The sequence below is a fragment of the Dama dama genome, chromosome 32, assembly GCF_033118175.1.
Source record: "Dama dama isolate Ldn47 chromosome 32, ASM3311817v1, whole genome shotgun sequence".
NCBI classification, from domain to species: Eukaryota; Metazoa; Chordata; class Mammalia; order Artiodactyla; family Cervidae; genus Dama; species Dama dama.
This window is the reverse complement of record NC_083712.1, coordinates 25364580-25608372: the sequence shown is the minus strand read 5'-3', so window position 1 is coordinate 25608372 and position 243793 is coordinate 25364580. Positions and strand designations below refer to the sequence as shown.

Genomic DNA, 243793 nt, shown 5'->3' with positions numbered 1-243793 from the left:
TGGATTACCATGCAGAGTCAGCACCCACCATGGCAAAGTTATCAGTTTTAGAAAACCAACACCATGAGCAAACCTGTTCCAAGGAAACCTGATGCTGGAAACTTCCAGTGAATTCTGTGGTGTCGGCAGTTACGTGACATCCCACAATCTGGACCAAGAAAACTTAGAGAACAGCATGCCTTTCAGGAGATTGCAATGACTGATCTTAAACTAAACATGGGAGCCTGAAAGACTATGGTTCTATTTCTGCTGTTTGGGTTTTTATATGTCCTTCATATCCTTTCTTATTTGCCCTTTGGTTAATGTAGTTTCTTTGGTAACAGCTGCTGTACTACACACAGAGGAACAGCTACCTCGAGATCTTAAATTCTACTGGATTTTGCAAACTTGATGTACAATTTCCCGATTAGCATTGATAGCAATGCTTCCAAGTGACAATTAGTAGAAAATGATGAGGTCAGTTCTCCTGACAGTGAGGTCCTGTGTGCACTGGGGCAATGTGGGGCACTGAAAAAGTGGATGTCCCTGTCTTTGATGTGACTCAGGCTGCATCCAGTCACTCTTCCTTTCCTTTCTGTCTAGAAATTCCCAACAGAAAAGTTACAACCCAAATAAATAAAGCTGTTGCTTGATGACTGAAGGTATTTCCATTACTTGAGAAGAAGGGAAGATATTCTAGCCCTTCCTTATTAGCATCTTAGGAGGCATTGGTGAAGCGACACCTGAGAAGATACAAGCAAGAACACACCCGAAGGACAATCAATTCCCAGTGACTGTTTGTTCCCAGGCCCATGCACAGAGCCTCTCTGAAGACCCTGAGGAGCCCAAGGCAGAGAATGCCAAGCAGTGGTGAGGCGTGAAGGCTTCGGCCGATGTCTAGGGAGCCCACTGGGCCAGTTCCTTAGGGAGGGAAGCCTAAAGACAGGAGAGGGGAAAGCCTGGCTTCACCTAGGATTTGATCTGCAAAGAAAGTTGTCTCTGGGTGGCATCCTTTGCCACTATCACTTTGCAGGGTGAGCAAGCCATGTTCTGAATCCACAGTACAATTCCACCTGGGAAGTAGCAGGAGCAGACCCACAAAGCGGCCTGTGAGCAATCAGACTGAGGCAGTCACTCTGTCAGAGCCCACATGGTGTGGACAGGGAGGCCTGGCCAACACTGCAGCCAGTTCTTCAGACAGTGGCCACGGTGTCTCACCAAAGGACAGAACTCAGGTCACACCCAATGAAGGGCCTCGGGTCTGTCTGTTTCACACCTTTCCAGCCAAATTCATAAACAGCAAAGCTAGAAAAAGCTAACAAGAGTGTGTTCATGTCCCACCACTGCTGGACCTTTTTTTATCTTTTGATAAACTATTGCACAAAATTCCCTCCTACATTTTCTTTCTGTTGCTTCGGGAAATTTGAACAAAATACTTTTCAGGTAACATACACAAGTATTTATTATAAAACATTTAAATTTTTACATTTTAAAGCACTCTCTGGCCCAGAAAGTATTCTGTCCTGAGGACTTGTTGCATCTTAGAATGGAAGGCTGTGTTTTGGCGGGTTTTATTTATGGACATAGGAAAAAACGAGTCACTGAAACTGGTCAAATAGACTGCCTCCACATTTTACCAAAAAAAAAAAAAGAAAAAAAATTGCTCTGGGCTTGCATCCAGTGTGGAAAAGTTTTAAAAACGTCTCTGAATAGACTCTTTCAGGAAGTTGTGGGTGATGGTGAAGGATGGTATAAAGAGAAGACTGTGGCACCCTAACTTTGGCTTTGATGAATATTTTCTTATTCAAAAACTAGAGTGACCAACAGACTTCGGGGACCAGTCTTTCATTAGATCATGAAACGACGAGAGACAGCTGACATTCATGCCCCCTTGGCCGGCCTCGGCTTATTGACTGAAGCAATGAATGCGGAGTGCTCTCCAGCTGTCTAAGCATCCTCCTTTAGGGCATCTGATCCTTAAGTGGTCCCTGAAGAATTGGGAGAGCATACCTGATAGCCATCAGCATGCTGTAACCATCATTGAGGGGTTTCCTTCTTGCACTGTTCATAAAACCGTGCTAGACGATAGACCTGGTTTTCACATAAACTGTTATCACTTTCCTTTTCTCCAGGCGAAGTTTATCGCATTTAGGTCCATCCTGGAAGACTATCCTTGAACTAAGACTAAGATGTCAGACAGTTCAACTTCTCTGAACGAGAAGAGTGTAGAGACACTCCAAGGATCTTTAAATTCACCCTAAAGGGTGAATCAGATTTGTTTAAGCAACTTGTTCAAAAGTAAGTGGCCCTGGATGACAGCTTGATATTTAAAAACAGCCTTGAAAATAAGACACATGGTCCTTCGAAACTCCTAGTTCCTCTGAGTCACGCATCCTGCTACCTGGTGACTCACATACAAACAGTATGCAGATGTTCTCTGAACCCACCTTTCAAAGATCCTTATTGAGAAAAAGCTCTTCATCATATTCACCAAATTCCTTACATATTCTGAAAGTTTGTGGAATAATTCTTTTTCTGGTCCTACAGGTCTCTGAGGCAACATGGGACTCCATGTAGGATTCTCTTTTAATTTGACATTATTTTGCATAATCATTGCCTAGATAGAAGTCTATCAGCTTTTGACTTTTCAGCCAAAAGCTAATAGACTTTCTTCTGTTTTTTCTTTTAAGTATATTATTTCCTGCCTCTTCAACATGAGTGAATACATGAGGATACAATACTCTTTCAAACCACAGCTATTAGAATCAGATAAAAGTTGCAAGAGAATGATCATTTTCCACCAGTGAGCTACTTAGTATTGTTTCAGAGTTAACTTTCTTGTAACTAGGAAAATGTAAGTTATTTTTCATCTTTTTTAAAAAACTCGTGATTAAAAAAAAATAATAATAAAGAAAAATAAAAACTCGTGATTAAAAAGATGGTATTATCTCTTGAGGGCCTTCTTTGAAGAGTGTGAGATTCCTAAGGATCTCAGTTAGTTAGCTGGTCACCAGAAAAGGAAAGAGAAGCCTTCGTAACTAGCTGACTTTTCTGAAGTTTCATTTTACACTGCAAGAGCTGCAAGTTTCAGTGTCCCTCAGCTGAAGAGACAGAGTGGGTGTAATTAAAGGAGGAGAGCAAGAGAGATGAAACGGCTGGCATGTGTTAGCCACCTTTAAGAGCTCCCAAACTACCTGGTATTCCAAAGAATCATGACGTACATGATCATCCCTAAGGGTTTAATCATTCCTTCTGGGAGAGAAGCCACAGCAGAAACCAGAGAGTGCGCTAGTATCCCACAAAGGAGTATCTGTTCAGCACCCTGAAGAGAAAAAAAAAAAAAATCACACTACCCCTAAATCTAAACTGTGTAAGGTCGTCTTCCAATGAACTAGAAAACTAGTTCTTTTAACATATATTCCTGGCCTCATTCCAGTTACTATATGACCTTGCAGAAACCTCTTTTGAAGTTTTCTGTGTCTATAAAACCTGGATAATAGTACTATCTGTCCCAGATGGTTGGATTATATGAATTAATTAGTTCAAGCTGGAATGATCTTTGATAATGTTAAAGTGCTGAATATTGTTGTTAGAGGTGCAGGTGGGGACAATGTTATGAAGCACATCTATAATTAGAAAGGCCTAGAAACTGCAAACGGTGCCAGCACCCAAGGAGGGAAGCTAAAAAGACAATACCCGGTGTCATTTTCTCCCTGAGACCAAGTTGGCATGACCAAATGCCTAATTTGCTCTTTTATCCTCTTGAAAAGGTGGCAGCTTGTCATGAACTTGCCCACCACAGAGTGTAGTTTTTACTGAGTGCACAGGCTTTAGAAAGCAGTGTTCTAAAGGAAGCGCTGATATTCATTAGAACACGAGGTACAGTCTTGGGATTACAATACTTGTTAATTCATCTGAATCCAGGGAGTAACAAAGTCCTTCCCCAGAAAGACCTGTCTTCTGCAAAATGCAGTAAACTTCTTCATCTGAATCTGAAAAAAGGAACAGATCTAAACCTTGTTTGAGAGAAGATAAGCTTTCTTTCTTTTCCAAACAAACAAAACCACATAAAATATAGCCAAGTGTTATGTGGAACCCAAATACAGAGACTAGATTAAAAAAAAACAAAAAACCCCCCCAGCTGTCTTGAATGAAAAATGAAAGACGAAAACTTCCTGTTCCCTGAAGTGACCCCTGAAGTGACCCCGAGGCACACTGTCAAAATCAAAGACCCTCCCCCACCCCAGCCCTCTGTAGAGACCACTGGATCAGATAATCTGTAAACCAGGTTTCATTCTCTCACTTTTTAGTATTTTAAATTCTATTAATATTAAGAACCTGGACTGCGGAGCCTTTAAAGAAGCTACAACTTACTCAGAGGCATAACTCATTTTATCTACACCCTGTCTGGAGAACCTCTATCTACTCACACCTTCAACTCTAGGTGAAGGTCACACAAGACTCTAGTTCACCATTACCACATTCCTTTTTTTTTTTTTTAATTTTAATTTTGATTGTTTTGCCAATTATCTTTTAAAAAATATATTATCTATTTTTTTATTTTTGGCCATGCAGTGGAGCATGCAGGATCTTAGTTCCCTGATCAGGGATCAGGTCTGTGTCCTCTGCATTGGGAGTGCAGAGTATTAACCACTAGACAGCCAGGGAAATTTCCACATTCCTTTTTTATCTTCCTCTTCTTCACTAGCATCACCACTGTTACCATAGTAAATATTTATGGAGCACTTGGTATGTGCCCAGCATAGATTAACATCATTTAATCCTCACAACACTACTATAGGGTAGCTATACTGTTATTAATACTTGAGACGAGAACACTCAGCACAGAGATGTAATTTGTCATAGAAAAAAAGCAAAGATAAAATTTAAACTCCAGACAGTCACATTGCAATCTTTTGGGACACAGCTTAACATTAAAACCATCTTGATTATCACTTGGAGTAGACTAACTGCCTGTGTGTTGACTTGTCTTTCTTCCCGATTAATTTCATGCTGGCTGAACCATAGATTATGGGCTGTATGGAGGGATCTTAATTTTATGATTTACATCCTTGTTGAAACTATAGATCTTGGGCAAACTTGTAAAGTTGGTACTTTCAGGAACACCTCCCTACCATTTTTCTTAAAAGTACCATTCGTCTTCTGGTGGAAAACTCATCTACAATGATGTCAGGTATTCAGTATTCTTGCATTTTATTTATACTTTGCTTTATTTAAAAAACAAAACAAAACAACTCTTGGCCATAATGCAATCACTTGATGTAAATTAAAAGATATTTTCAAGTTTAGGATGGAGAGGGAGATAGGAGGGAGGTTCAAAAGGGAGAGGATATATGTATACCTATGGCTGATTCATGTTAAGGTTTGACAGAAAACAACAAAATTCTGTAAAGCAATTATCCTTCAATAAAAAAATTAATAAAATTTTTAAAAAGTGGTAAAGTCTAGCAAATAACTCTCTAATGGTAAATTTTTTGAGGAATTGGTTTTAGACTGGGGTATTTCTTGGGTTTTGACTTCAGGTAGTATAGCAGTAGTGAAGTTGTTTAGTCATGACCAACTCTTTGCGACCCCATGGACTATAGCCTACCAGGCTCCTCTGTTCATGGGATTTTCCAGGCAAGAATACTGGAGTGGGTTGCCATTTCCTTCTCCAGGGGATCTTCCCAACCCAGGGATCGAACCCAGGTCTCCCGCACTGTAGGGAGGCACTTTTACCGCCTGACTTCAGGTAAACTAGTCCAATTTCCCTCTCTCACATCTAAACTCAAATGACCTATCTTTTCTAACTGCTTTTATTTCCACCCTCTGGCTATTCTCCCAGACTAGTCCATCGAAATGGGCTTAAGGACACTTAAGTTTAAATAACATTATCACTAAACCCAAAGGTTTTTCATTAGAACTCTTTCTCTTCCATCTTTTTATGGCATTAAAATTGTTTTTCATTCCCTCTGCATTGAAAAATTATTACACTGAGATTTATGTAACATGATACTTGTTTAGCTCCCCTCCCACTTGTCTATAAAATCATTTTTCTCTTCTTTAAAAGCTTTTCTTCTTTTGATCTCCTAATTGCATGTGGTCTTCATGCTATTACTTGAGCAAATAATATCCATATTTAAAACTGCCACTGGTGCCTCATTATTTATACTTTCTCAAAGTATGATCTATGGAACACTGTTCCCTCAAGACTGCATTAAAAAAAAAAAAAAGCTCAGTAATCTATTGAATAGACTCACAAAAAGAACAGACTTGTGGTTGCCAAAGGGAAGGGTGGGGTGGGGGAAGGATGTGGGAGTTTAGGATTAGAAGATGCAAACTCATATATAGAATGGATAAACAACAAGGTCCTACTATATGGTACAGGAAACTATATTCAATACTCTTTGATAAACCATCATGGAAAAGAATATGAAAAAGAATGTATCTATATGCATAACTTTTAATCACTTTGCTGCAAGGAAGAAATTAACTCAACATTGTAAATCAACTATAATAAAATAAGTTTTAAAAAGTTCAGGAACCATTGCAGATACTTCTCTTGCCTGTACATTCTAGCAACTCTAAAATTAAACAATCTCCCTTATGATCTTACTTCCAGATAGAATAATTACATGACACAGTTCTGGCCAATAAGGCATAAATTGAAGTCTATTTATGCTTTATTAAGCCAAATAAGAAGATAAATAAATCCTCCCTTCTTCCTGCTTTCAACAGGGACTCAAAGCAGAAACTGTAGTAGAAAACCTGAGGTTCTGAAGGAAGGGCAAAGTGAGTGGCAGAGATATCAGCTTCCACACTGCAGAGCACTGAACCAAGGCCAGCAACCTCCTACCTCCTGAGTTCTTGTTACAAAAGAGGGACACGTCCCCGTTTGTCTGGACTTCCATAATCAAGCGATTAACATCTTGTAGCTGAACACACTCCTGCTGCTGCTGCTGCTAAGTCGCTTCAGTCGTGTCTGACTCTGTGCAACCCCATAGATGGCAGCCCACCGGGCTCCGCCGTCCCTGGGATTCTCCAGGCAAGAACACTGGAGTGGGTTGCCATTTCCTTCTCCAATGCATGAAAGTGAAAAGTGAAAGTGAAGTTGCTCAGTCATGTCCGACCCTTAGCAACCACATTGACTGCAGCCTACCAGGCTCCTCCCTCCATGGGATTTCCCAGACAAGAGTACTGGAGTGGGTTGCCATTGCCTTCTCCAGAACACACTCCTAACTAGATCTAAAAATGCAAAAGTGGTTTCCCCTGCTTATGTGCAGGGAATACGTTCAAAGACCCTTGTAGGTGCCTAAAACTGTGGATAATACTGAACTCTATGTATGTTTTTTCCTATACGTACATATCAATGATTAAGTTTAATTTATAAATGAGGAATAGTAGGAAATTAATAACAACATTCGTTGGATCATAGAGATCATAGAGAAAGCAAAGGAATTCCAGAAAAACATCTACTTCTGCTAAGTTGACTATGCTAAAACCTATGTATGGATCACAACAAACTGTGGAAAATTCTTAAAGAGATGGGAATACCAGACCACCTTACCTGTCTCCTGAGAAACTTGTATGCAGGTCAAGAAGCAATAGTTAAAACCGGACATGGAAAAACGGATTGGTTCCAAATTGGGAAAGGGGTACTTCAAAGCTATATATTGTCACCCTGCTTATTTAACTTCTGTGCAGAGTACATCATGCACAATGCCAGGCTGGATGAATCACAGGCTGGAATCAAGATTGCCGGGAGAAATATCAACAACCTCAGATATACAGATGATACCACTCTAATGGCAGAAAGCAAAGAGGAACTAAAGAGCCTCTTGATGAGGGTCAAAGAGGTGAGTGAAAAAGCTGGCTTAAAACTCAACATTCAAAAATTAAGATCATGGCAACCAGTCCCATCGCTTCATGGCAAATAGAAGGGAAAAAAGTGGAAACAGTGACAGATTTTATGTTCTTGGGCTCCAAAATCACTGCAGATGGTGACTGCAACTATGAAATTAAGACATTTGCTCCTTGGCAGGAAAGCTACGACAAATCTAGACAAAGTATTAAAAAGCAGAGATATCACTTTGCTGACAAAGATCAGCATAGATCACAGCTATGGTTTTTCCAGTAGTCATATATAGATGTGAGAGTTGGACCATAGAGAAGGCTGAGCACCACAGAATTGACGCCTTCAAGTTGTGGTGCTGGAGAAGACTCTTGAAGAGTCCTTTGGACTGCAAGGAGATCAAACCAGTCAATTCTAAAGGAAATCAACCCTAAATATTCACTGGAAGGATTGTCACTGAAGCTGAAGCTCCAATAGTTCGGCCACTTGATGCAGAGTCGACTCATTGGAAAAGACCCTGATGTTGGGAAAGATTGAGGGTGGGAGGAGAAAGGGATGACAGAGGTTGAGATGGTTGTATAGTATCACTGATTTAATGAACATGAGTTTGAGCAAACTCTGGGAGATAGTGAAAGACAGGGAAGCCTGGTGTCCTGCAATCCATGGTGTCGCAAAGTGTCATATATGAGTGACTAAACATCAGCAAACAATAAAATAATAATACACTAATAAATGTTATGTGAGCATGGTTTCTTTTTTCTCCCTCTCCCCGCAAATATTTGACTGTATAAATTTAGTGCCTTTTTCATTTTAACTAAGCACCTACCACACTCTGTGGCTGTGACTTTTGCAGTTTGAGGTGCAATAGCAAAACTAGCATAAATTTCTTTTTCCTTGTTCACAATTTCACAGACAGGAGACGGGGTCTTACCGTAGACTTTAGCAGCTCTAGCATAGGACTTCTTTTCTTTTCTCATTGAGAATTTTCACCTTTCAGTTAAAGGAAGCACTTTCCAACTCTTCTTTGGCAAATCCGAATTGCAAGCATCACTACCCTTGCACTTAGGGTGTCATTATGAAGTAAAGGAAGGGTCACTTGAACAAAAGCATCGCGATACCCAGTTGATCTGATACTGAGGTGGCTACTAAGTAACAGGTAAGAGACTCCAGACAAAGGGAAGATTTACGTCCTGCAAGGGACAGAGTAGATCGGCGCGAGATTTCATCACGTTACTCAGAAGTTGTATAATTTATCAATAACACATAGCTTACTTCTGAAATTTTCTGTTTTAAATTTTCATACCATGATTGACTGTGGGTAACTGAAACCCTGGAAAGGGAAACCACAGGTAAGAGGAGGACGACTGTATGTTCCTATTGGAACTTCAGCATGCACCTAAGAGGGTTACAGGACTTGAGAAATACTCAAGAGAAGAAATCTGTTGAATTTTGTTTACTATCATCTCCTAAATACATCTGATGGAGCCCTTTTCTTCTTATATTAACTATTACTATCCCACAGAACTATCGTTCCCTGTTTTGTTGTTTAGCCGCTAAGTCGTGTCCGACTCTCTTGCGGCCCCATGGACTATAGCCCTCTTGGCTCTTCTGTCCACGGGATTTCCAAGGCAAGAATACTGGAGTGGGTTGCCATTTCCTACTTCAGGGGATCTTTCCAACTCAGGAATTGAACCCAAATCTCCTGCTTTGGCAGGCAGATTTTTTGCCCCTGAGCCACCAGGGAAGCCCATGGTTCTGTACATCCTTATGGTTCAAAGTGTGATCCCTAGACCAGATTCCTCAATATTCATCACCTGGAAACTTGTTAAATTCACATCTTAGGCCCCACCCCAGAATCACTTTAACAAGATGCCCCTGGCTGGTATGACATTAAAGTTTGAGAAGCACTGCTTTGGGGAACACCGTTTAGAGGAGAAAGTACGACTAACTTTAACATCTTTACGTGACTCATTATTTCAAGACATCTATTGTTATTGTCCCCAAATGCCTATTTCACTAATAATCACACCTATTTCTTTCTGACTGCTTTGTGCAAGGCACTATTCTAAGTACTTATGTAATCCTCAATCCAATCCAAAGAGGCAGGCACTGTTATAATCTTCATTTTATAGATGAGATTATTGAGGCTCAGAGAAATTAAGTAGCCTATTCAAGGTCACACAGGTACTAGGCGGCAGAATCCTTGGTTTAAGGAATTAGGATCACCAAATATACTCTCCATGTTTCCATGCACTTTCTTGCTTTGTATACTTTACACAAGGATTTCTTTCTTCCTACAATGATCTCCCACACACACACCTAGTGAAAAGATCTCAGGGACTTCCCTGGTGGTCCAGTGGTTAAGAATCTGCCTTTTAATGCAGGAGACTCGGATTTGATCCCTAGTTGAGGAACGAAGACTCCGCATGCCCAGGGGCGACAAGGCCCATGCACTGCAACTACTGAGCCTGTGCTCTAGAGCCCACACCACAGTGAGGATCCCTCATGCCACAGCGAAGACCCAACACAGTGAAAGAAATGAGTACATTTAAAAAAAACAAAAAAGCTCTCAGTTTAAAAAGTTCATTCCTCCAGGAAACTTCTCTGGCCCCTCTCCTCCAAACCAGGTCAGGTTCCCTACTATACATCTCCCAGGAACACGTTTTTCCTTCTTACTTATCAGCTTTTGGAATTATTTACATTTCTGTGATTGTATGGTTAGTGTATAGCAGTAGAAGTGTTAGTCGCTCAGTCATGTCCAACTCTTTGTGACCCCATGAACTATAGCCCGCCAAACTCCTCTGCCCATGGGATTCTCCAGGCAAGAATACTGGAGTGGATCGCCATTCCCTTCTCCAGAGGATCTTCCTGACCTAGGGATCGAACTCAGGTCTCCTGCACTGCAGGCAGCTTCTTTACCATCTGAGGTACAGGAAGATCTATGGTTAGTGTATATCTTTAGCTAAAAAACTGAGCTTCCTGTGGACTTGAAGTGTGTCCTCTGTGTCTGACACAGGCCGGCAGAAGCTGTAGCCTGGATGCAAAATATTTGATTTTATATCAGAAGACTTGGATTTGAGTTCTTGTTCCCCTACTTATTAGTTTTCTAAGTGTTAAGCAGTCAAACCATCTTAGATCCATAAATTATCAGCTCTGTTAAGTGGGGATAATAACTCCTGGGCTTCCCTGGTGGCTCAGTGGTCTGCCTGCCAATGCAAGAGATATGGGCTTGAGCCCTGGGTTGGGAAGATCCCCTGTAGAAGGGAATGGCAACCCACTCCAGTATTCTTGCCTGGGTAACCCTATGGACAGAGGAGCCTGGTGGGCTACAGCCCATAGGGTCACAAAAGAGTTGGATATGACTTAGCAACTAAACAACAAAAACAATAATGCCTTACAAGATTGATAAAATAATTAAAGTGAAGATTCTGAAAGAAGTGTATAGTCTACTTAAACATCTGAAAAATATTTGTTTGCTCCATAGTGTTTGCTCCATAGTGATTAAGATCCTGGGTTGTATTTAAAGTTCTAATGTGCAGTCAGACACCTGAGTTCATTTGCTAACTCATAATATTTACCATCCAGGCAGCTGATTTGGCCATCCATCATTTGCTAAATTTTTTTTCATGTATTTTTTAAACTGAATTCATATGTAATTTATTATATATCTATGCTGTGTTGTCTCCCAAGTCATGTATATACTGTATGATTTTATATTTTGCTCATTATCTCTTATCAGAGCCCTTTGCACATAGCAATTCAACAGATATTAATATAATCTACATTTATTTGGTGAGTATCACATATTTGCTGTATGGAAAGTACCTTAAGTAAGAAAAGGAAGAATGAAAAGTAGTGCACATAATAATTGCCATCATCATACATGTGAATGTTCAGATCTGCTACATTTTTCAAATCACTTAAACCAAGATAAACTGCAGAAATGAAACCCCAGCAGGGACAATTAAACAATATTTGGAATGAAATCATTTGGCCTAATTTTCATAACCACAGATTTCAAGGAATACCACCATCCATGCCAGGTGTGCCAGACAATCCCATTGTCTGTTTTAGCGGTGTAGGGACCCTTGTGGTATAAACCATTCAGGTTTGCAGAGTGACACCTAGTGGGAGGAAAAATAAACACAAAGCAATCAGACTAGAAAAATATCCTTTGAAACCCTTATTTTGTGAGCAAATGGCCGAAAACATTTTAACTATGAATTCGGCCATTTTTTTCTTTTTCTTTTTTTGGCTATCCCTTGTGGCTTATGGGGTTTTAATTCCCCAACCAGGGACTGAACCCACGCCCTTGGGAGTGATTGCACAGAGTCCTAACCACTGGACCACCAGGGAGTTCCCTGTGCCATTTTCGGATAAGAGAATATTTAGCAGTTTCCAAAAGCCAAGAGATTTATACAACGTGAGTTTTCTAAACTGGTGGATTTTAGTACCATAACAACTCTCAGGACAAAACCCAGGCCACTTATATTCATTTATTTATATTTGGCTGCACCTGATCTTAGTTGCAACATGCAGAATCTTCAATTTTCATTGCAGCAATGCAAACTCTTAGTTGCAGCATGTGGGATCTAGTTCCCTGACCAGAGACCGAACCCAGGGCCCCCTGCATTGGGAGCACGAAGTTTTAGCCTCTGGACCACCAGGGAAGTCCCACTTATATTGTTAAAAAAAAGTAGCTCTGTTCTTAATAGACTTAAAATGAGAAAGAAAGGAGGGAAATGAGAGAGGGGGAGAGAGAGGGAGGGAGGCAGGAAGGAAGGAAGAAAGAAAAACAAGCAAACAAAAGCATGACCTGGTAAGCCTGAGCCTTAGCAGGAGTGGTATGGGTGTGGTGTGCTGCTCCATTTGCCAGCTTCCCTGTATAATTTACACTTAAAATGTTCATCCATCTGCTGCCAAGACTTTGCTTTCATAATTCCAATTCCCTTCCTCCCTCTCGAGTTACCAGTATATCAATTATTTTAACCTCAAAGGGGTAAAGAAACAAAACCAAAACCATGATTTAAAGTTTTCCAGTCATCAACTAATGATCATCTGCCTTAATTGCTGAGTTTATTATTTTTACCTATATTGTACCAACCGAGATACACTGGTTAGGTTATCATGAATTTTAAAATGTCCCCCTTCCTCTTTGGGATCTGTAAATTTTGCTCCTAATATGGCTAAACAAAGAGTAGGTGATAATTTTCTGGGTACTGTTATTAAATTAGTTACTATATATTTCTTTATTGCTACAACCAATGAGAAGATTTCAGACACTGGGACATAGAGCAACATTCAAAAGAATACTTCTGAAAATCTATGGAAAGTGCCTGAATTACTGAATCAAAGCAAGCATATAATTTACCCATCATTGTTGAGTGGTTGACCTGCCTCACTTACCAGCCCTCCTAATTCTTTCCTGCTAACTGTCCCCACAGTCCTCCTAATTTAAATTGATGTAACTAATCAAACCATGTATGCTAAATCTGCAAGTGTTAAGAGCCTTTTATGCTTTTAAAACTGCATGGAAATAACAGCAAAAGAGAAAATATTCTAGATTGAGCCTCCCCAATACATATTTTGACATATTTTATCTTCCTTCCTAGAGATATCCACTACATATATTTATATTTTTCTATTTAGTGTGTGATTTGAATCCTGTTAAAAGCTGACTCTGGTCAACATAGCAAACCTTAGCAATTCTAAGACCACTTTCCCCAGCATCTTTCAGGTTCCAGAACAGCCTGAACTTGAGACTAGGTTGGGAGATGGTTGGGGCTCCCTTGGTGAAGAAGTAGCCTTGTGCATACACATGAGATGCTACACTGGTAAAGAAGAGAAGACATCGACACTCAGTGATTGGTTTGCTATGATGAGAAGGAATGCCTAATAGGTGGGTAAAACTTAGAAATGCCAAGATTTTATGTAAATTGGAAGAACTATGGGACAGTAAAAAAATAAGGACAAAACAAGAATAAAGAGGAAGAGGATGATGGAGTTAAACCACAGCAGAAGCAGGCATGGAGGAAGTAGCACTGAACTGCTGGAAAAATTGACTTTCTCTTCAGCTTTTCTGACTTTATACCTGCACAATCGCCTCTGACTCCAAGGATAATGGAGTTTCCTTGGGTGGCTCCAGCAGCTGAATTGCCTTTCTTTGTCTTCCCTGAACTCCTATCTTTAAAGTCAAGTCAATCATTTATTATTCCACGTCGAACTGTGTGCCACTTACCATTTAATTGGGTAGGTACTTGGTTTTGATCTCCTGCTAATATTAACCATAGTGGTTGTTATTTCCATGTATTGAATTCTGCTATATTAAGGGGTGCTTGAGACTTTGTGAATTATAGACAAGTTTTATATAATGTTGATAATTCCTACATAATGCTAACTTAGAGAGAAAGGGGACGAAAAAGGAGAATAAAGAGAAGGTGATAAATATGGTTTTAAAGAGAACAAAAAAAACCACAAGGGAAAAAGATCATCACCACCTTCGATTTGTTAAGTAGGAAAGATAACTTTGGTTTTCTTTCCCCTCTCACTGCTGTGTATGTTCCACTTCCTTTACAAATGACCAAAATTTAAAGGGACTCAGACTTTGAAAAAAGCAAAATCCAGATAAAATAGTGTTTATACAACTACTTAGATTCAACTTGATATTCCACACTATATACAGCTAACTGTACCTCCATAGAATGTATGACTCTAAAATCAGCACATTGTAATAACTAAAGATGTTCATAAGGAGGATTCTCATGATTTTATGGAAAATAGACCTATGTCTGGTATACCTCCACTTAATAAAACAGAGGATTCTTTATGTCTTAAAAAGTATTTACGTAATGAAAAAAAAATTAAAATTTGGATTGTGGAATTTAAATGATTAGTCCTCAGTTACATGGAAAACTCAGCACTCCAGACATACTCACAAAGGATTCTGTAATGGAATGTTTAAGTGTCCAGCTATTTTGAGGTGACCCCTGTCTTCTAAAGACAAAAGGAGATGTTCACAGGCCATGTACTAAAGGCATGTGACACAGGCCATGTCACAGCCCATGGACAGCCTAACAGTTGAGCACAACTGCTGTGCAGACACAGTAGGCTTGCTGCTGCTGATGCTAAGTCATTGAGTATCAGGTTATTTTTAAGGAAGACTGAATTTTTCCATTCCCGCCTTAACTTTGTGATGACAAAAAAGGGTACTGTTTGGAAATCATCTTGGGTGAAGAATAGTGAAAGGAATGAGGAATACCTAGCCTAAAGAAGAGAAAATGTCGAGGAGCACAGTAAATATTTTCTTACCCAGCACCCAAACAGTTATGTTGAAAAAGAATACAGTTACTCTGTAACTACTGAGGGAAAAAACTGACACAGTAATAAGAAGAAAGATTTCAGGTTAATAAGAGAAAATGAAGAGAAGTTGATATAGTGGACTTCCCTGGTGGTCCAATGGTTAAAACTCTGTGCTTCCAATGCTGGGGGCCAGGGTTCAATCCCTGGTCAGGGAACTAAGATCCTACAGGCCCCACAGTGCAGCACCCCCAATATTTTTTTAATACACAAAAAAAGATTAAAAAAAGAAAAACTGATTTAGTACAATCAAAAATGGGATGAATTTGCCAACAAAGTAACATTGGAGTATTCAACCAGAAGGCGGAATTAGGTTTCAGGAATCTTAGAGGAAATTTATGCATTGAGAGGAACTTGGGTTGAATGATTTTTAAAAAGTCACAGTAAATGTAAAATAGTATTACACAGAAAATTTTACAATAACATGATAGGAGAAGGTGAAGAGCTACCTGGTTATTAGAATGTCGAAAATGCTCTATATTTGATAACTCACTCATAACTCCGTTTGCAAACCATCTTTATAAAAGCAGTAATTTGATTTTTCTCTATTTTTCTCTCTTTCAAGCTTGACTAAGGTACACAGTGAGCAAATCCTTAAAGCTACTTTATTATTGAAAGATTCTAATAAGGATGATTACTTAATAATACCAGTATAACAAAGCAGACCAACACTCCTGCATACGTTATAATTAATGCCCACCAGTCAGATATCATCAATGCCATTGCAACCGTGTTTATGAAACATCAAACCTGTTAAACCACCAGCCAGACTGATCCTCTTTCGCACAGTTCCCTTCGTAGTTGTCGTTATCTCTGTCCCATGTGCTGAATTTCATTCTTTGGTGACTGGCCCACCATTGCACTTCAGGATGAAAATTTCCAGTAAGGGAGTCTCCAGCGGTTCCAGAATATTCCCCAATATGCAAATCATAGGAATTCTAAAGAAAAAGGCGATTTCCATGATCAGTTGTTACTGTCGTGTATGTATGTTTGTGTGTTCAGTCACTCAGTAGTGTCCGACTCCTTGTGACCCCATGGACTGTAGCCCGCCCAGGGTTTCTCTATTACTACTTCAAAAACAGGCTTATTTAATAAACAAAAGATCAGGTTCTATTGCAGATTTTTGTTTCCCCTGACTTTGGGTTTTACACTGTATGTTTAACACATTAATTTGTGGTGATATTTATTTGAAAATGTTAGTACCTTTTCATCTCCAACTTTGAAATTTTTATATTGAGCATAACGGCTATTTTTCTCAAAATCTGCAAGGTTGATTTTTAACGTGTAGTCTCCTAAGAACGGGAAAAAAAAGAAATTGTAGGTTTTTTTTTTTTTTTTTAATGTATGAGATGACATTTACTTACTGGGGCTTAAAAACAGTTTGTGGCTCTATTTTACTTAGACCATTTCCTTCTACCATGAGTCAGTTTTTGAAGAATAAACAGTGACTCCATTGTATTTACAACATGTATGTTTTATTCTGTGTTTTACTTGGAAAAAGTTAGGAATGTAATATTAAAGGTAGAACATTTCTACTAGATCTATCATAGATAAGAGCCAGTATAATTCACTTGGCAAAGAACAACAGTAAGCAAGTCATTTTTCAGTACATAGATTAAAAAATGCTCAAGGCTGATGTACTGGGATGACCCTGAGGGGTGGGGTGGGGAGGGAGGTGGGAGGGGGGTTCAGGATGGGGAACACATGTACACCCGTGGCTGATTCATGTCAATGTACGGCCAAAAACCACTACAATATTGTAAAGTAATTAGCCTCCAATTAAAATTAATTAATTAAAAAAAAAGAAATCTAACAGTGAATAGACAGAAGTTTTAAGAAGTTTAAAAGTTGACTTTTTTTTCTTACTTTTGGTAAGGATGTTGATCTTCAACATTAAATAAGGACTGAAATAGTTGATACCATCAAGTAATCAGCTTTTCTTCATTTGTCCCATCATTTGCAAATAACAAAGACTACTCTTTCAGAAACAGAACTATTGTCAGGAACAAAAAGTTATAAATCAAACTGACAATCAGATAATATATTTGTATTCAATCCTTCTACTTTGATCAATAAAATTTCACAATGACCAGTAAGATCAGGTTTGAATTTAGAGTCTTAGCCTCCTCCCAGTTCTAAGCTGGAACATAGCAGCAGGTCATGCAGATCTGGCCCACGGTCGGCCTGCTCTCTTGCCCCACCCCAATCTCCATCACACAGAGCAAAGGGCCTCGCCCTTTGGACATTCCAGACTGCACACCAAGCTCTGTTGACATCCAAAATAAAAGCTGTTTCTTCACTTCCCCTCAGCCTTAGGGGTGTACACACCAGATGTACAATTTTCGTATAGGGGGACAGATGAAGAAGAGGCATGAATAGGTCCTGGAGGCAAAGTCAAGGCTTCTTCAGTAGAGAATGCTGGACTCTATTGCCAGAGTGAGTCTAGGAGACTCTTATGGACATTCCAGACTGCACACCAAGCTCTGTTGACATCCAAAATAAAAGCTGTTTCTTCACTTCCCCTCAGCCTTAGGGGTGTACACACCAGATGTACAATTTTCGTATAGGGGGACAGATGAAGAAGAGGCATGAATAGGTCCTGGAGGCAAAGTCAAGGCTTCTTCAGTAGAGAATGCTGGACTCTATTGCCAGAGTGAGTCTAGGAGACTCTCTGACCCCACAGATTCCTTGACTCATGGAGCTCTCTAAAGTGGGATTTCAAGGAAGAGGCCACTTTAATCTGATCAATAGGTAGTAAATGTTATATGAGTTAAGACTGTGAAGTGGACAAGAGCAGAAATATAGGCTAAATCAATGCTCCTAAAAAGTACTTTGCATTATAGAAGAGGTTTAGACTTTTAGGTAACCATCTAAATATCTCTTTAGTCAATTAGTAAATAAATATTCAATTTTGGATCATTTCTAAATTAGCTTTATTACAAACAAGTCCAGCCAAAATTTATATAATGGGGATAAAGCTATTTTAAAGAGGCAACTCCTTAGCTTTCAGTTTAGTTCAGTTGCTCAGTTGTGTCCAACTCTTTGCGATCCCATGGACTGCAGCATGCCAGGCCTCCCTGTCCATCACCAACTCCCGGAGCTTGCTCAAACTCACACCCATTGAGTTGGTGATGCCATCCAACCATCTCATCCTCTGTTGTCCCCTTCTCCTCCTGCCCTCAATCTTTCCCAGCATCAGGGTCTTTTCAAAGGAGTCAGCTCTTCCCATCAGGTGGCCAAAGTATGGGAGCTTCAGCTTCAACATCAGTCCTTCCAATGAATATTCAGGACTGATCTCCTTTAGGATTGATTGGTTGGATCTCCTTGCTCTCCAAGGGACTCTCAAGAGTCTTCTCCAACACCACAGTTCAAAAGCATCAATTCTTCTGCGCTCAGCTTTATTTGTAGTCTAACTCTCACAACCATACATGACTACTGGAAAAAACCATAGCCTTAACAAGATGGACCTTTGTTGGCAAAGTAATGTCTCTGTTTTTTAATATGCTGTCTAGGTTGGTCATAACTTTCCTTCCAAGAAGTAAGTGTCTTTTAATTTCATGGCTGCAATCACCATCTACAGGGATTTTGGAGCCCCCCCCAAAATAAAGTCTGACACTGTTTCCACTGTTTCCCCATCTATTTGCCATGAAGTGATGGGACCAGATGCCATGATCTTAATTTTCTGAATGTTGAGTTTTAAGCCAACTTTTTCACTCTCCTCTTTCATTTTCATCAAGAGGCTCTTTAGTTCCTTTTCACTTTCTGCCATAAGGGTGGTGTCATTTGCATATCTGAGGTTACTGATATTTCTCCCAGCAATCTTGATTCCAGCTTGTGCTTCATCCAGCCCAGAATTTTGTATGATGTACTCTGCATATAAGTTAAATAAGCAGGGTGACAATATACAGCCTTGATGGACTCCTTTTCCTATTTGGAACAAGTCTGTTGTTCAATGTCCAATTCTAATTGTTGCTTCCTGACCTGCATACAGGTTTCTCAAGAGGCAGGTCAGGTGGCCTGGTATTCCCATCACTTGAAGAATTTTCCACAATTTATTGTGATCCACACAAAGGCTTTGGCATAGTCAATAAAGCAGAAATAGATGTTTTTCTGAAACTCTCTTGCTTTTTCGATGATCCAGCGGATGTTGGCAATTTGATCTCTGGTTCCTCTGCCTTTTCTAAAACCAGCTTGAACATCTGGAATTTCACAGTTCACGTATTGTTGAAGCCTGGCTTGGAAAATTTTGAGCATTACTTTACTAGCGGGTGAGATGAGTGCAAATGTGCAGTAGTTTGAGCATTCTTCGGCATTGCCTTTCTTTGGGACTGGAATGAAAACTGACCTTTTCCAGTCCTGTGGCCACTACTGAGTGGCCAAATTTGCTGGCATACTGAGTGCAGCACTTTCACCGCATCATCTTTTAGGATTTGAAATAGCTCAAGTGGAATTCCATCACCTCCACTGGCTTTGTTCGCAATGATGCTTCCTAAGGCCCACTCGACTTCACATTCCAGTATGTCTGGCTCTAGGTGAGTGATCACACCATGATTTTCTGGGTCATGAAGATCTTTTTTGTACAGTTCTGTGTATTCTTGCCACCTCTTCTTAACATCTTCTGCTTCTGTTAGGTCCATACCATTTCTGTCCTTTATTGAGCCCATCTTTGCGTGAAATGTTCCCTTGGTATCTCTAATTTTCTTGAAGAGATCTCTAGTCTTTCCCATTCTATTGTTTTCCTCTATTTCTTTGCACCGATCACTGAGGAAAGCTTTCTTATCTCTCCTTGCTATTCTTTGGAACTCTGCATTGAAATGCGTATATCTTTCCTTTTCTCCTTTGCTTTTTGCTTCTCTTCTTTTCACAGCTATTTGTAAGGCCTCCTCAGACAGCCATTTTACACTTTTGCATTTCTTTTTCTTGGGGATGGTTTTGATCCCTGTCTCCTTATAATGTCACGAACCTCCGTCCATAGTTCATCAGGCACTCTGACGAACTAGCTTTCGGTATTGACCATCTGATGATGTCCATGTGTAGAGCAGTCTGTTGTGTTGTTGGAAGAGTGTGTTTGCTGTGACCAGTGCGTTCTCTTGGCAAAACTCTATTAGCTTTTGCCCTGCTTCATTCTGTACTCCAAGGCCAAATTTGCCTGTTATTCCAGGTGTTTCTTGACTTCCTTAGCTTTAAATGCTCTCATAATTAAGAAATGCAGGGGGACTTCTCTGGCAGTCTAGTGGTTAAGACTCTGTGATTTCACTGAACAGGGCATGAGTTCTATCCCTGGTCTGGGCACTAAGGTCCCCTATGCTGCATGCACAGCCACATTATTTAGGGAAAAAGAAAAAAAAGGAAAGAAAAGAAATGTAGCAAGAAAGTCACTCTTTTTCCTTGGGGTGATGTTCCATGCAGTTGTGACACCTGGAACTGATAAATACATTTTTGCTACCATGAGAGTAGCCAGTCTGAATCACCAATGAAAATGTGAAGCAGATATGTTGTCAAAGTGCATCTGGATAAACAAATATCTAATAGTAATTTGAAAAAAAATTTTATTTTTATAATATTTAATTAATAATATTTGTTGTTGTTTAGTTGCTCAGTCATGTCTTACTCTTTGCCACCCCATGGACTGCAGCACACCAGGCTTCCCTGTCCTTCACTATTATTAATTAATAAGTTTTAATTCAGTATGTTTAGAAGGATCCAAGGGTTACTTCTTCGGGTTTTCATAGTTTCAATGAAAAACCAGATGCATATTAACACGTGAAAAAACAGAAATTGGTATGATGAATATTATATATCTATCATAAAACACAAGTAGGGTAAGAATTACTTTGAAATTTAAAAAACACTGATCATAAGAAGACTGTACACAGAAAGCTTTAGACTTCTAGGATTATCCATCCTCTCTAAGCTACTATTCTGTGGTGTTTCTAAGATCTCTATAATACAATGATACTATTATGAATGTAGACACACAAACCACTTTCCTTAACTTGTTTAGAATGAATAAACTTTGCTCTTACGTTTAGTGCATTGCCAGTGTGATTTAGCATGTTTTCTTGGGCAATACAATTGCTTTTTATGAAACCTTAAGAATCAGATTTGAGTGGAATTGACTACAATCTCAGGTAGAAAGTGAGGTAAGGAAGATAAAGGATTGGAACAAAAGAACATGGAAAAGAGAAGCTTAGAAAATATATTATTAAACTAGTGATACTTTAAACAAATGTCAAACTCTAAAAGACATCCATGAAAAAGCAGGTAGAGGGAATGATACAGATATCTGCAATTTACATGGAAATGTCAAAAAAGTGGATCAATGGATGGATAGATGGAAAATTACAGGATTAAAATGTTAATGTAAAATCTAGGTGGTAGGTTGAAATGTCTTCCAGTTTTGTTGTATCTTGGAAGCTTTTCAAATTAAGATTTGGAGGGCGATGGGAACAAGAACATTTATATTCTGTGGTATGTGATTCCAAAACCAGCCATGATTCCTCAATTCTTCAGCTTTCCCTTTGCAATGGGACTCTGTTAAGTCCTTCCATTAAGCCTGTTTCCTTTCTCCTTACATCTGAGCCGCTCCTGTGACTTGCTTTCACCAACAGAAGGCAGTGTAAGTGACTGTGTGCCATTGCTGAGTCTAGGTCTCAAGGAAGTTCTGTGCTTTCATTCTCTTTCTTGGAACTCTGCTTCTGCTTCAAGAACAAGTCCAGGCTAGCCAGCTGGAAGATGACGGGCCATGTGGAGTGAGCTGAACAGCCAGCCTCCCACTGATGAGGAAGTTGATCACCAGCTCATGAGTAAGCCCAGCAAGATCAGGAGAGCCCAGCCCTAATGAGCAAAACCACACAGCTGCCCTGCATATTTGTGAGAAATAATAAAGAGTTGTTTTAAATCACCAAATTCGTAAGTGGCTTGTTATACAGTATTACTGTGCCAATAGATAAGTGATACAAAATATATGTTTTGAGTCATACAAGTCATTTAAAAGAATGATTATGACAGTAGATTTCCTTCCCAGAAACAGAAAAAATATATGTGAGAAATATTTCTCCCACAACCTAGGTCTAAGCAGCCACCTTTTACAAAGGAGATTATTTCCCAAAAGGGATTATTGGCCATCTGCAAATCATAGTAGTTATTGAATTAGTTCTATTGTTTAGAATTTAGTGAAAAACAGTTGTGTTCCCTTTGTTGTATTTCCAGTGAATTTGGTATCAGGTAAACCTTACCTTGTCTGGTCAGTAAGTGAAGGTTTCTGTTACCCAACCAATATTCACCATTTTTTTGGACAAAATTTCCAAAACCATTTTCATAGTCACTCCAGTCTCTAAAAAATGAAAGTGAAAGCTGATTTTAGCAAAATCCAAATGGACCTTTGCAGTACCCAAGGTGCACACTTCTACCCCTACCCACAATATCTTCTTGATTAGCTAATGCACTTTATTTATTTAGAAAGAATGAAGTTCTAAAAAACACTTTGGGATATAATAAAGAGGCTTAACTTTTGTAAACCTCATATTTCCTACTCCAAATAAATCCTTATGTCATAATTAGCACACCTGTTAAAGTTTTCACTGCCATCAGATCGTCTCTGAATTACAGTCCATCCTCCTCCGTCAGACATGTCACAATAAACAGAGAATTCTGCTGGGCTCTGGAGAGGTTTGATTTTGTAAAATCCACTCTGCTTGTACCCGTCATTGAAAATCTCTGAACAATCTGTTTGGAAAACAAAGTAATGTAATATTTGTCATGTGTCTTTTTTTTTTTTTAAAGGGAGCCTCTGAATGAGATTACTCGATACTAATGGAGACAGATAATCACATGATGCAGATAATCAGCTGTTTAACACTGCACCTTGTACATCTTTCAGTGGCTACTAGGATGTTCTTTTTTTCCTAGATGATATAATTATCATCTGACTTCTTGATATGATCATGGAAAAAATAAAATGGTGAAATAGGTATATGGTTTCTCATTTCTGATTTTTTGGAAGAGTCTGAAATTATGTTTTAGTTAATTACAGTATATTTAAGTGAAAGTTATATCTTTATCAGACAGGACAGAGGAACCTTTTTCTCTCATGGCACTAAAATGAAAGTAGAAATATATAACACCAAACAAATAATTTAAAATGGATTATCTTGATTTACAGCATTATAAATTATTCTGAACATCTGGAAATGAACTCAAAATAGTAATCTTGTTAGATTCTTATAACCTCCCAGTCTCACCAGAGTTTTTACTCACCCACTGAAATTTCTAAGAGTCCATGCATTCTTAGATGTTTTGATAAAAACTGCAAGTTTCTATTATTTCGTCCCTGTAGTCTTCTCTGTGCTGGTATTTCTTTGACCACTGAAGCTACCAATTTGTCACCAAAAAGTAATATCTGTTTCTTAAATCACGTGAGGGTGGGATAAATAAATAACCATTGGTCTCATCTAGGCTGATCTGTGCTGAATTAGAGAACATGGTTGATATGTGTGTCCTAGGTCACTTCAGTCATGTCCAACTCTGTGGAATCCTATGGACTGTTGCCCACCAGGCTCCCCTGTCCATGGGATTCTTCAGGCAAGAATATTGGAGTGGGTTGCCATGCCCTCTTCCAGGGGATCTTCCTAACCCAGGGATCGAACTGGAATGTGCATTGCAGATGGATTGTTTACCACAACCCTCCTGCATTGCAGGTGGATTCTTTACCACTGAGCCACTGCGGAAGCCCATTCATCAGATATGAACTCAATATTGTTTAGATGCCCAGGCAGCTATGTTTTAGGGTAGTTGAATTAATGGCCACTGTAAGGAGATAGTTTCAAGGATACCCAATAACAGACTTTTGAATAAAAATACTATAACATCACTAACTTTCAAATTTTACCCTTATCATTTTGTTCATTTCCTCCCTTTTTAAAAAAATTTTCTACAGTTCTGTAACTATAAATGGTGACGGATGTTAACTGGACTTAGTGTAGTGATCATTTCACAATATATACAAACATCATATCATTATATTATATACCAGAAACTAATATAATGTTTTATGTTCAATTGTACCTAATAAAAAATTTCTTGCCCTAATTGACAATTCCATTCTTTTAGCATATTAAGTTCTTTGTTCGTTTTCATTGTTCTGATGCCAAATAGTCTATAATTTTGTTACAAATAAAATATATCCCACATTAAATAGATTGAACAGGCAATAGGAATCAGAGGAGAAATAAAAATAAAGAACCTTAGTCACTTTCTAAAACCATCATCAGGTTGAGACCCATCATATACCACTGCTTTGGTGAATGTCCATTTTTCTAACGAGTTAGGCCTTAATCATGTATCTATCTTTGAGATTCAGAAGCCCATGTGTTCTTTCCACATCCTGGATTATTTTTTTAAATCCTGTTTTGCAGTTAAACAAGAAGAAAAACAATGTGAAAATGATTATCTAAAATTAGTTCAAGGTTGTTCAAAAGCTTCCATCTTGTGGTCAAGTACATTGCACAGCATTTTTCATTAAAGTAAGCAAATTTTTTTTTCCATTTACTTTTTTTTAAATTGGAGGATAATTGCTTTATAATGTTGTGTTGGTTTCTGCTGTACAACAATGCAAGTCAACCATAAGTACATATATATCCCCTCGCTCCCGAGCGTCCCTTCCACCCCGCCCCACACCCCCAGGCTGTCACAGAGCACCCTGTGCCATACAGTAGCCTCCCACTGGCTATTTTACACATGGCAGTAGGCAATGGTACCCCACTCCAGTACTCTTGCCTGGAAAATCCCATGGACGGAGCAGCCTGGTAGGATGCAGTCCATGGGGTTGCTAAGAGTCGGACAGGACTGAGCAACTTCACTTTCACTTTTGACTTTCATGCATTGGAGAAGGAAATGGCAAACCACTCCAGTGTTCTTGATTGAAGAATCCCCAGGATGGGGGAGCCTGGTGGGCTGCCGTCTATGGGGTTGCACAGAGTCGGACACGACTGAAGTGACTTAGCAGCAGCAGCAGTGTATGTATCAATGCTTCTCTCTCAATTAGTCCCACCCTCTCTTTCCCCTGCTGTGTCCACAAGTCTGTCCGCCATGTCTGCATCTCTATTCCTGCCCTGCAAATAGGCTAATCAGTATCACTATTCTAGATTCCATATATATGTGTTAATATGCAATATTTATTTTTCTCTTTCTTACTTCAGTCTGTGTAAGCTCATTAGGAAAAGAGCTCTTTGCTTACATTTAACCACCTACCAAAGAGCTGAATAGTAAAGACTCACAGGTTCAGACTATTTCCCAAGCAAATATAGAAATAATTAGCTATAACATTTGCCTCTGGAAAACTCTGTGAATATGGAGTTTTCAGCCAACATTTTTTATTTGTTCTTATTTTATGCCAACTCCAAGTTTAAGTTTTTAAAAATGTTTTGATCTTCCCAGAGGAAAATGCCAAACACAACTTAAAATTCAGAGGACAGATTTCCACTGAAAAAACAAAAACAAAACCCAAACAAAGAAAAGTACCACCAGCTCAATTTCTTAAAGCAAATAGGTTAAGGAGCCTACCTTGGGAAAATGTGACTTTTACTCTGATAGAAAATTCAAGGAATGGAGAGTTTAAAATATTAAATAGATATTTAATAATGCTTTGTCAAAATGCTTTGACTCACTCAACCACCCCAGAGAATAGGGAGAAGAGGGGTAGGGTTAGAGAGCTTGGTGTTCATGGGAGTTTAAAAAAGAATTTTTGGATACTTACATAATGTTAGAGTGAGGCCAAGGCTTCCTGCTCTCTGTTTGACAAACACTGTTAAACGGGTGAGGTGAATACTCTCTGCTCAGGCAGAAAGCAAACTGTGCTGGGAGGATAAATGTTGAAGCTTCACAAAGGGACATGCCAGCCCGCCAAATGAACTTTTCCCTCTTGTCCCAGAATGGTGACTGAGAACCAAAGGCAAAGTACCCCCACATTCTAAACTCCAAGGAAGGTCAGCCTAAGCTCAGCCACATGCCACAGAGCATGCTGGGAAATGCCAGGAACGCCATCCTCAGCCCCAGGCAACATGAGATGACACTTAGAGGAGAGAGAGGAAGTTGCAATATTGCTGTGGGGAGGATTGGTGGGCTCTTTCCTCTGAAAGTAAAGGAGAGAAGATATAATAATGTAGGTAGAGAGCTGACATTCACTGAGCTAAAGGAGAAATGCTTTTGTAAGCATTTCATTAGATCTATTAACTTATTTGATCTTTACACCAAAGAAACAGGTATCCTTATCACTCCCATTTTATAGATGAGGAATAAGAGGCACAAAGAGGTCAAGTAATTTGCTCAAAGGCCACTTCTAGCAACATGGGCAACTGGACTTTGAACCCAGGCTTTGGTCTCTACTTCAAACACCACACATAGTGCCTTTTGAGATAGTATCTCATAAATACTAGGGGCTCCTACACAAGGGGACATGGTTAAACTAGTGGTCGTGTTGGTTGAACAGATGATGCTAAAAGGCAGTTGTGATTGTCAACAATTAGTGTGAATTTGGTAATCTTTTAATAAAGGCACATAATCCAATCACACCCAAAAGCTTAAAAAATACATTTAACTATATGTTTTATAAAAATCATGTGATTTGTGCATTGTTTTTAAAAGCTGCCAGGTTGTATGTAATTAGGTGTTTTTTACTATGAGATGAATTCGGATTCAGAAAATAATTGATTTAGTAATAATACAGTAACTTACAAATAAGAAAAAAGAAATTTATTTCTATGGATCACATACATAAATATTTAACCGTTTTTTAAATTTAAGGAGACCAAAAATATACCCTTTGGTGTGAGCAAATTTTTATATATTTTATACATTATATATTATGCTAAATATATTAAGTATTATCTTAGAATTTATGTGTTATTATGTATTTTGTTTATTGAGTGGATTTTTTTTTTTTTGCTCTTGATAGATTCTCCAGTAGTTTTCCTGTATGTTGAAAAATAAAGTAAAATTGAACTGGATTTATATTTCATAGTTTATTCCTCCTTCTCTTCCTTCATGCTTACAACATCTGTGAAGAATATTAAATACCGATCTACTGACTTCTGGAAATTTTTTAGCTGTTATACCCCAAATAGTCGCATAGGATGTCTATTATCTATCTTAGGGGCTTCCCTCATAGCTCAGTTGGTAAAGAATCTGCCTGCAATGTGGGAGACCTGGGTTCGATCCCTGGGTTGGGAAGATCCCCTGGGGAAGGAAAAGGCTACCTACTCCAGTATTCTGGCCTGGAGAATTCCATGAAGAGGTGGACACGACTGAGCAACTTTCACTTTTTATTCTCTATATTATCATTAAACGTGTCATAATTTTATTTTTATTAAAAAAATCTTTATTATTATTATTTTTAATAAACTTTGGCTTAAAATTTTTTTTTTGGCCAGGCTGCACAGCATGTGGGATTTTATTTCCCCGACCAGGGATGGGACCCATGCCCCTTGCATTGGAAGGGTGGAGTCTTAACCACTGGACCACCAGGGAAGTCCCAATGTTAAGTTATTGAAACATTTAAGAAAATTAGATTAGGTAAATGAACTATACCCCAATAAAAAATTAATTAAGGAAGAAGAAATAAAAATAAATTCTGACCTGCATATTGCCTCTTGCCTCCAAGGTCAATGACACTATTCTCCTCTCCTTTATCAAGGAGTTGGACTTCCTGCTCATGCAAAAGCTGTGAGAGCTTGACTTGTTGCTGCTTGACCCGGGTCTCCAGCAGGTACACTTGGGCTCTGAGCCGCGACTGCTCCTGGAGGCAGTTCTCCAGAGCCTGCAAAGTAATGTGCATCTCGTCTTACAGAAAATAACCCCTGGAATGAGATGCTAAATGTATGCTTCAATTTTGTCCCCAGTTCTCATTTCAGAATAGTTTTCTAACCAGGAAGTGTTTAGAGGTTCTAAAACCATGTATTTGAAGAAAAAGAAATCATGGCTTACCAGAATAAGGAAGTTTTGAATTAAAAAATGCTATAATCTGAATGACCATGCTAAGAGCTTTAAGAGTCGCTGCTTCATTTGATCCTCATAACAATTCCATGTGGTGGGAATGAGCGCATCTTTGAGTAAACTTCCTCAAAAATTCTCAGCAGGCAAGGAGTCCAGATTCACATCCAGTTCAAGGTCCCTGCTCTCAATCTCAGTGTCTTCTCCTGAGTGCTTTCTTAACAGGAAAGTGCTTTATGCATGACTAGTGTTGCACTTTCTAAAATAAATGAGGCTTTTGAATGATCTTTTGGTATTAACATATTTAAAAATATATTTGAATGCTTATAATCTGATGACACATGGCCATCTTTATAAAGGATGCTACTTCAGTTTCTCCTGAGGATCTTACCCATTGACCTGTTGCTGGAAAGACTGAAGTCACTTTAACTTTATGTATGGTGTTTTTCCCTCAATGACTTCAAAAAAGGGATGGAGAAGCCTGAGTTTTTCAGTTGAACCCGCTACTTTCTCTAACAAAGGCAAATAACGCAAGAATGCTGCACATGAACGAGTTTATCAGTTCCTTTCTAAAGTGGCATCTGAGCAGATTACTCCAGAAATAAAGTGAATGTGGTGAGTTGGGAAGGGGAGTTGCAGAGGTGGGTTTCCTGGGAAGAGCTACTGAGACCAAGAAGCTATAATATAATAAAGGCTCTTAAGTATTCAACACTGGGAGAGTTACTTGGGGACCATGAGAAAAAAGGATGAAACACAAATTTTTGCCACTTTCTCATTTTTACTTTGACATCTGTATGCAGCTCATGTCAGGATCTCCTGTGATAAATGCAAATGTTTGCTGAGAAATTACGATTTTTAACATGTAAGTGCTTTACACTACTTTTATATTATTTCCTTTTATAGGCATTTAATTAGAGTCAGATATATTTCTCAATTTATATTCACATAACTTCCTGTTCCTATCTTTATCTGCTACCTTATTTATATATATTCCTTCCATAATCCTCCAGGGGATCTTCCCAACCCACGGATCAAACCCAGATCTCCTGCTTTGCAGGCAGATTCTTTATCAGCTGAGCTACCAGGGAAGCACCTTATATACATTTCTTCCACAAATAGGAGGACCTACTGTGTTCTGGGCACTCTGTTAGGCAGTTTGAACAGTAGATATCCTATTTGGGAAAAAGAAAGAGGTACGTTTTTTCACCATGAAGGACTATAATGTAAAAACAGAAATTCAACCTCAAAACAGAAAGTCTTAGAGCAAGTGAGTGAGAATGACGAGAGGCCCCCTCTCTCCCATCTCCAGGCCCAAACCACCGACTCTCTCCTGGCTGTGTCTCTAGGACTGTTTCTCTCTCTTAAAATTTTTCATTTCTTTCTTTATTTCTGGCTGTGCTAGGTCTTTGTCGGTTGGTGAGTGCAGGCTTTCTTTAGTCGTGGCAAGCAGGGGCTACTCTCTAGCTGTGGTGTGAAGGCTTCTCACTGCGGCTTCTCTTGTTGCAGAGCACCGGCCCTAGACCATGCAGCTTTCAGCTGCGGCGATTCCGGGGCTCTAGAGCACAGGCTCAGTAACTGGCACATGGGCTTAGTTGCTCCCCAGCATGTGGTATCTTCCCGGATCAGGGATAGAAATCATGTCTCCTGTTTTGGCAGGCAGATTCCCAGCCACTGGACCACCAAAGAAGTTTATCTCTAGGACTATTTCGTATTTTTGTAACTTTCGCCTCACCTCTCTTTGATTCATTCTCTCTGAACCAATTATTTACTTAGCCCCCTGAGTCACACCTATCTAAAAAATTAACAACAAAGTCATTTTATGGCATCTGGAATTCTGCCTTGCTTTCTAACAGTTGGAGATTGGTTGTGATACTGTTAAATACAGTAAACTATACAATTTAAAGTGACTAAAGGATTACAGGGCAAGAATGTTCAATTTTTATATGACTATATATACAGTGTTAGTAAACTTGCTTAAAACTTAGTGGGGGAGCTTCCCTGAGTACAGTGGCTGGGATCTCACCTTCCAGTGCAGGGATTGCAGGTTTGATCCCTGGTCAGGAAGCTAAGATCCTACATGCCTGGTGGCCAAAAAAGCCAAAACATAAAAGAGAAGTAATATTGTAACAAATTCAATAAAGACTTTAAAAATGGCCCACATCAAAGAAGAAAAAGTTAGGGGTTTTCTTTCTCCTACAGCTTTGAGTAAATGAGTGTTTTCTTATTTTTATTCATGGAGGGAGGCATAAGTTCATTGCAATTACTTTCAAATAATCTGTTTAGTTTACATGGACAGTGTCCAATATTACAAAGCTCAAGGTAAATCTGAAAGAACTTTTAAGTTCTTATTATCATGTAACCACCCAAATGACCTCAGTAAATCAAAAAGACAGTGTGAATAGTGATTTTTTACTCTAAAAAATTTTTAAAGCACTTAATAAGTGCCTATTATGTGTCAGGTGCTTCCACAAATCTTTTTCATTTTTCCTCCTTAGTTTTTTCAGTGACAAGTTACTATAGACATTTTTGCAAAAGAAAATTCAGATCAAAGCAGGAATTAAAAATATAATAGTTTTTGTAATAAACTTACCCAGCTTCCCCTGCCCATTACCAGAGCAGTGGTGACAAGGATGAAACTAAACATCTTCACCATTTTTCCTATTGGAAGAACTGCAAGAACAAAAAGAATTTAACTTGTTGTGAATTTTTTATGAGACCAGTGCTGGCTGGCTTGACTCAACGTGATTCAGGAGGTCAGACAGAGCTCCAGGTCGAGTCTAATCTGAGAGTTGCCAAGGAAATTCTCTTGGATTTTCCCAGGCTTCTCCCCACAGAAGGATGCTCACTGTTACCTTGTATAGAATTGAAGCAGTTTGCAAATATAGAGGCAGGACTATGGTTCTCTGGAGTGTGGAAAAGGCACAGATTCTTTAAGCACAAATACCTGGTTCCATATTTTAGCTGGTCAGTTCCTAGTGGTGTGATCTCACACAGCTTACTATGAAATGCTCCTGATCTGTAAAATGGACATCATAACTCTTACTTTGTAGGACTGTGGCCATTTTGATATTAATTTTTCCATATACCTTGGCATATGATAAGTGCTAAATGATTAGTTACTCATTTTGTACATGGAAGCCTGTTTTTATTTTGAGAAAAAGGAAGAAAAAAGTTACAACAAATAGGAGGTAATATGAATTTCTTTTCATAATATTTTAATGTGTAGGCAGCTACTGAGATAAAATAAAACCTGAAGTTCTCTTTAAAGTTCTAGAGGAAAATTAATTTTACCACTTCTTGAGATATTCTTAAAATCAATCATGAAATCATGAGCCTTGATGAAAAATTTTGCTCATCCTCAATATAACTTCTCTATGCCACCAGTTGTGAATTCTCATAAATTTTAGAAGCCCAGGAGCCTAGGAGGACAGAAATATCTGCATAATATTCAAAGAAATTTTATACCTATGGTTGCTGCTAAAAAAATAACTGAAATCAACTGAATTATTTATTTGTCAGCCTATTTTTATTCTTACAAAAACCTATGACCACAGGTCCTTTCCATGTATCTCTTTCTGAGTTTCTATGTAATTAAAAAAGTGGGTCCTAAACTTTGTTGCCCATTGGGATCAACTGAGGAGCTTTAAAAACATTTCCATGTCCAGGAATTGAGTCAAATGTCTAAAGGTGGCAGTCAGACCTTAGAATTTCTAAAAGATTGCCAGCTTTTTCCATGGTCAGCAAAGTTTGGGAAGCAATGATTTAAGGATTTAATAGACACATTTTTTTCAGTCTATTTTAACAAAATAGGTAGTTCTCAATCCTTGTGGGGCCATACAAATCAACAACAGAAAACAGCTGCAATATGAGAGGGGCATTACTTAAATTCAGGGGCAAATAGCATGCATAAGCATCTTGGGAAGCATTACTATATATAACATAAATTTTTGGAAAATGTGAAATTTTCACATTACAGAGAGTAACAAAGAGTCTCCTAGATAAACCATAAAATTTTACTTAACACAATTTTACTTCTGGCTGATGTATATTTTTATTACATACCTAGAATTGTGTTATGCATTTTATTTTATTTATATTTGACCCAAGGACTTTTTTTTCTTCTAATTTTATTCATTTATTTTTTAACACCAAAAACATTTTGCATTGGGATAAAACCAGTTAACAATGTTGTGATGGTTTCAGGTGAACAGTGAGGGGACTCAGCCACAGATATACATGTATCCATTCTCCCATAAACTCCCCTCCCATCCAGGCTGGCACATAACATTGAGCAGAGTTCCATGTGCTATATAGTAGGTTTTTGTTGGTTATCCATTTTCAATATTGGGCTGTGCATTTTCTAAGCATCTTATTTCATCCTCAAATAATTCTCTAAGGCAAGTACTATTATCCTCATCCTACAAATGGATAGATCAGAGATGTCAAGTCACTGAATAACTAATGTTCCTTCACGAAGCACAGGACCTAGGAACGGATAAGTCATAGTCGTGTTTAGAAGTGAGGGTGATCTTCACTGGAGAAGGTCAAGGAGCAGGGCCTCTATACCTCTGTGCATCTTGCATCCCTTTGTGTAACAGGCATATACATATATAGAAAGGAAGACAATGCAGAATACAGGTTCAGGGTCATGGGCCCTTCAGGTAGGAAGCCTTCAGCTCCTGTGAAGGAACATTAGGTCAGCCTGGGAGGAGAGGAGACAGCTGCACTAAACAGAAGCAGTCCTAGGGAATGGTGGGGCCAGCAAACGCTAACTGATCATCAGCTAGCTGCTCGGCACTGGGTCACATGCTGTGGGAAGATAAACTATAGCTGCCTCATCAAGGCAATATTTGGGGGAAGAAATTAAAATAAATATTAAAATGGAAAGAAAGACAACAGAAATTTAGTATACATGAAACCATATGTAGTTAAACATAAAAACTAGATTTTTCCAGATGAACTCTCAAGACAAAATTAATTACTTCCTCTACTGTGATCTCATACTATGTTTACAGACCAATAAAGCATTCATTCGCTTAGGGAACAGTGTGCGCTTGCGTGCTATGGTCCAGGCACTGTGCCAGGTGGTGGAATTATCATCTGGTTGGCTTTTCACATGTCTCTCTCCAACTGCTTCCCTTTGTCCATGATATTTTGTTTAGGATAGGGTTTTTGAAGGCAAAGGCCACATCTTGGTAACTGTTGTATCCTAGCATCTAACTGAAATTGTGGTGACTCCAATATAAGTTTAGAGTTTCCCAAGAGGGAAAATCTTTCTCAGAGGGGAAAAATATGATTTCCTTGGCATAAAACTGGTCTGTTCGCAGTGACATGCTTCCTCCCCTGTGCTTATCCTTGTCAGGGGGAAAACAACGAGCTAAGTATATTTTTGAAAATATGTGTTAAGGAGGAGTTAGGGACTTTGGGTTGGATTGAACACATAAGTTTTTTTTCTTTCTCACAAAACCCCAGTAGGAAAGGAGTAAAGAAAAATGGAAAAGACAGGGATTGACAAAGTGGAGGAGAAAGAGAGAGGAGAAAACACTTTGCATGCAACGTCAACAACAGGACAAAAAGCACATGGCAGAATTCACAAAGCTGCTAAAAAAGAATTATTTTAAGAAGAGATATTTGGATTTATAAAATCCCCAAAGGAAAAAAAAATGGAAAACTTAATACCTAAAATATTAAAAACTTGGCTCTTAATGGGCAGCTCAGCTGGTAAAGAATTCACCTGCAATGTGGGAGGCCTGGGTTTGATCCCTGGATTGGGAAGATTCCCTGGAAAAGGGAAAGGCTACCCATTCCTGTATTTTGGCCTGGAGAATTTGATGGACTGTATAGTCAATGCGGTCACAAAGAGTCAGACACAACTGAGCGACTTGCACTTCACCAATGGGGCTAAAGCCATTATCATGATAAATTATTAGTTTGACTCTTATTTTCAGTTGGTAATAAACATATTTCTTGAGTAAAATTACAACAATTATACTGCTATTTTTTAAAAATCTCATTTGTACTCTCATGGTCATTTACTATTTAATTTTAAAACTTACCATGAAGTTTAAGTAGCAAAAAGTAAAACCAAACCAAACCAAAAAAAACCCTCCATATAATGGAGGTTTCTTAACGTGTAATAGTCTTCTACACATAATCATACAAAAAAAAAAAAAAAAAGCAAGAATAATTGTTTTATTATAAGCAAGCAAAAGAAAATAAAGACAAAAAATAGAAAATGTTCTTTTAGAACACATAAAAGAGATTTTCGAAGTAAAAAGTATTATCCCATGAGGCTAGAACACATGGTCAAAATATAATTACAGGAAGTGAGATCATCCGGTCAAATGTCATCAACATTTGAGGAAACAAGGCTCAGAGAGGGGAAATAATTTGCCTAAAGAAATAAAACAGACTTTTACTAAGGAGATTCACATTAACTTGGAAGCTTAGTATAAAAATGTACTACCATTTGTGAATGTGAGTCACACTGTTTTTCTGACTGAAAAGAGATAATATAGTGAATGGATTATTGATTGGGGTTTCTCCTTTTTCTTTCCAGTAGGAAAAGTAATCTCATTTTTCTTACATAATGGCAACCAGATCTTCATTACTTTAATTCACTTCCAGCAGTTATCAGATACAATATTCAGGAGTCAGGAACTAAGTTATGAAAACTTTGGCATCCTCACTTTGTTTTAATATTATCTGTTGAAATTATTATATTTTTGTTTGGTTCATCAAATTCCCTTATATATTTGTGGGATCAAGTATTTTATTTCAGAAGTGAATAAATCAGGTTAAAAAGAGAGCTTTAAAAATTGTTATTTTTTTCCAAAAAATTGAAGTATAGTTAGAAAGCAGCCTAAATGTCCATGGACAGATGAATGAATGAAGGAGATGCAGTGTGTGTGTATATATAATGGAATATTACTCAGCCATAAAATGAATGAAATAATGCCATTTGCAGCAACACAGATAAACCTGGAGATTATCACATTAAGTTGAAGTGAAGTCAGAGAGAAACATATGATATTCCTTATTTGTGGAATCTAAAAAAAAAATGACACAAATGAATTTATTTACCAAACAGAAACAGACTCACAGACATAGAACACTTATGGTTACCAAAGGGGAAAGGGGCAGGGACATTAGGAGCTAGGGATTAACATATACACACTACAATATATAAAAAATAGCTCAACAAGTACCTAATATATAGCACAAGGAACTATGTTGTTGCCGTTTAGTCACCAAGTTGTGTCTGACTCTGCGACCTCATGGACTGTAGCCCTCCAGGCTCCTCTGTCCATGGAATTTCCCAGGCAAGAATATTGGGAGTGGGTTGCCATTTCCTTTTCCAGGATATCTTTCAGACTCAGAGATTGAATCCATGCCTCAAGTGTCTCCTGCATTGGCAGGTGAATTCTTTATCACTGAACCACTTTTTGGAAGTCACAGGAAACCATACCACTTTGCTATACACTTGAAGGTACCATTAACTATACTTTAATAAAAAGATTATGATCTTAAATCTATATCTGAATCTGGCTCTTGTGCAAGTGAAAGTGTGTGTTAAAAGTGCTCGGGAGATACTGGGAAATTATTTAACATATATACAGATTGCAATGTATTAGATTTTGTAGAAAATAAAGGGCCGGTGAAAAGCTTTGGCAGATTTCTCTTGGTCTCCTGAAATTTCCAACTCATTGCCATTAAAATAATCAAATCTGATCTTTCCCAGAGAAAGGAGGCAGCCCCTAGCCTGGCAGATCTTTAAACAATAAGGCATTTCAAAATGCTATATATATTTCAACAGTCATTACATTACTTTGATCATCTTTAGAATAATTCCTGAGACTATCTTAAGACCTCTAAAATTCCCTAGTGCATCCATGAGTAACCCCACCCATCTTCTACAATATTGATGAAATATTTAGGTATAAGAAACTTGCTTTGAAATTCACATCTCCATCATTCATTATAATAACCATTATTGTTTTGCAAATCTGGCTTGTGGTGAAGCTATCAGATTATTCACTCCTCATTATACAATTAGTAGTATTTATTTTACAATGCTTTTGCTTTGGGCTGTCTCAAAAGTTTTAATTATTGTAAAATTGAAATAGTTTCAAATGGCGGTCCTTTGATGCACTGTATTATTTGATATAAATTGTTCAAAGTGTTAAGTCTAATTTCTTCCCAATAAAAATTTTTAAGTTAATTAATTATAGTAAATTAAAATTAAAGGCAAAATATTAACTTTAGGGCTATAAAGTTTTATAGCTCACATGTAAGTTTTAAAAACACAATCACCAAACAAAAATACATTACTAGCATGTAAAATCTCAAAAATGGTATGTTTTAAGTGAGCTATTATGAAAGGATACTAGATAGAAGAAGTTAAAAAGAATAAAGTTATTGAAGGAAGCATATCTAATCAGTCGGCATTCTCAGATGGCAGTGCTCACACATATTAATGTGTCTCATATTAATGTAAAACAGTTAAACAATTACCCATTAACATAGACTTAAGAGACTCCCTTTGGGTTATTTTCCTCTAGTTTTTCCCCCTCTTTTTTCTGGTAATGGAATATAACAGTATTTTTGTTATTTATCTCAAGAATGTATACTCAATGAAAGCCTTAAAAAGTCAAGTAAGTTTGACTTCCAAAAGACAGAAATAAAGAACAACATATCTGGAGTTTTTACTTCTGAGGTAAAAATTATAACATGGTCCATTTCGTTTTCTATTTTGTATATTAAAGTTGCAAATCTTTTTATTTACATCAAATTCTCATCTAGTTCATTCAAAATGTGTCAGGAATGGAAAAGAGATGTAATTCTAAATTTCTCTTCCAAGCCGCAGAAGTGGACATCTATTTAATCAACATCTTTCTCAACAGCCAACAGTTGTTTCTTGAGTTGTGTTTTAATATCGTACCTATGAAACAAACTAGCATTATTACAATTATGTCAAAGTGCAGAGAAGTTAAATACCTTGCCTAAAGTCAGAAATGAGTCAGAGACACGCTTAGGCGAGGTCCAGCCGTTCTGCCTTCCAGGCTCCTCTATCTGCATTTAGAGTTTGTAATTGCTTCTCCGCTATTTGATTAGAAAAACGGACAATGTTGATTCTGGCTTTAGTCCAGAAATAAATAGATGAGGAAATCAGTTTAACTGGAAGGAAAACTAAAAAAGGATATTCAAGGACAAATTCTAATACTCTGATATTTTTCTTTTTTCCCCTACTATTTGTATGAATTTTTATGAAAGATCCAATAATATATCTTTATAAAAATATATCTCTGATTTTTTATTACTATTGTGCTCATTCAGAAAATTTTTGTACTTTGACTAATTTCAGTAATGCTCACCTTAAGATTAAGTAAAACCAAAGTGCAGTGGAAGCTTTGCTTTATTGTACTAATGATAATAAAATTTTACCTATAAAGATATGGATTGTCATTTCAATTACTATATGGAGAGAAGCCAGATTTGTCTTAGTTATAGAAAAAAGTGGCAATATTTGCCAAGATGAAACAGTTTATTTGATCTTTAAAATACACAAAAATATTCCCTGAGGGGCAAAATTGTGAAATTTATCTGTAAGCATCAGTTATCCTCTGAACAAGCTGTTCCTTTTGTTTTAAATTGTAGAGGAGTTTTGAATGTGTAAGATGTTAGCTTCACTGATCATATTGCATAATAGTTTCAGACTGGAAACCCAGGTTCATTTCTATTTTCATTCTGTTGTAACTCACACAGTCCTTTGACGTTTGTTCTTTGATCACTATTTATTAACTCAGATTCCAGTAAAAAGTTGTTTCCTTGCTGTTCTTTGTTGTTTTCTGAACTCAAGTATTACTGGTGTTCAGCCTTCCCGTTAAGCATTTTCACATTATTCCCTGAGAAGTTTTCCAGTTTATTAAGGAAAAGGTAATCCTGCTGATTTATTGGAAAGAAAAAGTCAATTAGATTGGAATGATTTACACCCACAGGAGAAGTGGAGATTATACATTCTTAATAACAAATTCAAGCTGCTGCAGTTAAATTTAAAAAACAAAGGTATGGGATTATTTGGCTGATTTGATAATTACCTCTGGTAAAATGCAACATTTTGAAGTAAAAACGTATTTTTTTTTATCCTTGTATCCCTTTTGCCTCTTCCCTGTTCAAGCATTTAATGAGCCCTGTGCTTACTTCCTCAGAGGAGGGACAATCATTGCGGTAACAACAGCTATCATGTGTGGCACAATTATGTACCAGACATGGTAAAAAATGAACTCATTCAGACCCAACAACCCTGTTATCAGGAATTGCTATCTTCATTTCACAGATGAGGAAAGTGAGGCACAGAGGTTTAAAGAACTAGCCCAAGGTCACACATTAACAAGAGGCAGAGCTAGGATTCAAAGGAAAACTGGCTCAGAATCTGTGCCCTTTACCATTAAAGATGGTCAGTGCTGTCTGTCAAGGATCTCTCCAGCCCTATGCCTCAAGAGAAACTTGGAAAAAGCAAATCAGACACAGGGACAGAAAAAAAGTAAAAGTGAAAGTCACTCAGTTGTGTCCGACTCTTACAACCCTATGGACTCTAGTCCTCCAGGCTCCTCTGCCCATGGAATTCTCCAGGTGAGAATACTAGAGAGGGTTGCCATTCCCATCTCCAATGGATCTTTCTGACTCAGGGATTGAATCTGGGTCTCCTGCACTGCAGGCAGATTATTTACCTTCTGAGCCACCAGGGAAGTCCCCAAGGGCGGAATTTAGGGCGAATGTCTTGTGAAGGCATGCCAGAACCTGAACTTGCTGGGAGGAATACTACGCTGTAGTTCATGGGTGCATTGTCATAGCATAGTGGAGGAACTGTCATCAGGAAAGGTCAGATTTGTGACCTTGCACAACTCTACCAAAGCGATGAAGTGAGAATGAGACCTGAGCTCACTGGCTGACAGAAGTGTGAGAAAACAATGATAAAGAGTAGCCAGTGGGATCCAGTTTTTGAGGAGATGGGCCAGGAACAGAGTGGTTGGGATGCGTACTCTACGGCACAGCTGCATCCTCCCCCGCTTCTTTCTTTCTTTGTTAAACATTGAAGCATAGTTGCTGTACAGTACTATATAATACAGGTGTACATACAGTGATTTGCCATTTTTAAAGGTTATACTCCAATGATTGTTATTATAAAATATTGGCTATACACAGTCACATAAGTAGAGAACAAATTTATAGTCACCAAGGGGGAAGGGAGGAGTGGATAGAATTGGGAGAATGGGATTGATAACATACATACTACTGACACTACGTATAGATAACTAATGAGAACCTACTGTACAGCACAGGGAACTCTCCTCAACGCTGTGGTGACCTAGACTGGAAGGAAATTCCCAAAAGAGGAGATTTATGTTTAGGCAAAGCTCATTTACTTTGCTGTACAGCAGAAACTAGCACAGCACGGTAAAGCAACGAGACTCCAATAAAAAAATAAACTATTGGCTATATTCCCCCACGTTGTACAATAAGTCCTTTTAGTTTATTTTACATGTAATAGTTTATACCTCCTACGCCCCAACCCCTCTTTTCCCCTGCCCCGCTTCTCTCTCCTCACTGGTAACCACTTAATTTATTTGCTGTTATCTGCGGGTCTGCTTCTTTCTCGTTATATTCACTAGTTTGTGTATTTTTTAGATTCCCCATATCATACAGTATTTGTCTTTCTCTGTCTTTTTTCACTTAGCATACAGCGCACAGCTTCTTAAAGGGACTTTACTGAGCAGAATAGTGAGATCATTAGGCTTACACCTTCAATCAGCTTGTCTAGAAGTTGCATTTTACACATTTACCCTGAGCGATTATTTTCTGGAAAATGGACTCACGGATAACAGTTTCTCAAAGGATAAATAAAACAGAAAAGTAACCATATTAATTTAGAAAAGAGAATTGCTTGCTAAGATAACCTGTTTAGGAATTTACAGAGAAGATTTCCTCATGGTGGACAGATACTTAGTTCAGTCAGTTTAGTCGCTCAGTCGTGTCCGACTCTTTGCGACCCCATGAAACGCAGCACACCAGGCCTCTCTGTCCATCACCAACTCCAAGAGTTCACTCAAACCCACGTCCATTGAGTCGGTGATGCCATCCAACCATCTCATCTTCTGTCGTCCTCTTTGCCTCCTGCCTCAATCCTTCCCAGCATCAGGGTCTTTTCAAATGAGTCAGTTCTTCGCATCAGGTGGCCAAAGTATTGGAGTTTCAGCTTCAGCATCTGATAGATATTACCCAAAAGCAAATCAAGCAAAAGGAATTTTGACGAACAAAGAACTTGAATAAAGTGCATTGGACTTAGAGGCTTTTTTCTTTCCTCAAAGTAAACTAATTAGATATATTTTTCTTCTCTGACCAGAGAATATTTCCACTGCATGACAGGTATAGTTGCACCAAGATCAATCAGGTCACTCTGGCTCCCAGACAAGATTAGATGAGCACTGATAAATTCCTTCCTTCTCCTTTTGGATTTCCCTGGTGGCTCAGATGGTAAAGCATCTGCCTGCAACACGGGAGACCTGGGTTCGATCCCTGGGTCAGGTCAGGAAGACTCTCTGGAGAAGGAAATGGCAACCCACTCCATTACTCTTGCCTGGAAAATCCCATGGATGGAGGAGCATGGTAGGCTACAGCCCACGGGGTCACAAAGAGTCAGACACAACTGAACAACTTCACTTTCACTTTTCTCCTTTTGGAAGACCATAGTCAGAGAACTCTCTCAATTAATACATCACTTATAGCACAACTGTCACCCAAACCCTCTGGACTCTGTATTGTGTCTGTCCCTTATTTGATACCTGACCCAGTCCCAGGAGGAAAGTTAAGTTCCAGGTCTCCCCATCTCCAGTGGCTCCGGCCTGCAGCAGTGAACATGTCTGTTCTCATTCCCATCATGAACTAGACTCAGACAACTGTCATATATCCTTTAGTGTATTCTACCAGCATACATTCCTGATGGTCACACTTTCTAACCTTGATCGCCAGTGAAGGGGGAGACACCTTGTATGGGACTCATAAAATCCTGTGCTCTGAATATAGTGAGTGCACAACTGCACTCATCTCACACTCTAGGAAAGTAATGCTCAAAATTCTCCAAGCCAGGCTTCAACAATACGTGAACCATGAACTTCCAGATGTTCAAGCTGGTTTTAGAAAAGGCAGAGGAGCCAGAGATCAAATTGCCAATATTCACTGGATCATCGAAAAAGCAAGAGAGTTCCAGAAAAACATCTATTTCTGCTTTATTGACTATGTCAAAGCCTTTGACTGTGTGGATCACAACAAAATGCGGAAAATTCTTAAAGAGATAGGAATACCAGACCACCTGACCTGCCTCTTGAGAAATCTGTAATGCAGGTCAGGAAGCAACAGTTAGAACTGGACAAGGAACAACAGACTGGTTCCAAATAGGAAAAGGAATAAGTCAAGGCTGTATATTGTCACCCTGCTTATTTAACTTATATGCAGATTACATCATGAGAAATGTTGGGCTGGAAGAAGCACAAGTTGGAATCAAGATTGCTGGGAGAAATATCAGTAACCTCAGATATGCAGATGACACCACCCTTGTGGCAGAAACTGAAGAAGAACTAAAGAGGCTCTTGATGAAAGTGAAAGAGGAGAGTGAGAAAGTTGGCTGAAAACTCAACATTCAGAAAATTAAAATAACGGAATATGATCCCATCACTTCAAGGCAAATAGATGGGGAAACAGTGGCTGACTTTCTTTTTTGGGGCTCCAAAATCACTGCAGATGGTGACTGCTGTCATGAAATTAAAAGATGCTTGCTCCTTGGAAGAAAAGTTATGACCAACCTAGACAGCATATTAAAAAGCAGAGACATTACTTTGCCAACAAAGGTCTGTCAGTCAAAGCTATGTTTTTTCCAGTATCATGTATGTATGTGATAGTTGGAGTATAAAGAAAGCTGAGTACTGAAGAATTGATGCTTTTGAACTGTGGTGTTGGAGAAGACTCTTGAGAGTCCCTTGGACTGCAAGGAGATTCAACCAGTCTATCCTAAAGGAAATCAGTCCTGAATATTCATTGGAAGGACTGATGGTGAAGCTGAAACTCCAATACTTTGGCCACTTGATGTGAAGAACTGACTCATTTGAAAAGACCCTGATAGTGGGAAAGACTGGAGGGAGGAGAGGGGGATGACAGAGGATGAGATGGTTGGATGGCATCACCGACTCAATGGACATGAGTTTGAGTTAAAGTCCAGGAGTTGGTGATGGACAGGGAGGTCTGGCATGCTGCAGTCCATGAGGTCACAAAGAGTTGGACACAACTGAGCAACTGAACTGAACTGAATACAGTGAGCACATTTTCAACTTAAAAATATAACTTTTATAAAAATACTTAGAATGGAACATATTTTAAATATCAAGGAAAAGGTTATCAAGGCTAATCTTCATTTCAGGCAACTAACAGGGTCCCTCAGGTGGTGATAACAAAACTTCTAAATATATGAACTTCCTAAAATGTTGGTTTAGGTATCATCTCATATGGAGTCCTGACAGGATATAAAACATTCTCATGTAGTCTGAGAAATTACTATGTAAAAGTATTTTTAAAATTAGTAAAACTAAACTAAAATCTTACTAGTGAATCACCCTACCTATTCCTATTGTCTATGTAACTAGTTTAAATTAATAGATACTAAAAAATGGGTCCTGAATTAATTAATCCATGTCATGTCAATATGAATGGTATGGTCAAGGGAATAAAGTCATTTTCCTGAAGACTGAGAGAATTGCATTGATTTCAAAGCTCTGTCATGGCTCATTATATGCTCTTGAGCTAGTCACTGCTCCTCTCTGAACCTTAGTCTTCTCATCTATGAAAATAGCTATTGGATCTAATGACCCTTATAACCCATTCCCACTTTTAAATTGTTTTTTGCTTATTTATTATTGTCTCCAAGAAATCTTCCTAGAACATGCTATAAAGAAATAAAGATAGCACTAAGTCAAGTCTAACTCTTGGGACCCTATGAACTGTAGCCTGCCAGGGTCCTCTGTCCATCAGACTGTCAAGGCAAGAATACTGGAGTGGGTTGCCATTTTGTTATCCAGGGGATCTTCCCAACCCAGGAATCGAATCCAGGTCTCCAGCATTGCAGGCAGATTCTTTACCAACTGAGCTACACAGGAAAACCGGAACATTCTATGAAAGAGGACTGAAGTTTTATAGCAAGGTTAAGAAAGTTCATGGGTAACGAGACAACACTAGTAAGTATGTGCAATGGATGAGTCAACTAGGTTGGAACTGAGACTTTGGGTACATAGTCCCATGGAATTAGGAATCCCCTTCATAGCTCCTCTGGGATTCAAAGCAGAAAATCACAAAACTGCTGAATTATCCAGTTGGGAAGTCCATATTATCTTTAAAAAGTCTAGTTGTTTTGCTCTGTTCCTGGCCAACTCCTGGAGTTATAGTGCCATGGTGGTCTTGAAATGCTGATGTTACCACCAGATTTCAAAATGTAAGTAATGGTGGTAGGAAAAAGTCACTTTCTCCTTCCCTAACCTAATCTAGACTCGCACACAAGCCTCTTCCCCGAAACCCCAACAAAAGCATTTAATAGGCTGTGATTTTTGCAAAACTTCTGAAACTCTGGGGATAATGGAAGGAAATCACAATGCAGAGAAGGAAAATGTTAAGCAGAAATCTTAGCTATGACTATTCTCTTCTCCATAGAGAATAGAGGGCCCCCTGGGCCACCTCTCCCCGTATCCATGGACCCACACTACTGACACGTTGAAGGAATTACATAACCCCCCATGCGGAGAATGTCCTCGATCATATCCTACCCTTAATTCCTCTCTTGGTTTATTAAGAGGGGAAGAAACTTCCATCTCCCCAGCCAATAAAGTACTAACCACTAAGGATTCTTTACCTACTATTACAACAAATTTACAGATGATGCAGAAAAATTTTGCTTTTTTTCCACAAAGTTTCCATTTCAGAATATAGTCTGCACTGTATTTTTGTATAATAAAAGCTTATTAAAGTATCACTTATCAAGAAAAACTTTCTCCAAAGATAAGTACAGCTCTGTTTCTAGCCAAACAAAAAATTGCTACCAAAATCTTGTTAAATATGGTGGATTGATTACATATTTTAATATGTGCTTTCTCCTCAAATCTCTTTAAAATGACAGCAATGAAATAAAAAGGTATAAACCTACAACATCAAAGAGGGCTTCCCTGGTGGCTCAGTGGTAAAGAATCCGCCTGCCAATGTAAGAGACACATTCCCTGGGTCAGGAAGATTCTTTGTAGAAGGAAATGACAACTCACTCCAGTATCCTTGCCTGGGAAAGCCCATGGACAGAGAAACCCGGTGGGCTACAGTCCACAGGGTCGCAGATTTGGACATGAACCAGTGACTAAACAACAACAACGTCAAAGCAAACAGGAATGACATGTGAAGGAATAAGAGATTATAACAACTTATCGGAAGAGATTTTAGAGGAAACACAAAATTTGAGAGTGACTGTCAAGGCTAAAAATAAGCGGATTGGTGAAATAATATATAAAGTGTAGTTGGACCTGATTGCCTCTTCCCCACCCCATGTAACTCCTAACCTCTTTATTCATATACTACCTACCACTTGCCCATTTTTTACTCCTAAAAGAATTTGATTCGGAACTTATTTTCATTTGGGAGTAGCAAGAACATTGAAAGGTAGGAGCTACAAACAGAGAAGTTAAAGTATGTATAGAAAAAATACAACCAGGCACCTCTATTAGCACAAAGCAGAAAGAGCTTAAATAAATTAAATAGTCAAAATCAAACTTCACTGAGTGGATTAGAATATATAATCAAGGAATCCTCCCAAAAGGCAGAACAAAAATACAAGGGAAGTCAAATAGAAAAGAAAATTAGAGGTATAGTTTAGGAAGTCAATCAGGTACCTAATATAACTTTCAAAGAGGTGACAGGACCCAATGGAGAGTGAATTATCAAAGAAACAATACAAAAATAATTCCCAGGACTGAAGGAGAGGAACCCATCAGGCTCCTCTGTCCATTGGATTTCCCAGGCAAGAATAGAGGAGTAGGTTGCCATTTCCTCCTCCAGGTGATCTTCCCAACCCAGAGATCCAACTGGTGTCTCCTGCATGACAGGTGCATCGTTTACCACTGAGCCACCAGGGAAGGCTTAGTGAAGGAGATGAAGATGAGTCTATTTACTTGCCAGCACAAAGCTTTCCTGGTGGCTCAGTGGTAAGAACCTGCCTGCCAGTGCAGGAGATGTGGGTTTGATCCCTCTCTGGTAAGATCCCCTGGAGAAGGAAGTGGCAAACCACTCCAGTATTCTTTTTTTTTTTTTAAAAGCACTGGCTACACTGGGTCCACTGGGTCTTTGCTGTTTTGCATGGGTTTCCTCTGGTTGCAGCTAGCAGCGGCCTGTCTTTGTTGTGGTGCTTGGGCTTCTCATTGCAGTGGTTTCTCGTGTGAAGCACAGGCTCTAGGCTCTAGAGCTTCAGTAGTTGAGGCACACAGGATTAGTTCCTCTGAAGCATGTGGAACCTTCCTGGACTAGGGATCAAACCCATGTCCCCTGCATTGGAGGTGGATTCTTATCCACTCTGCCACCAGGGAAGTCCTCACTTTAGTATTCTTGCCTGGGAAATCCCATGGACAGAGGAGCCTGGGGGGCTATAGTCCATGGGGTCACAAAGAGTCAGACAGGACTTAGAGACTAAACAATAAGAACAAAAAATTTAAAAAACAAGACAAAAAACACCCACCTCTTGGGAAAATCATGATAAAATTTTGAATAGCAGTGTTTGTGAAAAATTGCAAAATGCTTTCAGAAGAAGTCAAAGTACATGAAAAAGTATGGAGACTCAGAATGACATCTTGCTTCTCCACAGAAAGACTGCCTTAAAAATTCTGAGGGAATTTATATTGTCCAAATTGGGCCTCTCCACTGCCAAGTTAGCAGTCACGTGTGATGTGTGAATAAAGCCATTTCAGATGTGCAACAAATAAAAAAACAAACAATAACAAATAAATAAACTGCCTTAACGTAGCCTTTCTGAGAAAGTCTGACAAATATGATCCAGAAAGAAGGGCGAATGAAGATTGATAAAGAGAAAGACAAGGAAAAGGAACCAAGAAAAAGGGTTGGGGCGGGAGGAGGGGGTGGGGGTGGGTTGGTGTCAATTTATCTAGACTAAGGTCTTCCTTGTAGCTCAAATGGTAAAGAATCTGCCTGCAATGCCAGAGACCCAGGTTCGATACCTGGGTTGGGAAGATCCTCTGGAGAAAGGAATGGCAATCCACTCCAGTACTCTTGCCTGGAGAATCCTATGGACAGAGAATCCTGGCGGGCTACAGTCCCTGGGATCCCAAAGAGTTGGACTCAATTAACACTACTATCTAGACTAAACTCCATTTCCCAGAAATCCCTATCCTTCGCCACAGTTGAGATTCCTGTTCAGAGGCTTGCATGGCAGGATTTGTAGCTGTCTCCTACTGTTGCCTGTCTGTTGGCTCATCTCATAGGCATAAGATCTTTGCCAGAGCTGCAGCTGCTCTGGCTTCCCCTGGATCTTCCTTCAGCACGTGACAGAGTGTTCAGTTTCTCCAGGACACCCACAACACCAAGGTCAGAGGCAACTAGAGCTGACACAGCTTTCAGTCTGTCCTCATGGGTTCCCGCTCCTGCTTCCGGGAGAGCCATCTACCCTTCTCACTTTACCCTGCATCCTTCAAACTCATCCACCATCTTATGTCAAGAAAAGGGCCTTTGTGAGATCCACAGTAGCCTACGTTCACCCCTTATATATCCTAGAGGCTCTGCTGCTCTGAGTGAACTCTGTTATGTACAGGATCTGAAACAGAAAGACCAAATGCCAGAGAAGGAATTTTCCAAATGCACTGTTGTTTGCTGGAGGACTCCCGGCCAGAGCCCTCAGTTCTGCTCAAATCTGGACTGCTGGCCCTCTTGGTCTGCTACATGAAGCATGTAAAAAGTTATCTTAACAGACATTTGACAGATGTCCCCAAATATATAGCTTCAAGTCCCACAAAACCTTATCCTCTCCTGCTTCCCTGTTAAGATACAAAATGAAATGCTTATTCACTACTCTTCTTTCCAGAGGTTGCTCACCTATCTGAAATTTTTTTCCTCTGGTATCAAACCAATTCAAAATTTGTTGCTTAACAGGGCAAAGTGCAAAAGATGTTTTCTTAATTCAACTTATTTTCCCAGCAAAGAATAAAAAAAGCTCTGGCCAAGGAATGTTTTTCTTTCGATGTGTATGCAAGGACTTCAAAATTGCATACATTTTATGCTTCTGAACAATAACATCTTTCCTTAAAGAGGAAGCTTCCCATAAGATCATGTCATTAAAAAAAAAAACTGTAACCAAATAAATATTAAATTCTAACATATTTAAAAACATATTTTTTACATTAAATACATGAAGAAGAAATTCAGCCATATTGTGTAAAAAATATGTGCAGAAAAAAGAAAACAAGAGCTCATATTAAGTAAAACCACATTTTGGGTGGAGAGGGAGGTGAGAGGGGGGATCGGGATGGGGAATACGTGTAAATCTATGGCTGATTCATATCAATGTATGACAAAAAAAAGTAATAATAATAATAATAATAAAATAAATAAAAAAAAGAAAAAAAATACAATTTTTTTAAATACATTAATTTTATTTTACTTACAGAATTCATTAGTAACCTTATATGTATAGGATGATTATTGATATGCAGGCATAATTTTAAGTGTTTGTTGTTACTTTTTTTTTTTGGGTTTTGTCATACATTGATATGAATCAGCCATGGATTTACACGTATTCCCCATCCCGATCCCCTCTCCCACCTCCCTCTCCACCCAATTCCTCTGGGTCTTCCCAGTGCACCAGGCCCGAGCACTTGTCTCATGCATCCCACCTGGGCTGGTGATCTGTTTCACCATAGATAGTATACATGCTGTTCTTTTGAAATATCCCACCCTCACATTCTCCCACAGAGTTCAAAAGTCTGTTCTGTATTTCTGTGTCTCTTTTTCTGTTTTGCATATAGGGTTATCGTTACCATCTTTCTAAATTCCATATATATGTGTTAGTATGCTGTAATGTTCTTTATCTTTCTGGCTTACTTCACTCTGTATAAGGGGCTCCAGCTTCATCCATCTCATTAGGACTGGTTCAAATGAATTCTTTTTAACGGCTGAGTAATATTCCATGGTGTATATGTACCACAGCTTCCTTATCCATTCATCTGCTGATGGGCGACACGTGCACCCCAATGTTCATCGCAGCACTGTTTATAATAGCCAGCACATGGAAGCAACCTAGATGCCCATCAGCAGATGAATGGATAAGGAAGCTGTGGTACATATACACCATGGAATATTACTCCTGCTGGTTTTAAAGGAACTAAGTCTGTCCATTCAGATTATATTCTCCAGGAAGCTAACTGTTTTGTTCTTCGGATATTCATGAGGGAGTGGCTTGTGATCCACCCCTGTGGAAGGGAGCAGGTTTGGATAAATGGAGAACCTTCATTCAAGGTTATGCAGAGTTTTGAATTAATATGGCCCATCAGGTTATACTCTTTTGGGCCAAAACAGCTGGACTTTACTCCCTGCTTGATGGGACATGACATGTGGGCTGCCCAGGGAGGCGAGAGACCTTGGCCAGAGGTGGCTCTTTATACTGAGGGAACCCTTTAAGGGGCTGATGGCACACCTAGCAACAGGGCAACAAATTCTCCCTTGAAGTGGTCATCTGGAGGTGATGCATCACCATTTCGATTACACCTGTGGATATGGTTGCAGGAATTATTCATTCACTTGGTAGAAGAGAGCAGAGTCTACTAATAGATACCCAACACACAGAAGAACTATACAAAAAAGTTCTTTATGATCCAGATAACCATGATGGTGTGGTCACTCACCTAGAGCCAGGCATCTTGGAGTGTGAAGTCCAGTGGGCCATAGGAAGCATTACTGCAAACAAAGCTAGTGGAGGTGATGGAATTCTAGTTATTTCAAATCCTAAAGATGATGATGTTAAAATGCTGTACTCACTAGGCCAGCAAATACAGGAAACTCAGCAGTGGCCACAGGACTGGAGAAGGTCAGTTTTTATTTCAATCCCAAAGAGAGGCAATGCCAAATAATGTTCAAATTACCATACAATTGCACTCATTTCACATGCCAGAAATATTATACTCAAAATTTTTCAAGCGAGGCTTTAGCAGTACATGAACTGAGAACTTCCAGATATACAAGCTGGATTTAGAAAAGGCGGAGGAACCAGAGATTAAACTGCCAACATAGGCTGGATCATAGAAAAAACAAGGGAATTCCAAAAAAACATCTACTTCCACTTTCATGCACTGGAGAAGGAAATGGCAACCTACTCCAGTGTTCTTGCCTGGAGAATCCCAGGGACAGGGGAACCTGGTGGGCTGCTGTCTATGGGGTCGCACAGTCAGACACGACTGAAGTGACTTAGCAGCAGCAGTAGCAGCTGCTTCATTAAATATGCTAAAGTCTTTGACTGTGTGGATCACAACAAAATGTGGAACATTCTTAAAGAGATGAGACTACCAGACCACCTTACCTGCCTCCTGAGAAACCTGTATGCAGGACAAGAAGCAACAGTTAGAACTGGACATGGAACAACAGACTGGTTCAAAATTAGGAAAGGAGTAACATCAAGGCTGTATTTTGTTACCCTGCTTATTTAACTTATATGCAGAGTACATTATGCAAAATTCCGGGCTGGAGGAAGCACAAGCTGGAATCAAGACTCCCAGGAGAAATATCAATAATCTCAGATATGCAGATGACACCACCCTTATAGCAGAAAGTGAAGAAGAACTAAAGAGCCTCTTGATGAAAGTGAGAAAGATGAGAGTGAAAAAGTTGGCTTAAAGCTCAATATTCAGATAACTTAGATCATGGCATCTGGTCCCATCACTTCACAGCAAATAGATGGGGAAACACTGGAAACAGCGACAACTTTATTTTTTGGGGCTCCAAAATCACTGCAGATGATGACTGCAGCCAAGAAACTAAAAGACACTTGCTCCTTGGAAGAAAAGCTATGACCAACCTAGACAGCATATTAAAAAGCAGAGACATTACTTTGCCAACAAAGGTCCACCTAGTCAAAGCTACGGTTTTTCCAGTAGTCATGCATGGATGTGAGAGTTGGACTATAAAGAAAGCTGAGTGCCGAAGAATTGATGCTTTTGAACTGTGGTGTTGGAGAAAGCTCTTGAGAGTCCCTTGGACTTCAAGGAGATCAAACCAGTCAATTCTAAAGGAAATCAGTCCTGAATATTCATTAGAAGTACTGATGCTGAAGCTGAAACCCCAATACTTTGACTACCTGATGGGAAGAACTGACTCACTGGAAAAGACCCTGATGCTGGGAAAGACTGAAGGCAGGAGGAGAAGGGGACGACAGAGGATGAAATGGTTGGATTACATCACCGTCTCAATGGATATGAGTTTGAGCAAGCTCCGGGAGTTGGTGATGGACAGAAAAGTTTGATGTACTGCAGTCCATGGGTCTCAAAGAGTCGGACATGACTTAGTGACTGAACAACAACAATATTCCATTGTATGTACATACCACATCTTATTTATCTATCCATCTGTTGATGGATATTTGGGTCCTTTCTACCTCTTGGCTACTGTAAATAATGCTACTATGAACATTGGTATACAATATGGCAGCTGCTTTTTAATCTCTCCATGACTGATAAAGCATAAAAGAGAACAAGAGGCCAAAATATGAACTATGAACTTCAACTGGTGAGATTCAGTGTCAGATTTTGAGTTTTAGATCATTCAAACTATATGAGAATTAAAGGTAGGTTTGCAAAACAGGTAAGTGTCTTAAAAAGGACTGTTCAGCTTTCAAAAGGATAAAAAGTCCAGGAAAGATCTGAACAAACTTATGTTTCCTCTCCCCCAGCCAAACTGGATATGTGCCATTTCCCAAATACAAGTTGTACTTTCTGTTTCTGTACCTTTGCCCATGCTGTTCATTAAGCCTGCAGAAAACTTTTCTCAAAGGACCTCTGATAGTCAACTCTGACCTGTAGGTCAGAACAGAGCAAAATGCTAATAATTATTTTCCTATTCTGAGGCAATTTCATTTAGCATCTTTTCATTACACTGCTAATGCCTATTTCAATTTATCCCCCTCCCCCCTTTTTTTGTCTGTCCTTTAAATACTACATTATACATATTACAGCCAAGGAATGTTGTACATTCTAGATCATAAGGTGCTTATGTGCTGTGATCAGATGCTTAGTCATGTTTGACTCTTTGCGACCTCATGGACCGTAGCCCACCAGGCTCTTCTGTCCATGGAATTTTCCAGGCATAAATACTGGAGTGGATTGCCATTTCCTCCTCCAGGGAATCTTCCTGACCCAGGGATCAAACCCAAGTCTTTTAAGTCTCCTGCGCTGGCATGTGGATTGTTTATCACTAGCACCACCATATGGTTATTCACTTATCAGTGACCAGTACTGCATCATCCACAGTCAACAGGCAGCCCCAGACAACAGCCCTGTCTGGTTAACTGAACATGTTATCTGGTTATCTGCAGTCCTTTTGCCTCCCAGCTCTATTCCTCCTCTCTAATAGCATCTCTGTTTCTGTCTGGGGCTTCTCCATAACTTTTTGGGGCATTAATTCTGTGCTTCCACTGCAGGAGCCAGAGGACAGTGGGCTGAGGGCGCTAAATGCTTTCTCCAGAATTTGCCTGTTTAAGGAGACACAAGGTGGTTGTGTATCCCAGGAAAGCAGAGGAGGTAAATGCTGGCCAGATGGTCCAGGCTATGACACAGGTGTTCTGGCCTCTGCTTCCCACTTCTTGGCTTTCCAGAGCTCCCTTAATTCCTGTTCATCCTGAATTCTGATGGTCCCAGATGCCTTTTGATTATACGAGCCCCACAGTTTCCAATAAATTTCAATAAAATTGCTTAAAGTAGCCAGTCATAAATAGGAACTGATACATTACTATTTTCTTGCTCCTACTCATCTCTTGGATTTCTGTTCTGCTCTGGCCTGTGTGTATATATATATATATATATGTATATGTATATGTATACGTATATATATGTATGTATGTACATATATGTATATATATATATATGTATATATATATATATACATGCATGCATTATATATATCAGATTGATTACAATCTTTGCAGGAAAAGATGGAGAAGCTCTATGCAGTCAGCAAAAACAAGACCGGGAGCTGCCTGTGGCTCAGATCATGAACTCCTTATTGCCAAATTCAGACTTAAATTGAAGAAAGTAGGGAAAACCACTAGACCATTCAGATATGGCCTAAATCAAATCCCTTATGATTATACAGTGGAAGTGACAGACAGATTTAAGGGATTCGATCTGATAAACAGAGCGCCTGATGAACTATGGACGGAGATTTGTGACATTGTACAGGAGTCAGTGACCAAGATCATGAAGAAAAAGAAATGCAAAAGGCAAAATGGCTGTCTGAGGAGGCCTTACAAATAGCTAAGAAGAGATGCTAAAGGCAAAGGAGAAAAGAAAACATATACCCACTTGAATGCAGAGTTCCAAAGAATAGCAAGGAGAGATAAGAAAGCCTTTCTCAGTGATCAGTGCAAAGAAGTAGAGAAAAACAATAGAACGGGAAAGACTAGAGATCTCTTCAAGAAAATTGGCAATACCAAGGGAATATTTCATGCAGAGATGGGCACAATAAAGGACATAAATGGTATGGACCTACAGAAGCAGAAGATATTAAGAAGAGGTGGCAAGAACACACAGAAGAACTATACAAAAAAGATCTTCATGACCTAGATAACCACGATGGTGTGATCACTCACCTAGAGCCAGACATCCTGGAATGCAAAGTCAAGTGGGCCTTAGGAAGCATCACTATGAACAAAGCTAGTAAAGGTGATGGAATTCCAGCTGAGCTATTTCAAATCCTAAAAGATGATGCTGTGTAAGTGTTGCACTCACTATGGCAGCAAATTTGGAAAACTCAGCAGAGGCCACAGGACTGGAAAAGTTCAGCTTTCTTTCCAATCCCAAAGAAAGTCAATGCCAAAGAACATTTGAACTACTGCGCAATTTCACTCATCTCACATGCTAGCAAACTAATGCTCAAAATTCTCCAAACCAGGCTTCAACAGTACATGAACTGTGAACTTCCAGATGTTCAAGGTGAATTTAGAAAAGGCAGAGGAACCTGAGATCAGATTGCCAACATCCATTGGATCATTGAAAAAGCAAAAGAGTTCCAGAAAAACATCTACTTCTGCTTTATATTGACTATGCCAAAGCCTTTGACTGTGTGACAACAAACTGTGGAAAATTCTTAAAGAGACAGGAATATCAGACCACTTTACCTGCCTCCTGAGAAGTCTGTATGCAGGTCAAGAAGCAACACTTAGAACTGGATATGGAACAATGGACTGGTTCCAAATTGGGAAAGGAGTACATCCAAGCTGTATATTGTCACCCTGCTTATTTAACTTATATGTAGAGTACATCATGAGAAATGTTGGGCTGGATGAAGCACAAGCTGGAATCAAGATTGCAGAAAGAAATATCAATAACCTTAAATACGCGGATGACATCACCCTTATGGCAGAAAGCGAAGAACAACTAAAGAGCCTCTTGATGAAAGCGAAAGAGGAGAGTGAAAAAGTTGGCGTAAAGCTCAACATTCAGAAAACTAAGATCATGGCATCTGGTCCCATCACTTCATGGCAAATAGATGGGGAAACAGAGGAAACAGTGAAAAGACTATTTTTTTGGCTTCAAAATCACTGCAGATGGTGACTGCAGGTATGAAATTAAAAGATGCTTACTCCTTGGAAGGGAAATTATGACCAACCTAGATAGCATATTATAAAGCAGAAACATTACTTTGCCAACAAAGGTTGTCTAATTAAGGCTATGGTTTTTCCAGTGGTCATGTATGGATGTGAGAGTTGGACTATAAAGAAAGCTAAGCGCCAAAGAATTGATGCTTTTGAACTGTGGCATTGGAGAAGACTCTTACGGGTCCCTTACTCTTCCTCTGCTAGTCCACCGAAAGTCAGTGTTTACCAACTCCCAAATTTCTAACTCCAGCTTTCATTTCTATCTGTTACTCTAGAGGTGTTTGACCAACAGTCAGCTCATAGCCTGGTTCTCTTCTGTTCCCCTAGAAGAAAAGGCTTGCCTTTGGGAGAACACAGTGAGTTGGTGAAACTCCTACTTATTCACTTATTCAGTTCAAAAATCTTGGCATTATCAGACATCACCCCTCTCCCTCATCTGTCATTTCCTTAGTAAGTCTTACTGAATCTACCTCCTAAATCTGAATTCTCAGCATCAGCCCCTTGGTTACAACCTCATCGCCACTGCAATCTCAAATTATATTCTCAACACCTTAGTTTAGCATAATCTGTTGGTAGCTGTTCCTTTCTCCAGGGGATCTTCCCAACTCAAGAATCAAACCGGGGTCTCCTGCATTGCAGGTGGATTCTTCACCAGCTGAGCTACCAGAGAAGCCCATAATCTGTTGGTCCCTCCTCTTTGATCAATCTACTTCTAGTTTCCTTCCCATGGTGAATATTTCCTATGCAGTTAAAAAAAAAACAACTTATCTGTATAAAAACAAATGTGAACACATCACTCCTCTGTTAATAAGACTCAAATGGCCCTCCATAATAAAAAAGATAAAATCCAGTTTCTTTTATGTGGAGATCTTGTCTTGGTGTCAGTACCCAGTGGTAGTCAAGTAGTCCCTACAGTTAAAGCCATCTGTGACTTAGCCAAACTGGTATAGTATGAATGCTTTGAAACCTCTGCTAAAATGTGCTGTAGGAATGGATCGTGAAAACTTGAGGCCCAAGTCAGTATTGGCACAGAGCCTTCTTTGCAAGCTTAATAACAGTAAACATTTATATCTGTGAGTTGGGTGACATTTTCTGTGTATTAATTCATTTAATCCTTATAACAGCTCCTTGAGATATGTATTTATTATTTTTACTCCCATTCTGCCAGTGAGGTAACTGAGACATAAAAAAAGGGCAAATAACTTGCTGAAGGTGGTCATATATACTAGAGTTTGACTTGAAATATTCTGGCCCCAGAAGCATGTTCTCATCCACTTGCTGAGGTGCTGTGCTAGCTCTGCACAAAGGCAGTGGGGTCACCCAGTCTTAGGACATCATTACAGCCTGTCCAGGGATCTATGCTAATCAGAGGCAAAGTGTGGGAGCCTGAGTCAATGGCAGCTGAGGGCAACCTAAACCTGGAGCATAACATTTTAAGGAGACTCCTTGTCTCCACATTTTCCCAGTGCCCCCAACCTTCCCCTCGCCAACACTCCATGAAAAGCTTCTGAGAGCCCAGAAGTGGAATCACTGCTGCAGGGGATAATGATGGCCACAGATCATACAGGGATGTTTTTAAAGACGACAAGATGAGAGCAGTAGAACAAAGACTAAAACGTGGGACCCATCCTGAAAATCAGGCACAGTCTGCCCTTCTCTCTCCACTGTGGGTTTGACTAGACTGACTCCTAAGAACCGAGTTAAGCATCCCCCACTCCATTCTTGAGTATCAAGGGAGGAGATGTCAAGGAAGTGGTTCAGTTCTGTTCAGTCGCTCAGTCGTGTTGCGACCCCATGGACTACAGCACACCAGGCCTCCTTGTCCATCACCAACTCCCAGAGCCTACTCAAACTCACGTCCACTGAGTCAGTGATGCCATCCAACCACCTTATCCTCTATTGTCCCCTTCTCCTCCTGCCCTCAATCTTTCCCAACATCAGGGTCTTTTCCAGTGAGTCAGTTCTTCGCATCAGGTGGCCAAAGTATTGGAGTTTCAGCTTCAATATCAGTCCTTCTTATGAATATTCAGGGTTGATTTCCTTTAGGATGGACTGGTTGGATCTCCTTGCAGTCCAAGGGACTCTCCAAAGTCTTCTCCAACACCACAGTTCAAAAGCATCAGTTCTTTGGTGCTCAGCTTTCTTTATAGTCCAACTCTCACATCCACACATGACCACTGGAAAAACCATAGCCTTGACTAGACGGAAGTGGAGGGACATGTTTCCTCTTACAGTCTCTGCTCATCAGGGTAATTAAGTCTTATGCAGTTAATTTCAGCATTCAAAGAAGGCACAACTTTCTTAGAACTCCATGCTGAGGAAATGGGTCACATTAATTTTCGTAGCAGAAGAAGAACATTGTTTATTTTAATGGTAGGTCTAGCTGGGACAGGCTAGAAGCAAGACCAAGGGAAAAACACTGTTCTGATAACAAGGAATTACTGAAGAATTTGTAGTTTCCATGGGGAATCCAAGAGGAAGAGGGTGAAAAGTGAGGAGTGAGATAAGAATGGGGAGTAGAATGTGAAGAATTCATCAAGATGACAAAGTTCATGAGCAGCAGCCAGTAAGAAATTCCAGCTATGGCCAAAGATCTTTATAGAAAGGGGTGTTGATATCCATTTTTAAGATGTTTGCTGAAGCACGAAGTCTTCTTTCTCTTTACCCCCTTGTACTGTTAGCTTTTCTTCAGTGAAAAGCTACCAGACAGAGGTGCCTTGTGTCCATGGTATTTTGAGAAAATAAAGAGGAAGAGACAGTGTTTGCCTTGGGAATGATGTAGGATGAAGAAAAGGAATAGCCAAAAGAGGCTAGACTTGAGAATTCAGCAGAAGCAAAAAATAATAGAAAAACATAAGCTCCAAGGATTCCAGAAGATGTTAGCAAATGAGACTAGGTTTCCTGCTGTCTGTGATGGCGATGGGGTTACCCCAGCAGCCTCGGGGGCTTGAGATCATTCAGATAGCTGACATCTGAACTGTGTAAGTAAAGTGGGTATATTTCTTATGCCACAAACTTACATGAGAAAGATAACTGTAATTCTTATTTTTCCAAATGGATTTCAAGACTATATTCTATGGACTTGAAGAAACCCAGTTTCACTCGAATTGATTTCTGGGGCTTATGGTAGGTGAGGTCTGCACTGGGCAATGAGAACCATCTATTCCTGTTGCAGATCCTGCCCCCTCTGACTTCTCCTCAGTCATCAGTCCACACAGACTGCTGCAGCTAATCTTCCCCTCCTTCCTTTTCAGAGATGCAAGGGACAGCATCAAACTCTTTTGACTTCCCATCAGTTCTTCCTCTTGCCACAAATTCTAAGGGGTAGAAACTGCTCTGATCCTAATTTTTTTTTTTTTTTTTTTTCTGAAAATGTTCTCTTTTGTCTCTGACTGTGACCACCCTTCATGGAGACAATGCATACCTATAACTATCCCGAATGGGGGAAAAGAAAATAGATAAGAAAACGAAACAAACTAACACCTACAAATACTGTTCTGTTGTGTTTGCTTGATAGTCTCCCTTTCTTCATTAGTTCAAAAGATTCCTCACAAAATGACCACCCTGCAAAGTAGTGAAACTGTACTTTTTTTCTATTGCTAACTTCTCCTTTGATCTATCATTAATTATCTAAAAACTTTAAAAGTTCAGTACTCTATATCAGGGGTCAGCAAACTATGGCACCTGGGTTAAATCAGGCCCACTGCCTATTTTAATATTTTTAAGTGGTTGGAAAAAATTAGGTGATGATTAATATTTCGTGACTTGTGAAGATTATATAAAATTTAAATTTCAGTTTTTTTATATTTTATATAAAAAACAGTATATTTCCAATATATTGTTATGTAGGAACACAGCCATGCTCATTTATTACATATTTGTCTGACTGCTTTCACTGCACAATTATTAAGTAGTGGGATTGTATGGTCCACAGTACCAAAAATATTTAATATCTAGCCTTTCACAGAAAAAGCTTGTCAACCCCTGCCCTACATCATTCTATTGCCCCTACTGTCAGGGATTTATTTTTTTCTTTCTCTATACTGGAGTGTCCATCATTCAGTATCTCCCACTTTTTAACTCGGGAAATTTGGTACTCTTCTGCTAAAGAAAAAACATTCTGACTTCTCTTACCTGATTAATCTGAGTTCACACGTTTTGCCAATTCTCCCTGACCATAGAGTCTTTCTTATGGAAGGAGGAATGCGGTATGGGAAGTATTTTTATGGTAAAAGAGCAGAAATCACAGCAAATACAGATAGAGTCTCCCCAAATAATGGAGTGAATTGAAAATGACTCAATGTAACCCCAATCATGTTGGATACATTATCCCACCCTTAGTTTCATGCATATACCAAATCTAGTTGTCACCTACAATCTCCTTATTTATTGGGGAAAAAAGCACCCAGAGTTCATCTTTTACTGAGTTACTCTAGATTACTCCTTTATACCCATGGCAATTGTTGAGTTCTTATTTCATATAATTTTAGTTTTAATGACAGGTTTTGAAAAGTAAAAGCTGAAGATTACTTTTCAAAACTTTCTAATATTTTTCATATGAGTTAGGGCACAAAATCTCTATTAGCCTGTATTTCTTTCCATAAGGGCTTTCCTGGGTAGCTCAAATGATAAAGAATTTGCCAGCAATGTGGGAGACCTGGGTTTGATCCCTGGGTTGGGAAGATTCCCTGGAGAAAGGAATGGCACCCCACTCCACTATTCTTGCCTGGTGAATTCCATGGACAGAGGAGGCTGGTGGGCTACAGTCCAAGGGGTCTCAAAGGGTCAGACACGACTGAGTGACCAACACTTTCACTTTTCACTTTTTTACAATTTTCCATAATTACCACTTAATTACATGATTTAATTATTAACAACCTACATCTAGTTATATTTACTATTTTTCTGTTGTAGGGTTGGTGGGAAGCTCATAAAAAATATAGATTATTTTCTTTCCAGTTTTTATTACTACTCAGAATCTTTTTCTTTTTTTTTTCATTTTTTGGTCAAGAGCATGGAGGATGCATAGAAGCATCCTGTGTGACCTTGGGCAAATGACTTAACTTCTCTGGGCTTTAGTTTCCCCCTCTTACCCCCGCCCCTTTTTTGGCCATGCTACTTGGCATGTGGGATCTTAGTTTCTGGACTAGGCGTTGAACCCACATCCGTGCAGTGGAAGTGCAGACTCCTAACCACTGGACCACCAGAACCCTTTTTTAAACCCCTCTAACTTGATTTTTCCTGGGAAGCAAGCATTGTACACAGGAGTGCATGACTACAGCTCTGATCAGGTTTACAGTGAATAGAGAGGGAGGTGTAAAAACATACAGACTCTCAAGAATATATACAAGCAACATAGATGAAGAAGGGTATAGTAATTATAACTGTACAGTTGGAAAGCCATGTAAAGGCTGATCACCTGTAAATATGTACGGGATTGTTGGAATCACAAGGATTGCATATATTGAATGAGTGAATTTTGAAAGAAAAAGACCATAAATTGGTTAGGAAGGAAAAGAACAGTTTGGACTGATGTAAATGTTATTATATGTTGGAAGGGGTGATTAGGTATTTTGGCATCTAGTAATAAAAAGTCTGAGTTAAACAGTAATGAGAGATGTCATGGTAATTAGATATGGGGGAAATGGAGGATGGTAAGAAGAGCCTTGAAACATTACTTATGCATGTGGATTTGGTATAATTAGGTGATATAATTATATAGTAATTAATTGATTTAATTATTTATATTAACTATAGATAATTAATGTAATTATTTCATTCAGGCTTTTTGGGCAAAAGAGGTACATAAAAATTATAATTAACACAGTGGTTTCTCATTGCAAACACTAGACAGTGTTTCTCAACTGGGAGTGATTTTGCCCTCAACCCCCTCCACCCCGCCCTGACTCTGGAGGATATTTAGCTATGTCAGGAGACATTTTTGGCTGTCACAGCTGGGGAGACAAGGTGCTATATGCATCTCATGGGAAGAAGCCAGGGACCCTCCCATGCACAGGACAGCCCCCCACAGCAAAGAACATCCAGCCGTGAATGTCGATCACATCAAGATTGAGAAACTCTGGGCTTACTTAAGGCAGAGCAGTAAAATGCTCAGATTTAACCAAAAGGTGAAAAAACTAGGCCAGAGGTCTCCAACTAGTGTCCTGTGTGACATGATCAATCTCTTTTTTTCATCAAAAAGCTATCTTACTCACAAAGCTAAGATAAATAGCAAAGACAAAATCAGTTATATTCAATTGAAGAACTATTCAAAAATTAATTTTACATTCTGCTCTTAATAGATCTTGTGTTTCTAACCATCAACATGGATGAATCTCAGAAATGTTAACAATGAGTCAAAAAGCAAGTTGAGCAAGAAAATAATCAGCATGATATCATGCATATGAAGGTTGAAAACAAACAAAACTAAAAAATATACTATTTAGGGATATATAAAATAGTTACACAAGGAAAATGAAGAAATTATAACACCAATATCATTCAAGATAGTATTTATGTCTGCAAAGAAGAGGAACAAGCTTGGTGGAAGGCAAAGGAATCCTTAAATACACAGATTATATTCTACATTTTATGTTAGTAATTGGGTTCTTCAGTGTTTCTTTTCTTATTGTACTTAATAATTTCCTTGGGTGTATCAAAAATCACATAAAAACAATCTTAAATTCAGTTATAATAGTAGTATACTTTGGCCACCTGATGCAAAAAGCTGACTCATTTGAAAAGACTCTGATGCTGGGAAAGATTGAGGGCAGGAGAAGGGGATGACAGAGGATGAGATGGTTGGATGGCATTACCGACTCAATGGACATGAGTTTGGGTAAACTCCGGGAGTTGGTGATGGACAGGGAGGCCTGGCGTGTTGCGGTTCATGGGGTTGCAAAGAGTCGGACACAATTGAGCGACTGAACATTAAACAGTGGTCACTGAAGGGTTTTCCTTTAAGTTCTATTGCCACCTGCAGGATAAAACTAAGTACTGCGAAAATTGTCTTCAATGAACATCAAAATTCATGGATGCGAGAGTTGGACTGTGAGGAAAGCTGAGCGCTGAAAAATTGATGCTTTTGAACTATGGTGTTAGAGAAGACTCTCGAGAGTCCGTTGGACTGCAAGGAGATCCAACCAGTCCACCCTAAAGGAGATTAATCCTGGGTGTTCACTGGAAGGACTGATGCTGAAGCTGAAACTCCAATACTCATGCGAAGAGCTGACTCATTGGAAAAGACCCTGATGCTGGGAGGGATTGGGGGCAGGAGGAGAAGGGGACGACAGAGGATGAGATGGCTGGATAGCATCACTGACTCGATGGGTATGAGTTTGAGTAAACTCCGGGAGTTGGTGATGGACAGGGAGGCCTGGAGTGCTGCGATTCATGGGGTCGGTCGCAAAGAGTCGGACATGACTGAGCGACTGAACTGAACTGAACATCAAAATTAATGAACATCCAAACAAATGAACTTCACAAGGCATTTGGATACAAAGAAGCATAAAGGTAGGGTTTCTTCTCGAGCCACACTTAAAATCTATCTGTGGATAAAGAACTTACAGAACACATTAAAGAGATAAACAATACAGCACAAAACATTATATTTTAAGTGCCCCCCTGGTCAGTGTCACACTAAATCTCAATAATACACTTTGATATTTTACACAGCATGACAACTGATTTAGTTAACCATCAGATTCCAAACCCTTGACTTGATTCATTCTGCGACCACCTTAGGCCAGGCTTTAATTACTTCATGCCAGTTACCACCTGTTCTTTGTCTCTCCCGTCCTCTCGCTGCTGCTGCTGCTGCTGCTGAGTCGCGTCAGTCGTGTCCGACTCTGTGCGACCCCACAGATGGCAGCCCACCAGGCTCCGCCATCCCTGGGATTCTCCAGGCAAGAACACTGGAGTGGGTTGCCATTTCCTTCTCCATCTAAACATTGCCACTAGATTAAAGTCTTAAAATGACTACTTCATTATATCATTGCCTCTTCCAAACTCTTATCTGGTTCCACACTATCTATCGAACAAAGCCCAAACCTTTCAGATCAACATTTAAGATTTTTTTTTTTTACAGTTTGGCCCCAACCTGTTCATCCATTTTGCCACCTTCTCCTGTTTCCCCATTCCCCACCACATGGATTCTCTATTTGACCCTGTCTGTCTTCTGCATTATCTATTACTTATTTTGGACATACTATCTTATAGCTCTTTTCCCTTGAACATCATTCTTCCATTTAGGCCTTCTCACCCATCTTTAATATATGTTCAGTTTTTCTTAAATGTGGAAAACTGAGATGCAGTTTCAACCTGTATCTCTTAGAAGCCACTCATTCCTTACTTACATTTCCACCAGGGTGCTGCCCCTAATTTCACCCTACATAGATATCATAGAACTATCACCATCTTTGAGGCAATGTGACATACTTAATTCAAAGTTCTGACGGCAGTCAGTGATAAAGCATCTGTTTTCCAAGGTGGGAGATGCAAGAGACGTTGAGTTCAATCCCTGGCTACGGAAGATCCCCTGGATGAGGAAATGGCAACCCACTCCAGTATTCTTACTTGGAAAATCCCATGGAGAGAGGAGCCTGGCGGGCTACCACCAGCCCAGAGGGTTGCAGAGTCAGACACGACTGAATGGCTGAGCACACACACATTCAATAGAACATACTCTTTCTCTGCATTCCTTAAGCACTTACTGTATCATTTATTTGCCGTATTCATACACTAACACTACCGATGCTAAACTGGTTTATTTGCATTGTTGTTTTCTAAATCAGATGTGAAATTTTTAGAAACTGGGGATAATTTCATCATTTTGGGGTTCTTTCCTCTGTCCACCGCCTATACTTATTTTGAGGCCCCCATTTTAATATAAACATTTCTCAGGCTCCTCCCACCACCAGACATAAGAGCATTAGCATTTTTTAGGGTTCATAAATCTAAAAAAAAATAAAATAATGACCACAATGATTTCAGTAGTGCTTTTGAATCCATTTGAATTGTTTCAATGCCAGTAGCTTCTATCACCATTTTGTTTTATGTATATGTGTTATAGGCATAAAACAAAATGGTGATAATGATGGTTTATTTCTTTTTCCCATGCATTTTCTTAAGTAAAAAATTCTTTCAAGGGGTCAGCAGACCTCAGTTTAAACCTGTGCTCTCCCACTTGGTGCCGTCAGAACTTTGACGATTTATTTAACCTCTCATTAGTAAAATGGAACTGATGCAGAACCAGTTATCTTCATGACAGTTGTGAGAATTAAAATTACAACAGATGAAATGCTGGAACCAGTGTCCAGTACAGAATTAACATTACCTTAAGGGGGGAAAATAAAAAAAGCCTTCCAAGGTAGGCAACGTTACTAACTCTTGTCCCTCATTTCATGGATGGGGCAACTGAAGCTCAGAAAGGTTAACTTGCCCAAGGTCTTAGTGGACTAGAGTAAATACCTAATCCATTATCCCATCGGTGGTGTGAGTTCCCATAGCACTTTGTTTTCTTATAAAAAAGAATTTATTTACATCATACCTTATTTCTGCATCATTCAATAAAATACCTCTCAAAGGGCCGGGACTAAGTTTTTGTTACCTAAATAGTAAAAGAAGTACTTAAAAATGTATGACGAAGTGTCAAGGATCACTGCACTGAAACTGAACCTAGATTCAGTTGCAAATTACAGTAGCAGGAAGGGCTTTATTTATCTAAATTATGTATTGACATGCAGTTCTACTAAGCGGTTTTGCGAACAATTTTTATTGGTGACAGAACAATTTGCTCTTGGAACTCAGATGCGTATTCTTCATTCCTCCTACGTTTATTTTGTTTAAAACAAAACTATCCCGCAACTGCAAACTGTCGAAAAATAAAATGCTCTCGCACGCAAGAAAAGTTGAGCAGTGTTTAAAGCTTTCAGTTAGCCACATCAAAGACCTTAATTATCACTTTACCGCATTTGGGGGGTTTAGGAGAGAACCTGTCAATATATTACTAACCTTAACAGGGTCGCTGATGAGAGAAGAGAATATATACACAGGGAAATTCAGAAACTATAGTTTCAGATAACACTTCTTGAGGTTCAATTTTGATGAAAATCATCTGGCTCTTCTAAGTCCAGCAAGGCATGAATTCAAGCTGGCATTAATTACTGACTGATGATGCTGCCACTGACCAACTGGACGATTTCGGCTAATAAACTTGCGTGGGTTTATCTCCTCAGGTGTAAAATTAGGCCCAGACTGTAAAGGCCCTTTTGGTTCCATCCCTTCAGGACCCACACACGGGTGGAGAGGGACCCCAGTTTCTGGTCTCTCTCCTTCTTCCGGCACTTCCAGGGGCTGGCACTCCCCTGGCAAGGAAAGCCGGAACGCGCCTCCGCTCGTTTTCCATCTGCCAAGGCGGGTCTCCAACCACTTCCTCAGAGGCCTCGCCTCCTCGTGGAGGAGCCGGAAGCGCAGAGCATACTGGGATTCGTAGTCACATCCCTCGGGGCGAAGAAGCGGGCGCGTGTAACCCGAGAGCGACCTGGCATTCTGGGATATGTAGTTTCTGGTGGTTCGTTTGTGGACTCGACACCGGGCTCCGGAGAGAGAGGTGACACCACCGACTCCAGCGGGTCACATGACTCCGGTCTAGCGCGCGGATCGCACTGCGGCTCCCGCCAGGGCGAGTTTCGCCCCCGCGCGGCCGTTGCCGAGGAGACGGCGCATGTCTCGCGGCGCGTTGCCCCCTCTGCAGTCCCCCCGCCCCTCTTCTCCCACCACAATGAGATCCTAAGATGGCGGTGGTTGCGGCGGTTGACGCTGAGGAGCTGAGGTAGAGGAGGCGGCCATTGGGCCCTTAAGCAGCCAGGGAACTTGGGGCTTCTCCCTGCTGCGGTCTCTAAGGGCGGCCCGTTGCCGGTGGCGGGTCGTGGTGGGGCTGACCGCTACTCCGCCCTTGGCAGGAGCGGCTGCTTCGTTTACAGGTAATGCCTGCGCGTTCCCAGCCCTTGGCAACCGAGGGCAGCGCGGCGCCGGGGCGGGAGAGCAACGGCGCTGGGACACTTGATCCTGGAGAGCCTGGCCTCGGGCCCACGCCTCTGGTGGGGCTCCTGGGACGCCTTGCTGCTTGCTTCCCGCCCCTCTGGGCGGGCCGATTGCCCCTTCCCCCGGGCCGAGCGATGCTGATCTCGGGGTGAGCATCTAGGGACGCGTCGGCGACTGCAGGACCCCCTGCTTGCCTCCCCGCCCCTCTTGCTGGCCCCGGGGAGGAGACCGCCGTGGGGACTCGGGCGCTCCAGGAATGTTCCTCGCGAGTGGAGGAAGGGGAGTGGGGGCTGCGGTTTGTTTGGGGGGGGGGGGGAAGTCTCGTTTTCCATAGCAAGGGGCCTTAGTGGGCCATAATCTGCGCCTCTTCTACCCTACTCCCCAAATTCCGTTCCGTGGGGCTCTCGAGCTCCAGAATTTGGAGTGGAGAAGAGCGGGTGAGGAGCGATGCTACTTTGGGGTTGGGCCGTGAGCAGCAGGACTTACGCCGTCCCGGGCGTTTTTAGAGCTGAAGGGCCGGGGGAGGCGTTCCTGACTTTGGGATTCCTACTGGTGAGGCGAATGCTAATTTTACCGCTCTTCCCTCCGCCCTCCCGCGGCGCCCCTTCGCCATCCCTTACTGCAGGTCCAGTTTGGATGGGCCCCGGGTGGGGGAAATACTAAATGCCAAATGGATTCGAGGAACGTTGCTTGCTCTGCAGAAACGAGTGTTTGGGGATTAGGTCGTAGGCCCCGCTGGGGAGGCGGGGCCTCCAAACTTTTAAGCCCCGCGGCTCATTCCTCTAGAGCTCATCCTATCTGAAAAATAATTTTCTTTTTTTTTTTTTTTTGGACCCATTTGAGGTCTGTGGCGGCGGCTCTACGGGTGACGGATCGTGTTTTGACGCTGGAAGAAGCGGGGTTTCTGGGCGTCCCTTCCACCCCCGCCCCGTAACTGCCTTCCAGACTCCGCCTTGTGCTATTCTCTGGTTACTGGAGTGGGTGGTGGTGTAAAGCTGAGGGAGCACCTGCTCCTTCTTTCCCTAACACCTTCCCAGTTAGAGCCGCTGGAAACCATTAGAATTCTGTTTTTGAACTGAAATGTAAAACTTGCGTTTCTGTAGTGAGAGGGTTATTTTTTAATGAAGTAGCTAGCTTTTAAATAAAGATGTTCTCATCAACGGGGATGCAAAGTTCTGGAATAGTTTTGCGTGACAGGAAGTTAATGACTTGGTCAATCTGAAGAGTAATCTTTGGCGTGGATTTTAACATTGATGGAGAAATCTATATGATGATTGCATTATAGTGTTTTTACATTATAATTTCATTGTATTCCCAAGTGGATATTAAGGTATCGCAGTGCTGTTTGGTAGACTCTTAACAGGTTTGGAGGATTTAAACCTGTTTATCGCCTTGTTTTCTTAAACGTTGAAAGTACGTTGAATTTAAAATAATGATTAATTGAATTTTTCCTTTTCCGTTGATTTTCTGAGCACAGTTTAGGTTATAAATACTACTTGGTATTCTGAACATCACAGTGAAATGGGCTAAAATGATTTTTTTTTTTTTAATCATAAGCACACAACAGGTTTGAACTGTGAAGCAGGAAGGGATCCGTTTCTGAGCTACGAAAGCTAGATTTTAAACAGGTAATTTGACATCATTGTATATGTTATTGGCTTTTGTATTATATTTGAAGATGACTTGATGCTGAATACTGTTATAAAATACTAGTGCCTGTAGTAAACGAATGGTCTAGGTTTGCTGCCCTGTTTGCCCTGCTTTTTGGAGTGCCACTTTGGTCTGTCTTCATACTTCTGTTTGAAAAGAGCCATGTCATTCGTAATTATTAGATGCTATGATAGTTTATGTAATACTTCTTAAAATGTCTTTGTCTTCACAGAGTTTCTTCATCTGCTCATTTGAGTTCAAATGTTTCCTGTAGCAACTATTTGGATAGCCTCTTGTTCCAAATTGATTTACTCTTAAGTCGTCTGGTACAACTTTTCTAATAATTGGCTGTTTTTATTTTTTATTCCCAAACTCCTCTACTTTTTGAGCTTATTATGTATACTGTTGATTGAAGTTTGTTAGTTTCAGTTGTCTAAACTTACTTTAAACTTTAGTTTCTATACATAGGGCATTTCTATACACAAATGCTGGTTACATAAAGATACCCTCTGACCAGCAGGAAGAAGTCAATGTAAGTTCACTGAGGGAAAGTTAAGAAATTGTTTGTTAAGGACAGTTTAGAAATTAATCCTCACCCTGAGGATTAGAAGAAATTTTTGTTAGAACCATTTTAGCAATAATTACTCTCTTTTTTAAAGATTTCAGAAAATTTAATTCTCCTGTTAAAATTTTAAACACAGCTTAATTCTCAAAATATGATGACTATATCCTTGCTTTCTAGGAAAGCAGACAAATCTTCAACACACTTATGCAGTAGGTTGTCATAAGAATATAGATTGGCCATTGATTTATATCTTAATTGTACTTCTTGGTATCTTTTTCTGTTAGTTGAAAGACTATAACAGAATAAGACAAGAAGAATAGAACTCAGAGGAAATGTCAGATATACGTCTGTATTTTAGAGTCTTTAGCACTGGAGTATTTGGTAAAATAAAAAGTTACAAAATCAGTCACAAATAATTCTCCTTTTAACACTTTAGCGAAGATGGATAAAATAGAATAAGAATACAAAGCAGTTGAGTTAAACTCGCTTTAAAAGACCTTGGTTTTCTCAATAGGAGATTTGGCCATTTGTTGGAAAAGAGGTAAATGTATGTGAGATTTGGAAAAAATAGAAAGTGTTCAGCATCACACTAGGGAATTTATTAAGAAGCCAGAAAAGGGTAACACGGTAACATAGCAGTACACTCATCTTACAAATTTAACTGAGTGTGTACAGTGTGTGAGTTCATGGCTACAAAGTACTAGAGATACAACAGTGAGCAAAACAGATAAAGTGCCTTACCTCAAGGAGTAAACCTACATTTTAAAGTGTCAGTGTGTAGTATACCTTAATAGTGGACACAGTCAATGCCATTTTATAAGTATTTGACAGTTTTGAGAGAACAAACAGAAAGAATGAGTAATGAGGTTTATGCAGAATTGAGTTGATAAAATAGGCAAATTGATGAGGAGGCCACGGATGCTAGCAAGGCATTTTTGGAAGTAGCGTTCTTGGGTTAAGTAAGAAAGTGAGGGGTGAATGGATTCTTGGAAAGAGAAATGATCAAGGGACAGGAGGTATTCAGCAGGGCCAAGGGGTAAGTTCAGCAGGAATGTGCAGGTGAGGCAAAACAGGATGCAAGGACTTAGGTTCAGAAAGAGGTATTTCAGAACTTTAGGATGTTGAACAAATTATCTGTCCAGAGTAGAAATAGTATTGGGATAGAGCAGACGAAATGGATGTTGTAACTGAGGTCAGAGTCTTAGAAAAATCGTCACAAATGTTCAGGTCATGGAAGCAGAGAGTGACGTGGAGAGTGAAAACCACAAGCCAGTTAAAAGTGTAAGATGTCTTGGGGTGAACAGTAGGAAATGGTACTCAAGATAGAGAGAGTGGTGCTTTTGTTGGTTAACGTGTTTAAAAGAGGAAGGTCAAGCATTGTTAAATAAGAATAGTCTGTAAATGATATTCTTTCCCCATGAATCTGAGAGACTAGGAAGAGTAACGTCTTTTAGAAAGGATTTCTAAGGAAATAGTGCTTTCAGAGTGGTTTGGGATTTTATTGAAGCCAAAGAAGTAGGAGGAATGTTTCAGAATAGATAGAGGATGTATAGGGAGTGAGTTTGTAATGGTCCAGTGGAAAGGAATCACAGGAAGAGCTGTTACCAGTAGAGAGTATGGGATGGAATGGCATTGAAGTTTGGGATTGGTTATAGGAGGATGTATAGATTTGCCTAGGGAGCTATATGTAATCAATGACAAGGAAGTGACAGATTTCAAATATAAACTGTAGAGAGGGAGAAGTTTTAACAAGCCGAATTTAATTGACTTCAGGGTTCTCATTTGCTTTTTTAGAGGGCGAGGCTATATTAAATTTTCTTGGTGTGGAAACATTCTACACAGAGTAACTGTACCTTAAGATAGACCCAGTGTAGTATTTGGTACATAGTGAGATCTAATCAAATTTGTATTGATTCAAATTGAGTGTTGTATTGCAATCTGTTCATCCTTTTCCCCCAATACCTAAAGAGCTTTTGTTTTTTTAAAAAGAGAGTAATTATGTGCTTGCTTCGGCAGCACATATACTAAAAAGAGAGTAATTATATAGAGATACCTTAAGTTCTAAAAGAATTACTGAAATTTTTAGTAAGTGTCAAGCTCAAAGAACTATGGACAAAGATCTATATGGTTTTTAGGTACAGAGAAGAAATTGAGAAATTCATCAAATGAAACTAAACAACACATGATGCCAGAAACTTATGCGTTTTCTTCTCAGTTTCCATTAAAAGTGCCTAGGATGGTTGTGTACTATGTTAAGGCTTTCAAAAGAGTATACTGGATATTTCCTTTATATAATTAGTAAAAGAAAAAGGCCAGCTAATTCGACCTTTAGAAAACTTGTGCAGATAATATGAGATACCAGCCCTGGTTATTTTGTGACTCTAAGCAAATATTAAAAAAAAAAAGTATATATATATATATGTATATATACATTCTACAGTGTTTTATTTGGATATACTTAGTTGCGTCCGGTTCTTTTCTACCCCATGGATTGTAGCCTGCCAGGCTCTTCCATCCATGGGATTCTCTAGGCAAGGATGTTGGAGTGGGTTGCCATGCCCTCCTCCAGGGAATCTTCCTGACCCAGGGATCAAATCTGCATCTCTTGTATTAGCAGGTGAATTCTTTACCCCCCTGAGCCACCAGGGAAATCCTTTATTTTGATGAGAATTTCTAAAACCTTGGTTTACAAATGTCAGTTGAGGTGTAAGATACTTCCAAAGACACTTAGGAGTCATTTAATACCATTTGAGAAATAATATCTGAATTTTAAAGATTTTAGGAAAAATAAGTTTTTCTTTTCTTGATTAATTTGTATTTTTATTTCAAAGGTAACTTTAATCAGTCATGGGTATTTTCATGGTAATTAATACTGTGATATTCTACTTAGATATCTGTAATACTTATAGTAAGATTCCTACAACAGGATTTTCTTCAGAAAGATCAGTCACTGAAAGTAGCTTATAAATTGCCATGGTATTTTGCATTTCATATCCTTGTAAGATGAGGAAACCAAATAAGACTGTCAAAAATAGCAAAATGAAACTTATAAATAATAGTTTCAACTTACTTTAGTAGGTCATAGGGTAGATGAAAGTGCTTGTTTGAAGTAAAAGAATTTTATCTCCATTCTGCTTCGCACACGATCATCCATCACTTGTGCTAATTATTTTCCAGTGGCTTCAGCTTTTCCATCTCATTGTTTTTCTATTAAACCTGCCTGGCAAAATCCCAACCTTGGACGGATTCAGTGGAATCCACTGCTTTATATCAAGGCTGATGAGCACTTCTGGGGAAAAAAATGGAAACTGCAGATTAGTGTTGTATTAGTGCTAACAGTGAATGTTCTCTGCTCTCATCTGAGCCCTTAGTGCTGCTCGTCACACTTCCCCCGTCACACTTCCCCTGCCGCTCAGACGTCTTACCCTCACATATTTACCGAGCAATCCGTTTTACTTCACGGCAATTAACAGACTCTTTCAACTTCCCACCACCAAATCTGCTAACTAGCCTGTATCCAATTCTATCCTTTCTTTCTTTCATTTCAGTGAAAGAGGTGTTCTTTTGCCTATCTAATGCTAATCATGTTTCTTAAACCCTAGATCCCAGTCGTTCCCAGTTTTTCAGAGACCACACACAGTTGCATCTTTGTCTCCCTCTATGAGTGCTATCCTGGCAAATTTTAAATGTACTCAAGATACCTCCCTCTCCCCACCCCCCCCCCCGCCGGTTATATATATATTTATCAGTTTTATTAGTATTTTTTTAAATTTTATTTTTAATTGCAAGGATAATTACAATATTGTGTTGGTTTCTGCCATACGTCAGTATGAATCAGCCATTGGTATACATATGTCTCCTCCCACCCCTCTAGGTTGTCACAGACAACCTTTACATCTTTGGGTTCCCTGCGTCATACAGAACGCATTTGAGTCAGTTCTACTGAGGTGTACAAACCTAGAGTCTATTACACAGAGTGAAGTAAGTCAGAAAGAGAAAGACATATCATATCTTAATGCGAATATATGGAATCTAGAAAGATAATACTGATGATCCTATTTGCAGGGCCCCAAAGGAAACAGACTTTTGGATACAGTGGGGGAAGGGAGAGGGTGGGATGATTTGAGAGAGTAGCATTGAAACATGTACATTACCATATGTAAGATACCTCCATTTTAAGGAATATTTCTACTTCACCTTCTCTGCCTGCTTTCCTTCATAGAATGGTGTTTTGAAAAAAATCACCTAATGACTTCCTTTAATTTTTTTCTCTTCCCCATCAATAAATGCATTTCGGTTATGGAATTGATTTTTACCAAGGTTGTCAGTAACCGCCTTGTTGCTAAATCCAGATGGACACTTCTCACTAGTTTGTTTATATGATAAAGTAATACTTGGCATTCTTATCATACCCGCCTTCTTTACACACTTCTCCCCCTTGTTGACACTTTGTTCTGGTTTTGGTTTCCCTCTTGTCTTTCTGTACCTTCTAAGTGTTCTTTTCCTTTTTTAAATATCTATGTCCTTCCAGGTTTAGTCTTCTCTTACTCTTTATCTTCTCCATGAGCCTTCTGTTCCACTTTACATTCTTTTATGAATTGATGATTTGCACATCTCTGTAGCCTAGATTTCACTTTTGAGAGATGGCTGTTTGCCCACTGGACAGATTTAATTGGGTATGCGATAGATATCTCAAATGTCTCTAAAACTGAGTTCATCTTTTTCTCTCATTAACGGAAATGTGTTTCTTTTCAAATTACTTTGAATGTATCATCATATACCCTGTTTTCAAGCTAGAAACCCAGGGGTCATCCTTTAACTCCTTTCTCCCTGCCTCATCTCCCACTTCATTATAGTCGCTAAGCCATATTGATTCTGCCATAAAAATCTTCCTCGCGTTCGTCCTCTTCTCTTACACACTTGGTGTTTTGATTATTAAAAGTCTTTCTATACAAATAATAGTTTATAATAATAATCATAACATAATCAAAAACTATATAAATTATATTAATGTGTTTACAGAATAAAATTGAGGGTAGATATCAGTAGTTTTCAAGGTGACTTTGAAGAGGTTAAAGAGGTTAACATAAGAAAGAAATGACTTACCTTTGTTTTCTACCTGTTATAGGGTGAGATAGCTACTCCCATAGAGAAATCAGCTGAATACACTGAGAATGGATCCACAGTCAATAACTTCAGTAGCTTCATGCTGATAATTTTACTTCTGTAGGAGTATGCCTTCTCAACCATTTGGTATCATTATTACTGAGTTATAAATACTCAATATCATCTTCTGTCAATCACAAATACACAAAGTTGTGTATAAACTTCGTAGACTTTATTTAGTAAATGGTCTTTAAAAATGATTTTTAAGAAATAGTTGATATATTTTCCCCAGACTAATTTTAATGTATGTTTTAAATTGTTTTAGAAACTTGTGTTCAAAGTCATTAGCTTATCACTAGCTCCTTAGGAAAAGCTCATTTTAGGAGGAATTCATCATAATGAAAAATTGAGTACAAAACATCTCTTTGAATATATTTTTAATTTATCTTAAAGTAAACTTACTTTATTATTACTCTACTGATAGAAAATGCAACATACTGTATTTTACCAAAAAATTGGTAAGAGTTTTACTTAAGTATTTTAGTAATTTCTCTTCTAATCGCCACTTTAAGATAAATTACTTTTGTAATGTTAGGTATTGTTTTCATCTCTATTGCTTATGTATTTTTTTGTGCTCCTATTCTTTAATATTACAAATTACATCAGTGCATCTTAGAAAAAGGTAGTTGTAAAATGTTTCATTTAAATGAGTCAGTTCACTGGACATACCTCTTTATGAGTATCAGTTATTTTGCAAAGTTCTTAAATAGATTTCTAGTGTAAAAAATGTTGTAAAATATTGCTGAAAATATATAAGGTAAAGAGCAAAAATCACATTCCTACCCCGTAACCAACAGCTGCTTTCATGCAAGCATTTTTTAATATAGTAAAGATATTAATTATATACTTCATATTTCTTTCAGATTTTTTTCCCAGCTTGTCATTTACTATTTATTCTCAGTATACATAGGATTCACTTGTGCATGAGTAAAATTGGTTGAACATATTCCTTTTTATTTCCACATTCCAAATTAGGAAAATCTCTATTTTTAAAGCTCATTCTTTTTTCTTGTCTTTTGACTCTTTAATCTTATTCATCTATTTTTAATCTACTGGATAGTATCTTGGTTTATGGTGTAAGGCAGTCTTTTTCATCTGAGGGGGAATTAAGCTCTAATGCTCTAAGGCATCTGTTGTTTACTATGAATTAATTCTTCTGTGTGTCTGGAATGGTACTGGGTATGTGCCATCCTTGGGAGAATTGAGAAAATAGTCACTGAAATAATTTTTCTGTGTTTTGTGTTTAATATGATGAATCCTAGTTTAGGAAGTCTGTTAAAGCTTTAAATAAACTTTTTTCATCATTGTTAACAAATTGTCCCATCAATTGAATAATCTTTTACCACTCAGTTATTGCAAAGGTTAAATGATAAACACATAAAATGTTTAGCATTAGCACTTGGCATATAGTAAACAAAATTGATGTTAGCTATAGTTAATTTTTGTCATTAAATATTTTGAATTGGGTGTATTTGAGAATTTTCTTTTTGAGTGGTGCTGATTGAACCATATAGATACTTAATGTGGTTGAATATCTTGGGTTTAGTTTTTTATTCTCTTGACCACTACAGCAACTCTTGCTTTTATTTTTCAGGTAATTTTTTTCTAACTTGTTTGTTCTTCCAGATGGTTTTTAGAATTGTTCTGTCAAATTCCAAGAATCCCAGTGGGTATTTAATTAAGTCGAAAATTCAGAAAAAATGTTTAGTCTTCTCATCAAGGGAGATAGTATGTTTTTCCACTTACTCACATTTTCTCTCGCGTTTTTTTTATAGAGTTTAATAGTGCTTCTTGTATGTGTTAAACTGAATCACTTTGCTGTATAGCAGAAATAAGCACAACATTGTAAATCAACTGTACTTCAATTTAAAAAATAATGTGTCTTTACATAGGGCAAAATTATATTATTCCTAGATAATTTTACTTTTTATCGCTATTATAAGTGATGTCATTTCCATCCAGTTAACTTTTTCCTACCTCTTTACCTTTTTGGATTGTGTCAAATAAATTGAGTAACCTCAAAGGATGCAAGCCCGCAGAAAGAGTGGATATTCCAAGGTTTTTTCCTTCCTCTCCCTATCACCTCAGCTACTTAATGCATGCTAAACAAACTATGCCTGTGGCAGCTAAATCATTTTGTGTGTGGTTGATGGTGCCTCTTTTATTTCATAAAATCAGCTTTTCTGATACTTGTTTCTATTGCTAAGCTTCATGGAATGATTTCAATATTACAGTTTATTTTTATGTGTTAAAAAGTTAGTCTTGACTTGTTTTGCAGAAGATTAATTGTAAAAGCCAGTATGGCCACAGGAGGAGGTCCTTTTGAAGAAGGTGTGAATGATCAGGATTTACCAAACTGGAGCAATGAGAGTGTTGATGACCGACTCAACAATATGGTAAGATATCTTATTATTGATGGTGTGTTGTTGGCTACTGATGTTAAAATGCCACTTTCCTCTGACTTAGCCAAGTCATCCTCATTGAAACTATGTAGACACAGTATTTCTTGCTGGCCAATATATTAAATGACCCTGGGCTATTTGGTATATTAGTTGAAGACATTTTTGTTTGCACGTAACATATCAACTTGAGTTAGCTTAAACTGAAAAGGAGATTTGTTATAAGAATATAAAGATGTTTTATGGAAAATAAGATAAAGGAATATAGCTGGGTTTTAGGAAGGGACTAGAAAAAGCAATCAGTTGTCAAGAATTATTTTTTCACTTTGCTAATTCTTTGCTTCTGAGTGTCTCTACTTAACCCAACTTTATTTTCACAGACCAGTTTTCTCTCTCGTCTGGTCCATGTGATATACTGTGGCTGCCCCTTTCTTCTAAAGTTTTCAGTTACGCTGCTGTTGTAGACTGACTAGTTATCTGTTAGTTACAATTTGAAATTTTAAAGTATGATTATCCTAACTTGTATTAGGTATGCATCTCTTTTCCAGTCAGCTGTGGCCAAGATTGGGTGGGGTAAGTAGAACAGGATTGGAGAAGGATATGGCAACCCACTCCAGTGTTCTTGCCTGGAGAATCCCATGGAGAGAGGAGCCTGGTGGGCTGCCGTCTGTGGGGTCGCACAGAGTCAGACATGACTGAAGTGACTTAGCAGCAGCAGCAGCAGTAGAACAGGAGGTTGGTAGGAACACCCACATGTGAATTGGGCTGGAAGGACAGTGTGTAGAGAAGGAAGTTTTGTTACAAAAGAGAAAAATATCCCAAAAGGTGTTAGTAAAGTAAAACTAAAACATTCTTCCAATATGGATAAGGTGGGAATTTACAGAACTTTTGAATGTGTCATGTGAATATAGCTAAGTAAATAAACATATTTTCTGGTAAAACGTTCAGTTTAGTCGCTTAGTTGTGTCAGACTTTTTGCGACCCAATGGACTGCAGCACGCCAGGCCTGCCTGTCCATCACCAACTCCCGGAGTTTACTCAAACTCATGTCCACTGAGTCGGTGATACCATCCAACCATCTCATCCTCTGTCGTCCCCTTCTCTTCCTGCCTTCAGTCTTTCCCAGCATCAGAGTCTTTTCAAATGAGTCAGCTCTTCCCATCAGGTGGCCAAAGTATTGGAGCTTCAGCTTTAGCACCAGTCCTTCCAATGAATATTCAGGACTGATTTCCTTTAGGATGGACTGGTTGGATCTCCTTGCAGTCCAAGGGACTCTCAAGAGTCTTCCCCAACACCTCAGTTCAAAAGCATCAATTCTTTGGTGCTCGGCTTTCTTTATAGTCCAACTCTCACATCCATACATGACTACTGGAAAAACCATAGCCTTGACTAGACGGACGTTTGTTGGCAAAGTAATGTCTCTGTTTTTTAATATGCTGTCTAGGTTGGTCATAACTTTTTCTTCCAAGGAGTTAGGCGTCTTTGAATTTCATGGTTGGCAGTCACCATCTACAGTGATTTTGGAGCCCCCAGAAATAAAGTTTGTTACTGTTTGCACTGTTTCCCCAGTCTTCCCCACTGTTTGCACTATTTGCCATGAAGTGATGGGACCAGATGCCATGATCTTAGTTTTCTGAATGTTGAGCTTTAACCCAACTTTTTTACTCTCGTCTTTCACTTTAATCAAGAGGCTCTTTAGTTCTTCTTTGCTTTCTGCCATATTTTTTTAATCATTTCATATCAGACTTTATCATATAGTACATTATTGTTCCCTATAGAAAATAATAATAGTTATCATCTATTGCTTACTACATGCTAGGCACTGTGCTGGATGTTTTATATATGTTATTTTAAATTGTGTTTTAAAGGTGACACTATTTTAGAGATTAGGAAACAGATTTATGAAAGTTAAATAAATTGCCTAGAATCACACAGTGGAGCATTTCTTCAGGTAACAGTAATTGCTTTAGAACACAAGTTGTTTCCTGATCTGTCTACCTATACGTGTTGATTTTAAAGGAGACCAGTGAAGGTATCTATAATTTTATTTCACCAATCAATTTATAAATAGTAAGGAACCATTTTTAAAAATGCTTCTGAAAATATTTAGACTGATGCTAGGGTTAGAGGTTGGGTATTTGTTAATGATTCATTATAGGGAAGTAGTTATTTTCTGAATAATTAAAATAATTTCAGCACAGTTTAATAAAATTTAGACTACATGTAGTAGAGGGAAAATGGGCTAATGCAGGTAAGTAATTGTCTCTAAGACTATGTATTTATGTGAAAAATGTTTTGTCATTTCTAACTTTAAGACCAAAAATTTTAAAGCATACCAAAATATTTTCCTGATTTGATAGAGGCCAGATTAACATTTGCCTTTACTTTTTTAAAGGATTGGGGCAGCCAGCAGAAGAAGGCAAATAGGTCATCAGAAAAGAATAAGAGAAAATTTGGTGTAGAAAGTGATAAAAGGGTAACTAATGATATTTCTCCGGAGTCATCGCCAGGAGTTGGAAGACGAAGAACAAAGACTTCACTGACGTTTCCACATAGTAGATACGTGACTCAGATGTCTGTTCCCGAGCAGGCAGAACTAGAAAAACTCAAACAGCGGATAAACTTCAGTGATTTAGATCAGGTTTGTAAATTATTTTACAAATCAAGTTATGACTATGGAAAGTACTTGCCATAGATAAATCATTTGTCTTAATGAAATTGAACTGTTTATTTCTTTTTCTTAGTTTCTGTGCATATGGAAAGAATGTTAATCAGTGGTGATGGTACTGTGTTCTTTGGAAGGCAACAAAGTCCTTATTTCTAAACTTGCTGAGGACAGGTTTTTCAGAACTTTATTATTACAGTGTTTGGCTGGCTTAAATGATTTTATTTTGAAACTAAAATTTGCATGCTACTAACTGGGTAAGATAGCTGTTAAGCAAAAGAGAAGATCCAGTTTAGAATATTTTATCATTGGCTAAGTGTGGAATGTGCTATTATCTCAAGTTTAGAATAAAACCGTTGTTTGTATTTATAATCACCGAAGTCAAGTTTAGAACTAAAAGCAAGTAGAAGTGAAAATGAACTCTTCACATTTTATTGTCTGATCTTTATGTGATAAAATTTCTCTAAATATGCATAAAGGTAGATTCCAGTCTGGTATGATGACGGTGATGATCATGTATCATTTAGTCACCTTTGTATCAATTATTGAACAGTTACTGTATGCCGGGCACTAAATTAAATGATTTATCAGATAGTGCTTCATGTTGACACATCTTTATGTTAATGTTTGTATTAATCAACATTGATTCATTAGGTCCAAAGCCTATGTTATATTCTGTGATCAAGTATGACTAGCAGTCTGAGTTATAAATATGGTTCATAATCCTACAACTTTATTTAGAATAGTCTTGCTCATAGCCATCATTTCAGTTGTCTCTGACAGAGTGAGGAATAGGATGTGATAATTGAATTTGGTATTTTTCTGAAAGAATTTTGTAGGTCTGAAGCTGCTCTGAGTCTTATGACAGATCTTTTATATATACCTCCTGAATCATTATCTGATGGTGAAGCTGACTTAGAACATTGGATTTTTTTTTAATTTTGAAAGATTAATGTTTGTGGGATTTGGTTTTTCTTTCATGTATAGAGAAGCATTGGAAGTGATTCTCAAGGTAGAGCAACAGCTGCTAACAACAAACGTCAGCTTAGTGAGAACCGAAAGCCCTTCAACTTTTTGCCTATGCAGATTAATACTAACAAGAGCAAAGATCCCACTGTAAGTCCTCAAAAGAGAGAAATGATTGGATCAGCACAGTGTAAAGAGTTGTTTGCTTCTGCTTTAAGTAATGACCTTTTGCAAAACTGTCAAGTCTCTGAAGAAGATGGAAGAGGAGAGCCTGCAATGGAGAGCAGCCAGGTGATAATATTTCTTTTATTATTTCATAAATCTCAGTAGAAGTGTGAAGATTTTAAAAAATATTTATACACTTAGGAATTTCAGTTAGGTAGAATTAAGGTACTTCCCAGGTTTCCCATGTGGCACTAGTGGTGACGAATCCACCTGCCAGTGCAGGAGTCATGAAGGACAAGGGTTTGATGCCTGGGTCGGAAAGATCGCCTGGAAGAGGGCATGGCAACCCATCCAGTGTTCTTGCCTGTAGAATACCTTAGACAAGAGGGGCCTGGCGGGCTATAGGCCGTAGGGTTGCGAAGAGTTGGACACGACTGAAGCGACCTTGCACGCAAAGTACTTCCTTAACTTTGGCTCATTAATCCCGTCAGGTTTATTCAAAACTGTGTAAATGTCTTTTTACAAAAATGATTGTAGAAGTGGCATAGTCAGGTGAATTAAGACTTTCTGTTCACCTGTGAAATGCTGTATTGTTAATTTTTAGTAAAGAGAAGTTGGAGTAATGTGATTAATAGATTGTTGTAGAAATTTCTTTAAATGATTATATAATTCATTTGAAAAGATAACTCTGTTTTAAAAGTATTTTAATTTTTAAAATTTATAAAGAAACACTAGAAGAATTTATATAAATAATAGTTTAATATGCAGTTTTATAAAGTGAAGTTTTCAAGTAATGTAAATTAAAACTAATTTTGAAATTAATAGAAATAGGAGTTGTTAGTATTGCCTATTAAGTTTTGATTAAATTGTAAATTTGGTTCAGATCTTTTGCATGTATGAATTCATACAATAAACCTAGCAGTATCTTTGGTTATTTGAAATTAAAATCTATAAAGTTGTTGCTGTTCAATAAATTATGCTCATTTTAACATCCTGTTTATTTTCATGTCCCCCCATCCCCCCCAATATCTCCCCTGCAGATTGTAAGCAGGCTTGTTCAGATTCGTGATTATATTACTAAAGCTAGTTCCATGAGGGAAGACCTTGTAGAGAAAAATGAAAGATCTGCTAATGTTGAGCGCCTCACTCATCTAATAGATCACCTTAAAGAACAAGAAAAGTCATATATGAAATTTCTCCAGAAAATTCTTGTAAGTTTTGAACCTTTTACATAATGTACTGAGTGATTTTTGTAGTACATCAGTGTGTACCTATGGTAATGACATTGTGATTGCCACCCCAGAGGAGTTAATATATTAAAAAAAAATCGTGCCATCCCTTGTAACATTTTATTGCCCTTTTTAATAGTTGTATGATTTATACCACTAAAATATTTCAGGCTAGAGAAAATGAGGAGGAGGATGTTCGGACTATAGATTCAGCTGTGGGATCTGGTTCTGTAGCTGAGAGCACATCGCTAAACATAGATGTGCGGTCTGAGGCTTCAGATGCCACGGTAAGCAGCTTTTTAGTAATTAAAGTGCTGGAAATGAAGATACAAACTTTCCCCTTATTTTTCACAATAATACTTTTGTAGGCATTCCTTAATGAAAAATTTGTCTCAGGGAAGAAACCCTCAAATTGTTAATGCTGTATATATTCTTTTTGAACGTGGAAATTTTAAAGTTTTCTTTATTAACATAAAAGTAGTTTTAATGGTTGATTAATAATTTCTGGTCTTCAGCTTGCGAAAACCTGGGTTTCCTCATTTGTATCGTTAAGCACAGCTTTGCTCATTTTAAGAGGCATTGGAAGAGTTAAAATTCATTTTAGATGTACTAGTCATGAGGACAGTATAATTGCTTGGCATGTCATCTTTTGGCAAAGCCTCCCAAGTTTCTCTGCCACTGAGGACCCATTTGAAGGCTGTTAGGATTTACATTTGTCAGGCTAGTGTAGAACTGAAGCCAAACCAGGCGGCGGATAAACTGAGTTGAAAATGGGATAGGTTAGCATTTACTTTGGGATTTATTTAGTGAGGAAAGTATATAAATTTTAACTTTGCAAAATGAGATGTATCAAAATACTGTCTTTTGGGAAAATAATCAGAAATTTTCAGAACTTTGAGGCAAGATTTGTAAAATGCACTTCATAAAAGGTAGTATGAAACTAGTATACTTGTAAACATTTTAATTTTAGCAACTGCACCTATAACAATGCATTAGTAAACTTGAAACCCTGTAGTCAGAAATGCCTTTCTTGTGAAAGGATAGACCATGTGTATCGTTTGTTTCTGAGGTATGTTCCCAATTTCTAGCCAGCATTAGGAATTTGAGGGTTTGTTTCCTTTCAGCATTGCCCTGCATAGTTTCTTATCTGCCTCCTTTCTCATCCTTGCCCTTCCTGATTCGAAGAGGAAACTTGTATTTTTTTTTTCTCTCCATTATTTTCACCAGGAGGTGCTCAGAGGGCTTGATCCAAACGGTTGTTGAAGAATGCAGTCTACTGTGGGAAAATTGTTTTTCTGTTTACAGTGGTGTGTGGGAATAATTTCTTTCTCACATTTCATTCTAGCAGAAATGGAAGGGTGGGGGCATGTGCATCAAGGAATTGTGTTTGAGAAGGTGGGAAGTGATGTAATTGATGACAATAGTTTATCTGCATGTGCTAGTGTTCACCAGGATGAGACTTTCTTTCATAGCATGAAGTCAGGACATTTTGAAAATCAGTAACATACAGTAAATGTTAAAATATACTTCAGTGATTGTTGTATAGCTTGGAAATTGCCTAAGAAATGATACTTATTTAGAATAAGCCAATAGTCTAGTCTATGGGAATTTAAAAGTCTAAAGTTTTATTGCCACTTGGGGAGAAGGTGGATTAATTTTCTAAATCATGGACTGGTAAATTTTTATATTTATTTACAAGGCTGGCTTGTATGTTAAACAGGATTTTGTATTAAGAAACTAATATGCTACACTATTTAATAAAGGAGGCATCTTTTAGTCTGAGAATTCGGCCGTGCATTGAGGACAAACTAGGGAATTCAGCTTCACAAGAACAGGTTTCAGACATTGACGTTACTACAAGTCCAAAAGGGGAAGGTGACAGACCTCCTCAGAATGACAGGGAGCTGAGGCCTAATAGGAAATGTAGCCGAAAACGTGGATTTCCCTCAAAGGTATACTTTATAATATTAACTTGGGAACCCTCTAAATGAGCACCTCTTTTGTTCATATTTCCTCTTCCTTATTTGCTCTTCTGTTGTTGCCATAACTTTTAAATTTGTATGTTATTAACATGGTTAGTTGTATAGTAATTTGCATTAGTAAAATGCATTGGTGAAAATCCCTTACTGTTTTTCTTCTTTTCTGCTTTCTTAGTCTCCTCTCCGTGGACTATGTGTGGTAGCTGTTTTTAATTTGCATTAACAAAGGACTTAAAACTTAATCCATTTTCCTTTTTGTTTTTGCTATTGAGAAAAAGCTCAAAATATAACACATTCTTAAACGCTGATCATTAGTTGCCTTTTGTTTCTAATATTTGTGTCTATGGATTAAAATGATATTTTAAAATCCTTTCTTATTTCCTTAGTCATTGATTAAAGAGAGAAAAAATGGACCACGCTGTTACCTTTCCTGTTTTTTTTTTTTTTTTAAGAATGAAATATTTTATAGTGTTTTTGGTTTATATTTTTCTTCCCGTTGGAAATCCCTTCCCTTTTTTTTTTTTAGGAAAATATTTTATTAGTCAGCACCTGTTTCCTAATGTTTTTGCTCCTTTTTTCTCCAGTGTTTGCTCTAAATGTTCTTTCTTTAGAAATTTTCCATGATTTGCATCAAGACATTCAGGAAGGGTTTGAAGACAACTATTTGTGTAGCTCCACTTAAAACAGTTTGAATAAAAAATAGCATTTGTAAAAGTGCTCCTATCCATTTGACAGAGTACAGTACTGTTTTAATAATTGAGTATAGATAAGACCAATTTCATATGTTTTCTTACTAGCTTACTACCTAGGATTAGTCTTTCTCTGTTATGTACATATTTTATATTTCTTGTGGCTGTTTAAAAGTGACTAAAAAAAATTAAAATGACTGAACTTAACCTCTAGTTATTTTGGTGTCCCACCCCACCTCCCCCAAGGTTTTGAAGATATGGTTTCAAACCAGCTGAGCTTCCCTGTTAGCTCAGAGGTAGAGAATGTGCCTGCCAGTGCAGGCAACAGAGGTTTGATCCCTGGATCGGGAAGATCCTCTGGAGAAGGAAATGGCAATCCACTCTGGTATTCTTGCTTGGAGAATCCCATAGACAGAGGAGCCTGGTGGACTACAGTCCAAGGAGTCGCAAAAGAGTTGGACTCGACTTAGCCACTAAACAGCAACAACATAGTGATCTTACTATAAAATGTTCAACAGAAGAGTAAAGTAGCTGCTTATTTTTAAAACTAGTAGCATTGGAGGAGAAAAGGTGAATGGGGGAAAATAGATATCATTTAGAACTTAATGTTCCTTTCTTCTGAAGTCTTTGAATAGCAACAAGCAGAACTTGAGTTGACAATTACTATAGCATAGTATCTGCTAGCTTTTTTCCTTAAGGCATTATGTTTGCTTTTAAAAGCTATTGTTCTGTTTTTAAGTTTCTTTGAATAATGACCTTATAAATGAATATGATTTTCTCTTGAACTTCTTTTTTGGAGTTTATTTTAATTTGCTTCTTTTTAATCTTTTGATTCTTAGGGCCATCGTATGGTAGTTCTGTCAGTACTCTGTTCATAAAGTGATTTCAGTTTCTTTAAAAAAAAAATCCTAATTCCCACTGACTGTCTTTATCCTTTCTCTGCTATTCAGAACCTGTTGTCCACCCCCCCACCTTCCTTCATTCCCTCTTTAACATCTTTCAAAATGTAGTATTCTGTTACAAGATTAGGGGAAAAACGTTGGTGTCTTAACGGAGGTTCCAAGCTTAAAGCAACCTTGTGAATTGCAGCTTAATAGGAAATAATTGATATTCTTGAGTTGCCTACAAGGGCAGAGTCTATTTCTTGAAATATTTTATAGACATATCATTGCATAATTTTTTAAAAAAGCCTTCCCAGAATGCTTTCATTGTTTTCCCACACTCATCTTCTCCCCACACTTAATCTCACTTCTTAGAGAATTCATAAGCTTTTCAAAATGCCATCTACCCACTTTTTGCTATCATTATTATTTTTTTTATCATTTCTGATTATTTCATGTGGGCTAGATTTGTCTCCCAAGCCAGATTATGTTTCTTCAGAGATAGTTCTCAGTACTTAAGACATAAGCTAAGGATGTAATTTGGGTAAGAAACCTTAATATTAAATTGTTTAGTAAATTCTTTAAAGTTAATCTAATTTTAAGAGATGAGGAAATTATGAATTAGATGGAGATAGTGGATTCTTGATTTTTTTTTCCTAGATGAATTTTTGTCTTAATATGTGTAATGTTTCTTTTCTTAGTTATTTACCATTGATGCTTTGTTGGACTATTTGATTAATGTCAATCTGCAGATATTTCTCTGAGTCTTTCCAATTGAAATCCGTACCTAATTGCATCTGGTTTATATTTTACCAGTGACTTTGATGAAATTGCTTCCCTTGTGGCTCAGCTGGTAAAGAATCTGCCTGCAATGCGGGAGACCTGGGTTTGAGATCTGGGTTTGATCCCTGGGTTGGGAAGATCCCCTGGAGAAGGCAAAGGCTACTCACTCCAGTATTCTGGCCTGGAGAATTCCATGGACTGTATAGACCATGGGGTTGCAAAGAGTCGGACATGACTGAGCGACTTTCCCTTTGACTTTTCGATGAAATTAATTTGGATCAAATCTGAGATGACTTGCTATCTCAGATTCATAGTTTTCTCTCACCTTTCAAATTATTTTACAAGATGTAAACAATCTTGAATTGAGCAACTAAGATGACTTTTTATAGGAATGAATGTAATGTTAACAGAGTAACTCCACTTGTGTTGGATGGGAGAGAACTGAGTAAATTGTTGATTTGAAACTGGGTTCAGTTTACTGGGAATTCTCCAGGAAATAGTAGCTTAACCAAGATGTATTATTTCTCTTCCATGTTCATGATAGATAGAGCACTGACCTGGCTTCTCTGATACATTCATCAAAAATTCTGACTGCAGTCTTCTACTTATTATTTGATCTTCATTTCTCTGAGTTCTTAATTCTGAGCCATGTGCTTTTATTGCTTGCTAAGTTACATGGTTACTCATTCTGACTCAGATTACCGATGAGTTCTCCTTGGGGAGGTAAAGAGAAGAATTTTTTGCAAAGTATTGATAAGGAATGTCACCCAGAAGGAAACTTCTCTAGAGCCATTTGTGTTCTCCTTCATTTCTCCTGGAATTAAATGTACATAGGGAAAACAGATCAGTGCATTTTTATTTTCCAAAGAGATCATTGAGCTTCTTTATTCTTCTTGGTAACTTCAGTCAGGGCCAAGGGAGGTCATTCATTTAAAGTCTATAAATAACCCCAACAAAAATTTGATAGCAATACAAATTTAAAATTGACTGTTTCTAAGCTGATAGAATTACTTTATGTAAATATTAGGTAAAATCATTACACTTTTAAGATATAAAAATTTTAAAAGGCAAATCAATGATGAAAAATACCATTATGGTATAATTTCGTGCATAATTTGACTTAAAATTTTATTGTTTCCAAGTTGCACTTAAATTTGTCTCTGATTAATTGACCATAATATTTCTGGTTGAGTTACATTTGAATGGGTTGAAGATTAATAGTTAAAATTTTATAGTTCTTTATAATTGACACTTATTCAGTCTGTTCCTCTTTTAGGCAAAATGCTATCTTTTAGGGGGAATTTCAAAGTAATTTGTGTTCTCAGACTCATCTAAAGGAGCATCTTTTAAAAGAAAAAAACATTTTTCTTTATTGTATGTTTATATGAAGTGATAGAAGTAAATTAAAGCCTTTCACATCAGACAATCAAATAAAAATGCATTTTAAAAATCAAATAAAAATTTGACAAATTTTCTCTGTTGGTTTTTTTGGGTTTAAACATCCATTCTAGGAATGGGGCAGAACATTTTTTTGGTCTGGGCTTTTTCAGGGCTACTTTTGGGGCATTAACCTGGTATAATGTGCTTCTCCTTTTCTATAAGACTTGGATCTCATTCTTTTGTGTGTGTGTGTGTGTGCACATGCGCGCACATGTGCATGTGTCTGTGTTTCTGTGTGTAGCTCCTTTTGCCTTCTTGACCGTTTTTCTTTTTGTAAGCCTCTTCCTTTATTTTCCTTTTGTTAATTCTTCATGCTAAGTCTATGCATATGGTCTTTTACCTTGAAATTACTTAATTACCTAATTCTTAACATGACAGGCTGTCTCTGTGTCATCATTTTCTTTTTTTCCCTTTCAAGTCTGTATCTAGGGTTGTATATGTAGTACAAGTTTATTATCTATGTTTGTATTTTACCATTGATAGTTGACTCATGAGCATAGATTTTAATAGATATAAGTGTTGTTGGTCTTATTTTTCAGGCCAGAGATCCTCAGCAGGAGCCTATGGAAGAGATAGAAAATTTGAAGAAACAACATGATTTATTAAAAAGGATGTTACAGCAGCAGGAGCAGCTGAGAGCTCTGCAGGGACGACAAGCTGCTCTCCTGGCCCTGCAGCATAAAGCCGAGCAAGCTATAGCTGTGATGGATGATTCTGGTATGCTGCTGTCTTAGGATGTTGTTTTTATAAGTAAGGCCCAGTAAGCAATGATAGGATTGCAAGGTAGATGCTGGTTGTTATATAATCAGATCTAGGATTGTTGCCTAGTTTAGAAACCTACATGTAAGGCTTACTCTGTCCTGTGCTTTTCTCCCGTTATGCAGAAAAGGTTGCAGAGACAGCTCCTGGCCATCATACTGCGCCAGGCAGACAGCCGGCTCGTTTGCCTCTGCATCAGAGAGCACCCATAAGAGGTAATGGGACGGGCTGTCATTCTGTTTTTGCACCTCAGATTGATAGGGTTCTTGTTGCTTTTATTTTTGTGTTTTGTACTTAATTCAGCTAGGATTGCTATACTTTGCTTGCCTGCCAAGGAAGGGTTAAAACTTTAGGTGAGGCAGTGGATAAATGTAAGCTTCTTTAGCTTCACTGTTGTATCTGTAAGGTACCCACTTGTATGCACTAGTTCCTTTGAACTAAATTTGTATCCTATCCAGTCTCCCTGAGACTCAGAAAGGTTCTTTCCTTTCTTCCTTCTTCCCTCAGAGTCCTGTATCACTTAGATGGAAATAGTATTGAGTTCTTTGGTCTTGAATCTAACCTTATAGTTCTTCTCGTTACCTTCAAACCTAAGTGTTTAATTTCTCAGTAAGTCAAAAACAAATCGTTACTTTTTAGAACTCAGGAAAACTAGGTCTAATTTGTAGTAGTGTGTTGTCCCAGTCTAATAATAATTTATCTCCTGTGGGCTCTCCATTTTAGGTTCTTACTGTAGTTATGCTGTTGTTATTCAGTATATCATGCTGTCTACACCGAGCCCATTGGCTCAACCTTCTGATCACTGTTGTTCATAATTTAATTTTCCATTTTCATAGGAAATTTTTATGACTTGGAAGTTAACTTACTCTTTCATAGTAATTATATATAGTATAGAATATACCATATATATATAGTTGTGTATATATGGTATAGTATACAATTATAATTATGCAAATCTTCATCCCTATTTTTCCCTTGTAGTAAGCAGGTAATTTTTTTTTTCTTTTTTTTACTGTACTGTTATGAGTCTGGGACCAAGAGGAGAATGGACAGGAATTTAAATTTGAATTTATTTTTTGTACTAGTTCAAAAAGAATTTTAGGTTAATGATTGAAGACAGTTTTACTCTTGCACTTACGAGATTTTGCAGGAGAATACTGATGGAAAAACAAACTTACAATAATTAATCCTCTGGTCTAGAAGAGAGGCAACATGATTTTCATGGGAAAGAGTTTCTTTCCCTTTCATCAGTTAACTAACTTGTATGTTATCCTAGACTCTAATTTATTTTTTTCAAATAGTTTGGACTAGATACATGCGATATTATCCTGCCCTGAAATTCTAATTTCTCATTGAAAAAGCTAATAGTTTCCTTCAAAACAGAAATAGTTTATAGTATCTTTTAGAGCTGGAAAGATAACCATAGTTGAGTGAGTAGTAGAGCAGTAACTGTTCTCAAAATTGTCATCAGAATACTGCCTTGGGAATACTGCCTAACGAAGATAAAAACTGTGGTCTTTCAGTATAGCTTGTATGACAAGCAAGTGCTTCAATAAATTACCTGTTCCATTGTAGAAGTCAGCAAACTGGCCCGAAATAAAGTTTCATGGAACACAGCCATGTTCATCTGTTTATATATTATATATAGTTGCTTTTGCCCTGCAAAGGCAGAATTGGGTAGTTGAGACAAGTAATGTATTTGCACAGAGCCTAACATATTTACTATCTGAATCTTTAGGAAAAGTTTGCCAACCCTTGTATAGAGCATTGATTTTGTTGGGTGAGGTAGGGATTGAGGCTGGTGAGAATCAGCTGGGCTTTTTCAGACTCACCACTTTCCTTGCCACTTTTCCAGCCTAATTTGGTAGACCTGCTTGCACCCCGACTCTGTTGAGTCCCTATTATTTTTCCCCTTTAAAAAAAATTATTTTTAATTGAAGGATAAATGCTTTACAGCATTGGTTTGATTTCTGCCATACATCAACATGAATTAGCTATAGGTGTACATATGTCCCCTCCCTCGAGAACCTCCTTTCCACCTCCCTCCCTTTCCCACCCCTCTAGGTTGTTACAGAGCCCCAGTTGGAGTTCCCTGAGGCATACCAACAAATTTCCGTTGGCTGTCTGTGTGACATATGGTGGTGTATGTGCTTCCATGGTACTCCCTCCATTTACCTCATCCTCTCCTTCCTTCCCCTCCCCTCCCGCCCTTGTGCATAAGTCTTCTCTATGTCTGTCTCCATTGCTGCCCTGCAAATAGATTCATCAGTACCATCTTTCTAGATTCCATATATATGTGTTAATATATGATATTTGTTTTTCTCTTTCTGACTTACTTCACTCTGTATAATAGGCTATAGGTTCATCCACCTCATTAGAACTGTGTTGAGTCCTTTTTCTTAATTGAGATGTAGCAGTTTCCCTTCTTGACTGTTGGGACAGAAAGAGTTGAGCCACAATACTAGAGTTTTGTGAGTTTTCCTTTATTTCAGGTTAGATGGAAACATAAAATGATTAGTTGGCAGATAAGAGTTAATTAGTTTCAACTTACATTAAGTGACATTTTTAAACCCCCACCCCTACTCCTTAATTTGGGCTTCACAGGTTGCTTAGATGGTGAGAGGTCTGCCTGCAATGCAGGAGACGTGGGTTTGATCCCTGGGTCAGGAAGATCCCCCTGGAGAAGGAAATGGCAGCCCACTCTAGTATTCTTGCCTGGGAAATCCCATGAACAGAGGAGCCTGGCATGGTAGAATCCATGGAGTCACAAAGAGTCAGACACGACTGAGTGACTAAGCACACCCGCTTCCAATTTATTTTTAGCTTCTCAGAAGTAAAAGTGTTGTTTTCATTTATTTGCTTTAATGAATAGTTGTTAATTTTCTTTCTAATTGTAACAGAAACTACAGGTAGCCTATCTGGAGTCAGTATCACCTCTGAACTAAACGAAGAATTGAATGATTTAATTCAGCATTTTCATAATCAGCTTCGTGATTCTCAGGTATCTGATTGCCGTGATTCTGTATGCTGTGATTCTTATGGAGGCACTTCATTATTTTGGTGTACTGGATTTAAAATCACATTAATGAAAGCAGTGCTTCTCAAACTTTACCAAGCATAGATGTCATGCAGCATGATTGTTAGAAATTGTAGATTTCTGGTCAGTGGGAACCTCCACTTTCAAGATTGTTTTGATTCGCACATTTGAGATGGGCATCCTGCTGTACTATTCCACTGCTGGACATCTTGGGACTATACTTTGGGAAATACTAAATTAGAGGAAATACCTCCTTTAAATGTAGTGATGAGTGAAACTTCCCCTTTGTATGCTTCTAGATCACACATTCTTATTTTACCTTAAAGATTGTATAGTCACAACTGTTTTTGTGAATCTGTGTTTTTGCAGTGTTTTACTAACAAGGAAGTTCTAAAGTTTAATTTCAGAGTTAATAAGTTATAATTTGATGACCTTTGTAAATAATGATATAAATGAAAATTTTCAGTCTGTGGGCCTTGAATATTAAAGGGTGAATTAATCTCTCTCCACTGGAACTGAGTATGGTTGACAGTGCATTATCTCCTGTCTGCTGACCAACTTAAAATGACCCAGCTACTTTGGAGAGTTATTTAGCAGTATCTAGTACATTTTCTCTGGTGACCCTGCAGTGGCCCACCTTGGAGAAACTCTGATATTCAAAAGGAGATACATACAAGAATGTTCATGGCAGCATTGTATTAATAGCAAAGCAGAAACAATCTAAATGTCCATGAACAGGAAAATGGGTTAATAAATTATGATATACACAGAATGAAATCCTATAACCAGTTACAGTAAATGAACTAAAGCTAATGAATGAAAATGAAAGTTTAAGAAGGATACCACTTAGCTTATCTTTTAAAATGTGTAATGAGTGTTTATTTTTTATGGATACATACATAGGTATTACAAAATAAAAACATGTATGAGAATGGTAGATGTCCAATTCCAGATTGTGGTTATCTCTTGAGAGAGTAATTAGTTGAGGTTTTGTACATATAAAGCTTTAGCTTTAATATTATATCCATAATATTTCTCTTAAAGAATTGATGTGAATGTGGCAAAGTATTGAGCTAGCCAAAAAGTTTGTTGGGGTTTTTCCTGTAACATCTTAATATTAAATATTGAAACTGGACTAAAGTCAGTGGTGGTTATTCATTATATAATTCCCTAATCCTTTGTGGATTTACATTTCATAAATATTTTATTAATTTTTTTTAATAGGAAAGAAGTGTTAGGAAAAACTGATAGGTAAAGAAGTTCATGATGGTGATTCTAAAAAGATGGCAAGAGAGAGAATGAGATTTCTGAAGGTTTATTCTGTATAAAATGTGGCATTTCTAGCACTTAATTTAGATCCAGGTAATAACATCCAGAAATCGCCACTGTGTAGTTATTTGTCTATAAAACTGTATATATCACAGTATCTATAGTGGCACATCAGGAAACTCTATGTAATTGGGGAAAAGGAAAGACATATGCTTACCCAGGAGCACAACCTGCACAGATGTTTATCTCTTTTTATAAAGAATATTTACGCATCTTTAAAATGAGAATGCAGCCTTGAATTGCCTTTATTTTTCTTCTTCTTCTTTTTTTTTAATAAGCCTCCAGCTGTTCCAGACAATAGAAGACAAGCAGAAAGTCTTTCATTAACCAGGGAGATTTCTCAGAGCAGAAATCCATCAGTTTCAGAGCATTTACCTGATGAGAAAGTCCAACTTTTTAGCAAGATGAGAGTGTTACAAGAAAAGAAACAAAAAATGGACAAACTGCTTGGAGAACTTCATACACTTCGAGATCAGCATTTGAACAATTCATCATGTAAGTAAATCTGGCTTAGCAGTGAGTAGAGGACACATAAGTATATATGTCAACGTGTAGTAATTACTTTGTAAATATTTGATGAATGAATGAATGCATAGTTACTCAAGAAAATTATAATTTTTGTGGTGAAATAGGACTTGTATGTGAAACATTTTTGAGTGATAAAGCAATGTAATGTAGAGTCAAATAGATGGTAGATATGTTCTATAAAATTCAGAATAAAAGATGAATTTGGGCTTGAAAAATTGGTAGCATTTTAGAAAGGGAAAAATATCAAAGTGCTTAGATACTTGGACATAGTAATGCTGCACTTCTTAGCATATCCAAAATTTTTCCTTAAAGAAAAACTAAGCCAGATTACTACATTTATTTTAAAATTATGAAACAGATTTAGGAAGTATTTATATGAAAAAAACTGAGATATGAAAAACTTACTTAGTGCAGAAAGTTCCAAACACCACAGTTTTTGAAATATAGAAATAGTCATCTCAGGTGGGAATAGAAAAGGCATACAGTCAGCCTAGTTATACTTACTGTATAACTATATTATATAGCTTATACAGCTATAAGCTATATTATATAGCTTAATATACTAGGTTAAATAATTATACAACCATCTCTTAGTATCCATGGGGGATTGGTGCCAGTACTCCCACCCACACCCTCTACAGATAACAAAATGTGGGGGTGCTTAAGTCCCTTATTTAAAATGGCATAGAATTTACGTATAACCTAAGCACCTCCTCCATTACACTTGAAATCATCTCTGGGTTACTTAACAATACGTAATACAATGTCAGTGCTGTGTAAACAGTCAACCAGCATGCTGCAGATTCATGTTTGTTTTTTTTTTTCTGAATATTTCCTGTCAGCTTTTTGTTAAATCTGCAGATCTCTTGGATAGGGAGGGCTGATTGTACTAGTTATTTATATTGATTTATAACTAGTTAGTTATATAAGAAAATCAATGGTCATCTCAGTTATACTGTAGAAACTGTCTTTTCCGACCTCAGATGTTTTACTTGCCTTTGTCTAATTGAGATCTAGTGTCTTGTCCTCATTTAACCTCATCCTTCTCCAAATGTGGTCACTGCCCCTTCCTCAGTTGATAGTAGGAGCTGTATATTGGAAATTGGAATTGGCAGGGTCAACCCCACTGGTCATTATTCTCTAGCATTTCAGCTGCTGTCTTAATAAAGAAAAAACAAGGGATAGAAAACCATCTCTGGATCCCTGTCCCTTGTTCTTCAACCTAATTCTCTGCCACCCTCAAAGAAGTGTACTGTTTCCGCCCTGAAATACACTCTTCTCTTTCCCCCAACTTCAGCTACTCCTCCCCCTCCTCCAGAGTGTAATCCAATCCCAATGCTTATTCTTCCTAAACTGATGATCATAACCAAGCAAAACGTCTTTAAGTTTTTAGAAGTTGTACTCAGAGTCTTGTGGTCAGTTTTATATATATAAAGAAAGGAGCACTCTGTCTACTGAGACTAAAAAATGATATTTTTCTCTGGGAAAAAGCGTGAAAGCAGCAGCAAAAGGTAGAATAGTCAAGGAATAGAAAGAAAAGACTATTGGAAACCAGCTGTAGCAGGTGATAACGTGAGCAACAAATGATGGTTGTCATTGTGAGAAAGATAAATGATAATAGCTTAGAGTGGTAGGAGAGAGAGAAGCACGAAGATTCTTAGTCTTCATTCATTGTGCTTGAAAGCATAAGATATCTTTGATCTGTGTGGACAGAAGAGTGAGTAAAATGTAGTTCAAGAGCTGAAGAGGATTAGCCATCAATCAATTAGAAAATCTTATTACATTTCATGGTGTAATGTACCACAGTCACTTTAACAATTTTGGTTTATGTTTTGGAACAAGAAGAGTTCCATCTTGGAGACAAGATAGAATCCCTCTGGAGTGGAACATTCTCAGGGACCTGATCAGCCAGGGCTGCCCCCTAAACTTGTAGCTGGTGGGCTGCTGCGTTAACTTAACCTAGAACCAGATTGATCTGAGAAGCACTCGTGTTACTTTTTCAAGGTAGAATATCATAGTCCTTGTGGATTTCCATCTTGTCTTCCTGCTCTTCTTTCCTTTCTGTTTTAACTCTGGTTGGTTGAGGGACTTGTTAATAAACAAGTAGCCTGGATGTTATATGCTTAAGTTTCACATTTTAAAGCTGCAGAATTTAAGATGTTAATGACTTTTAGTTTTCATTTTTCTTTATCCAAGCAAAGTGTGAATGTGTTGTTTGATGCTATATTTATGTATGTTACCTGGCTTTTTTTTTTTTTTTTTGGGTAGTTGTGCCTTCTTCAGCCTCTCCACAAAGGAGTGTGGATCAGAGAAGTACAACCACAGCTCCCTCTGCTCCTGTAGTCTTAACACCAGTGGTCAATGGAGAATCCAATAACCTCACGCCATCTGTTCCTTATCCTGCTGCTGCTTTAGTTTCTCAGAATCAGAATGAAAATGAAGGCCACCTAAATCCAACTGAAAAACTCCAGTAAATAATTTCTACGCACATTGTTTACATAGATTATAGTTGAATCATAGGGTCAAATTTGGGGTTTTTTGTTGAAAATTCTGGAAAAACTGAATTTAATATGATAAACATTCTTAAGTGATACAGTGGAAGAATAAGTGTGTGTGTATTATACATGTGTTTTTGAGTTATCCTAGAGAAATGTAATTTCTGTGAGCTAATGTATTCCTGGGGTCTTCTCAGGTGGCACAGTGGTAGAGAATCAACCTGCCAGTGCAGGAGAGGCAAGAGATGCGGGTTTGATCCCTGGGTTGGGAAGACCTCCTGAAAGAGGGCATGGCAACCTGCTCCAGCACTCTTGCCTGGAAAACTCATGGACAGAGGAGCCTGGTGGGCTACAGTCCATAGTGTCACAAAGAGTCAGACACGACTGAGTGAGCGAGCCCAGCAGTACATACTGTATTCCTGTTTTACAAGGAAAGGGGCTGTAGTTAAAAGAGCTGTGTATTTTAGCCCAGACTATAGAGTCAGATAACCTTGAAGTTGTATTTCACAAGGCTGTGTGACTGTGGACAAATAGCACCCTCACTTAAGCCTTTTTCTCTTTGTCTGGCATAATATATTTGATCATAAAGGCGTTTTAAGTATTAAAAACTATTGGCATTATTCCTGGAATTCAGTAAGAACTCAACAACCTAATTATTATTAAATGTGACATACTTTATAGATCTGTATATATTGTAGACAAATTGAGCATCTTCCATAAATGCTCAGTAATCCCTGTATATCGGATTTGCCTGATTTAAATGAAATATTTAGTACTTCACATTATTGATACTTATTAAGAAACCTAGGAATATCTTTGACATTAAGATTTAAGCTGTTAATGTTTGTACCTGTTTAAAGTGAGCAGTTTAAGGAGAATTTCTTAATTTTTGTCTGTACATTTTTGTCCAGATATAAGGTGATGAGATTTTGAATAACCTATACTTGAAATTAAATTCATTGTAGTCTCATACCCTGGGTATTTGACTGAGTTTAACATTTGTATGTGTTGGCTGCTACTGTATGGAAATAGTTTATACTTTATTTTACTAAAATGGGTGTTAATTTGTATTTATTTGTTGTTTATCAGGAAGTTAAATGAAGTTCGAAAGAGGTTGAATGAACTAAGAGAATTAGTTCATTATTATGAGCAAACATCAGATATGATGACAGATGCTGTGAATGAAAACACAAAAGAAGAAGATACTGAAGAGTCAGAATATGATTCCGAGCATGAAAACTCTGAACCTGTTACTAACATTCGGTAAGAACTTTTTTTAAGTTTGTTTTGCTAACATATTCATTCTAACAGTACTTTTAATATGGAACAGAAAACCCTCAGTAGAGTCCTTACTGTTTGCATTTTACTTAAGCTTTTCTCCTGTAAGTCTGCTGTTTGGTCAGGGTAATCTTAACTTGTCCTGTAAAGAAAAGCAAGTAGGGATGTATTGAGTATAGAAGGTTAGTAAATTTGCTGTTTGTTACATCAAATATAAGTTAATTATAAGAAGTATATAACTTCTCATTTTCCTGTGTCTTTATTTTTTGGTGTAATTTTAATTTTCTTTGTTGTAATTTTAATTTTTTTAAGATATTTTTCTTCTTAAATTTCTGGATAGCTGAAGCTAGTGAAATGCAGGAGCCATTTATTTAAAAGATGAAATTAAATGGGGAAATAGCCAATGACGTTCATAGTTTGGAATTATTTTATTAGTAGTTCTAAAACTTTGATTTTTTAATATTACATGTATTTTTTTCCCTTAAGTAACTTGAGGTTGTTGTCCTTCCTTTCAGAAATCCACAAGTAGCTGCCACCTGGAATGAAGTAAATAGTAATTCTAATGCACAGTGTGTTTCTAACAATCGAGATGGGCGAGCTGTTAATTCTAACTGTGAAATTAACAACAGGTCTGCTGCCAACATAAGGGCTCTAAACATGCCTCCTCCTTCAGGTATGATCGACTCTATTCATAGACACTTGTACCATATTCTTGGGAAGTGGATTTTCTTTCTTTAGAGCTCTTAATTAAGTTCATTAAGTTACTGATTTCAGTGATACATACTTTCAGCAGATTGTCGATACAATAGAGAAGGAGAACAAGAGATGCCTGTCGCACAAGGTCAAGATGAAGAGGAGGAGGAGGAGGAGGAGGAAGCAGAAGATGAGGCCCTCAGTGGAGCTTCCCTGTCTAGTCACAGCAGCAGCCTGATCATTGAGACTCCTGAAGATGCTGAATTTGAACATAAGATCCAGAAGCTTATGGCTGCAAAACTGAAACTTAGACACTTACAGAACCTTGTTGCCATGGTGCAGGTAAATACTGCTTTTTTTTTTTTTAATCTGTCAAAAAAAGTACAGTCTTGTAAGGTAAAATGTGTGTATATGTTTGATAATTATGTGGATATAAGTATACTAGTATATGTTTATTGAATTCTAACTATATAGTGGTTTATATGCTTAGCACTTTACATGCCATATTACCAGAGATCAGCAAACTTTTCCTAAGGGTGAATTAGTAAATATTTTAGGTTTTGTGGGCCAAACAGTTTCTGTCACAATACCCAGCACAAAAGCAGCAAGAGACAGTAAACAAATGAGCATGGCTGTGTACCAGTATAACTTTATTACAAAAACAAGTTCCTGCCAGAGATTCTAGTTCTGTATCATGTAGAACTCAGTAACATCTCAATTAGGTGGGTATACATACAGATTAAAAATGTTAATTGACCACAGTTGTACTGTTGTCAGAGCCAGAGTTGAGACTTCTGGCTGAGATCTTAACTCACTTGATGTAGAAAAACCATATGTTGTCTGAATTTTATTCAGTAAGGCCAAATAAGTAAAAGTTGGACCTTTTAGTTGTAAATTTTAAAAAAGCCATTTGTATATATGAACATAAAATTACATAATTACTAATAGACTTCTAGACAGTGTATTTATTGACTGTTGTGGTCCAAAGTTATGACTAGCTATAAACCTTTTTAAAAATGACTGAACTTTTTAAAATCAATCCTTTTCATCTGTTACATATATAGTTCTGTTGTTTTCTCAGCAACGTAATCACTGTATAGAAATATCCTTAAGAGTGTTTCTAAAGTATTCAAATTTATATGATTTTTGAAATCCAGAAATCTTCTGGTAAAATTAGTGATTTGTTTTCATTTAGGTTTGCTTAGCTTATGTTACGTCAAAAAAATGAAGTGTATATAACCACACTAATAAATGTATAGAAAAATTTTTTTTGATGAATAAGAAAATTCAAGTGTTATTTACAGCCTCTCTTGAAATGCTTATTTTGAATTACTCAGGTGAAAGATGACTGTGTACTTTATTTTAAAATAAAGAAAACATTACTCGTAAACTCCCTCTGAACTTTCATAATCCCATTCTCCTTCACAGAGATTTCTGTACATTTAAATCAGTTTGCAGTTGTAGCAAAAATTACGTAAAAGTTTTGTTTTTTATTTCTTTGTGTTTATATAGATTGTATTATTTTACAACTTGCTTTTTTTCCTACTACACATGTCAGAGATTTCTTCATATCAGTGTGTTGCTTTTCAGTCGCTAAGTCATGTCCAAATCTTTGCAACCCCATGAGCTGTAGCATGCCAGGTTTCTCCGACTACATATCAGTGTATATATACCTCTCTATATGATTACATAGATAAATAATGAAATATAAATAATACCTTATATGTTTATATATACATATACATTGTTGTTGTTCGGTTCTAAGTTGTGTCTGACTTTGCAATCCGATGGACTGCAGCGCACCAGACTCCCGTATCCTTTACTATCTCCTGAAGTTTGTTCAAGTTCCTGTCCATTGAGTTGGTGATTCTGTCTAACCGTCTCATCCTCTGCAGCTGCCTTCTTTTTTAACCTTCAGTCTTTCCCAACATAAGGATCATTTCCAGTGAGCCAGGTCTTTGCATCAGGTGACCAAAGTACTAGAGTTTCAGCTTCAACATCAGTCCTTCCAGTGAATATTCAAGGTTGATTTCCTTTAGGATTGACTGATTGGATCTTCTTGCAGGCCAAAGGACTGTCAAGAGTCTTCTCCAGCACCGCAATTTGAAGTCATCAATTCTTCAGTGCTCAGCCTTCTTTATGGTCCAACTCTTACATACGTACACGACTTATGGAAAAACAATAGCTTTGACTATATGGACCTTTGTTGGCAAAGTGATGTCTCTGCTTTTTAATATGCTAAGTTTGTCATAACTTTCCTTCCAAGGAGCAAGCATCTTTTAATTTTGTGGCTGCAGTCACCATCTGCAGTGATTTTGGAGCCCAAGAAGACAAAATCTGTCACTGTTTCCACTTTTTCGCCTTCCATTCACCATGAAGTGATGAGACCAGATGGCATGATCTTAGTTTTTCTAATGTTGAGTTTCAAGCCTGGTTTTTCACTCTGCTCTTTCATTCTCATCAAGAGGCTCGTCAGTGTATCTTCACTTTCTGCCATTAGAGTGGTATCATCTGCATATCTGAGCTTGTTATTTCTCCCAGCAGTCCTGATTCCAGCTTGGGAATAATAGATGAGAAATGATGAATAACTTGGTGGCTTATAAATGAGTCAGCTTAACTTCAGGTTTATGTTGAATGGAGCTCTTTTGACATGTATGGGAAAAAAAGAAAACTGCAACCCCAAAGGATTAAGGGGCCTTGTCCCGAGAGCTTTTTAAAAAATGATCCAAAACTCTCCAAGTTTTTATGTGTTTAAGATTGATAAGTTTTATTTATTTTATTATGGATAGTTTTCTTTTGCTTGTGCCTTTATTTGTATACTTTTTCCCAAGGGACTCAGGAGTAGTTCTAAACAGTTATATAGTTATCATGATTGTATAAAACTATCATTATTCCTTATTCCTGATTAGATTAAGTGAGACAACTTATATGCTCTGTAAAACCTTATAATGTCTTTTAAGTCTCCACATGTCCATCTGATGTATCTTAGTCTGTAAAACAATGTGTTAGTGCTCTCCAAGAGTAGAGTCTCTGTTTCCTGTCCTATGGAAGTTCTATAATCAAACCCTACTGGCCTTCAAAGTCAGATTCCCTGAGGATTCCCAGTCCCTTTGCCAGATCCCCAGGCTGGGGATACTGATGGGCGGCCTAGAACCTTCATAATAGTGCGAGAACTTCTTTGGTATTATTGTTCTCCAATTTGTGGGTCGCCTACCTGCTGGGTACAGGATTTGATTTTATTATGATTGCAACCCTCCTACTATCTCATTGCGGCTTCTCCTTTGTCCTTATATGTGGAGTATCATTTTTTGGTGGGTTCCAATGGCCACCTGTTGATGGTGGTTCAACAGCTAGTTGCGATTTTGGTGCTCTCTCAGGAGAAGATGAGCACTCGTCCTTCTGCACTGCCATCTTGAACCAGTCTCTTGTAATACAACAGTAATTACATCAGTATTTCTGTAGTCCGTTACTTCTGGTGTTGGAGTTTATATCAAGTGTTCAGACACCCTCATGTAACAATCTGAAACTTAAGGGTATTTTTTTTCTCATACTTTGGTTTTTCCACTTCTTATTGTGTGAAAATGCCTCATGGTCCATCTTTGGTATCTTTGGGTTGCAACTCAGTTTCTTTTTAAGCTTACCATTTTAGTAATACATTAGCTTAGCTTTTAGATCTATGATAAGACCAGAGTAACACCATGTCTGGAAGCTTAAAATGGATTAGATAGGTTTGCAATCTAGTCAGCTTCAGCTCTTTAAGATTTTACTAGAATTCTATATCCAGCAGTTAATGTTTCAGTTGATATCTGCAGAGAAAGCGTGTATAAAGTGTACAGCATTAAATATTTTTAAGAAAATGTGACAGATGACCTCCAGTCTTAACAGTTTAATAAGTACATTGATTTTAACAGAAGATATGGATCCACTGTTAGGAAGATAAGTAATTTGTTGTTGTTTTTGTCTTTCCAGTGACACATTTGAGTTGGTACATTCTCATTAGCTTTTCTATTGGGAGCCATTGGTACTTGTTTCACAAACTAAATACCAAAGTGAGGAAATGGAAAACTAACTGAGCAAGTGATACTAGACATAAATTATTAAATTGTTGATATAAAAGTTACATCTGAAGAAAAATCTCATATCAAGAGGTCCCAGCTTCAGTGATACAGTTTTTATCTTTTTTCATATAAGCTGTTTTTTGATAGTTCATAATCTGGTCAAGGAAGGAAAAGTCAAACTAGTGTTTGCCATTACTGGGTAATTGGCAGCTCAAATTATTAATGTACTGTTTTAGTACTTTATTTCCTGTCATTGGTAGAAGATGAACTTCATTATTCTCTAAAAATCATATGCTGTCCCTACTGCTTTCAATTTTATGTGAATTTTACAACCAAGTCATGTTTACTAGGGTATGAATTGGATAATGTCTTTACATATCAAGATCATTTTAATATAATAATGCTATTTTAGGATGATGATGCAGCCGATCAAGGAGTTACCTCTGTGGAGGATTTCTTCCCAGCAGAAGACACCAAACAAAATGCAAATAACACTAGAGGAAATACCAATAAAACACAGAAAGATGCTGGAGTAAATGAAAAGGCAAGGTATGTTAAGCTTCTGACTTTCATGTCATAAAATTTTAGAAAGTCTCCATAGGTACTCTGCTACATCGTGTTTAATGCTGTTATCAGATTTACTGGAGTCCACAAATATAATGTCAATTTAATTATAGAGAGAAATTTTATGAGGCTAAACTACAGCAGCAACAGAGAGAACTCAAACAATTGCAGGAAGAAAGAAAGAAACTGATTGAGATTCAAGAGAAAATTCAAGAATTGCAAAAGGCATGTCCTAACCTACAGGTAATTAGGAAATTTCTTTGTTTGTCTGAAGAAAGATGTTTAAAACCTTAATGTCAATTGAAAGTACTCCTTGTCTTTTCTAGTTCTGATATGATAGATTTATAAGTCTTTTATGATTAAAGAAATGGATGGACAAATGAAATGGGTTAGGGATGTACCTTTATGCTGTGAAAGATAGCACATAGGAATTAACTCTGATTATCTACATTCTTTCACTTGTTGGGCTGCCTGGCTATTGATTCAGAACATGTGTGTTCATAACTATTTATTATATTAAGATATTTTGGTTTGAACTTTGCAGTTAAGGGAGAAGCATTTCCATTTCTTCCTGGTCTAAAATTACATTGTAGAGCTGTTAAGCTACCATGAGTTTTTTTTTTTTAAATAAAATATTTTTTTTGTAGTTTGAATATTATATGTATATATGCTTATTAAATAGTATCCCATGCATGGATGTTTGAGATTGAGCAGAGAACATACAATCTTTGTCCATGTCACATAATCAGGAGTAGGGTTAACATGGGAGGGAACTATCTGTTCTTTTTGAGGTTTTTCCTATACTTTATTGTTATGAATAGCTTTATTTATGAGTCAGGTTTTGTTTTCAAAGAAAAGGAAATGTATCAAGTGATATTTCTAATATAACTGTTTCCTAGATGTTTATCTTTCATTCTTTGTCTAATTCTTTTTTCTTGTTCCCAATCTAAAAACCAGAGGAATATATGCCAGAGTTGGGTTCAGTATGTGACATTTTCCACAGTAATGTTTTATCCCTCATGTCCTGTTGTTCTGGAGGGTTGTAATACTGATCATCTTTACCCTGCATTTTCATCTTGTTTTCTTAGGTTTTCATTGAATCATGATGGCAATTGAGGTGTGGCAATAACAAACTAAATATGGTACCAAAGCCCTAGAGAAGTGGTGAAATAATTACTTTTATGAAATTAACAATTACTTTAATTCTTCATAATAGCTTTTATTAATTCTTTTTTAGCTGTCAGCTGCTAGTGTGGGTAATTGTCCCACAAAAACACATATGCCAGCTGTTACTTCATCCCCAACCGTTAATGAAAATGAAGCCAGTACAAGCAAATCTGGTTTTGAGCCTCATGATTCTTCAGTGGTAGATAATGAGGTATTGTATACTGCACCTTGTTCCTGGGTCTTAAGTCATGTCTTAAGAAAACTGAGTATCTGTGAAACATGTTTTTAAATGTAGCCTATAATGTGCCTTTAAGTTGTGGGAAGAAATAATTTTTTCCAAAAAGTAATTATGTTGAGATACTTCTAAGTATCTTTAGTCTTGCCCTGTATTAACACATATTTGGCAGAATTGTATGTAAGGAATAGTTACAGTAAGTAGTATTCATTTCAATTAGAAAAACTTTTCCTTTGGCATTTTATTTATATGTGATTTATGGAAAGCATAACAATTTTCTGTCAATAGTTGATGAAGTTAATATGTGCATGTTCAGTCGCTCAGTCATGTCTGACTCTTGCAGCCCCAAGGACTGTGGCCCAGGCTCCTCTGTCCATGGGCTTTCCCAGACATGAATACTGGAGTGTGTTGCCATTTCCTCCTCCAGGGGATCTTTCTGACCCAGAGATGGAACCCTTTTCTTTCATATCTCCTGACTGTATTCATTAAGAATTAATGGTTGCCTAATTTTTTCTAATTTTATTACTAAAATAGCATTTTGGCCTTCATGGGTGTCTCAGTGTAAAAAGGATAGAGTGAGGATAGAAATTTTTGTTGGTATTAGCAATAGTATTAACCTGTTTTTCTTTAAGGCTGAAACAAATCCCGTATTTACAGTAACTTGACTGTAAGTTTTGAAATAACAGGTATGGTCAGATATGCGAAGACATGAAATGTTAAGGGAGGAGCTACGACAGAGAAGAAAGCAGCTGGAAGCTCTGATGGCTGAACATCAGAGGAGGCAAGGTCTGGCCGAAACTGCATCTCCAGTGGCTGTTTCATTGAGAAGTGATGCATCTGAGAACCTTTGTACACCTCAGCAAAGCAGAACAGAAAAGTAAGAGAGGTGTTTAAATCAGTTTAAAAAATACCACCTATTTAACACTTGTAAGATAGGCAGCCTCATTTGCCCTCTGCATCATAGTACAAGTCTGCTATTGCAGTGAGGCTTGGGTGTTAAGCATCACCTTTGTGACTCAATCCAGCTACTTTCTGTTGTAACTTCTCATAGCATCACCTTTCTCTCTTTTTAAATTTTTTTAAAAAATTACTAAGACACTTGACCAAACTGATAGGGAGTTTCTTGAGGGTTTTGATCTAGAAAACTGTCACTCAAAGTTAAAAAGTTGAGGGAGGTTTACTTTAGGAATGAGTCCCAGGGGATATGATTACGAGTAATTTATTTGAAGAATTGTTTTGTGGAGGTCAGAGTAAACATTTTATATTACAGCAGTTGGAGAGTAACAGCCATTGCATAGTTAATTATGCCTAAATGAAGTTTTATATATACACCCATGTATGCATATACATGTAGATATATATATATAATTTTTTTTGGCAGAGGGTACAGAGTTTGTTTCCTAGTAGGAGGTGAAGTAGCTCATCTCCAGAATGATCTGTATTTTGTCTCTTAATCTCCAGAACAATGGCAACTTGGGGAGGTTCTACCCAGTGTGCCCTGGATGAAGAAGGAGATGAAGATGGTTACCTTTCTGAAGGAATTGTTCGGACAGATGAAGAGGAGGAAGAGGAGGAGCAAGATGCCAGTTCCAATGATAACTTTCATATGTATCCTCCACACAGTGCAAATCGTAATTCTTACAATGTAAAGGAAACTAAAAATAGGTTAGTTTCAGTGTTTTAATTTTTTGCTTGATTTTTAAAAAGTCTCCCGTCTTTCTGACACCAAGCAGTTCTTCAGTTATCTGAACCAAGTGCATGTTCCACAATATAATTCAATTCTAACACTAACTACCTGGAGTTGGCCAGACTCCACAGGTTGGAAGGCTCAGTCCCAAGAAGAGTGCCCTCACTTCAGATGCCACTTTAAAGTCTTGAGTCTTCAGAGCACCCACACTTCTGTCTGACTTGGCTACAGATTTGGGGGTTTCCATAGCTCCTTTTGCTTTGCTGACAAAGGTCCGTATAGTCAAAGCTATGGTTTTTCCAGTAGTCATGTATGGATGTGAGAGTTGGACCGTAAAGAAGGCTGAGCGCCAAAGAACTGACGCTTTTGAACTGTGGTGCTGGGAAGACTCTTGAGAGTCCCTTTCACAGGAAGGAGATCAAACCAGTCAGTCCTAAAGGAAATCAAACCCTGAATATTCATTGGAAGGGTTGATGCTGAAGCTCCAATACTTTGGCCATCTGATGCTAGGACCTGATTCCTTGGAAAAGACCCTGATGCTGGAAAAGATTGAAGGTGGGAGAAGAAGCGGGTGACAGAGGATGAGATGGTTGGATGGCTTCACTGACTCAATGGACATGAGTTTGAGCAAACTCAGGGAGATAGTGAAGGACAGAGAAGTCTGGTGTGTGCAGTTAGGACATGACGTAGTGACTGAACAACAACAGCAACAGCCTCTTTCATGTTCCATAATTTGCTAAAACAGCTCGTAGAGCTCTGGAAAATACTTACATTTACTGACTTATGAAAAATAATAATCAGAGAAAGAAACGTGTAAAGCATGGGTGGGTTGGGAAGGAGCAAAGAGCTTTTATGCCCTATCTGGGTACGTCAGCCTCCTAGGACTTCACTGTGTTCAACCCAGAAGCTGTCCTCACCATGCTGTTTAGGAATTTTTATGGTGATTTCTTTACATAGGCAGAATTGATTGAGTCATTGGCGATTAAGCTGTCTCCCTCCCTAAAAGTTTGGGGAATGAGGCTGAAAGTTCCAGCCCAACATCTGGTTAGTTTTTCTGGTGACCAGTCCTCATCATGAAGCTAACTAGGGTTTGCCAAAAGGAGCGCATTATAAATAACAGAAGGCAGTCATCACTCAGGAGATGGTCAGGAGTTAGGAGCTGTGTGCTGGGAACGTGGGACAAAGACCACGTAGGGTATTTACTTTATCACAAGAGTACTGTTGTCAAGGTAGATTCCAGCTCGATAGGAGGAGGGTTGATTATCTTTGATCTTCACTCTTGTTTTGGGGAATTAAGCAAAAATAAAAATCATAAATAGTAAAAAGATGTGTCAACAAAGATATCTACTGCATTGTTATTTATAACCAAAAAACATCTCATGTATAAAAAGATGGTTAAGTAGTTGCACTTGATGGGGTGTTATGTGGCTAAGCTTTAAAGACATGAAGAGTGGAAAAATGCTTGTGATACAGTATCCATAATAACTTTTCATTTTGAAGAATACAGAATTATATGGACTTTTCTCTGTAAAACATAAGTGAAAAAAGACTGAAAAGGAATGCAAAGTGATACTGTACAAGACTAGAAATCCAGAATTTTTCTCACTCTATTTTACATACATTTTAAGTCCAGTGAACTTAAAAATGGACATATGGAACAAGCAGGATATCAAGGTTTTTTGCCAGATTTAAAATTACATAATTTTAGATTATGTAATTTAAATTTAATTTAAATAAATACATAAATAAAATAAATTAAATTTGGATTACATAATTAAAATTACATAATTACATAAAATGACCTGATGCTTTAAATCTTGTGTTAGGTGGAAGAACAATCGCCCTTTTTCAGCAGATGGAAATTATCGTCCTTTAGCCAAGACAAGACAACAGAATATCAGCATGCAGCGTCAGGAAAACCTTCGGTGGGTGTCTGAACTCTCTTACGTAGAAGAGAAAGAACAATGGCAAGAACAAATTAATCAGCTAAAGAAACAACTTGATTTCAGTGTCAATATTTGTCAGACTTTAATGCAAGACCAGCAGGTAAAGTTTACTCTGCAAGTAAATTTTTTTAATCTTATTTTTGAAGCAGTACATTTTTCTCAAGTCATTGGTAACTGTTATGGAAAATTTTTTCTTTCCACAGACTCTGTCTTGTCTGCTACAAACTCTTCTCACGAGTCCTTACAGTGTTATGCCCAGCAGTGTTGCATCCCCTCAAGTGCACCTTATAATGCACCAGTTGAACCAGTGCTATACCCAGCTAACGTGGCAACAGAATAATGTGCAGAGGTAATTTGTTCCTTAGAAGTAGTGAGGATGTATACTCAGTGCTAAAACTCAGTTGTAGCACTGGTTTTACAGTGTAAAAGCAAGGGTTTTATGGTTACCTTCTGAGAGAGAAAGGCTGAACCAAATTGCATTTTTGAATATTCTCTGATTCCTGAGAATTTTATAAGCAGTGATTTTGCCTAATGTTTCCTTTTAATTCTGTGGACCTGACTTAAAAAAAAAATAACTATGGTTTTCAACTTTACACTTACCTTAGGTGAAAGTATTTGTTGTCATTATGCCTATCTGATAGAAGTGCTAAGTGTAGTTCTTACTCCAAAGGCTGTTATTAACTGTGCAGCACAAGCAAATATTTGTTGTAGTAAACATCAGAGCAGCCATTTTGTTCCACATACTGGAAGTTTGTTTTGTTTTTAATTAACTGTTATTTAACATTGTAAACTCTTTATTTTATTTGTTTTTTTGTTTTGGCTGGGTTGGGTCTTCATTGCTGTGTGGGTTTTTTCTCTAGTTGCAGTGAACGTGGGCTACTCTGTAGCTGGCACAGGCTTCTTATTGCAGTGGCTTCTCCTGTTGCGGAGCATGGGCTCTAGGGCACCCAGGCTTCAGGAGCTGCAGTTCTCAGGCTCTCGAGCACAGGCTCAGTAGTTGTGGCACATGGGCTTAGTAACTCCGTGGCATGTGGGATCTTCGCAGACTAGGGATTGAACTCATGTCTCCTGCATTGGTAGACGGATTCTTTACCACTGAGCCACCAGAGAACCCTGTGTTCCACATACTGTTGAATCATTATATATATATATATATATATATATATATATATATATATATATATATATATATATATATACACACACACATATACATATATGTTTATATATATACACACACACACTTTCTGGATGTACTTGATATAGATGGTAATATAACTAATCTTTAAATTACTGACTCCTTCAATTTTTATAGGTTGAAACAAATGCTCAGTGAACTCATGCGCCAACAAAATCAGCATCCAGAAAAACCTGCAAGCAAGGAAGGAGGCAGTGGTGCATCACACCCTCCTTCTCCCGGTTTATTTTGTCCTTTCAACTTTCCAGCTCAGCCTGTAAATCTGTTTAACCTACCAGGGTTTACTAATTTTTCATCATTTGCACCAAGTAAGTGGCCAAAAACTTAAAGAAAAATAAGTAAATGCAGAGTCCTTGAGACTAACATTTGTCTAATACATGGATTTTTATCAGTCACTTTTGGAATGGTAGGAAATGTTTGCAAAGAAAAATATAAATTCTTTTCTACTTTAATTCTTTATAGTGAATGTTTAAATTGAATATGGTTGCTAATGAAACCAAATAAGTTATGAAATGTTTGCTTAGTCTTACACCTTTGAATTATTCCATAACTGTTTATCAAGGAGAAAGAAATTAACCTGTTTACTGACCGCTGTACATCAGGCACTCTGTAAGATATTAGGAGAGGAGAGGTGCATAAGACAGCACCCTTCTAGAGGGTTTCATGTCTTTGTAGGGAGATACACCTCTAGACTAAGGGTGACTATTTGGTTCAGGCTCATATTTACTTTTATTTAGTTCAGACTTTTATTCAGACTTTCTCCACCTATCATGTGCCATACAGTATATAAATGGCTGGGATTCAAAGATGAGTAAAGCTGATGCTTTAAGGATTTTAAGAGTCTAGTGGAGAAGCTAAAAGTGTCAATAAATGCTTGGTGCTTTGTCATGGGTGCTGTAGGAGTGGTGCAGGTGAGATTGAATAGCCTGCTTTTTGCGGGGACAGGATTGTCGGCAAATCTGTTTTTTCCTACAGAAAGGGATAGTAAAGCTAAAGAACCAATAGAACTTTTTTCCAGGGAGATTAGAAGGGAAAGGGCTTTCTGGTCAATGGAACCACTTAAGAGTTGCAAAGCAGGGGAACAAGTGTATCATGTTGAGAATTTAGAGGTCATAAAGTGTGGCTAGTGTTTCAGGCCATGGCAGGGGCAGAGTAGTCCATGTGCTGGAACTCAGCAGAGGCCCTTGTGCTGGGCAAAGAAGCTTGGTCTTTCCGTTGCTTACTAGAGGGGCCACTGGTGGACTTTGGGCAGAGGAATGCATGAAATTTGTATTTTAGAATGATGACACTAGTCATTGTGTTGATTGAGATTGGAGGGACAGAGCTGAGAGTATAGATGGTGAACAAAAGCCTATTGGAGTAATAGTGGGAAGGGGACGATAGCTTGACCTAAGGCATTGACGGTAGTGGTAAAGAAAAAGGAGTAATTGTAAAGATGTTCTGGAGAGAGAGTGATCAGTTAGGTGAGTCGTGAAGAGAGAGGAGTTGAAGGTGTTTGCCAGAGAATATACAAAGAGAAAAAGGGTTGGGAGGGTTTTGTGAATATAAATATCCATATATCACAGTGTATTTTCTTAATGGGATTGTAAAAGTAATGGTGTTAAACAGTTTAACAAGGTTTTTAGTTCTTGAGTGTGGGTTAATACTGGCAGTAAACTTTTTTTGACTAGGCTGTTTAAGTAACAAATAATACAGGCAATTACACATACTGTTCCTTTTTGTCATAATATGCCTTCTACCTATGGCAGCTCTGTTCAGAGACTGTTCATTCTTCATCAGCTAGTTCAGTTTCCTGAAACCTTGTTCCCCTTCTCCCCCAAGTTAGTGGCCCTTTTGCAAATACCTCTGACGCAGCACTGTATATTAAAGTATGTGGTTATATTTTACTTCCCAGTTAGAGTGGAAAGAACCTGAGCTTTGGAGTCATGCAGACCTGAGATCTAACCTTCGCTTTCATTTACTAGGCATTTGATCTCTAAGCCTTTTTTCTCACTAGTACAACAAATATAGTACCTATTTCACAGCATTGTTTTGAGCATTGAAAGAAGTAACACGTAACACGCCTACGGTAGAGTCTAATGCACCTGCAGTAGAGTCATGTTTACTTTGATAAATATCATGTATTATTTTTTCTAACTTTTAACTCTTAAGGAGGTGGGGATCGATATTTATCTTTTGACTCACCAGTGCTGAAAACATAGTAGGACTGAGCTGTAAAACAGTGATTAAATAAATGAGTGATGTTGTTTAGTTGCTAAATCGTGTCCAGCTCTTTTGCAACCCCATGGATTGTAGCCCACCAGGCTCCTCTGTCCATGGGATTTCCCAGGCAAGAACGCTGGAGTTGGCTGCCATGTCCTTCTCTAGGGGATCTTCCTGACCCAGGGATCAAACCTTTATCTCCTGCATTGGCAGGTGGATTCTTTACCACTGAACCACGCTGTTACTTTATTTTAATTAGTTTTTTGTTTTGGTGGATTGGAATGGCACATTTAATTAAAACTATCTTTCAATTTTGTTTTAAGGCCAGAGGTGCTTCTGTATCTTACCCGTTGTTTTTATTTACTAGGTATGAATTTCAGCCCTTTATTTCCTTCTAATTTTGGAGACTTTTCTCAAAATATTTCTACACCCGCTGAACAGCAGCAACCGTTAGCCCAGAATCCTTCAGGGAAAACAGAATACATGGCTTTTCCAAAACCTTTTGAAAGTAGTTCTTCTATTGGAGCAGAAAAACAAAGGTACTTTATTGTAAACATAATCCATTATTTGCTTAAGCGTCACTTGGTGATTATATGTATTACATGTCATTTGAAAATGTAATTAGGGAAGATGTTTGTGATTGGCTTGAGAGTGTTGAGAATGAAGCTCTGACTTCTTACCAGAGGTCTCTCAGGCATACACCTGCTGCTAATGCTGGTTCAGGAACAGTTCAGAGTTTTGATCAGAGTGTCCTATAAGATTCAGTTTGAAAGTGTAAGACTGATGGGGAGCACATGTAAATCCATGGCTGATTCATGTCAATGTATGGCAGAAACCACTACAATATTGTAAAGTAATTAGCCTCCAACTAATAAAAATAATTGGGGAAAAGGAAAAAAAAAGAAAGTGTAAGACCTAACCTATAGAGTGTCTTTGGCCTTGATTTCGTATCTTTCTTTAAGATTATAAACAGTTCACTGTTCATTGGTTTAGGACTGGAAACTAACATTAACTACTGGGGGATGGTTTTTATAAAGTGATGACTTGTTTGATTCATAGCGCCTGATTAGAGTATGTGCCCAGAGCACATCCAAATGTAGTGTTGAGTACTATTAGATTGTAAAAACAAATTTTGCCAAAAAAGTTTTAGTGATACATGTTATCAGTCATAGTCAGGATTTTCTTTGTTTCTCACACATTTACTATTTTTCAATATGATATTCTTCCCAGTTATAATTTTGACTCAGTGTGAAAGACTTATTGGCCCAGCTTAATCATTCTCTAAGCATTTTTATGGCTCAGTAAATAATATTTTTAGTGATTGTTTTAATCCAGAAAATGATTTTGATAGCCAGCTTGTGAAAATATTTAACTTTTTTATTGTTATTTCCTTCAGAAAAACTTTAAAAGGATGAAAAATTAGAGATTCATTGAGCCTAATACTTGTTCTGTCAGAAGTATCTATATGATTTTGTCTTTCCTGTTCCTTTATAAATATGTGTCACATTACTTTCCTTTTAGTTATGTGTTGGGGCATGTCTCAAGCGCTTAGCATTTTGATAGTTTTTAAATCATAAACTTTTTTTTTTAACATAATTAACAACAAATTCTTAGAATTCAACTTCATGTTTGTCTTGAGGAATCCTGTGATAAACAGCCCTGAACTTGTTGATGCCTTTTCTTAGCTGTACTAACCACTTTTTCTTATTAAGTCTCATTTTATTCTGTGAAAGTATCCTATTGTCAGAGCCTGAGACAGTGTTCAGTGCTCAGTTGCCATTCAAAAATGGTTCAAGCAATGGACATTTATTCAAAGCTTTAGCCTTCCTGTTGAAAGGTCCCTACTTCAGTATTAACTATATTTTATTTGTAATTGGTGGTTAAAAAATAAAGGATGGATCTGAATGTTACTGTTTTAAATATTTGACTACTTCAGAAACATTGTGGTCTTGAGCTGGGATCAGAAAACTTTTCCTATAAAGGCCTGGCTAGTAAATATTGCAGACCATAGAGACAACCATAAATGGTTGTCTATGCCATTTTTGCACAGAAGCATTCATAAACATAAACAGTTATGTAAACATATGAATTGCTGTGTTCCAATAACATTTGATCTATGATCAGTGAAATTTGAATTTTATATGGTTTTCATGTGTCACAAGCTATTTTTCTCTTTTTTTCCCCCAACCTTTTAAGAATATAAAGATCATTCTTAGCTCTCAGGCCATACAAAAACAGCAAGCTGAATTTGGCATGTAAACTGTAGGTCTGCTAATCTTTATCTTGAGTTACTCCCTGTAGATCAGTGTCTCCTAAATTATATTCTTAGGAACAGTTGTCCATGTCAGGTTCTGTAATAAAAAGTTTTGTACATGCTGTTCACTGCCCTTCTAAGACATTTATAAAAGGACATTGGCATATTAAAAGTTCTGAGAAGTGCCTGTTTAACTTTGTTTTGCCCATTTTTTCCCCACACTGAGATAACCAGTGAATTCCTATTAACATATTAAAGGATGTTTAGTAGATAAAATTTGGAAAGTGACACTAGATTAATAGAGCTAAACAAGGTTTAATGTGCAGAGAAATAAATTACTAGTTACATGGCCAATTGCCTTCAGCAAATTTTGGTTATATTTGGGCTGCTGTAGGTGACACAGATCTATGTATGTTTCCAGCTATGGTTCTTTTTCAGTTGTTTCTGTGTTTTGTTTTTTCCTTTTATGTCCCATCCTCCCTTGATTTTTCTTTCCCACCTTGAATGTTCAATCTTTAGTTTGGAACTTTCACTAGTGAAAATGGTTTAGTGAGAAAGGTCCAAAATTAAGTTTTAAAGTAATTTAGTAAATTAGTCTGTGTAATTTTTTCATATTTACTGTGTATTTGGTGGGAATGTTTTTATAGCCTGTTGACAATTTTTATTTATCTGACTCTATTAGTAGACTATAAATTAAGTATATCTGGAGTTTTCCATAGACATAGAAATGTATTATTGTAATATATAAAAACTTATTTTCATTGGTAAGGAATCAAAAACAGCCTGAAGAGGAGGTGGAGAACAGTAGGACACCATGGTTTTATGACCAAGAAGGTGAAGGAGAAAAGCCATTTCTCAAGACTGGATTTGCAGTGTCTGTAGAGAAAACAACAAATAGTAATTGCAAAAATCAACTAGATACCAGTAGGAGAAGACGCCAGTTTGATGAAGTGTCCTTAGAAAGCTTTAACAGTATGCTTGACCCAGTAGATCCAACAACAGTAACTAAAGCATTCAAGTCAAGAAAAGCATCTGCACAGGCCAGCCTGGCATCTAAAGATAAAACTCCCAAATCAAAGAGTAAGAAGAGGCATTCTACTCAACCAAAAAGCAGAGTGAAAAATATTGGTAAGTACTGAAATTTGTTGACTGTTGATAAGCATAACCATTGGTAACCTTACTCTCACTGTTGTAAATAATTGCAGTGTAGCTAGATGTGTAGGTGCTATTTAGACCCACTTGAACAAAGTCATTTTTTAGTTACCTTTGAACATTTTAAACAAAATGTATCAAGTAGGATTTAATGTTGTAGATATTTTAAAACATGGCATTTATTCTTTTTAGTGCCTTCTTAAAACTTCTTATGTTTCCTATGTATGGTGGTTCCTGTGAGCTTAGAAGTTTTTAATATTCTATAGTTTAATTTTACATGTAACACTTTATTCATGATTTCTGGCTAGATCTGTGGTGGATTCATTTAAAGAAATGTGGCCCTCTAACTACATTGCAGTCTTTGAATATCATGTAGATGAAATCACTTTTGGAATAAGTTTGCCCTTAATCCTTCAGGAACTGAACCTTAGCTATTACGATAAAGCATTAACTCATATTTTATTGAAGCTTATCATTGAATATCACATTGAAGTTCTCTTTATAGTGTTCACTGCATGCCACTATTTATGATTTTTGAAGAATTTACTGACGTCCAGTGCTGGGTTAAAAATACATTTATTAGCCAAAATCTGAAATATTATAGCTAAATGATGCTCCTTCCAGTTTGCAAGGGACACTTTTTGACTGTGGCCCTGAAAGGTTGTTCTCTGTTCAAGGATATAGTATTTGGTGCTTGAGAACAAAATATTCTAGGCTTATAATCAGAAAAGTTTGAAAACTGACTGTACCCACGGACTCCCTCTCTTGGAAGCTACGATACATATAAGCGTAGTAGGAGATCCAACCAGTCCATCCTGAAGGAAATTAGTCCTGAATATGCATTGGAAGGACTGATGCTGAAGCTGAAATTCCAGTACTTTGGCCACCTGATGTGAAGAGCTGACACATTTGAAAAGACCCTGATGCTGGGAAAGATTGAGGGCAGGAGGAGAAAGGGACGACAGAGGATGAGATGGTTGGATGACATCACCGACTCAGTGGACATCGGTTTCGGTGAACTCTGGGAGTTGGTGATAGACAGGGAGGCCTGGCGTGCTGTGGTTCATGGGATCACAAAGAGTCAGACACGACTATGCGACTGAGCTGAACTGAACTGAAGGGTCCCAGGGCACTCTGCAGTTAAAAATCCACTTGTGAACTTTGGCAGCATTTATCAAGCATTTTTGGGTAATGGAGCCCTTGAAAAATCTGATGAAAACTATGAACATGAAAAAGAATACATGTACATTTTTTTTCCCATTCCAATACTTCATGTATCCTAAAGTCCTGGACTCTTACCTCTACTCTCATATAGAGAGTATGATTTGATGGTTAAACAAATGGATTTGAACAGGGGCAGAATTTTTCTCAGCATACACATTATCATCCTTGAAATAATTTTTCAGTTGTGTAGGTTTGAGAGGAGCTGGTCACTTAGCAGATTAGTTAGTGATCTGAAACCATTCAAATGAATGAAAATACATTTGTGCCTTCTCCATGGTCACTCTTGGTGCCACTAGAGAACATTTGAGTAGATAGTGATCACTTAGCGAGAGACTGTCTGGGTAACTGAACATCATATTAAAGTCTAATACCTGCCCTAGCAAAGTGCTTTTTTGTCTTGTGAATAAAAGGAAGGAAACTTAACATTTGTTATTGCAGCATTCTCTCTTTCAGCTAATTAATTTGTGTGTACTAGGACAGTGCTCCTTAAACGTTAACATTTCATACAGATCTCCTTGGGGATTTTGTTTAGTGTCAAGAGTCTGATTGAGTCAGTCCCAGGAGGGACCTGACAGTCTTCATTTCTAACAAGCTCCCCAGGGTTGTTGACAGTATTGACGTTGTAGTGTATGGACTACAGTTTCAGTAACAGGGTCTTAGAGACTCTGAACCAACATTTGGCCATGGCTACCTTAACCTAGAAATCCTGGTGTATTTGTATTTTTGAAATTTGTTTATTTTGAAGAATTATGTTTCCAGATATACAAGTCAACTTTTTTTTTTTTTCACCTTTAGGCAAAGATGGACATTCTAATCTATTTTCTGTCACATTTAAGTATAAAAATATTTGCCCAAAACACAAACATTTGTCAAAGAGGCATTTAAGACCATCTGTCAGTGAGAGTTCCCCTTTAAGACTTGCACGCAAAGATAAAAGACCTAGTAGGAGAACCAAATTAATATATGCAGAGTCAAAATAATATGTAGCAAAATCAAATGACCTAAATCCTTGCTGTTTAGAATGTGAACCTTGGACAGGCATAATTTGTATCATCTTGGGGTTTATTAGAATCGGAGACTCTTGGGCCCCACCTTACACCAACATGGCTTTTTAGTACACGTGTTAGCAAGATTCCAGGTGTTTTAATATGCACATGTGCATATTAAGAGACTGAGGTGCTGAGCCAGACTGCTCGTTTATGCTTCTGTTCTCTGTGGGGTAGGAGCAGCCATGACTTCTTAGAAAAGAGCATGTTTACTTCGTCTTAAAGGAAGTAGGGATGGAGGTCGATAGAGGGAAGACTGAAAAGCATTCCAAATTGTAGTACAATAAGAAAAGTAGTATAGAGTCAGGATGAAGCAAGAAGAGAGAACTGTGGAAAGAAATAGGATATGGCAAATAGACCAGTACAGTGGGAGTTAAGTTGCTGTTTTGCGAGATAAAGCATAGACATATATACTGTCTCGTATGAACTGTTAATCTGTTTTTTTGCACATGTTGACAGTCTTTCAGAGTTAGTATGCTCAATCTTCGTTTAACTTTGTTTCCCATGATGGTAGTGTACCAATGGTGATAATCTTTAGAAGGTCTTTATATATGAAGATATCTATTATTGCATGCAAAGTAAGATTTTACAAATTGTGTGCTAATCATTTTTCAAACTTCAGTTCAAATTCAGATTTTATGAGTTTAGCATAATTTCTTGGCATTACTGGATGGGTACTTGAGTTATCAGACATATAACTTGGTTATCAGACCCATAATTTGGCTCTACGCTACCAGGCCTGTTTCCTCTTTTGATGTTACTAGAGGAGTAGAAGCACATGGTTGAGATGGTCCTTGTTCTTTTGGGAAATTAGTTGGGACTGTTTGTGTAATGACTTTGGGGTTCTACCCAGCCCTGAATCTTTCCATTTCTTCCTTCCCCCGCTCTTTGTGCTCGCTAATGAAGACTGAGGTTAAATAAATGTCCAGCATCAGGCAAGACAAGTCCTGACGGATATGGCCCTCTTTAGATCCAGAGAGTTTATTACTCACAAAGTCAGAGAAAGGGAGGGTAGCCAAAAGTGCCTGCTCCCTGAGTCCCTTATTCCACCACAAGGGTGACCCCAAGTCGACGGTCGCATCATGAGTGGTGGGACAGCCTGTGGCTTGGGGGCCAGTGCTGGGCTGTAGCCAAGCTGCAGCACAGAATGGACATGTGCCCTCAGTAGGGTGAGGCAGACTTGGTCTCATATTTTATCAGAGCCCAGGAGGACGTGAGAAATTCTTTCATGAAACCTTTCAGGGGAGAGAGAGAGGGAGGCTCCTGTGTTCCATGTTACAGGGGGACGGTAAGGCCTTCTCCCAAGATTTAGATTCATTGATGATTCAGTCCTTCTCTGTGTGGCTACATGGAAGGTCTCCAGGAGGCCATGGCTGAGCTCTTTCCCTATAATGGTGATTCAGCTGGCTGTGTCAGCCACTTTTGCTGAGGAAAACAGAATGGAGGTAAGGGAAGGAATGATGAAGTGAGACAGGAAATATGAATAAGGAACATCATAGTTACTGCTATTGTTATATCAGCTGGCCTGGCGAGTGTTACTCTGAAGTATTACTAACTTTAATTAAATCTCTGGCTTTCCTGTAGAATTACTATTAAAGTGCTCCAAAGAGAAACTAATCAACAGTAGTACCCTAATTTTGGAAATCTAGCCCTTGATATTTTATATCTGAGACTCACGTAAAACCATGGTTTCCTCTCCCCCCCCCCCCCCGCCCCCTCCTTTTTTGGTAGCATCTTAAAAATTATAGCATGTTTCTCTGAACAATTTCAGCTCTTTTGGAGGATGACTGAATTTTTTTTTTAACTGCTCCCTGAAGAGAATTTTGTGTATGCTGCATAATACATATTTTAATTTTGATTAGAATTCATTCAGCACTTTTCACATGATTCAGTAACAGCAGTCAGAAACTTAATTTCATTTATATAAATATTCTTATTAGAACGCATGCTTGGTCAGTCATGTCTGACTCTTTGTGACCCTATGGACCATAGCCCATGAGGCTCCTCTTGCCTATGGGATTCTCCAGGCAAGAATACTAGAATGGGTTGCCATGCCCTCCTCCAGGTGATGTTCCTGACCCAGGGATCAAACCCATGTCTCCTGCATTGGTAGGTGGATTCTTTACCACTGTGCCACCAGGGAAGCTTTTCTTACTAGAATGACATACTTCCTTTTCTTTGATCTATGTTTACTGTTAATTAAATGAGCAATAGTACTACCATTCATATCATTTTACCTGTTACTTTTGGCAAACATACCTTTTACTGCTGTTTTGTGTAATAGTCTACAGTAACCAAGAGAGCTCTTTTTCTAATAAGCTTCATGCAAAATGAATTAGGGTGGCTTGAGAATCTGGGAGACCAACAAATAAATCAGGAACCTGTGTATGAGATGATAATGTCCTAACTTGAATGATGGCTTTAGAGAAAGAAAGGGAAGTTGAATCCAGATAGGATATCACAGAAAAGAAATTGACAGTATCTTGGGAACGTATTTATTACTAACAGTAGCTATTGTGATTTGGAGATAGAAGCAGCAAGGCTTTAGGATCTGCTGGCTCTTGCAGAGTGTGGAGCAAAAGTCAGAGCTCTGTGGTTCTCAGAGAAAACTTGGTTGGAGGAAATCCATGCAACCCCTTCTGTGAGAAGGGCACCTCGTTCCCTTCCAAGAGTAGCAGTCTTTTGCCACTTTCAGGGTACTCATGGGAAAGGGCGTCACTGGAAAAGGAGGTGGCATCCTGCCTATCCTGAACATGGTAGAGCATACACCTTTGCAGCTGATGAGACTGAGGAATCGAGAGGCTTCCTTTTATTGTCTTGATGGGAGGCTGACAACTTACTAGCCAGAACATTGCTTCACTGTAGTCATGAGACTTCCATTAAAGCTCCCCAGCAGTTGGGTCCAGCCTTAAGGGTAGACGAGAGTCGTGACTAACCCAGTGAATGTAACAGTGCACATAGAAGCGACCAGCAGTCAGAGAGAAGACATAGAAGCTGACCACTAGAACAGGTAAAGTCTAATAAAAACAGAATCATTGAAGGAAATACTCACTTGATTGAAATAAGAATACTTAAGCAGATAGAATTATTTTTAAAAAGCAGGTTGAGTTATAAATTCTTTAGAACTAGAAAAAATGATTTTCACATTTAATGTCTAGATTATTTGAAAAAGAGAATGAATGCTATTAAGTTCCAAATTACTGGCCTAGAAAATTAAAGGGAAGAACTGTGTCATTGCACAGAGCAGAAAGTGCTGTGCCATGTTTAGTTGCTCAGTCGTGTCTGACTCTTTGCGATCTCATGGACTATAGCCTGTCAGGCTCCTCTGTCCATGGGGTTTATCTAGGCAAGAATACTGGAGTGGGTTGCATGATTTCCTTCCCAACCCAGGGATCGAACCCACGTCTCCTGCCTTGCAGGTGGATTCTTTACTGTTGGGGCCACCAGAGAAGCCAGAAAGTACTAAGAAATAAAAGAAAGAGGGAAATGATTATAGGCATAAAGACAAATCTTGGGAGCGGATAACACAAGGAGTTCTAGAGAAGGAAAAAAATAGGTGGGAAGGCAATTATTAAATAATAAAAGAGTATCTTTAATGAAGGAAGACTCAAGACTGCAGATCAAAATAGTTGACCGTTGTCTAGCCAGGAGACACAGAGAGAATGTACACACCCTCAAGAGTTCTCTTCTCTGACAAAGTGCTCATCTTCACCTGTCAAGATGAAAAGAAAATGTTGGCGTGTCCTGTCTTTATAGAAACAATGTATGAATGAGATAGAGACCTGTATATAGTGGAAGGTGAAAAGGAGAGGTAACAGTTCAGTAAAGAAAGCAGTAGTTTAATCTCAATTATTAATGTAAATTCAGAAGTAAAGTATGAGCAAATTTAATCTGCCCCTCAAAAGAATATTAGAATGTTGAAATGTAATCATGATTTATTATCAGGAAATCTGTCAGCATAGTTTATTGTATCAAATACATTACAGGACAAATCATGTAGTCATAGACGTAGATTAGATAGAATTTTATGTCATTCCTAATGAAAATGCACCTAAAAAGGGAGGCAGTTATTTAACTATAATAAAAGCAGTTAGCTGATGCCAGTTACAAGCACTGTTGTACTGAAAATACTCCAGAGATAGAAATTAACTGGGATTCCCTCTCTGCCACCATCATTATTAAGCATTGTTTGTAAAGTATCTTGGCTAGATTAAATGATTGGAATAAATGTTTGAAAAGGTGGGAAGCATGTTTTTATTTTTTTCTTAGCTAGCCCAAGAGACACTGGAAAATAGCTACCTAAGTTAACTAAGTAATTATGAAATAAGGTTATGAAATAAGTGTGTAAATATTTTTCTTTATCATAGTATTAATAATAACCAGTAGAAATGGAAGTGGTGGAGAGTATTTTCCTCATAGTAGTATCCAGAGCTACTGGGACAAAAAATCCTAAGGAATAAATTTAGCAAGAAATGTACTAGATCTATAGAAAAACTAAAGAACATGAAATAAGATTTCATATAAGCAAATATAAAAACATAATTGTGTTCTTAAGTTAGAATGTATAAAATTAGTTAATGTCAGTTCTCTGCAAATTAATAAGTACCTCAAGTGAGATTCCATTTTGAATCTCAATGGATTGTTTTGTAAACGGGGCAAAAGATTTCAAAGCTTATATGGAAGGAGAGATGTCCAAAATTAGCTAAGAAAAGAAGTTAGATAGGACTTGCCTTACCAGATGTTTAAACATACTGTAAAACTTCTGTGGCACTGGAATAAATAAGTTAAACAGATGGAATGTCCAGAAATAAAACCCAACAAATAAGGAGACTTAATGTATCAACCAAGCTTGCATTTTAATTCAGTGGAAAAAGTGTAGGTATAACCAGCTATTCATGTGGAACAAAATTAAGTTGAATTTCTATGTTGTTCTAGATACCAAAAGCAAATGTAAAAAAGATTAACAACAAAACTTGGAAATTTTAATAGAAATTTTGATAGAATATATATATAACGTATGGTTGGGGTAGCACTTCCCTCATAGCTCAGTCGGTAAAGAATCTGCCTGCAATGAGAGAGACCCGGGTTTAATTCTTGGGTTGGGAAGATCCTCTGCAGAAGGAAATGGCAACCCATTCCAGTATTCTCGCCTGGAGAACTCCATGGACAGAGGAGCCTGGCAAGCTGCAATCCATGGGATTGCAAGCTGCCACCATGGGACCACCATCATGGTTGCGAAAGAATTTTTAGGCCAAGTCCTGTTACTTACAAAAGATATATAAAAGCAGACATTTGATTATTTAATACTCCTTATTCTTCTATTATGGACATATATAGACTAGATATGATTCTTATATTTACTAATATTGTAAAATTGTTAACTTGGAGTCTAGTAGAGAATTTGGGTTATGTGAGGTCTACCATGTAGTTTGAGTTGGGGATATATTCACTGAGGTGAATATCAAAGGACAGTGAAGTGTTAGAATTTATTACTGTTACCCCATGCCTCCAAAGACTATTACAAAGGTATTTCTAAGACATATTCTTTACAGTTTTGATTTCTTTTTTTTTTTTTTTTTGATTTCTTCTTAAACAAGGCCCTCACAACTTTATAAATTGAGTTACTCATACTGTTTCACTATGGAAATTAATTTCCCTTTCAGTTTGAGTTAGTTGCAACTGATAACAGTTGTCAATTTTTTTACTCAAGGGTATGAAAGTGCCAGTATGTCTAGCACATGTGAACCTTGCAAAAGTAGAAACAGACATTCAGCCCAGACTGAAGAGCCTGTTCAAGCAAAAGTACTCAGCAGAAAGAATCATGAGCAGCTGGAAAAAGTAATAAGATATAGTAGGTCTACAGAAATATCTTCAGGTATGTTCTGTTTTGGTTTGTTATAATTTAAGGACTTATTCATCCTAGATTTGAAAAGCTATATTAAAACTAGCTGAAAATTGATCTATCACACTTTCCTATCACGTGTAAGGTTTTATAGTAGAATTTAAGTATACAATTCTTGATACCAAAAATGTAAACTGGAAATATTAATATATTTTATTATTACTGTGATACTGTCTTTTGATGCATTTTGATAAAACTGTGGATAAGCAAACTAGTTGACATTAATTTGGTTCTCCTAATTTGAAATTCTGATAATATTATCTGAATAAGAATTCCATGTAAAATTTTAACCATTCCCCTACTTAAGATCTTCGGCCTTCACCATGCCTACAGGAGAATGTCCTGTTGCCTTAATGCAACATATCTGGCCAGCAGAGATTTGATTCCTTCCTGCCTGCCTCTCCAAACTCCTTTCTCACACCCTCTGCCTTGAACTTGACTCTCTCAGTGGCACTGAACTGACATTTTTCATAGCCACCGCAAGAGTTGTCTCACCTCGACAGTTGCCTTTTTTGCCTCAAGTCCTTTTCTTTGTAAGCCCTTTTATCTGCTGGCTCTTAAATAAAATCTTAATTCTGCAATTAATCCAAGTCCAAGCAGGGATAGGTTCCCTTTTCCTTTTTGTTTTTCTGTCAAAGCCTGTGTAAACCTCTTCTGTTGCCTGTATTACATTATACAGTATTCACCTGTTTAGTGTCTGTATTGCTTTTTTTGAGTCCCTTGGCAATAGATAATCTTTTTTTCATATTTGTATCTTAAATGTTAGCGTGGTACCTAACACATGGTAGGCACTCAGTGAGTGTTTATTGTATGAATGGAGTCATGTATTTGCCACCATTTTAGTTTAAATATGTACTGGTACTTTCCTGATTTATAAAGAATAAGTACCTCTCAAAGAAATATGGAGAAAGAGTCAGTAAATATGAACTCTAAATTTTCAGTTGTCCATAAGACCCTTTGTGAAAATGATAATTGTAACTACCATTTATATTATGCTTTACTGTTCACAAATTAAATAAATTATTCATCTCATTTGAACTTCATAATCCTATGAATTTATTTTCATTTTGTAGATGAGGAAACATTATCACAGGGGGTACCTATTTTTTCTCAGTGCTCATAAAAGACCAGTAATATAAACTGGTCTGGTTTAACTGGTTCTTGGTGGAAAAAAGTCATGCCTTTAACTCAGTAATTGTACTTGTAGGTATGCATTGTAAAGGAAACAAAAGTGAAAGAAGAAATTGGGATTTAGGTGTTGACTAAACATTTTGATTCCAACTATATTAAACAAATATCTGGATTAAAAAGTGTATGAACATCAGAGTATTAATAATGGTTTTATTATCTTTAAACTCCTCTATATTTTCTAAAACTTATAATGAGTTTATTTTTCATATTTTGAAATGACTTCTTCAAGGTCATATTGCTAGCAAATGGTAGAGCTGAGGTTTCAATCCTAGTCTCCTCTTAAGTCCAGGATCCTTTTGTCAGTACATCAATTCTGTTGTTCTGACCCCAGCATTTTATTGAAATTTTGTAGTTTCCATCTCCTTTCACTATCTTTATCAAATAGTGATGTTGTCAAACAGTAAACAGTTAGGTGAAGGTTGGGGAAGGGCACTAAATTGATAGGCTTAATAAATTAGTTATCATTACCTAAATAATTGATAGTTGGTCATAGTACTTCAGATCTTATTACTGTCACTTAGAAACATAACCATCAAATTTTGATGAACTAAAAAATGTTGGAATAATATAAATATTTCTTTTTTGCAGAAGACTTAATTTTAGTATTAACCATTACCCTAAAGTTCGTTATAGCATGTAATAGTAGTTTTCGTTACATGATCATTTGATTGTAACATCTAAGGCCGCTAGTATTGAACTGTATACAGTTCAGTACGGTCCTCTTGTCCCTCGAGGATTGTGGAAAGTTCCCCTTGATGTGTATGCTTCTATGAGTGAATGGTGAAAGTTTACTATATGAGGGTCATATCAGTCATATCAACACAAGTTTATAGCAGATCATTTGATATTTTCCCCAAAGAGATTATTTTTAACTAGAGCATAAACCATACCTTGTGATAACATTTCAGTTCAGGCAAACAATTTTAAAGAAATTTGCTTATTTCTTTTTTTTTCATTCATTTATTCATATTATAGACCCTGTCTTTACTATTCATACACATTTTATGTTCATCCTTATGTCTGCCCTTTCCTACAGCACATGCTAGGAGAATACTACAGCAGTCTAACAGAAATGCATGCAATGAAGCGCCAGGTAACAATCTGCTTAGTTCTGGTGTCCACTTTTTGTTAAATATTACCATTGGTCCTAAAAATCCTTAGTTTTATTGTTCTAATTGTTTTTTTAGATTTAGTTTAGTGTGTATATGTTATTTCGCTGGTAAAAGTGAAAGAGAATTCATACTCATTAAATTCTGAAGCTTTTCATTTATTATTTTTGGTTGGTAAAATTGCCTGCTCTTCTCCTACTTTCATTTTCTGTTAGTGTGTGTAACATAACCAACACATTCACGTGGGTAATAGAGAACTTTTTTATAATTTAATGTTTTATTTGAAGTCATTTATTTTGTATTCTTTAAATGCTTATGAGCATTAATGTTTTTGGAAGCAAAAATATAGTTGTTTTTATTCTTAGCTCTGATTTACAGTGTTAAGTATTGTGTATGATTTCTGTTGTAGTTCTTATTTTTTTCTTACCAGTCCACATGTGTAAAAAAATAAACCATTGAACAGAACAACTGTGACATGCAAAGACCATGATTAATAAAGGCCATGGAAAATTGCAGAATGCTGTTTTTATCTTTAAACTATGAGTATTCATTAGACATGTATGATTTAGAATTGTAAATATTCTTTAATGCCTCCTCTGCTACACATGAGTGAAAAAGAAAAGTCTGTTATGAACCTTTAGGGGAATTTAAAGAAAAGCAAAAACAAGGATCTATCACAGATGAAGTTAAATATATCAGTGGCACTTCCTAAAGAAAAGAACTCTGAAGAAAGTAGGATAAAAACAAAATGGAGACATAGAAATTTGGCTGAGGGCAAAGATTTTTCTAGGTTAAACTAGTGCACCTCAGTCCAGAAAGAGAATGTAAAAATGTTCCACTTCTCTATTGTAGAGATGAAGCATATGTTTGCTATAATTCATTATTTGGAAATAATTTAGTCTTTAGTGATATATAATTTACAGTGATCATTTTATCACATACAGAGGTATGAAAGATGTCATTAAATATGCTTTGTTCTTATATCTTTAAGATAAAAATAATTTTTTAAAACAACTGATCAAACTATAATATAGTGTATGATTTGGGAAAGTTTGTATGATGTCACATCTTATCTGGATTTTTTCTATAAGTAGAAATTTCCTACAGAGATAGTTCCAGTTCCTGCTCATAATAAATATTTTTATAGTAACAGTACATCATAGTATATCATTTCATTTTATACTCATAAATGTCTGAGGCACAGTAGGGACATTGTGTATTTATTATCCTTATTATTTTATGCTTGTGGAAATTGAGGCCTGAGGATGTTAATTTGTTTAGCAAGTTAATGGAAAGTTTTTTCATTAAACCACATTTGCTTTGCGTTTTAAAAATTTCTCTCTTGGAAAAAGTGAATTAAATCTTAATGATCTTTCAATATTTATTTGAAAGCACAATGTATTAAAAACACTTAACATTTCAAATTCCCTGTCTTGAAAATTTAGCACTACTTTTTGTGAACTTAAAATGAACTTAAACTTAAGTATTTGTCTATTTGTGGTTCTACAATTACTCTGGAAAAGTTCATAGAGTTTGATAGCTAGAAGAACACTTGGAAATTTTTTTTTTGTACCGTAGAGAACTCAAAATGGGAACAGTTCCTAATTTATGTTTTTAAAAGTAAAGGTATGACTGTATACCTTTAAGGGTGATAACTCTTTGTTATAAATAAATACATGCAACAGAAATGTTGCTAAATAGAATGATACCTAGATTCTCTGACACTGAAAAGTTCATTTGGGTCACTGCTTGCTTCAGCTTATACTGAGTGTGTCAGTAAGACACTGTAGTAAAATTATGCCTATTTTGTTATATTTACAAACTCAGTGTTTCATCAGTACAGCAGGATAGTGGAGATTTGAGAATCAGTAGACCTAACTAGTTAAACCTTACAGTAGTAGGTCTCCTTAGCAGCACTTAGTTTGTTCTCAACATTAGCAAAATAAATTTTCTTTTCTGTAAAAAAGTTCTTAGTAGCAAAAATAGAAAATGATTTGCTATTCACTTATTTTATTCAACTGCTGAAAGATTTCCACTGATTATTCCTATGAAACATGTAAAGTTTTCCAGATTTTTCACTGAGAAATAACTTTGGTCTAAGTAATGCTAGATAATGTTATTTCTCTAGAAAGTAGTATGTATCTTGAGATTTTTAGAATTATTTTTATCCTGGTAATTATTAAGATTCTCTTTTTACTTTAAAAGCTCTGAGATAGAATTGTGTTCTGATTTTTAAGTAATTTAAAGTTGAGAGTAATGATCCAAGTTAATAGAAATAGTCAGAAATTTATTTCACCAATCTTAACTTTCTGATCTTTAATATCTTCCAGAAACCGGGAGTGATTTTTCCATGTTCGAAGCTTTGCGGGATACCATTTATTCTGAAGTAGCTACGTTGATTTCTCAAAATGAATCTCGTCCACATTTTCTTATTGAACTCTTCCATGAGCTTCAGCTACTTAATACAGACTATTTGAGACAGAGGGCTTTATATGCATTGCAGGTATCTTGTACCTAACATTCTGTTTCCTCTGCTTTCTGGTACTGCCAGTTTTCCCAATTCTATCTGTTTACTTTCTTAGATTGAAGTATGTCCTTGTTCCATAAGTATTTCAATCTGTTTCTTTATGTATTTCCATGCTGTTTTAATAATCTTCTTATATAGCTTAAGTGGCTTTAGGTAAAAGTCTTTTTCTGACAGTTTTTCATTGTATTGTCCTGTTATATCTTCCTCATAGTTAATTTTTGAGGTTGGGAGGATTGCCCTTTTTCTACTCTCTGCTTCTACTTTTAATTTTGTGATTAAACACAAATGCTTTTCATAAATAGCTGTCTTCTCTCCTTATATTAGGACATAGTATCCAGGCATATTTCTGAGAACCATGAAAAACAAGGAGAAAATACGAAGTCAGTGAATTCTGGTACTTGGATAGCATCCAACTCAGAACTTACTCCCAGTGAAAGCCTTGCTACTACTGATGATGTAAGCTGATAATGATTAATGAAATGTAGACATAATTTCAATATGCAGCTAACAAGTTAAGTAGTTTGTTAATAAATTGTGATTATACCCTATATTTAGTTTTTAGCTTTTTTCGAAAGCTAAGTGTAATGTATTGCTTAATTTTGAGGTGAGGTATAAAATTCAGTCAAGATAGGATAGCAAACACCGAAAGTTACATAGAAATGATAGCTTATAAGGTCTAAAATAACCATATTTATATCTCCTTTTTCCAACATAGGGGTTGAGTCATAATAACTCAGTTGGTAAAGAATCTGCCTGCAATGTAGGAGACCCTGGTTTGATTCCTGGGTTGGGAAGATCCGCTGGAGAAGGGATAGGCTACCCACTCCAGTATTCTTGGGCTTCCGTTGTGGCTCAGCTGGTAAAGAATCCGCCTGAAATGTGAGAGACCTGGGTTCAGTCCCTGGGTTGGGAAGATCCCCTGAAGAAGGGAAAGGCTATCCACTCCAGTATTCTGGCCTAGAGAATTTCATGCACTATATAGTCCATGGGGTCGCAAAAGAGTCAGACACGACTAAGCAACTTTCACTCAATCACACATTTAGTAAAAATTTTTGTGTTCATTCAAGACATTTGAGTAAATCATACAGCAATTAGATCACAGAACCCTTGAGTAAATACAAGATAAATTGTGTTTTGGGGTTAGAAGAGAAGGTAGACAAAAGAAAGCCTAGAAGAAAATGTAATTTAATGTATTAAAACTGTTGAAGAAAATTTTGAGTAAAGTAAAAAGGGCCTGGAAATGGAATAGTGATGAGGGAAGTATATATTTTCAATAAACTATGTTCTCCAAATAGCACCTACTTTGCAGATAGTGGATTGAATGTATTTCAACTGCTAGGAGACTGAGGAGGTGATGAGCTCAGTATTTGGAAATCATCTGTTTAAAGGTTCAGACCCTGATTCTATTTTAAAAGATTATATGTGTGTGGTCCTGGGATAGCAAGTATGTTCTTTTTTATACCACCTTTAGCACCTGAATGTTCATGGATCAGAATACCATAATTGATTAGCAAATATCTGCTATGATTATGGAGTTGGAAGCATATTATTGTGTTTCTTTCCATGGTAATATGATAACATGAGCTTTTTTCCTGAAAAGATAGTGTTTTTTCCAGAGATCATCTTCTTTTCTTCATGTATAGTAATTTCCTTACAATTATTGAGGACTTTGAAATTTTTGCTCTGTTTTTGCTCCTGTGTTTAAAATGGTACTTCCCCAAGTCATCTTTTCTGCTTAAAAATTTTCTTCACTAGTCTCCAGCCCTTAAACTACTATGAACATAAACCTGTGTACAAAAAGTACATGGTTTTGATTGACTTTATTACCAAATATAAGTTACTGTAACAGATTGGTACTTGGGATTAATTGTTATTATAACCAGTTGAAAATTGTGGGCTCTTTTTTGGTGGGAAATGAAGTGTTCCATAAAACATAGGAGGTACTTGCTTATATTAAATTTATTAACCTTGAAATGACTGAGAGAGCATGAAGAATGTCTTTTTTAAAAAATCTTTTTTAGTAATTTTATATCCTTAACTCTAGCGCCTTTCTTTTTATCCAAATTTCATATAGGCAGTATTACTTTCAATTATTTTAAAGGATTTGAGCCCATTGTTTTGCACCATCAACAGTAAATTTGGAAAATTGAGCTACAACTTATGATATAATTAACCTGACAAGCTTTTAAAGATTTAAAGATGCAGTAATACTTTGTAAGTAGGTGTATTAGCTTAGGCTGGTTCACTAAAATACTGTAGACTGAATGGCTTAAAAACAGAGATTTATTTCTCACAATTCTGGAGGCTAGGAAGTCCTAAGACTGTTGTACCAACAGACTCGGTTCTTGGTGAGGACCCTCTTCCTGGCTTGCAGATGGCTACCTTCTCCCTGTATCTTTGTGCAATGAGAGAAAGCTCTGACGTCTCTTCCTTGTCTTTAAAGGATCATCAAGGGGACTCTACCCTCGTGACTTCATTTAAATCTGATTACCTCTCAGACGCCTTACCTCCTAATATCTCCACATTGGGAGTTAAACTTCAGTATATAAATTTTGTGGGGGACACAGAAATTCATTCCATTACCATAGGGACTTGGCAGAAATAACTATACTTAGAATTACTTTTAAATAACTAAATCAGTTCTTTAATTTTCCATCTAAAACTTAAATTCTTCATTTATGTCATCATTTTCCCTATATTAATGTCATTTAGTCAGCAGCAGTGCTAGCATAACGTCCAGTGTTTGTATCCACAGATCCAGAGCAGTGCTAGCCACTAGAACGTTCTCCAGTGATGGAAATGTGTTACAATCTGCATTGTGTAGTACAGTATCTATTAGCACACGTGGCTGTCGAGCACTAATGTGGCTAACGGGATTGAGGAACTAAATTTTAAATGTTGTTTAACTAGCTGCATGGCTAATGGTTACCATATTGGGTGGTTATAGAGTCTCATTCTCCATGTTACTAAGCCAGGGTCCTTGGAGTTCCATTTATGGAGGTTTTCACATACCTTTTAGGGCATGTAAACATTTCCATGCCATGAAAGAGAGAACTGAGGTGGTCATCTGGAGATTATAAGTTAAGGAGGACGAGGAATTGAGGTTTAGGAAGAGGAAGAAACAGTTTCCATCATCTGCTCCAGGTGCTGTAAAATGGCAAAGGCACATGGACCTTTGGGTCTTGCTTGAAGGTGTAACAAAATGTTTCCATTTCTTAAAACATGTTCCCTCATGCCAGAATTTCCTTTATAATCAGGGACAGACCTTTCATTTCATAATTTAAGAGAAACTTTAAAAGATCAGTAACTAGGAAAGATGATAGTTGTGAAATGAGTTTCAGTCAAAATATAATTGAGACTCCCTCCTACTCACACTGTACACAAAAATAAATTTGAAACTACTTTATAGTACTAGAAGGAACTTCTCTGGTGACTCAGTGGTAAAGAATCCACCTTCCAGTGCCGGAGACACAGGTTCTGTTGCTGGGTCAGGAAGATTCCCTGGAGGAGGAAGTGGCAACCCACTCCAGTATTCTTGCCTGGGAAATTCCATGGACAGAGGAGCCTGACAGGCTACAGTCCATGGGGTCTCAAAAGAGTCAGACACAACTTAGTCACTAAACAATAATAACAGCACTGGAAAAGTTAAAACTATAAAACTTACAAAAGAAAAGAAAACTATGATTTTGACATGAGAGATTTTGTAGGACACAGCACTAAATATGAAAGGAAAAAAATTAATACTTTGGACTTCATCAAAATAAAATCCTGCTTTTCAAAAGATACCATTAGGAGAAAACAGCCTTAGTACATATATCTGGCAAATGACTATATAAAAAGCCTGACTATATAAGGGACTTCTAAAACTTGTAAGAAATCGACTCAAGGGACTCCCTGGCAGTCCAGTGGTTAAGGCTTCGTGCTTCCAGTGCAGGAGGCCTGGGTTCAATCCCTGGTTGGGGAACAAGGATTCCATATGCCATGGAGTGCATCCAGAAAAAAAAATCAACTCATAAAAATGAGCAAGAGATTTGAACATGTGCTTCACAAAAGAAGATATATAAATGGCCAGTGTACAAATTAAAACCACATGAGATTCTACCTCACACCTGCTAGAAAAGCTGAAATCTAAAAGATGGACAATAAGAAGTGTTGGTGTGAACTTGAGAAACGGTTGGAACTTTCATACTGCTTGTAGGATTGTAAAAATTGTAACAACCACTTTGGAAGGCAGTTGGGCAGTTCTTGTAAAGTTAAACATAAACTTGGCATGTGACCCAGCAATTTCTCTTCTAGGTGTTCATCCAAGAGAAATGAAAACATGTCCACAAATACTTGTACACTAATGTTAATAGCATCTTTAGTCATGATAGCCTCAAACTGGAAACATCAACAGATAAATGGATAAACAAACAGTGGTATATCCATACAGTGGAATACTATTTCAGTCATTAAAAAAATAATGAACCTGTGAAACACAGCCACATGGATTAATTTCAGAAACATACTGAGTGAAAGAAGCAAGACACCGAAAAGTATATACTGAGTGATTCCACTTATATAAGGTTCTAGAAACAGCAAAACTAATCTCTGGTGATAGAAATCATGTGAGTGGGGAGTAGAGGACACAAAGGAACTCTCTGGGCTGATGGAAATGGTCTTATCTTTAGGAAAGATGGTTGCCTCAGTGCATATGTTTTTCAAAACTCATCAGACTGTACACTTAATGGGTGCATTGTTGTATGTAAATTATATTTCAATAAAAATTTTTAAAATATAAATGATGCTGTCAGTGTTTTTCTTCTGATGTGAGACAACCAGATATCATAGTAAAGTATTAGATATTGTTAGAGTTTGAAGATAGAATTTCCCTGAGGGTGTGGAAGTAATGTTACCTTTTCCAAGTTAGAATTTAATTAGTAGCTGGTACTATGTATTTTCATCTCCATAATGACAAAGTGTTCTGCAAAGTTACTTAATATTTTGATATTCTCTGTGACTCTGTATTCAACCATATAACTTTAATTATACCACAGTTTTAAGTGTTTTATGCAAGTAGTTTCTATGTTAAATTTTTAATATTAATCATAAAATTTTTAAAGGAATACTAGTGACTTTTATTTGTTTTTTTGTTTGTTTGTTTTTTGTTTTTTTAAACTACAACTTAGGAAACTTTTGAGAAGAACTTTGAGAGAGAAACACATAAAATAAGTGAGCAAAATGATGCTGATAATGCTAGTGTATCTTCAACTTGTGAACCTTTTGCAACAGATGTTCTGGGTAAGCAGATTTTTTTGTAATCTTAGAACATGACTTTAATAAAGTCTTTGAATTGCATTGATAAGGAAACAAAAGTTTAGTAAGGGAAGGTGTGGTAGAAAGAATGTGAACTTAAAACACTATCCATCCATCAGTCTAAATTCAGCCATCTCTTGACTGTTAACTCTTTGACTTTGGGCCAGTCATCTCACCTTTCTGACTTTCTGCATATACTTAGGAAATGGGGTCTTATTTACCATGCTCTGTTCTTGTGAAAAATATGCAGTTTTCTAGCATGCATAGTAGAAGTTCAGAGAATGTTCATTTACCTTAAAGAAAAAGTCATCCCTTGTCAGTTCTGTGAGAAGAGACTCTGAATGCTCAGTTGCCAGAACAACGACATGCCACATATATTAGGCAATTAATGTTTAATAAGTGAATGAAATAATTTTTTTTACTAAATGTTGAATTTCAAAATAATCATCTAATTAAAAAAAAGAAAAGGTCATCTTCTAAGATCTTCTAGTTAATCAGTAAGAAAAATTTAGAGGTAGCATTGCCTCATCCAGTCACATCTTTAATAAAAATGTGAACTTTGTAATTTGCAGTAAAAACTGAAATTTCTTAGCATATATAATCATCATTAGAAACCCAGGCAACTCTAAGGCATGGCACATTGCATTTTTTCCATCAGTAGTAAAACAAAAGCTTAGAGGGTCTCATAGATCAGAGTAAAAAGCCCCAAGTCCTAAATTTGGAAAGAAAATAAGAGAAAAGAAAGATGTCTATGTACCTGATTCATTTTCCAGGCTGTAGCATATCAAAATGTCCCCAAGTATTTACTCATTCAGATTTCCAGGACACTTAGTTGATAGAATAATGTCCTGTAATTCTAGTTTTTGTTTATATGATGAGAACAAGATTTAGATGATTTTAAGAGTCTTTTCCATGACAAAAGAAAAGGGTCAAGCCTTGCTGTATTGTTAGGTACCTATCTTTTAGTAAGTAGTAAGTTTTCCTTTTGCCTTACTAAGTATTAATACAAGGACTCAACCCTAGCGCTCTCTAGGAGCTCCGTCTATTAAGTATTAGTACCTATCAAGACTGTACTGAGCTCATGTCATTATAGAGAAAAGGCACTCTATAGCCAACCTTCTCCCTCAATTGTACCTACTTTCTGAGTTCTCAAGCGATTTTAAATTGTACCTGTTTAGTTTCATTAGCTGATTGTTTATTCACAGTCCTTCAACATTAGCTTTGTCTGAAGTGAACAAAAAAGAATTGGGAAATCTCATTCTTAGGTCTTGTCTTTACCTTAATTGCTTGTATTAGGTTGGATTATTTACATCAGAATTTGCATGATATTTTGAAATTATTTTTTGTTGTACTGTTTATGTGGAATAACATATGGACTTGAGAGTCTAAGAGACCTGGGTTCCAATTCTTGATTCTATATTTAACTGGCTGTGAAACCTTGGGCAATTGCTTAAGTTATGTGAAAATGAGGGTACTATCATCTACTATATAGGGTTATTTTAAGGATTAAATGCATCTGGTAATACATGCCAAGTACCCAAATAGTACAGTATCTGAAACTTGTTAAGTTAGTTTTTCTTCCCTATATTCAGACATTATATTTTTATTAGAAAATTTTTTAGGCTACATGAAAAAAGTTTACTTTTATATCTTCTAGAAATATTTCTGTTCTGTACACAGGTGACACTGTGATTCACTTGGATCAGGCATTAGCCAGAATGAGAGACTATACGCATATGAAGATGGAGGCTGAAAGTAGTACAGATGTGAGGTGTACCTGCAGGATCATTGAGGATGACGATGGTGCTGCCGCCACAACCACAGTTAACAATAATTTAGAAGGTGTGTTCTTGAATTGACTAAAAATCCATATATAAAGAACTATGAACCTCACCTGATGTATAATAGGAATTTTTTGACCACTTTTCTTTTAATTATCAGTGGTACTAGAACTACATGGATGTTTGTGTTACTTTAGTATAAAATCAGAATTCAATATTATTTAGAATTTTGCATAAATGTATACATTTCACATCATAGACTTCATTTGCTACTGTAGCATTTTCTTTTTTAAAATAGAAACTCCTGTTATTGAAAATCATAGTTCACAGCAACCTGTGAGTGAAGTTTCTACCGTCCCGTGTCCTAGAATTGATACTCAGCAGCTGGACCGGCAAATTAAAGCAATTATGAAAGAAGTCATTCCTTTTTTGAAGGTAAGTAATAATTTTTAAAAATAAATAAATGTTCTGTTTTATATTTTAAAATTCATGCCAAAGACTCCTTCGTAGTAAATTAAGAAAATAGATAAAAGAAAAATCTAAAATCACTCATAATTTTGTTACTCAGAGATAGCACCTATCAATATTTTGTCAACCTTTCTGTAATATTTTGCCCACATATATGTGCATTCCGCTTTTTTCAAATATTAATATGATACCATAAACATCTTTCTAGATCACTATTTTTCTATTGCGTATTTTTTAATGGTTATACACGTTGATTCATTATTTATTCAAAAATTTTTATGGAATACCTACTTTATGCCAGGTGTTGGGACATAATAATGAACAAGTCAAGGCCTTTGCTCTCATGAAGTTTACATGCTAGGATGAGAATTTGGATTTTAAAAAATAAGTAAATATAAAACATATAAGTAGATGTATGTCAGGTAGTCCATGCAGAGAATTAAAATAAGGTGATGTGATGGTGTGTTTTTGACTGGATGGTCAGGTAAGTCTTGAAGAAGGAACATTTACGCAGAGATGTGAATAAGAAGCTAGCTTAAGCCAAGATCATTCCAGACAGAGAAAGGCCTTGAAGTAGAAGCTTGCTTGGCATGTTTAAGAAACTGGAAGAATGACTGTATGGCTGTAGGAAATTTGTGTGAGATGGTGTTGGAATAGGAAGGGCCAGTTATGCAGACTGTCATAGGCATGGGTCAAAGCTTGGATTTTGTTGGAAGTTCGAATGGGAACTCTTAGGAGATTTTAAGTAAGAGAAACAAAATCTGATGTTTCTGGAGAATTGAGTATAGGGGTCAGAATAACAGTGAAGCAGGTGAAAAATAATCATGACTTAGACAAGGGTGTGGTACTAAAGATGGGGCACAGTAGGCAATTGGGATATATTTTGAAAATCAGCAGACCCGACTGATAGTAGATGAGGTCACCTAAAGCACAGCACTAGATAAGAGAAGGGAGCCTAGAACTAGGGCCCAGGATCAGGTGATCAAACATACAGAGGTTGTGCAAAAGCAGACATGCTTGCTACTGACTGCTACATGACTGCTACTGTGGGGGTTGAGTATTCATAGAACAGATTTCCTGTTAATTATTTTATTAGTTCCTGTTGTTAAATGTTTGTGTTTATTCTCTTCTGGTTTCTTTTTCACTATTATGAAAAATGCTTAAATGATTTAGCTAAATTTAAATATGCATCCCATTTTTATTTCCTTTGAAATAATTCTTAGACATAGAATTTGTAGCTTTAAGGGTATGAATATTTTTAAGGCTTTTGAGACATTATGCTACATTATCCCTCAGAAAGGTTAACAATTTATATTCCTAGCAACAGTGAGACTATGAGACAAGTAAAGCAGTACTATGTATTGTTTAATAACAAGGAAGAGGGGAGAGAAGGAAACATGCAAAGCCAGGACTGTTTTCTGAGATGGGACTCTTATATTCTCATTTAAAATGGAAATTAAAAAAAAAGAAGAGGTGAAAAGACAATCTTTTCATTCAGAGATGTGAAACTACAAGATATGTTGTCATCAGATTCATTTTTTACAACCTGCTTGTACTTCCCAATGTGTCAGATGCTGACAGCAAAAATTTTTGTTTCCGTACACTTATATTTCTTCCCTCGGTGGAAGTAATTGCTTTCTTTGGAATATTTTGAGAGAAGAGAGAAACAGCATTTCTAAGAACTGTTTTCTCCAAAGAGACTTGATAGCCAAGAGAGGAAAGAGGATCCATCTGTCTAACGCCCAAATTATTGCATGTAGAAACTGAAAACCTTAGTCTCTTCCTGAGCACCCGCAGCAGCTCCAGATGGTTCTGTCTCTGCTTCCTCTTCTAATCTTTCAACTCTCCTGCTAGCATTACTAGTGCTTCGAAGGCTTTGACACTTGCTGATGCTTCTGTCTAGAATCCTGTTTTTTTCACATGCCTGCATGGCTTTTTCTTTTGAACCCTGAAGGCTTTAGTCAAATGTTATTTTTTTGGTGAACAGATCTCCCCTTTCCTTACCTGCTTTTCTTTATCTTCATAGTGCTTGCCACCTTATAACCTATTTAATATTTGCTTATTGACTTTGTCTGTTTCCCTTGTTACATGTAAACTCCGTGAAGTCGTGAAGATTTACATCAGAGATGTTAATCTGTTTTGGTCACTGTCTTACCAGTGCCAGGAATAATACATGCATGTAGTAGGTACTCAGTAAATACTTACTGAATGTTAGTAAGTGAATTGATCTACCAAACCTTGACTGTGGTTTTTAAACTACTCAAGTATATAGCTTGAAACTGTTGGGCCTACAGGATCCAGATCGGATTGAGCATTGCTCATAAAACTTCTGCAGCCTGATCCCAGCCTCTTAACTGTTCCTTCCACATGCACTGTATCCTGCTTGACATTATTCAGAAATGCACATTGCCCATGTTACTTCCTTTGCCCAGATGCCCTTTATCCTTCTTCTGTTGGTCTTATCCTTCAGGATTCAGCTGAAATAGTTTTGTATGTTTTTGCTGGCAGAATTTCTCCTTCTTTTCCCTGCTTTTGGGAAACTTGGTACCTGTTTTTATTAGAGCACTTATGACAAAGTATCACAATTTTCTGCCCTGTACCCTGCCAGTAGAACAAGATCTGTCTCAATTTCTTAGTACTTAATAGTCAAGAAGGACTTCAGAGACTAGATAAAGGGAATTTGAGGAGATTAAACAAATACACCAATTTCACCAATTATTTTTGTGCCTTTATTAAAATATGTTTTCACCTGCTCAAATACTTATATTCCTATAAATTATAAGAATATGTACTGTTTTACTCTATTTAGTTTATTGCTTACTTCCATCTTAGCCATAAACAGTATTGCCTTTTTTCTTTTACATTTTTGTGTTCACGTAATGCAATAAATACTTTTAAGTGTGTCTTTTTTGTTAAATTAGGTATATTGGTAGTGATATTTATTTGATATGTATAATTATTTTCTAAATGTTAAAAAAAAATGTAAATAACTTACCTTCATGTGTAGGGAATGAAACCATCTCAGAGATTTTTGTTGCATTTGCAATTTTGTGTCTGATTCTATTCTTCATGAGGATTTCCTGGCTAAATTTATCACTTCAGACAATTTCTGAGGGCCAACAAAATGAGAACTAATGATCTGATTTCAACTATTTTATTATGTCTCATTTCACTTCAGATCTTGATTTTTTTGGGTAGACTTCAGAGGGCTGCTTAACATCTTCCAACCCACAGAATGTCAGCAGTGCCAAGGCTGAGGAAATGTGGTGGAAGGTGAAGTGCAGTTATGCGAGTAGTTGAACTGAACTACAAATAGGCAGGCATACCGGCGATACGGAAACTATGAAGTACAGACAGGAAGTAGTGGAAAATGTTGAATCAGCCAGTTTCTTTTATTGGCTAGTATCTGGTACTGTGAATCAAAATTTGCAAACCTTTTAATGTGTATGTAGTGGGGAGTTGGCTGTTCTTATGAACAAAGTCTCCAAATGTGCATCTAAAAGCTGAGGAGCTTATGCAAGAACAATACAATCTCATATAATCATGTGGATTAACACTTTTTATACAGTAGGTAAGTTATATCTTAACCAACTAGAATTTTTCTCAGGAGCACATGGATGAAGTATGTTCTTCTCAACTTCTAACCTCAGTAAGACGCATGGTTTTGGTCCTTACTCAGCAAAACAATGAGAGCAAAGAGTTTGTAAAGTTCTTTCATAAGCAGCTTGGAAGTATATTACAGGTAAGAGTTTGTTCTTGTATGACTTACCAGTATGTACTGGTTAGGTACATGGTTAGGACTTTTTTCCCCCTATTTTCTGGCATTACACAATTTATTCAAGTAGATGTTCATTCTAGCATCCATTTGGAATGACGCTGTAACACTTTTTAGGTTATTTCTTACTCAATTTAAAAATATTGTATTAGGCCCTTTGTCTTCATTTAACTTTACCATCTCTAAGGCTTGTCCCAACTCTAACAAAATTTTGTTTTGATTTTTCCCTACCTAAGAACAACATTTCAAGTTTGAAATGTTTAGAAAGTATTCCTTGGTATTTTCTAAAATAATTTTTTTTCTTTTCTTTTTTTTTTTTTTACCAATCTGGGAAATTGTGGAAGCTGGAAACTATTGATAGTAGAGACTTCTTGGGCTGTAACAGTAACTAAATTATGTAATGGTAGTGGTTCGTAACTGGGGGCAGGACTAGCAAGAGTCCTACTTAGTAATATTCTTAGTAATATTAACCTATTGTTTTTTAGCCTATCTTAGACATTAGTTTTAAGTTTTTCAGTACTAAAAAGTAATAAAATTGTTTTTCCCTTCATGAGTATTATAATTCAAATTTGTTAATCATCTATATTTCTCTACCCACAGTTAAAGTTTGCTATAATCTTAAAGTGATTTGGTTTATCTTTGAATAGGATTCACTGGCAAAATTTGCTGGCAGAAGACTGAAGGATTGTGGAGAAGATCTTCTTGTAGAGATATCTGAAGTGTTATTTAATGAATTGGCTTTCTTTAAGCTCATGCAAGATTTGGATAATAATAGTGTAACTGTTAAACAGAGATGCAAAAGGAAAATAGAAGCCGCTGGAGTGATACAGTCTTATGCAAAAGAGGTGAATGACATTCATTTTGATATAGAAATGGTTGTGATTAGTGTATAAATGTCCGTTTTGATCTTTATGAGTAAATGAAATCATACTTGACCTCACCAAAGTAGTTTTTTTTTTTTTTTTCCGTAATATGAGTTAATCAGATTATAAGTCAGTACATACACCAGCCACTTCCTGACTCTCAGGAGTAGCAGCAGTGGCTCAGCATCAGGGCGGCAGACAGGAGCAGGTGGCAGGGGATTGGCAAGTATCCACTTCACGTTACGGCCGCTTACCCAGAAAAGAGAGGAGGACTGGGATCTGGCTCTTGGCCAGCTGCCTGCCGTGGCTGTTGTCAATCACAGTAGATGCCCCAGGAGAGTTAGCACCCCAGCCAGCACACATGCTTGTTATTAGTTAGGACCTTGGTTGCACATCCCTGTAGCTCCTTATGCCCTGTTGAATTAGTCTTGATCACATACAAAATTGGATGTTTTTTCCCCTCAACTGAGGCATACCAGGAGGCTTTTCCTCTAGACACCAGCACTCTTTTCTTGACTCTCTAATCATGAGAGGAAAAACAGATCAAGACCCAAAACAGAAAGAGATAACCCTTCTTGCCGAAATCTAAAGTAGATAAAATCAGGCTGTCTTTTTCAAGCTTTTCGTAATGTTTTTCTTCTAGACATAAGTTTCAGATCATTTCAGCCATTACTTAGAGCTTGAAGAAAATAGAACAGGATGATATGATAAAAATGATAGAAAGGACTGCTTTAGATGGCAGAATCAAGAGGCTCCCTCAGGGGATGAAATGTGAGCTAAGCTATGGAAAGACAAGAGGAGTTTATAATGAAGATGAGAGGAGAGAACTGTTAAGTGTAACAGTGCCAGGCAGACAGAACCATTAAGTATAAAGACTTTAAAGCAGGATTGAGTGTTTTGGGGAACAGAGAGAAACTAGGGAGGCAGGAACACTTAAAATGAGGTGAGCCTGTAGGAGATGAAGTCACAGAGGTAGATAGGACAAATTTGTGAAATCTTAAAAACTGTTGTAGGGACCTTGTATTTTATTTTATTCTAAGCATAATGGAAACTCATAGGAAGGTTTGAGAGAGAGGAGTATCATAATCTCAGTTTAAGATTTGTCAGGCTTCGTTATTGAGTAGGAATTGTAGGTGAGTAGAGAGAGAAGCAGAGAGACTGCTTGGAAGATTGTTGCAGTTGTCCACGTAAGAACTGGCTCAGCTCTGAGTGTGTAAGAAATGGGTAAGAAGTGTCTCAGCTCTGAGTGTGTAACAGCAGATACATTAGGATGATTGAGTCAAATGCAGTCTAGTAGTTCAGATGTGGGTAATAAACATAAGGTACAGGCTGATTCTGACTTGTGCATTTGGGTGAATGAAGAACAATTTACTGAGATTGGGAAGACTGAAGAGAGACTGGGGTTTTAGAAGGAAAGAAATCAAGATTTTTGTTTTGGATATAGTAAGTTTGTGATGTCCCTTAGATATCCATGGAGATGTCAGGTAGATTGTGTTGCTTTTTGTTTTTCTTCATTTAAAAGATTTATTTAATAAGAGTTGAATTTATATTTCTAAGAAAACACTAATCTCTTTGGATGGTGGTTTAAAAATGCAGGATTTGTTAAAGTTTACTGAGTACTTAAGTGTGATAATGAATGATCACCCCTGAATTCTGCCTAACCGATTTGCTTATAGGCCAAAAGGATTCTTGAAGGAGATCACAGTTCACCTGCTGGAGAAATTGATGATGAAGACAAAGTATGTGCTAATTTAGTGGCTTTTGAAACAAAAGATTAAATAATTTTAGTAACTTTTACCTTAATGGTAGAGAGCAAAGTAGATCATAAAATGTCCTTTCTTCTGACAGAGTTTTATTTTCTTTTAAAAACAACTAAATTTAAAATCATTCTTTATATTTTTAAATTAGATAATGACTTACTAATTTTTATGATAGACTTACTGTATACCTTTAAAAAATGTACTTTAAGGAATTAATTACTCGAATTTATTTGTGGCTAGGACAAGGATGAGACGGAAACAGTTAAGCAGACTCAAACGTCTGAGGTTTATGATGGTGACGGCCCCAAAAACGTGAGATCTGATGTTTCTGATCAAGAGGAAGATGAAGAAAGTGAAGAATGTCCAGTGTCTATTAGTAAGTCTGAAGGCTCTAGACTAGGCTTATGCATTAGTTCTTTACAGATCACTTAATGAAACAGTTTGTTGGAGTGGAATGAATATAGAATTAGGTGTCAGACAACTCTGAATTTCAGTGTGACCCTGACTAAATTACCAGTCCTTTCAACACCAGTTTTCTAGTACTTAACGGTTTTGAAGGTTTTAGATACTGTATGTGAAGCACTTACACAATGTAGGCATGCAATATATGGGAGCTGTTATGAAGTAAGTGTTAAAATTTTTACCAAAAATTGTGTGTTAATCAACTTAGATTTGTCCAAAGCTGAAACTCAGGCTTTGACTAATTATGGAAGTGGAGAAGATGAGAATGAAGATGAAGAAATAGAAGAATTTGAAGAGGGACCTGTAGATGTCCAGACGTCACTTCAGGCTAACACTGAAACTACAGAAGAAAATGAACACGATGATCAGGTATTCCAGTGCAGACTCACACACTCTCCACCAGTCTTCCTATGACACCTAAAAGCACGTTCTTTTTAAACATGTTAAAATCAACAGCTTCCCCATTCTCATTTTCCTGAGTACAAACTTCTTTAATATCCTTATTGAAATCTAAAACACTTATTATTTTTTTATTTAGCAATGTTTTTACATTTAAAGCACTTAAAATATTTTAATAACAAGTCCTGAAAACTATGTGATGACTTTAGATTTTCAACTTTTGATTTTTCTAGTTATACATGGAAGTAGTATGTAACAAAATAAAATCATTCCCCTTCCTATCCTCACCTCATCCTGCCCCAGAGGCAAAACTTTGTATTATTTCTTCTGCTGTTTACCCTGTATCTGAATAATATGTGTCTGCATTTATTCATTCATTTATGTGTTAGACATTACCTTTTGAATTCTGTTAGAGCAGGTGAAGACTCTCAGGTCACATATGTTCCTCATTTAATCTTGTCTTTTGATTAAATCTGTATTTAATCAAATATGTAGATTTAAATGAACCATGCAAATATTACTAGCTGTTGAGCTAAGCAGATAGTGTTTATTGCTTAGTCTTGTACATTTTTTTCACCTGAATTTAATAATTGTCTCATTTTTTAATTTATTTTCTTTGATCACATACCCAAGTGCTTGCTCTGCCCAGCAGTAGTTCAGTAAATCTCTCAGTAGAATTTTCTTCATGAACCAGTCTGTCAGTTTTGTCCTTTCCGGAGCTTGCTTCATTCCTGCTCCATTCTGGGTCTGGCTCTTCTTTAGCCCTATAGATAGCTACCAGCTAGGGAACGCCGTCTTTCGTACTTTTAGGTCTCAGTTTCTGGAATCAAATCTTGCCTTTCTCTTCCTTGGTTAATCACCTAATTTTGGTGGAACACATCTTGCAGTCACTCTCTAAGAAAGAGTGCAAAACATATCTTGACATTTTCTTTTTCCCCCCTGCTCAGTCATGTCTGACTCTTTGAGACCCCATGGACTATAGCCCACCAGCCTCCTCTGTCCATGGAATTCTCGAGGCAGGAATACTAGAGTAGGTAGCCATTCCCTTCTCTAAGAAAACTCAGTGTTTCTGTGTTGAAAATCATTTCCCCTCAGGTCTTTGAAGGCCTTTCTTCTGATTTTTCATATATGTCCTTTTTTCTCTCTAACTCTAGAAGTTTTTCCACCTGGAGTTCTGAAATTTCACAGTGATAATATACATTGTTGCAGGTCTTTTTATTCACTACACTAGGTGAACTCAGTTGTCTTTTTAATCTGTAGCATGTTTTTCAGGTTTGGTAAATTTTCTTTAATTTCATTTCTTCCTCACCATTTTCTCTTCTTCTGAAATAAATGTTATCAGGTGTTAATTAGCCCTATTTTCTTCTTTTCATTTTATTGACCCATTGATCTTTCTGTTTTATTACTTTCTGGGAGATTTATTTGACCTTAACTATATGATAGTATCTTTAGTTCAACTGTCATAATTTTAATTTCTAAGTACTTTTTTCTGTTTGTTACTTCTTTATAGCACCCTCTTACTTCATGGGAGCAGTATTTTCTCTTACCCACACATAGAGGCTTTCTCCAAATATCCACTCTACCTTTGGTGCTTACATTAAAGAATAATACACCAAAAAGCCAGTTGAAATTCTTTTGGGCTTTACTGTGGGGCAGCCAAGTAGATAACTCTGATAGAAAATCCTAAATGTCAATTCCTATTGGAATAGTTTAATTTCTCCAAAGTAGGGAGGGTCCGCCCATCTCCTTCTACCTGGTATGAGGTCCCTTTCCTTGGCTATTGGTGTTCTGAACTTGGATGTAGGGTTAGGACTGAGGGTCCCACCATTATACAGACTTGCCCTAGATTTTCCGTTGCCTTTTGACACTTTATCCTGTCATTCATACTTTCCACGGTGGCCCCCAGGCCTGAGACTAGCTCATTTCCTCCAAAATATAATCTCCCATTTTCTGTTGAGCCTGGGGAGGGAATCTTAAGTGTAACAAAATATAATCATTCCCCTTCCTGTCCTCACCTCATCCTGCCCCAGAGGCAAAATTTGTATGATTTCTTCTGTTGTTTACCCTCTATCTGAATAATATGTGTGTGCGTTTATTTATTCATTTATGTGTTAGACATTACTTTTTGAATTTTGTTATAGCAGGTGAAGACTCTCACCCCACCACTGTATTCCTTCCTTCCTAGAATCTAGGGCATCCAATTATGAGGTGAATCTTCAGTTTTCTCTCCTCCTACAGAAAGCAGTTAGCTTGTTCATCCTTCTCTCCTTTCCTTCAGTTAACATCTACAAATAAGCAAGTATCTTTTAGTTTCATTTAATATAGAGTCAGGCCTAAAAAAACAAATAGTAAAATCTATAATACTCCAGTTCTTTGTGTTATTCTGAAGTTAAGAAAAGTAGATTTTTTAAACTTAGCCATCTTGAAATTGCAACCACAGCCTTCTTGAAACACTTCTAGAAGATTATTTTAAAATTTCCTTGTATGAAGGTCTCATGTTGGAAATAGCATTCATCTCCTGTATAGTGACTGTATGTTTAGGTCCTACTATTAAGACATTATTTTTTCCTTCTAGGTTCCACAGCATGATTTTGAAAAATCATCAGAAAGCAAAAATGTCCCATCAGAACAAGAACCCACTACTAGTAAAGGTAAGAAAAGTTTAAAATTTCCATGTTAAAATTATCTGCAGTGTCCTTTATGTGCTTAAAAACAAAGAAATTAAATTCTTAGCTACTGCAAGTTCAGAGGTATTTTGGATCTGAAACATGTCTTTTTTTCTCTCCCTAAATCCTTTGTAGAAAATGCTAGGGCCTTGTTTCTGCAAACAGCTATTAAAGAAAAGTTGACAAATACCTAAACACAGAGACAAATTTTGTAAGGAAGGTAGTCTGATTATACATTTATACATTTTAGTCTTTATTTGATGCAATAGTAAAACTTAATGACAGTTGCATTACACTAATGTTAAGACTTTCTTTTGATGACAGGTGATCAGGATAGCACTCCTGTGAAGCCCTGTTACCTCAATATCGTGGAAAATGAGCAACCTTTAAATAGCACTGTCCAGAAGGACACTCTCACTACCATCGACTCGTCCAGTCAGCCTAACCCTTTGCCTTTACCTTTAACTGAAATTGAAACCTTGGTGCCTAGAGTCAAAGAAGTGAAATCTGCTCAGGAGACTCCTGAAAGCTCTTTGGCTGGAAGTCCTGATACTGAATCTCCAGTGTTAGTGAATGACTATGTAGGTATCATGTGCATTTCATTTCTGTGCCCCTTTCTTCATTTGCAGGTTAACATTTCTAGTATATAAACACAACTCCACTTTGTGTTTGGGTTTAGAAACTGTTGGAGCATTTTTATTTCTCATTCAGACTTACTTTAAACTCAAACAGAAGAGTGATAGTGAACCAAGATGACCATTTCAAAACCTAAAATTCTAGTTTTGAGAACCAAAGAGATGAACTGTATGTGGTAACCTTGAGAGAGTTCATTTGACAGCAGTAGAGTCCCTGTCTATAGTGAATGATGAAAAAGTAAGCTAGCATTTATATTTATAATTTGCATTTATAATGTAAGTAGGTAAGTTTAGTTTTTCTCTGGACATTTGTTTCAATTTAATTTTATAGCCAATAGGTTGTTTTTTGGATACTTGGGTTGTGTATGTTTTATATACTTTGTCTTTTGGGTAAAAATGAAGGGATTTGTAATAATGTACCTTTAGGTCTAAAGAACATGTTTCACATATTATTTAATCAACATCAGTTTTCTTCCCAAAGATATGTTTATAATATAATTTCAAAGCTTCTCAGCAAAAGGGGACTTAACAGTATTTCAGAAACAGTAGAAAGAGTAACTATCTTAATTGTTTTATTTGCTTCAGTAATAGTAAAATTTTCCATTGAAAACTGTAAAAGTTACTTATTAGGTTTCTAGGTTTCTTATTATTATTTGATGAATGCATAGAATTGCTACAGAAGGCATTTGCTCAAAATTTACTTGACATTAGATCATAGAAGGTCCTGAAGTTGGATTTCAGGCAGGGAATACTATTAAAGGTCTTTGCACAAGAAAATGAAATGGTCAAAGTCACGGATTTTGAAGATGAATCCGATGACTGTATAAGAAGTGTTGTCAAGGAATCAAAGTTGAGAGTCTCCATTATCATGTAAATACAAATTGAGCTGAGTGAGAGAGGAATGGGTGAGAAATGTTTCAGAAAAAAGAAAAACTTAAGGTTTCCACTTGGGTAATTGGTAGAATGATGATACTATTAAAAACCAAAGAACTGGGAGAAAACGCTTCAGGTTTCAGAAAAACAGTGTGAGGTGATTTTTAATAACTTTTGTGAATTACTAAATTCACACCACATCTTTCTGTTTGAGCTTCCAGTTGATATCGAAAGTCTTATGTTTACTTATATTCTTCTGAATACAGCTCTGATGCATTGTTAACATATCAAGAAATGAGGGTTGTTCTAATTACTTTAGCCCTCAATGTAACTACTGCTGTTTCTCCCTTTAGCTTGTATGAACGGGCTCTTTGTTTTGTAAAACGGGTGCACAGAAGCCTCACTGTGTGCCCACAGTTACAAGTGTGCAACCCTTCATGTTGAACTCTAGATTTCCGTTCTATTCATTGAGCTAAATATGGAAGAAACGCAAATATGACAGAGTTACTGACATCTATACACACGTGAGAATCCAGTTTATCTCTTGGCATGGATGACTTTGGTTTAGATCCAGAGATAGAGTGGATTGCCTTCATTAAATATAATTTGTTAATCTTACAGGAAGCAGAATCTGGTAACATAAGTCAAAAATCTGATGAAGAAGACTTTGTGAAAGTTGAAGATTTACCACTTAAACTGACAATATATTCAGAGGTATTTCGCTCTCTTTAATTACAGTTGTCATATATAGCAGATATTGTTAAGATGAAAAGTGATTTTGTATTTTTAATTTTCATTCTACAGGCAGATCTAAGGAAGAAAATGGCAGAAGAAGAACAAAAAAACCACTTAGCTGGTGAAATATGTGAAATGCAGACTGAAGAATTAGCTGGGAATTCTCAGACACTAAAAGAACCTGGTAAGAGTTAGCCGTTTTAATCATATCACACTGAAAAGTTACTGAATCTTGATACCATCATTTTCTTTTAGTTTTTAAAATGTGCTACTAGTACCTGGAATATAGAAGCCAAACATTAGAAAGGAAGCATAATTCTATAAAAATGTTAGTTCCACTGCCCAATTTATAAAATAGTACTGTCAGATAATTTTCTCTGTTTTTAGTTTTAACAGTGTAATAGATGCAGATGGCTTAAGAAAGAAAGGTACAGAGGAGTTAGTGATGATTGGCAAGAGCCCATTTCTTTTATTCACTGGTTTTCAGTTCTTTTGGAGGAGGCCTTTTATATCTCTATATACTATTATAATTTTCCTGAACTTTAAAAATTAGATAATGTTTCTTATCTCCCCAATGAAAACTTATTTAAACCTACCTCTTCTTTCAATGTTTATGTTGTTTTTGGTTTTTCTGTTACCTTTGTTCTTACAAATGTACACATTTTCTAGTTCTGTCAGTTTTGGTCATTACCCGACTGCTTATTCCTCCGCTTTTCCTTCTCTGTTCAGTTTACTCATTTCATATTTTATTGACCTTATTAAACACACTTATATTCTGTTTTTGTAACTATAAGAATGAAATCTTTTATACTTTCCTGAAGATGATTTTATGATTCATTGCAGAGCCAAGTGATAGTCCCAGGAAATCTGAGAAGATTTCCTTCTTTTTGGGTCTAATAGCACAGCCCAAGGGCCACTCAGAGGAGAACATTTCTTGCATCAAGGTCAAGGATTTTCTGTTTGTTCATCAGTTGATTAAACTCAAGATTTTTTGTTTTTTTAAGAAATAGGGTGACGAGAAGAGAAACCAAATATCAAACCTTCAGTTAATCTCCCAGTTTTCAGCCCATTCCTGCTGTTAGGGCTTCAGTTGGTACCCTCTCCCCTGCTGCCTGTCCTCGCGTGTCTGGGCTCCAGCTTCCTCCACCCCGCCCTGTGCCTCCAGTCTGCTCTCAGCATTCTGGGAATTTGTTTTTATCTTCTGTCTTCTGGTTCTCTCACAACCACCCTTCTTTTGTTGGTCTGAATTTATTCATTTTTATACTTTTTTTTCCCCCTAATGGGTTTTTTGGTTTGTTCTTTTTTGAGAGCAAGTATCTGCTCAGCCTGCCATCTTAAGATGGAAACCCTTACCTATGTCTTTTAAACTGTTGGTGGTATCATCAGGGAATTATTGTAGCAAAGTAAGTTTCTTTTCTAATAACTTTATATTAAAAGTGAAAATTTTAAATGGAAGAGGAGAACAATATTAAATAAATTTTATAAGGTCATATTAACTCAGTAAATAATTTATAAGGCATTAACCATGGTTTTGTTTTTCAGAAACAGTGGGAACCCAAAGTACATGAGATGTCTCCAGAGGCTGATCTAACTCTTTCTTGACATAATCAATACGTATATGAAAATGGCACTAAATAAACATCTGTTTTAATCTATATAAAATGTAAATCAGTTTGACACTGCATTTTTGGTAGGTGTGCTAATTTCTGCCCATGGCAGTTTAAAACATCAAAAACTGAATTCTGGACAGATTAAAGCCTTGATACACTGTGGGGTTTTTTCCTTTTTCTTTCTTTCATTTTTTTGGTCCTGATTTTTTTTCCCCATTGTGATGTTTAGTAACGTAAAAATTAAAGTGTAGTTTTAAATAAAGTTTGGACTTACCTGTAAACTATCTTTTTTGAAAATTATGTTGAATTCTATACAGCAAGTCACTGTTCTATATAATTAGGCTGTTCAGAGAAGAGCAACGGTCAAGAGTTAGAGGAATATACTATTTATTATAAAGCCCAGCCTTCAGGCCAGGCTTCCAAATAATGCCAGTGTTGCTGCTATTGAGTCTAATATTCTTTTAGATACCTGCATGTCTTATTCCTTTGTAAGAATAGGGCAGGTTATAAAGGTATCCAGGATTTCAGAGAAGTTATTATAGATTATAAATATTCAAATTGGATAATAAGTTTAGAATACTTGTCCTTAGTACCTAGAATTTACATAATTATCTATTAGATAAATATTTTCTAGAATTGCAATTCATATCTGTGTTGCCTCAGTTTAAACCTTAAAAGAGAGAACATTTTCTATAATTAGAGAATATTTCCGCTTAAACAAGGAAAGTAACATTGTGATTACTTTTAAAAGGAAAACCAAGCTCTTTAAAGTAGGGATTAATAGAACTAAATTTATGTACCAGAGCACTAAGTTTCTATTTGCCTTTGGACAACCTTGCTTTTTGAGACAATAATTTAGGCCAAAGCATAGTAGTTGTCGCTGTGTGTAGTGAGAGAGAAGCAGGTTTGCAGATGAAGTACTGTATGGAGTAATGAGAATCTACGTGACCTCTTCATCAGTAAGCAAATTAGCTTTTCAAAGGTGGTGTACTTTTAGATCCCATCTTGCCATATACCGAGTTAAAGGCCTCACAGAGTCAGTTAACAAGTCAACTTTACAGACTGTTCCTTGAATAAAATATGAAGAATTATTCCAAATTAGTCTTTTAAATTTGTCAGCAGTTTACCGAAATACCCCATAAAAAAAGAATTTGGTTGGTATTCCTTTGAAATTCTTGACTGGTACCTCAGTGGGAAACTATAATGTCCAGTCAGGGAATAATAAATGAGGATTTCCCTCTGAAGACATTGACTGTATTGTTCTGTAATTTAAATTATGTGAAGCATATATCTCCAACTTTATTAAACTTACTCAGAACACTATCATTCCAGAAGCAGGAATTATTCAATTGGCTTGACTTCAGGGAAATTGAAGCATAGTACGTATACATATATATTATATGTATACTTAAGTTCTATATTTGTTTTCTAGACTCTGTACAGAAACTTCATTTTGATACACTCAAGCCAAGCCTTACATATTAAATATTAAGACTGTCTCTCTCTCTGCATGCAAATTAAAGATGGGTTAATTTGTGGAATTGTTGTACTTACATCTTAAGTTATTATTGTAGTATCTGTGAATCTTATCAAATTTGCTTATTTGACTTACAGCTGTTGTAATCTGGTCTTTTGTTTTCTCTTATAGTAGATAATTTAGTTTTAAGTGCTTGAGAGCAGATAACTTGCTTAATATGTTTTTCCCTGGTAACTGTTGCTAAAGGCTTAGGCATTCAATATGTACTGTTTGTCTTAATTTTAAGTTAAAAATTTGGTTAGAGGTAAAAGGGGAAGAAAAGGTCAAAATAAGGGAAAGAGAAACCTAGGCAGGTTGAAGTAATGCCTACAAGACTGAGCTCAGCAGACTGTGCAGCAGGTACTCCTTGTATTTTTAACATTCGCTTTGGGTAAATGCTTTTTCACTGTTAATAAATGTGTATCCTGCATACAACCCTGAATTGCATTTTCATTTACATTGACATACTCATTTATGCTTTAGAATTTATTCCAGAATTTTGGCTTATTTGGCAATTTTAAGTGTGTTTTTTTTTAAAAAAACTCAATACAAACTATTATATATAAAATAGAAAACAATAAGGTCCTATTGTGTAGCACAGGAAACTATTCAGTATCCCCTAATAAACTATAATGGGAAAGAATGTGAAAAGAATATGTGTATACGTATAACTGAATCACTTTGGTGTATGTATACTACACTCTAACACTACATTGTAAATCAACTATGCTTCAATTAAAAGAAAAAAAAAAAAAAGACACAAAAGATAATGACATATCAACCAGCCAGAGAAATTTATTAAAGTAGAAACATTTTTCTTACAGTGCAGCTGTGCTCTTCTATTTTTTAGTTACATCCGTCTTACATACTGTGTACAGAAAACTCATGTGTACTCAAAATTAGACTGGTATGTTTCTTGTTCAACTTTAAAAAACTCATTTTAAAAAATCTGTCAAAGAAATAATTGGCTCTGGGTTTCACTTGTTTAACTGTACAGGTACGGTTGCTCAGTTGCCTTGCCTGGAGGAGCCAGCATTTCTTGTTCTTTCTGCACAACTCTACTTTTTACTTTAATGTTCACTGTCTTTACATGTCGAGTTTTTTCCTCATATTAACTAGTCTCTCTGGCTGACTCACTTTTTCCTTTAGTGGAAAGGAACACAGGGAAATTCTATGCCTACAAATGACTGATTCATATATGAACAAAGTTTTAATTATCTTATGAGTTCATTTCATCTGCCCAGACTCAGAAGTATCCACAACAGAATATCCTTCAGGCCAGCAGTTTATAGAAAGCCATTGATTTATTTTGAAAACTAATCACAGCATGTTCAGTATAACAGAGTTCTGTTCTCTCACATACTTAATATATTTCTTGCATTATGACTTTTCCTATGTGTAGTTATCCCCAGTGTACATGTCTGGCAAATCACACATAATTAACTTAATATAAATAGTATAGTTATAAATATTAAGAAATATTAAGTAGAAATCTTCACCTTTAACGAGCTGAATGTCCCAGAGTATAGTTGCATGTTTAAGGCCATTTTGTTAATCAAATGATATCATGAAAAGACGGAAAATTATAAAGTGCTATATCAGCCCATAGTGGTAGCATTCAACATTGCTGTTAAACCTCACTCTTTGTTAGACTGTGTCCATATATATACATTTCAGGGGTTTTTTTCCATTTTCATTGCCCTTTCACCTGTTGCCTCACAGTACGTATAGGCATAGCTTACTCTGACAGATGAAGTAGTACTTGTGGAGGTGCTTTGATGACAAGTGCCATATAAATGTCAGGTATCATGTACGTATTCATGTTGGAGAAAAGAAAGATCCAGAAAAATAAGGGCTAAGATTTTCCTCAAGCTTATACAGCTCAATAGTGAGGTTTTTGCTTCCTTTTCGGTGTGCTAACTGACATAATTTAAAATCTATTTCCAAAACAGAGTTTTTAAAAGTACTTACAAGAACCTTTTCTGATATGTTCTGGTTATATACTCTTAAGTAATTTTTCCTTCTTTAGGTAAACAGGCAAAGTCTAAAGAGCCTTCATTATAATGGATTTTAGATGTGGAGTTTTCCCAGTGTCACTTTCACCAAGTTATCTTCCTTCTACTACATTTTATTTACTCTTCTTTCTATTCCCTGACTCTTAACTATCTCCAAATCGCTCAAAACGTTGAAGACACAGGAAGAGTAATGGAGTTGTACTACAAAATTAGTATTTCAGATAGTTTTTTGGTTTTTGTGTTTGTTGTTTACTCAAGTGTAGTTAATTTACAGTATTAGTTTCAAGTGTGCAACATGATGATTCATTATTTTTATAGATCATACTCCATTTAAAGTTTTTATAAAATACTGGCTGTCTGCCCTGTGCTGTACAGTATGTTCTTGCAGCTTATTTATTTTATACATAGTAGTTTGTACCTCTTTATTCCCTACCCCTGGCTTGCACCTCCCCCTTTTCTTCTCCTTACTGGTAACCACTAGTTTGTTCTCTGTGAGTCTGTTTCTGTTTTGTTATACTCATTTCTTATATATTTTAGATTTCACATATAACTGATAAGATACAGGTTTTGTCTTTCTCTGACTTATTCTACTAGGCATAATACACTCCAGGTTTATCTGTGTTGTTGTAAATGGCAAGATTTCATTCTTTTTTATGGCTGTGTGTAATATTCCATCATGTGTGTGTGTGCGTGTCTGTACCACATTTTCTTTACCCATTCATTTATTGATGAGCATTTGGGTTGCTTCCGTATCTTGGCAGTTGTAAATAATGCTGCAGTAAACATTGATGTGCATGTATCTTTTCAAATTAGTGTTTTTGTTTTCTTTGGGTATGTACCCAGAAGTGAAATTGTTGGTCATATGGCAGGTTGTTTTTAGTATGTTTAGTATGTTTTAGTATGTTCAGTATGTTTTAGTATGTTTAATATGTTTAGTTTTAGTATGGAAAAATTTCCATACTGTTTTCCATAGTGGCTGCAAATGTGCATTCCCACCCAACAGTATACACGGTGTTTGCTCCACATCATCAACAACACCTGTTATTTGTTGTTCTTTTTGATGGTAGGCATTCTGACAGGTGTGAGGTGACAACTTGTGGTTTAGATTTGCATTTCCCTGATGGTTAATGATGTTGAGCATCTTTTCATGTGCCTGCTGGCCATCTGTATGTCTTTGGAAAAATGTTTATTCAGATTATCTGCCTGTTTTTTAATTGGGTTGTTTGTTTTTCTGTGGTGAGTTGTGTGAGTTCATTGTATGTTTTGAATACTAACCCTTTATCAGATAAATCATTTGCAACTATCATCTCCCATTCAGCGGGTGGCCTTTTCCTTTTGTGTATAGTTTCCTTTGCTGTGCAAAAACTTTATAGTTTGATCTGGTTCCATTTGTTTATTTCTGCTTTTGTTTCCTTTGCTTGAGGAGGAGACATATCTAAAAAAATGTTTGGGGGGGACTGATGTCAAAGAGTGTACTACCTGCTTTCTTCTAGGAGTTTTAAGGTTTGTGGTCTTACATTTAGGTCCATGTTGAGTTTATTTTTGTATATTGTGTAAGTAAATGTTCTAACTTCATTCTTTTATGTGTAGCTTTCTGGTTTTCCCAGCACCAGTTATTGAAGAGACTGCCTTTCCCCCATTATGTATTCTTGTCTCCTGACCTTATGCGTGTGGGTTTATCTCTGGACTCTGTCTGTTTGCACTGAGCTGATGTGTCTGTTTCTGTGCCAGTACCGTGTGCTTTTGGTTTCTGTGGCTTTACTGTGTGCTCTGACGTCAGGGACAGCGACTCCTCCAGCTCTGTTCTGTTTTCTTAAGATTGTTTTGGCTGTTTCAAATAGGATTAGGTTTTTGGATTACAAAATTAGAAAATTTACAAAATTATAAAATTTTCAGTTTTATTTGGGTTATGTCACATGTGATTGCCCTTTTTTTTTTCTTCTCCCTATCTGCCTTTATATTCTACCACTACCACTTGCCAAATTTACGTTGTACAGGTGTCTAATAGATTAATTTTTAATAACCCTTTTTTGTTATCCATTATTTAATTCTATTGTATTTCAGTATAATTTCTGATAATAGCTGGAAAAATAAGGTGTATTTCAAGATGTAAATGTTTTCTAACCAAAGAAACGTCTTCTATTTCTTGTTTCATGTGATTCTGAAATTTATTATTTGATAGTGTCGGTGGTCCGTCTTAGATTTTCATCTAGAAAATTTCTGTACCTTTCAAGGAATTGTCGGGATTTAAAAGCTCGGCTTCATATAACATTGTGTAGTTTAACTTTTTTTCTTCTATCAGTATTAGCAGTTATTTAAATATATTAGAGCCTTTATATTCTTTTTACAGACAGTATTTGGACAACTATTCTAAACAAGTAATAAAGAGATAGTATGACTGACATTTGGAAACATACGATGCATAAAAACATAGTTATAGCCCCTTCTATTCCTTTTTCCTATCTGCAAAATGAAAGAATTATCCTGGATCCAAGGATGCTCTTAGTAATTACATTAGGTCAAATGATAACTGTCTACACCTTTCAAAGGAAGATTTATGAAAAGAATTAAAAATGGAAATTAATAACCATTTGTCACAGTGAACAGGAAAGTGTTGAAAACCTGTAGTCTCTTTTTGTTGTATAACAAAATTGGGATTATGTTACAAGGATCCATGTGACCTTAACTTTTTTCAGTCATTTCATCATCTGTGAGACTCTGGCCCCTTCCATTGGCATGGTGACAACCTGAAAAGAAAGTATCCTTTTTTGTTGTTACTTAATATTTAGAGGCCTTTCTGGGCATGTTCCCCAAGACAAACTGCAGGGGATGGGAGAAAGGTGCTACTACAGAATAACAATTTTTCTGACTACTCCCTTTAGGCTTTGTAAAACCAAAGTCAGATGGTATATAATCTTATCCTGCACCTTAAATGCAAACAACCAAATGATGTTTTAAATTTTTAGTCTTCTGACTTTGGCATTCTAGAATTGCTGTATGGTGAGATTTATGAAATGCATATGAAAGAAAGTACATAGAAGTTCTTACAGCAAATGTTGTTGGCACTCCCTGAGACCTAATATTTAGATTTCTCAGTTACATTTTGTAACCTGGGTGATCGCATCTGTCCTCATAACTTGGTTTTCAATCGTAATCTGCCTGCTTCTAAGTTTATATGTCAGTACAACCTCCCTCACGTCTCAAACTCTAGGTTCTTCTTTTGACTATCTGGTCAGTTCTTTGACCTTGTTGTGTCCAAAACTTGAGCTTTTGATTTCTCCAAATCTGATTTTTCTGTGGTTTCCCCATTAATTAAATGGCATTTCATCTTACTTTCTCAAGAAAAAATCCCTGAAATTATCGGTAGCTCTACGCCCAGATCCAACTAATCAGTGCTACCTTTAAGATATAACTAGAATCTAACCAGTTCTCAGTACCTCTTCTACTACCATCTGTATTTAAGACACCCTTATCTCTTGACTGGATTATTATGGTTGTTTCTCAGTGGGCCCTACCCCTTCCTTCCTTGGCTTTCTGTGACCTAGTCTCATCACAGTAGCAAGAGTGGTTCTGTTCAGATGTTGGTAGCTTTTTCTATTTCATTTCAAATAAGAGCAAAATAGTCTTTCCAAGGCCCTACAGGACCAGTTCTCAACCTCTACCTGACTTCTCAGTTTCCCCATTATTCATTCAACTTGAGTCAAAGACTTTTTGCTGTTTCTCAAACATGTGCTGCGGGCCTCTTCCACTCCTGGTCCTTTGCGTTGGCTGTTCTCTCAACTTAGAATGCTTTTCTCAGCAATTTAAATGGCACACATTTAGTGATATCTGTGTGTATCCAACTTAAACTTACAACTCAAACAGATGACTCTCCCTTGCCACTGTTTTTTTTTTTTTTTAGTCTATTACTTACCAACTAATGCTTTTTTACTTATTTTCTGTTTTCTCTTTACCCTGTAATTAAGGGGAAAGGGCAGGAATTTTTCTCTGCTGCTTCTGTTGCAATATAACTAATTTTTAGAGCAGATCTTGGCATATAGAAAGTGTTTACTGTCTATGAATAAATGATTAAATTCTGTTAGTGTTTCAAAGAGAGGTTCAAGTTGTTACATTTTACTAAGTAGGATTGGCTATCTCATTTAATTATGGCAGATTCTTTTCCACTTCAACAATTTTGAAAAGAACAGTGTAATAGTCCTATAACAGTATATTTCAGACTGAAATACACTATAAAATAGTGTATTTCCACAAATATATTCCTAGCTGTTATTTTTCAAATTTGCTAATAGGTCATATGCCTTGACAGATATGATCAAAATGAATATAGAATCATTTATAAAATGAAGTGAACTCAGTGATAACGACAGTAGATTTTAAACCAGTCATTGGAAAGTCATTCAAAAAACCAGGTTTTATTCAGATTTAAGAATACCTACTAAGGGCTTCTGGGAAGGGACTGAGACACACAGCTACCCGCCCCCTCCGCCTCACCCATTTGGCACCACCTGTAAGTTTGGCAGTGTGCACCAAGGTTTTTACATGTTTACTTACATCCTTTGACAGAGCAATTCAGTTTCTAAAAGTGTATCCTGAAGATAAGTTGTAAGAATTCCTTTTATATTCTAGATAATAGTCCTTTGTCTTATATGTTTGTTTAAATTATTTCCTCCCAGTAGGCGGCTTGTATTTATGATTTTTTTTTTTTTAATGTTTGGTACTTTGTATCCTAAGGAATATTTATTTGCCTGTGCCAAAGTCATTGAGATTTTTTTTCCCCTACTTCTAACGGTTCTACAGTCTTAGCTTTTACATGTAGGTGTATTGTTCATTTTGAGTAATTTTTTATATGATGTGAGGTAAGGATAAGATTTATTTTCCTCCCATATAAAGATATATGGGAGCAAACACCATTTGTTGACAAGACTGTCCCTCTCTGTTATGAACTATCTTGTCACCTTTATGGAAGTCGGTTGGCCATATGTGGATCTGTGTGTGGAATCTCTGTCCCACTCATATATCTAGTCTTACTAGATATATCCATGTCACTATTGTAGTTTTTTAGAGTAGGCAATGTAAGTCTTCTAAGTGTGTTCTTTTTTTTCCTCAAGAACTTTTGGCTATTCTGTGTCTGTAATCTTGCATTTCCAATTGCAGAACTCTTAGTTTTCATAAAAAAACAGGCCGGGATTTTAATTGGAATTGCATTGAATAAATAGACCAATTTGAGAAAGTTAAGAATGTAAACGATACTGTTTTCCATTCCATGAACACTAGCTTTCCAGTCGTTTAGGTTTTCTTTTGGCTCCATACAGAAATTTAGTTTGACTGTATTTGTCAACTTCAGTAACAGGCACTACTTATGTAATAACTCAACTGACCTATTATTTGCTGGACTTTGGCTGCTTACAGAATTGTGGCATTGCTGATTTCAGTGTCACCAGTTTGTGAAAAGGGCAGTGGTTAGGTAGACTTTTGAAAGAAACTGTTTCACCAACAGAGGTAATTATTTTTAAATCACCATGACAGTTTACTGCTTGGTGGCTAAATTAACCCCCATGTGGGAAACAAGAATAACTTAATGTTAACTCTTCTTCAAAGCAAATGGATTCTGTTCTGTCTACCTCTCTATAAATAGAAGGCCAAACATCCCAAGTGTTCAGTAAAGATGGTTACGAGGATACAAGATGTGGGAAGAAAAAAGGGCAGGGCCAACCTTATCAATCGATTCTAACCTTAAAGGCAAATGGAACCTTGCTTGCCTTGTCATCTTCCTGTTATTGCTGAGAGTGGCCAAGTAGGCAGAGGAGGAGAAGCAGTACGAGTGTGGGCCTCTCCCGCCTACAGTAATACGCTGGTCATATAGGAGGTCGGAGAGCAGGACAGTGTAATCATACTCACTTCAGTTCAGTTCAGTTCAGTCGCTCAGTTGTGCCTGACTCTTTGCGACCCCATGAATCGCAGCACACCAGGCCTCCCTGTCCATCACCAACTCCCGGAGTTTACTCAAACTCATGCCTATCTAGTCGGTGATGCCATCCAACCATCTCATCCTGTATCGTCCCCTTCTCCTCCTGCCCCCAGTCCCTCCAAGCATCAGGGTCTTTTCCAATGAGTCAGCTCTTCACATGAGGTGGCCAAAGTACTGGAGTTTCAGCTTCAGCATCAGTCGTTCCAATGAACACCCATGACTGATATCCTTTAGGATGGACTGGTTGGATCTCCTTGCAGTCCAAGGGACTTTCAAGAGTCTTCTCCAACACCATAGTTCAAAAGCATCAATTCTTCGGGTGCTCAGCTTTCTTCACAGTCCAACTCACATCCATACATGACCACTGGAAAAACCATAGCCTTGACCAGATGGACCTTTGTTGACAAAGTAATGTCTCTGCTTTTTAATATGCTATCTAGGTTGGTCATAACTTTCCTTCCAAGGAGTAAGTGTCTTTTAATTTCATGGCTGCAATCACCATCTGCAGTGATTTTGGAGCCCAAAAAAATAAAGTCTGACACTGAGTCCACTGTCTCACCATCTATTTCCCATGAGGTGATGGGACCAGATGCCATATCTTAGTTTTCTGAATGTTAAGCTTTAAGCCAACTTTTTCACTCTCCTCTTTCACTTTCATCAAGAGGCTTTTTAGTTCCTCTTCACTTTCTGCCATAAGGGTGGTGTCATCTGCATATCTGAGATTATTAATATTTCTCCCAGCAATCTTGATTCCAACTTGTGCTTCATCCAGCCCAGCGTTTCTCATGATGTACTCTGCATATAAGTTAAATAAGCAGGGTGACAATTTACAGCCTTGACATACTCCTTTTCCTATTTGGAACCAGTCTGTTGTTCCATGTCCACTTCTAACTGTTGCTTCTTGACCTGCATACAGGTTTCTCAAGAGGCAGGTCAGGTGGTCTGGTATTCCCATCTCTTTCAGAATTTTCCACAGTTTATTGTGATCCACACAGTCGAAGGCTTTTGGCATAGTCAATAAAGCAGAAATAGATGTTTTTTTTCTGGAACTCTTGCTTTTTTGATGATCCAGCGGATATTGGCAATTTCATCTCTGGTTCCTCTGCCTTTTCTAAAACCAGCTTGAACATCTGGAAGTTCTCACAACTAAACCACAAACATCTTGTACAGTTTGTCAGCAAAAACAAGGCCATTTCCTACTTGGTATTTTGCAGAGAATTCATTTCTTCATGTTTTTTTGGGGAGTGGGGTGGCGGGGTGGAATACCATGGGGTGTATAGTTATATATATTCATTTTGCACCACCTCTCTTGTGACATTGTGTATGTTGACAGCAAGGTTTATTTTTTTTTAATTTTATTATTATTATTTTAATTGTAGTGGTTTTTGCCATACATTGACATGAATCAGCCATGGATTTACATGTGTTCCCCATCCTGATCCCTGCTTCCGCCTCCCTCTCCATCCCATCCCTCTGGGTCTTCTCAGTGCACCAGCCCTGAGCACTTGTCTCATGCATCCAACCTGGGCTGGTGATCTGTTTCATCCTTGATAATATATGTTTCAATGCTGTTCTCTCTGAACATCCCACTCTCGCCTTCTCCCACAGAGTCTAAAAGTGTTCTGTACATCTGTGTCTCTTTTTCTGTTTTGCATATAGGGTTATTGTTACCATCTTTTTAAATTCCATATATATGTGTTAGTATACTGTATTGGTCTTTATCTTTCTGGCTTACTTCCCTCTGTATAATGGGCTCCAATTTCATCCATCTCATTAGAACTGATTCAAATGAATTCTTTTTGATGGCTGAGTAATATTCCATAGTGTACATGTACCACAGCTTCCTTATCCATTCGTCTGCTGATGGGCATCTAGGTTGCTTCCATGTCCTGGCTATTGTAAACAGTGCTGCGATGAACATTGGGGTGCACGTGTCTCTTTCAGATCTGGTTTCCTTGGTGTGTATGCCCAGGAGTGGGATTGCTGGGTCATATGGCAGTTCTATTTCCAGTTTTTTAAGAAATCTCCACACTGTTCTCCATAGCGGCTGTACTAGTTTGCATTCCCACCAACAGTGTAAGAGGGTTCCCTTTTCTCCACACCCTCTCCAGCATTTATTGCTTTAGCAGCCATTCTGACTGGTGTGTAATGGTACCTCATTGTGGTTTTGATTTGCATATCTCTGATAATGAGTGATGTTGAGCATCTTTTCATGTGTTTGTTAGCCATCTGTATGTCTTCTTTGGAGAAATGTCTGTTTAGTTCTTTGGCCCATTTTTTGATTGGGTCATTTATTTTTCTGGAATTGAGCTGCAGGAGTTGCTTGTATATTTTTTAGATTAATCCTTTGTCTCTTTCTTCATTTGCTGTTATTTTCTCCCATTCTGAAGGCTGTCTTTTCACCTTGCTTATAGTTTCCTTTGTTGTGCAAAAGCTTTTAAGTTTCATTAGGTCCCGCTTGTTTATTTTTGCTTTTATTTCCAATATTCTGGGAGGTGGGTCATAGAGGATTTTGACAGCAAGGTTTAAATGAGACATCAGTGATTGGCCAGGCCCTCTGAAGGCCATTTCTGCTGAGTAAGGATATTTTTTATATTAAAAACACCATGAATTCAGCAAAGCATCAGATCCATCAAGGAAAATTATATAGATAATTTTGGGTAGAGGAGATTAATTTGAAGTCTTTCTGTTCTTATATACAATTACTGATGGTGTTTAGTATTACAGTGGATGCCAGCATATCTGACAAGTTGGTTTTCACTGATATGTTTTAAAATCTACATCTGTCACTGCAGAATGTTAGGTCAAGTTTATTTCCCTGCCCTTATTACCCTTTCCTCACACTTTAACTACAATTCAAAGGAAAGGATGAAGAAAAGAAAGCATATGTGTGGATATTGTTCAAAACGTGTATACTTCATTGTTACAAAATCTTTTAAAACTGAAATATAATTCATTTATAATATTGTGTTAGTCTCAGGTGTATAGCAAAGTGACTTTTTTATTTGTATATGCATATTTTTATATTTTATATATATTTTTTTTGGGGGGGGGGGGCGCTTCCCTTGTGGCTCAGCTGGTAAAGAATCCGCCTGCAATGTAGGAGACCTGGGTTTGATCCCTGGGTTGGGAAGATCCCCTGGAGAGGGAAAGGTTACCCACTCCAGTATTCTGGCCTGGAGAATTCCATGCACTGCAGAGTCCTTGGGGTCACAAAGAGTTGGACGCGACTGAGCAACTTTCACATATATTTTATTTTCCCTAGTTATTACAAGGTATTGTAGCTCCCCGTGCTATACAGTAAGTCTTTGTTACTCATTTATTTTATATATAGTAGTTTGTTAATGCCATACTCCTAATTATCCCTCCTGCTGTTTTCCTTTTTGGTGACCATAAGTTACTTTCTGTCTGTGAGGCTGTTTTTTTAATATATAGATGCATTTCTAGTAATTTTTTAGATTCTGAATGTAAGTGATAGAATATTTGTCTTTGTCTGACTTACTTCACTTACTGTGGTATTCTCTAGGTCCATCCATGTTGCTGCAAATGGCAGTTTTTCTTTTTTATGGCCAGTACTCCGTGTGTGTGTGTGTGTGTGTGTGTGTGTGTACATATATGCTAACCCAATCATCTGTTGATGGGCATCTGGGTTGTTTCCATGTCTTGGCTATTATAAAGTGTGCTGCAATGAACATTGGGTGCATGTAGCTTTCAAATTAGTTTTCATTTTTTCTGGATATATGCATAAGAGTGGCATTGCTGGATCATATGGTAGCTCTATTTTTAGTTTTTCAAGGAAACTCCATACTGGTTTCTGTAGTGGTTGCACCGTTACATAACCACTGACAGACCAGGAGGGTTCCTTTTTCTCCACATCCTCTTCAGCATTTATTATTTGTGGGCTTTTCGATAATGGTCATTCTGACCAGAGTGAGATGGTACCTCATTGGAGTTTTGACTTGCATTTCTAATAATTAGCATTGTGGAGCATCTTTTCACGTGCCTATTGGCCATCTGTATGTCTTTTTTGGAGAAATGTCTTTTTAGGGTTTTCTAGTCATTTTTTAATTTGGTTTTTTTTTTTTTTTGAAACTGAGTTGTGTGGACTGTTGTATATTTTGGAAATTAAGCCCTTGTTGCTCACATCATTTGCATATGTTTTCTCCCAGTCCATATCTTTTCATTTTGTTTATGGTTTCCTTTGCTATGTAAAAAACTTTTATGTTTGATTAGGTCCCATTTGTTTATTTTGGGGTTTACTTTTTTAGCTTGGGAGACTTAAGAAAATACTATTTATGTCAGGGAATGTTTTGCCTATGTTCTAAGAGTTTTATGGTGTTACGTTTTACCGTTAGGTCTTTAAATCATTTTGAGTTATTTTTGAGGGAGTATTCTAATTTCATTGATATTCATGAAGCTGTCCCACTTTTCCAGCCAGCACTGCTTGCTGAAGAGACTGTCTTTTCTCCATTGTATGTTCTTGCCTCCTTTGAGGAAAATTAATTGATTATAGGTGTGTGGGTTTATTTCTGAGCCCACGATTTAACCCAGTGCTGGCTCTTCTAAGGACAGCTAGACAGCTTTCCTAACAGCACAAAAATAGATGTCACTGTCTCTGCAAACAGAGGCCAGAGAATTCTGTCCAGTTCTAAGTAGCAGCCAAGTCTAGCTTCAGGCCCTAGGATGACTAACTCCAGCAGCGCTTGCCTGAAGCAGTGGTCCAGTAAGTCCTTTTGATGCCAACAGCTTCCTCCTGTGACACTGCAGGCACCGAGGGAGTGTGCAGCAGGGAGCAGGAGCTGGGGGAGAAAACGGGACAGAGGATTCTTCATGTCTGCAGATCTGCAAGACCTTGCCTTTCCTTTTTTGCTCAACATGGTATCCACAATTGCTAGCAGACCACCCATGTTGTTGAATGTGCTCCCAAGTACATTTTTAACCTTATTTGAGGGATTATTGTGAACTCTGTGCAACTTTCTAAGTTTTTACATAGGTGTACACCTGTAAGACCCTTACCACACCCAAGATAATAAACATATCTGTTGTCCCCCAAAGTTTCCTGAGGCCTCTTGGGAATCCTTCCGTCTAGCCTCTGCCCCACTTCACCTCACCTCCAGGCAACCACTGATTTGCTGACACTGTTGATTAGCTTGCATTTTCCAGAAACTTACATAAATTCAACTATACGGTATATAAGTTTGTCTGGCTTTCTTCACTCAGGGTATTAGAGATTCATGTTGTTCAGTTGCTCAGTTGCGTCCAACTCTTTGTTACCCTGTGGACTGCAGCACACCAGGCTTCCCTGTCCTTTGCTTGCTCAAACTCCTGTCCATTGAGTTGGTGATGCCATCCAACTATCTCATCCTCTTTTGGCCCCTTCTCCCCCTGCCCTCAATCTTTCCCATCATCAGGGTGTTTTCCAAAGAGTTGGCTCTTTGCATCAGGTGGCCAAAGTATCGGAGCTTCAGCTTCAGCATCAGTCCTTCAGTGAACATTCAGGACTGATTTCCTTTAGAATTGACAGGTTTGATCTCCACACATGACTACTGGAAAAACCATAGCTTTGATTATACGGACCTTTGTCAGCAAAGTGATGTCTGTTTTTTAATACACTGTCTAGGTTTGTCACAGCTTTTTTCCAAGGAGTAAGCGTCTCTTAATTTCATGGCTGCAGTCACCATCTGTGGTGATTTTGGAGCCCAAGAAAATAAAGTTTGTCACTGTTTCATTTTTTTCGCCATCTATTTGCCCATGAAGTGATGGGACTAGATGCCATCATCTTTAAGGTTTTTGAATGTTGAGTTTTAAGCTAGCTTTTTCACTCTCCTCTTTTCACTCATCAGAAGGCTCTTCAGTTCCTCTTCACTTTCTGCCATTAAGGTGGTGCCATCTGCATATCTGAGGTTATTGATACTGAGATTCATGTAGCATGTATCAATAGTTCATACCTTTGAATTGCTGAATGTTACATCATATGGACAAAATGAAACCACGAGGTGGCGTTTGGGGGTGCTTCGAGGAGCGCTGGTTCTCCAGTGGAGTTTTCTTGGCCATGCCTGGTCAAGCTGTGACTGTCATGGAGCAGTGGAAATGCGCAAAAGGGCAGTAAGTAAAAATGCTAAATCATATCAGGTTTTAGTACAGTGTAGCCTTTTCCTTATATTTTAGTTTTTAGTGTGCACAGAGGAGTTACCCTGGGCACTTACTGAGCTCCTTGGGCAGGGACGTGGGACTCATGCCACAATTGTTTTATTGTTTGGGGGCATGTCCCCTGCCTCTGTTGCATGGTTTTGCTGCTAAGCAAACAAGCTTTCTTGAGTGATCTGGAATTCAATGACTCAATACCCAAAATGGTTGAATTAGGTAGTTGGTATCTCCAAAATGATTTAATTTACGAAACGATAATTACAGCGCCCTGGATCCATCACTCAGTGTTGAACTTGTTGACTTATAATGTGAAGTGAGTTGGTCACAAGCTGTTTATTCTGTCTAGGTGGAAAATACTGTTTTGGCACATCGGGCTACAGCCAGGAGTCATAATTCTTGATTTCTTCCCACCCTTTCAGATTTTTTAGGTTTAGAGGTCTTCTGTTGGGTCTTCCCTCTCCTTTTCAGTTGCCCCAACACAGGCACCTGTTACCAGTACTCATAGTGGACCCCTTGCCAAGTTGGGGAGTGGTAGGCCACCTGACCCCATGTCCCCAGGGATGTCTTTGCAGAATGTGCCAGGGATTCTCTGAAAATGAATCTGGTAGTAGAAATAGAGGAATTGTAGCCTCACCCTTACAAATGTGTTCACTGATGTCATTTAACTACAATTACTGTTTGCATGTCTCAGGAAAAGCCATTCTCCCCACTGCTGGTGGAAGTGCATAAAGATTCAGACATCCTGGAAGGGACTTCAGTAGTGTCATACAAAATAAGTGTGCACCTAAACACATCTTTTATCTGTTACCTGCTTTTTGTAAGCTTTCATCCAAGTATGTTCACTACAGCATTACTTACAATTGCAAAGCCATGAAAATAAATGTCCACAAATTGTATTTTAGAATCCTACAAAGAATTTTAAAATATGATGAAAATTGATAGTGACATGGAAAGAAATTCATACTGCTAAAGAAACAACGAAAACGAGCATAGGACATGGACACAGCAGAGTTTGTGTGAGGGGTTACCTCCTGGGAGAGAAGCAGAATTAGAGTGAAATAAAGAGATTTTTGTTTCTTTTGTTTCACTGAAGAAAATAAACTTTACCAAAAGGAATAAATTACTATATTGTTTGTATTTATAAAAATAGTAAGATAACATAACCCAGTGGTTATAGGAGCCATGAAGTAGTTCAGTGGTGTAACTGAAAAAAGTAGGTCTGACAGAAACTTGATGTGGTATCAGCACACAGACAAATCTTTTATTTTATACATCTGGGTTACATAACCTTACTAATAAAAATTTTAAATTATTATTAAATCTTGTGGCCATATCTAAAGCAGAACATGAAGAGAAAAACATCCTTTCTAAATAAATTTGTTGTTAATGTCATGATAAAAAATTGCACCTAATTTTTTAAGCTGAACTCTTAAAATATTAACTCTGTAAAATACTGTTGTTCACAGTGCTACAAGTTTTAAATGTGTTTTAATTTTAAGAGGGAAAAAGGAACTCTACCTATAAACTAATGGAACTGTCAAAAGTAAAATTATAAAAAATACTTCAGTAAAACGTACACTTCTGTTTTCTAACTACCTTAGCAAAGCTGCAGTTGGTTTTTTAAAAAATTTTATTGCATGGTATTTTACACAGAATAATACAACAAAGGATAATTACTTTGGTTAAAATTCTTATAAATGACCTGAAAATTTTATTAGATCTTCTGTTTTTAATGGCAAATTTATCACTAAGTAGCTGAGTTAAAAAAAATTAAAAGCACTTCTATTCAACCCTTGAAATCTAGGATCTAGCTGGATAGTCTATCAATTCTATGATTTAAAAGAAGAAAATAGGAGCTGTAATCTCTTTTAGATAATCACCTATGATTAAAAAAAATCCTGGCATATTGAAAGCTTTAAGGAGATGATAGAAAAATATATTCTATATCAGACTGCTTTGGCCATGGCAGATTTTCTACATGGAAATGATTTGAAAAATAAAAATTTCTACTGGTTTCCAAGACAACAGTCTTGTTCAGTATTTATTGATTTGTTAGAATCCCTTATTCTTTTGGTTATAAAACAGCCAAGCCTCATTCCTTGGTCTGTGGTTGCCCTAAAAATTTGGCAAATATCAAACATCTTCCATTGGGCCTTGATTTCTTCCTATTTTAAATACAGGGAAAGTAAGCGGCGGAGCGAAGACTAGAACCCGGTCTCGTAATGCCCAGGGATGCCCCTTCCCCTATGTAACATAATCGCTCACTGGCAATGAGAGTTATTGCCAACTCTTATTGGCAATCCTTTCAATATTGAAACTGTTACATATATAATAACTCAGTATCCTTAAAGGCAAACAGTAGTGAAAATTTTACTCATTCCATCTAGCAACTGTAAATTAACAGGAAAAAATATATATAATCTATTTTCTATAGTTCAGACAATAAACTTAATTCTCTACTGATAATATCAGGGTGAGCCAGTGATTAAGTGTTAGTTACACAATGAAATACTTATTCTCAGTAACTAAAATGAAAAGTCTTACTTATTCCATTTGGTGATACGGTCCATTGTAGCTTGAGTACATGAAAAAAACTGTTATTAGCATCAAGGTTTTCTCTTGGTCATTGGTCCTGCAAGTAATGAGGTTGCACTCAACCCACAAACACCTGAGCATACATGGTCTTGCACTTGACTTGTTCTATCTCTTATCATTATACTTTGAAATAATGCTATCAACCCTGTTTCATGTCTTGTCTATATGTGGGAGCTGAAATTATTTAGCCCAGTGGGCTACTGTAGGGCATAACTTGAATTAACTGTTTTCCTGAGATTGATATAGTGTTGGTATTGAACTTAGGAGTTACATGTTTTCAAAACATATTTACAGCCTGTGTATCCCGGTGTTATCTGTGTATAACAACTATTTGCAACTGACAGGCTGTTTGGAGGCATTTGAGCTACTGCCATAATTGCTTTCAACAATGCACGTTATTTTGCTTCCTGCAAATTGTCATCATTATTTTGAAATATTAAGAAAATGTTTGATTAGATTCATCCACTTAATGTCTGTGAATAAAGCAAACTACAACGGTTCTGACATCCCCAACAGCACCTGGATATCAACTGCCTGCTAACCTGAGATGCAGTTTTAAGTCTGGATTCATAAAGCTAAAAGAAACCTTGGGGGAAAACTGGGTTTAAACCCTCACCTGACAAAGGCAGGCCCGAGGGGGGCAGAACGGCGGGGTGGCTTGTCCCAGGGTGCGCCACTGGGTGATCAAGAGTCAGAGCCCGGCCTCCGGGTTTCATCCAGAGCTCTGTGATGCTGCTTTCCCCTTTTCTCATGTCGTGGCACACAGAGAAAATGACATGGTCTTAAGACACGCTGAGGAAAACTGCAGGGGACATGGGACTTAATGAAAATTTCATGACATTTTCTATTAAAAAATTATGAAATGTGTAAATTACAGAAAATTTTAAAAAAATCCTATTTTTAACACACAACCTCCTGTAATTATCCTTGCTTCACTAAGGTAATACCAGCATCGCTGCAGTTTGGTGGAAGCACCTCCTGTGTCGGGCGAGAAGCTGCCTTTGGACACCTACACGCTAGGTTGATAACCAGTGAATTACAATGAGTCATGTAAGACTGTGATCACTTAGTCATAAGTTCTATAACCCCCTTACATAACCCTGTAATGTTAATTCAAATATACTCAGCTTGGATTTCTCCATAGCCACCATCCTCAAACCAACACATACATATACACTCAATCAGCATACATAACTGCTGACTGACACTTCTTCCAGTGACTACTGAATGTCACGAAGACAGCTGCATTATGCAGAAATGAAGTGGCTACAGTCTTGCCCAGCTGGCATACATTTCAAACTTGACTGTGAAAATATGAAAGGTTAACAAGTTCTGTTGGCACTAGACTGATTTCTGTAAAACATTCTTAGTAATTTACATTTAAAAATATACATACTGAGCACAAGGACAAACTAAAAAAACATATTCAGTGATACTTATGAAGAGTTAAGTAATGGTTCATCTCCTATTTTCCATTTGTCTTTGACCTGTTATTTACTATTGATTTACAGAACCTAGGACTGTTTTTGAAATTTAATAACTTCCTGGGGTTAGTTGGAGGCTAATTATGAAAAAGGAAACACCTCAATTCTGAGTATAAAAGCCTGCCTTGCATACTGGTTACTTCAAGAACCCTAAAAGGTACTACTTGTGCATGCTAAATAAATAAGTCTTTTCAGTTGTGTCTCTCTTTGTGACCCTATGGACCATAACCTGCCAGGCTCCTCTGTCCATGGGATTCTCCAGGCAGGAATACTGGAATGGGCTGCCATGCCCTCCGTCAGGGGACCTTCCCGACCCAGGGACTGAACCCGCATCTCAACGTCTCCTGCATTGGCAGGTCGTTCTTTACTACTAGTGCCACCTTCTATTCAGAATCAATGTGATGTTCATGAGGAGAAACATATAGTTGAATGCCTGTCTCATCTCCAACCAATCAAAATTAGTGAAATACACAGCTGTCACAGCAGAGACAATGGTGTATTGACTTTAATAGTAGTTAGAGCCAGAAGGAAAAGACAAAAACATACAACAAATACGTAGATAAAAGTGAAAAACTGAGTAACGGGGGCTATTTGACTTACTCACATGGAGGTACAGGACTCAGTGCTCACAGGGAATCTTGGCTTTATTCCATGGAGGAGGGTCCCACCACAGTTTTAGTTGCCTATCCCCGCCCCCAAAGGTCAGACCAAAGTGAATCACGGTAAATTCTAGATGACTGCTGTACTTCATTGAAAGAAGTTATCTGTTACATAGCAATCACCTACATTATGGCAAAAACAGCCTGTGAACTATAAACATACTCAGCAGGACAAGCTCACGCCTCAAAGAGAAACTGCCCCGACTCTGGAAGGAGATCGGACGGCCGCTCCGCTCAGCCCCACATGAGCACCCGTCCCGACGTCACAGAAGGCGCGTCCTGTAGGCCAGGTGTGTGCTCACCACCCGATGCAGGGGTCTGGGCAGTCCCGCAGGTACGTCTCAAACTGACCTTTGGTAACATCTATCAAGACTGTGTATACCGTCAGCTGAAAGAAAAGTCAACTTTTATTTTAAGGATATTTTCAGTTTTAAGATGACTCTACTTGTATTAGCATTTCTTATGGAACTGCTTATGAAGTTACTAAACATTAAATTTCTTGTTGCTCTATCGCTGAGTTGTGTCCTACTCTTTGTGACCCCATGGACTGCAGCACGCCAGGCTTCCCATAATGGATATATATGTGTGTCTGTGTGTGTAAAGACCCAATAAATATAAAGATCAACATAATAAGTCAATAATAATGAAAACAACTGACTTCAACAGAACCATTACCATGTCATAAATATAAACAGGTGTGGGAGATAATGTTCAGTTCTTTACAAGGTTGTAATTCTGTGCAGTATACTGCTTCACAAACAATGTTTTAAGGCTCACTTAACACTCCTCATGGGAAATAGATGGGGAGACAGTGGAAACAGTGTCAGTGTCAGACTTAATTTTTGGGGGCTCCAAAATCACTGCAGATGGTGATTGCAGCCATGAAATTAAAAGACACTTATTCCTTGGAAGAAAAGCTATGACAAACCTAGATAGCACATTAAAAAGCAGAGACATTAGTTTGCCAACAAAGGTCCGTCTGGTCAAGGCTATGGTTTTTCCAGTGATCATGTATGGATGTGAGAGTTGGACTGTGAAGAAAGCTGAGTGCCGAAAAATTGATGCTTTTGAACTGTGGTGTTGGAGAAGACTCTTGAGAGTCCCTTGGACTGCAAGGAGATCTAACCAGTCCATGCTAAAGGAGATCAGTCCTGGCTGTTCATTGGAATGACTGATGCTGAAGCTGAAACTCCAATACTTTGGCCACCTCATACGAAGAGCTGACTCACTGGAAAAGACCCTGATGCTTGGAGGGGTTGGGGGCAGGAGAAGGGGACGACAGGATGAGATGGTTGGATGGCATCACCGACTCAATGGACATAGGTTTGAGCAGACTCCGGGAGTTGGTGATGGACAGGGAGGCCTGGTGTGCTGCGATTCATGGGGTCACAAAGAGTCAGACATGACTGAGCAACTGAACTGAACTCAACTGAACGCTCCTCAATGCATACTTTGCAAAGACCAGTGGTGAAACTGTGGAGTATAAAAAGCGTAGCTTTGGCTTTCCTTATCCTGGAAGCATTTCTCATGCAGTGAGGGAAACACTGCAGACATGCAGGTTAGAAGGTACACACCCAACTCACACAAGAATCTGTAAGTAACCCAACTGTGAACTCAAGCAAAGATGGCGTGGGCAAAATGAGATGTTAGGGTCAGTGGGCAGAGGGAAAGCTTCCCTCAGAAGCCAGGTTCTCATCAAAATGCTAATGGCCAGGACACATGGAGGCACACTCATCTTAAGGTTCAGCAAAAGAAGGCAAGGAACAAATGGGAAAAATCAGAGGGATCAGAAACACGCAAGAGGGGGCCTATTAGCAAACTGGATGATCAGAAGACTTTTGCATATTTTAGCGGAAGAGTAGGGAAAAGGGAAAAGGCTATAATAACTTTTAAGAAAAAAACCTAATCCACTAAGACAGAAAGCTGTCTGAAAATAACTTCAGACTTCGTTTTATCTAGTATTAGGTGTTAGTTGCAGCATACAGCATTCAATTCCTCATGGACGGAGAAGTCACTAATAACATGCTAAATTCAATCCAAATGCCATGTAAGTAATTATGGAAATAATACTCTGACCAAACTGGATATCAAGCTGCAGTGACCAACTTCTTTGTTACACTCCAAGAGTTTCAGTTTTGGTCACACAAAAACATTTTAAAAAGCAGCCTTAAGCTGAACATGACTTGGAATTCTAGCTCTCATTGATCCAAGACAAAGGGGAAAGATAAAACATGGGATCAAATTCTTTTCCTAAAATCAAATACACACACACACACACACACACACACACACACACACATATATTTAAAAAAATACCTTGTTGAGGACAGGTTTTGTTGACAAGACATCATACATGGTTGCAAATGAGATATTCTAAAACACAAAAATAGTTATTCTTAGTACATTAAATACAGATGTTGGCAGCTTTATCCACACAAATGGGTCATTAGACCAAGATATTCTTCAATCAATCTCCCCCAACCCCCGTAAAATAATTCCCCTGGGGTCACTGTTGCAGGTGATGATTCTGATATAACACGCTTGCTTTCTCTTCCTCCCCTCTTGAATTGCTGATATTCAGCCCCACAGAGTGGTAGCCACCATTAACAAGGGGAAAGCACGGCAAAATTTTGCTCTTTACATTAAAAACAAAAACTCAGTGGAAACTGTCCAGAGACAATGACTGTTAGGAGGTTTATAAATTCTTTAAAGGCCAGTGAAAAATGTTAGAATGGAGATAATCTTCTGTAGTCACCATTTCTCTCATATGTATGACAATGGGAATGTACCTCTTGGGTTGTCTGGTTCAGACACATCTTTGCAGGTGTTCTGCGATCATCAAGGAAGAAGGGATTTTTCCATCGGTCATAATTTGTTTGTACCACATACCATCTACCCTGCTTGGGGTCGAGTCTAGATACAAAGAAAGAGATTTCTCCTAGGCTTCACGCCTTAAACCCACACATACGTCTGTCTATGCTTTAGTTTCTGCTTGTTTTGCTTGAGCAAATGTACTTACTCATATACATCCAGAGACTGTGTTCTGTCTCGTGTAATCACACAACCCTCCCCAGACTGGTTGCCTCCCAGGATAAAGTATGCTGGGGCCAATATCTTGGTTTTGGTCAATATATTCTTGGTTTCTTCATAACTACAAAGAAACATTTAGAATAAAGGAAACACTTTTAGTTGACCTGAAATGGAAATTTTTAACTGTGGAAACTAAGGGAAGACATCTGAAGAACATTTTTCTAAAAAGGATAGTGAACAATGGCTCAAGGAGAAACAGTCCCTCGCTCCTCTGCAGTGAAAGAGTGAGATCTGAAATGTTCCCTCAAACGTGAAGGACGAACGAAACATCCTCAGGAGATCATCATCTACCCTTACAGTCTATATACCTTTCACTCAACAACAGGATTAGGGAAAATAATATAACATATTTTATTACTTGAAAATCAGAGCTATCAAAAATGGAAATGGATTTTCAAAGAAGACTACTTAATTGTACGCCCTGGAAATCATTAAAAATAGGACTCATGCCCACATTTCCTCTAGGTCATTTGGATGGTAGTACTGGCTAAAGGCAGTTTTGCTACTACCAGACTTCTATACCAGCACAGAATATAACTTCTAGATTAATAGGTATTATGAATTAAATGAAGATTTTTTATATAAAATTCTTTTCTGTATGGATGAAGAATTGTTTGTATAACAAGAAAACTTCACAGATGCCCTTCACAGATACACTATCCCTAGCATGTTTTAAATAAGTAATTTTCTTGCTGTAAACACACACACACACACACACACACAAACATGAAGAATTCCATGTGAGTGTCAAAAAGGTTCACCTAAGAAATTCTGAAATAATTTCTCAATGGAAGATAAAGCTCAGAAGTATTTTAATATTAGTAATTTAAAAGAAACTACATTAAAAGGTTCATGTACCAAGATGCAAAGATGGTTTCAACATCCACAAACTAATCAATTTGATACACCCATTAAAACAATTAAGGATAGATGAATGGATGAAGAAGTTGTGGTATATAAATACAATGGAATATTATTCAGCCATAAAAATGAATTTGAGTCACTTAGAGTGAGGTGGATGAACCTAGAGCCTGTTATACAGAGTGAAGTAGGTCAGAAAGAGAAAAACAAATACGTGTATTAACACACATATATATGGAATCTAGAAAGATGGCACTGATGAACATCTGCAGGGAAGGAAGGAAGATACAGATACAGAGAATGAGCCTGTGGACACAGTGAGGGAAGGAGAGAGGGACAGGTGGAGAAAGCAGCATCGACATACACACACTACACCTTAAAGTGGAAGCCGGTGAGAAGCTGCTCTGTAACACAGGGAGCCCAGCGTGGTGCTCTGTGATGACTTAGATGGGGGTGGAGAGGGAGGTTCAAGAGGGAGATGCTGCTGCTGCTGCTGAGTCACTTCAGTCGTGTCCGACTATGTGCGACCCCATACACGGCAGCCCACCAGGCACCGCCGTCCCTGGGATTCTCCAGGCAAGAACACTGGAGTGGGTTGCCATTTCCTTCTCCAATGCATGAAAGTGAAAAGTGAAAGTGAAGTCGCTCAGTTGTCTGACTCTTCGCAACCCCACGGACTGCAGCCTACCAGGCTCCTCCGTCCGTGGGATTTTCCAGGCAAGAGTACTGGAGTGGGTTGCCATTGCCTTCTCCCAAGAGGGAGATGATATGTGTATAATTAAGATGAATTGCATTGTCATATGGCAGAAAACAACACACTATAAAGCAATTTTCTTCCAATTAAAGAATAAAATGAAGGATAAAAATATGATTGTAACAGGTGCATCTGACAAAATTCAACATCTCAAAAAAGTGTGTGCAGAGGGAACATACCTTAACATAATTAAAGGCCATATAAGAGAAACCCACAGTTAACATTATACTCAATAATGAAAAGTTAAGTTTTTCCTCTAAGATTAGGAACAAGACAAACTTGTCCACTCTCACCATTTTTATTCAATATAGTATTGGCAGTATTAGCCAGAATAAGGCAAAAAAAAAGAAATAAAAGGTATCCAAATCAGAAAGGAAGAAGTGAAATTGTCACTATCTGCAGATGACATAATACTATAATAAAGACTCTCCACCAAAAAAAAAAAAACTTTTAGGAATAATAAATTCAGTAAAGTTTCAGGACATGAAATCAGTATACAAATATCAGTTGTGGTTCCATACACTAGTAACAGGATCAGAAAGAGAAATTAAGAAAATAGTCCCATTTACAATCACATTCAAAAGAATAAAATACATGGGAAAAAATTTAACCAAAGAGGTGAAAGACCTGTATACTGGAAACTATAAGACACTGATGAAAGAAGTAGAAGACGCAAATAAAGATATTCCATGGTCATGGATTGGAAGAATTAATGTTAAAATGTCCATACTACCCCAAAGAAATCTACACAGATTCCTTGCAACCTCTATCAAAATTCTAAGGGCATTTTTCACAGAAATAGAACAAACAATCCTAAAACCTGTATGGAATAACAAAGGCCATGAATAGCCAAAGCAATCTTGAAAAAGAAGAACATCTGTATTCAAACTGTATTACAAAGCTACAGTAATCAAAACCATGCTGCTGGCATAACAACACATTGATCAGTGAAAGAGAATGGACAGCCCATAATTAATTTATGAAAAAGGAACCAAGAATACACACTGGGGAAGAACAGTCTCTGCAAAAGATGGTGTTTGGGAAACTGGACAGCTACACGCAAAAGGATGAAACCAAACCACCATCTCACACCATACACAAAAATCAAAATGTGTTAAAGATTTAAACGTAACACCTGAAATCAGAAAACTCTTAAAGGAAAACAGGTGATACGCTCCTTGACACGGCTTGGCAATAATTTTTAGATCTGCCACCAAGACAAAGTAACAAAGACGAAAATAAACAAGTAGGACAACGTCAAACTAAAGAACTTCTGCACAGCAAATAAAACCTTCAACAAAACGAAAATGCAACCTACTCAACTGGATAAAATATCTGTAATTCATACATCTGGTAAGGATCTATTTTCCAAAATGTATATAGAACCGACACACTCAATAGCAAAAAACAGACAATCTGATTTAAAAATGGACAAAGGGTCTGAACATTTTTCCAGAGATGAGATACAGGTGACTAACAGGGACACAAGAAGTTGGGAAATGTGAACCAAAGCAACGATAAGGATCATCTCACATCTGTCAGACTGGCTATTATCAAAAAGACAAGAGATAAGTGTTGGCCAAGATGTGGAGAAAAGGGAACTGTGTGGAATTGGGTGGAATGTAAACTGGTGCAGTCACTACGGAACCACCAGTATGGAGGTTCCTCAAAAAACTAAAACTACCACACGACCTAAGCAATCCCACTTCTAAGTAATGATCTGAGGACATGAAAACACTAATTCCAAAAGATATTCACACCCCCACATTAACTGCAGCATTATTTACAATAAGCCAAGTTATGGAAACAACCTAAGTATCTAAGGATGAATGGATAAAGAAAATGCGGTATATATACAATAGAATATTATTTAACCATAAAAAAGAATGAAATCTTGCCATTTGTGACAAAATGGATGGGCCTTGAGAGCATTTTGCTAAATGAAATAAATTAGACAAGGACAAATACCATGTGATCACACTTAGAAGTGGAATCTAAAAACAAAAAATAAAAAAAAATTCGCAGGTACAGAGAACAAACTGGTGGCTGACAGAGGTGGGGGCAGGGTGGTGAGAGATGGGTGAAATGGGTGAAGAGGGTCAAAAGGTACAAGATTCCAGTTATAAAATAACTGAGGATGTCATGCACATCATAGTGACTATAGTTAATAATACTGTACTGAATATTTGAAAGTTTCATAGAGAATAAATCTTAAAAGTTCTCATCACAAGGAAAAAAACCCTAACTGTGTGGTGACAGATGTTAACTAGACTTATTGTGACCATTATGCCATAAAAACAAATATCTAAACATTTTATAGTACACTTCTTATACTAATATGTCAATTATACCTCAAGGAAAAATTAAAAAAATAAAAAATCTGATAATAAAGCAACCAAACAGATTACCTTGTGCTATTTTCTAGAACTGATCTAATGATAAACCCTATCCACTGGGCATCTTTCTTTCCCAAAATCCATTCTATGACACCTGGAAGAGATAAAACACACACAGTGTCACAGGACCTAGAAGAGATTAAACTGTTAATCATAAAGCACAGGCTAACCTTCTTCTTAAAACAGCTATGAAATTCCCATTTAAGAACTCTCTACTCACCCATAAAACCACCATCCATACTGAAGCGTTCATTGAGTGTAACACTAAACAGTCCCTGAAAAGAAAACGAAGCAGTGAGGTCAGAAACCTGCACCATCCTGTTTAAGGCCCTCTCACTGTGCTCTTTTAATCCTGTCATATCAGGGCCTAGATTGGGGACTTCGGGGTGTGGGGGAGAGAAAAAAAATCAAGGACAAATACCATGTGATCACACTTAGAAGTGGAATCTAAAAACAAAAAATAAAAAAAAATTCACAGGTACAGAGAACAAACTGGTGGCTGACAGAGGTGGGGGCAGGGTGGTGAGAGATGGGTGAAATGGGTGAAGAGGGTCAAAAGGTACAAAATTCCAGTTATAAAATAACTGAGGATGTCATGCACATCATAGTGACTATAGTTAATAATACTGTACTGAATATTTGAAAGTTTCATAGAGAATAAATCTTAAAAGTTCTCATCACAAGGAAAAAAACCCTAACTCTCACCTTCTGTTAACAGCTTTTTTTAGAAGGTCAAAGCATTTTTCACATGTAGTGTGTGAGATAAGTAGATGGATGTTATTGGCCACACTTTTCCAACAAGGAAACTGAAGTGCAGGGACTTAATGACTAACTCGCCTGAGGGGCAGAGCCATGGCCAGATTCCAAGGTTTACACTCACAGCCCTAGAGACCTACCATGGGCTTTAGCTCCACAAAAGGCTCAAAAATCTTCACTTCCTCCTACTCTTCTCTACCTTGTGAGCTAAAGGTAACAAGAAGTACAATGGGATGAACTGGGGCTACACATTCTTTTCAGGTTCTCATTTCCTTAGACTCCATCATGCACACAGAGCTCCCTGTAAAATCTGGTAACAACAGATTCCTTACTGGTTTGAATCCTGTTAACATGCCCACATAGCCAGCAAAGGTTGTTGCCTTGAAGAGAGTTTTATTGTTCCTTTGGAAGTCCAAATTCACTGTTAAAGGTTTTAGTTCCTCAGTTACGACCCAAGTATCATTATTTATATTCCACCTACAAAAGACAAATTTAAGTGACATTTAATAACAGTGACAATAAGGATGAGGAGATGGTCAGGCATGATGCTGTGCTGGGCTTAGTCGCATAGTCATGTCCAACTCCTTGCAACCCTAAGGACTGTGGCCCACCAGGCTCCTCTGTCCAGGGGAATTCTCCAGGCAAGAATACTGGAGTGGGTTGCCATGCCCTCTTCCAGCAGATCTTCCCAATCCAGGGATCGAACCCAGGTCTCCCACATTGCAGGTGGATTCTTTACTATCTGAGCCACCAGGGAAGCCTGGTCAGATATTATACCAGATGCTTTACCGACCTAATCCCCAATGATCAATATTCACAAGGATTTTCCAATATAGGTAAGCTTTAGCTTCCATTTTCCATAAGATAAAACAGGATCAGAGAAGTTAAGTAACTCCCCCAACATGACACAGCCTATAAATAGCAAATCCCAGATAATATTTAGGTCTCCAATTACAAAGCATTGTCATATTTTTTTTCAGGAAGGTAAAGAAGACACATGAAATAGAATGCTATTCTTTTACTCTCAACTGAATAGGAGCATGCTTAATCTGGTCTCAAAACTAAAGAATCTAGGGTCTTCCTTTCTGGCATATTCTGGGAATGACTTGGTACTTAACTTTTTCATCAATGTAATACTACCTACTGTTCTTAGGGATTGAGACATACCACATTTTTTTTTTTTTAGTTACCCAAGAAATAATCCAAAATCCATGTTTCGCCCATGTAGTAGATGACCTAAATTGAAAGCAAGCAGAAGAGACATGTAACAGCAATTACGACAGGATGATTGATTCTAAACCAAAGCTGGACACTTAATTTTGGTTAAGTGATATTCCTAACTGTTCAATTCAACAGTAAGAATTAAGTAGCACCTAATATCACAAGCCTTAACAAATGAAAAGGCTGTCCCTGTCACACTGGCCAGATTCCCCCTCAGTACCTGAGAGCACAGGGCTGCAGGTAAGGTTAGAAGATGGGGAAAGATCAGCAGCCACGATTTTTGGTTCACCGTGACGAAGCTATCAGACAAAGCTACCTCGGCCTCACCTGATATGACTTACCAACACGCTTCCCTTCAGGGATTGTCACCTACAGCTATACCCAGAGTATAGGTCAAAAAATAACAGTGAATCAGGGTACATCACCCTGGGCCTTATAATCTAAGGACTTGCCAGGAAAAATATGGAAAAGTGAAGCTGGTCTACACAGGGTCCCTTGGCCGGAAAATGATGGGAGAATCTCTGTTCTGCCCTGTGAGTACTTAGATCAAATTATAAATAGGGGTGTAAGTAGCCTACGAGGGAAAGTAAGAATGTTTTCAGTCCTGAAACAATTCATGCAAGAGGTGTGCATGCCTAAATTAAACTTTAATAGCCGTTACAGTGATCTTAAAATAAGAACAGTTTTCAATTCACTTTCAAAAACTTAATCAAGATCTATAAAACCCTATGCAACATGCACATATATGCATAGCAAGCCTGTGTTTTACAAGTTCTAATTTCATTTCAGTATTTTTCTTCCATTTTGTTTCTTTGTACCACCCACCCTCCCCCAGTACACATTCATTTACCTTCTTTGTCTTCTGTTATTATTGAAGTACAAATGGTAAAAAATTCATAGAAAATATTGAATAAAATAATCTCTCCTATGAGAAAAAAAAGGAAATTTTCTGGTCAATACACAGAACCATGTTAGAAAATTCTTTTCTAAGAAAAGGTGTAACTATTGTCATCACGTGAGTTTTTGCTTGGGCAAACGTTAAGTGTCTGCAGATAATCTGAGTGAGCCTGCATGGCTGGGGGGGTAGGGGTCTCTCTCTCTCTGTCAAAGGCACTATGGGAATTCACTGAGGGAAGGATAGCCTTTTTAGTAAACAGTATGGTCAATTGGAAAGAACTTGAACTTTGATCCCTAACCGATACCATATGCAAGTTAATTCAAGATACACCATGGGCCTATATGTAAAAAGTAAACAAAAGTCATAGAGAAGAAAACACACAAGAATTATGTTTTGGGGGTACGCAAAGATCACTTATGTTAGTTGCTCAGTCATGTCTGACTCTTTGCGATCCAGTGGACTACAGCCCGCCAAACTCCTCTGTCTATGGAAATCTCCAGGCAAGAATACTGGAGTGGGTAGCTTATCCCTTCTCCAGGGGATCTTCTCAACCCAGGATCAAACCCAGGTCTCCCGCATTGCACACAGATTCTTCACCAGCTGAGCCACAGGGGAAGCCCAAGAATACTGGAGTGGGTAGCCCATCCCTTCTTCAGCGGATCTTCCCAACCCAGGAACTGAACCAACTGGGGTCTCCTGCATGGCAGGCGGATTCTTTACCAACTGAAACACTGTGGCTCAGCTGGTAAAGAATCCACCTGCAATGTGGGAGACCTGAGTTCAGTCCCTGGGTTGGGAAGATCCCCTGGAGAGGGGAACAGCTACACTCCAGTATTCCAGCCTAGAGAATTTCACGGACTGTACAGTCCATGGGGTCGCAAAGAGTCGGACATGACTGAGCGACTTTCACTTTCACTTTCTTTACCAACTTGAGCTATCAGGGAAGCCCCAATTAAACCATAATGAATATAACACACTCAACAAAATGCCCAAATAAAAGAGAGTGACACTATCACACAGAGAATCAGCAAGTGGAAAAAAGTCTTGTATCAATACTATGCTAACTGTCAATGGTTACAATCACTTTGAAAAACTGGTTGGCAGAGACTCCAAGGCTAAATTACTCAGCTACCCTATAACCCAGGTCATATCCCAGAGAAATCAGTGTACATGCCCATAAAAAAACATGAACAAGAATGTTCACAACTCAAATGTGAAAATGACAAATATCCTAGTCATACAATAGCCTACTACCTATAATGGTATGTGCAAGAAACCGGACAACAGTTCATATTGTTTGGCTCTATTTGTACGATGTTTAAGAGGCAAAACTAACCTAAGCTGAAGTCCAAATAGTGGTTACCAAGAGGTTCAGAATTGTGCAGAATGGAGCAGGCTGGATTGCTGTAAATTGTTTCTGTATCTTGTTCTGAGTTGTGATTAAATGCAAGTATGCATGGGGAGTCCTAGGTGGTGCAGTGGTAAAGAATCTACCTGCCAACGCAGGAGATATGGGTTTGATCTCTGGATTAAGAAGCTCCCCTAGAGTAGGAAATGGCAACCCACTCCGGTATTCTTGCCAGGAAAATCCCATGGACAGAGGAGCCTGGCAGGCTACAGTCCATGGGGTCACAAAGAGTTGGACATGACTGAAACACATACACTCCTGGATTTTAAAAATTCTATTGATCTGTATTCCTAAGATCTGTGTACTTCACTGTATGCATTACCATACCCCAATAAAAAATTGGGGGTACTTTATTAAATTTTGTAAAACTGCAAAGTGAAGTTTACCTAAAGGGATTTCAGTAACAGCTGCAATTCCCTTCAATTCCTCCTCGAAAGGGCCAGGCAAGTTGCCAAGCAGACCAGGCTGAAAAACAAACACATTAACAATCATTCAACCTCAAGTGTGGCTTTGAGATTTGGTTCTTTTACATATACTCTGTATTAGCCATTGTTGCCACAATAGGTGATCAAAGCTTATTTTTTTTTGCCTAAGGGGTTAAAACCCCTGTGTTTTTAAAAATTAATTGATTAATTAATTTTTGGCTTTGCTGGGCCTTCCTTGCTGAGCTCGGGCTTTTCTCTAGTTGCGGCAAGCAGGGCTACTCTCTAGGCGCGGTGCGAGGGTTTCTCCTTGTGGTGGCTTCTCTCGTTGCGAAGCGTGGACTCGAGGTGCGAGGGTTAGAGTAGCGGTTGGAGCAGTAGATGGAGTAGCAGTTGAGTAGCAGATGGAGTAGTAAATGGAACAGCCGTTGGAGCAGCAGACAGAGTGGTAGTTGGAGGAGCTGTGGCCTGCAGGTTTAGTTGCCCCATGGCATGTTCACCCACAAACCATTTCTTTTATAAATACATTAAAGAGCAACAAACTGCCGAAATTTACCATGCTACTTTAGGTCTTGTAATACTACCAAGCACCAGAATTTTAAGTCCCTCTGAGGTTTTAACAGTAGTCTGAAATAAAAGCAAATTTGTCCAAGCTCCTTAGAAAAGGCTGTCAAATTATGCCTTTAAATAAGTACAGAGCCTTCGCTGAATCGTGTGTATATGTGTCCATGTGTGTCTTTAACATTTATTGTAGGAAATAATATTTCTTACCAACTTTTGATCCACTAACTGTACAATTTTTCCACTTGGCACAAATGCATTTATTATATTCTTCATGGAATTCACTATAACTTTCAGCTGAAAAATAAATTTAAAAATTGATAAGAGACATAAGGAAGTGTTGACATTTAACATTAATCTTGATATAGAAAGTATCTGAAGACCATTTCAGAAAAAGCTTGTAATTAATGTACATCCATGTTTACTAAATTATTAGCCCTGTTTTGTAAATCACAGTAATCATAATTGTCATTATATCACACTGATCTGTATACCTAAGAACTGTGCACTTTACTGTATGTATACCATACCCCAATACAAATTTTCTGAAAGCCTATAATCTGTATTTTAATCAAGAACCACACAATGAATTACAGAAAGTTTTATTTCGACTATGTGTGCAATGAATATATATATTAATAAAAAACTAAATGCTTTTTAACTGTTAAGAAAGATTAATTTTTGTGTAACAAAAGACAGACATAGACTTTTGACTTATCTATATGTAGCTAAATAAGAGTACTATTTAAAAACATATGTAAACAAGACATATCTTTAACACGACATGTGATTAACTTTAGATGATAATATATGATATGAGATAAAGAAACAAAGGCAGAGGCTAGTAAAAATCGAGAAGCTACAGAGAAATGACATCCTCTTTTCTCTACTATCATTTATTATAAATGGCAGAGAACCATGGAAAGCAGATTCTTAAAGTACGTGGTACATAGTATCATGATGTGTTCTCTTAAATACAATTATATTCAGTCAAGTCAGAAATAAAAGATTTAAGAATCACACCCTACCGCTGGTGCTTTGACCACCATCAATTCATGCCATCTTTTGTACGGTGGTAAATTGAGATTTATGGTGAACCACGGAACTGGACCCCTGTAACTGCAATGAGAGGTGTATCATCTTGAAATGTTTAAAATCAGTTTCTTGATGATGGTTAGATAGTTACACCATTATAGGTATGTTAGAGACATATTCTTAATAACAACAGAGAAGCTGGTACTCAAACCAAAATTTGCAAAAAAGCTCATTTTCCACTCCGCGCTTCCGTCCTGGGTCATTTATACAATGCCATTTTAGAAATCCTAAAATGGAATTACAGCATTATAGGAAGGTTAACACATAATGGTGATAGGTAAAATAATCAATTTTGGCTCAATAGCTGTATGTAACCTGAATATCACTGCCAGAAAATATATGCCTTTTCCCATCCTAAATTGCTACAAAAATTAAGTCTAGGCTCTGGGCACGTCTCCAATTGGTTTCCCAGTCTTAGAATTCCCTCTCAGACAGTCTCAACACTGTTGTCAAATCATTGACTCTAGAGCTGGCTTCAGTAAGGTCCCTTTTAAGCCCCCAGAATGGCAACACAGTATATGAGCTTCCCATCATTTTCTTCAAGAACCTCACTACTGACTCAGCCATGCTACACTTCCTACTACACTTCCTCTCTTCTCCGTTTTTGTTTGTTTTTTTGCTGTGCTGTGCAGCATATGGGATCTTAATTCCCCAACCAGGGATCAAACCCAGACCCCTTGCATGAAAGCACAGAGTCTTACCACTGGACCACCAGGGAAGTCCCCACATCCTCTCTCCTCATTCGTCTTAGTAAGTCCAAGCCAAGTCACTGTTCATCATATCCATTCCCCAAAGTCCTACTCTTCAATTTACACATAGCCATTTCTACTGTGAGGACAGCAGCAACATCCACTACCTGATGAGTGGAGCCAGGGCTGAAACCCTGATGGATGAACTCTGCAACTCTCCTGTCACCACAGAAACATGATCCCCTGGCACCTCTCACTGGACTGAAAGAGCCCATACAGGTGTGCCACTCAGTGACTGATGAGCTTAACGCTGCCCAAACCAGCCAGCGTTTGCTCCTTCACTGCCCTGCTCCGGAGAAGCAAAAGGTGCAGCCTGGCAGGAGCTGCAACGTTACCAGGCTCTTAAACATACAGACATAAATCCAGACTGATTTTCCATGGTGGCGGTGGGTTAGGAGGGGATGTGTTAGTTCCTACAAGTCACAGAATTGGGGTCCTACTTATACTTCTGTAGTCACGAATAGGAATAATCCTTCGGTTAAAGCTGCATGCCTTCTGTCTTCCTTTCTCTGCGGCAGGCTACTTGCAGTGCAAGGGAAGAGCGGGGAGAAAATGGTGCCTCTTCCTGACACCTCTTCCTTTTCACATTTTGTACCCGCTGGGGTGGTGAGCCATTCTTAAGTTTTTCCCTATTTAGCCACGTAGGATTTGAAAAGGCCAAAACCCTAAACTAAAAACATTAATGTTCAACACACTAAAACATGTTATTGGCTATTCCTATGCTTTCCAATCCTGTTTTGGCCTCAATAGTTTTGATGATCATGGGCAGGGTTTATTTTTTTTTAAAGTTTCATGTGAGATGCTGCACTCTTTTGTTTCAGCATGATGGGGTGGTTTATACCTAGGCATCACAGAAAATCACAGGTCACCTCTGCATTTGTCAGCATGAGAAAAAAACTTAGGGGAAGATAGAAGAATTTAGTGGAGAATGCTAATCCTTTTCTTCTCCCTGATTTTGATGGGCTCAAAATGGGACATTTCATCATGGGGTATTTTCTTCACATTTGTTCAAAGTCTTAGCCAAATGCATACCACACAAACCTCAGGGGAAACAAAATCATCTCAGGATAGAAGACAAGACTTAAGTAACATGATCTTGTTACTTCTATGAGATCACACTTAACATGGAGAGAAATCTCCAGGAAGGTCAGAGTAAATCCTGCTCGTCTGACGTTTACTCACGTGGGCCCAGAAGGAGGATAGGTTGATTTTCTGCAGTCTTCGGTCCACTAAAAAACAAAGACAAAAGTTTCAGAAAAACAGAGTAGGAAATCTGCAAAGACAGCTGGCAAAAACAAAATCAAGCATGATTTGTCATTTTAGACCATTGCAATGCCTCTTAAAAGTCTTTTCCTCCCATGAAAACTTCTAAAATCTCAAACTTAACTGCGTTTTCAGTCTCTTCAATTTGCACTATTTGCCAGGTATTCTAGTTTGGCTTTTTGACTGCAAATACACTGAGTTAAGCGGAAATACAATACAGATGGGGACTTCCTTGGTGGTCCAGTAGTTAAGACTCTGCACTTCCAATGTCGGGGGTGCAGGTTTGATCCCTGGTCGGGGAACTAAGATCCCACATAAACGGATGTAGACCTGAGTCACTCTGCTACATCTGGAACTAACGCAGCATTGTAAATCAACCATATGTCAATTTTTTAAAAATTAAAAAAAAAAATGCAGATGGAGGGAGTTCCCTGGTGACCTCATGGTTAGGATTTTGGGCTTTCAGTGCTGTGGCCCAGGTTCAATCCCTGGTGGGGGAACTGAGATCCCAAACGCCCCGTGGTGCAGCCAAAGGAAGAAGAAACTAGAAGAACGTTTATGACACCCAGGTTGATTTATCCCTTGCCAGGATCTGATATTACTTATGAGGTAACTCTACTGCAAGAAATCTGCATCCTAAACCAGACTTTCAGGGCACGGTGCCAGGCCCCTTTGTTAGGTAGTCAGAATAGGGAAAAAGAGTCCAAAATGGCGGTGGCTAAAAGACCTGGAAGGGGAAAGCCTGCAAAAATAGAACAAAGGAAGGTCCGAGGACCTGAGTGAGAACCTCAGGTAAAACAAACAACGCTCCTGCCTAGGCCCAATTTACATAAGACAGGCCCAGGGACAGAGAAACATATAAAAAGAGGAGCCAAAGCCCTCTTCCCTCTTCTCTCTCTCTCCTGCGCTATGGGGCGATCTTCTCTTTGCATCTTTGGATCGACGTGCCCTCACGCCTCGAAGGTGGATTTTCCTGCTATTATCTAAATAAATAGAGCTGTGACACTGAGCTGTAACACTGATTTATTTAAGAGCTGTAACACGGTCTGTCCTCCGAGAGCTGCGACCCGCCGAGGGGGCTTCAATGTCCGTCACTCCAAATTTTTGTTGTGATGAGACAAAGAACCGAGGAGCATACACTCGCCTGACATCTATGGTGCCGTGACTCGGATATAACCTGGCTGAAACAACCTCCATGCGGAAGAGGCCAAGCGCAGCAGGAGCCCAACTCAGCGAAGCTCCTGCGGTAGAAGAGGAACGTGAAGAAAACCCAGCGCAGGGGAAGGCCCGTCATGCTAGAAACCGGGGCAGCGAAAAACGAACTCAGCAGAAAGCCCACGCGGCTCAGCCTCAGATTCCAACAGACCTCCGGTTAAGGTAGGAGGTCCTAGCTCCTAAGGCTGGAGGGACATGCCTAACAAAATCTTAACTCCTTTAGAATCTCTCTTTCCTTGTTTCCTTGAACCCCCGCGAACAGGCGGGCGGCAGTGGGCGCAATTGAGGGACTCTGGAGAGGCTACCCTTTGGTATGTCCCAAAGGCACTCTCTGCTGGGCCCCAGCAGCTGTTACCCAAGCCGATGGGGGTTCTTCTGTCCTTACTCTTTGTGCCAAAAATCAGGCCAATGAAAACTGAGCACCGGTCAGATACCTAGCAAATTTTCCAGCAGGCTATGAAGGGGATTCCTTGGCACGTTTTTCCCACTGCTTTTTCCTCTTTTCCTTCAGCTCTTTCTCCCGGGACTCGAGCCCAACCAAAACCCAGGATGCCCGGCTCAGGCTCTGAGATCTTATTGCAAAAATTCAGTGAGAGACAAAGCGATAAGCGGGAGGTGGATTTGCTAAAATCCAGAGAGAAGCGCCCGTTCTACAGGGTACCGGCCATGGAATGTGGCCTAACTAAGTTTTGTGAGCGGGGAGAATGCATATGCTAATGAGCAGGAGGATCATCCCAGCCACTGAGGAACCACCCACCCCTCCCTCTGCTGACAGTGCCTTAGAGCTGTTCTGCCACCTCTGCGTGTGTCTTTTGGCTTACAGATTGGGGATTTTGCTTGAATTTGACTTGTCCTGATGGACCCAATTGATTTCAATCAGTTTATGTTATACCCCCATGCTATGTCATTCTTTCAAAGGTTGTGCTCTGCCCACCTTTCCCTCCTGTTTCATGCTCCTTTCCTCAGCCCCATCCGGGCCCACAATGTTGCCTCTACAATCTTCTAGAGGGATAACAAAAAAATAGCTGGCCTTGGGAGAGAACAACTGTATAATATCCAACCCCTTAGTCCTACCTAGCATTGGTCACACTGGAGACCTTGGGGACACCCAAACTCCAGCCTGGGGGTCCCAGGAGGTCATCACGCCTTGACCTGCCTAGGGATCTGGTCCTCGAAAGGTTGTCACGCCTCAACCTTTCGGGGATCCTCTAGTCCCAAGGGTCCCAGGAGGTTGTCATGCCTCGACCTGCCCAGGGGCCCAGTTCTCGGGAGGCCGTCACACGTTGACCTGCCTGGGGATTCGATCTCTAGGAGGCTGTCACGCCTCAGTCTGCCTGGAGATCTGCATCCTGACCCGGGGACGCCTGGCTCTCAGGTTGTGACAGTACTAGGTAGGATGAGCTTACATCATGGTATCTTCCCATCCACAGTGGACAAACTAGCAATGAGTTACAACCCCTTAATTCTACCCAGCACTGGTCACGCTGGAGACCTTGGGGACGCCCAAACTCCAGCCCGGGGGTCCCAGGAGGTCATCACGCCTTGACCTGCCTAGGGATCTGGTCCTTGAAAGGTTGTCACGCCTCAGCCTTTCGGGGATCCTCCAGTCCCAAGGGTCCCAGGAGGTTGTCACGCCTCGACCTGCCCAGGGATTCAATCTCTAGGAGGCTGTCACGCCTCAGCCTGCCTGGAGATCTGCATCCTGACCCAGGGACGCCTGGCTCTCAGGTTGCGACAGTACTGGGTAGGATAAGCTTCAAAAAGCCTATTAGTTTTTTTCTTTTCCTTTTCCTCCCTAACATGACTGTTTTTCAGATGGGAAATAACCAATCCACTTCCCGGCAGATGCCCTTGAGGTGCATCCTTGATAACTGGAAGCTGTTCGATCCTCTTAACTCTGAGGAGGAGTCATTTAAAATTCTTTTGTGCCACTGCGTGGCCACGGTATCCACTGGGGGACGAGGAACACTGGCCCGAGGATGGGACTTTAAATTACAATACCATCCTGCAATTAGAATTATTCTGCAAAAGACAAGGGAAATGGACAGAGATCCCCTATGCCCAAATTTTCTTCAGACTGAGAGATATGAAGGAACTCTGTCTTAAGTATGGGATTGTTGTACGCCCTAAAACTGAGCCCACTAGGCAAATGGTGTTAGGCACAGGCAACCAAGAGAAGGAACTCCCCCGTGAAGGCTCACCTCCCACAGCTCCCGAGTTGCCTGGTGCTTCTTCCTTGTATCCAAACGTGTCCCCATATCCGGGAGCACCCCCTCCACAAAAGCCAGCTCGAGTATGTCCCTTAGTTGAAACTGGAGGAGAATTCGGACCAACCCGCGTCCATAAACCCTTCTCCCTCTTAGAACTAAGACAGATCAAACAAGACCTGGGAAGCTATACAGATGACCCAGGCAAATATATAGATACGTTCCAACATATTACCTTGGTCTTTGACTTGACATGGAAGGACATCATGGTCATGTTTAGTCAAACTTTATCCGACCCTGAACATACTAGGGTCTTAAAGGAAGTCCGGAGGTATGCAACAGGGCTTCACATGTCAAGCGATAGATACCCAGTAGGGGAAACTGCAGTCCCCTCCTCCGATCCTAACTGGAATTATAATGACCCTGAGCACATCTGGGAAAGGGATCATTTTCTAATCTGTATAAAGGCAGGTCTGAAAGCAGCCCAGCAAAAAGTAATCAGCTATGCCCGGGTCTCAGCAATAACTCAGGAGCCCAATGAGAACCCCATTGCCTTACTAGAAAAGCTAAAAAAGGCCCTCCAAAAGTTTACCAATTTGGACTTAGACTCTTACAAAGGACAGGTGATTTTAAAGGACAAATTCCTGTCCCAATGTGCATCAGATATCAGAATTAAGTTACAACAGCTATAGCAGCAGGACCCTGCTGCCTCTCTAGATGAGATGATCCAGACAGCCACCAATACCTTTTATAACGGAGAACAGAAGGAGGCGGCCAAGGCCCAGGAGAGGGAGAGAAGGAAAGCGACAAGGCCTGCCCAGATGCTGGCCGCCCTCCAGGGAAGCCCTACGGCACACCCCGAGCCCTTGAATGACAAGGCACGAGGCAAACGCCTAATCTGTAGACAGGCGGGGCATTGGGCCAAAGAGTGTCCTAACCGTGACAAGTCTCCTAGAACAGCTTGCCACAAATGCCATCAACTGGGACATTGGGCGGCACTCTGCCCTGGGGACCCAAGAGCCTCAAGGTCAAGCGCCAAGCCTTCCCTCACGATGGTTCAAGAGGACTGAAGCGGCCCGCTCCAGCCAGCCTGTCACAGATAACCATCATGGGGCTGGAGCCAAGGGTGCAACTGGATGTGGCAGGTAGGTCCGAGAATTTCTTGGTTGACACAGGGGCTACCTACTCTGTCTTGATCTCCTACTCCGGAGCCTTCTCCTCCCAAACCTGTACCATTTTGGGTGCTACAGGAAAAGCAACTACTAGAAGATTCACCCAAGCACTTCTTTGTTGCTGGGATGGACAGATATTTTCCCACCAGTTCCTGGTGGTCCCTGAGTGTCCTGCTCCCTTAATGGGAAGAGACATACTCACTAAACTGGGGACCACCCTTGTGATGGGAAGCTTTTCAGCCCCTAGGGCCCTACAGCTTCTGGTTACTACTGAGGAACCCATCACACCTCCAGTAGAGAGAGAGCAAAGACTATGGGAGGACAAAATTAACCCCCAGGTGTGGGACCAGGGGATTCCTGGACAAGTCCACCAAGCTGAACTGGTCATCATTGTCTTCCGAGATCCCACCTGGTTTCCTAACTGGAAACAATATCCTCTCAAAAGAGAGGCTCGAGAGGGACTACAGCCTTTAATAAATAAATTCCTTGCTTGTGGGCTAATGGTCCCCACCAGTTCGCCATGTAACACACCAATCCTCTCAGTAAAGAAAAAGGACGGAACCTGGCGAATGGTTCAAGATCTTCTGATCATAAATGAAGCTATAGTCCCCCCTCCATCCCACAGTACCCAGTCCCTATGTAATCTTGGGAGAAATCCCACCCAGTGCCAAGTGGTTTACAGTCTTGGATCTCAAAGATGCATTTTTTTGCATACCACTGGCTAAAGAATCCCAATATCTTTTTGCCTTGGAGTGGGAGGCCCCAGGAGAAAAACACGAACAGATGACTTGGACAGTATTACCTCAGGGGTTCAGAGATAGCCCCCACTTGTTTGGACAGGCCCTTAGCTGGGATCTCCTAGATCTGGACCTGGGACCTAATGGGAAAATATTACAATATGTAGATGACCTACTAATCTGCTCTCCAGATGAGAAAAATGCCCAACAACATGCAATTCAGGTTCTAAACTTTTTGGCAGAAAGGGGATATAAAGTCTCCCGTGCTAAGGCACAGATGGTCGAGACTAAGGTCACTTACCTGGGAGTTCAGATTACACACGGGTCCAGGAGGCTGTCCTCTGATCAGGTACAAGGAATCCTCCAGCTGCCCTCCCCCACGACTCGAAAACAATTGCGAGCTTTCCTGGGGCTAACTGGGTACTGTAGAATCTGGATACCCAACTATGGTCTAATTGCCCAGCCCTTATATAAAAGCTTAAAGGGATGAGATGATTCAATCCCACTAATGTGGGGAACTCCTCAAAAGAAGGCAGAGGCTACACTAAAACAGGCCTTAACTCAGGCACCTGCCTTGAGGTTGCCAGATCCAAAAAAAGCATTCCAACTTTATGTCCATGAAAGAGAGGGAATAGCCTTGAGGGTGTTAACTCAAAGGTTGGGATCTGAGCCCCAGTCTGTAGCTTACTTATCTAAGAGACTTGATCCAACCGCCCAGGGCTGGCCCCCCTGCCTTCAAAATCTTGCAGCTATTGCAATTATGATAGAAGATGCTTTAAAACTCTCCTTTGAGGGCAAACTAACTATTTTTACCAGCCACCAAGTAAAACAACTCCTAAATGGGAGAGGCCATTTATGGATGTCTGATCAAAGAATCCTCAGATATCAAGTAATACTGATGGAAAATCCAGGCCTCACTATATCCCCTTGTGAGGTTCTTAACCCAGCCACCCTCCTGCCTACCCCCGAGGGCTCTCTCCCCTTTCACTCCTGTCTAGAAACCTTGGACCGCTGGACAAAACCCCGAGAGGGATTGTCAGAAGATCCTCTGACCAATCCTGAGGAAATCTGGTACACTGATGGAAGCAGCTTTGTCTTGGATGGAAAAAGAAGAGCCGGATATGCAGTAGTCTCCAATTTTGAGATCATAGAGGCTAAGCCTCTACCACCAGGTACTTCAGCCCAATTAGCTGAGCTCATAGCCCCGACTCGAACTTTAGAGCTGGGAAAAGGAAAAAGAATAGCCATTTATACTGACTCCAAGTATGCCTTTCTGGTGCTACATGCACATGCAGCTATTTGGAAAGAAAGGGGCCATTTGACCACCCGAGGGTCCCCAATCAAATATGGTGATCAAATCCTTAGACTCTTGGAGGCAGTCCATCTGCCCGCTGAGGTTTCAGTCTCCCACTGTAAAGGACACCAAAAGGGGAGCACAGAAGTGACTCGAGGGAACCAAGCAGCCGATCAGGCAGCTAAGAGAGCAGCATTACAGAACCATGACCTAATAGGGGTTGCCACCTTAGTTCCACAGACTAACTTGCCAGAAACTCCTTCATATACTGAAGGTGAGACTCTTAAAGCTAAGAGTGAGGGCTTTCAAGAAGATCATATGGGGTGGTTCCAAAAGGAGGGGCTCCTTTTTCTGCCTGGGAACCTCCAATGGAAGTTGGGTAACTCCTTACATGCCACCACTCATTTAGGAGAAAAGGCCCTCCAAAGATTACTAGAAAGGTCTTTCAGAGGAACAGGCTTCCAAACAACTATAAGACAAGTAGTCTCCTCTTGTCCCACTTGCCAATTAAACCCCCAAGGAGCTCGAAGACCCCAGCTGGCCCAGCCCGTCCAATGACGTGGGGCCTATCCAGGAGAGGACTGGCAGATGGACTTCACCCAGATGCCAGTTTCTCAAGGGTATAAATACCTGTTAGTCATGATAGATACATTCACAGGATGGATTGAAGGCTTTCCCACCCGGACTGATAAGGGTGAGGAGGTAGTAAAAAAACTGCTCCATGAAGTCATTCCAAGGTTTGGTCTGCCCAGGTCATTACAAAGTGACAATGGGACATCATTTACTTCTAAGATCACCCAAGGAGTCTCTAAAGCATTGGGCATTACTTATTATCTCCATTGTGCCTGGAGGCCTCAGTCTTCGGGAAAAGTAGAAAGAGCCAACCAATTCTTAAAATCAATGATAAAAAAGATAACCCAAGAGACCTCCCTGGGATGGAAGGAGGCTTTACCAATAGCTCTCCTCCATACCCGTATTGCCCCTAAGGAACAGGTTGGTTTTAGTCCTTATGAGATGCTATATGGGAGACCTTTTGTTTATGTCAAAGACCTCTTTCTAGATCCAGAGGTTCAGACCCTCCAATCTTACACCATGGCCATTGGGCAATTCCAACAGGATATATGCTTGTGGGGTATGAACCAGGACCCAAAAGACTCTAAAGACTCTCCACTATATGCTCCAGGGACTCAAGTCCTAATTAAAGTCTGGAAGGATGGGTCCCCAAAGGCTCAACTCCAGCCCACATGGAAGGGCCCCTACCCTGTAATACTTTCTACTCCCACAGCGGTCAAGGTGCCAGGACATGACTCCTGGATTCACTACTCACGAGTCAAGCCATGGAAGAAAACAGAAGAGGACACTCAATACACCTGTGAGCCCCTGGGAGATCTCAGATACCTATTCAGAACTACAAATGAGTGCCATTCTATTGAACACCCCCAAATTCTAGTTTCTGGGGATAAGATTTCTCAAGACAGCTCTAAAGAGCCAACACAGCTTGGCAGAAATAATACTCCAAAACAGACAGGAGATAGTTCTTCTGATCTCTGAACAAGGAGAGACTTGAGTCATCCTGGTGATGCAAATTTAAAATTGGCTAATGCCCCCACTAGTCCTTGTTATGCCATACTGATGCTGCTGATGACTGTTCCATGTACTGTCAACTGTCTAACCTGTCTTGTCTCTGCCCAGGTCAAGCTATGACATGCAGCGCCAGTTCAACAAAGATATAAAACTACGGCCAACCATGGAAAACATCAGTCACCCTGAGATGGACACCGCTATAAGGACTCTGAGGCCTGAGACTAGCAAGAGGGGGAGGCCCAATGCCCCTCGCCGTCCCAGTTCAGCAGGAAGTAGCCAGGGAGACCTCGATGCCCCTATTCCCAAAGAATTGGGCCTCTCATCTCTTGAGGGGGGAATGTTAGGTAGTTAGAATAGGGAAAAAGAGTCCAAAATGGCGGTGGCTAAAAGATCTGGAAGGGGAAAGCCCGCAAAAATAGAACAAAGGAAAGTCCGAGGACCAGAGTAAGAACCTCAGGTAAAACAAGCAACGCTCCTGCCTAGGCCCAATTTACGTAAGACAGGCCCAGGGACAGAGAAACATAAAAAGAGGAGCCAAAGCCCTCTTCCCTCTTCTCTCTCTCTCTCTCCCACGCGATGGGGCGTTCTTCTCTTCGCGTCTTTGGATCGACGTGCCCTCATTCCTTGAAGATGGATTTTCCTGCTATTATCTAAATAAATAGAGCTGTAACACTGAGCTGTAACACTGATTTATTTAAGAGCTGTAACACGGTCTGTCCTCCGAGAGCTGTGACCTGCCGAGGGGGCTTCAATGTCCGTCACTCCAAATTTTTGTTGTGACGAGACAAAGAACCAAGGCGCATACTTCGCGTGACACCTTCATACTCTGGCCCTTCAGCACCCCAGCCTCCCTGTTCAGCCATATGCAACCACACGCTGTGCTCTCTCACTGTTCATGCCTGTGCAAGCACTCGCTTTGCCTTCTGCCTACAAAGCCCACTCTCCACCTTGCAAACTTTTGGCTCCAACTTCTAAGATCCAGCTCAGATGTCTGTTTGGTGATGTCTTCATCTACTTGCCCTGGGAGAACAGCCACCCTCTCCTCTCCAACTCCCTCAGCACACGTACACATCTCCCTCGCCACCCTTCTGAGGTGCACTGTAATCCTCTATGTCTCTTCATGACCAGACTGTGTTCTTGAGGCGTGTGCAGAGCCCCAGCGAGGAGGCCACTGCTGAGATAATGAAGGAACGAGACTGTTTTTAGGGAACATGGTTTAGTCTTAGCAGCAAAACAGAAATGGTTCTCAGTATAAAATGATTTTAAAAAATCCACACTGATTTATCATTCTTTTATTACTAGTCTCAAGATGCCAAGATGCATTCATCTTCTTTTTGCTGGAAACCCAATATTGCAAGAGAAAAAAGAAATTGTTTTAAAGAAGCATAAATTCACAGTAAGAAGAAGGTGAAGTAGGAAAGGAAACTACTAGCACTGTAGTTTAAGCTCAGAAAATATATCTGCAGCATATTTGTGTGGGAATGGAAATCTCACATCCTGTTTTAAGTTTTGATCTCCTGGGAAGTGTATAAGGTAGTCTGACGTTACCTGATATTCAAACATTAATTGTCAAAATACCACAAAATACTGTCAAAATGTCAATATGTTTCTCATATAAATACCATTTTGTTTATAATGTTTGGTTGAACTCATTAAAAAACAGCATTAAGTGTAAACTTAAATTTTCAAAGGCTATCATTAGAACTTAAGTTCCATTTCACATGATTGGAATATAAAATATTAGATATTAAATAGTATCGATTTGACAGTTCAGTATCAAATTAGCACAAGCTAATTTTCAAAACCAATCAGTGTTCAATAAGACTGACTGAGGGTGGTTCTTATTCAGAAAAATTTCAGTCTCAGTCCTGAGTTCAGAAGTTGTAGTAAACCTGCACTGCTGCCATCAGGGGCAGGACAGTCAGGATGCAAAGCATCTGTTTCTTACAAAATTCACACAAGTGAAAAATCTGTGAGAGCAAAAGAAGTTCATGGCTGAATAACAACAACATGATAGATTTAAGTATGTTCCACAAAGTAGCTGCCAAATCAACAATAAAATGAATAACCACAAGCTTTAAACATCTGGCATTTTCAGAAGTTTTGTACATTGGCCAACTAAGCCTTTTTTCTGCTCCACCACTATTGTTACATATCATAGCAGATTCCACTTCAGGTTTTAGTGAACTACTAAATACCCAAGTTCTCTGAAAACACCCTTGGCCTGCTATTGCTTTATGCAGACTATTCAAAAAGACTAATTCTTTAGTCTCAAACTTGGCATCGGATGCTAATAAGCGATCAGTGTCAAGAGTCAAGAAGATAACTGGGAATCATTTGCCTTGTTCCGTAATTGATCTTGGCACTGCTGCTGAAGCCCCAGGCAGCAGCAGTCTTCGGCTGAAGGCTAAAATAGCGTGAAACAAATTTTCTCGGGACACATTTCTTCTACTTCTGCCATCAAATGTGATTTCACCAACTCACCTTTAGTAAATGGCTTTCCTTGCTTTGCTTATAAATAAACTACCTGGAGACTTACTTTGGTTGCAGCCTCATTTTACTTTTTAATATTTGTCAATAAATTCTGCAGTGATGAGATACTCTACATGTTGTTTTTCTGATCATTTTTTCCCTAGGAATTGGGAACACTGATGTTTGCGTGGTCTTGCAATGTCAACATACACTGTTTTCTTTGGATACAACTCTAAGCGTCACTGTGTAATCAACACAATGCTCTGCCAGCTAATTATCAAGAAAACCCCTACTCTGCTTGGCCTCAAGGGCACATCTGAAGTTCATTTTCCTTGTTACGATGTGGTAGGCTTAGCCTCATAATTTTCTTAAAGATTAAAATAATGTGATGCGTCAATTCATGTGGCACTTAAATGCAGCCGAGTTGTAACTGCATTAGCATCATTTCGAATGATGCATTAGTGTCATTAGAAACGCAGGGAACAGCACTGAAAGCCAGGAGCCCACTGCACTCAGGCTCTTCAAGGTCAAGCCAACTGCTCCCGTGCTGCAGCAGCCCCAGCCAAAACGCAAACAAGAGCACCCGTGGGCCAATAAAGCTGAGCTTACGGACCCCGACGTGCGAACTTCATGAAATTTTGACACGTCACGAAAGATTAATCTTCTTTTGATTCCCTCCCAACTTTTTTTTCCATTTGTACCCTTTTAAATTTTATTTTGTTTTTTAACTTATTTTATATTGGAGTATAGTCGATGAACAACATCGTGAGAGTTTCAGGTGGACCGCAAAGGAACCATCCATACACATACACGTATCCATTCTCCCCGAGAGCTTCCCTGTGGCTCAGATGGTGAAAAAATCTGCTGGCAACGTAGGAGACCCGGGTTCAATCCCTGGGTTGGGAAGATCCTTTGGAGAAGGGAATGGCTACCCACTCCGGTATTCTTGCCTGGAGAATCCCATGGACAGAGGAGCCTGGTGGGCTACAGTCTATGGGGCTGCAGAGTCGGATACGACTCAACGACCAACACTTTCCCTTTCACCCTCCCCCTAGCTTTTGAAGGACATAAAAATACCGCAAGTTTGCAGACCTTACAAAAAGAGGTGCCAGACTGTAGTTTGCCGACCACCACTCATGGTACTGACATCCAAACAAGCTATTCCTGCTAGATGATTTCTTCAGTTTCAGTGAAGGCAAACCCTCTGAGGTGGTATGAAAGTGTTAGTCGCTCAGTCGTGTCTGACTCTTTGCAACCCCATGGACTGTAGCTCTCCAGGCCCCTCTGGCCATGGAATTCTCCAGGCAAGAATACTGGAGTGCCTTGCCAGCCCTTCTCCAGGGGATCTTCCAGACCCAAGGATCAAACCTGGGTCTCCCCCACTGCAGACTGATGCGTCACCTTCTGAGCCACCAGGGAAGGTGGCATGTTTGTGTGAAAAAGAGACAGAAGAGGGAGAGACAGCGTATGGGTTCACTGATTTGCTCAGCTGCAATGCCACGTGCAAGTCTGGATGCAGAGGTTAGGAAGGGTGTTGTCATCTGTTTACTGGCCCCTCAACTGAACTCTCCTTTCATCTTCATTATTCTTATTCTCTAGAATAAATGTTACTTCGAGCCAGGAACCTCTCTGGGATCTCCTTTCCTCAAAACACCTTTGTCTACTTTTTCCATCAGTCAAAACTCCTGCAACGGTTTTCCTTGGTATATATACAGAATGGAATACTTACTCAGCCATGAGAATAAACTAGTGGTTACCAGTGGGGAGGGAAGGCGGGAGGGCAATATAGGGGTAGGAGACTAAGAGTTACAAACTATTAGACATAAAATAAGCCACGATGATATACTATATGAGGCAAATAATATTTTTTAATAACTATAAATGGAGTATAACTTCTAAAAATTTTAAGTCACAATATTACACACCTGTAATTTAAATAATACTGTACATTAACTATACTTCAATAAAATCATAACTGTGGAAATAAAAAGGATAGGAAAACAAAGGTGAGAAACTTTCTCCCAGAATAGAGAGAAAAAATTATACAGAAAACACAGGAGGGGGGAAAAAAAAGAGATTTAGAGAATCAATGCATGGAGTCCAACATTGATTAACTGGATTTCCAGAAACAGAGCAGAGATAATAAAGAGAAGAAAGTGATGAAAGAGGTAATGTAAGAAAAATGTCTATAGCTGAAAGGAGATGAGTTCCGAAAATGAAAAGGCCTACTGATTATTTGAAATAATGACTGAATACAAGGGCCTTCAGTCAGACACATCACTGAGATATTTCAAAATGTAAAGGATATTGGGACTTCCCTGGTGGTCCAATGGTTAAGAATCCACATTGCAATGCTGGGGACGTGGGTTCCATCCCTGGTTGGGGAACAAAGATCCCACAAGCCACAACTGCTGAGCCTGCGAGCCACAACTAGAGTCTGTGCACAGCAACAAAAGATCCCACAGAAGTGTTTGCTTCTGAGATGGAAATTCTAGTTCGAAAAGATACATGTGCCTTAAGGTTGACAGCAGCACATTTACAACAGGCAAGATGTGGAAGCAACCTAAGTGTCCATTAACAGGAGAATGGATAAAGAAGATAAGATATGGAATATTACTCAGCTAGAAAAAGGAATGAAATTACTTCCATCTGCAGCAAAACTGATGGACCTAGAAATAATCATACTAAGTGAAGTAAGTCAGAAAGAGAAAGACCCCGAAAAGCAGCACTCTACTTAAGAACTCAAACTGCAAATTTTCCAAACACATCACTTAAAAAGAAGGGCAGGTGTTAACTTCAGAAATGCAACTCTTACCTCATCCTAACTTACTCATAAGATTCTTCTAAATATCAGACCTTCTAAATAAGTATAAAATGTGATCTGATTCACAGGAATCAAATTTATGGCCCTTTTACTACATTCCAAGTTTTCAGGAACTTTACGGTCATGTGCTGGATGCAAGGCCCAGCTTGGTCAGGGACTAACCGAGTCCCAGTGACAGTCCCAGTCCAAGCTTCCCCTGCTTACTCTCCCAGCTTCCCACAGAGATAAGAATAAAGTCTCAATTTATTTCCTAATAGGGAACAATCTGTATTTCCTTCAGGGCTTTTTCAACTCAGTGAGTTAATGAAGTGTAAGGAGGCTCATTTTTCCTAGTAATTACATCTGCAGGATATGGGTTCCAAAGCCAATAAACGAGAAGACAATGGCTCTCTGTCAAATATGAAAGAGTTCAACCGGTCCCAGAGGTTAAGACAGTAACCCAGTCATCACACATGCAGGAACCTGAGGCTGATAAGCCACTGTACCATGATAACCCTGGTAGCGATAAATAAACACTGAAATACACAGACATGAAATCTGCATGGAATTTGACCATTAAGAGTAAAGGGTAAATGTGACTGTAATTTTTAAAGGTAACAGCCACCAGATCAGGGTATTTCAGGTGGACATCAAGTGCTGTCACCAAAGTCATTTTTAAATTTTTAATTAATTTTTTTAATTGAAATAGAGTTGATTTTACATTATTATATTAGTTTCAGGTATACAGCATAATGATTCAAATTTTTATCGATTATATTACATTTAAAATGATAAAGTATTCACTTTATTCCTTGAACTGTACACTATGTCCTTGTAGCTTATTTAACTTACATACAGTAGTTTGTATCTCTTAACCTCCTACCTCCAATTTGCCCACCTCTTTCTATCTCTCCACCGGCAACCACTAGTTTGCTCTCTGTATCTGTGAGCCTGTTTCTGTTTCGCTATATTCATTTATTTATTTTTTAGATTCTTCATATAAGCAATAATCTATGGTATTTTTCTCTCTCTGACTTATTTCACTAAGCATAATACCCACTAACAATAGTCATTTTAAACAAAAAAATTAGATTTGGGGTAGAATGAAGACAGTTACATTCTCACTGTCAAGGGGAACTTCTATAAAGAAAGACGGCTTCAAAATCTGTGTGTAGACTTGAAATAAAATTACAGTGAGCTCATTTGTTATTTACAGATTCTTACTATCTCCAAATTTAACTACAGAAGATTTTAATAACAGACAAGTTTATTAGGGTAGGCAAAAACTTAAACAGATGATAGGTAAAGAATGTAACTAGATGATAGGGAGTGATATTAGGTAGTCTGCATGGTATACTGTGCTACTTTGTCAAAGGGTTAAAAAACACAACTAATTTAAAACCTCAGTCTCTCTCACCTGTGTGCTCGCTCTCTCATTTTTGTTTCCTAAAGCCAAAGAAAGTGGTGAAAATGTCTGTAAAATGTTTTGTAAATACTTCCTGGGTCAGCAAATTTTCTAATTATTCTGGTTATTTGATAAGAACTTGAGACTCTTTGAAATTACTCAGTCGTAATGTACTCCCCACTCACTTAAAAAATATATATATACTAACTACAGAGCTACTTACATAAGTATATTTAGGAAAATAACATATGAACTGAAAATTCTTCCATTAGTAACCCAACTGCCCCATGCCTAAAAGAAATGACACCTAGTCCAGCTCCCTAAAATATGAGTCCTGCCAGGTGAGAACCTCAACCAAATGTGTGCCTCTAAGATTGTATTAAAGAATTCATAAAGCCCTCAAGTGCTTGTCTTATTCACATAATCAGAAAAAGGCAATGAAATTATATAGCGCACACCAGAGTTCTTACCTTAGGAAAAGAAGCTGAACAATTTCAACAAGGCAATTTCAATTCAATTCTTTAATTCACCAACAACTATTTTCTAAATAAGAATTGTCTCTTAAGATGTTCTCTATGTACAACAGCGCAGACACATTCAAGAACAAGAAAAGGCCTGTTTCTTGCATATGTAACAAACTCTAATGAGCATACAAAATTTTTCACTTGTTTTCTGACCTTTGATGGGATGGTACCTTATTAAATTGTGGATATTAAGACAAAAAGAATGTGAACAAACTCTTCATAAGGGCAGAGACCTCCAGTGTCCAGATCACAATCTGGCACAGAGTAGGTGTGTAGTATCTGTTGACTAAGCAAACAGATGGTACCTGTCTATCTCTTCCTTTAAAGTACTGGGGTAAAGGTAAATGCAGGGCAATAAAGCTGGCCGGACCAGAGAGAGTTTATGTAATTTGGGGAGACTCTGAAAATCAATGCTAAGAGCTGATACAGTGCCTAACATTCACAATATTTGTTACTCACTTCAGAAGCTGACACATAAAAGCAAAGTCGATTCAGCAATTCACTATGGAGACAGTGTGGTTAATTTTCACATAGTTTTAGGAATCTGCTTAGATTTATTACTGAGAACCCATCTGTCAACACAGGAGACATGAGACAAGGGGTTCAATCCCTGGGTCAGGAAGATCCCCTGGAGGAGGGCATGGCAACCCACGCTCCAGTATCCCTGCCTGGAGAATGCCATGGACAGGAGCCTGGCGGGCTAGAGTCCACAGGGTTGCGGAGTCGAACCAACTGAAGTGACTTAGCACACACGCACAGTCTGAGTCCTTTCCTTCTGATTACTCCAGAGGCTACTGCAATCTATTATCTGCTCCCAGCACTATTCTGGCCAAGGTGGCCAACGACCTCTCAGTGCCAAGGACAACGGACACTAGACATCTTCCTGGCCTTCAACACAGGCGGTCTGACCTGCTCTCTCCCTGAGCTCCCCTAACACTTGCTCTTCAGTTCTGGCCGCTGCTCTCACCTCGCCTGTTCTTCTCTACCTGACATATACATGTCCCTGGGCCTCTTCTTTTCTTCTCTCCTCTCTGCTCAATGTTCACCTGCTTCAGTGGGTTTCAAATAATATGCCTACGACTCCCAATACCCTCTCCTGAGCTCCAGCCCCAAATGCCTGCTGGAAAGCTCAGTGTCTTCTGAAATTCGACGTAACCAGAGTGAAAATTATCTTCGTTCTTCCCTCCTCCTGTTCCCTGGTAGTGATGCCACCGTTCACCCAGCTGAGCACCGGAAAGGTGCCTGTCCCTCACCCCATCCGACCCTTCCTTCTGCTCATTCTACCTCCGAAATCTTCTCTGGAACCATCCACTTCTTCCTTTTTCCACTGGCACAACCCTCCTGCAAGTCACTCAGTTTTCTCCCTTAGTCTCCTCACAGCTACCCTACTTACTCCCTTTCAATCCAAACTGATCTTTCGAAAGTGAGAAATTTATCACATCTTGTTTAAAACCAGTCAACAGCTTCCTGTGCTTTTTAGGATAAATTCCAAAATCCTCAGTAAGGTCTACGAAGCCCTGATGATGTCATCTCCATCTCCCCCTCTAGACTTTTCTTGTACCATTTCTGTCACCACTATCTCTTTTTAAATATATATATATTTTAATTTTTACTGAGATAATATTAGTTTATGAAATTATGTAAATTACCAGTGTATAATATTATACATCTACTTCCGAATGTTGTTGTTGTGTCTGACTCTTTGTGACCCCATGGACTATAGCCCATCAGGCTCCTCTGCCCATGCAATTTCTCAGGCAAGAATCCTGGAGTGGGTTGCCATTTCCTTTTCCAGGGGATCTTCCTGACCCAGGGATTGAACCCACATCTCTGGCACTGGCAGGCAGATTCTTTACCACTGAGCCACCAGGGAAGCCCCTACTTCTGCATATATCACCAAAATTTTAGTTTCAATCCATCACCAGAGGGTTGATCCTCTTTATCCAGGTCACCTTCCCTCTGCCCTTTTTCTCCTCTGGTAACCACTACTCTGTTGTCTGCATCTATGTGCTTGGTTTTGTTTGGTTTGTTCATTTATTTTGTTTGTTTTTATATCCCATATGTGAATTAATCATATGAGACCTGTCCTCTGATTTATTTCATTCAGCAGAACTTCAAGATTCATACACATTATCACACATGGCAGGATTTCATCTTTTCATGGCTGAGTAGTATTCCACCGTGTGTGTGTGCACGCACACACAAGTGTGTGTGTGAGAGAGAGGGAGAGGGGAGAGAGAGAGATTTTTATCCATTCATCCATTAATGGGCACTCAGGTTGTTTCCATATCTTGGCATTGTAAATAATGCTTCAATGAACATAGGAGTGCAGGTATCTTTTTGAATTAAGTGTTTTCATTTTCTTTGGATAAACACCCATAGATGGGAGAGTTTGTCACCATCATCTTTGCTTTTTTTTTTTTTTTTAACTTTTTGTGACTGTCTTCCTTTTTTTAAATTTATTTTTAATTAAAGGATAATTTCAATCTTTTGGTTTCTGCCACACATCAACATGGATCAGCCATAGGCATACATGTGTCCCCTCCTTCTTGAGCTTCCCTCCCATTTCCCACCCCATCCCACTCCTCTAGGTTGTCACAGACTCCAGGTTTGAGTTCCCTGAGTCGTATAGCAAATTCCCACCGGCTATTTTACATATGTTAGTGTGTATGTTTCCAGGCTACTCTCTCCATTCGTCCCACCCTCTCCTTCCTACCTGCACCTGCCATGTCGGTAAGTCTGTTCTCTATGTCATCATCTCCACTATTGCCCTGCAAATAGGCTCATAGTACTGTCTTTCCAGATTCCTTATATATGTGCTAACATATGATATTTGTTTTTCCCTGACTTCCTTCACTCTGCATAATAGGTTCTAGATTAACCCACCTCATTAGCACTAACTCAAGTGTGTTTCTTTTTATGGCTGAAAAATATTTCATTGTATATATGTGCTACAGCTTCTTTATTTATTCATCTAGGACATCTAGGTTGCTTCCATGTCCTACCTTTTGTAAATAGTGCTGCAATGAACACTGGGGTACATGTGTCTTTTTCAATTATGGTCTTCTCAGGCTATGAGCCTGGTACTGGGATCATTGCATCATATGGTAGTTTTATTTCTGGTTTTTAAAGGAATCTCCATACTGTCTTCCATGGTGGCTATATCAATTTCCATTCCCACCAACAGTGTAAGAGAGTTCCCTTTTCTCCACATCCTCTCCAGCATTAATCATTTGTAGAATTTTTTATGATGGCCATTCTGACTATTGCGAAGTGATATTTCATTGTAGTTTTGATTTGTATTTCTCTAGTAATGAGTGAATTTTGATTTGCGTTTCTCTAATAATGGTTTTTCCAGTAGTCATGTAGGGATGTGAGAGTTGGACCTTAATTAATTAGTGATGCTGAGCATCTTTTCATGTGTTTATTAGCCATCTGTATGTCTTCTTTGGAGAAATGTCTGTTTAGGTCTTTTGCCCACCTTTGGATTGGGTTGTTTGTTTTTTTGTTATTGAGATGCATAAGCTGCTTGTATATTTTGGAAGTTAATCCTTTATCAGTTGTTTCATTTGCTACTATTTTCTACATTCTGAGGGTTGTCTTTTCACCTTGTTTATGGTTTCCTTTGCTGTGCAAAAGCTTTTAAGTTTAAATAGGTTCCACTTGTTTATTTTTGTTTTTATTTCCAATATTCTATGAATTATTCCATATTCTATGATCGTCTATGGGTCATAGACGATCTCACTGTGATTTATGCCAGAGTGTTCTGCTTATGTTTTCCTCCACCATTATCTCTTAATAGAATCAAAGAATAACTCAAGAAGATCTTAGAATACACCATACTCCGAAAAGCCTCAAAAAAATGGAACAAAATCCATAGATGTTCCAAATTCAATGATTTCTGTTTTGGCTTGTAGTTCCCACTATCATATTTATCAAAAGCAGTTCTGAGATATATTTTGTAATTCTGAGGCAACAGTTTATCACAGAGTGATTCAAAATGAAAACCTGCTTATTCCTGTCAAAAGATGAGTCACTGACTTTTGTGAAGTTCTCCAAATCCTCTCGGGCCAGTGGCTCCCAGATTTTCTAGATCAGTTAAGAAACTGAGAGGAGCCCAGCACAAGGAGCCCCAATTTATTCTCCAAAGTGATGATATTAAAACAAACAAAAAAATTCACACACATAAAAGAAAGAACATTTTAACAAAAATTGAACATCTGCAATCAGAATAAAAGCTAACATTCTAATTTAATAATTTTATGGCCTATTTTTTCTCATTTCATTAAAGATTTGTGAAAGCAGTTTCCCCAACTGACACCAGAGGCTGGACTAGACTTTGATAACCACTGTTTCAAATAAAAACTACTAAGTTCATGGAGCATGTGTGCATGCTCAAACATGTCCGACTCTTTGTGACACCCCACCGACTGTAGCCCACCAGGCTCCTCTGTCCGTGGGATTTTCTAGGTAAGAATACTGGAGTGGGTTGCTATTCCCTTCTCCAGGGGATCTTCCCAACCCAGGGATCAAATCCACATCTCCTGCATTGGCAGGTGAATTCTTTACTAGTGAGCCACCTGGGAAGCCCAGATTCATGGAGGGGCTATTGATCTTCTTGTTCTAAAAATACCTTTTAAAGTACTTTTGCTTAAGTACTGAAAAAGAAAATAAAAAGCATTCTCTGACATTTGAAATTGTTCTGAGGTCCACAACTCGACCTGTCAGTATTAGCACTTGCTGATCTGACACTCAAAAGCCAGGCCATTTCTGTTCTCCTGTTAGACATAATTGACCTCAAATACCTACCTCAGCGAAGGCTAAGCTGAGGCACGATAAAATGATGCAAAGTAAGCCCACTTCGTGACTCTAAGCTCAGACAAAAAAAAAAAGGGTACCTTGCAACTCACAAAACATGAAAGACCCTCTTCTACTGCTAACAAATAACGTTTTTCACTCAATCATAGTGTCACCTCACTCTCTAAAAGCGTCTGATCCAGAATAAACCCCTGATTCCTTAGACTTGACCCTGAAACACACGAAGTCCAAATTATAAAACAGGTTTCTCCTAACGCCCTTTTTCTGAGAGGCCCAAGAGTTGCTCATGGCGAGCATTCTCATTCACCGTGGAATAATAAAACCAAGGTTTTTCAACTATAGGCGTGTTTCCTTGGGTCTTTGGCTGAAAGCATTGACAGTATCAAACTATAAAATTCTTTTAAAATTCTCATAATCCCCACCACTTTATAGCAAATTAATTCCCTACCCTTAAAATTAATTCCCTAGTCCTTAAAGCAGACTAATTTTATTTTTCCTTATAGCCTTCCAACCCATGCCTACTGTGTATTTTTCTCTTACGGAAATCACTGTGCATACCATTTTGTTTTCTGCTTTTACTTGCTTTATCTTGTGTCACTTTTGAATGGCTGAATACTACCTCACTATGATTTTATTCTTAAAGCACTTCTCCGTAGAGAAATAAAAGAATAAAGGAGGTGAATGCACACCTTGCTTGCAATATCAATATCCTACTTAAGCCGTCAGGAGCAGCCTTATCTAGACAGTCTTAAGTCACATGCACCCAAGTTCCTACTTATCCCATCTGTCGACAAAGAAAAATGCAGCCTTACGGTTTTTCGAGAAGAGAATTATGCAAAAGCACCAGACTGGGTGTCCAGAGGCTTGAGATGTCACGCATCCGAAAACAAATGTGTGACCTCTGGCTAGTCATTGACTCACTCGGCGATTACTTCCTCCCTTGTAAAAAATGAAACTGGTCCCACATTTGCTCTTGCAATATTACGTCTGTGTTCCTGCTACTTCCCTGAGGGGGAAAGAGCCACAGGTCTGGTGGTCACTTGACTCGGGTGGGCCTGGACTACTCCCATCGCCCTAAACGGGGATGCCTCGTCCTTTCCGAGGGTCCTTCAGATCCTTAGTTACTATCTCTCCTTCAGCACCTCGTCACAAGGCAGAGAAAGCCAAAGTGCTCAAACAGCTCGTAACTTAATTATGTACACAGATCAACTGGGACTCTTCCTCAGTAGTTCTATAGGCGCGTGGGAAAAGTACACTCAGTCAAATGTGAGGGTGTGCAAACACAACCGCCAGTCTGCAGAGATGAGGATTTCCCCTCAAAGTTTCTTTGTTCCAGCTTGTACCGAATCGACCCGGGGTGAGGCTCGCCAGCCCGCTCTGCACCCACGCCTCTGCTCAGAGACACACGGATCCCTATAAAGATGCTGCCTGGGGTCGATCAAGCTCCGCCTGCCTGGCATCTGCGCGCCCCCCCGCCCCATGCTCCGGCGCGCCCCTCTCCGCCTCCTCGACTCCAGCTCACCCACCGGTGGCACCTGCTGCGCAACCAAGCAGGTGACGGTCCCGCTCAGCAAGATGAAGATTAGACGACTCCAGCCTAGCATCCTTCCATCCACCAACGCGCTTCAAAGGACTTCTGAGGAGGCCGCTCGAGGCACCACCTGAGCGCCGAGAAGGCCACGCCCCCCCGCCGCCACGTGACCCGACAGCCGGACCGCACCACGCGAGGCGTGGGCGGGGGGAGATGGGCTCTGGGGTGAGGGCGGCAAGGAGAGGCCCTGGCTTTTCAGTGACGCGGCGGGACGAGGGAGGCTTCCGAGAGGAAGAACAAACCCGCAAGATGGAGGGTGAGCGCTCGAGTAAGGACCGTGGTGTTCGTCCCACCCCCTGCACCGCAGGTAGTGGTTGCGCCCAGCCCGAGCTCCAGCCCCAAGCCCCGCCCCGGCGAGTGCGGCTGTGGAACTTTCCTTCCCGCGAAGTCCCTCACAGAGGGCCGCGCCCTCCTCAGAGAGTGGGGGTGGGGATCACCTCCCCTTTCCCGGCCGGTGCGGCCGCGCACCGTCCCCGTACGGCCCAGGGCGAGGTCTGCACTCGGCCGCTCGGTACCAAATGTCCATGAGATGGGCACAAGGCACGAGAGTCTCAAAACGCAGCGTAGCCCGCGACAGCGACCGGTCTTTGCCCTCTGAGGAGAGCAGGGCCCGAAGTGAGTGAGGTTATCGGTCCTGACCGTGGAGTCACCCGACGGCTGTCAGGGGCCAGGAGCGGGGCATAGTTAATTCTCACGGATGCTCCAGGCTGTGAATTTACCCATTTAGGCTTTCGCCTCTGAACTGACAAGCCACAGAATTTAGGCTTCGGTTTACTCGCACTGAGACAACAGGTGGAATGCCCAGGTAGGACCGAGAACCTTCCTTCCGTGGAGTGAAGCACCTGTGTACCTTCACCTGCTGCAGTGAGAGGACGCATGTTGGCAAAACCCAGGTGAACCTGGGAGCAGGGTAGGCGGGCAGTCTGTTTTAGCCTGCACCTGGAAAACAGCTTTACAGGTGTATTTGCTTGGCATACGTGCGGTGTTTGGACACTGTTGCCCTAGTCGGATAAAATGTGTTAGTCGCTCAGTCGTGTCCGACTCTTTGCGACCCCGTGGACTATAGTCTGCGAGGCTCCTCTGTCCGTGGGATTTTCCAGGCAAGAATGCTGCGGTGGATTGCCATGCTCTCCTCCAGGGGATCTTCCCGACCCAGAGTTGGAACCCAGGTCTCCCCTATTGCAGGCAGATTCTATACCATCTTAACTATGTAAGTTCAATAGAAAATCCTGAGCTCTCCGTCCCACTTTCTGATTGAACCTTTTTGACTTCCAACTGGCTTTTTTTTTTTTTAATGCTTCAGTAAAATCAGAATACTGTCACTAAAATCTTCATATATATATTTTTTCTTATGTAAGTTTGAAATTGTGGTTTCAAACTTACCCATTTGTATCACTTTGTTAGAAAAAAATCAGTGTTTTTGCTGGAGATTGGGAAATGAGAATTTGATATCTGGGAACATTTATTCCAGTTTTTTGTTTTCTTTTTTTTGTGGTAGATGACAGGATTCCTCTCTCTGATGAGGGAAGTTTGACTTTTGAAACATATCACATGATTAAAGTAGTTCCTGATTCAAAAGTGAGCAAGAAGATCATAGAAATGTTCATTAATTCAAACAATATTTACTGTCCACCTGCAGTGTGCCAATCATTTCACCAGACACTGAGGATAAGCTGAGAACAAAAAAGACAGAAGGCTCCTCCCTCATAAGGCTTACATTCTAGATGAGAAATGGACAATAAGCATCAAACCCAAGGAAATTACCTAGGATGTTGTTTTTGTTAAGTTGCTGAGTCATGTCTGGCTCTTTGTGACCCTGTGGGTTATAGCCCACCTGGCTCCTCTGTCCATGGAATTCTCCAGGCAAGAATACTGGAGTGGGTTGCCGATTCCTTCTCCAGGGGTTCTTCCTGACCCAGGAATTGAACCCAGCTCTCCTGCATTGGCAGGTGGATTCTTTACCATTGAGCCACCTGGGAAGCCCTTACATAGGATGTTATAGGGTAATAAACATTACAGAGAAAAAGCAGAGTGGTGGAGAGGGAATGGGTTGAGAGTAGGATGAGTCACAATTTAAGTAGAATGGACAGGACAGGGGATTCCCAGGTGGCGCTAGTGGTAAAGAATCCACCTGCCAGTGCAGGAGACCTTAAGAGGCACAGCTTTGATCCCTGGGTTAGGAAGCTCTCTTGGAGTATGAAATGGCAAACAAATCCAATATTCTTGCCTGGAAAATTCCCTGAACATAGGAGCCTGGTGGTCTACAGTCCATAGGGTTGCACAGAGTTTGACAAGACTGAAGTGACATAGCATACAGGGACAGGAAAAGCATTATTGAGAAAGTGATATTTGAGCAGAGATTTGAAGGAGGTGAGGAGTTAGTTTTGTGGATGACTAGGGAAGAGTATTTCAGACAGAGGGAGCAGCCGGAGCAAAGGGTTAACAGAATGTGCCTGGTATGTTTGGCTATAGCAAGGAAGTCAGTGGGGGTGGAGCAGAAGGAAGAGGGATTAAAACAGTGGGTGAAGTCTGAGTGGTCTGGAGGGGTAGGGCAGGTTATATAGGTCATAAGGAGCTATTGTGAAGACCTGGGCATCGCTCTATGCAAATATGTAAATAGGTTGATTTATCTTGGACCTTAGAATAAACCTACAAAAAAAGAGAAAAAAATTAGAGGATTCCCATCTTTTATATAAATGGCTATTTGATTTGAAATCATCTTTTTTTTGCATTTTATGCAAAAATTCAGGTTTTATTTTTACTAATTCTTGGTGGGAGCTGATGTCGAACTGAAAAGCAAGCAGTAGTAACTTTTGTTTTCTACCTCCTAGCTGAATAATAATACACATAATGTGGCATTTTCACTAGGCAAGACTTTTTACATTTCACATTAGAATACATTACTCTTTTCTTGAACAAAATGACCTAGTTACTAAAGAAACTATCTTTGGAGGAAGTGTTTAATAAGCATATTTTATTTAAATCAGGGGCTTACCTCTTAGCTCAGTCGGTAAAGAATCTGCCTGTATTGCAGGAGATCTGGGTTCGATTCCTGGGTCGGGAAGATCCTCCGGAGAAGGAAATGGCAACCTACACGAGTATTCTCACCTGGAGAATCCCATGGACAGAAGAGCCTGGCAGCCTACAGTCCATGGGGTCGCAAGAGTTGGACACGACTTAGCGACTAAACCACTATTTAAATAAATCCTCTAGTAGGAAATGGAGAATTCATTGCCTTTACTTAGAAGAAGGCTGTGTAAGTAGTTACATGTCACGTTTATTTGTGCCGCTCACCAGCATTTCCTTATTGGAAACATTTTATTTTCCATATCACAGTTCCCAAAAAGACTTTCAGGTTTCAGAATTCTGTATCTCCTTTGGCTTCCTTCTCTCTTGATTCCACTCAGGCTTTATTAATGGTTCACTTCGTATCATCTCCATCTTTGTAAACTTTCTTTAGAACGTTCATTAATTCCTCGCTAGGATCTGTTTCAATGTCATAGGAGGTCTAATCTTTCTCTTTGCATTTTTTTCAACCTGAGTCAGGTAGTTCCACTGTGTGTTTTCTGCTTTGTTTATGTAGATAACTGTATCTGCCTTGAACTTTTTTGAACTGCCTTCCACAGAGATGGATTTCAAGAGATTGTTCATAATCATGGAGTAACTCTTCCCATTTAAATTCTTTACCAAAAGATCAAATGACCTCTCTGTGAAATGTACCTGCATGTTCTCAGTGAGCACTTGATGAACTGCAGTGAAGTTAATGTAGATTTTCATACACTTGTCTGACTGATCCCATCCATAATTACTGAATTTCACTGTATATGCTGTTTTAATAAGAGCAACCACAGCAGCTAGCTTTTTGTTTTCTAAAAGTTTTGCTTTCCTCTGTGATTTCTGCTGCATCTTGTTTTTGATTTCTGTCTCAATCTTGGATTTTTCAGCTGTGAGGGGATCAGATACTCTTTTTCTGGTGGCTTTTCCCAGCGGCACTTTAAGCTCTTCTATATTTTTCTGTAGCTCTTCCTAATTGAAGCCATGGTTGGGCTGCGGCAGGCAAGGCCCCGGCTGCAGTGGCACAGGGGCAAGAACAGGAAATGGCACCCTGAACATGCTCACCCCGAGCGCAGACTGCTCTGGCATTGATCATTCATATTTTTGAAAAAAAAATTTATCAAATAAAAGATTCTTTAAATTCTGTGGTGCTTTATAACTTTCGAAAATTACACACACATGATTTCATATAATTGCATTATTGCCCCCCCCCCCCTTTCACTTCTCCCCAACTGGTAACCACTAGTTTGTTTTCAATATCTTTGAGTCTACTTCTTTTTTGTTTATTAACTAGTTTGTTTTATTTTTCAGATTCCACAGTATGAGTGATAGCGTACAGTATTTTGTATTTCTCTGTATTATTTCACTAAGCATTATGCTTTCCAAGTCCGTTTGCCATTTTACTACAAATGGCAAAATTTCCTTCTTTTATATGGCTGAGTAGTATTCCATTGTATATATTTATATACCAGTACTTCTTTATCCATTCATCTTGATAGACACTTAGGTTTCTTCCATACCTTGGTCATTATAAATGATGATGCTATAAAGATAGGAGTGCATGTATCTTTTCCATTACTGTTTTTTGGATATGTACCCAGAAGTGAAATTTCTAGGTCAAATCAATTCAGTTCAGTCGCTCAATTGTGTCTGACTCTTTGCGACCCCATGGACTGCAGCATGCCAGGCCTCCCTGTCCATTCCCAACTCCCAGAGTTTACTCAAACTCATGTCCATTGAGTCGGTGATGCCATCCAACCATCTCATCCTCTGTCATCCCCTTCTCCTCCTGCCTTCAATCTTTCCCAGCATTAGGGTCTTTTCAAATGAGTCAGTTCTTCCCATCATGTGGCCAAAGTATTGGAGTTTCAGCTTCAGCATCAGTCCTTCCAGTGAATATTCAGGACTAATTTCCTTTAGGATGGACTGGTTGGATCTCCTTGCAGTCCAAGGGACTCTCAAGAGTCTTCTCCAACACCACAGTTCAAAAGCATCAATTCTTCGCTGCTCAGCTTTCTTTATAGTCCAGCTCTCACATCCATACATGACTTCTGGAAAAATCATAGCTTTGATTAGAGGAAACTTTGTTGACAAAATAATGTCTCTGACAAAATAATGTTGCTTTTTAATATGCTGTCTAGGTTGGTTGCAGCTTTTTTTCCAAGGAGCAAGCATCTTTTAATTTCATGGCTATAGTCACCATCTGCAGTGATTTTGGAGCCTAAGAAAATAAAGTCTGTCACTGTTTCCCCATCTTATTTGCCATGAAGTGATGGGACCAGGTGCCATGATCTTAGTTTTCGGTATGTTGACTTTTAAACCAACTTTTTCACTCCCCTCTTTCATCAAGAGACTCTTTAAAACTAGGTCATATAGTAGTGACCTAAAAATAGAGCTACCCTATTTTTAGTTTTTGGAGAAACTGCCATACTGGTTTCCACAGTGGCTTCAACAATTTACATCCCCACAAACAGTGTACAAGGGTTTCCTTTTCTCCACATCCTTCAAGATCATTTATCTGAGAGCACTTTAAACATGTTACCAGGGACTTCCCTGGTGGTCCAGTAGTTAAGAATCTGCCCTGCAATATGGGGAACTAAGATCCCACATGCCATGAAGCAACTAAGACTGTGTGACAATGAAAGATCTCACATGATGCGATCTCACAAGATCTCACAAGACCCAATGCAGCCAAATAAATAACTATTTAAAAAACACATCACCAAAAAAAAAAAAAAAACCACATCACCAAACACATTTCTTTTTTCCCTACAAGAGGATGTTAATTGCCCATTAGACAGTCTGGCAAAATCAGAATCTTTACGCAGAAGATTTGTCAATTGGCATAATATTCTTAGACATGATTTTCATATAACTTTGCATTTAACTTTCAATACTCTATTATATACCTTGGATTCTGTTTTCAGACAAAATTTAAATCAAGTTCCTTAAAATTACACCGTTTTATGCATTTTTTTTTTTATTATACCTACATCTTTTTTCTTAACCTACTCAATTTTTCGGTACTAGAAATGTACAGAAGGAAGACCAGGGCAAATTGTGCAGCCATGTGAAACTTCACTGTGCTTTATGGCACACTGACATATTCATAGAAATGGTATTTAAGTGTACAAATGATTATGTTGGAAAGGGTGGTTCAAGTATTATCTACACAGCAAGCATCAAGAATAAGACTTGGATAACCTGTTTAGTATGAAGAGTCGGCATCATTAATCAAATTGTTTATCAGAATAGCTGAAGTTCTTGGCAAGCTGTGGACTTTTTCTAATCTCCTACCTAACATTACTGGGTTCCTGAGGTGGAGACTTGATTTAAAATCATTGCAGCTTAACCGCCCAATCCTGAATAAAATCTATCACACATAACATATTACCCAGAACAGGTATGACTTGATGTAATAAAGCTGAATATTCAGAGGTTTGCACTAAAAAAGCAAGAAATATGGAAATAACAATCCATTACAAAAAAAAACAAAAACATTTTACCAGAAGTATTTACCAATGAGTTGCTTAATTAATTTAAAAAAACACAGTATATCTAAAATGTAATCTGAGTTTCAAAGCTTTGATTTTTGCCCATATTTTCAGGAAGAAATCTAAAGAAAGATAAAACAGATGGAAATAAGAAGTCTTGCAAAACTGTTAAATGGTTCCTTCCCTCCAGCAGTTTTCTTTATCACACTAAATAAGATTACTTGCTTTATATGTTTTGCTTTTATATAGAAAAACATGTCAAATTGTTACCTTTGACTCAAGGTATAATGATATTTTATTCTGTTACAAAACTATAAGTACTCCCATTTAATCTAATTGTCCCCACATATGATGTCAAAGTCAAATAGTTATCTTAATTATCCCTCACTTTGCAGTTACCTTTCTGTTTCTTTGTGAAATGTTTTTGATGTCTTGTTGAACCCCTGACACCACAGGCATGTGCAAGTCTGAAGAGTCACTTTATAAAAAAGTCCTTCTGTCTCTTTCTTCTTTCTTTGATAAGACATATGGTTCTGACCTGAGAATTATTATTATCATTGTTAGTTATTTATTTGGCTGTGTTGCATCTTAGATGTGGCACGTGGGATCTTCTAGTTGCAACTTGCATGCTCCGGACCCCACTGGCTCAGTATTTGTGGCTCATGGGTGTAGTTGCCCCAAGGCATGCAGGATCTTTGCTCCCAGATCAGGGATCCAACCCGCATCCCTTGCACTGGAAGGCAGATTCGTACACCGGGAAAGCCCTTCTGATGTGAAAATTGTCAATTCAGTTCAAATCAATAATTGCTAAATACATCTTTTGTTGTTCTGATTTCATATTCCTGCATAGTTCCTTTTTATATCAGTTCAGTTCAGTGGCTCAGTTATGTCCGACTCTTCGACCCCATGGACTGCAGCACGCCAGGCCTGCCTGTCCATCACCAACTCCTGGAGTTTACTCAAACTCATGTCCGTCGAGTCAGTGATGCCATCCAACCATCTCATCCTCTGTCATCCCCTTCTCCTCCTGTCTTCACTCTTTCCCAGCATCAGGGTTTTTTCAAATGAGTCAGTTCTTCCCATCAGGTGGCCAAAGTAAACCATTCTAATTTCCTGTTCAATGCTTCCAACCAGTTGTTTCTCATAAGTTTGTGGTAAATTCATTTATTCTCTCAATAAACACTAAGCACTTACTCTACATGCTGGCTGACTAGCAAAAAAAAAAAAATGATCCCTGCCCTATCTTATGGGAGAGGAATTCAGTCTTATCGGAGAGGAAAAATGAAGATGGAAGGCAAAAGTTAAACCCAGTGACTGTCTTGTAAAACAACAGTAGATTTTGCTTATTCAGTGCTCCACCCTCTGGTTGAATATAGTGGCTGTTTCACCAACCTCAGTTCCACTCCTCCATTTTGCAGCAGCCGTGTGGCTTGGATGAGCCATAGCCTCATCCTTAGGCCCATCTCGAGGTAGGCCCTTGTTGGCCTGATATTTTAAGGTTATCAGAGTCCTCTTGCCACCATGCTTGGTTTTGGTCTGAGTCACTCAGACTCCTGAATTCAATAGGCCATGGTTTGAATCTCAGGGCTTTTGCTCTATGATTGAAGCAATTGTCTTTTTTCTTCTAACAGGAAAGAGTAAGCTGTTAGTCTCCACTGTTACTGGCATTTATGCTCTAAGCTTGAAATGAGCCATTTACGGATGAATAGATACTGTGGACAGCAGAGGAGAGATGGAAAGAAACTGGGTCATTATGACATCGTTTAGCGACTAGATCAACCAACCACAGAGCCTGTCGGGCAACTGGACTCTTTGTTACTGTGAGCCACTACTCTTGTTTATCATTTAAGCCAGTTCAGGTTGGTTTGCTTGCAAGTTGAATTGTTGTACCTGATAGCATCTTAACTGCTGTACACATAGAAATAGGTCTGTTTACCTTCTCAAGAGCAGAGGAGAATTTATGAAGCTATATATTTACAAGCTATAACACAGGTTTCAAGGTCTCCACTTGCTCAGGCATCTTCCAAACTTTCTACCTAATTTTACACTTGTAATTTTGGACATGTTTCCTTAAAGAGGACCATCCAAATTGAATAAGCTGTAGGCCTTACAAAACCATTAGATATTTTGGAAGAGAAAATTTTCACCTTTCTCCCCCATCCCTTTAGCATGTTTCCCTAGGGGAAGGGTAACTTACCTAACTGGTAGATAGCCAGATGGGTCACTGTATGTGTGTGGCCTGGCCTCTCTAGCTCTCTCATTCAGATCTGTCTGCCCATAGTGGTCAGCCCTGCTGACAAGAGCAGAAGGAAAAGTAGTTGCTGCCTTTGACTTTGTCTTCCAAAATTGCCACCTATCCAACAAATTTTTAAAAGTATAGTGTTGACACAATGGCTGTGAAGACTCTGAAGAAAGCATCATGAAAGGGTGGCTCTGGGAGACACTGAGAGAAAGTAATTTAACAATGGAGGCTTTTGTACATACTTGGATCTTCTGCCCCCCAACCTAGACTACCCTGCCCTTGGTTTACTCCCTGTCATGTTAGAAATTGTGCCCCTGGGAAGCAGTTTGCATTTGTCAAATGACTGAGTGCATAAATTCATTCCAGAGGAGAAGGAGTTGGTGCCCCATCTTGGCCTCAGGTCCCAGCTGTCTTCTCTTTTCCAGCTTATCAGTAGTAAAGCTGATGTTGATTCTCACCTGATGCCTGTGTGCATTTCTCAATCATTTCCCAACCAGGAAAGGTGAGGAGAATGATTCTCACCCTGAAATGACAACATAAGTCAGCAGTAGCAATTATAGTAACATATGTATAAGAAGTACTAAATGACCTACTAAAAGTACCGAGCAGATCAGTATGAGTCGTTAAAGATACACATGCATGCAGGGCAGAAATAGAGGCATAGATATAGAGAATGGACTTGTGGACAGAAGTGGGGGGAAGGAGAGGGTGGGATGACTTGAGAGAGTAGCATCGAAATATATATATTACCATGTGTAAAATAGATACCTAGTGGGAAGTTGCTGTATAACGCAGGAAGCTCAGCCCAGTGCTCTGTGATGACCTAGAGGAATGGGATGGGGACTGGGGGTGGGAGAGAGGCTCAAGAGGGAAGGCGATATGTGTATATTTATGGCTGATTCACGTTGTTCTATGGCAGAAACCAACACAACATTGTAAAGGAATTATCCTCCAATTAAAAGCAAAAGATACACATGCAGTAAAATAGGAATTCCTAATCAAAGGTAGTTTACAACTGAAAAAGACAATACTACTAACATAAATAGCTACCATCTTATGAGGTCAACCACAATTCATGTATATATTCTACCATGTATATTATGTATATTCAGTTATATTGGATTGCATCATATGAAATTGCAGAATTGGCAGTTTTATATGGGCTTCCCTGGTGGCTCAGTTGGTAAAGAATCTGCCTGCAATGTTTGTAGGTTAATGAGTAGTTGATTGTCAACACTTTTATATGGTCAACCTCGTATTACTGACACCCCAAACATTCACAATTATTTGACTTGGCTTGGAAGCTGGGGCCATCACTCAAGATCATCTGTAGACCCTGATGGCTCCTGCTTTTCCTCACCCTTTGAAGATTTTCCACATCTAGCTCACTATCACTCTTTTAAACATGATTCCTGTCAGTATTCTTACTGATTGCAATGTCTACAAAAACAATTTTTCCAATATTCTGGTTTTTCATGGTTTTTTGACCTCTTCTCTTGCAATGACCTCTTCTCTCTTCTTTTTTAACCTCAAATGCCCAATTCCATTGTCATGTCTTCAACATTGGAGCACTTCATTTTATTTCTGAAATACCACTCTTTTTTGATTCTTCTATTTCTCACGGAACAAGTGTATTCAATATCCTCTGTTGGTTTCTATTTCTCAACTGACCTCTATCTGTGGGGTGCCCCAGAACCTGGTCTTCAGATTTCTTTTTTTCTTTACCTATGCTCTCGCTTCCCTGCTTAGTATCTTTTCAGTGATTTCCCATTATTCCTACAGTCAAGTCCAGAATTCTCAACCATCGCTCAGAAGGCTCTGCTTAGAAACCAGATTGCTTCTGATTTTTCTCTGGAAGGCATTATTGCTTATCATACCCCCTCAATCATTCCCTTTAAAGCAGTTCCTCCAAAATGCCACACTTTTTTCTGCCTCAGTGTTCCTACTCACTGGCTTCCTATACATGGAATGCTCTTTCTCATGCTTGTCCTTACATATGTAACTCCTGAGAGTTCAGCTTAATTATGCCCTCCTTAGAGAAGCCTTCCCTGACTTACAACTGTCTAAACCAAGTTTGGTCCCTGTTATTCGGTTCTCAGCTATCCTGTACTTCTCCTTGTCAGTTGTTTGTACATATAATTGTTCAGTTATATATTATTTGTTTGAAGTCTGCCTTCCTTAATCTGTAAATCCTCTCAAGACAGGGGTCATGTCTGTGTTGTAATTATTGCATCTGTAATATCTGGTGCAATGCCTGACATAATGATGGTGTATAATAAATGTATGATGATTAAGTGACTGATTATTTACGGAACTCAGGATCCTAACTTCTCTAAGTAACGAAACTTTGTGGGGAGCACACTTCAAATTCTAACTGGAGTTCTACAAGCCTGTCCTTTTCTCCTGTTCCCTCAACCACACTGCTTTCACTCTTTCTCTCTGTGGTATTCGTGGCTTCCAGGCTTCTTGTAGAAAGTCTGCAGTTTGTGATGGGCATTGGAAGAAGTGTGAATTCTTGAAGCAAGACTGGATCAAGGACCTGGGGAGATACACCTTGGGTATTGGGCTTTTATCTCAGAATATCTTTGAAATAAGCTTTCTTTCTGTTCTCCAGACTCTAAAATAAAATTTTAGGGATCGTCTCATTGTTCTATTAAAGGTACAAGATGCACAGTTCTATACTTCATTTTATCAGGATCACGTAGGAAAAGATGGGATCTATTCCTGGATGTTAATATCGCACCTGTATCTCAAATCTGAAGGACTGGTATCTGTGAATTGTAGGATATGCATCTATTCAGTCAAAGTGATTAAAACATATAAAGAGACATGGATTCAATCCCTGGGTAGGGAATGTTCCCTGGAGGAGGAAATGGCAACCTACTCAGTATTCTTGCCTGGAAAATTCCATAGACAGGAGAACCTGGCAGGCTACACAGTCAATGGGGTTGCAAAGAGTTGGACATGACTGAGCACACATGCACGCACACACAAGAAATAAAACACTACTTAAATCTAATAATAGGGCTTGGAACTGAGAAGGTATATTTCAAAATGTTTAAAAATGAGAGGTGTTCTTGTTAAAAGAATGAGTGGTAATGCTCCTGAAGAGTCATTCGATGTTAGAGATAAGGATTTCCAATCTAGGAAGAAGGTAGCGGAAGCACAATGCTTAACCTCGCTGGCCCGTAGTTAATTTAAGGTGGAGCGAAAGATCAGCTTAGCTTTAAGGTAGCTTTAACTTAGTTAAGCTAAGCTTTAACTGCTTTAAGACAGTTCATTGAAGGGTCAGGTTACTGTCAGTGCTGAAGTTGATGAAACTGAGGATGGGAGGCTCCGTGAAGAGAAAGACTGAGAGCCAAGTTCCTGGAGGGTTGAGTATGCTGATGAAGAGCAGTGTGGTACTGCAGAGGTAATGGGTGTGGATGGTATGTGCTTCAAGGCCTGAGCTGATGGGTGGGGATAATGAGAAGCTTCAAACCTGGTACTTGGGCTGTGGTGCAGGATTCTCTGACTCTGGGTGCACAGGCATGCAAGCTGAATTCAGCTTGAGAAGAGTCAGGAGGGGTATTTTCATGGGAGAGTCAAGAGGAAATTTGTCTATTAGAAATTTTTGTTTATACCTCTGCTAAATGCTTAAGTCTTTGTCCATTTTTCTGTATTATGGAAAGAGCATACCAGTGAGGAATGAAAAAGGCAGTAAAAGGAACATGGAAAAAGAAAAGTTGGTAATCATAGGTTGGCAGGTGGGAGAGGTTGAAGAGTCTGTGATGGACATAGAGAAGGTCTCCCAGAGATCAGTTTTGGACTAAAAATGAAAAACAAGGGGGCATACAAGAAGCTTTCTGTAGGAATTGGGGAATAAATTATTTCCCAAATAAGAAAAGTGATACACATGCATAATTCCTGCTGCTCTGCTTTAAAGGTGACCTATACTAGGAAATGGCAGCTTTCTCCAGTATTCTTGTCTGGGAAATCCCATGGACAGAGGAGCCTGGTGGGCTACAGTCCATGGGGTCATAAAGAGTCAGACACGACTGAAGCGACTGAGCATGACATGTACAACTTAAATTTCCAGGTGGTAAAGTTAGTTAGGGAACTAAGATTAGAAACCATGACTTGATTCCTTACCTTGGAGTCTACTTTTCTTTAAGTTTCCACCTTTCTAAAGGAGTAAAGAGACGTGCTTTATTTTCTGTATTCTCTCTCTTAAAATTCCACTTAGTATCTGAGGACCAGGATTAAGAAATAGCATGATGGAAAAATAAACACTAATTAGTAGTGCAACACTCCTTTTTTCTCTGCTAGCAGCACTCAGAACAGGATTGCAAAACCTTATCAGGTTTGCAGAACACTGAGAGAACACCTACAGATTTTAATTTGCAGGTCCTCGCTGTACAATCTGAAAAGAAAAATCTAGGGTTTTTTTTTTTTTTTTTTTTTTTAATGCAATACAAAGGCAGGGCTGAAACACAAGGCCAAATGAAAAGAATGCTTATTGTTTCTCCATCATGGAAAATAAGCCTCAGTAATGGATTGAGAGAAGTAGCCCAGTGGCAAAATATTAAACAGAAATAGATCAAATAGCACCAGAGATTTTCCTAGGGGTGAAGTATTAATACATAGGAAATGTCATAAAATAAAACCTGCCTTAACACCATTTCCCTTAATGAAATATGCATAAAAAACACCTGTATAAGATGTTAATATTAGGTGATCTGTAGTGAAGAGTATAAAGGAAATCTGTACTATTTTTGGAACTTTTCTGTAAATCTAAAATTATTCAAAGATTTTCTCCACCTCTCTCTCTGGTGTGAGGACACAGTAAGAAGGTGTCCAGCAAACCATGAAGAGACTCTCACCAGGAACTGAATCAGCCAGCACCTTGTTCTTGGACTTACCAGTCTCTGGAACTGTGATAAATAAATGTCTCTTGTTGAAGTAAAAAAATAAAGTCAAAACAAAATAAAAACCAAAACAACACCCACATAAACTCACTATAAACTAATAGGTGGATGAGGAAAAAGAGAAAGTAAAGGCATGAAATTACTCTTTTTCTCATTGTTACTAATCTTTTAATTAAATGAAATGGATTTCAAGATGAGTGAGTCTGAAAAAATTACCACAGAGGTTACCTGCATTAAATCCCTTAGGCTAATGTTGATAATAATAATACCACAGAAGAACAATATCTTGAAAAGTCATTTTGATGTTTTTCACCTGTTACGAAAGCTATCATGCCATAATAATTTAGTTAATAAAATATGATGTTAAGCTAGCATATTTTAATAATTCTTCTGCATCGTAAGAGTTTGGAGCAATTGAGTAAATATAATTCCTGCAAAAAAGAGTTGAAGCTATGGATTGATTAGTGTCTACACTAGAGTTGACCCAGGAACTCCACAGCATTTGGGTGGATATTGGGCCATCTGGTACGCTGAGTCCATTTTAGGACTTCAGTCCTATTTTAATATTTGAATATTTTATTTTAACTATTCTTTCTGTAAGATGTTGACTTTTTTATCTGTATCTAGGAAAGTCCAGGCAGGTCCTTAATTTGGGGAAGAGTGGGCAGGGAGTAAGAGTTTGAGTAAGTCATGGTGGAGCAGCTTGACTAGACTAACCCTCTCATATGACAGAAATTAAACTTTGGAAAAAATAGTAAAAATTATCTAAAGGTAATGGAGAGTGACCAAAAGTATGTAGAAACTTGAGGGGAGTTAATTCTAGTAGGAATGACTGATGCTGAAGCTGAAACTCCAATACTTTGACCACCTCACGCGAAGAGTTGACTCATTGGAAAAGACCCTGATGCTGGGAGGGATTGGGAGCAGGAGGAGAAGGGGACAACGGAGGGGACTGGATGGCATCACTGACTTGATGGACATGAGTTTGAGTAAACTCCGGGAGTTGGTGATGTACACGGAGGCCTAGTGTGCTGTGATTCATGGGGTCGCAAAGAGTCGGACACGACTGAGCAACTGAACTGAACTGAACTGAATTCTGGTAAAAAGGAAATCGCATTCTTAACATTTTTTTCAACTTAGGGCAAGCCCTAGGCAGTGCCACTAAGGGTCATTAATACTCATACAGAAACCTTACTGTTACTAAAACTTAAATCTTACTTGAGGAATCTGAGGACAGAGTTCAGAGCAACTAAATAGTGTAGAAATGAGGTGGATGAAATCCTGAAAAAAAGGAGAAAGTTACAGAGGGTAGCCACACAGCTCGAATCTCTCACTAATCTCAGAACTCCACATCCTTGGGGCAGACTTCACGCAGCCCAGCTAAAACTAAAAGAATGGAAGGGAGATTTCAGTTGTGGCTCACTGTGGGGAGACAGAATTTGGAGCTTGAGATCAACCAAATTAAACAATATCAACAAACAACTACTAAATAATATCAACAAAAATTCTTAGAGGGACAAAACAGAATCCAGTTTCTATACTATATTATTCACAACATCCAGGATACAGTCTAATTAAATCAGACATATGAAGAACATACTAAAAAGGAAAGGCAAGCAGTGATGACTGACCCAGATGTTAGAATTAGTAGACAAGGATTTTTAAGGGAGCCATTATAACTGCCTAAAAACAAAAACACCAAAAAAGACTTTTAATGAATGTATAGGAAATTTCAGCAGAGAAACAGAAATTTTAACAACAAAGCAAAAGCCACAGGAGGATCAAATGGATTCAAGTGAAGAATAGTGTCTGATGGGTTTAACAAAAACCCATCAAAAAAAAAGTGATGGGTTTAACAGCAGTTTGAAGATGATAAAAGAGTGAGAGTCTGTGAACATGAAGATATAAAAATCTTCAAGATGATCTAATCTGAAAATGTGTGAGCAGTCAAAATAGGGTGTGGGGAGCTTTTTCTTTATTTGTACTTTTACTGTATATAACCTATCTTTTCATAAATTTACTAGACTAGTAAGTCAGGGGAATGTTTGATCAGAACACATCTTTAAAAAAATTTTATTTGTTTTGGGTCTTCGTTCCTGCGTGGACTTCCCTCTAGCTGCAGCAAGCAGGGGCTATTCTAGTTGCCGAACACTGGCTTCTCATTGCGGTGGCTTCTCTTGTCGCAGAGCACAGGCTCTCAGGCATGTGGATTCAGTCGTTGCAGCTCCCAAGCTCTACAGCACAGGCTCAACAGTTGTAGTATAGGGGCTTAGTTGCTCTGCCGCATGTGGGATCTTCCCAGGTCAGAGATTTAACCTGTGTCTCCTGCATTGGCAGGTGGATTCTTTACCACTGAGCTACCAGGGAAGCCCAGAACGTATCTTGATTTTGACAGTGCTTTGAACAAAATTTCTCAAGATATGCTCATGTACAAGATGAAAAATGTGGACCACATGGCTCTCTGCACTTTCATTCTTGATCTCTGCCACTCTCCTAGGCTGACTTCAGTGCTATCATGGGGGTTGTATAAAATGCAATGCTCGAAACAGGGAAGGAACACTCACCTGTTACCTGCGATTTTTTACTTACTTGTTATCCTCCTTCACTAGTATATAAACTCCATGAAGGCAGGAAGTGCCTGTCTGTATCCTCCTGGTTGCCAAGACCTGAAATTAACTCCTGCTCTCTTGAACAGGGGCAGAAACTGGGTTAACATGAAGATGAGCATGGTGACAAGAAGTCCAGGAATGTATTACATTCAGAAATTCAGGTTAACAGAATGTTTGTTTCAGGGAAATCAGTCAGCTGGCAGCAGGTCCCTAGTGCCAAACTGGTGTTGGAAATAAGACTTAAGTCTCTTGTGTGCTCGGAGAAGGCAATGGCACCCCACTCCAGTACTCTTGCCTAGAAAATCCCATGGGCGGAGGAGTCTGGTAGGCTGCAGTCCACGGGGTCACTAAGAGTCGGACACGACTGAGCAACTTCACTTTCACTTTTCACTTTCATGCATTGGAGAAGAAAATAGCAACCCACTCCAGTGTTCTTGCCTGGAGAATCCCAGGGACGGGGGAGCCTGGTGGGCTGCCGTCTATGGGGTCACAGAGTTGGGCACGACTGAAGCGACTTAGCAGCAGCAGCAGCAGCAGCAGCTCGTGTGCTTAGTTGCTCAGTCATGTCCAACTCTTTGTGACACCACGGACTGAAGCCCGATAGGCTCCTCTGTCCATGGGGATTCTCCTATGGACAGAGAACACTGGAGTGGGTTGCCATGCCCTCCTCCAGGGCATCTTCCCAATCCAGGATTGAACCTAGGTCTCCTGCATTGCAGGTTGATTCTTTACCAGCTGAACCACCAGGGAATCTCAGTCTCTTGAGGGTAGTGTTTCTCCAGGTGTGGCTCAGAGGCCTGCTTCAGAATTACCTGGAGTGCTTGTTAAAAATTGGGGGACTAATCTTAAATTTGTTAAGCCTGCATCTCTAAGGATGGGTCTTGGAAATCTACAGGTATCCTAGACAATTCTTATGTATATAAATTTATTTTTAGGGGTTGGGGAGCTGACAAAAGCAAGGAATAGACTAAGTCCTAGGGCAGGTTTCACAATCTTGGCACCACTGGCAATCTGATTGGATAATTCTTTGTTGAATTATCCAGGGGAGGGGGGCGGTGCTGTCCTATGCATTGTAGGATGTTTAGCAAGTATCCCTAGTTTCTAATCCTCTAGATCTCAGATTACCTCTTCCTCTCCGGTTTTAACAACCAAAAATGTCTCCAGACACTCCAAAATGTCCCATGGGCAAAATTGGCCCTGCTTGAGAACCACTGCCTTTGGGGATCAGAAGGAGGAGAAAGAGACACTGGAGAATGTCCAGCTATTGGAACTGGGATGCCATGTTAAGTGAGAGCTACAAGAGTTCCTCTATAAGGCTTGTAGTGTTGGTGGCTTAGCAAATTTTTTGTAGAGGGGCCATGGGAGTCTAGAGTTGGTGACAGATGGAATATAGAGGCTGAGAACTAGACAGGGTGTCACACCAGGTTTTGGTCATGGCTGTGTGCTGGAATCAACATGGAATTGTAAAAACATAAAAATGCATCAGCCAGTCTTAGCTCTACTGAAGTGGAATATCCAGTGAAGTCCAGGTACTTGGTACACAACTTGGATTCAGGAACACTCACAGGGTTAGATGACATCCTGAGCACTGTGTTCAGGAACTCAGGAGACAGTTCAGTTCAGTCGCTCAGTTGTGTCCGACTCTTTGCCACCCTATCAACTGCAGCACGCCAGGCCTCCCTCTCCATCACCAACTCACGGAGTTTACTCAAACTCATGTCCATTGAGTTGGTGATGCCATCCAACCATCTCATCCTCTGTCGTCCCCTTCTCCTCCTGCCTTCAATCTTTCCCAGCATCAGGGTCTTTTCAAATGGGTCAGTTCTTCATATCAGGTGGCCAAAGTATTGGAGTTTCAGCTTCAACATCAGTCCTTCCAATGAACACCCAGGACTGATCTCCTTTAGGATGGACTGGTTGGATCTCCTTGCAGTCCAAGGGACTCTCAAGTCTTCTCTAACACCACAGTTCAAAAGCATCAATTCTTTGGCGCTCAGCTTTCTTTATAGTCCAACTCTCACATCCATACATGACCACTGGAAAAACCATAGCCTTGACCAGATGAACCTTTGTTGGCAAAATAATGTCTCTGCTTTTAAATATGCTATCTAGGTTGGTCATAGCTTTTCTTCCAAGGAGTAAGTGTCTTTTAATTTCATGGCTGCAGTCACCATCTGCAGTGATTTTGGAGCCCAAAAAAGTCTGTCACTGTTTCCACTGTTCCCTATTTGCCATGAAGTGATGGGACCAGATGCCATGATCTTAGTTTGCTGAATGTTGAGCTTTAAGCCAACTTTTTCACTCTCCTCTTTCATTTTCATCAAGAGGCTCTTTACTTCTTCTTCACTTTCTGCCATAAGGGTGGTGTCATCTGCATTTCTGAGATTATAGATATTTCTCCCAGCAGTCTTGATTCCAGCTTGTGCTTCATCCAGCCCAGCGTTTCTTTCAGCCCAGAAGGAGAAAGGCTGGGCATAAAACTGCCTGGGCAAAGCAGACCTCAGCAATGCTTAGTGTCTGAACCTCTTTAATAGCTCCCTTTCCATCCCACAAGTGAGGATGAAAGCATTATATACATATCTGTTATGGCTAGATGATCCTAAGTAGGGGATTTCCCCAATTTTACTCTTAGCCTCTGTTCTGAACCTACTTGCTCTTTTGTGATGTTTCCTGTTTTCACCCCACTGCTTAATACAATTTCTTTCTCTCTGTCCAGCACCCTCATCCTGATATTTGCTTGGCTTGTGTATGATCTGGGCAGTTTCAGAGGTAGAATCAAAGTCCTGCTGATGTACTTGGAGTTTCTAACTTCCTTTTAAAGGTACTGATCAGACACCTATGTATTAAGAAATGGAAAGTAAGACTGTAAAGCAGTAAGACAGCTTCCACAAACTGCACAGGAAACATTAGTTTCATAGAGTAGAACTTTATCCTTTTGACAAGAAATCCAGAAAAGAAAAAAAAAATTTTGTGCCACTTTCAAAGTTTCATTTCCATGTGAAACACTGCAGTTAACTAAAGTACCTCCATGGAGAAGCTCAATTAAACTTGATTAATCTTAGTTAAATCTAGCTACTGCTTCAGCTATAATTACAAAACAGCCCAATAATTCTGTAAAAACACTGATTTTATTATTCAGAAAAAAACAAAAGGAGAAGACAGAAATAAAAATCTTGGTCATTTGCAGTATCTATCAGCTTTCAATTTGGCTCTCCTGTTTAAACAAAAAGCAAATAATAAAAAAATTAATCTATGTAAAAACATGTCATGTAATAGTCACCTGCTACTAAAATCATAAACGTGTGTTCAGCAATTGTGTCTTCAATTTTAGTTATTATCTTACCACACTGCTTATATTAAAATATTTTAATTAAAATGTTTACTTCTCAATTATATGTTTCATAATACATGGGATTTTATTCTTACGAAAAAAACTTTTCCTAATCTTTAACTCATGTTGCCTAAAGGCTTTTAAGATCCAGAACAGCAATTTTAATAGCCTCTGAATTTAAGCATGCCCTAAACTTCTATTTAATAAGGTGGGAATGTTGTATTATCATAAGTGATAAGGGTTACAAGACACAGACCTTATTCTGTTTAAGTCCATATCCTGATTACTTTTATTGCCTATTCTTGATTTCCTAAAAATAGGTATGTTAATATGCTCAGCTGGAAATAATCATTACATCATTTGCTGTCTTCAAGTAGTCACTTGATCAACTGGTTAACAGGAAACACCTGATAAAGAACTGTTACCAAGTAATCTAAAGAAATATCTTAAAGCTAACTTTGCAACATAAGACTTGAAAAGTGGCAGATTACCAAATTCTCTTCTGATATGGTGCTTACTTGATTTATACTTGAAGCTCATAACTAAGCCTCTCCAACCATTTTACTAATGTTGGAAATCTAGGCCACTACTTTCTTAAATAGGAATACTAATAAATATTAATAATTTGCTGTGTTGAATATATTGCACATGTATGAACTCAACAAAGTGCTTCAATTTTATACTTAGAAATTTTTAAACTGATTTTTATCTCATTTTTGAAACCTGTACTACTTTGAAACCTGAACCCACTGAATTTTAAAATTAGTCAAACTACTTCTTTCTAGCCCAGGTTTTAACAGTTATAAAAAAGTCGATGGTAAATGAATTTATGAAGTAGTTTCAGTCAAACCTGAATTGCTTGTAACAAAATATATAAGCACTTGGGACCTGGCTATTTCCAAATACTTTTTCTTGGTGATCTTTTCCCAGACTTAAAATATCCCTTTTAAGGTAGTACCACCACATTCAAAACTTAGAAATAAAGACAAAAATTTTAAAATTACAGTAATTAAGAAAAGAACATGTATTTATACACCACTTCTTTTGGCTACTGAAAACAGCTGGAAATGAATAAAAATTTACTTACCTGTCCAGAAGTGTTTCATGCAAGAATCCATCTTTCCGGGCCTTTTTCAGAATTTTACTGTCTTCTTTACTTATTTTAAGCTTGTGGTCTTGGAAGCTCTGGAATTTCTTTCTATTAAGAAAATGCCTTTCTTGAAAAATGTCTCAAACTTTGATTATACATGTTTACTAACAAGCTTACAAATATTTAAGTTTTTCATTTACTTAAAAACACTGTTTTTCTCAAATAACTTACAACTTTTCAACAACAAAAATGACCTTTCTATCCCACCATCAAGAAGGCAGTTGCCTGGGTAGCTCTACAAACTTAATTAACACTTGGGAGTGTTGGCGGGAGTCTCCTGTGTCCTGGCAATGTTTGACAGGCTTTATGTACTGACAGTGACAGCAACTCTACAGAGCAGGGCTGTTGTTGTTTAGTTGCTAAGTTGTGTCTGACTCTTTGCGACCCCATGGATGGTAGCCTGCCAGGCTCCTCCGTCCATGGGATTCTCCAGGCAAGAATACTGGAGTGGGTTGCCATGCCCTCTTCCAGGGGATCTTCCCGATCCAGGGACTGAGCTGGCATCTCCTGCTTGACAGACAGATTCTTTACCACCGAGCCACTGGGGAAGCCTTGAGCAGGGAGAACAAACCACTACAGGTGACGGGGACTGTTGAAACCTGAACCCTTACCAGAGGCATCCAGCTCAGCACCCCGTCCTAGAGTCTACATTGTGCTGTCTTTTCTTGTCTTTCAGGTCTTTTATTTTAGGTGTCTTGAGAAGCATGTCATTGCCAAACCTATTGTTCTAAAATAAAAAAAAATACCTACACGTAATTGATTTCACACTGTTTGACATTTCCTTTGTCTTCTTCTGGAATATCATCTTTTTTCTTAGTTTCTCTTTCAGCGCAGGATCTGATCTATATATTGGAGATGAGAACACAGAGGTTACACATTTATCTTCCCCTGTCCCACCTTACTTATTACAAAAGAATATTCTAGATGATTTCTTATACAAAAGAAGAAAACAACTTGGCAGTTAGATTCAGAAAAAACAAGTTCTAGGTATGTTTTTATATATATATATGTAACTTACATAAATAATTGCTATTATATGTTTCCTTAGAGCCCTTACATTAGAAAAACTAAAGAGAAAATTACTTGAAAAGCATTTTACAGATCAGGTATTACTATGCCAATTAGGCAATAATTTAACTAGTTTAATTTTGGCTCCATAAGTAAATACAGTAGAATCAAATTATCCTGCTATTTAGTGTTCACTTTATAACACTGAACATAGTGTTAGCTGTTTTACTGCACAATTTGTTTTTACCTAATTGGAATTTATCCCTTTTAAATCCTTTTACCTTCATAAGTTTTGACAAATACTATCACCTGCAATAGATTAACTGACACAGATATAGCAATCAAGATCAATTGAGTAGGGCAAAGGGCTTCCCTGGTGGCTTAGACAGTAAAGACTCTGCCTGCAATGCAGGAGCCTGGGGTTTGATCCCTGGGTGGGGAAGACCCCCTGGAGAAGGGAATGGCTACCCACTCCAGTAGTCTTGCCTGGAGAATGGAGTGGGGCAGGAAGGGGATAGAATTCAGGGCCAAGGAACTGGCAATCTGCAACCCAAAGGATCGACATCTTGAAAGTGATCTCTGTGGCTTAAAGCACGTTCCAAGATTGCTTCGAAAGTTGTGAGCAATAATAAGGCATGTGCAATTAATATGTGCGCAACCACTCTGGCTGGAGGAGTCCTCAAAGAACTGTGGAAATTCTGGGCCAGGCCTGTGACACTATACCACCCTTGGCAGGAAGGGATGTGTTCTGGTAGATAAGGCCAGCGTATGAAGGTGGACGCTGACACAGACAAGCAGAGCCTGCAGTGTGGAAGGGAGGGTGGACAGAGTCCTGGATTATCACTGCTCAGAGGTTCCAGGTACCTGCCTAACCAAACAGGTTAGGGAAACCTGACAGGTACTTCATATAAAAACAGCTGCAACTGTTGATAAAATACAGCATAATTTTTTTTTTTTTTCTTTGCACTAGATGTGCAAAGTACTGCTCATAGAGTTGCACTGTTTGTCTTCAATAATCATACTTTTATAATGTAATCCAAATAATTTAAACATGACACAAAAAATTAAATATAATTACAAATGAAATAAATAGGTGAGTGGGATCTTAGTTCCCTGACCAGGGATAGAACCCGTGACCCTGCAGTGGAAGCTTGGAGTCTTAACCACCGGACCACCAGAGAATGCTCCACCAGCATTTTTCTAGTGACTTGTTTTCGGAGAAGCGATGTGCTGTGGAATGTAACTTCTAGGGTCAGTTGGGCCTGGGTACACATTCTGTCTCCACTTTAGCTGTGTGACTTCCTGCAGGGACTGATCAAAACACTGAGGATTTAAGGAGGGTTAGAGGCTGTTCCTCCCCTGGACAGTTAAAAGGTAACAGTTAACTACCTTAGGGGAACACTAAAGACAATCTCGCATGTTCCTGAAGCTACTTGCTTTAGTTTTATGTACTGAATAACTGAAAAACATTATGACTAACACTTTTAAAAATTACAACAAAAGAAAATCTAGGTTTTAGATTTAATTTTTTTTTGGACATTTTTAGCAGTGAAAATGGCTTTTGAGAAAACCATGGCATATATACTAAAACTTATAATTCCTGAGCTATCTAGAATGGTATTTCTTTCTCCATCAGTCAACTCCAAATGATGAAGAGTTACTGGTATTAACATTCTTGTTTTAAAAGATTAGTGATATTTTTCGAGGTTAGAAAGAATAGTGTAAGACTGTAAAACTGAAGATTATGAAAACTGAAAATATTTAAAAAGTAAAAAATATGAGACACAGAATTTAAAACAAAATGTATACACATACTTGATAGACATGTTTAAGTTATGCTGATAGTAGAGAAAATGTAACATGGATTTTTATGCTTTATTTATAAGGATTAGGCCACTTTAAAAAAGGCTTTTTTTCATTTCTTTGTGCCTTCCACCATGGCCCTCACTAATGCATTACACATGGTAAGTGTGGAACAGACTGCAACATTTTAAAGAGATGTAGTCATACCATATATGTGACGTGTACTAGTCTATAGAAAATACTCATGATTACCTTTATCATTTCTTCTTCTCCTGCTGTTTTACTTTTTGCTTCTATATCACCTGCTTCATTGCATCTAATAAAACAGCTATTGGAGGCCAGTAAAGCCATTTTCCCCTAAATAAAACAAAATAACAAGTTATAAGAATATCTGCAAAAGAATTCTTAAGTCTTGAGATTAAACTGATTTCTTCCCAAATCTAAAAGGAATCAGGAAAGAGAATGTGAAGAAAACCTGGAAGATAAAAAAACATAGAAAAATAAATCAAAATCATTTATAATCTTACTACTCAAACATAATTACATTAAATACTTTTAGTATATTCTATTAGATTTAGTAGGACTAAATTCTAACTATATGGACTAGAATTATTTCCTTTGGCTGCAAAGATTTATTGGGATATAATTGATTTAGTCAGTTTGTTTTAATTAGCTTTAAAGAAAAGAAATTATAATGTATTTTACTCAAATAGCAATATTTTAAGATTTTCCTCCATAATTAGAAAACATAAAAAAAATCACAGTTGAAGTATAACCAACTATACTTCCATAACATTAAAAAAAGAAAGAAATGCAGAAAAAAACAGAAAAGCTAGCCTTTGATGCCTTTGAATTTATTGCTCAGCCCTTTTAAGAATCAATGTCTGAGGGACTTGTGGGTGTAGGAAGAATTTAATCTGTCATATCCATTGACCAAAGTGCTAATAATATGGGTTTGATTTAATTTCTTATTTGAGGGAGTGAGGATTGAGTTTTCTGTCATCTGCATGCCTCTTGGTGCGCTGGGATGTGGCTGTGATTTAGTCCAAGGTGATTTAAATCTGTGCTGCTGATTTTTCTGCTGAGTCCCTTTTCTGTGTTAAAGTTTTACTTGTTAAACCAGGGACTTTTAAGACTTTAAGATTTTAAAACGTAGCGTCTTCCCCCAAAATAAAGTGAAATGAAAATCCCTAAAGTTCTGTATGACTGGTAGTATCTGACTCATCATATTGCCTTATGATATGCTGGCCTCTTCTGTTGATATAATGAGAAATAGCTATTCGGTTTCTTTGCCAATTAGAAAAAAATGTTTTGTTTTTGCTATTGAATGTTTCTTTTTTTTTTTTAATTCTGAGCTCAGATCAAGTGTAGAAACCTTCACAGTTATAAAGGTCCATAGTAGTAAAACCTTTTCATCATTGCTCAGAGCTCATCAGCCTTTCATACACACACACACACACACACACACACACACTCACCCATCAATAAAGTTCTCAGTAATCTACTGTCACCTTTACTCACACACAAACACACACACACTTTATTTTAAATTCTTTAGCTTCTCAGAACTACAGAGATCATGTATCAGGTAGACTAAAAGGTCTTCTGATGCTCAGATTTGGCTATTTTCATCATTGATCCACTTCAGTAAGAGCAGATCTCAGAGAACTGAATGAGTTTCTTATATATTTTGGACATTAACCCTTTAACAGATATCTAGCTTGTAAGTACTTTTTCCCAGTCTACAGCATGTCTTTTCACTCTGTTGATTGTTGTGTTTTTTTCCCGTGTTGCACTATTTTTTGAGATCTTCTGAAGGTTATGAATTCACGTTAATTTGTAAAAATTTAATGCATTATATTATTGCACTACTTTTTTGTTTTGTCTGAATATATGCTCTTGTTGACTGTTAGAGACTTTCTCCTATGCTGAGAAGGAGCTTGTAAAAAAAAATAATAGTACTTACATCTTGAAAGACGGGTTCCCACTGCTCTCTAGGTCCAATTGCATCTGAACGCCCAACAACAAGTCCGTCTGAATTTATCCCAAGGTATTTTCCATAGCCAGATTTCAGGGCAATTCTTCAATTAATAAAGTAGTTAAATGTTAAAAACTGAGAGAAAATTAAATATGGAACGTAAAAACGTGTGTATAAAATTTAGATTAACCACAGTTTCAATGTTCAAAAGCCATGTGTGGCAAGTGGCTACCATACTGGACAAGTGGTTCTGTGTATACAGTTTAATATTCAACTTTTTAAATACAAGTACTATATAATACCTTATTTTATGCAGCAAATATTTTCCCAAATTCATTATTCTTCAAAAACACCACTTTTAATGGATATATCCTATTATAATGTACCATCTTGTATTACAATGTATTAATTATAGTTCAACTCAAGCTTACCTGGAATCAGACAATTTGACAGCTGTAAACTGCTCTGGAGGACTAGGGCCCTCATCAACTACAAGAGAAAACATTTTGAAGTAAATTTGACATTTCTTATACAAAAAAATACTCTTTGGCTTAAAAAAAAGTAGTTCTTCTTCTTTTAAAACCAAATGTAAGAATATTATATTATGTAATTATAATACAGTATATGGGCTTCCCTGGTGGTTCAGACAGTGAAGAACCCATCTGCCAACACAGGAGACGTGGGTTCAATACCTGGGTTGGGAAGATCCCTTGGAGTAAGAAAAGGCAATCCACTCTAGTATTCTTGCCTGCAGAATCCCATGGACAGAGGAGCCTGGCGGGCTACAGTCCACAGGGTCACAAAGAGTCGGACATGACTGAGCAACTTAACACATGATATAGTATTCATAGTATCAAGAGTTACTTTATCTTCAAATGCAGCTCTGTTAACATCTTGATTCTAGATCATCGAGACTCACTTTGGACTTCTGACCTCTAGAATTGTGTGACAGTAATAAATTTGTGTTATTTTAAGCCAAAAAAAAAAAAGAGAATACTTTATCTTCTGTATGTAAAACTAAGCTTTAGTTTATTTAAAAAGTCTCTAACAGTCAATGAGAAGTGTATGTTAAAAAAAAACCAAAAAAACTAAAGTTTAGTTTTACATATCTAATGAGATAGGTCAGCATGATGCTTATTTATTTAGTTACTTCCAAGATACTATCTCCTTGCATTTTAAAAGGCAGTCAGCATATAGACAAATAAGCACTTAATGTTGAAAAAACTAAAATGGTTTAATTTATTCAAGGGATGACCATTTGGATAAAAAGCTCTTTGTAATTTTCTAATTACTTTGTGTCTCATTAGTGCTTCTTCCCATGGGCTAAAAGAAAAGAGAAAACTTCAGATTAACAGTGCCCCGGGTTAGCTGTGGCAAAAGGTCTAAAGAGTAAAGGAATTCAAACTTTTGATTCATCTAGGTTTTCTTTTTCTTTCATTATTTCAATTATTTACAATAGTTTTGATTGCCATGGATACCCTTTTGGAATTACACAGAATGTTTTCAAATGCTTACACTGCAAAGAGGGAGTTGCCAATAACTGGTAAATAGTGAGGAAGGAAAAAAGTGGAAGAGTCAAATCAATGGATTCACTCCTTTGGGATGTATTTGCGATTAGTTAGAACTTGGTGTAAGTGAATGAATGCCATAAAATATTAACTTCAAGTGGCCTTTTCCATCCCATTGCCTCTACCAGACACAAACCTTCTTTATGTGGAGCTCCCAGTGTAAAAAGTCCATTGTCAAGTGCATGTATGTAGGTTCCTTTATCCATTTCAATTGCTATGGTTCCTGAAATCTCACCGAAGTTCGTTACTGTCCACCAGATTCCTAAAAGATAAAATCAATCATTTAAATTTACATTTTGTATTTGTGACAGAAGGTTCTTACTTGCTGCTGTTGTCATTATAACTTTTTTTTAAATTTTGCAGTTCTAGAGTAGTTGGATTCAGAGAGATAAAAAGCAGGATGGTGGTTCCTAGGGACTAGAGGAGAGGGAGATATGGGCGTTTATAGTTTAATGGGTGTAAAGCTTCAGTTTTGTAAGATGAAAAAAAAATTCATCTTGAATTGAAGACAGAGGGTGGTAATGGCTGCACAGTAGTGGGAATGCACTTAATGACACTGAACTGTACACTAAGAAAGGGTTCATATTAAGTGTGTTTTACTACAATAATTTAGTGAGAGGTTTGCATGATAATTTGAGTTATTTCTGACTTAGTTATAATTGTTGTCAGTTAAAAAAAAAAAGCTTTACTCAGAATCATTATCAACATCCTATGATCATTAATTCTTTCTTAAAAATGTAGTAGTTAGTGAAATAAAATTATTTGTATTTTATATGTTCTGTGCTATACTGACCAAGTACACTTCATGTTGACTCTCCCCAAATGACCTAGATTCTAGATTCAATACAGTTTTGGAAAATCCAACAGGATTTATTGTAGAAAGTAATACATTGATTGTAAAATTTATATGGAAATACAAAGGAAATAGATTTAAGGGACTAGATCTGACAGACTGCCTGAAGAACTATGGACGGAGGTTTGTGACATTGTACAGGAGACAGGGATCAAGACCATCCCCATGGAAAAGAAATGCAAAAAAGCAAATGGCTGTCTGAGGAGGTCTTACAAATAGCTGTGAAAAGAAGAGAAGCGAAAAGCAAAGGAGAAAAGGAAAGATATTCTCAGCTGAATGCAGAGTTCCAAAGAATAGCAAAGAGAGATAAGAAAGCCTTCCTCAGCGATCAATGCAAAGAAACAGAGGAAAACAACAGAATGGGAAAGACTAGAGATCTCTTCAAGAAAATTAGAGATACCAAGGGAACATTTCATGCAAAGATGGGCTCGATAAAGGACAGAAATGTATGGACCTAACAGAAGCAGAAGATATTAAGAAGAGGTGGCAAGAATACACTGAAGAACTGTACAAAGAAGATCTTCACGACCCAGATAATCACGATGGTGTGATCACTCACCTAGAGCCAGACATCCTGGAATGTGAAGCCAAGTGGGCCTTAGGAAGCATCACTATGAGCAAAGCTAGTGGAGGTGATGGAATTCCAGTTGGGCTATTTCAAATCCTGAAAGATGATGCTGTGAAAGTGCTGCACTCAATATGCCAGCAAATTTGGAAAACTCAGCAGTGGCCACAGGATTGGAAAAGGTCAGTTTTCATTCCAATCCCAAAGAAAGGCAGTCCCAAAGAATGTTCAAACTACTGCACAATTGCACTCATCTCACACGCTAGTAAAGTAATGCTCAAAATTCTCCAAGGAAGGCTTCAGCAATACGTGAACCGTGAACTTCCAGATGTTCAAGCTGGTTTTAGAAAAGGCAGAGGAACCAGAGATCAAATTGCCAACATCCGCTGGATCATCGAAAAAGCAAGAGAGTTCCAGAAAAACATCTATTTCTGCTTTATTGACTATGCCAAAGCCTTTGACTGTGTGGATCACAATAAACTGTGGAAAATTCTGAAAGAGATGGGCATACCAGACCACCTGACCTGCCTCTTGAGAAACCTGTATGCAGGTCAGGAAGCAACAGTTAGAACTGGACATGGAACAACAGACTGGTTCCAAATAGGAAAAGGAGTACGTCAAGGTTATATATTGTCACCCTGCTTATTTAACTTATATGCAGAGTACATCATGAGAAACACTGGGCTGGATGAAGCACAAGTTGGAATCAAGATTGCCGGGAGAAATATCACTAACCTCAGATATGCAGATGACACCACCCTTATGGCAGAAAGTGAAAAGGAACTAAAGAGCCTCTTGATGAAAGTGGAAGAGGAGAATGAAAAAGTTGGCTTAAAGCTCAACATTCAGAAAACTAACATCATGGCATCTGGTCCCATCACCTCATGGGAAATAGATGGGGAAACAGTGGAAACAGTGTCAGACTTTATCTTTTTGGGCTCCAAAATCACTGCAGATGGTGATTGCAGTCATGAAATTGAAAAACGCTTACTCCTTGGAAGGAAAGTTATGACCAACCTAGATAGCATATTAAAAAGCAGAGACATTACTTTGTCAACAAAGGTCTGTCTAGTCAAGGCTATGGTTTTTCCAGTGGTCATGTATGGATGTGAGAGTTGGACTGTGAAGAAAGCTGAGCGCTGCAGAATTGATGCTTTTGAACTGTGGTGTTGGAGAAGACTCTTGAGAGTCCCTTGGACTGCAAGGAGATCCAACCAGTCCATCCCAAAGGAGATCAGCCCTGAGTGTTCACTGGAAGGACTGATGCTGAAGCTCAAACTCCAATACTTTGGCCACCTCATGCGAAGAGTTGAAGAGTTGACTCTGGAAAAGACCCTGATGCTGGGAGGGATTGGGGGCAGGAGGAGAAGGGGACGACAGAGGATGAGCTGGCTGGATGGCATTACCAACTCAATGGACATGAGTTTGAGTAAACTCCGGGAGTTGGTGATGGACAGGGAGGCCTGGTGTGCTGCGATTCATGGCGTCGCAAAGAGTCGGACACGACTGAGCAACTGAACTGAACTGAACAAAGGATCTACAAGACTATAAAGAAGTACAGTATAAAGCTGGGAGATTCACACCACCTGATTTCAAGACTTTATGAAATGACAGTAATCAAGACAAATATATCAAAAGAACAACAGACAAACTGCAGGAACAGAGTCCATAAATAGACTGACATATATAAAGTCAACTGATTTTTGACAAAGACACCAAAGCACTTTGTTGAGAAAGGAAGTCTATCAGTATGATATCTGGATATCAATATGATGAAAAGAGAGAAAATAATTTGTATACTGTATTTGGTTTAATGATATTTATAGGTATCAGCCCTTTAAAATGATCTATCAGAATCTCTGGGCTATTAGGTAGTCTAACGATGGCACCTATGAAGTCAGAGACCTGTGTGTCCTCTCTCCTGCGCTTTGTTTTGACGATGAAGAAAAGGCATCAGACATCAACCGTGCTAGAACATAAAAGAAACCTATAACTCTAATATTTGAGCATTTTAAGACAAATGTGAGTCGGCCATAAATTCCTTCTACTTTCTTTTTACTACTTATCTCTACTAGGAAAATATTTTTAAGGGGATCTCAACCAATGCTAACTTTTCTCAGAATGAAGTAATAGAAAATTGACTCACCAACAATATCAAGCTGAGTTTCTTCATCTTCTTCTCTTTTTCTCTTCTTCTCTTTGCTCTTTTTCTTCTTACTACAGGGGATAATTTATATAGATGAGTTTAGATATATTGATTTGCATACTAAATATCATCCGATGGAATCTTAGAGGACTCTTCTAAGATGTACACTGGTATATAAATTACTGATATATAACAATATACCTTCATATACCCTTTTACTTCTAATACAGAGAAGTTACTTCTGATCCTGTTCGTATTGTGTTGCAGTTAAAGAGAACAGACTCTGGAGCCAGACTGCCTTTTAGAATCCTGATTCTGTCATTTCTTAGCTCTGTGATTTGTTTGGAGAATTTACTTAATTTGTCAATGTCCCCACCTATACAAATAAGGATAACAATTTAACCCAACTCTTACTGTGAGGATTAGGAGTTAAGGCATAATCTTCATACATTACTTGTGAAAATGTAAAACGATGCAACCAGAAGAGTTTGGAGTTCTTGGAAAGTATGGAATTAGGTTTATGGAAACCATTGGATCTAACGATTCTCCTCCTAGGTGTACACCCAAGAGAAATGAAAACATAGGTCCACACAGAAACTTGCATAAGAATATTCATAGAGGGGAGGGGGCGGGTGGGGGAAAAAAAAAAAAGAATATTCATAGCAGCATTATTCATGAGAGTCTCCAAAATGGAAACCCAAATGTCCATCAACTGATGTATGGATAAACAAAATGTGTTATATCCATATAATGGAGCACTGGTGGTGGTTTAGCCACTCAGTCGTGTCTGACTATGTGCAACCCCATGGACTGTGGCCCACCAGGCTCCTCTGTCTATGGGATTTCCCAGGCAAGAATACTGGAGTGGGCTGCCATTTCCTTCTCCAGAGGACCTTCCTCACCCAGAGATCAAACCTGCATCTCCTGCATTGGCAGGGGGATTCTTTACCACTGAGCCACCTTCAGTTCAGTTCAGTCACTCAGTGTCTGACTCTTTGCGACGCCATGAACTACAGCATGCCGTGCCTTCCTGTCCATCACCAACTCGTGGACTTTACCCAAACCCATGTCCATCGAGTCAGTGATGCCATGCAACCATCTCATCCTCTGTCATCCCCTTCTCCTCCTGCCCTCAATCTTTCCCAGCATCAGGGTCTTTTCCAATGAGTCAGCTCTTCACATCAGGTGGCCAAAGTTTTGGAGTTGCAGCTTCAGCATCAGTCCTTCCAATGAATATTCAGGACTGATCTCCCTTAGGATGGACTGGTTGGATCTCCTTGCAGTCCAAGGGACTCTCAAGAGTCTTCTCCAACACCACAGTTCAAAAGCATCAATTCTGCAGCGCTCAGCTTTCTTTATAGTCCAACTCGCACATCCATACATGACTACTAGAAAAACTATAGCCTTGACTAGATGGACCTTTGTTGACAAAGTGATGTCTCTGTTTTTTTAATATGCTGTCTAGGTTGGTCATAACTTTCCTTCCAAAGAGTAAGCATCTTTCAATTTCATGACTGCAATCACCATCTGCAGTGATTTTGGAGCCCAAAAGAATAAAGTCTGACACTGTTTCCCCATCTATTTGCCTTGAAGTGATGGGACCAGATGCCATGATGTTAGTTTTCTGAATGTTGAGCTTTAAGCCAACTTTTTCATTCTCCTCTTCCACTTTCATCAAGAGGCTCTTTAGTTCCTCTTCACTTTCTGCCATAAGGGTGGTGTCATCTGCAAATCTGAGGTTAGTGATATTTCTTCCAGCAATCTTGATTCCAACTTGTGCTTCATCCAGCCCAGTGTTTCTCATGATGTACTCTGCATATAAGTTAAATAAGCAGGGTGACAATATATAACCTTGACGTACTCCTTTTCCTATTTGGAACCAGTCTGTTGTTCCATGTCCAGTTCTAACTGTTGCTTCCTGACCTGCATACAGGTTTCTCAAGAGGCAGGTCAGGTGGTCTGGTATGCCCATCTCTTTCAGAATTTTCCACAGTTTATTGTGATCCACACAGTCAAAGGCTTTGGCATAGTCAATAAAGCAGAAATAGATGTTTTTCTGGAACTCTCTGGCTTTTTCGATGATCCAGCGGATGTTGGCAATTTGATCTCTGGTTCCTCTGCCTTTTCTAAAACCAGCTTGAACATCTGGAAGTTCACGGTTCACGTATTGCTGAAGCCTTCCTTGGAGAATTTTGAGCATTACTTTACTAGCGTGTGAGATGAGTGCAATTGTGCAGTAGTTTGAACATTCTTTGGGACTGCCTTTCTTTGGGATTGGAATGAAAACTGACCTTTTCCAATCCTGTGGCCACTGCTGAGTTTTCCAAATTTGCTGGCATATTGAGTGCAGCACTTTCACAGCATCATCTTTCAGGATTTGAAATAGCCCAACTGGAATTCCATCACCTCCACTAGCTTTGTCCATAGTGATGCTTCCTAAGGCCCACTTGGCTTCACATTCCAGGATGTCTGGCTCTAGGTGAGTGATCACACCATCGTGATTATCTGGGTCGTGAAGATCTTTGTACAGTTCTTCAGTGTATTCTTGCCACCTCTTCTTAATATCTTTTGCTTCTGTTAGGTCCATACCATTTCTGTCCTTTATTGAGCCCATCGTTGCATGAAATGTTCCCCTGGTATCTCTAATTTTCTTGAAGAGATCTCTAGTCTTTCCCAACCTGGGAAGCCCTTAATGGAATATTATTCAGCCATAAAAGGAATGAGTACTGATACAACATAGATGAATCTTGAGAATGTTATCCTAGGTAAAAGAAGCCAGATACAAAAGGCTGCATATTGTATCGTTCAGTCATTCAGTCGTGTCCGACCCTGCATATTGTATGATTCCATTTATATGCAATGTTTATGAGGCAAACTGATACAGATAAAAGGTGGATTAGTGGTTGCCAGGGTTTAGGGGATGAGCAGAATGTGGAGTTACTGCTAATGATGGTGGGCTTCCTCCTAAGAGGATGCAAACGTTCAGCAACTCAACAGTGTTGAGCCTTGTGAATACACTAAAACCCACTGAATTCTACTTTAAACGGGCGAACTTTATAGTATATGTAGTATGTCTCAACAATAAAAAACCCGAGTCACTTTCAAAAAAGTTGATAGGCATTGCTTACAACAGTTTTTGGCACATATGAAATGCTACATGTGTTAATTATATTGATAGTTATAATGATTACAAGACACACTTGTTTGCATTTTCATTACAAAATAAGCTTTCAGAAGCTAACTCTCTCCTCCCTCCTATGAATTCAGGCAGTAACAGTTTCGCATGTATTCAGGATAAATTCTTAATCCCAGACCCCTAGGCAGAGTTCTTAAGAGTAGTGGCTTCAGCTTGCTTCTTGACACTTTCCTTCCATCCCATCTAAAATTACAGAAAACTCTTATCACTGGGACCAGGATGAAATGCTCAGCATTTGTGTAAATTGATCAATCCTGAGCAAATCTACCGGTTAAAAAAGAGGTGTAGGTATGAGTGAGCAGATATCTTTTCCTAAAAAATCTCATACTCATAAATCACCAGGGTAACTTCTTCCTCGCGTTTGGCTCTACTTATTTATTGTACACATCACCTCGTTTAATCCTCAAAACAACCCTTTTGGAGTATCACTAATCCCCTCCCAAGAGGAAGCTCAAAGATACTGACGAACCTGCCACAAGATTAGTAATTGGTGGAGTCCAGGTTTGAACCCATAGCCTTTTCAAAATCCGTATCTGCATATTGCATTAAAATTAATTTTTTTAAAAGGTGGCAGTGAAGCCATGTTGAAAAGAGTTATCCCTAATAAAGGGAGTTACTGTTATAACCCACACGACCAGACTAACACAGTCCTACCAAGCATAGGAATGGAGGTGGGGGTTCATCAAGGGAAATCCGACTTTGTGGCTCCTGGTCCCCCAGGTGCGCGCAAAATCTGTGCATCCCGGCAGGAGGCCAGGCCCAAGGACCGGGAGCCTGAATGACAGCTACCAGCGGCCCCAGGATACTCGCCCCAGGGAGGGGAAGGCTGAGGGGAGTCGAGAAAGAGGGCGAGAATCTCCCACGCAAACCCGCGTCCTTACCTCTTGGCCTTGGTTCCCTTGAGCACGAGTTTGGTGGACTTCACATAGGAGTATTCGGCCATGGTCGTGGCAAAACACGTGAACCGGAGCCGGAGCGGGCGAGGGAGGCACAAAAGTGGAGACTGGGCCCGAGCTCCCCGAAAACGTACTCACCAGCGGAGTGGGCGCGTCTCCCTCATGTCCGTGGCCTTTTTTCACCCCAACGTCAACTCCCAAATAGAATTCCACTTCCTGTTTACAGCCTGGGTACGGCATCCGCAGAGGGCCGAAATAGATCCGAATTTTTTTTTTTCTGGCTGCGCCCTGAGAACGGGCTTTTCCGAATGCGGAAGCCAGGGAGACGCGCCCTCTGGTGGACGTGGCGGGTCTCGCAGCCGAGCTGGGTGTCTGGAGCCGGTTTGGAGAGAGTCCGCCTGCGAGATCTTGGGAGGAGGCGATAATTAGATTAGGGATGCGATGACTCAATCTACCCTCCGGAAGCGGCTCAGTGGACTAGTCCTGACTGCGCCGCAGCCAAGGGCTGGGCCCGCTTGTGCGGCGGGGGCGTTGAGTAACACAGGGCGCGTTGTTTGGCCTTGGGCGACTTCACAAGCCGTCTCAATTCCGCAAACGTTTATTGTACTGTTCGTACTTACGGAGACTCGAGTAATGCAGAGGAAACAAACGGAATAAAATAAAAGACAATTAAGTGTCAACGTTTGGGCGAAAGATTTCACTAGCGTTGCAGGATTTTGGGTGGAGATGGGCAGGCGGGAGACAGGGAAAGCTAATGTATTCAGAGGTCTTTCTCCATATAGGGTGGGTCTTAAGAGGCTCACACAGCTTCAGTTCCTGCTCCCATCTCTTCAACAGTTTTATAATCTACTTCCCTGATCCCATCGTCTCTTCCTTCCATACCATCTACTGTAGTGCCAAGTGATCTCTCCAAAGAAACAGCTGATCATTATCCCCCCTGTTTTTGTTGTTGAATCTCTAAGTCCTATCCCACTCTGTGACCCCATGTACTGTGGCGCCTAGGGCTCCTCTCTCCTCTACTGTCTCCCGAAGTTTGCTCAAATTCATGTCCATTGAGTCATTGTGCTATCTAACCATCTCATCCTCTATTTTCCCCTTCTTCTCTTGCCCTCAATCTTTTCCAGCGTCAGGGTCTTTTCTAGTGAGTCGGCTCTTTGTAACAGGTGGCCAATGTATTGAGGCTTCAGCTTCAGCAACAGTCCTTCCAATGAATATCCAGGGTTGATTTCCTTTAGGATTGACTTGTTTGATCTCCTTGCTGTCCAAGGGACTCTCAAGAGTCTTCTCCAACACCATGGTTCGGAAGCATCAGTTCTTCAGCCTTCAACCTTTATGGTCCAACTCTCACATCCGTGCATGACTACAGACATTTGTCAGCAAAGTGATATCTCTGCTTTTTTAATATGCTGTCTAGGTTTGTCATAGCTTTTCTTCCAAGGAGCAAGGGTCTTGTAATTTCGTGGCTACAATCACCATCTGTAGTGACTTTGGAGCCCAAGAAAATAAAATCTGTCACTGCTTCCCCCCTTTACCCCCTTCTGTTTTGCACTGGGGAAGGAAATAGCAACGTACTCTGGTATTCTTGCCTGGAGAACCCCATGGACAGTATGAAAAGTCATTATCCCTAAAATCTATTAAAGGGAGGCCTCCTGCTTTCAGGAGGGAGAATTCTAGTGCACTTAGTGAACTGGTGATCTTGGCCTCTTTCCCACCATGGTACCCATGCTGCCTTAATCCCAGCCTCACAGACTGATTGGAAATGCTTGAAAGTTCTGCCTTTACTTGTCCTGCCTAGAATGCTGCTCTAGCTGCTTACCTACCTTCATTTCCTTCAAAAAGCCGTCTTTGAATGACTTCCTGTGTTTCCCCAAAGAGCCTTCATTTCTCATCCTAAAACTTAACTGTGTGCTTTTTAAAGCACAGGAACCACGTGCTTATTTATCCTTGTCTCCTTTACACCCACATCCAATGCCTGCTTCACAATAGACCTTGCCTAAACGTCAGTTAAAATATCAAGATTCTAAAGCCTGGTGTATGATAATGGAGGGAGTGGAACAGTGTGACTTGACGAGGTTGGGCTGTGACAGAAAGACAGAAGCAGATGGGCTGGGTGAGAAGGAACAGCAGGCCTTTGGATGTCAGTTCCTTGTCTCCTACACCACTTGGTGGCAGGAAAATACAAAAGACTTTTTGACTCAGGGTCTGATCCTGAGGGCCTTTATCTAAATAAATAATGTGCAGTGAGATGTGATATAACTAAGAGTTTAGGGCTTCCCTGGTGACTCAGTGGCAAAGAATCCACCTGCCAGTGCAGGAGACATGGGTTCGATCTCTGGTCCAGGAAGATCCCACATCTGCGTGCGGAGCGGCTAAGCCATGTGCCACAACTACTGAGCCTGTGCTCTAGAGCCTGAATTCTGCAACAAGAGAAGCCCCCGCAATGAGAAGCCCTCAAACTGCAACCAAGAGGAGCCCCCACTCACTGCAACTAGAGAAAACCTGCGTGCAGCACAGCCAAAAAAGTGAAAAAATAAGAGCGTAGCTGCTGGAGACAGCCTGCTGCGGTAGACAAACCTTGCTGCCTTTCCGAGTGTGATGACTTTGTAAAGTTGTGTGTGTGTGTGTGTGAAAGTCAGTCGTGTCCCACTCTTTGCGACCCCATGGACTGCAGTCCTTCAGGCTCCTCTGTCCTTGGAATTCTCCAGGCAAGAAGACTGGAGTGGGTTGCCATGCCCTTCTCCAGGTTATCTTCCCTACCCAGGGATCGAACCCAGGTCTCCCTCATTTGTAAGTTATATAACCTCCACATAACTGTGTTTCTTCAGTGGTAAAATGGGATATCTCCTAGGGTAATGATGAATATTGAGAGTTAATATAGGAAAAGACTTTTTAAATTTCTGATGAATTGTGCATCATAAATATTAGCTATTATTATTAGCTATCAAAGTGTCCTGAGAAAGATATAAGCGAAATGTTGTAGCAAGCTATTGTCTCTTGTCTTCCAGGTCTGAGGTGATATTTCATTGTGGTTTGATTTGCATTTCCCTAATAATAATCTGTAGTTGAAACTCCAATACTTTGGCCACCTCATGTGAAGAGTTAACTCATTGGAAAAGACCCTGATGCTGGGAGGGATTGGGGGCAGGAGGAGAAGGAGACGACAGAGGATGAGATGGCTGGATGGCATCACTGACTTGATGGACATGAGTTTGAGTAAACTCTGGGAGTTGGTGATGGACAGGGAGGCCTGGCATGCTGCGATTCATGGGGTCGCAGAGTCAGACACGACTGAGTGACTGAACTGAACTGAACTGAATAATTAGTGACATTGAGTGTCTTTTCATGTACCTGTTGGCCTTTGGAAAGATATCTATTCAGTTCTTTTGTCCATTTTAAACAGTTTTTTTCTATTGAATTTCTTATATATTTTGAATATTAATCCCTCATCAGATGTATGATTTGCAAGTATTTTCTCCATTTCTGTAGATTGCCCTTTTATTTTTGATTGTTTCTTTTACTGTGAGCAACTTTTAAAAAAGTATGTTGTAGTCCCAGCCATCAGCACCACTTTGTGGACAAATAAGAAAATGGCTACATTTTGCTCAAGTAGCATCAGTTCTGGAGAAGGCAATGGCACCCCGCTCCAGTACTCTCGCCTGGAAAATCCCATGGACGGAGGAGCCTGGTGGGCTGCAGTCCATGGGGTCGCTAAGAGTCGGACAAGACTGAGCGACTTCACTTTCACTTTTCCTTTCATGCATTAGAGAAGGAAATGGCAACCCACTCCAGTGTTCTTGCCTGGAGAATCCCAGGGATGGGGTAGCCTGGTGGGCTGCCGTCTATGGGGTCGCACAGAGTCGGACACGACTGAAGCGACTTAGCAGCAGCAGCAGCATCAGTTCAACTCAGTCGCTCAGTCGTGTCCGAGTCTTTGCGACACCGTGGACTGCAGCACGCCAAGCTTCTCTGTCCATCACCAACTCCCGGAGCTTACTCAAACTCATGTCCATCGAATCGGTGATGCCATCCAATCATCTCTTCCTCTGTCAAGCAGCATCAGGTTGTGTTAAAAAATATCCGGTCTGAGCTATCAGGAAAGCTTAGTCCCAACCAACAGCACCACCTTGTGGACAACTAAGAAAATGGCTGCATTTTGTTCAAGTAGCTTCTGGTTGTCTTAAAAGTCTTAAAAGTAAGTAAGTAAGTAAGTAAGTAAGTAAGTAAGTAAAGTCGCTCAGTCGTGTCCGACTCTTTGCGACCCCATGGACTGTCGCCTCCCAGGCTCCTGGTATTTTCCAGGCAAGGGTACTGGAGTGGGTTCCTATACCCAAATGAACTTACTTGCAAAACAGAAAGACATTCACAGACTTAGAGAAGGAACTTAACGGTTGCCAGAGGAAAGGGATAGTTAGGGAGTTTGGGATGGACATGTACACACCGCTGTATTTAAAACGAATAGCCAGCAAGGACCTACTGTATAGCGCATGAAACTCTGCTCAATGTTACGCGGACGCCTGGATGGGAGGGGAGTTTTGGGGAGAACGGGTGTGTGTATGTGTATGGCTGAGTCCCTTCACTCTTCACCTGAAACTGTCACAACATTGTTGATCGACTATACCCCAATGCCAAATAAAAAGTGTAAAAAAATAATAATAGATGTGAAAGCACTTTGATATC

The 243793-nt window shown here is 38.7% G+C and overlaps 4 protein-coding genes, 2 non-coding genes and 1 pseudogene across 29 annotated transcripts; 1 reads left to right on the top strand and 6 right to left on the bottom strand.

Moving 5' to 3' along the window:
* Positions 1–11659: 11659 nt before the first annotated feature.
* On the bottom strand, positions 11660–64515 carry FGL1 (fibrinogen like 1). The gene is made up of 8 exons (XM_061134513.1): positions 64125–64515; positions 30765–30844; positions 27821–28001; positions 22756–22915; positions 22426–22523; positions 16391–16479; positions 15938–16125; positions 11660–11955 (listed from the first exon to the last, which is right to left on the bottom strand). The coding sequence occupies exons 2-8, from the start codon at positions 30825–30827 to the stop codon at positions 11796–11798; spliced, it is 939 nt and encodes a 312-aa protein (XP_060990496.1). The 5' UTR covers positions 30828–30844; positions 64125–64515; the 3' UTR covers positions 11660–11795.
* Positions 64516–64711: 196 nt separating this feature from the next.
* On the top strand, positions 64712–148587 carry PCM1 (pericentriolar material 1). Of its 23 annotated transcripts, none has more exons than XM_061134695.1 (43): positions 64712–64944; positions 66714–66784; positions 74816–74933; positions 77332–77577; positions 78589–78858; positions 79773–79943; positions 80132–80248; positions 81725–81913; positions 86273–86450; positions 86618–86707; positions 89393–89493; positions 91137–91353; positions 93655–93856; positions 94971–95144; positions 95675–95832; positions 95950–96194; positions 100323–100459; positions 100588–100717; positions 101712–101852; positions 102563–102753; positions 103338–103541; positions 105390–105609; positions 105713–105858; positions 106825–107015; positions 109277–109448; positions 111933–112291; positions 120296–120460; positions 122715–122771; positions 125118–125290; positions 125639–125770; positions 130483–130594; positions 132290–132451; positions 132689–132825; positions 136466–136600; positions 137281–137478; positions 139173–139235; positions 139497–139632; positions 139927–140087; positions 142693–142768; positions 143090–143364; positions 144913–145005; positions 145096–145210; positions 146569–148587. In XM_061134695.1, exons 3-43 carry the CDS (start codon positions 74838–74840, stop codon positions 146592–146594), a joined length of 6561 nt encoding a protein of 2186 aa, XP_060990678.1. In that variant the 5' UTR covers positions 64712–64944; positions 66714–66784; positions 74816–74837; the 3' UTR covers positions 146595–148587. The 23 variants fall into 23 exon arrangements, with proteins under 23 accessions (XP_060990678.1, XP_060990680.1, XP_060990681.1 ...); XM_061134697.1 differs by having other exon boundaries at positions 64712–65095; positions 95953–96194; XM_061134698.1 differs by having other exon boundaries at positions 64712–65095; positions 143108–143364.
* An 18261-nt stretch (positions 148588–166848) lies between these two features.
* On the bottom strand, positions 166849–204409 carry ASAH1 (N-acylsphingosine amidohydrolase 1). Its single transcript, XM_061134980.1, has 14 exons — positions 204252–204409; positions 182414–182460; positions 180416–180506; positions 179598–179684; positions 178791–178869; positions 176949–177023; positions 176068–176113; positions 175210–175354; positions 174342–174396; positions 174134–174215; positions 170040–170171; positions 169810–169933; positions 169337–169393; positions 166849–167408 (listed from the first exon to the last, which is right to left on the bottom strand). The coding sequence occupies exons 1-14, from the start codon at positions 204327–204329 to the stop codon at positions 167319–167321; spliced, it is 1188 nt and encodes a 395-aa protein (XP_060990963.1). The 5' UTR covers positions 204330–204409; the 3' UTR covers positions 166849–167318.
* A 2189-nt stretch (positions 204410–206598) lies between these two features.
* Positions 206599–208528, bottom strand: LOC133050422 (calcyclin-binding protein-like; annotated as a pseudogene).
* A 15203-nt stretch (positions 208529–223731) lies between these two features.
* FRG1 (FSHD region gene 1) lies at positions 223732–239375 on the bottom strand. 2 transcript variants are annotated; one of them, XM_061134521.1, is made up of 9 exons: positions 239255–239375; positions 235025–235095; positions 231597–231722; positions 230324–230381; positions 229881–229995; positions 228167–228271; positions 225854–225945; positions 225041–225151; positions 223732–223836 (listed from the first exon to the last, which is right to left on the bottom strand). In XM_061134521.1, exons 1-9 carry the CDS (start codon positions 239278–239280, stop codon positions 223800–223802), a joined length of 741 nt encoding a protein of 246 aa, XP_060990504.1. In that variant the 5' UTR covers positions 239281–239375; the 3' UTR covers positions 223732–223799. The 2 variants fall into 2 exon arrangements, with proteins under 2 accessions (XP_060990504.1, XP_060990503.1); XM_061134520.1 differs by having other exon boundaries at positions 239102–239348.
* LOC133050704 (small nucleolar RNA U2-30) lies at positions 229266–229338 on the bottom strand. Its single transcript, XR_009691682.1, has one exon. It is a non-coding gene; the product is annotated as a small nucleolar RNA U2-30 (small nucleolar RNA).
* Positions 229475–229554, bottom strand: LOC133050705 (small nucleolar RNA U2-19). The gene has a single exon (XR_009691683.1). It is a non-coding gene; the product is annotated as a small nucleolar RNA U2-19 (small nucleolar RNA).
* Positions 239376–243793: the final 4418 nt, after the last annotated feature.

Excerpts from the sequence above, each read along its gene's own strand:
- FGL1 (XM_061134513.1), bottom strand. The coding sequence starts at position 30,827 with ATGGTGAAGATGTTTAGTTTCATCCTTGTCACCACTGCTCTGGTAATG. Across the intron at positions 22,916-27,820 it reads AGGCAAGAGGCAATATGCAG|ATTGTTCAGAGATTTTCAAT; the intron begins GTCAGAATTTAT and ends TTTTCCAAACAG. Across the intron at positions 16,480-22,425 it reads TCACTTACTGACCAGACAAG|GAGACTACACGTTAAAAATC; the intron begins GTAAGGTTTACC and ends TCCCGTTCTTAG.
- PCM1 (XM_061134695.1), top strand. The coding sequence starts at position 74,838 with ATGGCCACAGGAGGAGGTCCTTTTGAAGAAGGTGTGAATGATCAGGAT. Across the intron at positions 120,461-122,714 it reads GTCTACAGAAATATCTTCAG|CACATGCTAGGAGAATACTA; the intron begins GTATGTTCTGTT and ends CCTTTCCTACAG. Across the intron at positions 122,772-125,117 it reads TGCATGCAATGAAGCGCCAG|AAACCGGGAGTGATTTTTCC; the intron begins GTAACAATCTGC and ends AATATCTTCCAG.
- ASAH1 (XM_061134980.1), bottom strand. The coding sequence starts at position 204,329 with ATGCTAGGCTGGAGTCGTCTAATCTTCATCTTGCTGAGCGGGACCGTC. Across the intron at positions 179,685-180,415 it reads TGGTGGTCAAAGCACCAGCG|CTGAAAGTTATAGTGAATTC; the intron begins GTAGGGTGTGAT and ends TTTATTTTTCAG. Across the intron at positions 174,216-174,341 it reads TATGGATGGTGGTTTTATGG|GTGTCATAGAATGGATTTTG; the intron begins GTGAGTAGAGAG and ends TATCTCTTCCAG.
- FRG1 (XM_061134520.1), bottom strand. The coding sequence starts at position 239,163 with ATGGCCGAATACTCCTATGTGAAGTCCACCAAACTCGTGCTCAAGGGA. Across the intron at positions 230,382-231,596 it reads GGGAGCTCCACATAAAGAAG|TTGATGAGGGCCCTAGTCCT; the intron begins GTTTGTGTCTGG and ends TTTCTCTTGTAG. Across the intron at positions 223,837-225,040 it reads CATGAAACACTTCTGGACAG|GAGAGCCAAATTGAAAGCTG; the intron begins GTAAGTAAATTT and ends TTGTTTAAACAG.